This window comes from Cetorhinus maximus, chromosome 1 (assembly GCF_964194155.1).
Source record: "Cetorhinus maximus chromosome 1, sCetMax3.hap1.1, whole genome shotgun sequence".
In the NCBI taxonomy this organism is placed as follows: Eukaryota; Metazoa; Chordata; class Chondrichthyes; order Lamniformes; family Cetorhinidae; genus Cetorhinus; species Cetorhinus maximus.
In genome coordinates this window covers 40,744,066-41,032,423 of record NC_135879.1, presented here as the reverse complement: position 1 = coordinate 41,032,423, position 288,358 = coordinate 40,744,066, and the positions used below count along the sequence as shown (strand labels likewise).

The following is a 288,358-nucleotide window of genomic DNA, read 5'->3' as shown; positions in this document are numbered from 1 at the left end:
CCAAATGTGATGTAGGCAACATTTGGCCAAGCAGGGGGGAGAGGCCTGGCATCTTTGTGTGAGTGTTCGACAGCAGCGAGAAGACACTGGAGCCCTGCAATGTCCCAATCTGGTTGGGGTGGGCCGTCAGCGAAGAGAGTCCAGGTACAATTAGGACTAATCAATGCTCTTCTTTCCTTTTCAGGAGAAGAATGCACATAATGCAGCTGAGTGGGTGAGGACTGATGGAGTGGTGGCCAGGTGGTGATGCTTAGCCAGTTCGAGCAGGAGGCCCTAGATCTGGAGAGGCACCATGCGCCCAGGTCCACCGGTGTCGGTGAGGCTGGGGTGCTACGGGTAGGTATGTTTGCCCAGCAGTGAGGTCACCATTGTTCTCCCAGCAGCCGTGGCAGTGCTGAATGTTCAGTGATTGAAGTTTGCAACATGGCTTGACCATTGCTTATGGAACGATGAGCGCATAATGATCCGGGGGACAGGGATACACATTGGTATTGTCTCCACTTTAACTGATCCAATGTCCTTGTTCTTCCTTTCAGCATCAGCAGAGCAGGGCCAGGAGGAGGAGCAGCAGAGCCCCCTCTCACACCTGAGGGCCCTGAAGTCTCAGACTCACCAGTGTCACACCATCTCTGCCAGGCAGGCACCAGCACAGATACTCAAAGGGAATTATTTCATCGGCTAGTGTCCCGGGGCACAGCGGTGAGGGCACTTCACAGTCACTGGAGGAGCTGGTAGAGACAGAGAGTACCCATGGCGCCAGCAGTCGGAGGACTGCAGGAGACCAGGCACATGCTCAGTCGGTGGCTGATGATGTGCCTCTGGTGTCGTCCACGACGCAGCAAATGCAGGAAATGCGGCCGGGTGTGCGGGAGCATCTGGTGGAGATACATGAGGCTATGCTTGACTTGATGCCCATGGTGGAGGAGTCTATGCGAACCATCACCGAAGCAATGAGCCTCATGGCTGAGCGCCATGCGTCCTCCATGGAGAAAGTGGTGACTCTTGTGGAAAGGCTCCTCCAGGAGACCAATTAGGGCTTCCTGAGGATGTGCTCTGACCAGCAAGCCCTCACATCAGCATTGACCTCAGCTGGTCAGTGCCAGTGTGGGAGATGGTCTGGGCACCATGTTTCCCAGCTCGGTGTCCATCTATCCACGGTGAGTAGGGAGGTCCGAAGCGACCTCACGTCGGCGCAGCAGCTGCCTGTCGTCTCTGCGGGCTCCTCTCAGGGCGCTCCGGATGAGGGCAGCAGCTCCTCCACCCCTCTGCCAGTGACCGTTGTATCCGGTGAGGCTGCGATGACTGGGGAGATACCAGCTGTGGGACTGGCAGCTCCCTCCCAGGCGGGGCCAGCACAGGTTCCATGGGCCAGAGGACGACCGCCCAGGCCAACAGGACAGCAGAGTCAGCAGGCTGGTTCAGATGCCAGTCCCAGCAAGGGGGCGGCACCAAGATGTAGCACTCAAAAACGTAAACATAAGGCATCTTAGGCACACCACCGGCTTATCACTGGTGTTTTTGTGTTGGCCCGCAATGAGGTCTTTATCAGTTGGTGTGATGTTGAACACCTTTGTCATTTTGTTCTCTTAAGTTCCTTTTGTTATATCATTAAATTCAGACATGTCACCATGACTGAGGGTGCCTCTTCTTCTGCAGACAGATGGTTACCAATAATGTTACGAGTGAGTTGTGTGACATTGAGCTTTATTGACAAGGCCCTTAGTTAATGTTCCTATCCAGGCAGATTTTGCACTCAGAAATTGAGTATAGAGCCTGCAGCCCAGGATTATCCTGGAGGTCCATATGTGGTGTGCTAGCTGAAGGTTTGTTGGATTAAAGCCTCCCGGGTGCCCCTGCCTCCTTGGAGTATGCCCGGGTCAGCGTTTACCCCCTCAGCATTTCCCTGTGCGTGCTCATCCTCGGACTCACTGCTGGACTCATCATGTACAGCCTCAGCAACTGCGTCTACATCTTTTTCGTCCACAGCATCGCCCCTTTCCAGTGCAAGATTGTGGAGAGCGAGCATGAAACTACTATCAGCGACACATGATCTGGGGGGTACTGGAGTGCGCCCCCTGAACAGTCCAGGTGTTGGAAGCGCATCTTGAGAAGACCGATGGCTCTCTCCACCACAGCCCTTGTGGAGGCGTGGCTCCTATTGTACCGCTGCTTATCTTCTGTTCTTGGATGGCGGAGAGGTGTCATGAGCCACCTTCTGAGGGGATAGCCCTTGTCACCCAGCAGCCATCCATCCAGCCGGGCTGGAGCACTGAAGAGCCCCGGAACCTGGGAGTGTCTGAGGATGTAGGTGTCGTGGGAGCTGCCTGGGTACCTTGCACAGACTTGTAAAATCTGCATCCTGTGATCACACACTATCTGCACGTTCATGGAATGGAAGCCCTTCCTGTTGACGAAGGCACTGGGCTCACCTGCTGGCGCCTTGATGGCCACATGTGTACAGTATATTGCACCCTGGACGCGGGGAAAGCCAGCAATGGCCGCGAAGCCTCTGGCTCACTGTGACTGGCTTGCCTGGTCCCAACGGTAGTGGATGAAGGTCAATGCACGCCTGAACAGAGTGTCTGTAGCCTGTTTGACACAAGTGTGGACAGCTGATTGGGAGACACCACAAAGATCACCCATCGAGCCCTGGAAGGAGCCAGAGGCATAGAAGTTGAGGGCAGCTGTGACCTACAGAGCCACTGACATGGGGTGTCCACCCACACAGTTAGCGGAGATCTCAGGCCCAATCATCTGACAGATATAGTTGACTGTCTCCCTTGAGAGATGGCGCCTCCATCAGCACTGCAGCTCAGACATATTGAGGTAGCTGCTTCGCCGCCTGTATACCCTGGCAGCAGGATAGAGACTTCTTCTGCGGCCCCTTCCACTTTGGACTACCTCTTCGCCCTGCACCCCTTGTGCCTGCTCCTCTCCTCCCAAAGGTGGCTCCCCTGGAGGCTGAATGTGCACTCCTGGCCTCCTCCCGCTTCTAGCCCTCCCTTCTTCAGAGGAGGTGCCTCCAGCAGTGAGTTTAGCTCCCATTCCCAAGCTAAGGGAAGGTTTCCTGAAACCTGCTGGCCCAGAAATGATTCTTCACTGCAGAGTGCTGACCTGAGGGTTGTGAGTCCAGTCCAAGCAGCTGGTATGAGTTTTGAAGTATTTCAGCTCACACAGGCAAGTATCAGCAACTTTGCAAATTAAATATTTGACAGTGCACACTCACGACCCCTGTGAGCCCTCTTATCCCACCTGTGGATAAGGTTTAGACAGATGTCTCCTACCCACCTGCCTGTTGCACCCACGCGATGACCCGAAGATCACACGGGTGCTGCAAAATCGCCATCAATTGGTGCCTCAAGGGCCTTAAATGGCCCATTAATTAATGGCAGGCACGCATAGGATATCATCGCACGCCCACCCAACGAAATATCGCGATGGCGCGCAGTGACGTTGGGACGCTCGCCTGACATCAGCGCACCTTATTTTACGCATCGGCGTGGGAGTCCCGTCCCTGCACGCCAATGGGAAAATTCTGCCCACTGTCTTAGCAGCTCACCTCAGCATTCGGCCACTCCCACGGCCTTCTATGCTCTGCTTCTGGTGTCAGCAGGCACGATTCTATCTTGCACCTGCTCCCCGGAACAAAGATTGCGACATTCAGGGGCCTTCTACCAAGCTGGCTCCGACAAGTCTGGAAATTTTGAGCTACCTGCCATGGTAGTTCAAATCTAGCCCAACATTTCAGGTCCATGATCTTTTGTCAGAACTGGATAAAGTTAGACATGTAATAGGTTTTAAGCAAGTGAAAAGACGGAAGGTGGAGAAAAAAACAAAAAGGGAAGGTCTGCGATAGAGTGGAAGACAGGAGAGATTAAATGACCAAAGATTTGGTGGTGCAAAGCCAAACCAAAGAATTGGTAGGAATGAGACAAGTAGTGAAATAAAGGGTGTGTCCAGAAGACATATGCATGGCAGAATGATGAACAGCTGCTGTCTGAAAGCAAACACAAGAGAAAAATGGGAGTAAAATTGAAAGCTGAAAAGAAAAAGGAAACAAAATGGGGGCAGTGATCTAAAATTGTTGAACTCAATGTTGAGTTCGGAAGGCTGTAGAGTGGCTAATTGAAAGATGAGGTGCTGTTCCTCAAGCTGTTGTGGAGTTTCATTGGAACCCTGCAGGAGACTGAGGGCAGAGAGGACAGTATGAGAGGAATGGGAAGAATCAAAATAGCATGGACAGGAAGCTCAGGATCAGACCTACGGACTGAACTGAGGTGCTCTGCAAAAAAATCACCCAATCTGCATTTGGTCTCCTTAATGTAGAGCAGACCGCATTGTGACAAGCAAATAAATTATACAAAATTGAAAGGAGTGCTTTTATAACCTAGCAGAGTTGTTTGGGGCCTTGGACAGTGAGGCAAGAGCAGATAAAAGGGCCGGTGTTACGTCTCCTATGCTGGCATGAAGAGGCGTCATGAGAAGGAAAGGGGGTGATTGAGGATTGGATCCGGATGTCACAGGGGGAATGATCCCTTTGGAATGCTGGAAGGAGAAGGGAGGGGGAAGATATGCTGTGTGGTGACATCATGCTGAAATATGAGGGGATGATCCATTGAATACAGAGTCTGCTGGGCTTGAAGGTGAGGGCAAGGGGAACCCCGTCAGGTTCTGGGAGGGAGGGGAAGGGGTGAGAACAGAAGTGAAGGAATGGGACAGACATGGTCAAGGGCCCTGTCAACAATGATCGAGGGTGGGGGTTTCTTCTGTTGAAGTAAAAGGAAGAGATACCAGAAGCGCCGGCATGGAAGGCTGCTTCACCAGAACAGATGCAACAAAGGTGGAGAAACTGGAAGGATGGAACAGTATCCTTACAGCAGTGTATGAGGAAGTGTAGCTGAAGTAGCTGTGGGAGTCAGTGTGCCTACAGTGAGTATTTGTTGATAGCCTATACCCGGAAATGGATACATAGAAGTTGAGGACAAGAAGGGAAGAGTGGAATTGAACCATGTCAAGTGTGTAATTTGGAAGCAAAGTTGTTGAAATTTCAGGGTGAGAGCAAGAAACAAACCCAATACACATCAGTGTACTGAAGAAGAGGCGATTGAGAGGCCAAGTAGAACTGAAACAAGGAATGTTCTACATATCCCACGAAAAGGCAGCCATAGCTAGGGCCCATGTAGATATCCATGGCAACACCATTTATTTGAAGGAACTGAATGGAGTTGGAGGAGAAATTGTTCAAACTAAGGACAAATTTATCCAGGCGGAGGAGGGTGGTGGTGGATAGAGACTGGCTGGGTCCCCATTCAAGGAGTGAAGATAGGGTTGCCAGCTGTGATTAAATAAAAGCAAAAAACTGCAGATGCTGGAAATCCAAAACAAAAACAGAAACAGAAATACCTAGAAAAACTCAGCAGGTCTGGCAGCATCGGCAGAGGAGAGCACAGTTGACGTTTCGAGTCCTCATGACCCTTCAACAGAACTAAGTAAAAATAGGAAAGGGGTGAAATATAAGCTGGTTTAAGTTGGGGGGTGGGGGGGGGGGGGGTGGAGGGGGGTTGTTGGGACAAGCAGCCAGTAATAGGTGAAGATAACCAAAAGATGTCACAGACAGAAGAACAAAGTGGTGTGATATTATATAAAGGAATGTGCTAATTAAGAGTTCTTTAGCCCTTATAGTATTCCCCCACCCCCACTAGAGCTATCTATACCTTGTCTGCCCTGCTTTCTACTCTTAATTAGCACATTCCTTTAGATAATGTCACCACCTTCAACACTTCTTTGTTCTTTTGTCTGTGACATCTTTTGGTTATCTCCACCTATTACTGGCTGCTTGTCCCAACAACCACCACCCCCACCCCCCTCCCCCCCCCCCCCCCCCCCCCCCCCCCCCCACCACCCCACACACCTTTAAACCAGCTTATATTTCACCACTTTCCTATTTTTACTTAGTTCTGTTGAAGGGTCATGAGGACTCGAAACGTCAACTGTGCTCTCCTCTGCCGATGCTGCCAGACTATGCTGAGTTTTTCCAGGTATTTCTGTTTCTGTAGCTGTGATTAAATGTTCCCCTGGAGGGTATGAATCATCATAATACATCACTGTATGATTTTCCCCATGCTTCAGCCAACACATCCATCCTTGTGACACACTGCTTTCCTATGCTAATTAGAAGCAAGAAGACCCAATTGGATGATGCTTGGCTGTCAGCCAAAGAGCCTTTTACCCATTATTTTCAAAATTTTTACATCTGGTAAAGAGAAATGTTCAAAGAAAATGACAAAAGAAAAACAATCTTTTTTAATGTCCCAATGATTTTTCTCCAGGGTTGTACACAGCAGTGTCCTGGAGATTGATCTTCAATTCCTGGAGACTCCAGGCCAATCCTATAGGATTGGCAACCCCAAGTGCAGAACTCTCAGATTGCCCTGATGGGGAATTGAAGTGTAGAGGGATTGGATGTCCATGGTGAAAAAGAGATAGTTAGGGCCAGGAAATTTAAAACTGTTAAAGTGACAGAAACTATCACATGAATTACAGATGTAAGTGGGAATGACAGACGAAGGGACAAAAAATAAAGTCGAGATAGGAATAAATCAATTCAGTGGGGCAGGAACAGGCTGTAAAAACGGTTCTACTAGGACAGTCTGATTTGTGGATCTGGGGAAGGAGGTAAAAGTGGGATTGGAAGACGGGTTGGAGGCTGTGAAAGAAAGATCTCCAGTGGAGATAAGTGACATATTTGGAGACAATTGCTTGATGTTCGGTGGTGGGGTCATGTTCCAGGTGGAGGTAGGAATAAGTATTGGAGAGTTGGCATTTGGCCCCTGAAAGAATGGAGGTCAGTTCACCAGACAACAGTAGCACAACTCTTGTCATCAGGCTTGATGACAATGTTAGGTTGCATCTGAAAGGACAGTGTATCAAGTTCAGAGGGAGATAGGTCATAGTGAATGAGAGGAGCAGAGAAATTGAGATGAACGATGTCACAATGATAGTTCTCAATGAAATGATCAAGAGAGATTAAGAGGCCAAAGGGCATGATCCAAGAAGAGAGAGAACACTGAAGGTGGGTCAAAGGTGAGGAGCCTAGACTAAAGAAATGGGCGCTGAAGCGAAGGTGACAGGAAGTGTTGTGCCGAGCAAAAAATTCATTGAGATGGAGGCGGAAGGGATTGAAACTGAGGCCATTCCTAAGGACAGCTTGTTCAGTGTTGGGGAGGAGAAGATCAGAGGATATTGTGAATACACTGCAAGAGATAAGATTAGAAGAAGGGATTGGGTCAGAGGAAAATGAAGAGGAATAAAGATCTGGAGGAATGTTTCTACCCACGAGTTGTTGAAGCTTGCCTTTAATACATGCTTGCTTAACCTCAGCATTATACATGCTACCAGTTCACAGCTACTGCCTTTTGTTACAGTATTTTCTGTTTCTTAATTCTACCCATAAAGTCTCCACAACCTCCTTTTCCCTCATTATATCCTCTGTTATCATTAGCATTCTTAATTACTGAGGCTACTACTCTTCCTTTACTATTTTCCCTTTCTTTCCTGCAGTCTTTATAACTTGGTATATTTAGTTCCCAGTGTGACCATCTTGCTGTTATCTTTCAGTATTGGCTGCTATGCCATACCTACCAAGGATATTTTTATTCATTCTTGGGATGTGAGCGTTGCTGGCTAGGCCAGCATTATTGCCCACTCTAATTGCCCTGAAGCAGGGGGTGGTGAGTCACCAGATGAACTTGTGCCTGCAATTGATGCAATTTGTTCTTTTTACTCTGTGTGCTTGTATCATACAGATAGCAGCTCTCCTGCTCACTGCTGTCCCTTGGCATTTCCCCTGCTGTCTTCAGCATCTTTTGATATTTATCCCGAAGGTTTTGAAAGCTTCATCCTGCTGTACCAGCCTCTTGTAATAATGGATTCAGTTTTCCAATCGCTCCAGGTCCGTCTTCAGCATTTTCAAAAAAATCACAGGACGTAGTAGCTTGGAAGACGTTGAAGATGTTGAAAATGTTAGCTTTAGCATTGACCACTACAACCTGTACAAAAAACTATTACAGGTGTATAATTATGTCACTGACAAAAAATATTCATTTTAAGCGAGGAAAATTAGTGTGCAAACATTTTTTTATCAAAGTTCATGCAAGATATTAAAATATTTTGAAATGATAGTGTGTGAGTTATGAGGTATTTTATAGACACTTGTTTAGCCTGTTTGATCAGAGCCCTTGGCCAGAATCGTCCCAGAATCGCACTAAGTGCGGTAGAGAGCAGGAAAATCAGTGCTGATCCCGCCAGCCGCAATGGTGGGTTTTCACACTATGTCCTCCCCATCCCGCCTCATTAATAATGCATTCCCATGTAAGCTGCTGGATTGCTGGCGGGCAGCCTCTGGTTCACTGGCCCCGGCATGACTTCACCACTTCCTCAATGCGGGCGCCATATTTAAACGGGCACAGTGCACACACTTCACAATGCTTGCAGCGCAGCGGCACTCCACTGAAGAGATGGCCCCAAAGGCTAAGAAAAATGCTGGCCCCAGGTTTAGTGATGCCGTACTTGAGCGCCTGCTGGACTCTGTGGAGGCCTGCCACTATGTCCTCTACCCCTGCTCTGGCCACAGGAATAGCAGCAACGTGACAACTCTACTTTGGGAAGCAGTGGCAATGGTGGTGAGTGCGAATGTAGCCCAGAAGTGGTCAGCCACCCAGTGCTGAAAGAGGATGAATAATCTCATCAGTTCCACCAGGGTAAGTCAACCATCTCATCACTCTCAACTCACACACTCACAAGCCCATCACGCACCCACAGGGATCTCACTCACTCCCAACTCAATGGACATCACCATTCACTCTATCACACACACCCTCACATCTCCATCTGGCCCCTTCCCTCTGTTCATCTCGTCCTCATTCCATCAATTACCCCACTAACTACCCACAAATGCCAGCCATCCTTCTCAACTGCCCTGCCTTGCATCCTGCTTACACCCTCTCCATTTGTCTTTATGCAGGACAAGATCACACACAATAAAAGGGAGAGGCCCCAGACCGATGGTGGTGTGGCAGGCATCAAGGGCCTGAGCAACTTTGAAGACAGAGCCATTGTGCTGGCCGGAGATGATTTTCACTGTTGGTGAGGTCGGCGGCAAGCACTCACATGAAGATCCTGTACCAGATCATCCCTCTGTCAATGCTACTCTGAGTACACTGTTCATGTGCTGCGCAGCTGTGATATGCTAATAATCTTCACTTTCTCTCCTAGACGCATCTGTCATGAGCCCGACACCCCAGGCAACCTAGGCCCTGGCTCCAGCACCAAGAGCACCTCGGATAAGGACCTTAAGGAGCACCATAGAAGACCCATCATGGTGCTCACCCACACCGTCCACAAGCACAGCAACACACACCTCGGTGAGACCTAGATGTAGAACAAGCTCAGGATCACAATCTAGTGAGTACAGCACACAATCTGGTCCACAGCAGGCAGAGGCAGGGACATCCGAGGTCACCGGCACCTGGAGGACTGCTGGAGGCTAGGAATCTGCTGAGTACGTGTCAGATGAGGAGCCACCGGACTCAGTCCTCAAACAGTTGGTGGAGCTGCAAAGACAATCACGGGAATATCAGGAAGGGGTGTCAGCCGCACTCCACAGTTTGCAAGGGACAGCGGAGGAGTCCGCCCACCATCAGTTTGAGGTGATTGCACTGTCATGCCAATGCACCAAGGTCAGCACTGGCAGGATGGCGCCAGCCATGAAGACCTTGGTCCAGGACATCGGTCCTGCACTGCTGAGCGGGCTGAGCACCATCGCTGGAACCATAGCTGGCCTCCAACAATATGAACACGAGTAGGGTGCGGGGCAACTTGATCACACTCCAGCTTCCCCTTCTCCTAAAGGAGACAGCCAAGGGCCCTCAGACACCCATAGGGAGGAGGTCCAGCAGCTGGACACCCCAGGGCCATCCACCCAGGTGACTCTGACAATGTCTGGCCTATCCAAATGCCCTCTGCCTGTGACCCCATCAGCTCCAGCTCCATAGGTCGAGGAGAGCGCAGCTGGCCCACAGCAGGACACTCGAAGCAGGCTGGGGACCTCCAGGTCTCAGCCCTCAAGAGGACACCTGTCAAGGTCATCAAAGACATAGCAATCAGCAGGCTGCCTCCACCTCCACTGTGGGTGTTGGGGATGCATCAAGACGTAGTGTGAGGGATAAGAAAATTAAGGAATATTAAGAGCATAATGGTGGTACAAGTGTTCACAAGATGTACATAATGTGCACAACTGTAAATAGAATGTGGCCCATCCACATTTCCTCTTGTGTTTGCCTCCTTTTTATTAAGAGCTGTGTTGCAGTCACGCAGGTGACACACCATGGTCCCTCCCCCCCACTTATTGCAGATGTCATAATTTATTTGTGTAGTCTGGTTACATGTCACCGCAGTGCTTAGCCGTTTTCTTCTCAGTTCCGACAGCAGTGATGCGGTGCCCATCACGTTGTCTGTTCTTGCGGAAGGCACGATGTTCAAATGTTTCTCGGGGTCTGCTCCTTCTCATTGTTGTCTGTGTGACATAGAGGCAGCGATGTTCTCCCATGCTGTATGCATGCTTGAAATGTGAAGGTGTAGTGTGGAAGGACAGATGTGTTAACACATGGAAAAGGATGATATGTCCTGGAACTCCATGCACTCTGTCATCTGCCAGGGCTTCCATACTATGACCCCATGCTGTAAGGAACTGCACAGTTCTGACTGGCAGCCGTACATCTAATAAGCTGTGCAATAAGTGCGAGCATCTTTCCAACTTGGGTGTACAAGACTTTGGCCCTCTCAGCCAAACTAGTGTCCCTGCCTTAGTGGCCTACAGGCCTGAGCGCCTGTAACTGTGGAGGTGCATGTGTGTGTTGCGTCCACTTGGCTATCATTTCAATGTACGGATGCAGGACTGTGCATCCCCTCACTCAACCACTGGCCACAGTCACTAATGCTTCATGGGAATGGTCACGTGGTGGGCCATGGATCCATTGAGCATGATCAGAAGCCGTCAGCCATGCCTTCAGACAATGTTGATGGGAGAAATGGGGCATGATGAATATAAAACTGAAGCTTCAGTGTGCCCCAATTTGGAAACTATGCGTCACCCTCTGGTGTCAGAGACCCTTCAAATCGCCAGGGCCAGTGTTGCCCATGAGGGCACAATGTATGTGTGAAAGAGGAGGCATATTAACGGCTGGCATTCAATTGATTGAATGTCATCAGCCTCAGGAGGTCCACATCCATAGTAAGCTGACAAGACAGGAAGGCTGCCATCCCTGAGTGAAAGGGCCGGATGTCAATGGGATTGAGAAGAAGGTGACGGGGACGGCTGACTCATGTACATGGGTTGAGATCTGCTGAAACTTCTCGGCTGCCTTGGCCCCAGTCTCACCCATCAGTTGCACCATCGACATAACTCCATGCGTAATTGCGTTGCTGGACATGGATCGCCTCCAGGACCGTTGTCCAATTGAAGGCTGCCAACTACGAGGTCACTCACGATAGTGTATCCATTCCTGCATCATGTAGGCTGCCATCACAAATGGAATGCTGCAGAGATGCTTGGTGAGTCAGCGCCTTCGAATCTTTGCTGGCAAGATGCCCTCCTCCAGACAGCGCTTCATCTCAGCGACGAAGCATGCTCCCAAAGCTTCATCAACATTTAGAGGATAACGCCAAGGGGAGCTTGTTGGGAAATTACAGACTCTCATAGAGTCATAGAGTTTTACAGCATGGAAAGAGGCCCTTCAGCCCATCGTGTCCGTACTGACCATCAAGCCCCTTTCTACACTAATCCCATTTTCCAGCACTTGGCCCGTAGCCTTATGTGCTACGGCATTTCAAGTGTACATCTAAATACTTCTTAGATGTTGTGAGGAGTCCTGCCTCTACCACCCCTTCAGGCAGTGTGTTCTAGATCCCAACCACCCTCTGGGTGAAAATATTTTTCCTCAAATCCCCTCTAAGTCTCCTGCCCCTTACCTTAAATCCATGACCCCCGGTTATTGACCCCTCCACTAAGGAGTAAAATTTCTTCCTGTCTACCCTATCTATGCCCCTCATAATTTTGTACACCTCAATCAGGTACCCTCTCAGCCTTCTCTGCTCTAAGGAAAACAACCCCAGCCTATCTAGTCTCTCTTTATAGCTGAAACGCTCCAGTCCAGGCAACATCCTGGTGAATCTCCTCTGCACCCTCTCCAGTGCAATCACATCCTTCCTATAGTGTGGCGACCAGAACCACACACAGTACTCCAGATGTGGCCTAACTAACGCTTTATACAGCTCCATCATAACCTCCCTGCTCTTGTATTCAATGCCTCGTCTAATGAAGGCCAGTATCCTATATGCCTTCTTAACCACCTTATCTACCTGTCCTGCTACCTTCAAGGATCTATGGACATGCACACCAAGGTCCCTCTGATCCTCTGTACTTCATAGGGTCCTACCATTCATCATGTACTCCCTTGCCTTGTTAATCCCCCCAAAACGCATCACCTCACACTTTTCAGGATTGAATTCCATTTGTCACTGTTCTGTCCACCTGACCAGCCCATCTATATCATCCTAAGGCTTTCCTCCTCGCTATTTACCACACCACCAATTTTCATGTCATCTACAAACTTACTGATCATACCTCCTACATTCATGTTTAAATCATTGATGTACACTTCAAACAGCAAGGGGCCCAGTACCGAACCCTGCGGTATGCCACTGGACACAGGCTTCCAGTGACAAAAACAGCCTTCGACCATCACCCTCTGCCTTTTGCCACTAAGCCAATTTTGGATCCAATTTGCCAAATTACCCTGGATCCCATGGGCTATTACCTTCTTGACCAGTCTCCCATGCGAGACCTTGTCAAAAGCGTTACTGAAGGCCATGTAGACGACATCAACTACACTACCCTCATCTACACAACTAGTCACCTCTTTGAAAAATTCAATCCAATATGTTAGACATGATCACCCCCTGACAAAGCTATGCTGCCTATCCTTGATTAATCCTTGCCTCTCCAAGTAGAGATTAATTCTGTCCTTCAGAATTTTTCCCAAAAGTTTCCCTACCACTGATGTTAGACTCTCTGGCCTATAGTTCCCTGGTTTATCCCTACCACTCTTCTTGAATAATGGTACCACATTAGACCATAAGCCCATAAGATGTCAGAGCCTTGAATATACTTAACATCCCAGCCTTTACAGCCCTCTGCAGTAAAGAAATCCACAGGTTGACTACCCTCTGAGAGAAGAAATTCCTCCTCATCTCTGTTTTAAATGGGTGCCCCTTACTCTGAGATTATGCCTTCTGTTCCTAGACTCTTCCACAAAGGGAAACAACCTCTCAGCATGCATCCTGTCAAGCCCCTTAAGAATCTTATATGTTTCAATAAGGTCACCTCTCATTCTTCTAAATTTCAATGAGTACAGGCCCAACTTACTCAACCTCTGCTCATAAGAAAATCCCTCCATCCCCGGGATCAACCTAGTGAACCTTCTATGGACTGCCTCCAATGCTAGTATATCTTTCCTTGGATAAGGGGACCAAAATGGTTCACAGTATTCTAGGTGTGGTCTAACTAGTGCCTTGTATAGTTTTAGCAAGACTTCCCTATTATTATACTCCACTCCCTTTGAAATAAAGGCCAACATTCCATTTGCCTTCCCTATTACCTGTTGAACTTGTATGTTAGCTTTTTGGGGTTCATGCATGAGGACCCCCAAATCCCTCTGTGCTGCAGCCTTCTGCAGTCTTTCTCCATTTAAATAATATTCAGCTCCTCTATTCTTCCTGCCGAAGTGCATAACCTCACATTTTCCCATATCATAATCCATCTGCCAAGTTTTTGCCCATTCACTTAATTTGTCTATATCCCTCTGTAGATGTCTTGTTTCATCCTCACTACTTGCCTTCCCACCTATTTGTGTGTCATTCACAAACTTGGCGAAGGTACATTCACTTCCTTCATCTAAGTCATTAATGCATATTGTAACTAATTGAGGCCCCAGCACTGATCCCTGTGGTTCTCCACTAGTTACAGGTTGCCATTCTGAAAATGCCCCCCTTATCCCAGCTCTCTGTCTTCTATAGTTAGCCAATCCTCTATCCATGCTAATATGCTACCCCCAACACCATGGTCTCTTATCTTATTAAGTAGCCTTATGTGTGGTACCTTATCGAACGTCTTTTGGAAATCCAAATATATTACTTCCACTGGCTCCCCTTTATCTATCCTGCTTGTTACCTCCTCAAAGAATTCTAATAAATTTGTTAGGCATGATTTCCCCTTCATGAAGCCATGCTGACTCTGCATTAGCTGTCCTCCAGTCCTCCGGCATCTCTCCTGTGGCCAGAGAGGATTTGAAAATTAATGTCAGGGCCCCTGCAATCTCCTCCCTTGCCTCCCACAGCAGCCTGGGATGCATCTCATCTGGGACTGGGGATTTATCCACTTTTAAGCCTGCTAAAACTGCTAATACGTCCTCCCTCTCAATGCTAATTTGTTCAAGTATATCACAGTCCCCCTCCCTGATTTCTATACCTACATTGTCCTTCTCTATAGTGAATACAAATGAAAAGTAATCATTTAAAACCTCACCTACATCTTCCGGCTCCTCACACAGATTGCCACTTGGGTCCCTAATGGGCCCTACTCTTTCCCTGGTTATCCTCTCGCCCCTAATATGCTTATAAAATGTATTTGAATTTTCCTTTATTTTGCCCACCAGTGTTTATTCATGCCCCCTCTTCGCTCTCCTAATTTCTTTTTAAAGTAACCCCCTGCACTTTCTATACTCCTCTAGGGCTTCTGTTGTTTTGAGTCCTTGGTATCTCCCATATGCTTTCCTTTCTTTCCTTATCCAATCCTGTACATTCCTCGACATCCAGCATTCTCTGGACTTGTTGGTCCCACCCTTCACCTTTACGGGAACATGTTGGCCCCGCACTCTCACTATTTCTTTTTTATATGACTCCCACTGCTCTGATGAAGGTTTTCCTACAAGTAGATGCTCCCAGTCCACTTTGGCCAGATGTTGTCTTGTCATTAAAATCAGCCTTCCCCTAATTCAGAATCTTTATTTCTGGTCCATCTTTGTCCTTTTCCATAACTACCTTAAATCTTACTGAGCTATGATCACAATCATTGAAATGCTCCCCTACTGACACTTCAACCAATTGCCCAGCTTCGTTACCTAAAGCTAGGTCCAGCTCTCTTGTAGGAATTGCTACATGCTGGCTTAAAAAGCTCTCTTGGATACATTTTAAGAATTCTGCCCCCTCTAAACCTTCCTGATTTTGAAGTGCAGAGTTGAAACAATAGGAATCGCAATGCTTCACTTCATGCTGGCCCCTCATGCAGGTCACTTTTCCAACAGGGTGCTCACTCCATCTCGTCATCCTCCTCCTGTAATATTGCGGCTATACGGCCCTCCCGTGCACACCTCCCTCAACTAACCTGTGCTATGGCCTCTTCACTTGCAGCATTGGCTTCCTCGAACGCATTGCTGTTACTCCCTCCAAGGCCTCCCTCATCGGAAGAGATGTGCAGCTCCTCCACCTCGTCATCAGGCAAGTTGCCCCTCCTTTGCAGCACCAGGTTGTGGAGCACAGCAAGTCACAATGACCCGTGACACCCTCTGGGGTGTGTACTGGAGTGTTTCATCAGATCTGTCCAGGCATCAGAATCGTATCTTCATCAACCCACTGCGTGTCCCACCAATGTCCGGGTAGTGGCATGACCTCATTTTACCTTCTCTCTACAGTAGTCTGAGGCCGCCACATAGGCGTCAACAACCACGTCCTTTGCAGGTACCCTTTGTTCCCAAGGAGCCAGCCTTGGATCCTGTGTGGTCCCTCAAAGATCTCCGGGATCTGTGATCTGATCAAGCTATATGAGTCGTGGACACTTCCTGGATATCTGGCGCAAAACTGCAGGAATTGTTTGTTATGGTCACACACCAGCTGTACATTGAGGGAGTGGAAGCCTTTCCTGTTTATGCATTGCAGTACCCTCTACCAGAGAGCTTTGATAGCTACATGAGTGTAGTTGATGGCACCCGGAAATCTCAGCGAAGGCCAGTGCTCTGGCATCCTGGCACGCTTGATCACTGTTGAAGTTGATGTAATTGTGGGCTTTGGCAAAAAGGGCTCCTGTGACTCATGTATTCATTTGTGTGAGAGATCCCACAGAGGTCCCCAGTCGAGCCCTGGAAGGCGCCAGTGGTGTAGAAGTTGAGCACGGGTGTTACTTTCACAGCCACTGGCCAAGGATCTCCTCCGAGTCCACTTGGCACCAATTCGTGCAGAATGTGGCAAATGTGAGTTACCAGATCCCTGGATCTGTGGAGGTGTTGGCAACACATTTTGCCAGATATCTGCACATAAGACAAACAATGTCAGTACACTCTTAGGTATAGCGGGGCACCTACACATGACATTTCTGTTTCCCTGAACCTCTGCATCCCAAGGGAACACCACTGGGCCTTGGCCTTCAGGGTTTTGCTCCTGCCTTTGGTGAGCCAGCCTCCTCCTTCGCAATCATCTCCTTCTTCTCTCATTTCTGTCCGTAATTATTCAGGCAGCGATGAATACAGGCTCCACCTTCCTGGTGACCTCCTCTCTGCAGTATAAATGAGGAAAACACAGGAATCAGAACTCATCTGCAATACTAATCTTTGTGTCAGTGACTTGTAAGTGACTGTGTGTTAACCGCCCTGGTTCCCGCATTGCCAAATGTTCACCACATAAACAATGTACAATGCGGGGTGCGTACCCAGGTAATCCCCCTCCTGCAAATCATGAGCTACTGAGATGAGACTGTTTTGGCCAGATGCCTGGATGTCCTGCTCTCAGCCCAGGTGCTGGCATCCTCATACACAGCGCTGTACGACTACAGTGCCTGGCGTATACACGAGCCATGTCATGGGTGGCCTGAGACTTGCCTTCTTGGAACCATCCAGCTCCAATAATGCAACACGCCTCAAAAGCTTATCTGGGTCCTCAATCGCACTTAACTTCATCATCGCTGTGGGGGGAAAGCCATGCTGCGAGCAAGGGCGGGTCAGACCCAGGAGATCAATTTGTGCCAGTTTGCGTGATTAGTGCCACATGAACGCACATCACTGCTTCAGTTTGCTGATTTCTTGCAATGCCACTGAGAGACTGCTGACACCTCTCAGCTGTGCCTGTCTGCTCATGCGGGAATTCACAGTTTGGTTGGGTGGCCCATTAATCGCGCCCCCACCCCCCCACATGCCCCCATTGCAGTTAGCTGGCATCCATGTTCCCTGCAGAGCCCCCAGCAGCAGGGGTTTGGTCTCATGATACTATTCATCTGCATAATAACGGATGGTAGCAAGACAATGGTGGTGATGAGCTCTCACTGCCAGACCACCTTGGGCCCTCCATGTGCGAAAACGGAAATCCGCCTCCTCGTCACCGAGGAAGTCAATGGTAAGATTACTCTCCATCATAGACTTCTCACTCATCCTCCTGTGTCTCATGATCCCATTGTTCAGGTGGTGCATAACCGTTAGTTAGCCTATGCCCCGTATCCACCTCAGCCCCCAGCATCGTGAGACCACTTGCACTGTTAAACATGTACCACCCCATGCCAGACACCCTGGTGTTCCCTCCCACCCATTGCCAAGCCTGCCCTTGTCCTGGAGACTCCAAACTTGCCCGAGGCCACTTCCCCGCTTCGCCAAGCTAGCCCTCATCTTGCAGCCACTGGGAAGACACCCCCTCCTTACTGCTGGTCTCATGGGATTGGACTTTCAAGTTAGCCCCCCTGAAATTGATCTGGTGCTGCCACCGAAGCCTGATACTGAATCGCGCAAGCACTGCCCAAGACAAGGTAGGTGAACAGTCCTCAAATGGAGGAGTGAAGTGCAGGTCAGCAGGTGCATATCACTTATGTAGCGTTGTGAAGCACGTTGGCATGATTGCATGCCGACACAGCCTTATGATCTAGCGTGGCGAGATGATTCCAGTTTATGTGACTGTGACAAAGGTAAGCTAACTTACCTCATCTTTCTTGACTTGCCTGCAGCCTTTAATATGATTGACCACGCCATCACTCTCCAAATCCCCTTCCACCAGCATCCAGACATTTGGGGCTGCTCTCATTTGACTCCATTGCCTATCTATTTAATCATAGCCAGGGAATCGCCTGCTCCTCTTTCTGCTCCCACAATGTTACCTCAGGTGCTTCTGAGTGTTTATCCTCAGTTGCCTCCTTTTTCTCATCTACATGTTGTCCCTTCAGTGACATCGCATGAAAACACAGCATCAACTGCCACATGTCCGCTGATGACACCCAGCTCTACCTCACCACCACCTCTCTTGACAATGATAAGCTGCCATCTGCAAATGCTATCAAGGTCCAGTGCTGGATACTTGGAATGATCCAGAGGTGAAGAAGTTCAGAGCCAGATGAGAACTGCAAGGCCTGAGGTGATCCTCAATGTAGGCAGACATGTCAGACACGATCTGCCTCGATAGGCGAAGCCTCCTGCAGCATTGATGCTGTCTCGTATTGAGGTATCTTATTCTTCAGTAGTACACTCTACCCTGAGGGTATGGCCTTTGTTGCTTTCCTGCTGCTCATTCTCACCTCTGTGCACCTTGTGCGCAGGAGTCTACATCTGCTGATGCAGCTGCTGCTCCTCTTTGCTACTCGTCCCTAACTTGGAGGAGCTTATCTGGCCTTGCTTGCTCTGAGCTTGACTGTCCAGTCTCCCTGGATCTCCATCTTATGCCTCTATGATCCTGCAGGCTCATGTCCACCGCTCCCTGCGCAATTGCCCAAGTGCTTGGAGTCAGATGCTCAGGGAGCTCTGCTCACATGATTGCAACTGTGTGCCAATGATTGAGCCCCTCTCTAAACCTTCCCCTGTTTTATGTTGCCTTAAGATTATCACCTGTGTCCATGACTGGCTCCATGCTTTGTTGCTGCTTCCTCCTCATGGACGTGCATGAGATCTTTTGTGGTTTCCATGTCTCCTGTCAAAAATCGCAAACTGGGCCTTAATGAGCTGATAAATACCTTGGTTGTACAATCAGTTAGTCATCTACCATATATCCAGAAAGGTTGCCAGGTCCCACTTCCCAATTTTGTTTCCAAAATCGCTGTGCATCTGTACCACAGGAAGTCCTTGCGCCACTCAGCCGTGAAAAAATGAGGACCCCTCCTCCTCCATTTCTATCCCCAGCAAGCACCGAAAATTCTCCCCTCATTTTTCACACTGATGCCCAAAAGATGGGTTAATAACCAGAGCTCATAGATTCAAAGTCACTGGTAAAATCTCTAAAGGGGGGGTAACGGCAAGTCTTTTCTATCAGAGTTGTTGCAATGTGGAATGCACTACCTGTAAAGATGGTGAAGGTGGTTTCATGGATAATTTTAAAAGGGACTTGGACAGGTACTTGAGGATATCGAGCTTAGAGGGTGAGGGACAAAAAGCAGGGATGTGGGACTAGAGATGACTGCTCTTTCAAAGGGCCAGCACAGGCAGAATGACCTCCTTCCGTGTTGTAAATTTTGATGACTTCATGATTGTAGGCAGGTGTGATACAATTTGAATTGATATGTCAACATTTATTCCTAGAAAGCACTGATCTGTAAATCGTGTACTCCTTTTGCTGTTTGCTGGCTGTTCAGTTTCACATCCTCTCCTATCTGTATACTCTCCTCATGCTGTGGAACTAGAGGTCCCTTACCCATCTTTATCATTATTTCTTGCAGCTGCTGTAACCAATAAGCCTTATTTCTTCAGGGTTTTCTACAGTATACTCTGCTTGTACTGAACTAGGCCTCATTATATCTCTTGAACTCCTCTATCCCCGAAAACATAACTGAAATCATCAGCCTTGATTACACAGATAACCTTGATTACCAACTAACTAGCCTGTAACTCTGCAACTTACCTCACAAGGAATTTTTTTTTATTAATTCATGGGATGTGGGCTTCGCTGGCTAGGCCAGCATTATTGCTCATTCTTAATTGGTATCACAGTATCACTAGCTACATTGCAGAAGGAGGCCATCCAGCCCATCGAGTCTGCACTGGCTCTCTAAAAGGGCATTCCACCTAGTCCCACTCCCCTGCCTTATTCCTGTTATCTTGCACATTCTCTCTTTTCAGGTGGCAATCCAATTCCCTTCTGAATACCTCGATGGAACCAACCTCCACCACCCTTTCAGGAAGCTTGTTCCAGACTCAAACTACCCTCGGTGAAAAAAATTTTCCTAACATCACATTTACTCCTTTTGCCAATTATTTTGAAACTGCCCTAATTGCCCTTGAGCAGGTGATATTGAGCCGCCTTCTTGAACTGCTGCAATCCCTGTGGTGTAGGTACACCCATAGTGCTGTCAGGGAGAGAGTTCCAGGATTTTGACCCAGCAACAGTGAAGGAACGGCGATACATTTCCAGGTCAGGATGGTGACTGGCTTGGAGGGGAACTTGGAAATCGTGCTGTTGCCATTTATCTGCTGCTCATGTCTTTCTAGATGGTAGTGGTCGTGGGTTTGGAAGGTGCTGTCTAAGGAGCCTTGCTGAGTTCCTTGTGGATGGTACACACTGCGGTCACTGTGCATCGGTGATGGAGGGAGTGAATGTTTGTGGAAGGGGTGGCAACCAAGCGGCTGCTTTGCCCTGGATGGTGTTGAGCTTCATGGGTGTTTTTGGAGCTGCACTCATCCAGGCAAGCGGAGAGTATTCCATCACACTCCTGTCTTGTGCCTTGTAGATGGTGGACAGGATTTGGGGAGTCAGCAAGTGAGTTACTTGCCACAGGATTCCTAGCTTCTGACCTGCTCTTGTAGCCACAGTATTTATATGGCTAGTCCAATTCAGTTTCTGGTCAATGGTAACCCACAGGATGTTGATGGTGGGGGATTCAGCTATGGTAATGCCATTGAATGTCAAAGGACAATGATTAGATTCTCTCTCATTGGAGGTGGTCATTGCCTGGCACTTGTGTGGCATGAATGTTACTTGTCACTTGTCAGCCCAAGCCTGGATATTGTCCAGGTCTTGCTGCATTTTGGCATGGACTGCTTCAGTATCTGAGGAGTCGCGAATGGTGCTGAACATTGTGCAATCATCAGCGAACATCCCCGCTTCTGACCTTATGATGGAAGGTCATTGGCGAAGCAGCAGAAGATGGTTGGGCCTAGGACACTACCCTGAGGAACTCCTGCAGTGATGTCCTGGAACTGAGATGATTCACATCCAACAACCAGCGGAGATTTTTCCCCTGATTCCCATTGACTCCAGTTTTGCTAGGGCTCCTTGATGCCACATTCGGTCAAATGCTGCCTTGATGTCAAGGGCAGTCACTCTCACCTCACCTTGGGCGTTGAGTTCTTTTGTCCATGTTTGAAGGCTGTAACAAGGTCAGAAACTGAGTGACCCTGGCCTCAGTTTGAAAAGGGCACGGAAAGCGGTGTGAAATTCAGTTTGAAAAGGATGTGGAGATCGGCAGACTTCAGTTTGAAAAGGGCGTGGAGAGCAGGAGAGACTTCAGTTTTAAAAGGGCGTGGAGAGCAGGAGAGACTTCAGTTTTAAAAGGACGTGGAGAGCAGGAGAGACTTCAGTTTTAAAAGGGCGCCAAGAGCAGCGGGGACTTCAGTTTGGCTACTTTGCTGGGAGTCAGAGTGGAGAGGACCTGTGGGAGACAGTCGGGAGCTGAGCAGCGCACTGTTCCACTGTTTCACTGTTTCAGCTGCTGTGAGGCTGCAGTCCGGGAAAAAAGAGAAAAAAGCAACTGTGATGTCACAGGAAGCTTGTATGTTGATTGGCTGGTAAGTGCTCAGTCTAAGGGACAGTGTGTGAGAAACCAGCTCAGGACAGGCAAATTCAGGTAGATCTATAAATAAAAAGAACTAAAAATTTACAATAATAAACCAAAATTTTAAAATTAAAATCTAACAATAAAGATAAAAAAGCAATAAAATAAGTAATTTAAACAAACATCTAAAGCACCTACCTTGCAGTTAAGAAGCATCTAACCTTTAGTTGTCAGTGGTACTAGCATTCAATAAACACAGTAAATTGTAGCATACATAGGAAGAAAACGATTAAAGTAAATGAACTAAATAACATAAGTTAGAATGGTGGGACAGGTGTTATGTTGCAGCTGTGGGATGTGGGAGCTTTTGGACACCAAGGTGATCCATGACAAACATGTCTGCAGAAAGTGTAAGCAGCTTGAGGAATTCCAGATCAGGGTTAATGATCTGGAAGCTGAACTGTAGACTTTGCGTAACATAAGGGAAGGGGAGAAATACCTGGACACTTTGTTCCAGAAGAGAGTCACACCTCTTAGAATAGGGTCACCTGTTTTGATCAGCAGAGGACGTGACTATCAGTGAGGACGGTAATGGGACCAAGCAGACAGTCGTAGAGGAGCCTCAGACTTTGTAATTGTCAAACAGGTTTGAGGCGTTCACAACCTGTATGGATGAAAGGGAAGTCTCCAAGGTGGATGAGCTGACTGGCCATGGCACTGTGGTACAGGAAGCTGCTCAAACTGGGGGAGCAAAAAGGATGTAGTGGTAGTAGTGGATAGTATAGTGAGGGAGATTGATACTGTTCTCTGCAGCAAAGAGCAAGAGTCCAGACAGCTATGTTGCCTGTCTGGTGCCAGGGTTCGGGACATCTGCTCAGGGCTGGAGAGGAACTTGCAGTGGGAGTGGGGGATCCAGTTGTGGAGGTTCATGTAGGTACCAATTACATAGGCAGGACTAGGAAAGAGGCTCTGCAAAGTCAGTATGTGCGGCTTGGTACCAAATTAGGAAGCAGAACGTCAAAGGTAATAATCTCTGGATTATTACCTGAGCCACATGCAAATTAGCACAGGGCAAATAAGATTAGAGAGACGAATGCGTGGCTCGAAGACTGGTTTGGGTTATGTGGGTCCCGGTTTGTGGGGCACTGACATCTGTACTGGGGAAAGTGGAGACTGTACCATTGGGACGGTTTACACCTGAACCGTGCTGGGACAAGTGCCCTTGCAAATCGCATAACTAGGAAAGTAGAGAGGGCTTTAAGGGAAGGAGGCAGAAAACAGGAAACTATAGGCTACAGACATCTGTCGTAAGGAAGTTATTAGAATCGATCATTAAGGAGGTTATAGCTGGGCATTTAGAAGAGCTCAAGGCAATCGGGATGAGTCAGCATGGTTTTGTGAAAGGAAAATCATGTTTAGCCAATTTATTGGAGTTTTCTGAAGGAGTAACATGTGTAGTGGATAAAGGGGAGCCTGTAGACATACTGTACTTTGATTTCCAGAAGGCATTTGATAAGGTGCCACATCAAAAGTTATTACGGAAAATAAAAGCTCATGGTGTAGTGGGTAACATATTAGCATGGATAGAAGATTGGCTGGCAGGCAGAAAGCAGGCAATATGCATAAATGGGTATTTTTCTGATTGGCAGGATGTGACGAGTGGAGTCGCACAGGGGTCTGTACTGGGGCCTCAACATTTAACGATTTACATCAATGACTCAGCTGAGGGGAGTGAAGACATGGTAGCTAAATTGGCAGATAACACAAAGATAAGTAGGAAAGTATGTTGTGAAGAGGATATGAGGAGATTGCAGCAGATGGATATAGATAGGTTTAGTGAGTGGGCAAAGATCTGGCAAATGGAGTTTAATGTGGAAAAATGTGAAGTTGTTCACTTTGGCAGGAAGAACAAAAAAGCAGAGTATTACTTAAATGGAGAACGACTGCATAATTCTGAGGTGCAGAGGGATCTAGGTGTTCTAGTACATGAGTCACAAAAAGTTAGTATGCAGGTAGAGCAAGTAATTAAGATGGCTAATGGAATCCTATCCTTTATTACAAGAGGGATTGAACATAAAAGTAAGGATGTTATGCTTCAGTTATACGGGGCATTGGTGAGACCGCACCTAGAATACTGTGTGCAGTTTTGGTCTCCTTATTTAAGGAAGGATGTTAATGCATTAGAGACGGTTCAAAGGAGGTTTACTAGATTGATACCTGGAATGAGTGGTTTGGCTTATGAGGAAAGGTTGGACAGGCTGGGCTTATTTCCACTGGAGTTTAGAAGAGTGAGGGGTGATTTGATTGAAGTATACAAGATCCTGAGCGGCCTTGACAGGGTGGACGTCAAAAGGATGTTTCCTCTTGCGGGTGAGTCCAGAACTAGAGGGCACTGTTTTCAAATTAAGGGTGGCTCTTTTAGGACAGAGATGAAGAGAAATATTTCCCTCACAGGGTTGTGGGACTTTGGAACTCTCTGCCTCAGAAGCTGGTGAAGGCGGGTCATTGAATATTTTTAAGGCAGTGGTAGATAGATTCTTGTTAGACAAGAGAATCAAAGGTAATCGGGGTTAGAAGGGAATGTGGAAACTGAAACACAAAAGGTCAGCAATGATCTTATTGAATGGCGGAGCAGGCTCGAGGGGCTGAATGGGCTACTCCTGTTCCTATTTCTTTTGTTCTTATGTTCTTATGAACCCAAACTGAGCATCAGTGAGCAAGTTATTGCTAAGCAACTGCCACTTGATAGCACTGTTGATGACCCCTTCCATCACTTCACTGATGATCGAGAGTAAATTGATGGGCAGTAATTCGCTGGGTTGGATTTGTCCTGCTTTTTGTGTACAGGACATACTTGGGTAATTTTCCACATAGCCGGGTAGATGCCGGTGTTGTAGCTGTACTAGAACAGTTTGGCTAGGGGCACGGCAAATTCTGCAGCACAAGTCTTCAGTACTACTGTTGGAATATTGTCAGGGCCCAGAGCCTTTGCAGTATCCAGTGCCTTCAGCTGTTTCTTGATATCACATGGAGTGAATCTAATTGGTTAAAGACTGGCATATGTGATGCAGGGGATCTCAGGGCGAGTCCAAGATGAATCATCCACTGGGCACTTCCAGCTGAATATTGTAGCAAATGCTTTAGCCTTATGTTTTGCACTGCTGTGCTGGGCTACTCCATCATTAAGGATGGGGATATTTGTAGAACCTGCTCCTCCAGTGAGTTGTGTAATTGTCCATCACCATTCACGACTGGATGTGGCAGGACTGCACAGCTTAGATTTGATTCGTTGGGGTCGCTTAGCTGTGTCTGTCGTTTGCTGCTTATGCTGTCTGGCATGTAAGTAGTCCTGTGTTGTAGCTTCACCAAGTTGACACCTCATTTTTAGGTATGCCTGGTGCTGCTCCTGGCATGCCCTCCTGCACTCTTCATTGAACCAGGGTTGATCCCCTGGCTTGATGGTAGAGTGGGGGATACGCCAGGCCATGAGGTTATAGATTGTGGCTGAGTACAATTCTGCTGCTGCTGATGGCCCACAGCACTTCATGTTTGCCCAGTCTTGAGCTGCTAGATCTGTTCGAAATCTATCCCACTTAACATGGTGGTAGTGCCACACAACACGATGGAGGGTATCTTCCCTGTGAAGGCGGGACTGCGTCTCCACAAGGAATGTGGAGTGGTCACTCCAACCGATACTGTCATGGACAGATGCATCTGCAGCAGGCAGACTGGTGAGGATGAGGTCAAGTATGTTTTTCCCTCTTGTTGGTTCCCTCACCACCTGCTGGAGGCCCAGTCTAGCAGTTATGTCTTTTAGGACTTGGTCTGTAGTGGTGCTACTGAGCCACTCTTGGTGATGGACATTGAAGTCCCCCACCCAGATTACATTTTGCGCTCTTGCCACACTTAGTGCTTCCTGTCATGGTGTTCAACTTGGAGGAGTACGGGATTAATCAGCTGAGGCACCTGACATGGGACAGTATCAGAGGAACATGTGATTTGATGGTGCTGGAAAGAAGTAGGAATTCTTTCAATTTTGGAAGATTGACAAGCATTGGCTGAAGTAAGTTTTATTCAACTGGATAATGGGTGAAATTCCACAGAAGGTTAGAATTAAGTGCTGTTGGCAGGGAACACAGTGAGTGTGCATTGTAAGTATCTGCAGCGTATTATGGTGTGAATATTGAGCAGCTGAATCATTATAACATGTAATCCTCCATAAGTGGCCGAGAGAAGGGAGCGAGCGGAGAGGGAGTGAAGAAGATGTCGAACCCGCCCCACGTTTTGTGATGACTCACTCGGATCCCTCCTCCAGGCTGTGACCACCAGGCGTGAGGTTCTCATACCAGCGGATGGGAAGCGAAGACCTCCCACAGTGACCCGAGCCGCCTGGGCGGAGATGGCCGCAGCGGTCAGCAGCATTGGCATGGTGCCATGAAGCTGGAGCAATACCGGAAGAGGCTAAGTGACCGATCGAGATCCGCAAGGCTGAGTAAGTCTGCACTCGGTCTATCAGTGTACACGGAAGGTACAGGGAAGGCTCGATAAGTGTCGTGCCTTGTGAGTACTCCAGAAGTGTGAGGCAGCATTATACACAAATGTCACTGTTCATGGTCCCGATGTCTCTATGGAGGTGTCACCCGGGGGTGGTGGGAGGCGGGTGGTGTGAGCCCTTAGCATTGTGGGTGGTACACTGCACATTGCCTGCCAATCATTGTGCAGACTATGCATTCTTCACTCTTGGACGCGAGGTGAAATTATTGTCCCTGAGAATAAACATCATAGCAACGTCACACCTCACTGCAGGAAAAGCCGGCCCACAATACCCAGGAGAGGAACAGGATTGGAGGTGGCGTGCCCGACCTGGCAATCCTCACAGCCCTGGAGGAGGGTGTTCTGCTGTTGTCCTCCATGTAATGGAGCCAGTCAATTGGCAGAGGCGAAATTGGAGGAAGGCCTCAGGATGATGAGATTGGAAGTGGCTTTATCGAACGTTGGGACAGAGATGGGGAGAGGGCTATGGGGAGGGTGAATGATGCTGGAATACTTACATGAATTGTAAATTTGTGACTTAGGCGTTCAAAGGCTGGAATGCTTCCTGGTAGAAATCTTGTGAGGATGGTATAAGTGGTTTAATGGTTATAAGGTATCATCTCATAATCCATATAGTGCTAATGATGTTGAATCTTGTGTCCTTGCACACGCCATGAAGGTTTTGAAAGGCCCATTAATGCCGTTTCTTCTGTCTCTCCTGCGCAGGTGAACCATCGTCTCCTGAGTCTGCCAGCTCCGAGGGACCCACACTAGCCTCTGAGGGGGAAAAGGAAGCCTCTGAGGGTGCAGCGTCATATCCTCTCCTTGCACCAATCACCAGCACAGATCGTGCACCTCAGCAGAGATTAAGTGCAGTGGAAAGAGGGCAAGCACAACCCGGTGAAGGTACTTCACATTCACACACGCAGCTGCCTGAGAATGTGGTGGAGCAGGCCTCAGGCAGTCAGCAGAGTGTTCGAGGTCATCCAGAAACTGAGTCCGAGTTGGATGATGAGCCTCTGGAGACGTCTGTGAGGCAGCAGATGCTGGATGTCCAGCACGAGGTGCATGGAGGTATGGCAGATGTGCCAAAGGGGTTGCGTGCTCTGGCCCGGACTGTGGAAGTGTCCATCCAGGCCATGTGCACTGCGATCATCCACTCTTCAGAGCATCAAGCTTTCTCCATGGACAGACTGGCAACTGCCCTGGAGGGGTGAACCCACTGTATTGCAGAAGCAGTCGTGGGTATGTGCTCTGATCACTCCATCACCCTCGTTCTGAGCTCAGGGGCTCAGAGCCAAGGTGACAGGGGGACTGGGAGCCGGGACACTGAGCCAGCTCCGGGGTCCTCACAGGAAGTCATCGAGGCTTAATCGGTCCTCATGGTGGAAGTTGAGTAGCAGCTGCTGCCATCTGGAATCACTGTGCAAGGCACTTCTAATAGGGGTAGCCTCTCTTCTGCCCCACCACCATTGGCACTGTCCACCTTGGTTGCCGCAGTGACAGAAGGCCCTCCTAGCGCTCAGCAGCAGACATCTAATGTGGCCTCAAGGCCTCAGCCACATGAAGGATGCCGGCCAAAGTCATCCAGGGCAAGGGGACAAGCAGAACAGCAGCCCCTCTCCAGTGCAGCAGCAATGACGGGGGGCAGGGGGCACTACCCCACAGCACACAGAGAAAAATTAAGACAAATCCACAGTAGTCACAAACCAGGTCACATGGGTGCATTTTGTTACTGTATCCCTTAGGGAGGCCATTGGCCATTTGTTAATAAACCATCTGTGGTGATTGATTGGCTGTTCTGACCACGTGACCCTTAGTCAGTAAGGCTGGCTGTAAAGCAACAATCACCACAGCATCTATTTATTAGCCTTCATGAAGAGTTTGAATTCATCTTTAATTGATTTATGAAATGACAGGAGAAAAGATTTGTGCATTTTCAGTCACGAATGTTGGTTAAGGTGCAACAATGCCTAGCATATTGAGACAGTGAGTGTGCTGGAAGGCCTCTCTGAAAGATATCACCGTGTAGATGGGTTGACATTGAGAAACAGGGAGTACACACATCTCAGAGGCCAAGAATGCTTGGCCATTTGAATCTCTGCCTTATTAAGGCCTCCCGTGTGTGATGGTCATCCATGAGCTCCTGTGCAGGGCCTTGTATCTCTCCATTGGGGTGTTGCATCACCTCCTCTTTGACCTCATCGGCAGAGGAATATCCACTATCTTGTGTCTCCTCTTCCTCCAGGGCTGAAGGATGAAGTTATGCAGAGCGCAGCACACAATAACCATCTGTGACGCTCTGGATGGAGCACACTGCAACGCTCCTCCTGATCTATCCAGGCACTAGATGCTTATCTTTAGCAGCCCAGTTGTCTGCTCCATATGGTCCTGGTGGTCCTGTGGCTGTCATTATAGCTCCTGTCTGCATCTGTTCTAGGGGCCCTCACTGGCATCATAAGCCATTTCTTCAAAGGGTAACACTTGTCACCCAGGGAATCAGATCCATTAAACATGTCTGGCACCTGCTGCCCGGGTACCTATGTGGACCTGCATAATTCTTCGATGGTGTTCACATACCAACTGGACATATAAAGAGTTGATAGCCCTTCCTGTTAATGAATGTGCAGGGCTGGCCTGCTGGAGCCTTTATGGCAACGTGAGTGCAGCCTATAGCTCCCTGAGCCCTGGAGAAACCTGCCATCTCCGCAAAGCCCCTGGCTCATTCAAGTTGACTGTGGCAGTCCATGGAAAATGCAATGTACTGACCTGCCTTTTGGAACATTGCATCTGTAAAGACCTTACTGCAGTGGTGGGCAGCAGGCTGTATAATGCCACTGCTTGAATGAGCTTGAAAGGATCCAGTGGCAAAGAAATTCAGCACCACAGTCACCTTAACAGCTATTGGCATTGGGTGATCATCCAAGCAGCTGGAAGCTGTCTCCCCTACCAGCATCTCAGAGAGAAAGGTCATTGTGGCTCTGGAAAATCTGAGTCTCCTCCAGCACTGTGTCTCAGATACCTGAAGGTAACTCATCCTCTGTCTCTATACTCGATTGGCAGGATAAGTCCTAGCTCTGCGCCTCCATGGTTACAGCAGCATCCTGCCTTCATCAGCTCCTTGCTCCAACGCAGGTCTGCCACCCTCATGCACCACCAGTGCATCCTGCCCCTGACCATCTGGCCTTCTCCCTCTCCCTCTCCCTCTACTCCTCCTCCTCCTCTCCAGAAGATGTCTACCACGGCGACCACTATCCCCAACTTCTTAAAACCAAACAGGCTGAGGTCCAGATGTGGAAATAACTGCACATTTCTGCAGGTTCAGTCAAGCCTTAAAACAGCAAAGATATACCCAGGAATCACACCTTCCAAGAGCAAACGATAACAGCACTCACAACAGCCTGAACTGCTGAGGTCAGAAAAGGGCCCAGCTGCTGCCTTTAAACCCGCCCTTACAATGAGTCATTGCAAAAAAAATAAGTTCCACATCTGGGGCTTAATTTTACCGCCCCGTTTCGGCGGGGACGGGGACATAGAATGCAGCGAGACATTCTAAACCTCATTGGTTTCGATGGGAACGTAAAATCCCACTGCCGTAAAATTTCACCCCTGTTGTGCTTCACTCTCTAACCATAATATAGAATAGTTTTATTGCAGTCAATTGCACCTTTAATAAGCTTATCGATCCAATTTAAAACAATTTGACAATTGGGCACCCAATTTCTAGGGCTGGCTGCCTAACGTATTAACATGTTCCGTCACAATGACATAGGGAGCGCGACCTCATGTCATCATACCAAGTATGACGTCGGCGCGGGTACATACTCATTTTCACTGCATAATATTCAGCCCCCCATGATTTTGAATACCTCTATCAAATCTCCACTTAACCTTCTCTCTCCAAGGAAAACAGTCCCAATTTCTCCAATCACTCTAGGTGACTGAAGTTCCTCATCCCTGGAACCATTCTTATGTATCTTCTCTGCGCCCTCTCTAATGTCTTCACAACTTTTCTAAAATGTGATGCCCAGGTCTGGACAGCTGAGGCCAAACTAGTGTTTTATACAGGTTTAAGAAACTTCCTTGCTATTGTACTTTATACCCCTATTAATAAGGTGCAGGATACTCTATGCTTTATTAACTGCGCTCTCAAGCTATCCCATCACCTCCAATGATTTATGCATATATACACCCAGGTCCCTCTGCTCCTGCATCCCCTTTAGAATTGTACCCTTTATTTTATATTGTCTCTCTGCATCCTTCCTACCAAAATGAATCACTTCACACTTCTCCGCATTAAATTTCATCTGCCACTTGCCCGTCCATTTAACCAACCTGCCTATGTCCTTTTGAATTTCTACACTATCCTCTTCATGGTTACAATACTTCCAAGTTTCATCTCATCAGCAAATTTTGCAACTGCACTCTGTACAACAAGGTCTAGGTTATTAATATATATCAGGAGAAGCAGGGGTCCTAACACGAATCCCCGGGGAACTCCATTATAAGCCTTCCCCTAGCCTGAAAAACTACTCTTCACTACTACTCTTTGTTGCCTGTCACTCAGTCAAGTTTGTACCTATGTTGCGTCTGTCCCTTTTATTCGATGAGCTCTAACTTTACTCATAAGTCTGTTTTACAGCACTTTATTAAATGCCTTTTCAAAGTCCATGTACACCACATCAATAGCATTACCCTCATCAACCTTCTCCGTTACCTCATCAGAAAAATTCAAGCAACTTATATGATTTTCCCTTAACAAATCCATACTAGCTTTCCTTAATTAACCCGCATTTGCCCAAGTGACTTAACTTTGTGCTGAATTATCATTTATAGAAGCTTCCCTACCACTGAGGTTAAACTGACTGACCTGTAGTTGCTGGGCTTATCTTTACACCCCTTTTTGAACGAGAGTGGAACATATATAATTCTCCAGTCCTCTGGCACCAGCCTTGAGTCTAAGAAAAATTGGAAAATTATAGCCTGTGCCTCTGCAATTTCCACTCTCACTTCCTTCAGCACCCTTGGATGCATCTCATCTGGTCCTGGTGCCTCATCAAATTTAAATACTGACAGCCTATCCAATACATCCTCCTTATAAATTTTAAAACTTTCAAGTTTAACTACTTCTTCTTTCACCATAACCTGGGCAGCGTCTTGTTCCTTGGTAAGAACAAATGCAAAGTATTAATTTAATACCTCAGCCATGCACCCTGTCTCTATGCATAAATACCCTTTTTGGTCCCTAATTGGCTTCTCTCCTCCTCTAGCCACCCTTTTACCAGTTGTATGCCTATAGAAGATTTTTGGATTCCCTTTTATGTTAGTTGCCAATCTCTTCTCATACTCTCTCTTTGCTTCTCTTAATTGCTTTTTCAAATCCCCCCTGAACGTCCCACATTTGGCCTGATTCTCAATTGTATTATCCACCTGACATCTGTCATAGAGTCACTTGTCTGCTTCATCTCAATCTCTATCTCTTTCGTCATCCAGGGAGCTCTGGATTTGTTTGCCCTACCGTTCCCCTTCAGGGGCAAATACTTTGACTGTACTTAAACTCATTTCTTTAAAGGCAGCCCATTGCACAGTTGCAGTTCTGTCTGTTAATCTTTGATTCCAATTTATTTAGGCCAGATCCATTGAAGTTGGCTTATCCCCAGTTAATTATTCTTCCTCTTGATTGTACCTCGCCATTTCCTGTATCCAACCTAAACCTTATGATAGAATGATCCACTGTTCCCCAATGACATTTAATGCACTTAGCCCTTCTCATTCAAAAGAACCAGGTCCAGCAATGCTTCCTTTCTCATTGTACTGGAAAGGTACTGCTGTAAAAATTCTCCTGAACACACTCTAGGAACTCTTATCCCTCCCTGCTCTTCACACTATGGTTATCCCAGTCTATATTCAGATAACTAAAGTCCCCCATTATAATGCTCTATAGTTCTTGCACTTCTCTGTAATTTCCTTGCAAATTTGTACCTCTACATATTGCCCACTATTTGGCAGCCTATAGACTACACTGAGCAATGAAATTTCAATTTTTTTTCCTTAGATTCTGTCCTTGATCCCTCTGTGACATCCTTTCTCTCCATCACTGCAATGTTCTCCTTAATCAGTACTGCCACCCTCCTCCTTTCCTTCCTTTACTGGGCACTTTGTATCCAGGGGTATTTAATAACCTGTCCTGCCCTTCTTTGAGCCAAGTCTCTGTTATCCCCACAACATCATATTTCCACATGGCAATCTGTGCCTCCAACTCACCAATCCTATTTGCTACATTTCACACATTCACATACATACGCTGTAACCCAAATTTAGACTTTATTACTTTCCCTCTTATGCTAAACCCAATACTTTAACGTTGTTAGGAAATAGAGATCGTTTAAGTAAGTTATACTTGTATTTGTGGGTGTTAGGAATGCGTTTTAGCTTTAAAGTTTAAGTTTGATTTGTATTTTTGTATCAGTGTGTTAAGAAAGGTCAAATGGAGTTTTAGTTTTACTTGCATTTTTAATGAGGTGTATTATGACCCCTATAAAATGATGATAAACATACAAGAGTAGAAGAACAGCACTGTTGCCTAGCAACAGGGGGCCAGATAGATATGTTCCTCCCAGAGGCGCACACACACTGAGAAAGACAGTGGTTTTGATTTGGAAGCTATTGGAGTTCAGCTGTTTTTTAAAAAGTTGCTGCCAGGAGAGACTGAAGCAAAGAGGACAAATAGTCAGTCCCAAGCTAAAGAAAAGACCCCAGAAATCCAGGGGAGTGGAAGAGGGGAGAGCCCAAAGAAGACCTTCTAGTTAAAGGAAGGACAGGAACCTGGAAAAAGGTCCTGTTAAGTGAAGTTAAGAGTGAGGGGCAGAGAGAAAGGCTGCAAACTTCATGTTTAAAGTGAAAACAACTTGCAAGGGGCAGGAAGGTTAAAGGGACAGCTGAAGGTCTGGTATGTTATTGTTATGGGCATGTGAAGCAGTGGTGTACTGTTAATGTTGAGTTGGTGAGAGATAATGCACAGAAGGCCGCTTGTATGCATGTGGTGACCCAGGGGAGAGGAACATCAGAAGGAGAGTTCAAAACCCCGAACCCTTGCAGAAGGTATCTGAGAGAAAGTGTTGGTTTGGGAGAAGATTCCAAGGCAAGGTCCTGGAGAGGGGAGATTGGAAACCTTTGTGTGCAAGATGGAGTTCAGTGAGACTGGTTGGCTCATGGTGTGACAAGCATCTGGGGGGAGTTGAGGGGAGATCCATAGCATCTGCTTGCGGTGGCATGTGTCACTTGGTTTCAGAGTGTGGTGTGTCTAACCACAGGGTGCTATAGGTTTACATGGACTGGGTACTTACTGCAAACATTAGAATATAAGATAGCTTTTGTGAATTGTGTTATCCTTAAAAATCTGCATATATCTGTAAAGATATAGTTGTGGGTGAAGGAGTATTGAAGTATAGTTCATCTTTTCTACTGAAATAAATGTTTTATTCTTTTGTTAAAAGTTCATCAGCTGACCACTGTGCCTCTGTTCAGTAGCTACTCTCCACATATCTAAACAAACAAATAAAAGTTAGGATCTATCAAGCTGGGTTCCACTCTGGGATCAGGCTTGTCCAAGGGTAATCTCAGATGGGGAACATAACACTGTTTCCTACTCTAGTGTCTCTCCCGATATTCTTTGCACCTTGGTATTCCTCTCTAGTATTACCTCCTGATTCACACAACCCTGACGAGTTAGTTTCAACACCCCCAACAGCAATAGCAAATTACCCACAAGGAAATTAGTCCTGGCTCTGTTTAGGTGCAACATGTCCAGACTGTACAGGTCCTATTTCCCTCAGAACTGGTTCCAATGTCCCAAGAATCTAAAGCCATTCCAACTGCATCATACTTTCTCTGCTTTCTCCTCCTATTTTTATACTCATTTACACATGGTGCTGGAAGTGACCCAGAGATTACTACTTTGGGGGTCCTGCTTTCTATTTCCCTAGCTCCCTAAATTCTGATTGCAGGACTGCATCCCTCTTTCTACCAATGTTGTTTGTACCAAGATAGACCATAACCACTGGCTGTTCACCCTCCCCCCTCAAAGTGCTCTGCAGCCATTGCACTAGGAAGCCAACCATCCTGAATTCATGTCTTGAACTGCAGAAACATCTGGCAGTTCCCCTAACTAATGAATCTCCTATCATTATTGCTCATTCAGTCTTCTTCCTGCCCCCTCTGAATAGCTGAGCCAGCTGTGGTGCCAAGGACTTGGCTCTGGCTGCACTCCCCAGATGAACCATCACTTTCATCAGTATTCAGAACTGAACACTGGTTAGAGAGTGAGATACACCCAGGCGACTCCTGCACTACCTGTCCATTTCTTCTTGACTGCGTGGTGGTCACCATTTCCTCCCTCCCTGCATATTCTTAAGCTATGGGGTGACTACATTGTGCTATCCACATGAAGGCAAAAATGAATTGTCTGATTTTGTTGGAACTGCCCGTTCTTTTTAGCTTGCCTTTTGTCCTCAGTTGCCTATATTCTTAGCCGCTCAAAGGAAACAAAGCCATTACTTGAGATGGCTCCCAGGTAGTTCTTTCTGTGCATTTTTCTTCCAGTCCATGGTCAACATGCCACATTGCCTGAGGTTCATCTTCAAGGTGAACCTTAATCTTGGCCTACCTCACAGGTGGTGCCCAAATTTAAGTTGTGAATACCCTACTCTGTGACACACCCTTGCATCACTTGTTATGGCAAAGAGGTCAGTGTATTCACCACAGTCACCAACTTTGGCCGTCATTCCATCATGAAACTGCCGTATCAGATTTACAACTCTGTCAGGACATCCAGGTTCGGCTAAGACTTTCCATAGGCCTCTCTATTTACTGTGTCAAAGGCCTTCATCAAGTCAACAAAGGCACTGTAGAGTCCCATCTGTTGTTGGCAACATTTCTGTTGTATTTGCCCAAGGCTGAAGATCATGTCGTAAGTGCCTTTGCCTTTCCTGAACCCACTCTGACTTTCTGGACAGTACACATTCTGCTATGTAGCTTACCAGTCTGCTGAGGAGAACTTTTGTTGGAATCTTACCAGCTATCACAGGCAGCAAGATTGTGGTTGTCACACACAAAGGACTTTGTCCTTTTCCTTTGTACTAGTGAACAATCGCAGCATCCTTGAACTCCTGGTTTGTTGATCCCACATTCTGTGATATAACTATATGAGCTTGATGGGTAGCTGGGGTCTCCCATATCTGTAAATTTCTCCTGGGATCATGCCTGAGCCTGGAACTTTCCTTGAGAGTAGGGATCTGGGTGATATGTCAATCTCCATAACAGAGGGTTTGCAGTTCAGGTTTTCATATTTGGGCCAGTCTGGAAGTTTATCTATAGCTACGCCATTTACAGTGGATGGGTGGTTAAACACACCCCTAAAGTGCTCAGCCCAGCCACTCTTTGATAGCTATCCTTTCCATCAGGAAAGATTCCCCGTCACTGCTGAGCAGGTGAGTAGCTGTGTCGGGGAGGACCATACTCAATCTTCAGAAAGCACCTCAGGTCGTGCTAATCAGCATAGACCTGAAGCTCTTTGGCTTGTTTGACCCACCATGCATCTTACGTAGCTTCTTTTACAGGTTCCGTTTGCTCTCCTAAAGTGGTTTCTTAACAGCGGATGTATCTTTGTTTCCCAGCCATGCTGCATATGCTACATTTTTCTCCTATAGCGGTTCCCTAATTTGATCAGTGTTTCCATCAAACCAGTCTCAGTGGTTTATTTTCTGTGTTCCCAGGACATCATTGGCAGATTCCAGAACTATTGATTTGAAGGTTTGAGCACACCACTTCAACAGCATCACTTGAGTTTTCTTCAGAGGACAGCTGTTCCTCAAATCTGAGCCTGAATTGTTCCTAGCATTCCTCAGGTGCCAGCTTCCACACATTTAGCTTTCTTGAGTGTCTAGTGCATGTCAGTCTTCTTTTTGGTGAGATAGTAAATTTCATCTTGGAGCGTAGTATCCTGTGGTCTGTAGAGCACACTGTTCTGTTAGACAAACTCCCAAGCCTCCTATGAAGAAGACACTGACACTGGGATGCTTTGGGCAGAGACTGTTTATTGCAGAGCTTACTTCTCCACTCAAATACAACCTCCCCTGTGCTGGCTAACTCTGTTATCTACAGATCTGAGTATAATTAACTAATCAATATCCAAGATGAAAGCAAAATACTGCGGATGCTGGAAATCTGAAACAAAAACAGAAATTGCTGGAAAAACTCAGCAGGTCTGACAGCATCTGTGGAGAGAAAGACAGAGTTAATGCTTTGAGTCCGTATGACTCTTCTTCAGAGCTAAAGAGAAGTAGAAATGTGGTGAAATATGAGCTGTTTAAGGGGGGTGGGACAGGTGAAGCTGGATACAGGACCAGTGATAGGTGGAGGCAAAGGAGATATTGCAAAAGATGTCATAAACAAAAGGTCAAAGGAGTGTTGACGGTGGTGATATTAGCTAAAGGAGGTGCTAATGGTGACATTAAGGTTAGAAAGCAGGATGAGCAAGTGACAGATGGCCCTAGTGGGGGTGGGATGGAGGGAGGGGACGGTGTGGGAAAAAAGATCGAAATGGGCTAAATGGTGGGGATAAAATAATGAATGAAAATAAATTTTAAAAATAATAATAGAAATAGGTGGGAAAAATAATTTACATGTGTCAAAATTAAAAATAAACATTGGAAAAAGGGGATCAGAAAGGGGGTGAGGTTGGAGGAAAGAGTTCATGGTCTGAAGTTGTTGAACTCAGTGTTAAGTCCAGAAGGCTGTAAAGTGCCTAGTCGGAAGATGAGGTGCTGTTCTAATCTTCCGATTAGACAATTTACAGCCTCCCAGACTTAACGTTGAGTTCTACAACTTCAGATCATGAACTCTCTCCTCCACCCTCACCCCTTTTTGATCCCCTTTTTTCAATATTTATTTTTTAATTTTGATATATATATATATATAATTTTTCCCAACTATTTCTATTATTATTTTTTTCATTGTTTAATCCCCACCTTTTAGCCTATTTTGATCCTTGCTCCCACACTATCCCCTCCCCCATCCCCACACCCCTACCAGGGCCATCTGTCACTAGCTCATCCTGCTTTCTATTCTTAACGTCACCATTAGCGTCTCCTTTAGCCAGTATCACTACCATCAACACACCTTCGACCTTTTGCTTATGACATCTTTTGCAATCTCTCCTTTGCCTCCGCCTATCACTGGCCTTCTATCCAGCTTCAGCTGTCCCATCCCCTTAAACAGTATATATTTCACCACATTTCTACTTCTCTTTCTGATGAAGAGTCATACAGACTTGAAACGTTAACTCTGTCTTTCTCTCCACAGATGCTGTCAGACCTGCCAAGTTTTTCCAGCAATTTTTGTTTTTGTAATCATTATACAACACCTGTTCACCTTATTACCTTAAATTACTAGGTATTTAACATCCATCAACAGAACCTATTAGATACTAACACACTCCCCTCATAAACCTGGTGACCATAACATATTTTATGTTGCTCCACCAGTTAATGATAAAATCAATTTGATGCCAGTGTTTAGAACTTGGTCACACCCAAATATCTTTGTACTTTTCCTTCTGTCTAAAGATGGTGTTGGTGATTGACATATTCCAGCAGTTGCTCTGGAGAAGCATGCTATTGCTGTTGAATTTGGCCAGCCCTGATTCCCCGGGGCAGGGCCCCAAGCCTAATAGTCAGCTCCTACCCTTGCATTGAAGTCTGCCATAACTGTGAGCCTGCCCTCCTGTGCAGTAATTGCAGTAGCTCTATCCAGATCCTCATTGAATTTTTCCTTGATATTGTCAGGATTAGACATTGTTGAAGCGTATGCAGTGATGATTGTTGCGTACTTGTTGCTCACAACAGGTTGGCCTAGAGTCATGAGGTGATTGTTTATGCCCCTGGGGAGGGTATCCAAACCTTTTGCAATATCAGCCTGGTAGCAAAGGCCACACCTGCCTCTCACTCTCGCCCTTTGGCTTGCCTATCCTGAAAAATGTGTAGCTTGCTGATATTAACTGGTCCTCTTCTACTAGGCAGGTTTCACTTAAAGCTCCCTGTCAGTGCTGGGGTCAGGAACTGTGGGTGAATAGTAAAGGAGTGCAGTTCAGGATATAACCTGGTGTGTGAAGGAGTTGGTAAGGTGAAAGAAACACCTGCGTGTGAGATGATTACAGTGGCGATAGGTTACGCTTGGCCAGCACTACTATCTCAATCTTACACATCTGTTACCAATGGCTTGACAAGTCTAGCTAACTGGAAACGTGGTCGACTGCAGCAGTTTCTGTGTCTGTAACAATGAGCTTTACAGCTGTCCATACAGCTGCGATGTAATGTTTTCAGTACCATTGAGGGAAAACCATTTCCTCTGCTACATCCGTCAAGGCAGCTATTTTGTGCACTTGACAAAGGATGATTCGAACTAAGCGTACTCCCTCACTTATGGACACCAGCCTGCATGCTACCCTCACCTGGTTTGACCTGCAATCCAACACAGTTACCAGGGTGTGGCCGCTGCCGTTTACAAGCAGCTATGTGAAGCCACAGGTGAGAGCCAAGTGAGTGTCAAGCATCATTAACATCAAAATGAATAACCTCACACTTCCCAACATTGTACTCCATCTGCCACCTTGTTGCCCAATCTTCACATGTCTTTATCTCTTTTCAGCCTCTTTTTTGTATAAGTCATTAATATAGATTCTAAATAACTGAGGCACCAGATTTGATCCTTGCAGCACTGCACTAGTTACAGCCTGCCAACTTAAAAATTCCCCATTTACCCTTACTCTCTGCTTCTTGGCGTAAACCAGTCCTCCATCCATGCTAATATATTACCCCACAACTCCACGAGCCCTTATCTTGTGACTTTTATATGGTACCTTATTGAATGCCTTTTGGAAAGTGTACTACGTCTCCTGCTTCCTCTTTATCTACCCTACTAGTCACATCGTCAAAAAACTCTGATAAATTTGTCAAACACGATTTTCCTTTCATAAAACCATGTTGACACTATCTGTTCATGCTTTAATTTTATGAGTGCATTGTTACGACTTCCTTAATAATAGATTCCAGCATTTTCCTGATGGCAGGTGCCTGGCCTGTCCCTTCTTTCTCAAATAGCAGTGTTACATTTAACTTACAATCTGCTGGGACTGATCTCGATTCTAGGGAATTTTGGAAAATCATTAGCAGTGCATCCGCTATTTCTGCAGCTATCTCTTCTGGAATTTTAAATCTTTCGAATCTTGAGTTTTCAGCTCTTGGGAAGCTGTATCAGCTTTTCAGAAGCCTTTGCTAATTTTCTAAAATGGAAAGTACAAGTTCTGCATTAACCCTGTCTTAACTCACAATTCCACTTCTCGCCTCTGCCCCCAACATCATGAGGATACAGAACGGTCCTAGCAGATTGGAAGTTAAATGTAATGCTGCTATTTGAGAAAGAAGGGACAGCAAAACAGGCCAGGCACCTGCCATCAGGAAAATGCTGGAATCTATTATTAAGGAAGTCGTAACAATGCGCTTAGAAAATTAAAGCATGATACGACAGTGTGTTCTCAAGCAATAAACAAACCATTTCCTTTCACTGATTTACACCAGGCTGGTCGATAATAAATTTTTTGCTTTTTATAGTGGTTCAGAAAAAGATTCAGTTTAGAGGGTACCCTGAAGAGAATAATGAAGCTTCCAGAGAAATGTGGAAAAATAAGAGGGAGTTAGCATAGTTTAACAGAGGAAGATAACATCTGGCAAACTTATTGAACTTATTTGTGGAGATAATTGACCTAATAGCTATATTGCCTATGGGTTACTCTGGTTGTTAGGGGTGTTTTCTGAAGTTTTTATCAAGAGAAACCTTACCCTGAAGTTTCCATCTATGAAGAGGTTGTCATTTATGCAAACTCCTGCCCTCACAGTGGGCTTGTCAATGGAATGATTGCACTAGTTAAGCAACTCAAAGGCAATTTGAAGGGTTGAGCAGCCTTTTAAACAACTGCTTTATCATTGTTTGAGCAGAGAAATTGACTTAGCGTAAGAATTATCCACTTTAATAATGCAATTCACACCAGAATCTTGAGAATGAAGGGTTGCATGTATGGAGTGAAAGGACATCTTCCACAAAGTTGAATGGTACAGAAGCCTGGTGGGAGAGACCACATATCATAAAATGATTCTAGTTCAGAAGGAGGCCATTCAGCCCATTGTGTCCATGTTTCTGACCAGATAATTGTCCAATCCTCTTTTGAAAGCCACAATTTGAATCTGCCTCTACCACACCCTCAGGCAGTGCATTCCAGAACTTAACCACTCACTGCACAAAAAAGATTTTTCCTCGTGTTGCCATTTCTTTTGTAAATCACCTTCAATCAATGTCCCCTGGCTGTCAATGCTTCCGCCAATGGAAACATTTTCTCCCCATCCACTCTGCCTAGACCCCTCATGATTTTGAATACCTCTATGGAATCTCTTAATCTCATCTCAGGGAGAACAGCCCCTGTTTTTGCAATCTATCCTCCACCCCATGAATGTTTCCTGTACCCACTCGAATGCTTTCACACACTTAAATTAACCATAGAACCATAGAAAAGTTACAGCACAGAGAGAGGCCATTCAGCCCATCGTGTCTGCACTGGCCAAAAAAGAAAAAAGGAAAAAAAGACTAGCTGCCCATTTTAATCCCACCTTCCAGGACCCAGTCCGTAGCCTTGCAGGTTACAGCACTTCAGGTGCAGATCTAGGTGCCTTTTAAATGAGTTGAGGGTTTCTGCCTCCACCATCAAACCAGGCAGTGAATTCCAAACAGCCACCACCCTCTGGAGGAAGAGGTTTTTCCTCATGTTCCCTCTAATCCTTCTACCAATCACCTTAAATATGTGCCCCCTGGTAATTGACTTCTCTGTTAGGGGGGAAACAGGGTATCCCTGTCTACTCTATCTAGGCCCCTCAACCTTGTACACCTCAATCAGGTCACCCCTCAGCCTCCTCAGTTCCAAGGAAAACAACTCCAGCCTATCCAACCTTTCCTCATAGCTGCAATTCTCAAGCCCTGACAACATTCTTGTAAATCAAATGTTTACCTGTAACACAAACCACTAGAAGTATTATTTTTGTAACTGTCTACACAACTTTGAGGGCATGGACCCAAGTCAGAAAGAAAAAGGCAGATCTGAATCAAACTGCCAAGGTAAGACTACAAAACAGTAGGAGGATATATAAAAACTGAAGAGATGTTCCAATTGCGATTATCACAAAGTGTTCCCTTACATAAACTAACCCAATTCCCACTGTCCCATTCAAAACACGTATACACTTCAATTCAGTGCAGTCTTGTCGGGAAACAAAAATAAACACAAATAGCAACTTAGAACTGAGCTGGTGTCGGACTGAAATTTCAAAAAGGGCTTGATACAGTAAAGTTTTGTATAGCAGTAACTTGAGGGGCCTCAGCTCAGATGAGCTGGAGTCCGAGCTTCAGACACTGCCATGCATCAGGGAGGGGGAAAGTTGCCTGAGCACTTCCTTCCAGGAGGGGGTCACACCCATTAGGCTAGGTATTTCCGATTTGGCCCATGGTCAAGGATAGGTGGGTATGACTGTAAGTGAGACAGGCATGGGAACCCAGAAGGTAGCAATGGAGGAGCCTCGGCCCCTGCAGTCGTCCAACAAGCTTGAGGTTCTTGCAGGTTGTGTGGATGAGAACAGGGACTGCAGGGTGGATGAGCAAACTGGCCACAGCACTGTGGTGCAGGGGGCCATTCAAGTGGGGGGGTAGTAAAAAAGAATGTCGCTATAGCAGAGGACAGTCGGGGGATATATATACAGTTCTCTGCAGCTGAGAGCGTGAGTCCTGAGAGCTGTATTGCCTGCCTGGTACAGGGTGAAAGGCATCTCCTCCAGTTTGGAGATGAACTTAGAGTGGGAGGGGAAGGATTCAGTTGTCGTGGCACACGTAGGTACCAACAACAAAGAAAGCACTAAGGAAAGGTTCAGCTGAGGGAGCATGACCAGCTAAGGACTAAATTAAAAAGCTGAACCACAAAAGTAATAATCTCTGGATTACTACCTGAGCCACGAGCAAATTAGCATAGGGGAAATAAGATTAGAGAGTTGAATGCATGGCTCAAAGATTGCTATGGGAGAAATGGATTTCAATGCATGGGCCACTGGAACCAATACTGGGGAAAAAGGAAGGTGTACCATTGTGACAGCCTACATCTGAACTGTGCTGGGACCAGTGTCCTCACAGGTCTTACTAGGGCTGTAGAAAGGGCTTTATGCTAAATTGTTGGGGGAGGGTTCAAATGAGAGAGATTTGGAAAGTTAGAGAGGAAAGAGAAGGCAATAGTGTAGGGTAGCAATAAGGGTAATGGTAACCAGAGTGTGACAAAAAGGGACAGAGTGTACAAACATAAGAATGCACCAGCAGATATAGGCAGAGTTGAAAAAAATGGCTTTAAACTAACAGAGGGGGCATAGGGTTCAGGTGAAGGGTAATTTAGAATCCAAAGATGAAAGTTGAGGCAATAGAAAAGTATACCAATTTGGATAAAGACGCTGAGTGGTTAAGGAAGGGACAGAGAGTTTAATGATAATAGTGCATCAGAGAGTAGGGAAAAATGCAAGGAAAAATAGTTTTTAAAAAATTGAGTCACTTTATTTGAATGCGTGGAGCATTGCAATAAGACAGATGAACGAATGGCACAAATAGAGATAAATGGCTTAGATCTAATCGTTATCACAGAGACATGGTTTCAAGGTGACCAAGATTGGGGAAAAAAAATTCCAGGGTGCACAACATTTCAAAAAGACAGGCAGAATATAAAAGGAGTAGTCCTGATAATAAAGGTTATCATAAGTGCATTAGTGACAAAGGATCTTGGTTTAGAAAATCAAGAAATAGAATCAGAATGGGTAGAAATTAGGAATAGTTGCATCTTCCTGTCCCATTTAGCTTTTCTTTTCCCACACCAATATACTTTTCTATTGCCTTAACTTTTATCTTTGGATTTCTAAATCTCCCTTCAGTATGGGTGGAGATTAGGAATAGCAATGGTCAGAAAACACTGATGGGTGCAGTTTATAGGCTTCCTGATAACAGTTATACCATTGGGCAGAACATTAAACAAGAAATTAATGGAGCCTGTAACAAAGGCAATGTAATAGTTAGGGGGAACTTTAATCTTCATCAGGCTGGTCCAATCAAATTGGCAAAGGTAGTCTGGAAGAACCTAGAATGGTTGTAGAATGCTTTTGTGACAGTTTCCTGGAGCAATATGTTGTGGAACCAACTAGGGATAATGCTATTTTAGATCTAGTATTGTGCAATGGGGCACAATGTAATGTCATAGTAAAAGATCCTCTGGGAAATAGTGATCATAATAAAATTGAATTCCACATTAAGTTTGGAAACAACATACACCAATCACAAACAATAATCCTAAACTTAAACAAAGTCAATTGCAGGGGTATGAGAGAAGAGTTGGTTTAAGGTTGATTGGGTAGACTAAAAGGTATGGCAGTAAATAAACAGTGAAAAGCATCAACTCAGTGGGAAAGATCCATCTGTGGCTTACTAAGGAGGTGAAGGATAGTATTAGATTAAAAAAGGAGTCTTATAATGTTGCAAAGAATAGTAGTAAGTCTGAGGATTGGGAGTCTTTTAGAAACAGCAAAGGGCCACCAATAAGTTGATAAAAATGGAGAAAAAGAATACGAGAGTAAACTAGACAGTAAAATAAAAACAGATTATAAGAGTTTTTACAAGTATATAAAAAGGAAGAGAGTAGCTAAAATAAATGTTGCTCCTTTAGAAGCAGGACAGGAGTAATTATCATGGGGAACAAGAACATAGCAGATATTGAACAAATATTTTGTGTCTTTTTTCACAATAGAAGACACAAGTTACATACCAGAAATAGAGCTAATAAAAGTGGGGAAGTTAAGGTAATTAATATCAGCAGAGAAAAAGTACTTCAGAAACTCAAGGGACTAAAATCTGACAAATCCCCAGGGTGTGATGGCTTATATCCTTGAGTTCTGAAAGAGATAGCTGCAGAGATAGTGGATGCGCTGTCCACGATTTTCCAAAGTTCTCTAGATCCTGGAATGATCCCAGCAGATTAAAAGTTAGGAAATGTAACACTGCTATTCAAGAAAGGGGGGAAAGAGAAAACAGGGAGCCATAGGCAAATTAGCCTGTTATCAGTCATCAGGAAACTACTGGAACCTATTATTAAGGAAGACTTAACAATGCACTTAGAAAGCACACGACGATTAGAACAAGTCCACATGGTTTTACGAAAAGAAATCTGTTTGACAAATTTATTAGTTTTTTGAGGATGTAGCTGGTAGGATAGATAATGGGGAGCCAGTAAATGTAGTATGTGGAGACAGAAAGAAGAGAGAATAAGATAAATGGGACATTTTCAATTTGGCAGGCTGTGAGTAGTGAATGCCCCAAGCATCAGCGCTGGAGCCTCAACTATTTACTATCTATATTAATAACTTAAACGAAAAGACAGAGAGTAATGTATCTAAGTTTACTGACAATACAAAGCTAGCTGTGAGGAGGACACAAAGAGGCTGTAAAGCGATATAGACAGGTCAAATAAATGGCAACAATATGGCAGATGGAGTGTAATGTGGGGAAGTGTGAGGTTATTCACTTTGGTCGTAAGAAAGAAAAAAACAGAATGTTTTTTTAAAAACATCAAACTTGTAAATGTTGATGTTCAGCAGGGCTTTGGTGTACTTGTACAAAGAGCATAAAAAGCTGCCATGCAGGTACAGCAAGCAATTGGGGAACAAGTGGCAATTGGCCGTTATTGCAAGGGGATTGGAGTACAAAAATAAAGAAATCGTGCTACAATTATACAGGACTTTGATGAGACCACATCTGTGTGCAATTTTGGTCTCAATATTTAAGGAAGGATATACTTGCATTGAAGGCAGTACAGGGAACGTTCACTAATTTGGCCTCTGGAATGAGAGGGTTGACCCACAATGAGAGGCTGAGCAAATTGGGTCAATATTCTCTGGATGAGAGTAATCTCATTGAAAAATACCAGATTATGAAGGAGCTTGCAATGGTAGATTCTGACACATCCCCTGGCTGGGGAATCTAGAACACAGGGGCACAGCCTCAGGATAAGGAACCAATCCTTTATTTTTATTATTTCATGGGATGTGGACGTTACTGGAAAGGCCAGCATTTGTTGCCCATCCTCATCGTCCTTGCTAGGCCATTTCAGAGATTAGTTAAGAGTCAACCACATTGTGGTAGGTCTGGAGTCACACCTAGGCCAGACTGGGCAAGGTGCTCCAGATTTCCCTTCCTGATGGACATCAGCGATGTGAGAATGGATTTAATTTTTTAATATTTTGGGGAATATTGTGTTATTCTGTAAAGAAGGCTATGTGTGTGTTTGTGTATGTGGATTTAATTTCTGCTGACAGCTGTTTTTTTTAAATTCTTCCCACAATCTTTGGATTACTGATGTATACTGGGCATTATTAGATTTTAAGTTTCTAAATTTACAGATATGATTGGACATATTTACCTCTTGGGCTCTTGGCCAGAGCCACAATGGATTGTTTGCGTTTTTTTTAAACAGGCGATGATGGTTTTCAACTCCAAGTGAACCCAGCAGTTTTGAGAATTAAAGCACAGCAAAAAAAACTTTACCTTTCAGAAACTGGACCTTAACCATTCAGGCCTTTTGTTACCATTTGTTATCTTTCAAGGCAAAGTGTTTGACTATGGGAGACATGGAAATCACCTCTAAACTGATGGCAAACGCTTTTGTCTCTGATGCAAACCCACCATTTAAAACCCCCAAGCCTGAGTATAATCGTTTCTGAAATTGGAATTGATAAATAACTGGACATGCGTTACTATTTCAAGCATTCAATGGGAAATTTACCCGACATTTAAGGGAATAAAGAAATTCTAATTTTTCCCAAAAAAAAAGCTAATGGACAAACAGTCTGGATCGTTTCTCGGTATCAAAAATATTTTTTCAAAGTTGGTCTTTGGAAGAAATAAATTGAACACTAACAAAACCTGTCAGCCCAACAACGCTGCTATTTGAATTTGGGATAATTCTAATATAAAATAAGTCAGGTCCAATCTAGTGCTTGTCCAACCTTTTTGCTTGTGAGGGTCCCATTTTAAAATTTTTGGGAAGAAAAGGAAACAGCCTCAGAGGATTGGAAATCTGCCCTTGTTTTTGCCTGCCACAAAGAGACAGTGTCATTCCATGGTCCATCCCAGGCCAGGCATGATGCCTGTCTGTCAGGCCGTGAAGAGACCTCCCTCCCCCCACATGCTGTCTCAGGGCCCTGCCACATCTGCCTCGCAGGCCGGCCCTTGGACAAGCCTGATCCAGCGGGTTACTTTTGAGAAAATAAATTGTTGTCTAAGTGAAAGAACAAACAGGCAAAATGCCTGAAATCAAGTGGGAGTAATTAATTTCTGTTTTAAAGATATTACAAAAACATATTATTGGACTATAAAGTTTCTCCAGAGCTCCTGAAAGAGATACAATGGTGCGGATTGCCACAGTCTCAGAATGATACTCATGGGTTAATATAGTATAATCTGTCTAATGCTTTCAAGCACCAAATGACCATGACTAACTTGAGAAAGAATGTAACAAACAAGATAAGTCCTTTGTTTACACCATACTATGAAGGCTGGGAGCTTCCGGTCGAATTCGGACTTCACCTATGGACTGGGTTCGCGACCGGTGCCAAGGAACATGAGGATATCTCTCGATCAGCTGTTGCCACGAGGTCTCCGATGGGCAGAAGGACATGAGGTTATTGCTTGTAGTTGTGTAAATTTAATAAAGTAACATTTATAATCAGTTGTCTCCCTTGATTCCACTAATATCAGTCAGATCCAAACAAAGCGTTATACTGTATAACGTAACATTTGGCGTAGTCGGCAGGATCTGAGTGATATGTGGAAGAAAAAGTCAGATTCTAATGTCCCTGAAGGTGATAGAATATGTCAGGTGCCAGGATGGACTGCCTCAGATCATTTTGGGGGAGTAGCGAATGTGTTAGCTAAAGTGGGACCACCCAAAAGTTGGGACAAGGAGATAGAGAATAGTGCAAATCAATGACCTTACGCTATTAAGGGCTGTTTGGAGGAAGCGGGCTTCCCCAAGTGGAAAGGCTCCAGTCAAATGGGGTGGATTCTGCTTACTGCAGTGCGATATCTTACATGGGAAAATGAAAGACAGGTGAAAGAGTTACAGGAGAGTAAGGAAAAGATAACCCAATTGCAGGAGCAGAATGTTGCTCTCACTGAAGTAGCGCAGGCTCTTCAGGAGTGAGCTGCCAAGGCTGAGGATCAGCAAACTCGAGTGGCTGTACGACTGGCCACTGTACAACAAAGAAGAATATCTGCATCCCAACAGCACTGTGATTTGAAGTTGGGATAACCTTGAGGTGTAAAGTGCAGTGTAATTTAGAAGGTTACTTTTGATTAACTAGGATGCTATCTAAAATGAAGAATGTGTCGATAAACATATGGGACCTTTAATATGGATACAGGTCAATACACATGAGAAAGAAGTAGTTTTAATTTTGATAGTGTAAATTACGGTTCTTACAAAGTTTAAAAATTGCAGTTTGGTTCCTGATAAAGTTCTCAAAAGGGAATTTTCATTTTATAGGGTTTTTGGCAACAATTGGCACTAATTCAAATGCTGCAAGCTTTTGTATTTGTAAGCCTGTTCCCAAAATATGAAGCTAAGCTCAAGACCTTGACAACGTTTGGCAGAAATCCAATTTTGGCCGAGTTAATGGGCAGAATTTTGCCCTCGGATGGTGTGCGGGCCCCACTGGCTCGGCGGCGGGTGAACATCTGACCCCCGCCACCGAAATGGGGCCTGCCGCCATTTTGAGTGGGCGGGCCAATTAAGGCCCTCCCAGCGGCCTGCCCGACGGGAAGCTCTATGCACTTCCTGGGCGGGGGGTGGAGGGAATCCCCATCTGTCAAAGTGTGCTCTTTCACGCATGCGCACGAAAGAGCGCACTGCTCCCTGAGGCAAAGTCCTGCCTCAGGGAGATTCGTGAAAGGTAAGTAAAGTCTAAAAATAGAAAAATATTAAAATTATTAACATGTCCCCTTCGTGTGACAATGTCACATGAGATGGGACATGTTAATAATAAACAGTTAAAATTTATTACATTTTTAAAAAACGGACATGAAACTTCATCCCACCAGTGGATGAAGTTTCATGAATAATCTGGAGCCCGCTGGGGCTCCTGGCCTGCCCACCAGCCTTAAGGTTGGACGGGCAGATCTTTAATTATCTTAACTAGCCTGTCAATGGCCTTAATTGGCCACTGACAGGTCAGCGGGTGGACAGCTGATTTCGCTGTCCGCCCGCCTTCCTAAAAATTTAAATGGCCTGGGATGACGTCAGGGATTCCTTCCAACATCATCCTGCGTCATTTTCCCCTCGGCAAGCGGGCCCTGCCCCCAAATTGCCGAGGGGAAAACCCTGGCCAATGAATCTGGGGTAATTCTAATAAAAATGGTGGGTTACTTTTGAGACAATAAAATGTTGTTTGAAGAAGAAGATAAGGAAACAAAACATGTCAATGCCTGATTTCTGTTTTAAAACTGCTATGAGAATATGTTATTGGACTGTAAGTGTCTCCAGACAACCTGAACAAGATAAGCTGGTAGCTATTGCATGTGTAAAATGGTATGGGGAAGGGAGACAGACAGAGAGAGAGAGAGTGAAGCAATTTATCCAGGAACTGTGCAGGCAGCTTCACAGGCTAAGGCAGGCACCCTGGACTGATGTGACAGAGGCGGGTAACTACGAGAGATGGCAGCCCAAATAGGGATTTATACCGCAAACTTTCAGAGACCAGGTCATGAGCCATTTACAGCTGGTATGCGAAATTGATTAATGTGACATGGTCCTCCACATTTAAAAGGCGCTTTGTTGGCTTTGTTAGGTCCAGCACAAGGACAACCAGTGGGAACTGTGGTAATGTTGTTAGGACAGTTAAGGGGTGTCGAAGAAGGGCGAGCCAGAGTCACAAATTGTGGAGACAGGAAACTGAGGGGAGATAAAAATGGGAATGGTGGTGTTAGGAAGAAGATTACCAGGCGAGCGATGTTTACAGCTCTCTTGAAGTCAGGGGTACCTAAAGAAGAAATAGATGGTATCCCGACTGGGACCATGTATGCATTATGGAAGAAACAGTGTGGAGGTAAAAGGAAGCCAAGTGCGCCTCTGGTGCGGGAAGCTGTGTCTGACCTAGAGAAACCAGATAAGTCACACGATAAAGGCAATCAGGGAGAGCCACCAAAGCAAGGTATGGATGAATGGTATGCTGTGATTGATTTGGCCAATGCATTCTTCTCCATTTGCTTGGATGAAGAATCCCAGAATCAGTTTGCTTTCACATGGGATGGTAGGCAATATACTTTTTAGAGACTGCCCCAGGGTTATCTACATCGTCCAACTCTGTGTCATGGGTTGATAGCTTGTGATTTGGAAAGTTGTAAACTCTCCCCGGGAATTAGCATCACCCACTATATTGATGATATCCGAGGACCAACTGAAGAGATAGTCGGGGAAGCTTTGGCTACATTGGTGCAACATATGAGAAAAAGAGGATAAAGGAGGAGGAGGAGAAAGCACTTCAGAAAAAGCAGGGAGTCAAAGCTGAAATAGTAAAGCCTGTTCCACAAGAGAAAACCAGTCATAAAGAAGGACTGCAGATGAAGTTAGATTCAAGCACCATGCAGTGGCACCAACAATTGCAGGATATTTGTGATCAATGTGCAGCATCTATTAATGATCTTAACAACGGCAAGGATTCCAAAGGTGGAGTGCCACATCAGGAGGACATTCTGAATGCAGAGTGAGCCTTGCTGCAAATGTGAAAACTGATGGCTGAGATGCATGAGAAAATTGCTGCTGCAGCTGCCAAGATAAAGAGGATAAAGGAGGGACCGGCAGTAAATATTTACAGAAACTCGTGAGCAGTAACCAATGGAATTTCAGTCTGGATGCCAAAGTGGAAGGATAATCAGTGAGCGATACATGGAAAATCCCTTTGGGGAAAAGATTGTGGGCTCAGATATGGGAAGAAGCTGATAAGAGACAGTTGTATGTAAATCATGTGGACGCCCACATGAAAACTACCACATCCACCATGAACAATGCAAATGTTGATGAGATGACAAGAGTTTGAGTAACTGAAGTTGAAGAAGTGGAAGTTAAGCAGTTTGCACAATGAGCTCATCAGAAATCCAGACATCTAGGGGTGGCAGGAAACCGACAATAGGCACCTGACCAAGGAATCCCAGTTACACATGATACCGCACGAATGGTAGTTGCTGAATCCCCAACATGCCAGAATGTGAAACAATTCACATTACAGAAGAAACCCTTAGGACAGATAAAAAGGGGGGTGGGACAAGAGCTAATCTGGTAAATTGATTATATAGGGCCCTTACCCCTTTAGCAACGATATCAGTATGTACTTACAATGGTAGATACGTACTCAGGTTATATGGTCACCCATCCCACTGTGAAAGCAAACCAAGCTGCAACAATAAAAGGGTTAGATTATCTTGTGCAGATATACAGTGTCCCCAATGAGATACAATCAGATAATGGCTCACACTTTGCTGGACAAGAAGTCGGGCAATGGGCAATGGACAATGGGATTTTGTGGGTGAATCATATACCACATTATCCACAGGCCTCAGGATTATTTGAATGAATGAATGGGCTATTGAAGCAACATATCAAATTGCTAACCCCCGACCACACTCTAAAGGGATGGTTGAAAGTATTAGCTTAAGCAGAATACAATCTTAATGATCAGCCTAGGCCTGGGGGTACTCCTATTGAATGGATGATGGGACGGAACCGAGTCCCTCGCCAACAACTAAAGTCCACTGAACAAAATGTATGTAAAGGTGGAAAAGTATGGGTGCATTACCCTAATAAGAAACTGGTACAAGGAGAAGTGTTGGTACAAGGAGAAGCGTTGGCACATGGGAAAGGTAATTCCTATTGGGTGTTACTTGAGAGTGAAGATATACCAATCTTTTTAAATACTGATAAACGGAGGAAAAGAGAGTGAAACGGTAAATAAGAGCAGTTATTACATTATGTCATTACAGGTGAAGGCAACGTGGTTACTTCTGTTATACCTCTGATGGATGGACATGGGACCTTATTTTTGTTCTAACACATTGCAATTTGATGGAATTGTATGAGATAGCCCAACGGCATGAATTGAAACTTACTCTATAAAGCGGACATTATAATGCATGGATGAAGCTGTTAAATTTGACTAATACTAATTTGACTATAAACCCAGATCTGAAATGAACGGAATGTAATGATACTGCATGCAGTGTAACATTTACAATTCTAAATGGAACTCGTAAAGATATATGGTGTAAATTTATTACATTACCACATTTATTTGGAGCTAGGTTTTGGCTCTCTTTATTATATGGAACATGGTTGGATGAATATAATAAGACCCATGTTGGGGAGGATTGTGAGTGTTGGCCTGAAGGATTGGTATGTCCTTATCACACCCCCATGTTTGAGCCATATACCATGTGAGTTTCGGGAGGAACATGTAAATGGAGGAAGTTACCTGTAAATAATACACGAATCAGGGATTAGTTCATATTACGGACGAATTACTTACCTTGACCATCCATCATTGGTGGGACATTTTCAGCGGATGGTCTCCCAAAGCCTCTATGATCCTTATCTTAATTATGCATCCAATTGTGATTTTACTAATCATACTCTGTATTGCATTTTTGGTTTTATTGATAATGCTATGTAAATTATATACATTATATCATAAGGTAATGGCTATTGAGCAATTAATTTGTGCGTATACTCGTTTGCTTGATAACCCCTGAGTATTAAGGGGTGGAATGTGGGAATCTGCAGATTGCCACGGTCTCAGAATGATACTCATGGGTTAATATAGTATAATCTGTCTAATGCTTGCAAGCACCATATAACCATGACTAACTCAAGAAAGAATGTAGCAAACAAGAGAAGTCCTTTATTTACACCATACTATAAAGGCTGGGAGCTTCCGGTCGAATTCGGACTTCACCTATGGACTGGGTTCGCGACCGGTGCCAAGAAACATGAGGATATCTCTCGATCAGCCGTCGCCACAAGGTCCCTGATGGGCAGAAGGACATGAGGTTATTGCTTGTAGTTGTGTAAATGTAATAAAGCAACATTTATAATCAGTTGTCTCCACTAATATCGGTCAGATCTGAACAAAGCGTTACGCTGTATAACGCAACAAATAGTAATTAAGGAGGTGCCCCACTTAGAATAAGAGACAGAGTTAGAGTTACTTTGGTTCTGTCTTCACAAAGGAGGACACAAATAACATCCCAGAAATGTTGGGGAACACAGGGTTTAGTGAGAGGGAGGAGCTGAACAAAATCAGTATTAATGAGGAAGTGGTGTTGAGGAAATTGATGGGATTGAAGGCCGATAAATCCCCAGGGCCTGATAATCTACATCCTAGGGTACTTAAGGAAGTGACCCTAGAAATAGTGGATGCATTGGTGGTCATCTTCCGAGATTCTATAGACTCTGGAACAGTTCCTACAGATTGGAGGGTAGGTAATGTAAGCCCACTATTTAAAAAGGGAGGTAGAGAGAAAACAGGGAATTATAGACCAGTCAGCCTGACGTCGGTAGTGGGGGAAATTCCAGAGTCCATTATAAAAAATTTCATAGCTGAGTACTTGGAAAACAGTGGCAGAATCAGAGAGAGTCAGCATGGATTTACAAAAGGGAAATCAAGCTTGACAAATTTACTGGAATTTTTCAAGGATGTAACTAGTAGAGTTAATGAGGGGAAGCCAGTGGATGTGGTTCATTTGAACTTTCAGAAGGCTTTCAATAAAGTCCCACATAAGAGATTAGCGTGTAAAATTAAAGCGCATGGGATTGGGGGTAGTGTATTGAGATGGATAGAAAATTGGTTGGCAGACAGGAAACAAAGAGTAGGAATAAACAGGTCTTTTTCCAAAAGGCAGGCAGTGACTAGCGGGGTACCGCAGGAATCGGTGCTGGGACCCCAGTTATTCACAATATATAATAATGATTTAGATGAGGGAACTAAATGTAATATCTCCAAATTTGCAGATGACACAAAGCTGGGTGGGAGGGCGAGCTGTGAGGAGGATGCAGAGATGCTTCAGTGTGATTTGGACAAGCTGAGTGAGTGGGCAAATGCATGGCAGATGCAGTATAATGTGGATAAATGTGAGGTTATCCACTTCGGTAGCAAAAACAGGAAGGTAGATTATTATCTGAATGGCTATAAATTGAGAGAGGGGAGTGTGCAACGAGACCTGGGTGTCCTCGTACACCAGTTGCTGAAGGTAAGCATGCAGGTGCAGCAGGTGGTAAAGAAGGCAAATGGTATGTTGGCCTTCATAGCCAGAGGATTCGAGTACTGGAGCAGGGATGTCTTGCTGCAATTATACAGGGCCTTGGTGAGACCACTCCTGGAATATTGTGTGCAGTTTTGGTCTCCTTATCTGAGGAAGGATGTTCTTGCTATAGAGGGAGTGCAGCGAAGGTTTACCAGACTGACTCTTGGGATGGCAGAACTGACATATGAGGAGAGATTAAGTCGGTTAGGATTATATTCGCTGGAGTTCAGAAGAATGAGGGTGGATCTCATAGAAACCTATAAAATTCTAAAAGGACTAGACAGGGTAGATGCAGGAAGGATGTTCCCAATGGTGGGAGAGTCCAGAACCAGGGGTCACAGTCTGAAGGTAGGGGGTGGACCATTTAGGACAGAGATGAGGAGAAATTTCTTTACCCCGAGAGAAGTGAGCCTGTGGAATTCACTACCACAAAAAGTAGTTGAGGACAAAACATTGTATGTTTTCAAGAAGGATTAGATATAGCTCTTGGGGCGAAAGGGATCAAAGGATATGGGGAGAAAGCGGGAGCAGGTTATTGAGTTGAATGATCAGCCATGATCTTAATGAATGGCGGAGCAGGCTTGAAGGGCCGAATGGCCTACCCTTGCTCCTATTTTCTATGTATGTTTCTACCTCGGGGATTCACGGCCTAGTTCCAGGGAGCAGAGTCGGAGGGCGGAGTTCCAGAGAGGTGAGTATAAAAACCTTACCTCGGGGATTCACGGCCTAGTTCCATGGAGCAGATTCGGAGGGCGGAGTTCCAGAGAGGTAAGTATAAACACCTTACCTCAGGGATTCACGGCCTAGTTTCAGGGAGCAGAGTTGGAGGGCGGAGTTCCAGAGAGGTGAGTATAAACACCTTACCTCGTGGATTTGTGGCCTAGTTCCAGGGAACAGAGTCGGAGGGCAGAGTTCCAGAGAGGTGAGTATAAAAACCTTACCTCGGGGATTTGTGGCCTAGTTCCAGGGAACAGAGTTGGAGGGCGGAGTTCCAGAGAGGTGAGTATAAAAACCTTACCTCGGGTCTTCTAAAAAAAAAATTAAAAGTGGCGTCATGGTAAATTTGTTATCTGACTGGCTGGTAGAGATTCTACACTGAATTTGAAACTAAAACATTGTTAAACTAATTAAACCAAATAAATTAATCACTTAATTAATAAGTAGAGGGTATCTAGACCAGAATCAGGGGATTACTGTTCTTAGAATTTAGCATTTATAGTAGAAATCTAGCCCTAGGGAACGTACAGTTAATAAGGAGTCAATAGGCAGTTATTAGATTTAAATTAATCTATTAAATAGTTCTAGAAATGGCAGTTGCTGGGGTGAAGTGCTCCACCTGTGGGATGTGGGAAATCTGTGATGCTTCAAGTGTCCCAGACAACTACATCTACAGGAAGTGTACCCAATTGCAGCTCCTCACAGACCGCATGGATCGGTGGAAGCAGCAGTTGGATGCACTTAGGAGCATTCAGGTGGCGGAAAGCATCATTGACAGGAGTTTTACAGACGTGGTCACACCCAAGGTATAGACAGATAGATGGGTGACCGCTAGAAGGGGCAGGCAGTCAGTGCAGAAATCCCGTTGCTGTCCCCCTCTCTAACAGGTATACCATTTTGGATACTGTTGGGGGGGATGGCCTATCAGGGGAAAACAACAGCAGTAGCCAGAGCAGTGGCACCACGGCTGTCTCTGTAGTTCAGCAGGGGGGGTCAAAGCACAGAAGAGCAATTGTCATAGGGGACTGTATAGTCAGGGGCTCAGATAGGCGCTTCTGTGGTCGTGAAAGAGACACCAGGATGGTATGTTGCCTCCCTGGTGCCAGGGTCCAGGATATCTCTGATCGGGTACAGGACATTCTGTAGGGGGAGGGAGAACAGCCAGAGGTCGTGGTACACATTGGTACTAACGACATGGGCAGGAAGAGTGACGAGGTCCTGCAGCGGGAGTTCAGGGAGTTAGGCAGAAAGTTAAAAAACAGGACCTCTATGGTTGTAATCTCAGGATTACTCCCTGTGCCACGTGCCAGTGAGGCTAGAAATAGGAAGATAGTGCAGCTAAACACGTGGCTGAACAGATGGTGTAGGAGGGAGGGTTTCCGATATCTGGATCATTGGGATCTCTTCCGGGGCAGGTGGGACCTGTACGAGAAGGACGGGTTGCATCTAAATTGGAGGGGCACCAATATCCTGGCTGCGAGGTTTGCTAGTGTCACTCGGGAGGGTTTAAACTAGTATGGCAGGGGGGTGGGAACCAGAGCAATAGGTCAGCAGGTGAAATAAAGGACTGGGAACCAGTGAATATGGCCAGTAGGACTAAGAGGAAGGGCAGGCAGGGAGAAATTACTGAACACAGTGGGACTGGGGGTCTGAAATGCATTTGTTTCAATGCGAGAAGTATAACAGGCAAGGCAGATGAGTTTAGAGCTTGGATTAGTACTTGGGACTATGATGTTATTGCTATTACAGAGACTTGGTTGAAGGATGGACAGGACTGGCAGATAAACGTTCCAGGATTTAGATGTTTCAGGCAGGATAGAGAGGGATGTAGAAGAGGTGGGGGAGTTGCACTGCTGGTTAAGGGGAATATCACAGCTGTATGACAGGAGGACACCTCGTTGGGCTCATGCAGCAAGGCAATATGGGTAGAGCTCCGGAATAGGAAGGGTGCAGTCACAATGTTGGAGGTTTACTATAGGCCTCCCAATTGCCGGCGGGAGATTGAGGAACAGTTATGTAGGCAGATTTTGGAAAGATGTAAAAGCAATAGGGTTGTTGTGGTGGGTCATTTTAACTTTCCCTATATTGACTGGGAATCACTTAGTGCTAGGGGTTTGGATGGTGCAGAATTTGTAAGGTGCATCCAGGAGGGCTTCCTGAGACAATATGTAGATAGTCCAACTAGGGAAAGGGCAATACTGGACCTGGTATTAGGGAATGAACCCGGCCAGGTGGTCAAAGTTTCAGTAGGAGAGCATTTCGGGAAAAGTGACCATAATTCAGTAAGTTTCAAGGTACTGGTGGATAAGGATAACAGGAGTCCTCGGGGTAAGGTGCTTAATTGGGGGAAGGCTAATTACAACAATATTAGGCAGGAACTGAGGAATCTAGACTGGAGGCGGATGTTTGAGGGCAAATCAACAACTGACATGTGGGGGGCTTTCAAACGTCAGTTGATAAGAATTCAGGACCGGCATGTTCTTGCTAGGATGAAGGATAAGCATGGCAAGTTTCAGGAACCTTGGATAACGAAGGATGTTGTGAGATTAGTCAAAAAGAAAAGGGAAGCATTCGTAAGGGCTAGAAGGCTGGGAACAGATGAAGCCCGTGGAGAATACAAAAAAAGTAGGAAGAAACTTAAGCAAGGAGTCAGGAGGTCTAAAAGGGGTCATGAAAAGTCACTGGCAACCAGGATTAAGGAAAATCCCAAGGCCTTTTATACATATGTAAAAAGCAAGAGGGTAGCCAGGGAAAGGGTAGGCCCACTCAGGGACAGAGGTGGGAATCTGTGTGTGGAGCCAGAAGAAATGGGAGAGAAACTAGATGAATACTTCTCATCAGTATTCACCAAAGAGAAGGACTTAGTGGTCGATTTGTCTAGGGAAGAGTGTGTAGATAGCCTGGATCATGTTGAGATCAAAAAAGAGGTGTTAGGCGTCTTGAAGAATATTAAGGTGGATAAGTCCCCAGGGCTAGATGGGATCTACCCCAGAGTACTGAGGGAGGCAAGGGAGGAGATTGCTGGGGCCTTGACAGAAATCTTTGTATCCTCACTGGCTGTGGGTAAGGTCCCAGAGGACTGGAGAATGGCCAATGTTGTTCCATTGTTTAAGAAGGGTAGCACGGATAATCCAGGAAATTACAGGCCGGTGAGCCTTACGTGGTCAGTGGTAGGGAAATTATTGGAGAAGATTCTTCGTGACAGGCTTTACTACCATTTGGAAGCAAATGGGCGTATTAGTGAGAGGCAGCATGATTTTGTGAAGGGGAGGTCGTGTTTCACTAACTTGATCGAGTTTTTCGAGGAAGTGACAAAGATGATCGACAATGGAAGGGCAGTGGATGTTATATACATGGATTTCAGTAAGGCCTTTGACAAGGTCCCTCATAGAAGATTGGCACAGAAGGTAAAGTCGCACGGGATCAGAGATGAGCTGGCAGGATGGATACAGAATTGGCTTGGTCATAGAAGACAGAGGGTAGCAGTGGAAGGGTGCTTTTCTGAATGGAGAACTGTGACTAGTGGAGTTCCGCAGGGATCACTGCTGGGACCTTTGCTGCTTGTGGTATACATAAATGATTTGGAGGAAAATGTAACTGGGCTAATTAGTAAGTTTGCAGACGACACTAAGGTTGGAGGAGTTGCAGATGGTGAAGAGGATTGTCAAAGGATACAACGGGATATAGATCGGTTGGAGACTTGGGTGGAGAAATGGCATATGGAGTTTAATCCGGACATATGCGAGGTAATGCATTTTGGAATGCCTAATACAGGCAGTAATTATACAGTAAATGGCAGAACCCTTAAGTGCATCGACGGGCAGAGGGATCTGGGTGTACAGGTCCACAGGTCACTGAAAGTGGCAACGCAGGTGGATAAGGTAGTCAGGAAGGCATATGGCATGCTTGCCTTCATTGGCAGGGGTATTGAATATAAAAGCTGGGAAGTCATGCTGCAGCTGTATAGAACCTTGGTTAGGCCACACTTGGAATATTGCGTGCAGTTCTGGTCACCACATTACCAGAAGGATATGTAGGCGTTGGAGAGGGTGCAGAGGAGGTTTACCAGGATGCTGCCTGGTCTGGAGGTTATTAGCTATGAGGAGAGGTTGGAGAAACTCGGATTGTTCTCACTAGAGCGACGGAGATTGAGGGGTGACTTGATAGAAGTTTACAAAATTATGAGTGGCATGGACAGAGTAGATAGTCAGAAGCTTTTTCCCAGGGTGGAAGAGTCAATTACTAGGGGACATAGATTTAAGGTGAGAGGAGAAAACTATAAAGGAGATGTGCGGGGCAAGTTTTTTACGCAGAGGGTAGTGAGTGTCTGGAATTCGCTGCCAGAGAAGGTGGTGGAAGCAGGTACGATAGTGGTGTTTAAGAGGCAGCTTGACAAATACATGAATAGGATGGGAATAGAGGGATACAGACCCCGGAAGTGCAAAATGTTTTAGTTGACGGGCAATATGATCGGCGCAGGCTTAGAGGGCCGAAGGGCCTGTTCCTGTGCTGTACTTTTCTTTGTTCTTTGAAAAAGGACACAAAACCAAATGGGAACAAGAAAGAATCCAACAAGAGAGAATCCAACCATCGCCCCTTGATGTTCAATGGCATTACCATCACTGAAACCCCACTATCAGCATCCGGGGGTTAGCATTGACCTGAAACTGAACTGGACTAGCCATATAAATACTGTGGCTACAAGAGCAGGTCAGAGGCTAGGAATTGTCTGATGAATAACTCACCTCCTGACTCCCCAAAAACTGTCCACCATCTACAAGGCACAAGTCAGGAGTGTGATGGAATACTCCACACTTGCCTGAATGAGTGCAGCTCCCACAACACTCAAGAAGCTTGACACCATCCAGGACAAAGCAGCCTGCTTGATTGGCACCACATCCACAAACATTCCCTCCCTCCACCACCAATACACAGTTCACAGCAGTGTGTACCATCTACAAGATGCACTGCAGGAATTCACAAAGGCTCCTTCGACAGCACGTTCCAAACCCACGACCACTACCATCTAGAAGAACAAAGGCAGCAGATACATGGGAATACCACCACCTGGAAGTTCCCCTCAAAGTCACTCACCATCCTGACTTGGAAACATATTGCTGTTCCTTCACTGTTGCCGGGTCAAAATCCTGGAACTCCCTTCCTAACAGCACTGTGGATATACCTACACCACATGGACTGCAGCAGTTCAAGAAGGTAGCTCACCACCACCTTCTCAAGGGCAACTAGGGATGGGCAATAAATGCTGGCCCAGCCAGCAAAGCCCACATCCTGTGAATGAATAAAAAGAAAACTCACCTTGGGTGTAGTTTAATGGAACATATAAATTTGGGTATTTATGTATGTTCTAGTGAAAGGGAAGTGTAGATGGGATGAATAAGATGACAGTTTTCTCTTGGAGATGCTTGTATCTTTGCCTATGAACTTATAAGAGCACGGAATTTGATAATCTGGCCACCACCATTGGGACCATTACTGGAAAGTCAGGAAGAATTAGCATATGGTGCATCCTTTTAAAGACAGTGAAATCCAAGATGATGATGTTGATTGGCAAAATACACAGCACGATCCCTATAGACCAGATAATGCTTCCACAAATGCAAAACAAGAATTTGTGGGAGAGGGCAGAGAGGTTACCACCAAGCATGATGAAGAGGTGTGTAGTGGAAGGAACAGGACCCGAATAGAAAATTTAGGAAAAATTTCCCTGACTTCCCCTGGAAGCCACATCCAATGGATAGGGAAACATGTGAAGGTGATTTACATATGTGAAAATTCCAACAGAGGATTAAAGAAGGAATTGGAACACTGGTGTGAGTGTGCAGAAGTGATTTGTAACTTGTGAAGTAACTGACTTGCGAGAGTACGTGGTGCAGCTGCACTGAAGAACGGGTCCGAGACTTGCTCAGCTACTTGACCGACAGCGTGACATGAAATGGTTAATATGGCCTGAAGAGTAAGAAAATATTTTTAGATGATCAAGGCACTGACACATATTCCATAGAGAAACCAATTTTAAGACAATTAATTTTACTACCCCTGACCATTATTACCATCTTCGAGTCAAATTGAAGTAAATGTAAAAGAAATTTTGGATTGGGACAAATGAAGGCTAGGGAGAAATAATACTTAGTAAGAATTATCCATAAGATGGATACAGGTGAAGGGAGAGCTGGAGAATCTTTTTAGTCCATGCATAATCTGTTGTTTTAATTATATGTACTTAGATGTAGCTTTAGAATTAGTAGTACTCCTGCAAAAGAGTAAGACCGGGATTTTGCGATCCCACGTGGCAGGCCAACCAAAATCCCAATGATTTTTTTGGTGGGATTGGGTGACCCCAAAAGCAAGGGGGTACGGAAAATCCTGTTCTAAGGATATTTCCCTCTCAAAGGGGGGAAATGTAAGATCTACAGGCGGGAGCTGCCAAACCAAGTAATCAGATAATTCTAGTAGCTTTAACATGTTATCTACAATATTTAATCAATAAATTAGGGAAGCAGCTTGTATTTAGAAGTAACTATGTTATCTAAAAATTAGTTGTGAGAAATCAATTGTGAGAAGGATTTTTCCTTCTCAAAGGGGGGAGCTGTAAGAAATTAGGCTCTTGAGTAAACAGATATTTTCTGCATATTATAATGGCCCCTAAAAAGCTTTCTAAAAAGGCAACAATTTTTAAACAGACCATGGAAACAGGCATAGTCACTTAGTTCATGTTGTCATTCCTAAATTAAGATTGCATCTTCTGTACGTCCTTATCTATGCAATTGTTTATAAAGGCCCAAGATATGACCCTCAGCAAGATATAAACTAAAATGCTGATCTCGAGCAGGGTGACACACAGAGGTGGGTGGTAACCACCCTAACATTTTGAGTGCCTGTCCTGTATCCATTGGTCAGAATAGTTAGATAGATGATCGATACTGGGTAAGCTATCAGCCCCCAAAAAAGGGTATATAGATTGGTGTCATACTGATGGTAGTGGGCTGAGGTACTGCTGAGGTGCTGCTGAGGTGCTGGGGCTGAGGTACTGCTGAGGTGCTGCTGAGGGGCTGAGGTGCTGCTGAGGTGCTGGGGCTGAGGTACTGCTGAGGTGCTGCTGAGGGGCTGAGGTGCTGCTGAGGGGCTGAGGTGCTGGTGAGGTGGCAGTGCTCATTGGGCAGCTGCTTTCTTTAGATGAAAGATGGACCAGAGGAGGATGAGGAAGATCAAGAGATTGAGGGGGGAGTTTCCTAACACTTCGACTAGAGAGCTGAATGCTGTTATCGCAAGCTGATATGGGCCATACACCTTTCTCTGTCTAATTAGGTAATGAATCATATCTAATCTTAATAAACTATCTTAAAATTACATACGAATAGTCGACTACCTATTTAGGTACCTGTGGTCCTGAACCCCGAAATTTTACAGCAAGAGATGATAGGAGTCAGGTTGTCTGGGGGTTGGAAACATGACAAGGATATAGATGTTATGTTTGAGGTACAAGTAAATGGGTTAAATCTAACATTTGCATTTTTAGTTAAGTTGAGAGTTTGTTTGAATATCAAAGAGGATTCAGAGGTAACAAGAAACATATTTGCATCTTGCAGGAGTTCCATATGTAAACAGTAGAGAGGATATTACATTTTATTGACCCAAAAGCAAAGACAAGAAGGAAACATGAAAGTCTTTATATTTGGAAGGGTCTGAGTTTTTAAGAGGTGTGAGAACAGTGGGTGAGATGAAAGGGGGGGAAAGGTATTTTAAAGTTGCTGTTGAGCTGGAGCTATGGAGATAGGTGGAGATAGCTAGAGTTGTTTTAGCTGTTGAGCTGTAGCTGGAGCTCTGGGCTGGGAAAGGATGAAGTTTCAGTCACCCATCCAGTCAAACCAGAAAAGTCTTGGGCTGCAACATGCAGTTTTATTCTGAAGTGGACTCTACCACAGAGTGGAAGAGGGTAAAGGTCATGTGGTATGCCTTTATTGAAGCTACAGCAGTTTGCCTTGTGTAATATTACTGGATTTCATGGCAGACATCTATAAGGGAGTGTTGCCTGGAAGGTGGTTACTTGTGAGTTTTACCAAGTAGGGAGAATTTAGGGGAATGTTTTGTAAGATAGCCTTAATTGTGTAACTGTAATTTTGTGTGCTTAAGTTTTCTTTTATTTTTGTTAATAAAACTTTTGCTTTTAATTTTTACAATCACAAAAGTTTTACTGGACCTCTTACTGCTGAGATCGGTACACCTACTACTCGTTTTCAGAATACAAAAAGAAGGTTATGGCCTATAATCCCTCTGGGATTTGGTTTGCGCAGAAATTAACATCAGCTGTGGTCATAACAGTGAACCAGGTGGGTTTTTATAATAACTGGTGGTAGTTTCATGATCACCATTACTGAGACTACCTTTAAATGACAGGCTTTATTAATGGAGCTTAAATTCCACAGGCTGCCATGGAGGGATCTGTACCTACATCCCCAGGGAATTAGCATGGGCTCTGGATTACTAGCCCAGTGACATTACCACTAAACCACCATCTCCATTTTAGTACTGAGATGAAGAGAAATTTCTTCACCCAAAGGGTTGTGAATCTTTGGAATTCTCTACCCCAGAGGGTTGTGGATGCTCCATCATTGAATATATTTAAGGCTGAGATAGGCAGATTTTTGGTCTCTCAAGGAATCAAGGGGTATGGGGAGCAGACGGGATAGTAAAGTTGAGGCCCAAGATCAGCCATGATCATATTGAATGGTAGAGCAGGCTTGACGAGCCATATGGTCTACTCCTGCTCATAATTATGTTCTTATGTGGTAACCTTGTTGCATGATTCATTTTCATTACAGGCAGGGTGGACTGTAGTGTAAGATGTCTGCCAGATGTGCTCCCGAAATTTTCATAGATCATTTCCCTGCTTATCATGCAATGTGTCTTACAACAAACTAGAAACAGAGGAGGGTGCAGAGGTGACATGCTCCTGATTCATTTGGAGGGGCTCTGTGGATAGTTTGTCTCTTCTCCTAATCATTGACTCAGTGGCATAAACTCAGTAGCAAAAATATCACAAATGCAACACTATAATGCAAGCTCTGCTTGGAGATTGCAAAACTCTTCACACACATGATTTGCCACAAGTCTCTGTTACATAGGCAAAGATGATATGCATTTTGTACCTAGTCACATCCTAACCACAGTAATAAATCACTGAAAAAGAAAGCCTTGCATTTATATAACACTTTTTATGACCATCGGACATCTCAAGCATTTTACAGCTAATAAAGTACTTTTGAAGCTCAGTCACTGTTATAATTTGGGAAATTTGGCATCTAATTTGCACAGAGCAAATTCTTACAAACAGCGAAGTGATAATGACCAGATAATCTGTTTTTCTGTGATGTTGATTGAGGTATAAATATTGGCCAGGGCACCAATTTCTTCCCCTATTATTCTTCAAAATATCGTGGGATCTTTAACATCCACCTGGGCAAGTAGAACAAGTAGGTGGGGCCCCAATATAATATCTCATCCAAAAGGTGGCACCTGTGACACTGCAACACGGGAGCGTCACCCCCGATTTTTGCTCTCGAGTCCTGAAGTTGGATTTGGATATGGAACCTTGTGATTCAGAGACAAGTGTGTAACCAACTCAATCACAGCTGATAAAGGCAACATACTGCAGATGCTGGAAATCTGAAACAAAAACAAAAAATGCTGGAAAAACTCAGCAGGTCTGACAGCATCTGTCCTTCTCAGTTACAGCTGACACTGACAGCGACCTGTTAATTTGTTTCCTTTTGTGGAGTTGACCTTGAGAACTCTCTGCTCCTCTTTGAATGGTGCCTTCTCAACCATAGGAAAAGGTAAATATGGAGCATGATTTTTAACATTGCATCAGAAAGACAGCACCTCACTCAGTACTGTGCAAGACTTTCAGCCTGGTTTCTTGTTTTTTTTATTCATTTACTGGATGTGGGCAACTCTGGCTAGATCAGCATTTATTGCCCACCCCTAATTGCCCTCGGAAAGGAGGCAGTGAGCTGCCTTCTTGAACCGCTGAAGTCCCTGTGGTGTAGGTACACCCACAGTGCTGTTAGGAAGGGAGTTCCAGGATTTTGACCCAGCGACAATGAAAGAACGGCGATATATTTCCAAGTCAGAATGATGAGTGGCTTGGAGGAGAACTTCCAGGTGGTGATGTTCCCATGTATCTGCTGCCCTTGTCTTTCTAGATGGTCATGGTCATGGCTTTGGAGGGTTGCTGCCTAAGGAGCCTGGAGAGTTTCTGCAATGTATCTTGTAGATGGTACACACTGCTGCCCCTGTTCGTCGGTAGTGGAGGGAGTGAATGTTTGTGGAAGGGGTGCCAATCAAGCTTTGTCCTGGATGGTATTGAGCTTCTTGAGTGTTGTTGGACCTGCACACATCCAAGCAAGTGGAGAGTATTCCATCACACTCCTGACTTGTGCCTTGTAGATGGTAGACAGGCTTTGGGAGTCAGGAGGTGAGTTACTCACTACAGGATTCCCAGCCTCTGACCTGCTCTTGTAGCCACAGTATTTATATGGCTAGTCCAGTTCAGTTTCTGGTCAATGTTAACCTCCAGGATGTTGATAGTGAGAGGTTCAGTGATGGTAATGCTTTTGAATGTCAAGGGGTGATGGCTAGATTCTCTCTTTTTCGAGATGGTCATTGCCTGGCACTTATGTGGCGTGAATGTCACTTGCCACTTGTCAGCCCAAACTGGATATTGTCCAGGTCTTGTTGCATTTGGACATGGGCTGCTTCAGTACCTGAGGAGTCCTGAATGGTGCTGAACATTGTGCAATCATCAGCGAACATCCCCACTTCTGACCTTATGATGAAAGGAAGGTCATTGATAAAGCAGCTAAAGATGTTTGGGCCTGGGACACTACCCTGAGGAACTCCTGCTGTGATGCTCTGGAACTGAGATGATTGACCTCTATCAACCACAACCATCTTCCTTTGTGCTGGTTATGACTCAAACCAGCAGAGTTTTCCACCAAATTCCCATGGACTCCAGTTTTGCTAGGGCTCCTTGATGCCACAGTCGGTCAAATGCTGCCTTGATGTCAAGGGCAGTCACTCTCACCTCGCTTCTGGAGTTCAGCTCTTTTGTTCATGTTTGAACTAAGGCTGTAATGAGGTCAGAAGCTGAGTGACCCTGGAGGAACCAAGCTGGGCATCAGTGAGCAGGTTATTGCTAAGCAAGTGCCACTTGGTAGCACTGTTGAAGACCCCTTCCATTACTTTACTGATGATGGCGAGTAGACTGATGGGACGGTAATTGGTCGGGTTGGACTTGTCCTGCTTTTTGTGTACAGGGCATACTTGGGCAATTTTCCACAATGTCGGGTAGATGCCTATGTTGTAGTTGTACTGGAACAGCTTGGCTAGGGGCATGGCAAGTTCTGGAACACAAGTCTTCAGTACTTTTTCTGGAATGCTGTCAGGTCCCATAGCCTTTTCAATATCCAGTGCCTTCAGTCGTTTCTTGATATCATGTGGAGTGAATCAAATTGGCTGAAGACGGTCAACCATGATGCTGGGGACTTCTAGAGGAGGCCAAGATGAATCATCCACTTGGCACTTCTGGCTGAAGATTGTTGCCAATGCTTCAGCCTTATCTTTTGCACTGCTGTGCTGGGCTCCCCCATCATTGAGGATGGGGATATTTGTGGAGCCTCCTCCTCCAGTGAGTTGTTATATGTCCATCACCATTCTTGACTGGGTATGGCAGGACTGCAGAGCTTAGATCTGATCCATTGGCTGTGAAATTGCTTAGCTCTGTCTGTCACTTGCTGCTTATTCTATTTGGCATGCAAGAAGTCCTGTGTTGTAGCTTCACCAGGTGGACACCTAATTTTTAGGTATGCCTGGTGCTGCTCCTGGTATGCCCTCATCATTGAACCAGGGCTAGTCCCTTGGCTTGGTGGTAATGGTAGAGTGGGGGGTATGCTGGGTCATGAAGTTACAGATTGTGGTTGAATACAATTCTGCTGCTGCTGATGGTATCAGTGCCCCATGGATGCCCAGTCTTGAGTTTCTAGATTTGTTCAAAATCTATCCCATTTAGCACGATGGTAGTGCCACAAAACACGATGCAGGGTGTCCTCAATGTGGAGACGGGACTTCGTCTCTACAAGGTCTGTGTGGTGGCCACTCCTACCGATACTGTCATGGACAGATGCATCTGTGGCAGGCAGGTTGGTGAGGATGAGGCCAATATGTTTTTCCCTCTTGTTGGTTCCCTCACCACTTGCCGCAGACCCAATCTAGCAGCTATGCCCTTTAGGGCTTGGTCAGTTCAGCTACCAAGCCACTCTTGGCGATGGACATTGAAGTCACCCATTCAGGGTTCACTTTGCGTCCTTGCCACCCTCAGTGCTTCCTCCAAGTAATGTTCAACATGGAGGAGCAATGATTCATCAGCTGAGGGAGGGTGGTACGTGCTAATCAGCAGGAGGTTTCCTTGCCCATGTTTGACCTGATGCCATGAGGCTTCATGGAGTCCAGAGTCAATATTGAGGACCCCCTGGGCAACAGATTCCTGACTGTATGCCACTGTGCCGCCACCTCTGCTGTGTCTGTCCTGCCAGTGGGACTGGTCATACCCAGGGATGGTGATGGTGGTATCTGGGGCATTATCTGTAAGGTATGATTCCGTGAGGATGACTCTGTCAGGTTGTTGCTTGACTAGTCTGCGAGGCAGCTCTCCCAATTTTGGCACTAGCCCCCAGATGTTAGTAAGGAGGATTTTGCAGGATCAACAGGGCTGAGTTTGCCATTGTTGTTTCTGGTGCCTAGGTCAATGCCGGGTGATCCGTCCAGTTTCATTCCTTTTTATTGACATTTTAGTGGTTTGATTCAACTGAGTAGCTTGCTAGGCCATTTCAGAGGGCACTTAAGAGTCAACCACATTACTGCAGGTCTGGAGTCACATGCAGGCCAGACCAGGTGAGGATGGCACCTTGGTCAGCAGTGGCCCAATAAGGCTTTAGTGAACCAGGCGAGTTTTGTTACACTATCTAGCTCAAAAGGGAGATTACTAACAACTGAGCCAAACTGGTATCTTTATAGCCCTTTATCAGCAGGCTGTAACATGTCTAGTGTCCACAAGCAAACCAGTACCTCATTCCACCATACATCACTGTCACTATCTTTGTCAAGCAGCAGCACACTCAGCCCAAAGGATATAGATAGTGAACTTGGGGAGATAGCACCAGGTGACTCACAGTGCACGATTGAGGAGGGGTAAGTGGAAGTGACAGCCAGCTGCTTTCCAGAGAGCTAGCCCAGTTTTTCCATGTTGCCTATGCGTTTGGCCCTCTCAGGGCCTGGGTATAGGAGAAGAAAGTTTTTGAAGCAAGATCGTCTACAATAATTGATTAATTCTGTTCAAATATGTTGCAAGATCTGGCTAGGAGAGTGGGCTGTTTGGCAACCCCAGGGCCGCCTGTAGTAGAATCCCCAGTGACTGGGGTCTAGTGGAACTGGAGTCTCTTTTATGAATGTGAACATTTATATAAGCCTTGAACTTGCATCTCTTGTCCACATTAAACACGCTATGGGATTGAATGGACAGACACATGAGGCAACAGTTCACCTGCCTGATTAGTCTACCTCCTGCTGTATCTCAGGGCAGTACTGCCTCTGGCTCTTGCCCTGCTCAAGTATGACAAAAGCAACTGGAATTGACCAGCCACAGCAGCAGAATGGCCTTCTCAATGTATAACTCTCTACTCAGCTTTAGTGGTTTCTGTACTTGGACTCTTAAATCTCTCTGCTCCTTCATAGTTCCTAGCTTCTCACCTTTTAAAGAATCTGTTCCTTCACTGTCGCTGGGTCAAAATTCTGGAACTGATCCTAACAGCACTGTGGATGTACTTACACAGCATGGACTGCAGCGGTTCAAGAAGGCAGCTCACCACCACCTTCTTAAGAGCAACTAGAGATGCCCAATATCCCGTGAAAGAATAAAAAATACTCTGATCTTGTCTTTTTTAGGTATCAATATTGAACTCCGTTTACTGTATTTTCATCTATTTAATTAATTTATCAATATCACTTAGCAACTTTCTGCTCCTATATGCACTATGAGCTGGACTGTGTAACTTAGTGTCTTTGGCAAACTTAGATAAACTACTCTCTATTCCTTCATTTAAGTCTTTTACAAATAAATGAAAAACTAAGACCCTGGAACAGATCCTTTGGGGACAGCACTGGTCACATTCTGCTTGAAAGAATAGACTTTCATTTATCTAGCAACTTTAATGTCCTTTGAACAGTCCAAAGCATATTACAGCCAATTAAGTACTGTTTGAGGCATAGTCACTGTTGTAATGTAGGGAACACAGCAGCTAATTTGCACACCGCAAGGTCCCACAAATAGCAATGTGACAATGACCAGATAATCTGTCTCTAGGTTGAGCAATAAATGTTGGCTAGGACATTAGGGAAAACCCGACAGACTTTTTTCAAATAATGCCCTGGGGTCTTTTACACGCATATGAACGGGCAGACAGGGCCTCAGTTTAACATCTATCTGAAGGATGGCACCTTCCACATTGCAGCGCACCCCTACTACTGCATTGGAACAACAGTTGGATTATTTGCTCAAGTCTCTCATGTGAGTCTTGAAGCCAGCACCTTCTGACACAAAGACAAGAGTGCCTTCCATTAAGCCATGGCTGACGTCCTATTGGTAGCCTACCCATTATCCATAGTCTAATACTCCCAGCTTCTAACCAATTCCCTATCGAGATCAATAGGCTGCCTCCAGTCCTATGCATTCTCATTTTTGTTAGCATCCTTTATGTAGAGCATTAATGAATGCCTTCTAGAAATTCATGCAGTTTCTTTTATCTACCACACTAGTTATCTCCTCAAAAAGTTCAACTAGCTTCATTACAAACCATGGAACCTTGCTTAGATCTCAATTAAATGAGTACTGTACACGGTCCTGGTCTCCATATTATAAAACAGATATGGAGAGTGGAGGTACAACATAGACTTAATGACGATACTAGATTTTAATTTTTTAAAATGTCCACAATCAAAGACAGGGTAACTAGCACCTTATTTCTACACTGAAGCTACATCTTAAAATGGAACAGAAACCAACCTGGAGTTATTAAAAGAAACAAACCCATAAGACAGGCAAAACCGTTTGCTGTTTCATTTTGTTTCAGCTACAGTTGTAGCCAAGTGAACAGCTGCCACACTGAAGGAAGATCATAGAAGGAGACAGTCTCACGATGAAGACTAAACATATGCGAGGGCCACTTGCAGCAATTCTACTTTACACATGTGCAATTCTTGCAGCAGGTAAAGTTTTAATTATTATTACATTTTGCATTATGGCATATGATGAGTAAATATTTCCTGTTTTGTTAGCCCAGGGGCATAGGAAGACTAGGGACTTCTCCATGATAATTAGACACAGTATCAGTGGACTTAGGTTAAGTGAGGATGGTATGAGTGTTCGCCAAAGATCATTGCCATAGATTGAATTTTCAATGTTCATTTGTGAACATTAATGTTGTGTACCATGTGTAATCTCTTTGTTGTAAACTAAAGGGGCAATGGGCACTTTTGCACACTTTGGACAGAGACAAAATTAAGTCAAGGTTGTTAACTTACCTGACAGTTATTCCTAATATGTCTGAACAAGCTTTCAAAATGTGTCTGTCAGCCTAATGTTAAAGTATTTTAGTATCTCACAGCAAGGTAACTATACATTAAGCAATAATTACAATGACTATCTGTTTCTGTGTATCTCAAAATGGCAAATGGACTACTTGGTCAAGGACCATTCTTTTAATGAGGTGAGCTGTTTTAAAGATGTTGTTTGAGGGATAAATGGTAATCCATATGCTGGGAGAACCTTTCTGCTCATCTTTGAATATTTTCATGAGAACTTTTATGTCTGCTTGTGAGGGCAGGCAATGCTTTGGTTCAATGTCTTATTCTGAAGAAAGTGACAGTACAAGGCCCTTTCTACAATGTTCAAAGTCACATCAAAAGGCATGTTTTTAAGAAAAAGCTTTTACATTGTTTCATTGATGAAGGAGTTTAACAGTGTATATTATATTAGAGCCATGATATGTCAAGGATTACCAGAGAAACTCTTGAGATAGTCCTATGTTGCACCTGAACAGTTTTGCCCCTCATTTCCTCTCTCCTATGGGTTAGTACCTAGCCTCTGTTCAGTGTTTCCTAACAGCAATTTCTTAAGTTAAAAACTGCAAGGATACAGCTTTCACCAACACTTTGCACAAACTAGTAATTTCATGTATTAACTTTTACACTTCATTAGTCAGGTAGTACCTTTCAGAACCTAATAGGTACAAGTTCTCCAGCTTTCTATTTCTTATTGAGAGGAAGTGACCTGGCTCTGCTCGATACTTTTATTTTTAATTTTTAAAATTGTTTAACACACATCTAGTCTCTCTCGGTAAGGCAATGAGTTAGTATATTAACATGCCAATACATTGTCAGGTCACGTCCACTTGTTTATCTCACACAAATATCAGAAAATTGTCAGATCAGGTCCTGAAATAAGCAGAAAGATAAAAGCAAAACACTGCGGATGCTGGAAATCCAAAACAAAAACAAAAATACCTGGAAAATCTCAGCAAGTCTGGCAGCATCTGCGGAGAGGAACACAGTTAACGTTTTGAGTCCGAATGACCCTTCAACAGAACTAAGTAAAAATAGACGAGAGGTGACTCTGCAGATGCTGCCAGACTTGCTGAGTTTTTCCAGGTATTTTTGTTTTTGTCTTGAAATAAGCTGAATGGTCTATTCCCATTTTGGATCAAGACCTTGGTTAAAGCTTAAAATTGGAAAAGATGCAGTTGCTGATGAACTATTGTAGCTTATGATAAATTCCAGAATGTGCCAGAAGTGTTTGAGTTCAAATTAACTTGTCTCCTTTGTAAATTAAGACAAATCATGATAAGCTCATCAAAGTATACACATTTGCCTATTTTAACTTTAACCAACAGCCTTGTCATTCTCCTGCAGCAAATGTGATGTGTATTTTATTTGACTCAAGGCAGGCTAGAAATACAGCACATTGGCAGAGACTGTAAAGAGATATCAGCAGCTGCAAAAAGGTATAGACAGGTTAAGTGAGTGGGCAACAAGGTGGCAGATGGAATATAATGTGAGAAGGTGTGAGGTTATTCACTTTCATAATAAGACTAGAAAAGCAGAATATTTTTTTAAAAGTGTGAAACTTTTAAATGATGATATTTGGAGACATTTGGATGTACTTTGTACATGAAAAACAAAAATTTAGCATGCAGGTACAGCAAGCAATTAGGAAGGCAAAAGGCATGTTGGGGATTGGAGTACAAGAATAAAGAACTCTTGCTACAATTGTATAGACTTTGGTGAGACCACACCTGGAACACTGCGCACAGTTTTTGGTCTCCATATCTCAGAAAGGATATATTTGCCTTGGAGGCAATACAGTGAATGTTCACTGCATTGGTTCCTGGGAATGAAACGTTTTCTTATGAGACTGAGTAAATTGAGCCTATATTCTCTTGAATTTAGAAGAATGAGAGATGGGTCTTATTGAAACATACAGGATCCTGAAGGGACTTGACTGAGAGGTTGTTTCCCCTGGCTGGGGAATCTAGGACATGGGGCACCTTCTCAGGATAAGGGGTCAATCATTTAGGGCTGAGACGAGGAGAAATTTCTTCACTCAGAAATTTGTGAATCTTAGGAATTCACTACCCTAGATGGTTGTGAATACTTCATTATTGAGTATATTCAAGGCTGGGATAAATGGATTTTGAACTCTCAGGAATTCAAATGATATGGGGAGTGGGCGTAAGAATGGAGTTAAGGCAGAAGCTCAACCTTATTATCAATAAAAACAGAAAATGCTGGAAAAACTCAGCATCCACAGATACTGCCAGACCTGCTGAGTTTTTCCAGCATTTTCTGTTTTTATTTCAGATTTCTGGCATCCGCAGTATTTTGCTTTTATCTCAGTCTTATTATGTTGAATGGTGGAGCAGTCTCGAGAGGCCATATAGTCTACTCAGCTCCTATTTTTATGGTCTTATGTTTTTATTAATGTGGCAGAATAGGAGATCGGCAGAATGACTGAAATGTAATTTCTTACAATCCAGGTCAGTCATTGGTCCCGAAAACTAAGTAAACAGCACCAACTGTGAACAAAGTGCTCACTCTGGACACCGGTGTTAAATAGAATATTTTAATCATAAAATATAAAGCTATTTTCATGACTAGCCTATTTAAATTCAATATCTATAACATGCCACAATTAAAATAATTACAATAAAATGAAAGATTTGTACAAACTTGGCTAAGTCAAGACAATTTTCTAAAGAAACAAAATATCAAGGTTTGTCAAAAGTTAAGAAGTAATAACAAAATAATGAAAACAATTTCAAAATACAGGAATATAAAAAAACACATCTTTTATTAAAATGCACAAAACTAAAATATAAAATTGTCAAATCACATATATTTAAAATAGCTAAATTCTGCCTCTAAGCTTAAAAAAATGCAGTTCAATAAGTCCACAACATAAGAAAGTATAAGAAAGTTCTGAAGAAAAGTAATATTCGACTCGAAACATTAACTCTGTTTCTCTCTCAACAGATGTTGCCAGACCTGGTATTTATTTCCAGCACTTTCTGTTTTTATTTCACATTTCCAGCAACTGCAGTATTTTGCTTTTATTATATAAGAAAGTATGTGTTGTTTCATGAAAATAAGTTAATTAAGTCACATTGTTCTTTTTTAAAGAGAGTTGTTATTGCTTTTTACATTCTACGTTGCTAGATTACAGTTCCCCAATGCCAGGTCCCTTGATCAGGCATTGAGAACAAGGAGCCTTTGAACTTGGATCCCACAAGCAACTCCACACAGGTTTGCTTGTCATGCTCCTCACATGGCAAGCCCCCCTCCCCCCACTGGATGTTTTTTTATTTGTTCATGGGATGTGGGCATGACTGTGGGTCAGCATTTATTGCACATCCCTAACCATCCTTGTTCAGAGGGCAGTTAAGACCATGTAAGGGCAGCAGATTCCCTTCCCTAAATGACATGGGTTTTTACAACAATTGGTAATGTTTTGTGGTCATCATCAGACTTTTAATTCAAATTTCACTATCTGCTATGGTGGGATTTGAACCCAGGTCCTCAGGGTATTACCCTGGGTCTCTGGAACACTAGTCCAATGACAATACCACTCTGCCACCACCTCCCCAGGATTGGGATCAGTGGCGGTGGGATGTGGCCTGCAAGTTGGCATTAATCGCCTTAAGGGCCTCATTTGGCAGTAGGGCAGGAAGTCCACCATGGACTTAATCAGGGTGGTGAAGGGCAAGTAGTGGTGTCCCCATCTGCCACACCCTTGCCTGATTAAATGCCCCCCAGATCACCAAGCTCAACACTGGGGCAGGCATTAAATGCTGCCCTATGATGAAGGTAATGTCACAGAATGGGTTGGTAATTGGTTGGGAGGTAAAATACATACAATAGTGACAAAAGCAATATTTTCTGATTGGCAGGATATGACAAATGATGTTGCCCAATGATCTGAACTAGGACATTAGCTGTTCTCCTTGCATAATCAGTAACTTAGATGAAGAAATAGGGAGTTACATATACAAGTTTACAGATGGCACAATGTTAGAAGACATAGTAAGTTGCGTAGATGGGAGTTGGAAGTTAGAAAGTGACATTGATAGATTAAATGAGTGGGCAAAGCTGACAGATCTCAATGTGGAAAAGTGAGATGTCGCCTACTCTGATTAAGACAAATCACAGTATTTTCTTGGTGACACATGTATTTCCTCTTACCAGGCAGTGTCTTAGTGAAGTTGCTTTGTACCCTTTCTAAAGCCTCAATATGTTTCCTATAATGTGGAGCCCAATATTGCAATCATCTAGCTGAGTTCTTATAAAGGTTTTAGCCGCCTTCTGATCAATGTCACTGCAGTTTCCACAATAATTTAACAATTAATTAGTTAGTTACAAGTTTATAATTTCAATCCCAATCTAGAATGTACCTTGGTATATTATATTTTTCCTGACACATGGGGCAGAAATTTACATTCGGCTTACGGGCGCACGCCCAACACGTTGGAATATAAAATGACGCGCGATGACATTGGGCATGCATCCCGATGTCATCGCAAACTCGCACGATATTTCATTCAGCGGGCACGCACCGGACTCACTGCGCACCTGCCGATAATTGACAGGCCTATTAAGGCCATTAACTAGGTAATTAAGTTGAATTTTATGCTGCTCGTCCAACCTGATGGTTGGCGGGTAGGCGAAAAGGCCAAGCGGCCTTTACGTTTTTTAGGAAACCTCATCCACAAGCGGGATGAGGTTTCCTAAAGCTAATCCTGATGAAATAAAAATTCTATTTTGAAAATAAAAACATGTCCCATCTCATGCGATACAGTCACATGAGGGGACATGTTTCATTAAATTTTTAATGTCCATATATATTTTTTTAAAAAGCGCTTCAATCTCCCTGAGGCAGCCCGGTGCCTCAGGGAGACTGAAGCGCTCTTTCACGCACATGCGTGAAAGAGCGCTGGACCCGACTCTCCCTCCTCCCCAAACCCGCACAGGTTAACGCTCAACACGACTGTTCACGATCCATGCACTTGGCCCGCCCACGTGAAATCGCAGTGCGGAGCCGATCGTGGGCGGTGGTCGGCTCCCTGACCCTTCCCGCCGAGCCCGCCTGACGACTGGAAAATCCTGGCCATGGTAATGATGCTGGGTAGCTCTGGAGCCACAGCAATTCCTGTGAAAGCAAGTTTCCTATTAACAGATGCTAACATACTCTTGACATTCAGGAGTGACATTTGTAGTCACCTAGAATACTGGTCAGCAGCTTTTCTTTCCTAGCCCTTTTGTTTGTTACCTGTCAGTGCCATTCCCAGATCATCAATGTACTTCTGCTAAATAGCACTGGTCCTTTGTGATTCACTTTGACAACAAGAGATTCAGTGTGTGCATTTAATAAGTACAGCTCACACATCAAAACCAAACTATTACTCATACTGGTGAGGCAATTAATATCTGACTGAGCTCACACGTGGGCTTCCAATACAGGAAATACCAGTTCCTCATTTTTAATGATAGTGCTTCAGATTTAGAGATCTGGTAACCATGTCTATCTTTACAGCTGCCTCCGAAAGCCAGCTTCTAGTTTCGTCGAAGTGCAAGCTTTTGGAGGTGACATCCAGAACGTTTTTTACTCAACTACCTAATGGTGTAACAGTGGAACGTATCGCACGAGATATAAAAATTATGTAAGTTGATGCATTGTTGATTCCTGATCATATTCACCATACAGTAAAATTAAATGAAAAGGTATATTACTAGAAACTGATTAGAGACAGTTTGCCCTGTGAACACGAGAAAATAAATGGAAAGGCATATAACAGAGTGGAGACAATAATTTCATCAATCAGGCCGGATGCCAGGTGTAGCATAGTTCTCCTGTTGGGAGCGTAGGAATTTGGACACACAAACACCCCACCATCATTGTCCTACAAAACAATTTCATCCCCATGATGGACATGGAGTCCAGAGATTGGAGGTGAAATTTACTCCTCCATCTCTACTTCTATATATAGAAATATCAGAATTCCAGGGAGTTCTATTACCAGGTTAAAACATTCCGCTGGTAGGAAAAGCAATGTGCACAGTTTTGATGCTATTATTCTTGTAGGATTTTTCCTACAGAAACTACAAGCTGTTGCTGCAATGAGCTAAAAATGGGGGGGAAAAAACAGTAGCACCACAATATTGCTTACTGCAGGTGGATGAACATGTCTTTAGTGGATGAACTTGCCCAGGTTGCTGGGCATGGTGCTGCATGAGCAGTTGATGGGAGGCGTAGTGACTGTAAGAAGTACCTGTCCATGGAAAACAAGCTGGTACCAGTTGATCACAAGATGGGGAAAGCTATTTATCTCATCTCAAGTTTGATCCGCAGCAAAAGGCCCTACCCCACTGTGGCGCAAAATTGTTCCTTAATTAATTCAAGAGTTCTTTCCCCCAATATTTTATTCAAAGTACAATTTTATGATATTTGTTTTAATAAGTCATAGAATTACTCAGCCAATCGGTTTCGATTGTGCAATGTATCATTCAGTTGGCATGAAGCTACCTCTTCAGTCACATCAGAAAGAAAAACTCAGATGGACTCAGGTTCAGTTTGAGTCATGCTACACACATTGCCTCATTATGAAACTTAAAGTTTCTCAAAAGGTGCAATAAAACTATTAATTATCCAGCTTGCCCTCAGTTTCAGTGCTATTCAGCTAAATTGTAAAGGATTGAAATGATTGATTTTAATTAACAGCATTATAAAATTTCATCAGCAATGATAAAAGTCCACACAAAAAATTATCTAGGAGCAGACATTGAGAGTCCCTGATAATCTTGGGATGACTGTGAATTTCTCTTTCATTACAGAGTTCCCTTGAGAAGCAGAGTGAACATTTCGGATCCAACCTCCCCGATTCGGACCAAGTTTGTCTACAAGATTTCAGATTTGTATGATTGCTATTTTTTATGACTTTTGCCATGTATAATTGCAGTGGAGTTCAGATCACCATTCCAATTCAGATTTTACAATATATTTTGCACATGGTGTATAAAGCAGAAGCTCAATTATCCAGTATTAGTTATTTTAAATAATTTTGCCTCTTTCAAAGGAATCAGATTATTCAGAAGCAACTGTTCGATTGCTTTTGAGGGGCATTTTAGTGGAAGAAGGGGAGATGACATGGAAGCAATCAAAATTATACGGCAGGATCTTCCGGTCGGTGAGTGGGGGGTGGGGCCCGCTCGCCGACGCGTAAAATGACGCGGGATGACGTCGGGCGGAATTCCCGATGTCACCCCGCGACATTTCCATTTTCAGGTCAGCGGGGGCGCGGCTGAGTCAGCTCTGCACCTGCCAACCTGACAACGGCTTATTGAGGCCATTGAGAGACGAATTAAAATCATTAATGGACCTGACCCTCCAACCTTAAAGGGCCGGGAGCCCTGGCGGGCTTCAGAAAAAGCGGGATGAGGTTTCATGAGGGTATTTAAATTTTTAATAAAGGTTTCAATAAAAGGTATGAACATGTCCCAACTCATGTGACAGTGTCAAATGAGGGGGCATGTCAGGGAAATTTTTCTATCATTTGTATGACAATTTTTAATTTGGAGCCGATCTCCCTGAGGCAGCACTTAGCCTCAGGGAGATTTGTGTGCTCTTTCGTGCACATGCGCAAAAGAGCGCATTCCCGGCTGAGGGAATCCCCCCCAACCCGCACAGGGAGCGCATAGCGCTTCCTGGCGGATGTCACGCTGGCCGGGCCTTTATTGGCCCGCCCACATAAAATGGCGGCACACCCCCAATCTGGGGCACCAATCGAAGGTGTGCCTGCCCACGCCCACTCCCGCACTTCCCCCCATAAGATATTTAGATAGAGCAAGTAGGGAGAAACAACTTTGCCTGGATAGTGGATCAATAACCTGGAGCAGGCTCTGTCAACCATGCAGGAAGTAACTTTAACCTGAGAAACATTGAAGAATAACACACCATGGGAAAAGCATGGGCTCCAAGTTTTTTGGATGCTGCACCTTGGTGGATGTTGTGAAAAGGTAGAAAGATGTCCTGTATCCAGGGGATGCCCTCCAGACACACACTCAGAAGAAAGTCGGAACAGATATAGGCATGGAGGTCAATGCCAGGAGTCACGCCCAAGGATCTGGATGCAGTGCCTCAAAAGGTTCAATTACCTCACATGAGTGATCAAGGTCAGTGAATGCATCTTCAAATGACGTATCCTGCCAACTGCACCACTAGTCTCAGGCATTGTTCAATTCTCCACAACCCCAATACTAACCTGCCAATAATCTTTATCATTGAGGTCTCACACCTGACATTCACAAGCTTCACATCACTCCCATGCACTCCTGCAAGCCTCACACACACACATTTCACAGCTTGCACATGCTGCCAGCCATTCAACCATGACCGCCCCATCAACCATACAACTTGCACCACACTCACTGACACACTTCTCACTCTCTACCAGGACAAGGTGGCACAGAACTGGAGGCAACAGGAACTAACTGGATGGAAACTAATTCATCTGCAAGTCCTAACCCCCGTGGAGGAGATAGTACAGGCTGGTTCATTGCTGAGGCCATGGACAACGGTGGAGTAGAAACCATTGCAGATGAGAGTATCCCCATAGCTAACCCGCCTTCTCAGATCCCACCAACTCCTCATTCTACAATTTCTTCTGTTTTACAAGTTGCAGACAGCAGAAGCATGCACCTCTTTCTTTCCCCCACATAACAACCTTCCCTTTCTGCCTTTCTCCTTTCAGATGCCAAAAAAGTGCACCCTAGCCAGGCAGTAGAGGAACAGCAAGAAGACAATGACGATGAAGAAATATTGTCACTCAATTTCACACTCACAACCAACAGCTCAGATACTGTTGTGCATAATTCAGAGGATAGGCACATTGGAAGGATATTTAGAGGATAGCATTGAGCCAGGAGAAGATCCTGTGATACAGGGTAGGTCCCTGCATCTGAGCCAGAAGCTCTGGGTTCAAGTCCCACTCCAGGACTTGATGGCCACAGAAGGTGCATTCATAATGTGGCCAAACAGGATGATTATCAACCTGCAAACCCTTCCAATATGCTGGCGATAAGGTTGGGAGGGTGTCCTGGTCAACCATGCTTGATGCAGACTGGTGCCCCTCAAGCTATAGCCTCTGGCAACAGACTGGCGACCTGTGCCAGAAAAAACTAACTACAGAAACAGACATAAGCATGTGCTTTGTCTGCCTCATGTGTCTCTGGGAGGGGAAGAGATTGAAGAAGAAGAAGCATACAGGCAGCATCTAGATGTGGTGAGACACCAGGATTTTGCACAGGACTTGGAGGCCATCCTTTCCAGTATGGAAGCGGTGGCTCATTCCATTCGTACACTTGTGGAGCCAACCGCAATGCAGCATCAGATGGCCAATGTCTCAGCTTCCATTGCAGCATCTGAATGTTGCAGTGGAAGATTAGACTGCTGTTGTGCAGGGTTAACTTACCGTCATACAAGCTCAGACTGCTGCCTTCCTCCAGTCATGTTGTGGATGTTGAGGTAGCACTGCATAGAAGCACGAAGACAGACAATGGCACACGGATGACAGGCACTAAGGGTTTGCACGTGGACGATTAGTTGACTTTTGAATGCAATATGGCAAGATTTCACTTAAGAGTTTAGTTTGGAATGTTTAATTTTGTGGTAGCTTTTATTTTTGCATTGTGCTCAAGAGGTTGCTGTGACAGTCAGTGACAGAAAAGATGTGGGATTTAGCGAATGGGGGAATTAGGCCTGTGGTTACTATTATCGCACTTAGATGAGTTCTTCATGGACAGCCCGGCCAGAAAGAAATTGCTTATATCACCTCCTCCCTTCCTCTTCCTCATCCGCATACTCCTCTTTCTCAGCTGCTCAGCTGGTGGCAAGGTCTGTCCTTTCATGATGGTGAGGTGGTGCAGCCTACGGCAGATCACCACAAATCCTGGCATTTACTTTTCTGAGTACTTCAGGCTCTTTCAGAGCGGTCCAAACAGCAGCAGCTCTGTTTTAGCATCCCAATGTTCTGCTCTGTCACACTTTATGTGGCATCATGGCTTTCCTTGCATGCATGCTGCAGGTATGTGCTGTGGTTGCACACCAGAATGATCAGGCAGGTGGTCTTTGGATTGCCCTTGGCACCCAGTGGCCACCCTTTGGTTTGTCATGGTAACTCAAATGTAGCTGGTATAGGGGACTGCCGCAGTCCGTTGAGTGTGAGAATCGCATGGACTTCTATCACTAAGATTGAGACTATCTAATCAGGTGTCTCTGCCACATCCCTCTCTTCCGCTAGCCCTTTGGACTAAACTTCCTCTAACTGTTGCCCCCTCTACCCAAGACCTGAATTCATATCTTTCTCGATTTTCTGTCCAATCTCCACTCATACCCTCTCCAAGCTCATCTTCTCCATTAGACTCGCCTCCTGTTCCCTCAATCCTATTCTCACTAAACTACTAGCCATTAAACTTCGTCTCTTGTTCCCCATATTAGCTGATATCATTAACTATTCTCTCTCTTCAGGTACTGTGTCTCTCTCCTTGATATTTGCCATCATCACTGCTCTCCCCTAAAAAACAACCCCTTTACTCTTCCGCCATTCCAAACTACCACCATATCTCCAACCTCCCAAATTTGTTCCCATCTTTCCTGGAACTCCATGTTGAACCCCCGCCACAGTAGCAAAACAGCTCTTAAATTCACAAATAATATCCTATTAGACTGTGATAAAGGTAAACATTCCCTCCTTGTCCTTCTCAACCTGTCTGTAGCCTTTGACACGGTTGCCCACATCACTCTCCTCAAATGTCTCTCCACTGTGGTACAGCTGGGTGGAATTGCAATCACCTTGTTCCATCCTTATCTATCCGATCATAGCCAGAGAATCACTTACAATGGCTTTTCTTACCGTTCCTATGCCGGTACGTCTGGTGTTGCTCAAAGGTCTATCCTTGGCCCCCTCTTGTTTATCTACATGCTGCCCCTCAGCGATATCATCAAAATCCTGTGTTAGCTTTCACTTATACACCAACAACGCTCAGCTCTACTTCATCACCAGCTCACTCAACTCCTCCACTATTCTTAAATTATCAGGTTACTTGTCTAGCATCCAGTTCTGATTGAGCAAATATTCCCTCGAGTTAAATATTGGGACAACCGAAGCCGTTGCATTTGGTCCCGACTACAAGCTCTTACATGGCTTGTGTCAAATTTTGCTTTAGAATGCTTGTGTGAATCACCTTGAGACATTTTATTATTTTAAAGGTACTATATAAATACAAGTCGTTATTATTGGTGATAAGTTTCTATTTGCTTTCAGTAGCAGCTACACCCCTTTCTCTGTTATTCTTCCCCTCTCTTTCTTTTATTCTCTCTCATTGCTCTTAGTCATTTCTCTGTCATTCCATTAGCTTTCCCAGCTGTGTCAATTTTCCCTTGGTGATCTCTTCCAATTGCTGTGCAGCCCCAATCCCATTATGATCTATCTCTGCAAATCATTTATTAGCTGATGAAACACAATGAAAGGTTTGGGAAAATACAGAATAATTTTGCCATTCAGAATTTGACCAGATGTCAGAAGTGCTGTGAGTAGGATTTTCAGCCACACTTTTCCCAGTGTTGACTCATATCCCCTTCCTGCTGAAGAGCTACACTTCTTGGGAAAACATTGGTAGATTCCCTGAAGCCACTTTCCCACCAGCACTGTGATTGACAATCTATTAGGAAGTTAGCTTTTTTAAAATTCATTCATGGGATGTGTGCATCGCTGGTCAGGCCAGTATTTATTACCCATCTCCAATTGCCCTCGAGAAGGTGGTGAGATGCCTCCTTGAACTTCTGCAGTCCAAGTTGTGTAGATACACCCACAGTGCTCTTAGGGAGGGAGTTCCAGGATTTTGACTGAGCAATAATGAAGGAACAGTGATATATTTCCAAGTCAGGATGGTGAGTGGCTTGGAGGGGAACTTCCAGATGGTGGTGTTCCCATGTGTCTTCTGCTCTTATCCTTCTAGGTGCTATAGGCTGCAGGTTTGGAAGGTGTTGTCTAAGGAGCCTTGGTGAGTTCTTGCTGTCCATGTTGTAGATGGCACAAACTGCTGCCACTGTGCATCGCTGATGGAGGGAGTGAATGTTTGTGAATGGGGTCACAATCAAGCGGGTTGCTTTGTCCTGTATAGTGTCAAGCTTCTTGAGTGTTGTTGGAGTTGCATTCACTCAGGCAAGTGGGGAGTATTCTATCACACCCCTGACTTGTGCCTTGTCATTGGTGGACAGGCTTTGGGGAGTCAGGAGGTGAGTTACTCACAGAAGGATTCCTAGCCTCTGAGCTGCTCTTGTAGCCATAGTATTTACATGGCTAATCCAGTTCAGTTTTTGGTCAATGGTAACCCCCAGGATGTTGATAATAGAGAGTGGGCTGATGGGGCAGTAGGCTGATGGGGCAGTAATTGACCAGGTTGCATTTGTCCTGCTTTTTGTGTACAGGACATACCTGGGCAATTTTCCACATAGCCGGGTAGGTGCCAGTGTTGTAGCTGTACTGGAATAGCTTAGCTCGGGATGCAGCAAGTTCTGGAGTACAAATCTTCAGTACTGTTGCCGGAATATTGTCAGGGCCCATAGCCTTTGCAGTATCCAGTGCCTTCAGCTATTTCTTGATATCATGTGGAGTGAATCGAATTTGATGAAGACTGGCACCTGTGATGCTGGGGGACTACAGAAGAGTCCGAGGTGGATCACCCACTTGGCACCCCTGGCTGAAGATTGTTGCCAATGCTTCAGCCTTATCTTTTGCACTGATGTGCTGGGCTCCTTCATCTTTGAGGATGGGGATATTTGTGGACCCTCTTTCTCTGGTGAGTTGTGTAATTGTCCACCACCATTCACGACTGGATGTGGCAGGACTGCAGAGCTTGGATCTGATCCGGTGGCTGTGGATCACTTAGCTCTGTCTATTACCTGCTGCATATGCTGTTTGGCACGCAGGTCATCCTGTGTTGTAGCTTTACCAGGTTGGCACCTCATGTTTAGGTATGCCTGGTGCTGCAGGCAGGTTGGTGAGGATGAGGTCAAGTATATTTTTCCCTCTTTTTGATCCCCTCACCACCTGTCACAGACCCAGTATAGCAGCTATGTCCTTTAGGACTTGGTCAGCTCAATCTGTAGTGGTGTTACTGAGCCACTCTTGGTGATAGTCATTGAATTCCCCCACCCAGAGTACATTCTGCGTCCTTGCCACCCTCAGTGCTTCCTCCAAGTGATGTTCAACATAGAGGAGTGCTGATTTATCAGCTGAGATGGGAGAGCTACATGGTAATCAGCAGGAGATTTCCTTGCTGATCTTCAACCTGATGCCATGAGACTTCATGGGGTCCAGAGTCAATGTTGAGGACTCCCAGGGCAACTCCCTTCCAACTGTATACAATGGTGCCACCACCTCTGCTGGGTCTGTCTTACTGGTAGGACAGGGCATACCCAGGGATGGTGATGGTGGTGCCTGGGACATTATCTGTAAGGTATGATTCTGTGAGAATGTGAGACAGAAACTGAACTGGACTAGCCTCATAAATACTGTGGCTACAAGAGCAGGTCAGAGGCTAGGAATCCTGCAGCGAATAACTCATCTCCTGACACCCCAAAGCCTGTCCACCATCTACAAGACACAAGACAGGAGTGTGATGGAATACTCCCCACTTGCCTGGGTGAGTGCAGCTCCCACAACACTCAAGAAGCTTGACACCATCCAGGAAAAAACAGCCTGCTTGATTGGCACCCCATCCACAAACATTCACTCCCTCCACCATCGACATACAGAGGCAGCAGCGTGTACCATCCATAAGATGCAGAAACTCACCGAGGCTCCTTTGGCAGCACCTTCCAAACCCATGATTGCTACCATCTAGAAGGACAAGGGCTGCAGATACATGGGAACACCACCACCTGAAAGTTCCCCTCCAAGCCACTCACCATCCTGACTTGGAAATATATCACCGTTCCTTCACTGTTGCTGGATCAAAATCCTGGAACTCCTTCCCTAAAAGCACCACACCACACCTACACTACATAGACTGCAGTGGTTCAAGAGGGCAGCTCACCACCGCCTTCTTAAGGGTAATAAGGGGCAGACAATGAATGCTGGCCTAGCCTTCTGGTAAATGAATGAAAAAACAAGCCCCAGTTGTTGGTAAGGAGGACTTAGCAGGGACGACAGGGCTGAGTTTGCCTATGTTGTTTCCAGTGCCTAGTTTGATGCCAGTTGGTCTGCCGGTTTCATTGCTTTTAGGCTTTTTAGCAGTTTGATACAACTGAGTGCTTTGCTAGGCCATTTAAGAGTGAACCACATTGCTGAGTCACATGGAGGCCAGCCGATTTCCTTCCCTAAAGCGCTTTAGATGTTTTTTTTATGACAATCGACAACGGTTTCATGCTCATTCTAATTCAAATTTCACTATCAGCTGTTTCAAACCCGGGTCCCCCAGGGCATTACCCTGGGTCTGTGGATTACTAGTCCAGTGACAATACCACTACACCACTGCCTCCCCATAGATCCTAACTCCTAGCTTGGACCATTAGGTTTGACTGTATCATGAATTGTCCTCTTGAATTCACTACAAATGGATGTTAGTTACATGCAAAAGAGTTTCTAGTCATTTTGAACATGCTAAATGAATTGGAAAATTAATTATAAAGATATTCACCTTATTCTCTGAACATCTAATGACTTTCAGAAAGCAGTGCTATGTATTCAATGACAATTATATCTTTGCTAATGTATCTTGTAGCTGCAAGAACTGCGCCCGAAAGGCATCTCCACAAGAACCTCAGTGCAACCCCAAACCTCCACCCATAGATGAATGTTACGCCCATGACAACAAGACATGCCTGGACTATCAAAGCCGCTTACAAGCTGCCATTCTGAAACCTGAACACCAACATCAAACCAATCACTGGGTTAAGAAACCTACAATGGCACCTGTTGAAACTACAAGAGATTTGTCATCGATATCCGATGCTCCGTAGATTGTTCTAAAAATCATACAAACAATTGCTCCTGTTTCTTTACAGCTTTTTAGCTTTGCCATTTAGCCATTCTGGCCTTTTGCCTTCATTGAGAAGAGAATAAAATGCTTCATAGCTTGTTTCATAATAAACACTGATTTCTATACTATGTATCATTTATAAATGTGTCATGTTTTGCATCACTTCACAGTGACAAAGAAAACCGAGACAATGGGAAAACATGGCATGCTAACACTCAATACTCATTTTCCACTAATGCACACTGGAACAAATATATAAATATATAATAGCATGAAAAAGAATGAAACAGTATATAACACTTTTTGGCCCATCAAACCAGGTTCCTCCATGACCATATGCGATCCTTTCTGACATGAACTTTATCCAAACTGTCTAAAACTGCCTGCTGATGGGCTCTACATATTTTCTCTTATATCTCTATCAATGTAATTCAATAATATAGTGGTCAGCACTATTATTTTCCTCACAGTATTAAATTTACACTAATTGCACTCATCCTTTGAAGTCTTAATCCTATTCCTGGATAAGATGAAGGTGGAGAGATATGTAATAAGATGGAAGGGTTTAAAGAAGAGAATTCAGGAATGTAGAGCCATGGTACCTGAAGATGATACAGAGAAGGGGAAGGTCAGAGTGAGAGAGAAAGGGATCACAAGCTGAGACATAGGACTAGAGGAGGTTGAAAAGGTAGGTAAGGTAGGACACAAAATGGAGGAATTTATAAAGGATTTAGAAATGCATTGAGGGCAGGGAGCCATCAGTGATCAGCACAAAGAGAAGTGATAGATGAATAGGAGTCAGTACAATAGGATGTGAGCGACCAAATTTTCGACGAGTTAAGGTGAAGCACAGAGGAGTGAGGGGAGTGCTGAGGTAGCAGGCATGGTTGAGAATTTCAGTGCTGGTGGAAGTGTGATAGGAATCAGGGCTGGTAATATTTAAGAGGTCAGAGATAGGTGACCTTGAAGACTGAGAGGATATCAGAATTGCAGTTCAGCTCATGATCAAACGGGACGCTGCAGGTCAAAACAAGATGGTTGTTCTGATGTTGCATTGGAGAAAGCAATGGCTCATTTACAATTTGATGTCAGGTAAGCATTCAAACAACACAGCAACAATCAAGGTTCGTGACAGAGATAATATTGGGTCTTGTCAACATGCAAAGTTGGGGGAAAGATCTTGAGAGTTTTGAAAACAAGGGTAAGACTTTTAAAATAGAGGCATTGTTGGAGCAAGTGCCAATGTAGGTCAGCAAGCAGGTGAGTGATGGATGAACCCCCCACTTCCTTGGGCCAACTCTCGTCCTCTCTGCCCAAAGAACTGTGGATCCAAGATTGGCCAGCTGAGTCACCTGAGGACACACAAATCATGGAGTCTGGCAGACATCAGCCTCATTTCGAGGAACTGGCAACGGTGATGATGAGGATGCAAATCGTTAAAATATCATGAACAGGAATGGAAAATAATCAAAAAGGCTAGTGGATTGCTGGTCTTCATATCTAGAGGACTGAAATACTAGGGGGTAGAAGTTGTGCCACAGCAATGCCACAAACCACACCTGGTTTGCTGTGAGCAGTTCTGAGCATCACATCTTAGGAAGGATTAGTTAACTTTGGAGGGAATGCAAAGTAAGTGTGCCATAAAATACCTGGACTCCACGGATTAAATTATGGGGTGAGATTACACAAACTAGTGTTGTATTTCCAGAAATTTAGAACATTAAGGTGCAATTTGATCAAAGTTTATAAGATATTAAGGGGAGCAGATGGGGTAGATAGAGCAAAACTACGGCCCGGATTTTCCACCCCGGTTGGTGTCGGATGTCATGGCGGGCATGAGCGGACAATAATGGTGAAAGGTCAAAAATCGGTTTCACACCATCGTGAAACCAGTTTGTGATCGTCCACTCCACCCATCAATGGCTGGTCGCCTTTCCCGCCATCTAAAGTTAGGAACCTAATTTCAAATCATTTGCATCTCATCATTTTGCCTGCCCACTGGAATCATCCCCCCATGCTGGATCATCCGGGCACATCGGCATGATGGCACGCTGACATGTTTCACAACTGAACATAAGCAACATGCACCTGCAGAGATGCACTTCACTCAGGACTTCGAGGTTTGTTTGCCTACCTTGGTTCAGCAGCACCTGTGGTCATCAGCGACTGGCTTCACAGGCAGCACCACATCACTTTTAGGGAGGGCTCATGGGCAGGTCTCTATCTACCAGACCAGCCATAAGGCGGGGGTGGCTTTTCAATGGCTGCAGTGAGAGAGTGAGTGGTGATGTCCCTTGAGCTGGTAGTGAGTCAGATGTCAGTGAATGTGTGATAGCCTTGTGAGTGTGTGAGTTTAGACTGATGAAATGGTTGCCTTAACCTGGTGGCACGGATGACATCATTCATCCTCTTTCTGCATTGAGTGGCGAACGTCTTGTGTGCAGCATTGGCACTGATCACCATTGCCACCGCCCTCCCAAGCCAGAGTTGTGAAGCTGATGGACCTTCTGCAGCCACACGGGGGTAGAGGACCTCACGGCAGCCCTCCACAGCATCCAAAAGACGTTCCAGGAACGCATGGGAAAAACAGTGGACTGCAGTGTTCTTCAAAGATTGGTGTGGGAGAAATGGCTTCCAATTTATGGGACACTGGCACCAGTACTGGGGAAGGAGAGAGCTGTTCCACTGGGACGGGCTTCATTTGAACCATGCTGATCCAGTGTCCTGGCGAATTGTATAACTAGGGTTGTAGATAGGGCTTTAAACTAATTAGTGGGGGGGATACAATTGAAGGGAAGTTTAAAAAATCAAAAAGAACCAAGAGAGCAGAGGTGCAGGGTAGTGAAGAGGTGAACAATAATCTAAGTGTGACAGGAACGGGCAGAAAATATAAGCAGGAGAGTGCAGCAGAAATTAGAACCAGAATGAGTAATAATATAAAAAGTCAAAGCCTAAGGCTCTTTATCTGAATGCACGCAGCATTTGTAACAAGATAGATGAGTTGATGGCACAAATAGAAATAAATGAATATGATTTGATGGCTATTGCAGTTGCAGGGTGACCAAGACTGGAAACTCAATATTCAAGGGTATTCGACGTTCCAGAAAAGTAAGCTAAGTAGGAGGTGGGTCAGCTTTGTTAATAAAGGAAGGTATCAGTGCGGTGATGAGTAGTGATATAGGTGTAATAGATCTTGATGTGGAATCAGTTTGGGTGGAAATAAGGAATAGCAAGAGGAAGAAGTCACAGGTGGGAGTCAACTATTGGCCCCTGAAGATTTGCCTCATTGCAGGACAAAGTATAAATCAGGAAATAATGGAGGCATGTAAGAAGGGTGCTACAATTGTCAAGGGTGATTTTAATCTGCATATTGACTGAACAAATCAGACTGGCAGCGGCAACATGGAAGACTAATTTGTAGAGAGTATCAGGGATTGTTTCTTAGAGCAATACATTGCAGAACCTACCCAGGAACAGGCTATTTTAGGTTTAGTGATGTGTAATGAGGTGGGATTAATAAGTGATATCGTAGCTAAGAACTAATGGGTCTTTATCGTGGAGTGCCAAAAGGATCAGTCCTGGGGCCTCAATTATTTATTATCTATATTAATGACTTGGAGGAGGGAGCAGAGTGTAATGTATCCAAATTTGCTGATTATACAAAAATAGGTGGGCGGGCATGTTGTGATGAGGACGTAAGGAATCTGCAAGGGGATATAGTTAGGTTGAGTGAGTGGGCAAAAACTTGGCAGATGGAGTTTAATGTAGGAAAGTGAGAGGTCATGCACTTTGGTAGGAAAAATCAAAAGGCAGACTATTATTTAAATGGAGAGAGCCTCCAAAAAAAGTGCAGCACAGAGGGATCTGGGTGTTCTTGTGCATAAAACACAATGTTAGCATGCAGGTGCAGCAAGTATTTAAGAAGGCAAATGGAATTTTGGCCTGTATTGTTAGAGGGTTGGAGTTTAAAAATAGGGAAGTCTTGTTACAACTATATAGAGTGTTGGTGAGGCTGCACCTGGAGTACTGTGTATAGTTTTGGTCCTCGTATTTAAGAAAGGATATACTGGCATTGGAGGCAGTTCAAAAGAGATTCACTAGGCTGATTCCTGGGATGAAGAGGTTGACTTATCAAGAACTGCTAAACAGGTTAGGCCTTTATTCATTAGAGTTTAGAAGAATGAGGAGTGACCTTATTGAAACATACAAGATTCTGAGGGGGCTTGACAGGGTAGATGCTGAGAAGATGTTTCCACTAGTGGGGGAATCTTGAGCTAGGGGACATAGTTACAGAATAAAGGGACACTCATTTAAAGCTGAGATGCAAAGGAATTTCTTCTCTCAGAGGGTAGTGAATGTCTGGAATTCTCTACCCCAGAGAGTTATGGAGGCTAGATCACTGAAAGTATTTAAAAAGGAGGTAGATAGATTTTTGAAATATCGGAGAGTTGAGGGTTATGAGGAGCTGGCACGAAAGAGGAGTTGAGGCTTGGGGCAAATCAGCCATGATCTTATTGAAATGGCCGGGCAGGCTTGAGAGGCAAAATGGCCTACTCCTGCTCCTATTCAAGCATTGAGAGCAATGCACGTGGCTGCAGTTCAAATATGGTGTCAGGCTTGAGGAAGCGGCAAGGTGACAGCATTGGGGGCGAATTGGGGGAAGCCCGCCAGCAAAATGGCATGTTTCCCATGACTGCATAAATAATGAGGTGGTAAGGGGACGATATGGTATAAAAACCTGTCATTGCGGCCGGTGAGTAAAACGTTGTTTTACATGCCCGCTACTACACTTAGTGCAATTCTGGGATGATTCTGCCCTTCATCTGCTAGTTGAGTTGCCTAGTACAAGGGGCACATTCTAAAACTTAGAGCCAGGTCTTTCGGGAATGAAGTTGGGAAACATTTCTACACACAAAGGGTAGTAGAAGTTTGGAACTCTCTTCTGCAAATAGTAATTTATGTTAAATCAATTCTAAATTTTCTTTCTGAGATTGATAGATTTTTGTTAACTAAAGGTACTAAGGGATATGGGGCAGAGTTGGGTATCTGCAGTTAGGTTGCAGAGCAGCATTGTAATGAAATAGGCTCGAGGGGTTGAATGGCCTCATCTTCCCTATCTTCCTAAAGTGCTGAGAAAATAAACTCAGGGCCAGAATCTTCAGCTCGGCGAGCGGGGGCGGGGCCCACTTGCCGACACACAAAATGACATGCGGTGACGTCAGGTGTGCATCCCGACATCACCACGCGTCATTCCAATTTTCAGTTTGGCTGGTGCACACCGGAGTCGGCTGCTCACCCGGTGAACTGTCAAAGGTCTATTAAGGTCATTTAAAAATAATTAAACCATTTAACAGAGCTGCCCGTCCAACCTTAATGTTGGTGGGCAGGCGAAGAGTCCAGGCGGCCTTTGCATTTTTCATGAAACCTCATCCATGGGCGGGATGAGGTTTCATGAATGATTTACAGGTGAAATAAAGGTTTTCATCAAAATTCATAGACATGTCCTAGCTCATGACACTTTCACATGAGGGCACATGTCCTAATTTTTTTTTCTTTATTTAAATTTTTGAAACTCCAACTGATCTCCCGGAGGTAGCTCTGTGCCTCAAGGAGATTTCTGCACTCTTTTGCACGCATGCGCGAAAAAGCACAGGCCCCAGCCCAGCCCACTCCCCCCGCCAGCACAGGGAGCGCTCAGCACTTCCAGGTGCACGTCACACTGGGCAGACTTTAATTGGCCCGCCCACATAAAATGGCGGCGCCCAGCCGATCGCGGGAGGCGATTGGCTGCGCACCCACCCGCACCCACTCCCGCCCAAACCCCTCTGATGGGGAGAAAATTCTCCCCCAGGGATACTTGACAAGGGCAACAACAACTTGCATTTATATCGTGTCTTTAATGTAGTAAAACATCCCAAGGCATTTCACAGGATATCGATTATTCATCTTAACTTAATCTTAACTTCTTAAATAGACAAATTTCACATATATGGTGGATAATGATTCAATAGTATCCAAAAGGGGAATTGGATAGATCATTGGAAGAGAGTAACATGCAGGATTGTGGGGAAAGAGTAGGGAAATAGGATTAACTGGATTGTTCTTCAAAAGAGCCAGCACATCCTGATGGGCCGAATGCCCTCTCACTGTGCTGCGCTGTTCTATGATTCTATTCTATGAGCATTATAAAACAAAATTTGACAGTCATGTGATAACATATTAGGGCATATGACCAAAAGTTGGTCAAAGATGTTAAGGAGAGTCTTAAAAGAGGAAAGAGATTTAGGACAAGAATTCCAGAGTTTAGGGCCTTTGCGGCTGAAGGCAAGGCTGTTAATGTTGAAGTGATTAAAATAGGGGAGCTCCAAAGGCCAGAATTGGAGGAGTGTAGATATCGCGGAGGGTTGTTGGACTGAGGGAGATTACAAATATAAGGAGGGGCAAAGCCATGGAGGGATTTCAAAATAAAAATGAGAACTTTAAGATCTAGACATTGTTTAACCGGAAACCAATATAAGTCAGCCAACATTGTAGACAGACAGGGACACCCCCCAACCTTACCAGGAAGGGACTGAGGCTTTACTGGTGCAGCCCATCAATACTATTTTTTTCCACATTACCTGCTGCCTCTTGCAGCTGAAAAATTGCAATTGGAGAAATGCTAAATAATTATAGCTCAAAAGCAAAATTCATTTTCAACAGATTTATCCATTTGGATAAAGAAAAAGAACTAGCAGGAAAGTGTCAAATTTCTCCATAAACAAAGCCACAGTAGACCTTTTAGCTTTGCAGCACAGTATAGCTCGAGTAGTATTTACAGAACCCAAGTCTGGGAATAATTTCCCAACAATAGCTCCATCTAGTGCTGTGTTAGTCCTTCATTTAATAGAGCACACATTTTACAGATTTTTGAGCCTGAAACTGACCCCCACCTAATTAATTATTTTTGCTCTGGATTGCTCCTTTCCCTTTTCCGTAGCTAACCTAAGCCTTATGATACTATGATCACTGTCCCCTAAATGTTCCCCTATTAACACTTGATCCACCTAACCCACATCACTCCCCAGAATCAGATCCAGCAATGCCTCCTCCCTCACTGGGTCAGAACCATACTGATCCACAAAATTCTCCTGGGACAGAATTTTTCATCCCACAGGCAGGCGCGCGCCCGACCCGAATGGGAGTGAAATGGTGCTCGATGACATCGGGCGGGCGTCATCGACATCACGCACTCTCGCAATCTTTCAATCGGCAGGCGTGCGCGAGAGGCAGCGTGCCCGCTGACAGTTAAGAGGCCAATAAGGCCCTTGAACAAGTAATTCATTTGTATTTTTCGCTGCCCGCTGAACCGCTCGGTTGGCAGTGGTTGAGATTTCGTAAAAAATGCAAAGGCCGCCACTGGCGGGGTGAGGTTTCCAACGGCTATTAAAAAGACAATAAAAAAATGTTCACGTCATTTTTAACATGCCCCTCTTCATGTGACTGAGTCACATGTGGGGACATGTTTATATCATTTGTAAAATGTTTATTTTTCATTTTAAAATTCTTCAACTCACTGAGGCAGCTCTGTGCCTTCAGGGAGCTGTCAGTGCATCCTTCCCTGCGCATGTGCAGACTTCAGCACTCGCGCTCCTCCCACCCCCACCCCGGCAGCACTGAGGCTCTTAGCGTGTGTTTCATGCTGGCTGCCCGTTAATTGGCCAGCCAGCGTGAAATCACAGTTGGAGCCCAATCACGGGTGGCAGTTCATCTCACGGCTGTCTCCGGGCCAGCCCGCTGCACTTGCCTGATGAGGGGAAAATCCTGCCCCTGAACACAATTCAGAAACTGCTCCCTCTTACTCTATTACTATTCCAGCCTATATTAAAATAATTAAAGTCCCCATATACTCTATAATTTTTGCACCATCTGTAATTTCCTTGCAAATTTGTTCATCATTATCTTTCCCACTAGTTGGGTGACCTATAGGATGCAGTGATGGAATGATTACTCTATTGTTTCTTAACTCTAAACAAATAGATTCTGTCCTTGACTCCTCTAGGACATCCTTTCTCTCCATCACTGTAATATTCCCCCTAATTACACATCTTCATTTCTTGCCTTACGTATCTTCTCTGAACACCTTGTATCCGTCAATATTTAGCATCCAGTCCTGCTGGCCAATATTGCCTAGATGTTCTGTGATGAAAGTATAATAATTTTCATAATATTTTTCTGGTTTATTGTAAAGTAGATTTATGGGTGGTTGTGTTTTTCTGTCTGTGTTTGATTTAATTACATTTTGTGGCCAAACAGGCTGCAAGCTGAAGTTATCAAAAGAAGTAAGGTGTAGAAGTGTCTTTGAAATGCTAAGTAGATAAACATGGTTGGGGTCTTAGCATGTAAGGTGTGACAGGAATTTGCAATTTTAGTTAGACGAAGAGAGGTTTGAATTTCAAACAGATTAATGAGAATATTGTCAACATGATAAGATTTATAGTCTGAGAAAGGTAAAGCTCCAAAGACATATGGAAACAATGGAATTTACATATTAAAAAAGGAGAAACATATATAAAGGAGAATGAGGCTTAGTGTCAGGAGAAGGCATTGTGAGGTCTAACAGAAGTGTGTGAAGTAGCCTTAATGAAGCCTCCAGCATTTGTGCATAAGCCTGCTGTCTACAGAAACTGAAGGTGGAGAAAGCCATTTTGAATTCCACTGTCCAGGGTATTGTGTTAATTTTCTGGATCTGTTTAAGTCTAAAAAATCTATTTTTAGGCCGTTGCCTTAAAGAGGGTATAACTGGGAGTCAGGTTAATCAGGGATTTTAGGACTTATTATAGTAGTAATTTGTAGTTCCATGTATGTGCATGAAATCTGCTCTTTTGTTAATAAATATTTTAATTTAGTTCTTTTAATAATCTCTAAAAGTATTGGTGGACTTATTACTTCTGAATTCAGTGCACGCATCTCAAAATAAATACAAATTGCAAAAATGTTGTGATAGCACAATTAGGTTTCTTGCATGGATTTGATCCACCTGGCACACATCATCTGCCACGTCATAACAGTTCCCTTACATTTACTTCTCTTATCCACTTCCCGTCACTAGGTCAAATAGCGGATCTTCCCTTGTTGGGTTTCATCCATATTGGGTTAGAAAGTAGTCCTGTACATGCTGTAGGAACTCCATTCTCCTTTTGCCCTTTACCTACCTCTTCTGTCCATGAGGAGAATTGAAATCCTTCATGATTATTATTCTATGTTTTTTACTCATTTCTCTAATTAGTCTGCATTTTTCTTCCTCCACCGCCCTTCCACTATTAGGTGGTCTATAGACTTCACCTAGTAGTGTGAGCGATCCTTTATTATCTTTTATCTCTATTTGTATGGATTCTAATTTTATCTTGCTGATAGCTGTGTGCCTTTCTTCTGCTGCCATTATCTTATCCCGAATAAGTACAGCTACTCCATCTCCCCATTTTACCTCTCTAGTATTCCTAAATATGTTACACCTTGTAACACTTAATTCCCAGTCCTGATTTTCCTGTAGCCATGCTTCAGTAATCCCTAATATGTCTGGTTCCTCCCAATTCATGACTGGCTCCAGCTCCGGTTTTATTGTGGATACCGTGTTCATTGCTGTACAAATATTTTAATTCACGTTTAATCATATTTACACTTACTTTATGTTTAACCATCTTTTTAAAGTCCTGTTCCATAACTTTATTTATTCCCTTGCAAACCAATGTCCTCCTTAATTTTAATCTTCCCTATGCTCTCCTGCCTTGTTTCATTTATAATTAAGCTGCTTACATTTCTTTAGACCCCTCCCCATCACCTTACTAGTTTTTGGCTTATGTTACCTTCCTATTTACCTTTACCTTTAGGACACGGGTCTTGTCCCTTTTCAGTCGGGGCCCATCCCATCAACACAGTTCCTCCCTGCCCTTGAACTGGAGTAAGTGTTGTCAGGCTCATGCAACATGAATGTATGAACTATAAAAAATGAACTTATGAAGTATAAACCCAAAATGACACATTCCTGTAAAACAAAATGGAGCTGAGGGATCAGGTGATTCTTTTCCCCTGCTAATACTCAAGGAACTGCAAGAGCCCTGAGTTATTTCCCATGTCTGGACAAGTCACTAAAATGCAAATAATGTTTCTAGATGTATGTTTGAGAAGTCATTAAAATGAAAATAACCTTCCTGTGGTTAATGGATACACTTCTCCAACTAATTAAAAGGACTGGTTTCACAATATTGTTGCAGACTCTTTGACTCCAAACTTGAAATCCAGAAGTGGGTGTGAAAAGCTCTATTTCATCAACATGTCATGAGGATGAGCAATGCCCACACTCCAATGTCTGACAATGGCCTAACCAACAGAAATTATTTATTAGGACAATGGAAAGATATGTTCTGGTAACATGGCAGAAACTAGGGGTTTGAATTAGGCATTTTTGATTCAGACAGAAGCATCTATTCCAATGAAGAGAAAAAATCCCTGCCTAACACCATCAGCTTTAATCTACACAAAGGGCAGAATTTTCCCCCCATTGGGGAGGAAATTGAAGAGCCGGCGCGTGGAGGCGCACCTCCGATTGGCAGCCCCAATCGGGGGCATACCGCCATTTTACGTGGGCGGGCCAATTAAGGCCCACCCAGCGTGACATCCGTACGGAAGAGCTATGCGATCCCTGTGCAGGCGGGGGGGCGGGGTGGGGGGGGGAATTCCTAAACCCGAGAGTGCGCTCTTTCAAACATGCAAAAGAAAGAGCACACTCATCTCCCTGAGGCTAAGTGCAGCCTCAGGGAGATCGGCTGTACTGTAAAAAATATTAAAAATAGAAAATAAAAAAATCCCTGACATGTCCCCTCATGTGACACTGTCACATTAGTTGGGACATGTCCATAACTTTTAAAAACACTTTAATCAAATTTTTTAAAACCAACATGAAACCTCATCCCGCCCATGGATGAGGTTTCATGTTTTTTCGAAGGGCAGGTCCATTAATTAGTTAAATGTCTCTGTCAATGGCCTCAATTGGCCATTGACAGGTGAGTGGGCGCACAGCTGATTTTGCTGAGCCCCCACCTACCTGAAAATTTAAATGGGGTGTGATGATGTTGGGAGTTCCCCCCCCGACGTCATCGTACGTCATTTTATGCGTTGGCGAGTGGGCCCCACCATGCCCCCCCAACCCCGCTCGCCAATGGGGAAATCCTGGCCATAGGCAGAGACCCAAGTTTGCCTTGAACTCTCTACTTGAGGAACCGGACCAGGGCTTCACTACCATAACTTTATTCTTCAGTGGAGGAGAAAGGGTAACAGGCCTGCATCATGTCAAGTCTTCACCCCGGGGAAAAGCAAGTGTAACAGAAAACTCTTGAAATTATAAGATCCAAATGCATGCTACTTTTATAATCGCAATCTTCTCTTGAATGTGTGTGTATCTGTATGAGTGTGAGCGTGGGTGTAGCTGTGTATATATGGGTGTTGAACAATAAACATTTATCATTTTGTTAAAACTCACAAGAAAACCTGTCACTTGTCTTTTCCTGGCAGTTACAGCACTCCAGAGGTTAAACCATATTTTTTAAAACAAGCTGTCATTGGTCAAGTGTTATGATCCCCAGCTGAGGTTACCACTGGCCAAGCCTGACCCCAGCTTGATAGATCCTAACTTTTCTTTCTTTCTTTAGATACGTGGAGAGGGACAACTGAACAGTCACCGGAGTAGGCTAATGAACTGTTAACAAAAGAATAAAACATTTATTTATGAAGAAAAGATTAACTATATTACAATATTCCTTCACCCACAAGTATACCTTTACAGATATATACAGATTTGTAGGGATAACACAAGTTACAAAAGCTATCTTATACTCTAACGTTCACAGTAAGTACAATCCATGTAAATCAATTGACGACCTGTGGCCAGACACACCGCACTCTGAAACCAAGGGACAGATGCCACCTCAATCAGATGTTATGGATTTCTCATCAACTCGCCCTCCACCCCACCCAGATGCTTGTCACACCATGAGCCAACCAGTCTCACCGAACTATGTCTTTCACACGAGGATTTCCAATCTCCACTTTCCGAGAACTCGCTTTGGAATCTTCTCCCAAACCGACACTCGCTCTCAGCTGCTTTCTACAAAGATTCACCTCCAGGGTTTCGAACTCTCCTTCTGATGTTCCTTTTCCCTGTGTCACCACATGCGTTCCAGCTTTCTTCCACACACTCTCTCTCACTGACTCAGCTGTCAACAGTATACCACGGCTTCACATACCCACAGCAAAAAGTAACAGACCTTCTGGCCTCTTGCAAGCTGTTCTCGCTTTAAATCTTCTTTCTGTAGCTTTTGTCTCTTTAAATCTGAAGCTTGGACCCTTTCTCTCTGCCTCTCACTCTTAACTTCACTTAACAGGACCTTTTCCAGGTTCCTGACCTTCCCTTTGACCAGAAGGTCTGCTTAGAACTTTCTCTTGTTCCTCTCCCCGGGATTTTGGGGTCTTTTCTTTGGATTGGAACTGGCTATCGGTCCCCTTTACTCCAGTCTCTCCTGGCAGCTGTCCTCAAAACCAACTGAACTCAAGCAGCTTCCAAATCAAACTGCTGTGTCTAGTTTCTCCTGTGTTTGCGTGGGAGGGACCTGCCTCTCTGGACCCCTGTTGCTAAGCAACGGCCAGTTTCTCTCTTCTTGTTCGTTTAACTTACTGCAATAGTCGTAAAACTCTCATTAGAAATACAGGCACATTTTAAAGTGAAACTAAAACTCAATTTGACCTTTTCTTAACACACAGATACAGAAATACATCAAGCTTAAACTTTAAAGCTAAAACACATTCCTAACACCCACAAATACAAATATAACTTACTTAAACTATCTCCACTTCCTAACACAGGTAGATAAAAAGGGGAACATCCCTATCATCTCTGTCCATGAAAAGGAACTCCTCCTTCCCACACCAGCCCTTTAGCCACATGTTAAATCCTCTGATCTGTCTGTTCCTATGCCAATTTGAATGTGGCTTGGGCAATAACCCTCAATGTCCTGCTTTTCAATTAAGATCCTAAATCCTGACACACTTTCAGCAGATCCATTTCCCTGTTCCTATGATGTTTGTTTCAACATGGACCACAACAACTGGATTTGGCCCCTTTCTTTCCAAGTTCCTCTCCAGCTGCTGTGAGATATCGCTTACCCAGGCACTGGGTTGGCAACACACCCTTTGAGATTTTCATTCTTTGCTTTTATCTATGCCGCTATAATAGCTTCCTCTATTACTATCACATTTCTATTCTACTCTTTCCCCACACCACCTCACCCACCCCCCCTTAGAAAGCCTCCTGAGCCACAGAGTGGGTTAGTCTGTATTGTGGGTGCCCTCGCTGCAATCTTCCTCCTTGTCCTCACAAGTAGCAGGTCAATCATGCCTGTTGGACAGGACTAGTGTCTGTGGGACCTGCTTCTCAACCTCTCCTAAATCCACTACACCCGGCATCCTACCCTGAGCCCCTATTTTCTCCTAGGGTGTGACTTATATTGTGTATAAAACTGTCCAGGAACTCTTTCCTCTCCTTTATCAGTTGGACTGTCTCCAGTGCGCACTCCAGCTCAATGAATCTGAGCCGGAGAGATTCGACATAGAGACATCTCCTGCAGATGTGTTTGCTCCGGGCAGTATGGCTGTCCACAAACTCCCCCATTCTGCAGTCCAGACACACAAGCTGCTCTACCACATCTTAAATTAGCCTTATTCTATTAACTTAATGAATTAAAGTCTTCTAGTTAGCCACAGTTTTATCACATTTTCTGTGGAGTTTTTGTACCTTAAAGGAATTCATATTTCCTAGAAAATGTTGTTGCAAATTATATATTAATTCTTTAAAAATGCTGGCCATTGCGTGTCTACCATCATACCTCTTAATGTAGTTTCCCAATCTACCTTAGCTAATTTTCCCCTCATAAATGCATAGTTTGCTTTGCTTAGATTTAAGACCCTAGTTTTGAACGTAACTAAATCACTTTCAAACTCAATATAAAATTCTATTGTATTATGGTCACTCTTCCCCAGAGGCCTCTTTGCTACAAGGTTATTAATGAACTTTCTCATTGCACAATCCTAGATCAAAAATAGCCTATATCCTAAAGTAAAAGAAAAATACTGTGGATGCTGGAAATCTAAAATAAAAACAGGAAATGATAGAAAAACTCAGCAGGTCTGGAAGCCCCTGTGGAGAAAGAAACAGAGTAAATGGACAGAATTTTCCCATCCTGCCCGTGGTGGGTTTTGTAGCTGGCAGGAGCGGAGAATCCAATGACGGGTAAAAAGTTGGAAACCTGCTGGCGTAAAAGCAACTTGCAATTCTCCCGATGGTGGGTTTATGGTGGGTCAGTTATCCCACCAACTAGTGGCATGAATGCTATTTGCATTCTTTAACATCTCATGAATGCTCATTAAAACAGCTGCTCGCCAGAATCTTGTCACGCCTTCCAATCTTGCGTCATGCCAGCAGATAATCACGTCAGCCTCAAACCCGTTTGTAAAGGGGTGGTGTGCACAAGTCGGGCCTCAGTTCGCTGGTAACTTCGAGGTGAGTGCAACATACGCAGCCTACCCGCCACAGCGCTGCGCTGGTCTTGTTGCGATGAACGCCACCCTGCTGGGGCTGTAGGGTTGGTCTGCCCCTGCTCTTTGCCTACATTGTCCCAAAGAACATCACTGTGCTCATGCAGGCCTTCACTTTCAGAAACTAGCACTTCAACCAGGCTGTGAGGCGAGGACGGGATTGATGAACACAAGGTGGGCAATGGGGAAGGAAGTCTGATGAATGGCAGTGAGGGGGAAGGGCGAACATGAGGGGGTCTTTCTGGGGTCACCCTCTAACCTGTTGTTGCTGCAGGAGTGAACAGGAGTCTGCTTGGAAAGAAAGGAGGAAGACCTTGCAATGAAAGCTACTGAAAGTCAATGGCTTCATTAGCACTGTTAAGGGGCTACTCAGAACTCAGTGACTTCACATCACAGTCACTGCATCTCAAGAGTAACGCATAGGAATGTAGAATTTGGGAATGCAGGCAATAGTGAAGGAGGCTTAACTGCATCATATATGGCATTCCATCAATGAAGGCCTGTCACATGTTCACCAGATTTGATACTCCTAACAGGCCAAAGGGCATCCACTGGTTGATCATGTTGTGATGGTTGGACGTCAATCATCTCAGTTCCCAGACATCACTGCAGGAGTTCCTCAGGGTAGTGTCCTTGGCCCAACCATCTTCAGCTGCTTCATCAATGACCTTCCTTCCATCATACAGTCAGAAGTGGGGATGTTTGCTGATGATTGCACAATGTTCAGCACCATCTGTGACCCCTCGGATAATGAAGCAGTCCATGTCCAAATGCAGCAAGAGCTGGACAATATCCAGACTTGGGCTGACAAGTGGCAAGTAACATTCACGCCACACAAATGCCAGGCAATGGCCATCTCCAACAAGAGAGAATCTAACCATCGCCCCTTGACATTCAATGGCATTACCATTGCTCAATCCCCCACTATCAACATTCTTGGGGTTACCATTGACCAGAAACTAAACTGGACTAGCCATATAAATACTGTGGCTACAAGAGAAGGTCAGAGGCTAGGAATCCTGTGGTGATTAACTCACCTCCCAAAGCCTGTCCAGCATCTACAAGGTGCACATCAGGAGTGTGATGGTGTAGGAACATGCTCTGGGAGGCTTCTCAGTCAAACAAAGCAAACTTTATTTACACAAGAGCTTCCGTGGCTGCCTGTGCCTAGCCAGGCCTTTATACAACCATTTCCTAGGAAACTTCTCCCCTTGGATTTATTTCCCTGCGCTAGCTAGACATTGGTTGAACAAATCATGTGACCCCTACTCAGTCAAACTGATCTTCAAGTGACAGTCATCACATCCCTTCCTCCTTAACTCTTTTGTACATCTTTCAGTTAATGATTGCTTTATACAATTGAACAAAGAATTTTCTGAATTCTAGAAATAATTACATATGTCATTAGCCCAGACTTCAACTACACAATACATACAATAGACCACATAGGTCTAATTAAGTCTTTGGGATGGTTTTCGAATTTGCGTGGAGCGACGTAGTTCGGCAGGTTGTAAGGCTTCTACTGGATCGACATTTTCCAGAACTGTACTAACAGGTACCTCCTTTGGCACAGATAATTCATTATCATTAACTTCCACAGGGATGTCCTTGACATTTGTTACAGGTTGACCAGAATCTTTGGTGCACAGGGATTCGCCAACACTCGGTGATAACACCACCTGCGGGAGTGCCTCTCTACCCTTCAAATGGTCAAAGTGCTTCCAAACGATCCGACCCTCTATCCTTACTTGATACAAAAGAGGTCCGGTTTCAGAGACTACCCTTCTGGGAATCCACGTGGGATGACTACCAAAGTTTTTCACGTACACATTTTCATCAGTCAAGGGCTTCCTAGCCATACTGTGAGAATCATGACTTGTCTTCTGGTTGCCCTGACCTGACTCTACCCTCCCCTGCAAATTTGGAAACACAAGACTTAACCTCGTCCTGAGACAATGTTTCACTAACAGTTCAGCAGGAGGAACACCTGTTGTTGTGTGTGGGTTGGTACAGTAACTCAGCAGAAAACATGAGACTCTTGTTGCTAAAGATCCACCTGATAGATTTCTCGCGCCAGATTTAAAAGTTTGGATGGCTCTCTCGGGTAAGCCATTCAATGCTGGGTGGTAGGGCGCTGTCTTTATGTTTTATGCCATTGTGCGGTGAAGTTTTGAAACTCCACACTCGTGAACACTTCCTCATTATCGGACACAATTACTTCAGGGAAACCATGGGTTGCAAAACAGTGCTGCAGTTTGTCGATGGTCGCCATCGATGTTGGCGTCTTCACCTCAGAAATGTCTATCCACTTAGAGTGTGCATCAATTATGAGGAGAAACATTGTACCCATAAATGGTCCTACATAAATCGACATGGATGCGGACTCATGGCTGCCCAGGTCATTCCCAAGGGTGTAGTGGAGCAGTTGCTGACAGGTTTTATTGTCACTGGAACTGCTGGCAACGCCTTACCCGGTTTTCAATATCAGTGTTGAATCCGGGCACCATACATAACTCCTGGCTAGCATTTTCATTTGAGATACCTGGGTGGCCACTGTGTAGTTCCATCAGGAGTGGCTTCCTGCCCAGCACAGGAATGACCACTTGTGCTCCCCATAGCATAATACTATCTTGGCAACTAAGTACATGCTTACAGATGGAGCAGGGTTTCACATCCTCTGACACTGCCTCATTTCCCCATACCATAAGGATTTTCTCTCGTACTCCGGATAACAGTGGATCCCGACTGGTCCAGTTTTTGATTTGTTTTGCACAGACTGGTAGCGTATCCAAAAAGTTTAAGACCAAGACAATTTCTTGAGGAATAGGTGTAAATGTAATACATTCTCTCAGGAGCAGGCGACACAGGGCGTCCGCATTCTCAATACGTACCCCTAGTCAGTGTTTGAAGGTATATTCGTATGCGGCCAGGATCAATACCCACTTCTGAATCCTGGCAGAGGCTATTGGTGGAATAACCTAGTCCTCCTTAAAAAAGCCCAACAGTGGTTTATGGTCTGAAACAATAGTGAAATGTCTCCCTTGGAGATATTGATGGAACTTTTTGACGGCAAAAACTATTGATAGGCCCTCTTTCTCGATTTGTGAATCGTCTCTTTCAGCGACTGATAGTGTTCTTCACACATATCCTATCAGCCTTTCCAAGTCATCAGCCATCTCATGGGACAACATTGCTCCAACGCCAGATGGAGAGGTGTCACATGTCAGTATTAGTTCCTTCGAGGGGTCGAAGTGTACAAGTGGTTTGAAGACTGCAGCAATTGCTTCACCTTGTTAAGCCATTTCCTGAGGAGTTCTCCAAGACCAGCGGTGGTGATTCTTTAGTAGGATATGTAAGGGGGTCAGCACAGTGGGTAGATTTGGCAAAAAACCACCCATAATGATAGGTTATTCCTAGAAACGATTTAAGTTCAGGTGCGTTCACGAGGGAAGGCACTTCTTTTCCGGCCCTGACTTTCTCCTCAACAGGGTGTAACCCTTGAGCATTGATCCTGTGTCCCAGGTAAGTCACCTCCTTGGCTTGAAAAGTGTACTTTTCTTTCCTGAGGCGGACTCCAGCCTCCTGGAATCTTTTTAGCACCTCTTCTAAATTTACCAGATGTTCAGCCTCTGTGGCCCCGGTGATGTGTACGTCACCGAGCTATCCCACAACCTGTGGCAACCCCTGTAGTCAGCTTTCCATTGTGCATTGGAATATTGCACATGCCGACAAGACATCAAAAGGCAGGCACATGTATTGAAAAAGCCCTTTGTGGGTGTTTATCGCGACATATCCACAGGAACGGTCATCCAACTCAAGCTGTTGGTGGGCGTGATTCATGTCCAGCTTGGTATAAGACTGGTTCCCAGCCAGTTTTGCATAAAGATCTTAGATTCATGGAAGAGGATACTTGTCTATCTTTGCAGCCTGATTGACGATTTGTTTGTAATCACTGCAAATGCGGACAGTATTGCCAGGCTTAAAGAGGTGGACATTGGGTGCAGCTCATTCTGAAAACTGAACCGGCTGGATAATACCTAGACCTTCCCTCTAATTCAGCCTCCACTTTCTCACGCAGGGCATATGGTACTGGTCTGGCTCTGAAAAATCAGGAAGTGGCTTCCGGGTTCATGTAGATTTTGGCTTGTAAGCCCTTAATTTTGCCTAACTCGTCCCGGAAGACACTGTCATATTTTCTTAACAATTCTGACAATCCCCCTGTCCTCACCTGGAAAATGCCAATTTAGCTTTATTTTCTTGAGCCAGTCATGGCCCAGAAGGCTTGGCCCTTCACCCATTGCTACTACGATAGGCAGCTGGGCAGACTGCTGCCCATAGCTTACAGGTACAATGGTGGTACCCCTCATCTTTACTTCTTCTCCAGTGTATGATTTCAGCTTGGCTGAAGTGCTCTCTCAATTTAAAGGTCGGGCACCCCCTCCTAAATACTGGAATATGTGCTCACCCATCACAGTGACTGATGCACATGTATCCATTTCCATATTTGGAGGCTTCCCATTTACAGAGGGTGTTATGGTGATTGGGTCTTGCTTAACATCCTTGAGGTTGAAAAGACAGTAAATATCAGACCCTGGTACCAGGTCTTCCACACTGTGCACTTTTAACAACTTGTTGGATTGGCTATTCGGCTGTCTGGACCTAGACCTGCATTGTCTCCTCAGGTGTCCTTTTTCTCTCAGCCTCCTTAAATCAACAAGATTCAGGAGTGTGGTTACTCCCACATTGATAATATTGGATCATAGGAATCACTGCCTGACTGCCTCCGCTGTAACTTTTAGTTCTGTAGCTTTTACTGGAACTGCTTCCAGTGGCTTTGGCCATTGGCATCATGGCTGGCTGCTGGTTCCTGCTCTAACTGGTGCACAGCGCCACACTGCACTCCCTGCAGTTCCAATGTATCTGCCTCAGAGCTTTCCATAGCAAACACAACCTCCATCGTGCGTTTGAAATCGATATCAACTTCCGCTAACACCACAGACTAATTGATCCCACAGCATATCATGTAGAGTCGCACAAAAATTGATAATTGTTTGAGTTTTGCTTTGTATGTCGCAATCGATTCCCCCAGGGCTCTCACTCGCAAATTAAACTTAAAACATTGCATTATGACTGAATGTTTCGGTTGGAAATGATCCTTAAGTAGATCCACTAGCTCACTGAATGATTTGGAGTCAGGGGCGCTTGGAGAGGTAAGGCTGCAGATCAGACTGGAAGTCTGACTTCCACAAACGTACAGAGGGTCGCCTTACACTTCCCCTCATCCCATTCTCATCACCAAAATGTAGGAACACACTCTGGGAGGCTTCTTAGTCAAACAAAACAAACTTTATTTATACATGAGCTTCTGTGGCTGCCTGTGCCTAGCCAGCCCTTCATACAACCATTTCCTAGGAAATTTCTCCCCTAGAATTTATTCCCCTGCACTAGCTACACATTGGTTGAGCAAATCACGTGATCCCTCATCAGTCGAACTGATCTTAAAGTGGCAGTCATCACAGATGGAATGCTCCTCACTTGCCTGTACGAGTGCAGCTCCAACTACACTCAAGAAGCTGGACACCATCCAGGACAAAGCAGCCTGCTTGATTGGCACCCCTTCCACAAACATTCACTCCCTCCACCACTGACACACAGTAGCAGCAGCGTGTACCATCTACAAGATGCACTGCAGAAACTCATCAAGGCTCCTTAGGCAGCACTTTCCAAACCCACAACCACTACCATCGAGAAGAACACAGGCAGCAGACACATGGGAACACCACCACCTGCAAGTTCCCCTCCAAGTCACTCACCATCCTGACTTGGTAATATATCGCCATTCCTTCAGTGTCGCTGGGTCAAAATCCTGGAACTGCCTCCCTAACAGCACTGTGGGTGTACCTACACCACAGGGGCTGCAGCGGTTCAAGAAGGCAGCTCACCACCACCTTCTCAGGGGCAATTAGGAATGGGCAATAAATGCTGGCCCAGCCAGCGATGCCACATCCCGTGAATGAACAAAAAAAACTGTTAGTCATTAATATGTCACATCAGAGACTGGAGCACAGAGCTAGTTTGGGTCATTCATCTCACTTAAACTTCAACATCCCACACAGGTCTCAAGATGTTACATATCTGCGATGCCATCTTGGTCACCTCAATATGTGTGTGACTGTCTCAGGGACAAGGCAGCATCAGCCACCATGCAAGTAGGGCAGGAAAAACTATGGAACCTTGCAGTCTCCAAACGTGTCATCTTCTGAGCTTTGCTTTCTTGCCCCTTGAATCATTAATGTCTTTAATGTTTCCTTTCAGAGAGAAGGCAAAAGCAGATATGGATCCAGGGCTCAATGCTGCCTTTGTCAGGGTCCTAATGCAATGGAGGAGGCGAAGGAGGGAGATGCGACTCCGCACACAGCTCCAGCAGGAGGGACATGGTCAAGCGGAGCCAGAGCATGAACAGGAGGGTCAGGAGGAGAGACCCAGACAACGGGGGTTATCTGACTCGCCAGACCTAGGGATTATCGTCCAAGCATTTCCTATTTACAAATGAGGGAGAGGCAATGCCAGGCACGTTGACGCTTGTCCCGAGATCTGGAACATCACATATGCCACATTCTTCGTGAAGACCTGATGCCACATGGAGTTGGAGGGCATCCCCTGTCAGTAGCTTTGAAGGTGACCGCTGCACCCAATTTCTTGGCCTCTGGTTCTTTCCAAGGATCAACAGACGATCTGTGCGGCATCTCTCAGTCCGCGACATATCGGTGCATAAGAGAGGTCACAGATGCCCTTTACAAGGAAGGCCCATCTTTGTGCCAGGTTTGCTCTGGACAAAGATAACCAGGCTGCAAGATTCATCAGCTTCGCCGCCATCTCAGGCTTCCCAAGAATGCAAGGTGCAATAGACTGCACCCATGTGGTTACACAGGCTTGGAGGCAGCAGGCCTTAATGTTTATAAACTGCAAGGCCTATCATTCCATCAACGTATAAGTGGTGCATGATCACTGGAAGCATATATGGCACATTTCTGCATGGTATCCTGGGAGTTGCTATGGCTCCTACAGCCTGAGTCACTCCCAGGTGCCTGAGATTTTCGAGGGGCCATTATATCTGCAGGGATGGCTGCTTGGGGATAAGGGGTACCCACTGAAACGCTGGCTAATGACACCAGTGTGTCACCCTCAGAGTTGTTCCGAGGAGAAGTACAACACTGCTCACAGCTCCACACGCTTCCTTACAGAACAGGCCATAGGGCTTCTGAAGATGCGTTTCAGATGTTTGGACCACTCAGGTGGCTCACTCCAATACACTCCCTATAGGAGTTCCCACATCATCGCAGTGTGCTGTGCCCTTCACAATCTGGCTATGCAGAGAGGTGACCCCCTGCAAGATAATGACCTAGAGGAGGGTGACAGCTCATCGGAGGATGAAGATCCGGAGGCTCAGGAACCTCAGGAGGCTGCTGAAGGTCAGTATGAGTGCAATCACGCCATGGAGGAAGGAAGACACGGGAGACATGCCCGTGATACGTTAATCGCTGACAAGTTGCAGGAATAGCAAAGTTAAGTGAGTGCATATGGCCACATCACTCCTAGCCCTCAATGCCATTTACTTGCAAATCAGGGGATGTCCACCCACTTGCGGCGAGAACAAGTCCTGCATCCACACTCGCGTGTTCTGGCCTCATGAATCACCAGGCCATGGTCTCTGCTTTGGTCCATGGGGCCCTGTGAGTGAGTTCACTCTGGGAACTGAGAGTCCACTGAGGAAAAAGAACGATGCGAGAGAAGAATTGAAGCCTTCGTCACCATCTAATGATGCAAACGCTGCTGCGACTGAGATGTGGACATGCCTAGGGATCTCCTCCTCCCGTGCATGCCTTTTCTTCTGCCACTACCACTGAGGAGACACAAATGCTGCTAGATTATCAATGCTGATGAGCTGCCCTCACTCAATGGCGTTCCTTGAGGAAGAAAGATTAGAAACACTTACATCACACACTTTAAATAAAGATTTAAACACATCTCCCAGACATCACACAAGGGTATGGATACTAGTTCTACTGAGGTTGACATCACAGGAATGTGAATCTCACAGTGGGATACTATCACCGAGTGGGAGGAAGGCTAAAACCTCGATATAAGAGGATTCCAAGGTACAAAAATCACAACGCCTTCAGTTGCCCAAAACATTCACATAACCAACAAATATATTAACAAAAGCACAATTTATTTACATGTCTAGCATGCCCATGACCCAAAAGCGACATCAGTTTTTCCGAACTTTCCTAACTCTAACGCTACGCCTGGGTGCAGCCTCGATGTCCGCAGCAGAGGTGGAGGTAGCCTGCTGACTGCTACGTCCTGATGTCTGCAATGACCTTGGCAGACGTCCTCTGGTGGCCCGTGGCCTGGAGGGCCCCAGCCTGATAAGGGTCACCTGCTCAGGGGCAGAAGCGCCCTCGATGGCTTGAGAAGCTGGGGTGGATGGGGTCACAGGCAGAGGGGGCTATGAGCGGCTGCACACCCTTGGGGTGTCCTGACAGAAGGCCTCTAAGATGTTTGTCTGACACTCATCCTCCCTGTGGGTGCCCAAGGGCCCCACCCTGGCTCCTGCAGGAGATGGTACACCTGGATGGGGGTTAAGGTGCCTCGTTCCCATGTCGCCTACATCCTGATGGTGCCCACCAGGGTGTGTGGCCATGGAGTGCAGGGCCGAGCACAAATCCAGCAAGACCTGCTGGACCAAAGTCTCCATGGTGGTTGCCAGCATTCCCATGATTACCTCGAGGCACTCGCATGTCAGAACCATGATATCAGATGGAAAGTGGACTGACTCCTCCATCGTTCGCTCTAGTCTGCTGAGTGACTGCCAAATCTCTGCCTGATGTTCCACCACCTGTTGTTGCATCTCCAGCATAGATTTGGCAGCCGCTTCCAGTGGTTCATCATCCGACTCGGACCGAGCGGGTGGCTGGTCTTCAGCTGTCCCTGCCTCTGTCTGCAGCGGGGACGTGTCAGTGAGGTGTTCCCCACAAAGTGAGCTCGAGCCTCATCTACATCTGTGCCCCACCGATGTGTGTGTCTCTGAGCTGGTGGAGGCTGCGTGTGAGCGCAGGGACGGTTCTGCCTGAGCTTCCTCCTCAGATGAAGTCTGGGGGCTCACATTGGTGGTGCTGGACTGGCTTGGGGGCCTCAATCTGCTGGTGCCTAGAAAATAGAAAATAGAGTTTCAACTAATGAGCATGAGCCATATAAGGCTGCACGTGACTCTGAGAATCTCAGGATTTGATGAGGTGATGGAGCTGTGATCCATACTGGGTTGGTGGGCGAGGCCGGTCTCCCCTTCCCCACAGGAGAGATCCCTGTACTCCCCAGCCAGCTCAGCTGCAGCTTCCTCAAACTCAGTGAGGGCGATGATGTCGGCCATCCCTTCCCCGGTCTGCGTTCTCTCGCGCCTGTTGTGTGCCAGCTTGGCCTGTATGAAGAAGAAAGAAAGGCATGTGGTGAGAAGGGATGGAGCAGGGACTGGGTGAGATGCATGTCCCCTGTGTGTGGTGAGCCCTCCCCAGAAGGGCCAGAGGATGGGGTGTGAGCAACATGATAGATGGGATGGTGGTGATGTGAAAGTCTCGGTGAGAGAATGAGTGTTGATATGTGTCCCCCACTAATGATTGTGTGAGATCCCTGAAGAAAGTAGCCATCTGAGTGCATGATGCCATGATGAGAGTTTGATATTGGAGGGAGTTGAAGGATGACATACCCTAGTGGAGTTGATGAGATCATACATCTTCTCCCTGCACCGGATAGCTTTTAGGCACGGATTGCCAGCAGCGCTGACCTGCTCTGCGACCGCCTCCCAGGCCAGAGAGATGAGGCTGCAATGCTTCTTGCAGCCATCCCTGGGATACAAGACTTGCCTGTGCACCTGCACCCCTCTGATCAAGGCCTGAAGGGCCCAGTGGGTAAAGTGGGTGCTGCCTTGTTCTCGAGGCTCTCGGCCTTTTTATCCTGGCTGCCAGACGTCTCTGCACGTGTCCGAGAGACGGGGGGGCCGGAGAGAGCGAGGTTATGTATCGGGCTGCCCTTCAAATATAGCACCCAGACCTTCAACCCCACTAGATGATGCGGGCAGACAAATCAGCTCCCAACCCGCCAGGCGATTCAGCCCGATATTCGCCTGTGTATAATCGATGACCCTCCAAGTGCGAAATCAGGAGCGAGGTCCCACCATTCCAGCCAGTGGAGTGGGTTCCACCAAAACCGACTGCACTTAGTCTCATAAATGGAAAATTCTGCCCAATGTTTTGAGCCTTATGACCTTTCTTCAGAAGAAGAGTCATACGGACTCGAAACATTAACGCTGTTTCTCTCTACATAGATGCTGTCAGGAATGCTGTGTTTTTCCAGCATTTTCTATTGTTATAGCCTGTATCCTAGCTAGTTCCTCAGCATACTAATCTGGAAAACTATCTACTGATACTTATCGATTTCCTGAGCTAAGGAACTTTCTCTCTATAGTAAGTCCCAGTTGACTTACTTAACGTCACGAATAAAGTTGTGTCATAATATCTGTTTAACATTGTCAGTTTCAATTTAAAGTTGTTTGCCACAAGCTTCCTTTCCTGTGACCTGCCTGCGCACAAAACCCTCCCCACAGCACTTCCGCTTGAGCCCTCAGTCCCTCTTCCCCCCACCCACTGCCTCCCTTGCCTCCCAGCGTTACTCCCCGACCTGCCTCCACACCCCTGTTGTTACTCCCGGGCCTGTCTCCACCTCCCTTCCCCCACCCCCCACGGCATTACTCCCTGGCCCGCTTCCCCCCCCGACCCGCCTCCCTGACCCACTTCCCCCCCCGACCCGCCTCCCTGACCCGCTTCCCACCCTGACCCGTCTCCCTGACCCGCCTCCCCCCCCGACCCGCCTCCCCCCCTGACCACGACCCGCCTCCCCCCCCGACCCGCCTCCCCCCCTGACCCGCCGACAGGCGACAGATGTCTGAAGGAGCCTAACTCTGGCTTTAACATTGATACCTATGGGAACCCATGATTCACTTAAAGTTGTTTCAGTTAAAGTTTCGATTTTCAGGAACACAACCACAACTTTAGGTGAGAACTCCCTGTACTGACTTTATTCCATCTGTATCACTACTACACCTCCTCCTTTTCCATTTGTCTATCTCTTCTAAAGTTAAATATCCTAGAATATTTAGTTCCCAACCTTGGTCACTTTGTAACCATGTCTCTGTAATTATTAGATCAAACCTATTAATTTAAATCCGTGCTATTAATTCACCTAATCTGTTGTGAATGCTTCATGCATTCAGGTATAGTGCCTTTAGCTTAGATTTTTTTTGTAAATTTTCCCTGGTGTCACCTTAGTCCCTAATACTCAGTTACCTTTGGTACTCTCAGTGTCCCTTCCTGACCTACTCCATTTATTTTTACCCAAAACACTGCTCTGCTCTAGAGCCTCGACATTTCCCTTGGTATTTTTGAATTTACCCTTCACTGAACCCCCTGACAACACCCTCACCCCCATTTTATTAGTTTAAAGGCCAGTCTATTACCCTAGTTATTCCATTTGCCAGAACACTGGTCCCAGCTGGTTTAAGTCAAACCCATCCAAACAGGACAACTTCCTCTTTCCCCAGTATCACTGCCTGCGATTCATAAAGCAAACCCCTTGTTTCCCATACCACTCCTTCAATCACACAGTTAACCTTCGAATCTGTTTATCTCTATGCCAGTTAGCAAATGGCTCAGGTAACAGTCCAGCGATTATTGCTTCTGAGTTTCTGTTTTTTAAATTTGGATTATTAGTCCTCAGTTCAAGAAACTTCCTTCCCGCTTTCCCCAGTTCTTCCAAAGATAATCCTCAGTCTCCATTCCCATGTTCCCCATTCACCCATTCATAGAACCAATAACGTTCCCAGGTTTCATGCACCCTTTTACTGGCTGCTCCTCTCTCCCAACACTGCTCCTACTCACCACATTGCTGTACATACTATTCCCAGGCTGTTCCTTTACACCCACACCCACCCCATTTTCCCTTTATCCCACCCCCAGCTCATGCCCCAATCCCTGAAGCCACAGGCTCCATTCTTCTTCTTCCCTGAGGCCTGATCACCAGGTCTAATTAAAGTCTAAATGATCTGGGGAAGAATTCCTCAGGAATTGAGCTGCACTCTTAAAAAGTCCTAAACCACTAATCTAAGAGTATATAAGAATTTTTTATGACCTTCATTTGACTAAGTAGAAATCAAGATATTACTCAAATTATTGGTGTGTCCGCGTCAAAACATCAAATGTTCCTTAGCACTGATGCATGAACATTAGCCAACCAAAAAATGGAAAGGCTGAATGTTCAAAATATCAAAGAACGTGACAAAAAAGGCCATTTGGTTCACTCGGGTTTACCTCCTGGCCATTTTTCACCAACTCATGTAGCCGTGTTTTTGAGATCCCCTCTGCTGCCGAAATCTTACTCCCAACCGGGGTTTTCAAAATCACCACTAGATGGCAACAAGCATTTAGTAAACATTAAACAAAACCTCCTATAAAAATAGCAGTTGATATTTTAATCGCAGCTCCCGAGAACAGCAGAAGTGGGCAGGTGGTGGGACTGCAATGACCACTGTGTCCAATGGCGACCCAGCAGCTTGTTTTAAAAAGTTGCTGCAGCCTTTCCTCGGCTGTGAATTATGGCCAGTGGAAGGGCTCCCCAAAACGCTGCTGCTGAGCAGGTCAGGCAGGAGGGTAGGGCAGGGGGGCACTGATGATTGCCTTGCTGCCCTCCTCGAGGAGGTGGCAGCATGGTGGGAGGTCCTGGTACCCCAGGACAGGAGAAGGAGGCTCCTCCCCATGGTCAAACCGTGCCTGGGAGGAGGTGGCGGAGGTGGTGAGCTCCCACAATGTGGTGCAACACACCTGGGTCCAGTGTCGCAAACGCTTCAACGACATGTTGCGCTCAGGAAGGGTGAGTACCATTTTGGCATTGGTCACTTAACCCAGCAGGTAGGTTCTCCCCTGGTGCCCACCCCCTCCCCCCCCCCTCCCACCCCCAACTAAGTCTGAGTGTAGTGACTGCATTGAATCATTGACAGCATGGGTCCTTCATTGGGTGGGCCAACAGATATTGCCCATGCTGAGGTCAGCCTGAGAGGGTGGTGAAGAGATGGGCTCTGACCCCGCAGCAAGTGGTACACTGTGACCCACATTACTGTTTTGGGGCAGCCTGGAGGAGCTGTACCTAGGCGCAGTGCTGGAACTCCAGGACAGGTCAAAGTCAGGGAGATGACATGCTGGGAGGGGAGCTTCAAGGTGGCATTGGCACTGATCGATCTGCTGTCCTCTGCACTCCACGTGCTTGCGCCTCCTTGCTAGGGAAGGTGAGACCGTGTGGTGCCTAGTGTGATGTAGGCAGCATTTGGCCAAGGGAGGCTTGGTGGGGGGGACAAGCCAGGCTTTGTGTGAGTGTTCGGCAGCAGTGGGGTGAGAAGACACTGGAGCCCTGCAATGTCCCACTCTGGTTGGGGTGGGCCGTCCACGAAGAGAGTCCAGGTACAATTAGCACTAATCAATGCTCTTCTCTCCTTTTCAGGAGAAGAATGCGCATAATGCAGCTGAGCGGGTGATGACTGGTGGCGGGGCGGCACAGTTAGCGATTCTCAGCCGATTCGAGCAGGAGGCCCTGGATTTGGAGAGGTGCCAGGCGCCCAGGTCCACCGGTGTCAGTGAGGCTGGGGTGCCACGGGCAGGTATGTTTGCCCAGCAATGAGGTCACCATTGCTCTCCCAGCAGCCATGACAGTGCTGAATGTTCAGTGATTGAAGTTTGCAACACAGCTTGACCATTGCTTATGGAAGGATGAGCGCATAATGGTCCGGGGGACAGGGATACACATTGACATTGTCTCCAGGTTAACTGATCCAATGTCCTTGATCTTCCTTTCAGCATCACCGGAGCAGGGCCGGGAGGAGGAGGCACAGAGGCCCCCTCTCACACCTGAGGGCCCTGAAGTCATGGACTCACCAGCGCCACACCATCTTTGCCAGGCAGGCACCAGCGCAGATATTAGCACCTTGGTGGGAATTAGAACATCGGCTAGTGCCCCAGGGAACAGCGGTGAGAGCACTTCACAGCTGCTGGAGGAGCTGGCAGAGACAGAGAGTGCCCACGGTGCCAGCAGTCGGAGGACTGCAGGGGACCAGGCACATGCTCAGTCGGTGCCTGATGAAGTGCCTCTGGAGTCGTCTGCGACACAGCAAACAGTGGAAATGCGGCCGGGTGTGTGGGAGCATCTGGTGGGGATACATGAGGCTATGCTTGGCTTGGTATCCATGATGGAGGAGTCTACGCAGACCATCACCGATGCAATGAACCTCATGGCTGAGCGCCATTCGTCCTCCATGGAGAGAGTGGCAGCTCTAGGAGACCAATCAGGGCTTCCTGGGGATGCACTCGGACCAGCAAGCCCTCACATCGGCATTGGCCTCAGCTGGTCAGTGCCAGTGTGGGAGATGGTCTGAGCACCAAGTTACCAAGTTTCCCAGCTCGGTGCCCACCCATCCACAGTGAGCAGGGATGTCCGAAGCGACCTCACATCGGCGCAGCAGCTGCCTGTCGTCTCTGCGGGCTCCTCTCAGGGCGCTCCATATGAGGGCGGCAGCTCCTCCGCCCCTCTCCCAGTGATCGTAGCATCCGGTGTGTCTGCGACGACTGGGGAGATGCCAGCTGTGGAACTGGCAGCTCCCTCCCAGGCGGGCCCAGCACAAGCTCCACAGGCCAGAGGACGACCGCCAAGGTCATCGAGGCCAACAGGACAGCAAAGTCAGCAGGCTATCTCAGGTGCCAGTCCCAGTGAGGGGGCAGCACCAAGACGTAGCACCCGGAAACGTAAACACAAGCCACCTTAGGCACACCACGGGTTTATCATAGAAGCATAGAAACATAGAAACTAGGAGCAGGAGTAGGCCATTCGGCCCTTCGAGCCTGCTCCACCATTCATTATGATCATGGCTGATCATCCAACTCAATAGCCTGCTCCTGCTTTCTCCCCATATCCTTTGATTCCTTTCAGCCCAAGAGCTATATCTCACTCCTTCTTGAAAACATACAATGTTTTGGCCTCAGCTACTTTCTGTGGTAGCGAATTCCACAGGCTCACCACTCTCTGGGTGAAGAAATTTCTCCTCATCTCAGTCCTAAATGGTTTACCCTGTATCCTCAGACTGTGACCCATGGTTCTGGACTCCCCCACCATCGGGAACATTCTTCCTGCATCTACCCTGTCTAGTCCTGTTAGAATTTTATGGGTTTCTATGAGATCCCTCCTCATTCTTCTGAACTCCAGCGAATATAATCCTAAACGACTCAATCCCTTCTCATATGTCAGTCCCGCCATCCCAGGAATCAGTCTGGTAAACCTTTGCTGCACTCCCTCTATAGCAAGAACATCCTTCCTCAGATAAGGAGACCAAAACTGCACACAATATTCCAAGTGTGGTCTCACCAAGGCCCTGTATAATTGCAGCAAGACATCCCTGCTCCTGTACTCGATTCCTCTGGCCATTTGCCTTCTTTACCGCCTGCTGCACCTGCATGCTTACCTTCAGCAACTGGTGTACGAGGACACCCAGGTCTCGTTGCACATTCCCCTCTCTCAATTTATAGTCATTCAGATAATAATCTGCCTTCCTGTTTTTGCTGCCAAAGTGGATAACCTCACATTTATCCACATTATACCCCATCTGCCATGCATTTGCCCACTCAGCTTGTCCAAATCACACTGAAGCATCTCTGCATCCTCCTCACAGCTCACCCTCCCACCCAGCTTTGCGTCATCTGCAAATTTGGAGATATTACATTTAGTTCCCTCATCTAAATCGTTAATATATATTGTGAATAACTGGGGTCCCAGCACCGATCCCTGCGGTACCCCACTAGTCACTGCCTGCCATTCGGAAAAAGGCCCGCTTATTCCTACTCTTTGTTTCCTGTCTGCCAATCAGTTTTCTATCCATCTCGATACACTATCCCCAATCCCATGCGCTTTAATTTTACACGCCAATCTCTTATGTGGGACTTTGTCGAAAGCCTTCTGAAAGTCCAAATAAACCACATCCACTGGCTTCCCCTCATCAACTCTACTAGTTATATTCTCGAAAAATTCCAGTAGATTTGTCAAACATGATTTCCCTTTCGTAAATCCATGCTGACTCTGTCCGATTCTGCCACTGTTTTCCAAGTTCTCAGCTACCGGTGCTTTTACCTTCAGCGACTGGTGTACGAGGACACCCAGGTCTCGTTCGAGTCATACGGACTCGAAACGTTAACTCTGTCTTCCTTTCCACCAATGCCATCAGACCTGCTGAGTTTTTCCAGCAATTTTTGTTTTTGTTTCAGATTTCCAGCATCCGCAGTATTTTGCTTGTATTATACTGGTGCTTTTGTGTTGGCCCGCAATGAGGTCTTTATGAGTTGGTGTGATGTTGAACACCTTTGTCATTTTGTTCTCTTAAGTTCCTTTTGTTATACCATTAAATTCAGACATGTCACCATGACTGAGGGTGCCTCTTCTTCTGCAGACAGATGGTTACCAATAATGTTACGAGTGAGTTGTGTGACATTGAGCTTTATTGACAAAGCCCTTAGTTAATGTTCCTATCCAGGCAGATTTTGCACTCAGAAATTGAGTATAGCGCCTGCAGCCCAGGATTATCCTGGAGGTCCATATGTGGTGTGCTAGCTGAAGGTTTGTTGGATTAAAGCCTCCCGGGTGTTCCTGCCTCCTTGGAGTATGCCCGGGTCAGCGTTTACCCCCTCAGCATTTCCCTATGCGTGCTCATCCTCGGACTCACTGCTGGACCCATCGTGTGGAGCCGCAGCCACTGCGTCGACATCTTCATCGTCCACAGCGTCACCCCTTTCCAGCGCAAGATTATGGAGAGCGCAGCATGCAACCACTATCAGTGTAACACGACCTGGGGGGTACTGGAGTGCGCCCCCTGAGCAGTCCAGGCATCGGAAGCGCATCTTGAGAAGACCGATGGCTCTCTCCACCACAGCCCTTGTGGAGGCGTGGCTCCTATTGTACCGCTGCTCAGCTTCTGTTCTTGGATGGTGGACAGGCGTCATCAGCCACCTTCTGAGGGGATAGCCCTTGTCACCCAGCAGCCATCCATCCAGCCGGGCTGGAGCACTGAAGAGCCCCGGCACCTGGGAGTGTCTGAGGATAAAGGCATCATAGGAGCTGCCTGGGTACCTTGCACAGACTTGTAGAATCAGCATCCTGTGATCACAGACTATCTGCACGTCCATGGAGTGGAAGCCCTTCCTGTTGACGAAGGCACCGGGCTCACCTGCTGGCGCCTTGATGGCCATATGTGTACAGTCTATTGCACCCTGGGCACGGGGGAAGCCAGCAATGGCCGCGAAGCCTCTGGATCACTGTGTCTGACTTGCCTGGTTTCAACGGAAGTGGATGAAGGTCAATGCACGCCTGAACAGAGTGTATGTAACCTGCTTGACACAAGTGTGGACAGCTGATTGGGAGACACCACAAAGATCATCCACCGACCCCTGGAAGGAGCCAGATGCATAGAAGATGAGGGCAGCTGTGACCTTTAGAGCCACTGGCATGAGGTGTCCGCCCACACAGTTAGCGGAGATCTCAGGCCCAATCATCTGACAAATATAGTTGATTGTCTCCCTTGAGAGATGGAGTCTCCTTCGGCACAGCACCGCAGACATATTGAGGTAGCTGCTTCACTGCCATTAAACCCTGGCAGCAGGATAGTGGCGTCTTCTGCAGCCCCTTCCACCTTGGACTTCCTGTTGGCCCTGCCCCCCCCTTGTGCCTGCGCCTGTCCTCCTAAAGGTGGCTTCCCTGGGGACTGAATGTGCACTCCTGGCCTCCTCCCCCTTCTAGACTTCCCTTCTTCCTCAGAGGAGGTGCCTCCAGTAGACAATTCAGCTCCCATTCCCAGGCTAAGTGAAGGCTTCCTGAAACCTACAGGACCAAAAACAAGTGCTGATAAAGGTTGTGAGTCCAGTCCAAGCAGCTGGTATGAGTTTTGAAGTATTTCAGCTCAGACAGGCAAGTATCAGTAACTTTCCAAATTAAACATTTGACAGAGCACACTCGCGACCCCACTCGCCCCTCTTATCCTCCCCCCACCCCCACCCCGGGGATGAGGTTTATACAAACATCTCCTACCCGCCTGCCCATTGCGTCCGTGCAATGACCCGAAGATCACACGGGCCCCGAAGAATCACCGTCAATTGGTGCCACAAGGGCCTTACGTGGCCCGTTCATCAATGACGGGCGTGCATCGGAGATCATCGCACACCCGCCCACCGAAATATCGCAATGATGCGCAGTGACGTAGGGACCCTCGCCCGATGTCACCGCATGTCATTTTACGTGTTGGCGTGCAGGTCCCGCCCCTGCACGCCAACGGGAAAAATCTGGCCCTATGTATCCACTTCACCTGCATCACTGTAGCGTTGACCCAAGGCAGCTGCAGTGCTGCATCCTCTTCATCTGAGTTGCTTGTGGCCTCTGCAGGTGGAAGGGGAGCTGGACAAGCCCCGGGTGTTCGTATGTAACACCATGACTAATGATTTCCTGTTTGAGAGTGAACAACATGTTTTATGCGGCTGACATTAAGAAAAATGTTTTCAAGAACAACCCGCAGTTTAGCTCAAGGCCAGAGAATCACAAATCCCAGGTGGGGCCACGGTTTGAATGATTTATTTCCCGGGTCAATAACAAAAAAATATTGATTTAAGAAATTAAAAGGATTGATTTTAAAATGTAGCATGCAGGGAAATGATTCTTACAGTTCAGAAAATGTAACGCCACTGGGCCGCCTGTTGGGTAGATCTCCTTGGAAGTGACCAATTAGGATGCCATGCCAAGGAGCTCCGTCAAATCAGGGACAGCAGCCGGGTTCCAGAATCAGGATAATCGTTGCCATCTGCTGCCCCTATCACCTTATCATTTCAATCAATCAAAACCAGCCACAAAGCTGAGCTCATGCAATCAGTTCTTCTGCTGTGCATCATATAGCTTCTATATTTTATTTTTTTTACCATTTACAATATACAAAGGTTTATTTAAACATTGTGCTGTAGATGCACCAACCAAATGGACAAGCTCAGTTTTGATGGGCAGTACTTTGATAGCATCTTCATGTTCCGGCAGTGTAGAGAAAGTTACCTGTCTGATTTTACCAATTATACTAATGCCAGGCAGACCATCATTAAGTGTGTGCACAATTAGTCTGCCAAAAAAATTCAATAACTTGATGCCAAGCTCATATGAATGGTGAGTTTAAAAATAAATTAAGCAGGTTGAAAAATGGCATATATCTGACCGTCAAAGTGTTGATGGGGGAAACATTGTAATGCACAATTTTAAGGGCAAAGAGGCCTCTTAAGATACAAAATGATGGACAGGAAGAATACACCACCTGCTATAGTAGGCAAGGACAAACAAGAGGCGTCCTAATATACACATATCTAAAGCATACAATTTGAGTTTGCACATAAGGAGCCTAATACCTGCTTCTTGACTTTGTTACAACTTTGACTTTTCCCTGGTATAGCTAGCGCCAATGCTGGTTACCTTCAGGAAAACCAACTGTATACAGTACATAAGTAAACAAAGTACTTAACAAAATCATTGTCAGTCCCGGTCGCAAGGCCTCCAACCTCTCCCTCGCGGCCCTGACCTCCAGGACCCCTCTCCCCACTCAGCTCCAAACTTGAAAGCCCTCCTATCACCCTTTGGAGCCCCACTGAGGCCTATAATCTTCCAAATGATCTCCAAAAATAATCCTGATCTCAATGCCTAATTCCCCATCAAACCTTGATCACAGAATCTGAGGTCCACCCTTTCCTCCTTCAGGCGCCCATGATCCAACCCAATTTATATGAAAATTGGAGCAGTAACGTGTTCAGGCTCCAACTGCAGCACCATTTATATTTTGATGAAGTCTGAGGCACAAAAACAGGAGCTCCTCAGGCCTCCCCATTTGAGAATGGCTTTTGGCATTATGCACCCACCTGTGCAGAGGGGCAGTGCTGCCGGTAAAGCAAAAGCTGAGAGTTGAGCCTGGGCAGCCTTTGCTCCCCTCCCCTGAAGGCCCAGGCCCCAGTGATTAGTACTGTGTGCATCCCCCTCACCCAGGCACTGGGCGGAGGTGGCAATTTTAAGGTTTAACACCACAAAATTAAATACTGTACAGTTCTCAAGATTCTCTTTAGAATTTAAACCAGCCTATAAATAGCAGTCCAAATTTTCATTATGCCCTAAAGTAGGCACAGTTCTGATGACATGCTATGTTGATGTACCAAAGGCTTGAGAAACTTGGGCCTCATCAAAATAAATGTAAGAAAGTAAAAACCGGGAGTGATGGGAGACAGGGTGTTGACTTACTGTTGCCCGTTTTGTTACTATTGCAAAGCCTGGGAATGAAATCTCTATTTGTCACCAAGAGATTACTTTAGAGATTTTCCAAATCTCTACTCCAAATTAACAAATTTCTCTGAGGGGAGGATTCCCAATCATCCATTGTAACATTGGCAAAAAAAAACTCCATTGAAATCCCAGAGAAACAGCATAAAGCGCTTTTACCATAAAGAGCCTTTATAGGATCCTAATCCTATGACTTAAGTGTTTCTAGAAATGATTTCTGTCAGGATTTTGCTGTCACACTTTTTTTTTGCTGTTGGAGTTTTTTATTTATTAATTACATTTTTCGACTTAATTTGTCTGTTTCTCTCACACCCCAAACAATCATTAGAATTTTAAAAAAGTACTATTTGCACATTTAGCACAAATGTAATGCAGCATCATATGGAACTTGTGGATAGGCTGTAAATTCACAGTGTAAAACACAATTTGTATGACAGCTTCTGGGGGAAGGGGAAGTGGAAACAATCCAAATCTTGAATTAAGGCCGTATTGAATTTTTGTACCATGTATCATTCTTCTCTGAAACATTCAGATCAATAATTTAATCTCCATTTTTCCTGCGGTGCTGGTAGTTGTCTGGTTGACAAATCCAGTTGATAGTGCCATTAGTGTAAAAGGGGCAGATGCCATTTATGGCACATTGTGGGTTGGTTCCAGAGAAGTCAGAAAGGTAAGGTTGTATCAGCTACAGAGTTGCGTTGTTTTGTAAATATAGTGATTTTTTTTTTGTAGCCACTTTCCTAACGTCAGTTGGTTGCTCTGTGATTAATTATCCTTGCAGAATCAGCATTGGACCTCCAATTTCACCATTGCTATAGTCGCTCTGCCTACTGCATGCAGGTGTAATGAAAGAAAGACAAAACCAACACTTATACAGCACCTTTCATGATGTTCCAAATCACTTTACAGTCAATTAAATACTTTTGATTTGGAGCCACTGCACTAATATAGATAATGTTATCAAATGACAGGCTCGAGGGGCCAAATGGCTTACTCCTGTTCCTAATACATATGTTCATGTGTCATTCTGGGTGGATGAGATGGACTGTGCTACATGGCCTTTATTGTGCATAATTATCTTGTGAACAAAGGATGGAATCATGGCTGGAGTTCTGTTTATTTTGTTGCCAATGGAAGTTTACTGTGAGCAGGCTTTGTGGAGCAAAATTGCTAGGACAGGAGTGTGTAATGGGCTCTTAGTGTTGTTTTACACTGCACGTGATTCTCAAGGGTCTTTTTCATTAATTTCGATCTTGTCCTTTTGTCTACTTATTTATTATCCCACTCTATCTTGGTGCTGTTATAAGTTTTTTGAGGAATGAAATATCATAATAAAGTTGTGTTGCATAGTAGATATTGAAAATATATATTGTAGTGAGAATATATATTGTAGTGAGAAGCAGCAATAGCAGGATCTTCAGAACTGCTGATCAAGAAAACACAGACACAGTTATGAATCATTCAGTCTTTGCCTCCGGTCTCTTAAAAGTGTGTCGCACAGAGACACCTGAGGGTTCAATGTTTCTCACTGACAGTGAAGACTTATGTTGTTCAATAATTCCACTTCGTTGCTCAGGAGTCATTTGATCTTTCTACCCTGTGAGATTACTGATAAAATAAAATCCAATTACACCCTTTTCTTGAAATAATTACTTTGAATAATGTCATGAATGCAGGCAGGAGAAAGTCTTTTATTTCTTATACAGAATGGAAGAGATCTTGTGCAGTTTATCTGGGTTGCAAATATTAAATCTTTTCTCCAAATATGAATTTACTGTCACCGTGTCCATATGGTGCAATGTACAGAACATGTTAATGGGGGATGAGGCAGTCACCATAATCAGTGCTATCATCTGCACAGTGTTATATATAACTAACAGGATATTTTCCTATGAAGTTAACAACATTGCATGACATTGCATTGTGGCGGGTAATCTATAGAGTGCACACAAACTAACACCGTATTAAATCATTGCTGCTCTTGATATTAATGGCCCAGGCTGCATATATATCAGACAATATTTGTAACCAGTGCCAACAATGGGTGTTGTCATTTTGCTAGGAACTTACTGTAATTGTTTGGTGCATTGATTGGTGAATCTTGAAAGGGGAAAAATATATCATGCATGATTGAGTGGGAGGGTTGGGGGGTGGGGGGGGGGGGCAGGGGGGTAGGCACGTGGAACAAGGGACTAGGAAATAGGAGAGACACCAGGACCCACGATTTTCCTTCCTGGCCCTGCTGCCGTCTCCACTCAAGTTCAAGCTCTGTCCTGGGTTTCCTCTCCCACATGCTTAGCTTACAGGTTGCAACATTTTCATTTATTATTTTGATCTAGTTTAATTTATAGGTAGGTTATGGAATTATAAAATAGTTGCAGCACAGAAGGAGGCCATTCAGTCTGTCGTGTTCATGCCAACTTTCTGCAAGAGCAACTCACCTAGTTCCACTCCTCAGCCTTTGACCATTTGACACTGCAATTCTTTTCTTTCCAGATAATTGTCCGATCCTCTTTTGAAAGCCACAATTTGAATCTGCCTCCACCACACTCTCCGGCAGTGAATTCCAGATCTCAACCACTTGTTGCATAAAAAAGATTTCATGTTGCCATTTCTTCTTTTGAAAATCACCTTCAATCAATCTCCCCTGGTTGTCAACGCTTCTGCCAATGGGAACATTTTCTCCCCATCCACTCTATTCAGACCCCTCATGATTTGAGCACCTCTATGAAATTTCCTCTTAATCTCTTCTCCAAGGACAATAGCCCCTGCTTTTCCAATCTATCCATGTAACTGAAGTTCTTCCTCCCTATGAATATTTTCTGTTCCCTCTCTGGTGCTTTTGCACCCTTAAGTAAAATGTTAACCTGTTAAAAAAAAAACATTTTTTTTTCTCATTCATGAGATGCGAGCATTGCTGGCCAACATTTATTGCCCATCCCTAATTGCCCTTGAGAAGGTGCTTCTTGAACCGTTGCAGTCCATGTGATGTAGGTACATCACAGACATATTAGGGAGGCAGTTCTAGGGTTTTGACCCAGCAACAGTTATGGAATGACAATATATCTCCAAGATAGGAAAGTGTGTGACTTGGAAGGGAACATGCAACTGGTGGTGTTTCCATGCTGCCCTTGTTCTTCTAGGTAGTAGAGTTTGGGGGTTTGGAAGGTGCTGTTGAGGAAGTCTTGGCGAGTTGCTGCAGTGCATCTTGTAGATGTTACATACTGCTGCCACTGTGCACCGGTGGTGGAGGGAGTTAATATTTAAGGCGGTGGATTTGGTGCCGATCAAGTGTTCTGCAATGTCTTGAATGGTGTCAAGTTTCTTGAACAAAAACAGAATTACCTGGAAAAACTCGTTGTTGGAGCTGCACTCCAAGTGGAGAGTATTCCATCATACTCCTGACTTGTGCCTTGTTGATGGTGGATAAGCTTTGGGGAATCAGGTGGTGAGATACTAGCTGCAGAATTCACAGATTCTGACCTGCTTTTGTAACCACAGTACAGGTATATATATATATAGCTGGCCCAGTTAAGTTTCTGACTAATGGTAACCCCAGAATGTTGATACTGAAGGATTCAGTGATGTTAATACTATTAAATGCCAAGGTGGGATGGTTCAATTTTCTCTTGTTGGAGATGGCCATTGCCTGGCACTTGGGTAGCATGAATTTCACTCGCCACTTATTAGCCCAAGACTGAATGCTGATGTGATCTTGCTGTATATGTTAAAGGAAAAAACTTGGCAGCTTATTTCCCCCTCAACACCACATTCCCATTTGCACCCACTTTATGATGAGTTCTGTGCCAACCACTGGAACGGACAAGCCCTAACATTTTCAGGAGAGGTTAGTGCATATATATCAAGTAGGTACAGGAACTACATATCGCCCCAGGTATTTGAATAGTTAATTATTCAGTGAGATCCCCTTATCACTCAGACTTTGAAGAATAGGGGGAATTCTGATCTATACATTTAATTGTGCATGTACAATCACTGGAAGCTGTTGTTCAATTGCCACGTAAATAATGCTGAATGCTGTTAGCATCACCATTCTTTCTCCAATAAAATCCTGCCTCCTAATAATATTGTCTAACAGTGAATCATTGTGTGTGGGGGGTTTGTGTCATTAGATATGGAAATGATGAAGGTGTGGAGTTGAGTTCTGCAAATTTTGCACAATGTTTGCCAATGGCCTACTGACCACTTCTGCAAATTCTGAAACATCTTGCAAGTGACCTCTATGTCTGATAAGACCAGCAATAGCGGCTGAATGGCCAAGGTTTCATGATTAGCTGATTCAATTTGCACATACATATATCTATATGACTGCTGGTAGAATTCTTGGCAAAGACACATCTGGAGACACATTTTTTGATTGGTTCCTTGGAAATGCTGTGTTAAGGCTTGTGTAGCACAGAGTAAGCAAAACATGTAGTATTCCTACATTAAATATCAAGATAAAAAATTAAGTAAATTATCTTTCCTCATAGTGGGCAAGTTGATTTGGCAAAATGGTTGCGTGATAAATTAATCTGCATGTAAAATTCTGGAGTTGCATAAAGAAACCCACTTGTGTGCATGGAGAAACATTTTTGTTGTCAATATTGTCAGAGCTAAAGTTCAAAATTTGACATTTTTATAAGCAGAAACCAAAATCACCAAAGGCATTGTTATTAGCAACATGGAAGAAAAGTGCTTTGCAAAACTAGTTTGTACCTGTACACATCCACTTTTTGCAGGTCCGTGATAGGTCCAATCTATAACTTGGGAACTCTCAGGAATAATTAATCTAATTTCTCAATTCCCTGCTCTCAAAGTGATTCTTCATGACCCTGATTATAGTAGAATCCATTCTGTAATTCTTCTGCTTGATTCTGGCACTCAATAGCAACAGATTTTCCAGAATACATTTTTTTTAAAGAGGAAACCAGCACACAACTGCAGAAGGGGTTCTTTATATGCCAAGAAACATGCGCTTCAGGGCAGAAAGTAGGTATTCATTTATTGATTATAGTGACAACTTTACAAAATATGCTGACACAGGGTCAGCGGGCAGCCACAATCGGCGGGCCTGGGGGTGGCCTGGGAACAGATCGTCGACCACAATTGGCCCCCAACTGCGATTTCACACTGGCTGGCCAATTAACAGCCAGCCTGTGTGAAACCCACACTGAAAGGCTCAGTGCTGCCAGAGTCGGGGTAGGAGGAGGGCAAGCGCTGAATTCAGCATGGGCACAGGGGAACACGAAAGGAAAGCTGCCTCAGGGAGCTGACAAATTTAAAACCAATAAAAACAGAACGTAAGATCGGTTAAAAAAAATGTCCAAGCGACAGAATGAGATGCCTCAACACATGGGTGATGAAAATTTTTTCAAAACATTTTAATCCTTTTTTTTAATTAATAACAGAAACCTCATCCCACCCTTGGATGAGGTTTCCTCAAAAATGCAAAGGCCGCCTGACCGATTTGTCCGCCTGCCAAACGTAACATTGGATGGGCAGCGAAAAATCACCGTCAACTGCTACTTTAATGGTCTTAATAGGCCTCTTAATTGTCGGCAGGCCCGTTGCTGACTCTCGCACATGCCTGCCGACCGAAATATCACACGACACTCGCCCGACATCATTGCGCACTGTTTCACGTTCGAACACGTCAGGTGTATGCCTGCACACCAAGCGGAAAATTCTACCCTATGAATCCATGGACCAGCATCAACTAAAATTAAACGTTACACTGGTAATCTGTTATAATTGGGGTGGTAAAGCGCATTTAATAATTATCGCAGATTTCAGACTAGATGAGGACTGGCAGCTCTCCCAGGTTTTCTGACAATCTGTCCAAATGGAACAAGAACTAAGACTGATACTAACGATCAGAGAATAAGTAGGCCTTTGCTTCAGTTCTGTGGCTTGCGCTTCAGACTCCATAACCTCTTCATCACAAAAACCACCTACTTTCACCTCTGTAATTCACCAGTCTCTGCCATTGCCACAACTTATCTGATGCTGGACCCCTCATCTATGCTTTTATTACCTCCAGACTTGACTATTCCAATGTTCGCCTGGTGGCCCTCCCATTTGCCACTTTCCATAAACTTGAGCTCATTCAACACTGCTGCCCAAACGCTGACTGTACCGAGTCCCACTTACTTATTACCCCTGTGCTCATTGGCTTATATTAACCAGGGCACATCTTTGGAAGAATGCATTTGTCTTGGTGGGAGCGTAGTGTGGATTTACTAGAATGATGCCTGTGCCCCAAGGGTTAACGTATGTGAAAAGGATGAACAAACCAGACTGTATTCCCTAGAATTTAGGATAAGGGGTGATTTGAGCTTTCCATTCCTCCAACTTTGGCCTTACACACCTCCTACTCTCCCTGTCCTACCAGGGGTAGATATGGCTTCAGCCATCAAGACCCCAAGTTTTAGGAATTCCTTTCTAAATCTTGCCACCCCTATATACCTCTCTCCTTCTTTAATATGCTCCTTGAAACCTACCTCTTTAGCCAAACTTTTAGTCATCCCTCCCACTATCTCCTTCATTGGTTCCATGTTGCTTTCTGTCATTTCTGATTTCATTCCTGTGAAGAGTATCGGGACATTTTCCTGCATTAAAGGCACTGTATGAATGCAGGTTTTTGTTGCTCTTGCATACGTCCTTCCCCGTTGAGTACATGAGAAAAGAGACTGCTGATTCCAACCCCCTCATTCTTTAGGTGAAGTCTTGCCTTTCCAAACTGAGATTGGTTGGACGATGATAGTCACTCATGTCATCCTTTTCACTCACTCTGTTGGTTATTAACTCAATCAACGCTCACTGTAAGGTGCCGACCAGCCAGGTGTCAGGAATAGTTCCACATGCCCACTTGGCTTACACTGCACCCGCCGAATACACTTTTTCTCCCACACAGAGGTCATCGGCATGTGCCCTGATCCCTTGTCAGCCCTCTATCTGACAGCGATGACCTCACCAGCTCCATCTCAAACCATCACTGCACAGTGATCCTGTCTCTGGCCATTGGAGAGCTGCGGTCGATCTGGTAGTGGTGAAGATCAGTCATTTCAAGGTGCCAAAATAATACTGCATCTCACTAAATGCAATGCAATCTCAATACCTTTCATACCACAATCAGCTTTTGCAAAATTCTAATGCAGGATTTATATCGTGTTTGCACATGTAAACAACCAGGTTTCCATGTTTGAAGTGACAATCAGGACTCAGGAAATTCCCCAATGTTGTAACCCAACCTCTTACCTGGAAGTGTGGGCAGGCAGGGTTTCATCCATCAGAAGCAGGGACTGCCTAGAGAAGGGCATGCTGCCTAAGGCAGAGATGGAGGTAAAGCATTGTTGAGCTGGTCAAGTTAAAAGGCCTGCCTCCACTCGCAGAGACTTCAGCTCAGTTCTGCAGATCTGGTAGAGGCCCCCCTCATCCACAAACTCCCCCCTTGCCTCTCCCCACACCCTTCTCCCAACCCCCTCCCCTTAACCCCCAAGCCACTCGCCCAGTGTCCATTATAAACAGAACTCAAGCCCTATAATTTTGGAGTCTTTGAAAAACACATTAATCTGTGAAATAAACAAATATTATTTGAATATCCACTTAAAAACAATTATCCTTTTAAGAGGCTCATAACTTTGTCAAAATAAACAGGCATTATTTAAATAGGCCCCAGAAATCATTATTCTCTTCAGAGGATAATAGATCTGTCAAACTAAACAGGCTCACATTCCCCTGGACAGCTGCGTAAACAATCCTAGCTCAGCAGGATCCATTAGTGGTTGGAAGGCAGTGGAGCATTCAAATTGACATTCCCTGAACATGTGTGTAAATAAACCATCCTGAGTAGAATCCAATACAGCCTTTTGAAGGCAGCCAGAAGCTCAGACATCTGTCAAAGTTTTCAAACAGGCAAACAGATGGCTGAGCTGGACTTAAAGGAAAAAGTGAAAGCAATGAAGACATTTCACACAGTCAGCTCTGGATTTCAAACTGGGATAGTCTTTCAAAATTGTACAGTGCAGAATAACACTTTATCCGGTGGATAATCTACTCTAATGTAACCGAAGACTTTTCCACTTTCACAATGCTATTCTTTCCCTTGACAGCTTGCTGGTTGTCAGAAATAATAACCTGGCAAGCACATTATTTATTGGTTACTCGCTTTTCAAATCACAGCATTGTCGTCAATCATTGTAGTAAAAACAGATACAATTCAGGCTATAGCATCTCATAATGACACTGAAGGAGGCAACACCTTTTGTATTGACCTTTCATATGAATTCCTGCCTCCAAACCGTGGCTCCTGCCACCTCTCTGCTGGAGTGATTTACAGTGTCTACAAAACCCGTCACCCCCATCAAAATTGCCAAAGCTCCAAAATACCCACGTCTGCAATGGTGCCAGCAACATGAGACAGCAGCCTGCCAGTTTCCAACCTGCCACCTATCCTGCGCTGATGAAAATTGCTGGTGCTAGAAATGGGGCCAGGGTCCCAGATTCAGGCCCCTGCCCTGTCAGGGCAGGAAAATCCGGCCTCGTGTCTGCAGTCTGGGGAATAAGATACATCAACATGTAATCTTGTAAGCAGAGTTTACTGACTGTCATCTGGGTTGCTTCTGATGGGCTAACATAGCACTCTAATCCAGAGGGAATTCCATACATCTGCTTCAGCTTTTCTACAGATCCACTGTATTTTAATAATCAGGGCTCTCCAGTTGCTGGGTTTGAGGTCACAGTAGAAGTGGAGGAAGTATGCCTTCTGCAGTTGTAGCATCACTAAACTTAGCTGCCAATCAATACTACTTTCCACTCAGGTCTCAGCACATACATGCATGCACATGCACACACACACACACACACACACACACGCAAAAACAAATACAAAAATAGGGGTCCGATCAATTTTGCCATAAGTTTCAGTACATTGTAAATCCATATTTTCAGCTGCAATTTTTAAAAAGAACTATTTCAATGTTAACAGCAATCATTATCTGAGCAGTGGCTCAAATCCTAGGCTTTCAAAATGCTTTTTTTAATATATATAAAGTTGCATTTCCCAGGCTCTTTCCTCCAACTGTGCTTCACACCATTCCTTCTTTGGGGCCCAATCGCAAAAAGATCAGGCATAACTGAGGTCCATTACCCAATGCGAGAGAGGGGGGAGGTGTTTACATTTATTCCTGAACGTTTACCACATCTGTGATTTTTCATGAGCCAAGTTTCAGTGAACAGCAAAATTTCAGTGTAATCATAAAGAACTTGAATTTCTAGAATCTCTTCCAGGTCTCGGAACATTTTGAAGTTCTCAACAGCCAATGAAGTAATTTTGAAATGTAGTCACCGTTGTAATGTAGGAAACTCAGCAGTAAATTTGCACACTGTAAAGCTACACAAACAATAATGTGATAATAACCCAATAATTTGTTTTCATGTTATTGGCTGAGGGAATAAATATTAACCTGGACACTGGAGAGAACACTCCTGTTTATCTTTGGAATAATACCATGGAGTCTTCTTCATTCGTCTAATATAGTGTCTCAGTTTAACGTCTTGGTTAATCATCAGCAATAAGGCTGTGGATTGCAAGCCCCTTGTGCTGGGTGGACAGACATTTTACAGGGAAATGAGGAGAAGGGTGGTGATTGAAGATCCTCTGGCAAGGTCTGAGGGGGCAATGATTGAAGTCGTGAAGTGAGATAGGAGGGAGGTTACAAAGGATAGCACCTAGAGATCATATCAGGCAGAAATGTCAGTGAGAAAGAAACGTGATCCAGTCTGATGGCCGCCTCAAGGAATGTCAAGAGACACAGCTGTGGGCTTGTTCAAGGAATAATGAAACTTGGAACAGCGAGTGGGAAAGCAAAGGAGCTAATCTGGATCGGGATAGGGATTGGTAAGGAGAAAGTACCCAAGTGGTGAGAAATGAAAGGTTGCACGACCCACTGAGAGGAAGTCGAGGAGACAAGAGATGAAGAGGAGAAAAAAAGAGATAAAATTAATGAACTCGGGTCCAGAGTGACATCCAGAATGTACACGTGATGGAGCTAGAGGGAATTCAGAATACATAACATGGTGGAGATTCAGAGAAAGGTTGTAAACAGTTAATCCCAGTTAACCATTGAATACAGATCTAAGAAACTGGATTAATCTATGAAAATAAGATAATTCCAGCAGTACTGTCAGAAAAGTACTCTATACAATTTACATGTAAGCCCGAAATGTCAATGATTTATTTCCCATCCAGACACTTTTAATGTTAAACTCATTTTAAAAAGAACTTGTGTGGGGAATTACAAGTGGTGATTTGCAATTAGATTTTCCCTTTATGATGCAACCCCTTAGAATCACGGAATGGTTACAGCACAGAAGGTGGCCATTCAGCCCATCATGTCCGCACCAGCTCTTTGCAAAGCTGCTGGATCCACAGCCCCACCCTTTTCCTGTGGCCCTGCAATTCTTTCTTCTTCAGGTGTTTATCTAATTCCCAACCAAAAGTCCCAATTGTACCTGCCTCCATCACGCGCACAGGTTGTTTCAGATCCTAACCTTCTGCTCTTTAGAAGATGCAAAAGACCGCTAATTCATTTTGTCTGTAAATGACACTTATTTACCTCCCTGTTCCACAACCTTCCTGTTCTATGGTTTATAGCCAGTCTATCCTGTAACCATCAATTCCAAAATCTGACCTTACACTGAACAATGCAGTTTCCAGTAATTTGAGAAGCTTGAGCTTGTGTGGCCAATAACAATATTTCTCCAGAATATCCACTTCTGCTTGTTTTATAAGGTTCCCAATTCCCAAATATACTTATGCTTCCTATGTTTCGAGTGTTTCAGAATAGGGAAGATTAAATGCGGTTGGGGGCCAATCACGGGCGGCAGACTGTCTCCCGGCTGCTCCTGGGCCCACCTGCCATGCCCGCCCGATGACCCGAAGATCCTGCCCTTGGTGAACATTGCCATAAGTTGATGGGTAGTCATTTACTCTGTTATTTTATATTAACATATAGCTCAGACATTTAGAGAAAGATTCTGAGTCTCTGGGACTTGTTTTTCCTTGTTCGGTCTGAAACGCCCTTGGCAAATTTCCTAAACACAAAACTGTGATTTAACAGGGAACACCAGAGAGACTCAAGACAATCTTTGGTTGCAAATGGTGTCGGAATAGAAGTGGGCATTTTGTCATTATTTTAGTGACAGCTATTTCATCTGCAGGAGGTCTTTGTGGCAAGAATTCATGTTAATTGAAGGTGGGTGGAGTAGTGCATGGTCTACAGGATAAAGAGCTTTTAAACATAGCTTGCAGAGAAACTGTGATGCCAAAAGTTTGCTCTTATACTCCCAAATATGGCTAAGATTGGCCTCGCTACTGATCATTTTACACATACAGAGCAACTTCCCACAGCCATCCAAACACTCAGTGATGCAGTGATCTTCATACCATCCCCTAATAGAAACATTCTCCACACTTTCTATACAAATTCATACCAAAGGTCAGGGCAGCAAAACAATGAAAGTCATCCCGAAGGTCAATCAGGACAAAAAAAATTACTCTGTCAAGAACATGTTTAATACTGATTACTTAGTCTCCTTCATTTGATAGATGCATCAAAATACTTGACTCCCTCAGGAGTAAGGCAAAGCCAAAGGTTTGGTCCTTAGTTGTCTCACATTGGCCCAATTTTTACCCCACAACATTTTCATTAAATTTATAGTTACCCATTAAATTTTACAGACATATTATTATGACTATAAGAAAGCTTTTATGTTGGCAGCTGCATTAACTACTGGATTATGGGAAATAGCAAGCTTATTTAAATTGCAAAGCTAATAAGCTCAACAGAATGTATGCCTTCGAGATCAGAAAGGAATCGTTAATTTCTGTGGCAGCCCTTCCATCTCGTAAGGTGATGGTTTGGGCCACGGTGGTCAATTGTTATTTACATGCAGAGAATGAGGAGTTATCACAGTCCTCCTTTAAAAGTGTTAAAAATCAATCCTTTCACATGCTTTACAAGCTTCCATTCATAAAAAAATCTGCAGTACAATAATATCTGGTTAAGTAATCATACAGGACAAAGTCTCAAAACTGTATGTGGGATAGATTCCTTCACAAGGAGCATTATTTATCTTCACCGCCACACATGCTCATGAGGGCATTTCTGTAATCACCTGAAGTATCATTCTGAAGAAGAAAAGGAATTTGTTAATACAATCCTGCTGAGTAAACATATGGTTATCTGTGTGAATTAAGCTGAATTGTTCAGGAAATATCATTTTAGACCCTGGGCATTAGATTTACATCCAGTACTGATGGAGGATAAGCTCTCCTCTTGGCAATATTAGAGATCTCATGTAATTATAGCACCTACTCATAACAGTTTTTAAATAGGAACACGACCACAGCCAAGTTTAATGACAGCTTATATAAAGAAAGTCAACAGGGAACTATACAGGATATATTTCCATTGAAATCATGTGAAAATTTTCCATACAAACCTTTTGTTGGGAAAATCCATCTCAAGAGCTCAAAACAGTTTCTTCTACAACATTTTTAATGGAAAAATGTGAGCAAAGTCACAAATAGCAAAATCTGGTGATGCATAAATATAAACCGAAACGTATTATACCCTTAATCTTTTATAACTGCAGTGCAGGCAGATAGTCTTCTCCAAAGCTTTGGGAAATGTACAGAAACTCAGGAGGGCGAATCAGTGTCTGGGGAAAGTTATTGACACCTATGTTAATCCCAATATTCCCACTGTAACATAAAAATGGATTTTGAGTATCCTCAAGGTTTATGCCAATGACCCACCTTAAGAAATTACTGTACACATTTTACTGGCGGATGCTTTCGAGTAATGCTTACCTTTATTCAAATTCTGGTGGCCTTTTTGCACTTTAGTATCTCAGCTTTATTTTTAAATACTCTTCCTAAAGTTCACCATCCCTTCGCTCTTCCCTAAGGCTTTGAATATTTTTTTTATAATTCCCATTTTAACTGTCCTGTTCAGCCATTCTGAACATTGTTTAACTTCATTCCACTTACAGTATTCAGCATTATAGTTTAAACTGGTTCCATTTCTCCTCAACTGAGATGGCAGTAAAACCTGTCAATCACTTTCTCTCAATTCCTCTCATTCCTTTGCAGTTTGCCTTTTCAAAGTCAAGGTTTGGCCTTGTGCCTTTGCTGTGGCAATCGTTGGATTATCTGAAATTGAATCATGTGATTCATAGCATTTAAAGGTTATAATGCTACTTAAAATATTAATGCTGTCCTGTTTCCATGCAAGGAGGTGGTCACGGTAAGTGTTATCCCTAGTGACGTCTGTAACACTGGGTCAGAGAAAGCTAGTTTAGAGGCCTTTTTCATTTATAATACCCATTTTATATGGAGTCAATTAAAGTTATGTCTCACTATCACATCATTGTTCCTACAAACCCTTCACAGGTTATATTATCTTTATCCCGTTCTGGGAATCCGGTCGTCCATTGTTACTCCTATCAATGTGTATGAGCCAATTCAAGCCTGACTATTTTATTATGTGCTCCAAGACATCAGGAACAAACTTAACATTATTCAGCACCTTCCATATTCTCAGGATGTCCTAAAGTACTTCATGGCCAACCACATACTTCTAAGGAGTAGCCAATGTAGTAACATAGCTCTTATCATTTCAAAGTTATCCTGTATATAAAACACTGTCCCCTCTTGTCCTGCCACGTGTCTTTCTTGAATATCCCAAACATCCTAAAAGCTCTGTTATTGAATTCATTCCTATCTTCTAGAGTGAACCATAATTCAGTAATCGTTAAATGATAATTTTACAGACATCAGTTATAACTTTACTCCAGTATCTTATTCTAAATACTTAAATATTCAGACAAGGACACTTAATTGCATTATTTATTTTAAGATTGCACTTAGTTACTTATCTATCTTTCATATCTGCAGCTGCAACTCCTGAGGTGCAAATCACTGACTAGTTTTCATTTTAATCTTTATCACCAAGTGGCACCTTCTGTTTCATTGTCATACCTTGATCATATTGCAAAGAGATTTTCCATAGTTGGCGTAGAACCTCTCACGGATATCAAGCAAGTCGACTTCACTCCTTGAAATCATAACCCTGATCAGTGTGTCATCATCTGTACCAGCTCCCTAGTTACAAATGAGAAAGTATGAATCTAATTAACTACTTTTAACAGTCTCCGATCAATTTGCCATATCTGACAATATAATGCTGCTGCATGCTTTCATGCAGTATTCTCAATAAAGAATGTCTTCTCTATAAAGAATGTCTTCTCTATCAAGATCAAAGTAAATCTAGTTTACATACTGCTTGGACATTGATAAATAATGAAAAAGTTATAGCTTGATCAACTGATTTCTTTAAATTTTGGACAGTAAAGCAAGATACAGAACCAGAACTCTCAAGCAAGTACGAACCAGTTAGAATAATTTTCCTTATCATTTTAAAAAATGCACACTGATGAATTACTATTTATTCTATTGGAACATGCCTGCCAACTGAAACGACAAGTAACTTGACAAAAACAAAAAGCTACATTGCAAATGAGCTTCCCCATCAACAACATTCCCAATATGATGCTTGCTTGATAAACAACTGTTAAGAATTGCATTCTACTGAAATGTTTTTGTTTATATTAACTTCTGAGTAATATTGGGGCAAATCTTGCTGGAAAAAATAATTGCATATTAACAACACATGCCTTTAGTAATGTATAAATCAGCCAAGAGGGGTTAAAGGGGATGCATTGAGAGTCAGGGATCGCCAGAACATGTTGGTTGATTTATGCTGCTTCCAACAGATGGCATCTTGCCCTTAGCATCTCTGTTACTTTTAAGAGCTTGCCGGACTTGCAGATTAAATGCTCATTAAAGTTGGCTAAAAGTTAGAGCTGATAATTAAATGCATGAGTACCCTTTTAACGTGATAATTGGCAATGCAATGCCAATCAACATCTCTGGCTGGAAAGGGAATAATTTAATTTAATACCAATAGAGATGTTCAAAATCATGAGGGGGCTGGACAGAGTAGACAGAGAGAAGCTGTTCCCACTTGTATAAGGACCAAGAGGGGGCATAGGTTTAAAGTGATTTGCAAAAGAAGCAAGTGTGACGTGAGAAAAAACGTTTTCACACAGTGAATGGTTTGGGTCTGGAACGCACTGCCTGGAAGTGTGGTGGAGGCAGGTTCAATCAAGGCATTCAAGAGGACATTAGATGATTATTTGAATAGAAACAATGTGCAAGGGTACGGGGGAAAAGGCAGGGCAATGGCACTAGGTCATAATGCTCATTTGGAGAGCCGGTGCAGACATGATGGGCCAAATGGCCTCCTTCAGTGCCATTAAGACTCTGTGATTCTGTGTCTCATTCACAAATGTAGTAAATTCTCCTTCAAGGAATTTTTAAAATCTCAAGTTGTTTTCTTACATTTCCTTTGACTTTCTTCCCCTCTCTTTATTTCTTCTTTTGGGCCTGATTTAGCCAATTCATCCATTATAATTCACTGTGCTCCATCTTTCTTGTTTCTTCACAATCTTCAAATCTCATTGGTTAAGGAAATAGATTGTTGGCCCTGCCATCCACAAAGGACTCAAGATGCCCCTTTGCCCTTGCCACGCCATTATCAGCATTTTCAGCAAGTTAAGGCACAAAAAGGTTTTGAGCTGAAGGATGCAGGAAAAATGTAACTAACGGTATAAGCCTCATCGTGTTCCACTGCAACAAGACTTAGTCCATTAAATCAGTTAACTTGTATGCAGCATTGTAAGGTGTCTTTATACATAATGACTGAATTTGGAGACAGAAAAATCAAACTGCTCTAATACTTCAAAATTTCATTCTATTTTAGCTGCAGAAGTTTCAGTAGTAGAGCCATTTTGTCAACTTTGTGACAAACTCAGCAACAGAAATAGGGGACAAAATGCAACATTTCCAATAGTCAAAACTGCCTTTGACTATTAAGTTGCGAAAGGAGAAAAGTTGATCTATTTCTTCCTTCTTTAGACGCCAGTCCTTTTCTCTCTACAACCATGGTTCAAATCCCCTGGTACAGGAGGAGACAATGAACCAGCTCCCAAAACTGTCACATTAACATGACTAACAACTCCTGATTCAAGTCCCCAGGTCATTGCTGACCAAAGACTTCTGATGAAAAGGCATCAGCCTGAAACAATAACACTATTTCTTCCTCTCTCTCTAGGTGCTGCCAGACCTGCGGAGGATTTCCAGCATTTTCTGTTTTTATTAAAGACTCCTTAGACTTGCTTCCCTTCCTGAAAGTTCCCACTTTGCATTGGCTCAGATCAGAAACCAGCAACTCAGCGGAGGAGTAAAAACAGAGGAAGAATTTCAGGGCAAGCTGTAACACATCATGACAGTGAATTTCTAAACTTGCACCTATAGGAAAGGTGTGTCTAAGGTGTAGATCATCAATTTATTTCTTATATATACATGCTTCTTTCAGACCGATTCTCAATGGCCACTGCTCTTTGAACTGTTCCAAAGGTCACAACCTGAAACGTTAACAGTTTCTCTCTCCAGAAGTGCTGCCTGACCTGCTGAGTATTCCCAGTATTTTTGTCTTTATTTCAGGGAAAAAGGATTGTTCTCTTTGACAGCTCCAAGGATGGAAAGAGAGCTGACGCATTTTCTGCTAAATAGGGCTCAATGAGGAATTTGGTGGGGCAGCATACAAACATGCTGATGGGCATGCTCACTGAAATACTGGCTGCTCTGCCAATAGCGCCCTGTCACTGTCAAGGGGCATGAGTTCAGCCCCAAGCTGGCAGAGGGAAAGGCACAGAACTTTGCTCCTCCTCAGCCTCTACACAGTCCCCTCCGTTGTGATGCAAGTGCAGAGGCACCGCCACTGCAGCCTCACGTGGACAGTTCATCAAACCCTCTGCCCATTCTCTCATAATGCAGAACACTCCCTGGAAAATCCAGGAACTCACCACAGTACCTTCAAAAACAAACCCAGAGTGGGCGCAGACACTTTGCCACTAGCAGAAGTTCTCTAAAGTGACCTTACGTGCAACTTAGGTGCCTGGCCCTTTAAGCAACAGCCCATCTTGCAGCTCTGTGCTTGTTGTTTGCAGAGTGATGCAAGCATTCGCTGCCAGACCAGTGTGGCCCAATTTAGGTATCCTGGCATCACATCAGCTGGTTGGACTGTGCAATATCAGGATAGCGCTGCTTCGCAGGCTTCCAGCGCACACTAGGGGTACCCACACGGGTGACATTTTGAACAGGTTGTGCCAGAAGTGGCTGGTGACACTGCACATCCCAGCAAAGAGGCACCAGGCCTCGGTAGCATTGCTGAATTTCACATCTGCGGCCTCATGTATCACAATCTTAAAACTGCTATTCCTACTAAGGTGGACACTACATTTAGTTCAAGAACATGAGTGTAAGAGGCTGATCATTTTATCTTAACAGTTCTACCAAAGATAATTAATTTCAGCTTCTCGAATAAGTGAAATTAACTGGATAGTTCCAACATACCTGCATGGCATTGTAAAGAGTTTCAGCAAAATACTCAGGAACACTTCTTATACACTTCACTGAAAGAGAACACAAACATCATTTATCTGCACATCTCACCTTCGGCTGTTAGTGTTTACACAAAGGAATCAGTAAGCCATTTGTCTCAATTAATGCAATGGGATAGTTAGAGATGACTTTTAAGTCAATAAGCCACAAGTTGAAGTGACAAGCACAGATGCAATTAAGGGAAAGTTCAATAAACAAATGAGGGATTAAGAATGGAAGGATAGGCTGTGTTAGAAGAGAGGCGGGAGGAGGCCCATGTGGATCATAAACGCCAGCATGCTCCTGTTGGGCTGAATGGCCTACTTCTATACTATAAATAGCAAATAATAAACACTGGTTCTTGTTTCTTACCAACTGCTAGTAATGCAGTCCTCAGGTTTCCAGATGTCTCAGAGGAAATACTTTCTTCAATCTGATAGCCTGAGATTTTCATGTACTCAGTAAAAACTGAAAAAGAGTGCATATTATTGCAACAAAGTCATTCCCAAAAATTACTGAATCTTGTGTTGTTTCCTATATACAAAAATATGCACAGGTATTTAGGACTTGAAATTTGAAGCAGATATTTTTATACAACAGGTGAAAGGTCTTACATTCCTGAGCACACTCTGCCTCAGAAGGCGGTGGAGGCGGGGTCATTGAATATTTTTAAGGCAGAGGTAGATTGATTCCCTTGCCTAACAAGAATCTAAGGTTATCGGGTTTAGATGGGTATGTGGAAATCGAAACACAAGATCGTCAGCCATGATCTTAATGAATGGCGGAGCAGGCTTGAGGGGCCGAATAGTCTACTTCTGCTCCTATTTCTTTTATTACCAGAAATGCTCGTGATATTTATTAGTCTTAGTTTCACACCAAGTAATGCCACTGTTTGTTTTAAGTATCTTCACTGTTTTCTCCTTGGAGGATAAGTGGGGAGTATTGCAAGGATTTACAGACCGATTAACCACCCAATTGGCCGGGTCACGAATGCTCTTTCTGTGGCCACCTTCAATTGCTGGGGTAGGATTTTTCCAATGGTGGGGTCTCCTGCCCTGCTGCCCAAAGAGTCAGCGAGGAACACATCCCTGCCAATCATGGCATCCCTGCCAATTATGGCATCCCTGCAGCTATTTAACACTCTTGAGTGTTAATTGGCTGGAGACAGAGCTTTCACCCTTCACTCAGGCAGAAGTCCTACCTCAGAGAGCTGACAGTTCAGTGGTCCCAGCAGCTCCAGCAGCAACACTGCCCAGGACTGGGATTACAAGCAGTCCCCAGATCCTAAGTCCCCTGGTGTTCAAGAACCAACATACGAACATATGAATTAGGAGCAGACAAGTTAAGTGCTGGGTTGTCTCTCACAGCAGGGAGGGGACATGAGGCTCAGGGAAGGGGGCGGGAGGTTGGAGGGGGTCTTGATGGGATGGAGAGGCTGAAAGAGGAGGGAGCACACACAGGGAACTAACCTTGGGGGTGGGGGGAGGGGTGGGGCAGAAGCAAGTGTGCTCAATGTGGAAAGGGGGCTCTCGAGGTTGGTTCCCCACTTTCTGTCCGAAGCCTGAGACCTGCTGGGCTTCCCTCAGCCCCTGAATTCCTCCCGCAAGCCTTAAAAATCGAGGCCAGGTGGGAAGTGGCTAAGAGCCTCGATTGGGGCGTGGACGGGGAGGCTGCCCTAGGCCACACCCACCATCTCTACCCACCCCCGTAAAACAGCAGACAGGTTGGGGGCGGGCGTGAGGGCGGCTGAAAGCCCACTAGGGGAACTTTACGGGCCACCCAACCTGCAAACTGGCTGGAGGTGGGCTGTAAGAAACTGCCTCTGGAGTGGGACTTGAACCTGTGACTTCTGGCTCAGAAGCAGGAGTGCGACCAACTGAGCCACAGGGTCTCCTGGTCTCCTTGTAATGTTACTAAACAACCTTAATAGAAATAACATAATATAACTTCCTCAGGGCCTTAGAAAATTCCATTATTTAGTGAAGGAGCTCATAGGAATTTAAACCTGGACAGGAATGCAAGGACTGTTAATCCAGAATATCTGCCTCGCCAATTCCCTGCGACAGGATACCGCACCCCAACCCTTCCAATCTTCCCCCCACCCACCTCCCCCTTCGCCTGACTCCTCCAATATATCTGGTCCCCAGCCTCTGACAATACTCTCCCTCCCTGGGGTGGGAGCCCAATATTATCACAATTAAAATGGCCAGTGCTTGTTCCCAGTAATGAACGCTAAGCCAGGAAAGCTCACCTTGCCGAAGGTAAGGAGCGCTCTTGGTCCCAATGATGGTGAGGAATGTCGATTCATCAGTGCCACATTTCAATTCTCCAGCTTGAAACAGCTCCTGTCGCATAAAGTTGTTATTCGTTTAAGATCTTACAGCACAGGACTTGGCCACTCAGTTTATCAGACCTGTGCCAGCTTATTGAAACGATAATATAGTCCTAAGCCCTGATCTTTCCTGTAAATTAGTCCTCTTCATGTCCAGCTGCCTTTTGGATGTTCCTGTGGAATCTGCTTCCACCAGCCTTTCAGGGAGCGCTTTCCCGATTCTTTTTCACTTCTCTTCTGTTCTTTGACCAATTATTTTATGTTCTCTGGTTACCGACCTACTTGCCTGGGGAAATAATTTCTCCCTATTTGTTCTATCAAACCTCTCAGCATTTTCAATATTTCCAATAGGTCTCTACTTAACCTCCTCTGTTTTGAGGTGAACAATCCCAGCTTCTCCAACCTCTCTACATAGATTCATTCTCTCATCCCTAGTATCATCCTGGTAAATCCTTCTGGGCAGGATTTTCGGGTCATCGGGCGGGCACGGTGGGCGGGCCCAGGAGCACCCGGGAAACGGGCCGCCACCCTCCATTGGCCCCCGACCATGATTTCACGCTGACTGGCCAATTAATGGCCAGCACGCACTGAAAGCTCCCTGAAGACAGAGAGCTGCCTCAGGGAGCTGGAGAATTTTAAAGCCAAAAACAGAAATTATGAAATTCTGAAAAAAATTCCCACCCATAAGAATCACTCACCTAAATATATTGGTGATAAAAAAAAATGTTTAGGCAGAATTTTTAATTGATATCGGAAACCTCATCCCGCCCTTGGATAAGGTTTCCTCAAAAATCCTGGCCAATTCGCCCACCCGCCAACCATAATATTGGACAGGCAGTGAAAAATCCAGGTCAATTACTACATTAATGGCCTTAATAGGCCTCTTAATTGTCAGCGGGCACGCTGCCAACTCTAGCGTGCGCCCGCCAACCGAAATATCACGCAAATATGCGATGACATCAGGACGCTCACCCGACGTCATCGCGCGCTATTTTACACCCGATCGGGTCGGGCACGTGCCCGCCCGTGGGACATAACTTCCTGCCCTCCGTATTCTCAACAGTCATTCGACGGGATTTTCCAATTCCGCTGGTGTCATGGCGGGCGTGAGTGGACAATATGGCGGGAAGGCCAAAAATCGGTTTCATGATGTGAAACCAGCTTGCAGTCGTCCGCTCCGCCTGTCAAAGCTGGTCCACCTTTCCCTCTGCTGCACATCGGGAATTCCATTGTGATACATCTGCATATCATTATAAACCCAGCCCGCCGGAATCATCTCCCCCCCCACCCCCCGCCCCCACACAGGATCGTCCGAGCACGTTGGCACGATTGCACACGTTTCACAACACCATTTATAAGATGCGCATCTGGCGAGCTGCACTTTAAGGGGAGCTCGGAGGCGAGTTCACAGCACTCGTGGGGGGCGCATGTTGAACCTCGCAGTTGTGGCACTGCGCATTCAGGCGAAGGCACAGGCAACTCAAAATTTCCTGGCTGTTTGACAGCATGGTACTGGGGCAAGGGCTGTACTGTGGCTGAAGCGAGTTGGGGGGTGGGAGGGGGACAAGTTCTGCACAGTGGCTGAAGGTGGTGCATAAGCACATGTGGGAGGCGGAAGTGGGGGAGGTGAAAAACGGCCAAACATTAGGGAAACCTATATAAAGTGACCATTCCTCTGCTGCTGAGATAGTTCAGACGCAGCCACATTGATATGATTGGAGTCGGGCTTCTAGGTTCTCTGCCCATTCAAGCAACGCAGAGGCATGAAAGTGTCACCGAGTGCTTCAAAACTTTTCACCCCTCAGGCTCAGACTGAAAACCAATGAGCGTTTTAGTGGACATTAGAACAGTTGGACGACTGGACATGTTGTACAATCTCCTTGCGAAAACTGGCCATGGAGCAGTCACTGCTGGAGATGCTCACAGCTCCTTGCAATGTCAGCATCCTGGTTTGGGCCAGTCTCCCCCATGGTTAAAGCTAACAGTGCAGCCTTGCAGTGTGGGTTAGGAGAATGCCTGCGCCTGAGCTGAGAGCACAGCATGCAGTCAAATGGGCAAAGCTGCCGCCAATCGGTCAGGTGGAGTGGGGCGGAGGTGGGTGGGGTTTCGGGCAGCCATGCAGCGCACTAAATTCTGGCCAACAAAGTGGTGGCCAGCACTCTCCGGGAAGCATTAAGGGGCCTTCAGACTTAACCAAGAGAGGTTCTTCGTACATCCAAGCTAACCCATGCATCTCTCTATTTCATCCTGTAGAAGGAGTACATCAGGAGCATGGAGCCTGGTGACCTAGCTATATGCCTTATGGCTTAGAGAGTGGAGACGAGGGAGAAGAGAGTGACAGAGGTGCCTGGAAGAAGGGGCGGCTGGAGCACCTGCACACACTGCTAAAGATCTACAGCAAGCCATCGCTGGTCAGTGCCTAGCCAGACCCAGGGTCATAGATGACGCTTGTCATTCCTGCAGTTGACCGGGAACCAGTGTTGCCAAAGGCTGCGCATGTCCAGGGAACTGGTCGGTCACATCTGCCAGTTACTGCAGGATTTGGTGCCACGAGGACATAGAGGGTATCCACTACCAGTGGCTGTGAAAATGACAGTGGCGCTTAATTTTTATGCCAGTGGCTCTTTTCAGAGCTCCATAGGTGACCTCTGTGGTTATCACAAGGCTCCATCCACAAATGCATCCATGAGGTTTTGGATGCCATCTTAGCGAGTGCACACAACTTCTGTGCATTTCACCCGGGACCAGGAAAGCCAGGATGTGAGAGCGATTGGATTTGCCCAGATCTCAGGTTTCCCACACGTGACGCTCAGATCGCCGTCGTAACATGCAGTCAACTATGTCAACCGCAAGGGATTCAACTTGTGGAATGTTAACGTATCCTGCAGGTCTGCACAAGGAGCGTCCACAGCTCCTACATTCTCAGTTAGTCACAGATCCCTGACGTCTTCCAGGGGCCACAGAGACTGCAGGATTGGCTCCACGGGGACAAGGGCCCATGGCTGATGACACCTGTGCGGCGGCCTCAGACTGCAGCAGAGCAATGGTATAGTAAGGCTCATGCTGCAACTCTCACCTTGGTGGAGCAAACCATCGGGATGCTGAAGATGAGGTTCTGGTGCCTGGACCGGTCTGGTGGAGCCCTGCAAGACAGTCCACAGAGGGTGTCACGCACCGTCATCACCTGCTGTGCCCTTCACTACCTGGCACTGCAACAGGGAGAGGAGCTGGCTGAGGATGAGATGGAGGAGCTGAACGTCTCCTCCGATGAGGAGGACATCGACAGGGTTGAGAATGAGGAGGTCCTCGAAGGCGAGGATGAAGGGGATGAGGCCATTGCACTGGCCAGACAAGGCAGGCATGGTCAGGAGGCTCTCATAGCTGCTAGATTCATGGAGGATGATGACGACATGCAGTGTGGAGACACCATAGATCCTCACCTTGCAGCTGTGAATGTTTGACTCCTCTCAGTCTGATCTCAGTGCACATACCCTCTGTGATAAGGATCCTGTCATGGAGAAGCAGCAGATCATGTGTAATGAGGCAGATTTGATAAGGGAACTTAAGGTGAAGGAACCCTTAGGAGAAAGTGACCATAATATGATAGAATTTACCCTGCAATTTGAGAGGAAAAAGCTGGAATCAGATGTAACGGTATTACAGTTGAATAAAGGCAACTACAGAGGCATGAGGGAGGAGCTGGCCAGAATTGACTGGGAGATGAGCCTAGCAGGAAAGACAGTGGAACAGCAATGGCAGGAGCTTCTGGGAGTAATTTTGGAGACACAGCAAAAATTCATCCCTAGGAAGAAGAAACATACTAAAGGGAGGACGAGGCAACCATGGCTGACAAGGGAAGTCAGGGACAGCATAAAAGCTAAAGAGAAAGCATACAATGCGGCGAAGAGCAGTGGGAAACCAGGGGATTGGGAAGCCTACAAAGACCAACAGAGGACAACTAAAAAAGAAATAAGGAGGAAGAAGATTAAATATGAGGGTAAACAAGCCAGTAATATAAAAGAAGATTGTAAGAGTTTTTTTTGATATATAAAGGGTAAGAGAGAGGCAAAAGTGGACATTGGGCCACTGGAAAATAACGCTGGAGAAGTAGTAGTGGGGAACAAAGAAATGGCAGAGGAACTGAATAGGTACTTTGCGTCAATCTTCACAGTGGAAGACACGAGTGACATCCCCAAAGTTCAAGAGAGTCGGGGGACAGAGGTGAGTATGGTGGCCATTACCAAGGAGAAGGTGCTAGGAAAACTGAAAGGTCTGAAGGTGGATAAATCACCTGGACCAGATGGATTACACCCCAGAGTTCTGAAGGAGATAGCTGAAGAGATATTGGAGGCGTTAGTAGTGATCTTTCAGGAATCACTGGAGTCAGGGAGGGTCCCAGAGGACTGGAAAATCTCTAAAGTAACCCCCCTGTTTAAGAAGGGAGTGAGGCAAAAGACGGGAAATTACAGGCCGATTAGCCTGACCTCGGTTGTTGGTAAGATTTTAGATTCCATTATTAAGGACGAGATTTCAGAATACTTGGAAGTGCATGATAAAATAGGGCAAAGTCAGCATGGTTTCATCAAGGGGAGGTCATGCCTGACAAATCTGTTAGAATTCTTTGAGGAGGTAACGAGTAGGTTAGACAAAGGAAAGCCAATGAATGTTATCTACTTGGACTTCCAGAAGCCCTTTGACAAGGTGCCACACAGGAGGCTGCTCAGTAAGATAAGAGTCCATGGTGTTAGAGGCAAGGTACTAGCATGGATAGAAGACTGGCTGTCTGGCAGGAGGCAGAGAGTGGGGATAAGGGGGTCCTTCTCAGGATGGCGGCCGGTGACTAGTTGAGTTCCGCAAGGGTCAATGTTGGGACCACAATTTTTCACTTTATACATTAATGATCTAGATGAAGGAACTGAGGGCATCCTGGCTAAGTTGCAGATGATACAAAGATAGGTGGAGGTAGTATTGAGGAGGCAGGGAGGCTGCAGAAGGATTTAGACAGGTTAGGAGAATGGGCAAAGAAGTGGCAGATGGAATACAACGTGGGGAAGTGTGAGGTCATGCACTTTGGTAGGAAGAATAGAGGCATAGACTACTTTCTAAATGGGGAGAGAATTCCGAAATCTGGAGTGCAAAGGGACTTGGGAGTCCTAGTCCAGGATTCTCTTAAGGTTAATTTGCAGGTTGAGTCGGTAGTTAGGAAGGCAAATGCAATGTTGGCACTCATTTCGAGAGGACTAGAATATAAAAGCAGGGATGTGCTGCTGAGGCTTTATAAGGCTCTGGTCAGACCACATTTAGAATACTGTGAGCAATTTTGGGCCCCGTATCTCAGGAAGGATGTGCTGGCCCTGGAGAGGGTCCAGAGGAGGTTCACGAGAACGATCCCAGGAATGAAAGGCTTAACATATGAGGAACGTTTGAGGATTCTGGGTCTATACTCGATGGAGTTTAGAAGGATGAGGGGGGATCTGATTGAAACTTACAGAATGCTGAAAGGCCTGGGGAAGTGGACGTGGGGAAGATGTTTCCATTAGTAGGAGAGACTAGAACTTGAGGGCACAGCCTCAGAGTAAAGGGAAGACCTTTTAGAACAGAGATGAGGAGAAATTTCTTTAGCCAGAGAGTGGTGAATCTATGGAATTCATTGCCACAGAAGGCTGTGGAGGCCAGGTCATTGAGTGTACTTAAGGCCGAGATAGATAGGTTCTTGATTGGTAAGGAGATCAAAGGTTACGGGCAGAAGGCGGGAGAATGGGGTTGAGAAACTTATCACCCATGATTGAATGGTGGAGCAGACCCGAGGGGCCGAAGGGCCTAATTTCTGCTCCTATGTCTTATGGTCTATCATAGTCCCAACATTCCAGGAGGATGATGATGACATGCAGTGGGGACACTCCATAAATCCTCACATAGCTTATGTGAGTGTCTGACTCCTGTCTGGTCGATGGCAGCTCACTTGTGCTCTGTGAACAGGGTCATATCATGGAGATGCTGTGGGGAAACTTTAACTTCTCCTGAACCTATGGTATCCTTTGTGAGCTGAACCCTTCAGGACCACACTGTCATCGGACACAGATGCTGATGAGATGGGGGGGCCAGCCACACCTCAAAGATGATGGGAGCACAGAGAGAATGACAGAACTCTTCTGTCCTGGGCTGGCAGCACATTCTGGCAGCAGTGATAAGCCCCATCGAGGCATCACTGATGTGACCAATGACATTGAAGGCACAGCATCAGTGTGCTGAGAAGGTTGCACAAAGCACAGGGAAGAGGTCCTGGACTGAGACATCTGCCTTTATCTTGTGCAGGGACCAAAGGTTTCACATCTGAGTGACACAAACACTGCTCATCAGAACAAGGAGCTAGAGGCAAGGAGACATTCTTGGGAGTTTATTAACAAAGTGAACATCAAATGCAAGTGATTAACACCCATACCCATGCTGTGCAACTACATTTTCTTAACCCTGCCACTATGTCTTGGTGCTCCCCCAACATCCACAGTGGAGGTGGAGGCAGCCTGCTGACTGCTACATCCTGTCTGTGATGACCTTGGCGGGCGTCCTCTGAAGGGCTGAGACCTGGAGGGCCTCGGCCTGCTTTTGGGGTCCTGCTGTGTGGCAGTGGCACCCTCCTCGGCCTGTGGGGTTGGAGCTGTTGGGGTCACAGGAAGAGGGGATTCAGATGGGCCAGGCACTCCCGGAGTCACCTGGATGGATAGCCCTGGTGGGTGCACCTGCTGATCCTCCTCTCTATGGGTACCCAAGGGACCCTGGCTGAATCCTTGAGGAGAAGAGGAAGCTGGAGTGAGATCGAGCTGTCCTGTACCCCTCTTGCGTTGACACTGTTGGAGGCCAACTATGGCGTCAGCGATGAAGTTGAGCCCACGCAGCAGTGCAGGAGCAATGCCCTGGACCACCTCCATGGACCACCACCATACCATCAGTGTTGACCTCAGTGCATTGGCATGCCAGCACCATCACCTCAGACTGAAGGTGAACAGACCCCTCCATCGTGCCTTGCAATCTGAGGAGTGCAGCGGACATCCCTTCCTTATGTTCCCGAGCCTGTCTTTGCAGCTCCAGCAACTGTGACATGACCGAATCCGGAGGCTCCTCATCTTACTCGGACTCAGCAGATTTCTGGCCTCCAGCAGTCCTCCAAGTGCCGAACACCTGGGAAGTCCCTGCTGCCACCTGCTGTTGATAGAAAGTGTGATGTGCTCACCAGATTGTGATCCTGAGGCTATTCTAAAGCTTGGTCCCACCGAGGTGTGTGACTCTGCACTGGTGGAGAGTGTGGCTGAGCGCTGTGACGGGACTTCAATGAGGATTTCAGTAGATTCCTCTTCTGAGGTGTCTTCAGGGCTTGATCGAGGACTTGGGTCATGTAATCCATTGGCTGTTTCCCAGATGTGCCTGAAGAAGCAAGTGGAGATAATTAGTGCATGGCAGTGGCCTGTGAAACAGGACACCGCTCACTGCATGGTTGTCTGATGGATGGTGCACTACTGGATCCTCACTTGGTTGAGCACTGCCGACCTCACCGTCAGCACAGGACTGGTCCAGATCTTTGCCGGACAGCTAGATGGCTCTATTTTCAAAGTCCATGAGGATCTTGATTTCAGGCATTCCTCCACCAGTCCTGAGGCCTCGCCCTTTTGTTGTTTGCCAGCTTACGCTACATGAATACAGATGGAGAGAGTACAGATGGAGAGAGTGTAATGTGTGGGTGGCAGGTAGTGCCATGGAGCGGATGGGAGCAAAGAAAGTGTGTGTGAGAGAGAGAATGGTGATGTCTCTTGAACTGGCAGTGAGTGAGATCCCTGTGGATGTGTGATGGGTTTGAGAGTGAGAGAGTTGAGAGTGATGAGCAGAGTGACTTACCCTGGTGGGACGGAGGTCATCATTCATCCTCTTGCGGCACTGGGTGGCTGTCCTCTCTTGCAGGATGTTGCCGCTGACCACCACTGCCTCCCAAGCTAGATTGGTGATGTTGCTGCCCATCCTGCAGGCAGGCCTCCACCGCGTCCAAAAGGCACTCGGGGGATGCGTGAATTGGGGGGGTGGGTGGGGGCATCAGTCTTCTTGCCTTTCGGGGCAATGTCTTCTGTGCAGCAGTCCTGGCCTTAAAGCACTGAGAGGTGTGTGCGTGGCTGCACTTTAAATATGGTGACCGGCGTGAGGAATGTGCAAGGTGACAGCGTGGTGGGCGAATCGGAGGCTGCCCTCCAGCAAAACAACGTGTTTCCCGGGAATTCACGATTAATGAGGCAAGATTGGGACGACGTGGCATGAAAAACTGTCATTGTGGCCGGCAGGTAGATGTTCTATTTCCCGTCCGCTACCGCACTTAATGCAAATCTGGGACAATCCAGCCCATTGAAAGTATAGCGTCATTACGACAGGGGAAGCAGCAATTCAGCCCATCAAGTCCATGCCTGTTCTCTGTAGAGCAATCCAGTCAGTCCCATTCCTCTTCTCTATCCTGTAGCCCTGAAAGTTTATTTCCTTCCAGGGTCCATCCAACACCCTTTTGAAATCATCGGTTGTCTTCACTTACACTATCCTCAGGCTGCGAGTTCCAGGTTATTATCACTCAATGTGTAAAAATGTTCTTCTTCATATATCCCTGAATCTCTTGCCCAAAACCTTAAATCTGTGTCCTCTTGGCCTTGTACCATCAGCTAATGGAACAGTTTTTTCTTTGTCTGCCTTATCTAAATCTGTCATAATCTTGTACATCTCTATCAAATCTCCCCTCAATCTCCTTTGCTCCAAGGAGGATAATCCCAGCGTCTCCAACCTAGCTGTAGCTAAAATCTCTCATCCTTGGAACTATTCTGGTAAAACTCCTCTGCACCCTCTGAAGGACCTTCACATCATTCCCATTGTGGTGACCAAAACTGGATGCAATACTCTAGTTGTGACCTAACAAAAGCTTTATAAAGGCTCAGTAATAACTTCCCAAGTTTGTATTCAACACATCTATTTATGAAGCCCAAGATCCCATATGTTGTGCTAACTACTCTCTCAATATGAACAGCCTTCAAAGATCAATGCACATGAACCACCCCCCCCACCATGGTCCATCTGTCCCTACAAACTCTTTAGAACTGTGCCATCTAGTCTATATTGCCTCTCCCTATCCCTTCTGCCAAAATGCATCACCTCACACTTCTCTGCATTAAATTCCATCTGCCCACTTGCCTTCCCATTCTGCTGGCCTATTTATGTCCTTTTACAGTCAATTGGTATCATCCTCACTGTTTATCATGTCTCCAAGTTTGGTGTAAAAACACAAAATGTTGGAAAAACTCAGCAGGCCCATCAGCATCTGTGCAAAGAGAAACAGAGTTAACATTTCAGATCCAATGTGACTCTTCTTCTGAGGATTCCGAAGAAAAGTCGTTTTGGACTCAAAACATTAGCTCTGTTTCTCTCTCCACAAATGCTGCCAGACCTGTTGAGTTTTCCAGCACTTTCTATTTGTATTTCAGATCTCCCGCATCCGCAGGATTTTGCTTTTATCCAAGTTTGGTATCATATGCACATTTTGGAATTTTACTCTGCACTCCAATACCAAATCATTTATATTAGCACTGAACCTTGGGGAACACTGCCTACCATCATTCAGTCCAATATAAAACAACCATTTACCGCAATTCATTGTTTTCTGCCCTTAAGCAAATTTTTTACCCATGTTGAGAATGGCCTTCCAGTTCCTTGGGCCTCCATTTTGTTAACTAGCCTTTCATCTGGTACTTAATGGGAAATATTCAAAACATTATGTTTTTGTCACACGAAGTATTGAACAAAGCGCAGGAAAAATATATTCCACTAAAAGGAAAGAACAAACTAAACTCCAGTGGGACTCCATGGATAAATAAAGACATAAGGGAACAACTAAGGGTTAGGGGACAGGCAGTGGGAGAGTGCATGGTATGAGATAAGATAAAGGGAATAGAAGCAAAGTCAAAAAAACAATTAGGTTAGGAAGGAAAAGAGACACTATGACATTAAATTATCAAGGAACATAACAAAATAGTAAAATATTTTACAGCTACATCAATAAACAAAAAGGAAGGCTGTGATAGGAATAGGATTGGTTAGGGATAGGCAGGATAACACCACATACAATGATAGAGAGATGGTAGAAATTTTAAAGAATTATTTCACTTTGGCATTTACCAGGGAGTTAGAACTGGTGGATGTGATATTGCGTGATGAGAAGAGCAACAAGATAAGTGCATTTAAAATAAAAAAGGGGATATGTTGAATAAACTAAACAAATTCAAAGAGGATAAAACGCCTAGTTTGGATAGATCACATCGCATATTTTAAAAGAATCCAGGAAAGAGATAGCAGAGGCACTGCTGCTCATATTTAATAATTTGTTCAAAAAAGGTGTTGTGCCAGAGGACTGGCTAATGTAATTCCTGTATTTATGAAGGGGAACAAAACATGTCCAGGGGATTATAGACCAGTCAGCTTAATGTCAATGTTTGGAAAAAGAATGGAATCCTTACTAAGGAGAGAATAGAAGAACATTTCAAAATGAAAAATATAATAGCATGGATTTCAAAAGGGAAATTTTGCTTGACCAACCTTATTGAATTTTTTGGGGAGGTTAAATAACTGATCCCAGAAGCATAGAATCCCAGTAACACTTTTAGGATTTTAATATTTAAAAGATTTATTAACGAGAAGAAAAAAAAACTTAAGCACACAATGCTAAAATTACACAGAAGAAACAGTCTTACAAAACACTCCCCCAAAAAAACCCACTTGGTCAAAACACACAAGTAAGCTACTTGGCAAAAGCTCTCTTATAAATTTTTAACCATAAAAATCCAATAATATTACCCAAGGCAAAAACTGTTGTTACTTCAGTAAAGTATACCACACAACTTCTCACTCTCTTTCACTCTACTGTGGAAATCCAAGAAAGTTCAGAAGCAGACTGCTTTCTAAGAACAAGGACTTTTCTGGCTTGAACTCAATGGCTGCTTCAAATTCACAACTTTTCTCAGCACAGAGCTGGTCTCAGAACATCTCCCCCACACACTCACCTATCACTCATCTCAACATCTTTCCTTAAATATCCTTTTTCCCTTCCTTCTTAGATTCCATTGTCCTAAGCGCCTCTTTGAACTCGACTTTTCTAAAATATAAAAATCTTTCGTGTCTTCCTATTGCCTCCACTATCGGGTCAAATAAAATTTAATAACCTTCCACTGTTTACCTGTGAAACCATTGTAAGTTGTAAAAGTCCCTTCAACTCCCTTTGCAATTTAATAGCTGAAAAATCAAATCCCTATGTGTCATCTAATACAAATTTTAAAACCCAACCCATTTACTCATGCATTCCACTTCATCACAGCCTCTCATTACAAATGCATGCATCTATCATCCTTTACCTTTCATCTTTCTGTTCCCACAGACAAGCTGCCTTTACTAACCTTCCCCCAGTTTAATTAATCATGGATACATCAGCCTTCTTTCCAGAATACCATCATATTCCCAAAAATATTTTAAAAATAACATCCATCTTCACACTGACCTGTGCATCTTTTTTAACTGCAGCTTCATCATAGGTTGTGCACTCATCTCTATTGGCCTAACCAAAAGGAGAAAAAAATGTTAATTTTTATTCATTAGGATTTTAATACTTGATCAGCAAGTGTGAAATGCATCCCTATAGCTCACTGATTATTTTATTACCACTCCTGCTAACTGAAAGACATTGGCCCAGAAATTGCTGGAATGGCACATCCCATGGTGAGTGCCATGAAGTGTACTTTTAACCTTATCCTTTAGATTGCACTATATTTGCATAACAAATTGCTGAAAATGTAAATTGACAATCACACAGCGATGTCAATCTCAAATCTGGGACCTCATTAACATTGGCTAAGGAGATCAACCATAGGGCACAATGAAACAAATGGATAGAGAAATAAACACAGCAAATGACAGAAAAGGAAATATGGCAAATTAGAGCCAAATTAGAGACAGAAAGAAAAACAAAGGGAGGGAAAGAAAGAGAGTGGACTAAACAAAGAGAGAAAGGAAAAGCAAGAAAACCATTAAAAAGGACAATGAAGAAGAGGAGGACATTGCAACCCAGGTGTGCTTAGGAACTGTTATACTGGCTCTTGGGAAGAAGTTAATAAATGAACGGCAGGGTAAGTGGTGGCAGAGTGGTAATTTCACGGACTAGTAACCCAGAGGCCAGGAAAATGTTCTGGACATATGGGATCAAATCCCACCATGGCAGCTGGTGGAATTTAAATTCAATTAATAAATCTGGAATATAAATCTAGTCTCCGTAATGGTGACCATGACAACTATCATTGATTGTTGTAAAAACCCATCTGGTTCACTCATGTCTCCTAGGGAAGGAAATCTGCTGTCTACAGTTACCTGCTCAAAACACAATGGGTTTTAACAATGTGCCTCGATGAATAGCTCAGCACAAAACCACCCTGACTCTTAACAGCCCTCTGAAATGGCCTAACAAGCCACTCCATTCAAGGGCAATTAGGATGGGCAACAAACGCTGGCCCGGGCAGTGATATCCATATCTCATGAAAGAACAAAGGGTGAAAAATGGCAAAAAATTCTTCCTCAAATACCATGTGCCAAAATTATTTTTTTAAAAGGAAATCTTTGTAATACGCTCTTTTGAGTGTCATAATGAGTTTTAACAAGGTGCCTCGATGAATAGCTCAGCCCAAAGCCACCCTGTCACATCCTATAAATTTACATCCTATAAATTGATGTCTTCTATTACTAATATGGGTATGGATGGCAAGATCAGCTGAAAAGTAATGGCACGATTTTTTTTTAAAAGTGCTAGAACAATCCGCTCCAGTGAGATTCCACAGATTCATCTGCTCCCTTTTTGGCCTCAACTTTGGGTTTAATGTAACCATCCATAAATTATGTTATTAATAGTGTGCTAATGGCATGAATGGCAGCCTAAATGGCAGCAATGAAACTGATTGTCAGCTATGGTGCAAATCCAGCAATTTTTGACATGCGGTTTATTTGCTGCATCCTGCCGAGAAAATAAATTTGTATCTCTTCCACATTCTCCTGTTTAAATTCTGTATTGTTTTTCAGAAAAGGACAAATGGCTGGACTGATAAAGGCCACAGCAGGTCACATGATGGTAGTTCTGGAAGTTTCTGAGCAGTTTAAAAATGCTAACTCATCTAGCTCCTGGAATGTAACACTCCTTGCATTGTACAAATATTCCAGCCAAGCCACAATAGATTAGCAGACGGGTTATCTGCACCAGCCAGCTATGGACAAAGGCAGGGCTATTGGGATTCCTCATGTCCAACGTTGTGCTAATGGTTCTACAGTTACCTACTCAAAACATAATGGGTTTTAACAAGGTGCCTCGATGAATAGCTCGTCCCGAAGCTACCCTGTCACATGACTGAGACTTGAGATGTTTGAATTGCTTTAACTATACAGCTTTTGGGTTCTATTTTCAGTCATTGTTTAGCCTCAGGAGAGAAGTCAGACTCCAAGCTAGCAGCCTGCCTCTGTCTACCATTTACCACCTAACAGATAGCAACAGAAAGAGCTCAGCCCAGGTTTAAATTGCTTGGTCCTCATCTACATTGTGCTCTACTGGAACATCTGAACTTCTGTTTCTATGCCTACAAGACTGTTTCATCTCTACATACCTGCTTCCATCATGGAAGTCATCGTTTCTGGAAAAGCAGATCACCCTGCAACAGTTTCAGCCTCCACTAACCTTTGAAGGAATGCACCACTAGACCTTTTGATTCTGGACTCGGGACTCACATGAAACCATAATTCTTATTTTTATCACGGTCTTTGCCCTGAACCCTTTTGTTTCCCTTATCCTCCTTTTATTGTATGAATGTAAAAAGGGGCAGATGTTGCAAACCCCCTTCCTGCGTTTTGAGTGTGTGCAAAATAAACTAACCCTCTGATTTTACCCTATCTTGAGTTTGCCGTGGGGTTATTAATAGAGGATTGGACCACTCCAAAAACTGAAGGGTCAGGGAAAATAATAAAATGATAATAAAGGGGAAAATCAAAAACATCTTTCTGTTTATGGCTGGGTGACGAGAGGAGAAGTCAGGGCTGTTTAAATTAAACCCGCTCCTGTCTGTAACAGCTGACTTTAAGGCTCTCTCTATAGGCAGGCAGGGGCCGGCACCGTTCGATGCCCAATTGCAGAATCAGGGCAGGAGACTCTGATTCGTCAGAAGAGGCTCAGGCAAGTTTTTAAAAATTTTTCAGTCAGAACTCATTGGTTAGGTTCAGGAGTGCTCCTCGCGGTGCTGCACAAGGAACCCTTGTGCCTTCCCCACCCCACCCTGCAGCCTCGAGTCCCCCCCCTTCCGCCGACTGCTGCGGAACGTTCCCACAGGTCCCAGGCTGCGATCTCCTACCACAAAATTCCCACTCATTCACCAGCATGGTACCGGATCTGGACAAGTACAGGTGGGACTGTGGGAACATTTATGTAGATGGGGTCCTGCCATTAAGATCAACAGGGCCTCCATATTCCTGGACTCTTCAGGTGCATCGTCCTTTGGGACTCACATGCGCCATTCCTGACCCCTTTCAAAATCAGGGCCATAATAACTGAAGACATTCAGAAAATTATTACTGTGGCATTTTACATTTTGAAGAGGTCACATTTCCCAAAGTACCAAGGTAATCAAAGCTGTTTTTTTAAAAATAATCTGCACAGACACAATTACAGGAACACTATGGCCTGAATCTTCTGGTCGGCATGTGGGGGTGGGCCCCGCTCGCCGACGCGTAAATTAACATGCGGTGACGTTGGGCGTGCGTCATTCAGATCTTCAGTTCGGCAGGCACACACCAGAGTCGGCTGCACCCCCACCGAACTGTCAAAGGCCTATTAAGGCCATTTAAATAACGATTAAAACAATTAACAGGGTTGCCTGTCCAACCTTAAGGTTGGCGGGCAGGTGAAGAGCCCAGGCGGCATTCGCATTTTTCAAGGAACCTCATCCAAAGGCGGGATGAGGTTTCATGAAGGTTTTTAAACTTTAATAAAAAATTTTCATAAAATTCATTGACATGTCCCAGCTCACGTGCCCCAACTCAGGCTCCCTCCCCCCGCCCGCACAAGTAGTGCTGAGCGCTTCTAGGTGCGCATCACACTGGGCGGGCCTTAATTGGCCCACCCACGCAAGATGGTGGTGCGCAGCTGATTGTGGGCGGCGATCGACTGCGTGCCCACTCCCGCTCAGCCCCCCTGACGGGGAGAAAATTCTCCCCCATAAAACACCACTGTATATTTATGAAGCAGTGCATTCATGACAAGAAAAGTTCTGCTCAAATATGATCCCTGTCCTAGTGACCTACATTGGTTTCCAGACCCCTAACACATCAAATTCAAAATTCTCAAGCTCATACTTAAACCTCACCACCTCTCTGTTATCCCCTTTAGCCTTATAACCATGTCCCTGAATTATGTTCTTCGGACACTGACCTCTTGTGCAGCCTCCTCCCTTCACCCCACTGTTGGTGTCTGTGACTGCACACACTGGAATATTCTCCCCAAACTTCTGCACCGCATTCTCCGCCAATATTATTCTTAATCTTCTTCTTCTTCTTTGACTAAGCTTTTAGTCAGCCCTCCTATATATGCATTTATTCATTACATGTAGGTGGTACATGAACGACACTTGTTGCTCAGTGCATTACTAAGACAGTGCTGAATTGTCAAGGGTTCTGGCTTTCTCATGAGATGTGAAACTGAGACCACATATGCCCTTTCAGTTTGATGCAGAACAAACTGGTGTTTTGGTCAACATTTATACCTCAACCACAATTCCTAACAGGGATCATCTGGTCATTTATCTCACTGCTGTTTGCGAGGCCTTGTCATAAGCAAACTGGAAATGTATTTGCCTTAAAGGGAAGTTCTTCCATTGGCTGGAGCACTTTTAAACATTCAGAGGATGTGAAAGTTGGAGCTTAAAAACAAATTCTCTAATTTGTAGCAGTTAAGAACAATCTTGAATTTATATGGTACCTTTCATGTCCCCCAGGTGCTCAAAGTGATGCAGAAACAATGAAGAACTTTGAATCAATATAGTTGTTGCCGTCATGTTGACTCCTCTTCACTCACTGTTCTTTGGGATTCTCTATCTCAGGAGGCTGCGGATGCTAAGTCATGGAGTATATTCAAGACTGAGATAGATTGATTTTTGGGCTCTAAGGGATACGAGGATCAGGAGGAAAAACGAGGTTGAGGTCAAAGATCAGCCATGATCACACTGAATGGCAGAATAGAATCAAGGGGGTTCTAAGGCCTACTGCTGCTCCTCTTCCTTAGGTTCTTTCTTAATTCTTCTGTTCTTAAGTAGCTCAGCAGGATCTTCTGCATCTACTAGAGGAACAGATGTTCCTCAATTTAACATCTCTTTCAAAAGGTGGCATCTCCAGCAATGCAGGATTTCCTCAGTACTGTGCTGAAATGTCAGACTAGACAATGTGTTCAAGTCTCAGGAGTGAGGTTTGAACCACAACCTTCTGACCCACTGGAGAGAATGCTACCATTGAGCCAAGACTAAAACCCATTCCAGAAAAGGCAGCCTATCCCTCGCCATGCCTCCCTCTCCTCAGTAATCACCAGGCTGTTGAAACTCGGTGCAGGTGATAAAAGTTTCATAATACTAAATTATTCAAAAGCAATTCAGGAATGCAGTTTTATATATCAGGTTTCTGCCCGCCTGAGTACTGAAACAGCCCTCAAAGCCACAAGCAGAATCCTATCTGACTATGACGAAGGTAAATTATCCCTCCTCATCCTTCTTGATTAGTCTGTAGCCTTTATTGACCACACCACTCTCCTCCAATGTATCCCCTCCATTGTCCAGCAGGGTGCCCGTCACCTGGTTCCATTTAAATCTACCCAGTCATAGCCAAAGAATCACCTGCAATGGCTTATTTTCGAACTGCATTGTTAATTCTGCAGTCCCAGTGTCTATCCTTGCCACTTTCCAAATTCTTAATCACGTGACATCATCATCCAAACTCCCATCCTCAGTTTCCAAATGTGCACCAAAAGCAGCAGTACGTCAATCCACCTCTCTCAGCCCCTTTACTCTCTCGGATTAGTCACGCAACTTGCCCAACACCCATTATTGGATGAGGGGGAAATTGCCTCCAACTAAGTATTGGGAAGGCTGCATCTACTGTCTTCAAACCCCGGCACAAAGACCGCTCCTAACCACCAATGCCTTTCCTCTCTCTGGCCACTTAGAGACTGAACCAGATTGTCCCCAATTTTGGTGTCCTTTTGACCCTGAGCGGAGCTTCCAATGGCATATTCTCTCCATCACCAACATAGCCAACTTCCACCTCCACAATCTTGACTGCTGCCAACCCTGCCTCAGCTCACCTCCTGCTGAAACCCTCACCATTCATGGGCATGTCTTTAGCTGCCTAGGCACCAATCCTTGCAAATCCCTCCCTAGACTAGCTCGTCTCTCTGTCTTTCAGATGCTCCTTAGACCTATTTCTTTGACAAAGCTTTTTGCCACCTCACTTAATGGCTCCTGTTGATTTTGTTTGAAAATACTCCTATGAAGCATCTTGGGGTGCTTTACTACATTAAAAGCACTATTACATGCAAGTTGCTGTTGTTTGCAGATTAAAACAATGTGGAAATTACTTGCATAGACATATCTCTAAACACTCAACAATAAGCATGGTGGTTTAACAACTTGGACTTTGGCAGGGAAACTAAATTTTTACCTGGAGAAGAATCACCAAAATCCTTTGGAAATGACCAGAAGTGTCACTAACAACGTTTTCTTCCAAATCTTTGTCATATTCTGAAAGAGGTATTAAATGAGTTCGTTAGCTGACGATTGTACAGTTCCATTCATGACTTCTCAGATAATGAAGCTGTCTGTGCCTGCATGCAGCAAGACCTGGAGAACATCCAGATCTGGGCTGATAAACGGCAAGTAACATCTATGCCACACAAACACCAGGCAATGACCACCTCTTATAAGGGAGAATTTAACCGTCTTGCATTTCCATTGCCAAAACCCCGACCATCAACACCCTGGGGTCACCACGAACCAAAAACTTAACTGGAACAGCCACATACTGTGGTTACAAGAACAGGTCTTGGTGGAATTGTGCAGCAAGTGATTCACTTCCTGAATTTCCAAAGCTTTTCCACCATATCCATTTTATGCATGGGATGGGGGTCCCGACAAGAGGACGGAAAGCTGGGGATGACTATGCATCAGCAGGTTGCGGGCACCCAGCCGCATTTTTCTAGAGGTCAGGCAACGAACTGGTTATCGTCAGGGCTGCCGTCCCTTTAAAACATGGTCACTGATCCCAAGTAGCTGCCAGCGAATCGGAGGACCAACATCTCAGAAGTCTGAGCAGCACCACAGGGAGAGGTGGCCAGTGTTGGGACTGCACCTAGAAGAGGAGGACAGTGCAGAAGGATGCCATATAGGGTGCCAGAGGCCAGATAGGCAGACTTGGGTGAGGGGATTGGGGGGAGTTGTTGAGGGTGAACGTTTGGGTTTGGTGGAGGCGGGAGTGGGGGATTGCCACAGGGATGCCCACTGCCATCGGGGCCAGTGAGGCAAGCCCCAAGCAAATGGGTTGGGGCTGCTGAAATGGGGGGAAGGGGGGTATTACCATGGTGGGGCAGCCAGTTCTGTTTGGGGAGGGGTGGGGTTGCCTCTGGGTCAAAGAGTGCCCGATTAAGAGAGTCCAGCCAAGCCCACAGGGAGGACATGATGGTTTGAAGCACTTTGTTTTCAAGCAAACAAAATGTTTCTCTGGTAGCAAGGGTGTGCAGAAGAAAAGTCATTCGCTAGCTCTCCCTCAGGTAACCAATGAAAATCAGGCATCTGCCTACAGTGCAGCAGCTAAGATCAGGAACTGGCGACGGGAGAGCTAGAAGCTAGAGCTGTCAGTTTACAATGGCCAGTTTCTTATAAAAGCGATACAGTCAGTTGCCACAGGCACAGAGACTCGGATGGAATTGGGACTGTGATTTTTATAGCTCCAGTTCACACACTCCCAACAAGACTAATCTGCAAACATTTCTGGAATTAACTGGGTCATTAAGTTGCCACAAAACTATTAGTTTATGAACTATGCTGTTTAATTATGGAATGACAACTAGAGCTTTTCTCAGTTCCTCCGCTGTATTTGGAAGTTGTGCATGCAAGCAACTCCCAACAAGGCAACCAATAGTAACCTGCTTTTAAGGCCTCAGTGAATCATGTTTCCCACTAAGCTGCATAAGCATCAAAAATGAGTTTGCTGAAGAGTATTTTTAGGGCAAATTTAACCAAGGCGATGAGGGCTCGCCTGCTAGAGAGCTGTCGAGAGCCTCTTGTCACCTCCTTTGGGGAAGGCCCGCCATGCTAAGGCAAGTCAGGTACTTAAGTGGCCAGAAGCAGGCCTTCCCCAGCATCAAGGACCCAGGAGGACTGAAATCCTGGCCCCTGAGAGCTGTCAGCCAATCAGAAGCCATCAGCAGTGCATTGCTGTCAGCACCACTGGGACAGCAGTGGTAGCTGCTGGCAATGCACTCCCACAGGGGGTCAGGATCAAGGGGGGGGCCCAGGCCACAGGTGAGTGACAGCAGGGTGGGGGGTTCCTGGGAAGTAGGGGGGAGGGGGATCGGAGGCAAGGGCAGGGAGGTAGCTCTCAGCAGGTACCTGCCCCTTCCCGATGCCGGGTCCCTTGATCAGGCACAGTTTGTTTATTGAGCTCTCCACTTGGTGACTGCCCACCTGCAATAATTGCACACTTAAGGGCCTCAATTGGCGGCGGGGCAGGAAGGCTGTCCACACAGCGTAAAACACAAGACTTAACTGGGGCAGAGGCAAGAAGGCAGCGCGGTCCCCACCCAGCATCCTCCCATCCAACTAAATGTCCCCCACGCCACCAAGCTTGCCTCAGGGAAGAGCATTAAATTCCACCCTTAGTGTGCTGTATCTGGTATTGCAGTACCAGGAAGTGCTTTGGCAATGCCATTGTGGTTGTCGCTTGTGGTTTGACTTATTTCTGGAGATTTAATCAAGTGACATTTGATCTCAGCACAACTTGTGATGCTGAATCCCATGACATTTGATCATGTGGCATTCCCCCACTGTTTACCATGGTATTTGGACTGCAGCAGTTCAAGAGGTAGCTCACCACCACCTTCTCAAGGGCAATTAGGGATGGGCAATAAATGTTGGCCTGGCCCATCTCCCATAAATGAATGTAAAAAAATTGCATTTACCAACTGACTGTTTCAAACTCACCAAGCCCCAAATAAAACATTTCCCTTTTACTTTAGTGAAATGAATAATTTAAATTATAAATCATGAAATACAAAATAGAAAGATCTGAGAATTAGTGTTAATTGCATTAACCACAATGAGAAACATCAAATAAATTTCACTGGTAATTTCTAATGGAATTTTTTTTTTAATTTTATGATTTTTTACAAATAATAATAATAAATCAATAAGTAATACAAAACCAGATCGAATTCAATGCACCAATTTGCACCACTCCCAGTGAAGCCCAGCTTCAGGATGGGTCGGGGAGGAGGTGTGGCTCAGTTTGTGGGGCAAAGCACTAAATCTACCTGATTCCTGTGCATCAGCACATGTCACAAAGCAACACACCCTCTCTCCCCGCCTCCTATTTGTATTCCTCTCCATTTATATAGCACCTTTTACATAAAATATCCCAAGACGTTTCAGCGTTATCAAAGTAAATTTTGACACTGAGCTACATAAGGGGCAGGGTTTTCAGCTCGGTGTGCAGGCACGTGCTCGACATGCGAGAGCGTGAAATAGCGCACAATGACATCGGGCGAGCGTCCCAATGTCATTGCACGATATTTCGGTGGGCAGGCGTGTGAGAAAGTCGGCAGCGCGCCCGCCAACAATTAAGAGGGCTATTAAGCCATTAGTCACTTAATTAAATTGAATTTTTCACTGCCCGTCCAACTTTACAGTTGGCAAGTGGGCAAATAGGCCAGGCGGACGAATGGGCCAGGCGGCCTTTGCATTTTTTGCGAAACCTCATCCACGGGTGGGGTGAGATTTCCAGCACAGGCTGAAAAAAAAAATCAATAAAAATTTTTTAAACTCATTTCTCTCACGTGTGGGGACATGTTTTCTTTATTTTTAAAGTACTTATTTTTAATGTTAAAAATCTTCAGTTCCATGAGGCAGCTCGGCGCCCTCAGGGAGCTTTCACTGAGCGCACCTGCCACACGTGCACAAACTTCAGCGTCCGCGTTCCTCCCACCCACACCCCAGCAGCGCCGAGGTTATCAGCGACATTTCGTGCTGGCTGGCCGTTAATTGGTCAGCCAGCGTGAAATCGCAGTCGAGTCCCGATTGCGGACGACGGACCATTACGCGGCCACTCCCGGGCCTGCCTGCCACGCCCGCCTGACGAGGGGAAAATCCTGCCCAAGGAGCTAATAAGCCAGATGGCCAAAAGCTTGGTTGAAGAAACAAGTTCCAAGGAGTGTCTTATGTGCAGAAAGAGAGACAGAGGGGTGTCGGGAGGGAATTCCAGAGCTTAGGGCCTTGGTCGCCAATGGTGGACCAACTAAAATCATGAACGCTTAAGAGGCCAGATTTGGAGAAACACAGGGATCTCCATGGAGGTTGTAAACCTGAAGCAGAGAGCAGAAGTAGGAAGGGGGAAAGGCCATGGAAAGTTTTGAAAACAATGACAAGGGTTTTAAAATCAAGGCACTGCTTAACTGTGAGCCAATGTAGGTCAGCGAGCACTGAGGAAATGGGTGAGTATGACTTGGTGCGAGTTAGGACACTGGCAGCAGAGTTTGAAATGACCTCAGGTTTGTGCAGGGTAGAATGAGAAAGGCCATCCAGGAATGGGTTGGACTCGTCAAGACTAGAAATAACATAGACATGAATGATGATGTTAGCAACAGATAAGCTGAGGCAAGGGCAGAGCTGATAAAGTTATGAAGGTGGGAAGAGGCCGTTTTAGTGATTGTGCGTATATGTGATCGGAAGCTCATCACGGGATCAAATATAACACCAAGGTTGCGACTGTCTGGTTTAGCCCCAGAGAGTTACCAGGGAAACGGATGGAGTCGGCAGCTAGAGAACAGAATTTGTGACAAGGACCGAAAACAATCATTTCAACCTTCCCAATATTTAGTTGGAGGAAATTTCTACTCATCCAGTATCGAATATCGGTCAAGCAATTTAGAAACATTGGAGAGATCAAGAGAGGTGGTGGCGAGGTAGAGCTGAGCATCGTCAGCATACATGTGCAAATTAACACTGTGCTTTTGGATGCTGTCACTGAGAGGCAGCCTGTAATTGAGAAATAGGAGCGGGCTAAAATTAGATCTTTGCGGAACACCAGAAGTAACTGTGCAGGAGCAGGCGATTCTCTGGCTGTGTATGGATAGGTAAGTATGGAGTCAGGTGAGTGTAGTCCCATCTAGCTGGATAATGGAAGTGAAGCATTGGAGCAGAATTTCATGGTCAATTTGTCAAAGGAATGAGACGGGTCAAACAGGAAGAAGAGGCATAGTTTGTCTCTGTCATAGTCAAGTGGGATGTAATTTTTGAATTTGGTGAGAGTTGGTTCAGTGGTATGAAAACCTCTCCCCCTCACCCAGTTTGTGTTCTTTCCCCTTCAATCCCCCAGCTTCTCTTCCTCTTTCTCTCCTTCCCAAGTTGTGTTCATCTCCTTTTCAGTTTCTCTCCAAATTGCTCCCTCGAGACTCGCAGTTTCCAGCTAATTTCATTGGCCCCAATGCTCTTATCTCCTCATAACCTGCAATAAAGCAGGACATCCCAAATATCAGAGAGAGCAGGGCTCAGACAATTCCATTTGACTGCAAGACACAACAGCCAGGCTACAGCCAGTGTGTAAACCACACATACAAGAACTGTTCCTCCACAGTTGTCAGCAGCAGTGCTCGGGAGGCCAACTGCCCATTTCAGTCGACCCCTGCCAAATACAGGATAGTTGGGAAACTTAGAAGCCAGATACAACTCCCAGAAACTTCAAAAATCATTCCTTTCTATTGAATGGGTGACCTCTGCAACAATGGAACAATTATGTCACTACTTATGAATCATTTTTAAGTCACAGTTCAGAATTTTGTTCTACAGATCATATCTAATGGTCAAGGTAGATGGGGTGTAGGCCAGTGAACACAGAACTGTTTCAACAGGCAAAAGCAACCACAACTAAAAGCATGGTTAGCTGCAGCTTGGTGAACATGATACTGCCAGAGCCAAAGGCACCAGACTGTACATGATTTCCAATCAAGTGATACCTCACCTACTTTACCAACCACTGCTGTCAAACAGTACAAAATGCATTGCAGCCATACCTTGCTTATAAGCCTGAATGATTGCTCTTAGTTCCTGGTTGGTTCTTGAGGCAAGAATTTCTACCAAGGGCTTTTCATCAGTTCCAGCACCCTGCAGAAGATATAAAATAAAGACACAAGTCTGATCATTCAAATTTAAGAAAGAACAACACAAGCATATTGTATTGCCGATTCCATGAAAACTCCAGACTGTTTTGGCAAATTTATGCCAGGCACATTGAACAAAAATGCAACTTTCACCGAGACTATTCAGGAGTGCTTGCGTATGATCCTTCAGCCACAAGACTACGTGTCATTGTCTATAGTGTCGCCTTGGTATTCTTCAACCCACATGCACAGCAGTAACTGGCTTTTCAAAGCTACACAGATGCTTTCTCCACCAAGCTGATATTTCCACATCTGATCAGTTCAAAGCTGGTAAACAGTAGATTTTCAAATCGAAATATGAAATGAAGATTGCTTTACATCCTTTTATATTATACATTTCTCAGAAACTCATTCTGTTTCTGTCACAGCGAAAAAGAAAAAAAAATGACATCTGTAAATTGCTTGAAATTTTCAGTTCAGAAAGGATTAAATATTAGAAAGATGAATATTTTAAATTCAAAACAAGATCCAAGTCATGGTTAACAATACAACCCAGCTCAAGTCAAGAGCTTGCCATTCTTTTTAATCTAGATGTGGATTAAAGCGGAATCACGGTGCTGTTCAAAGGTTAGAACTTTAATCAAAGCAATGAAAAGAACTAAGTGCAGTTATTTAAGCATCCAACTTTGTACCAGTTTGAAAAAGGTTTGCATTTATATCACACCTTTCAATGCCCACCAGACTTCTCAAAATGCTTTACAGCCGATGAAGTACTTTGGAAGTGCAGTCACTACCGTAATATAAGAAATATATTTGGATATTGACCTTTTAGTATGGTTAACATACACATGTAGATGAATCTCTCCTTCTGAAATCTCATTCTATATTCATACAGCTTTCTCAACTGCAACTTAAGATGTGTGGCCTTCAGGCTAAAAAGGTTTACGGCACAGAGTTAGGTAATTTAGTCCATCACATCTGGATTTTTGCTGCAACAGTCGGAACCTAATCATACCACTCCAATTTTCCCCAGCTCATCATTTTCTGCATCAAATATTTAATTTTCCCTTAAAAGATGTAATGTTCTCTGCTAGAAACAATCCCTGTGGTGAAGTACTCCATACTGCAATAAAGACATTTCTCCAACTTTCCTCCTCACTGAGCAATTTAAATTGAATGGTTCCTCACCTCAGTGGAACCAGTTAAATATGCTACACAGAGGCTCATTGTATAAAAATACACACTGCTAAATATATGTCTATAAAACGGCTAAATAACTGTTATATAGAAATTACAAAGCAGAAACAGAACTTTCAGCCCAACTCGTCCATGTTGGAGTTTATCCTCCAGATGAACATTCATCCAAATCCAAAGCACTGACTCCATTCCCATGTCTTTCTGTTTCCCTTTCTTTAAATATCTCCAATACATCCAATCTCTCTATGGACGTCCAATCCCCACCGGGATGGTCTGAGGGCTCTCCGCTTCTTCCTCGAACAGAGGCCCGAACAATCCCCAACCACCACTACTCTCCTCCGTCTGGCTGAACTTGTTCTCACACTGAACAATTTCTCCTCAAACTCCTCTCACTTCCTCCAAATAAAAGGTGTGGCTATGGATACCCGCATGGGCCCCAGTTATGCCTGCCTTTTTATGGGGTATGTGGAACATTCCTTGTTCCAGTGTTACTCAGGCCCCCTCCCACAACTCTTTCTCCAGTACATCGATGACTGCTTCGGATCTGCTTCATGCTCTCGTCTGGATCTGGAAAAATTTATTAATTTTGCTTCCAATTTCCACCCATCCATCATTTTCACGTGGTCCATCACTGACACTTCCCTTCCCTTCCTTGACCTCTCTGTCTCAATTTCTGGTGATAGACTGTCCACCAATATTCATTGCAAGCCTACCGACTCCCACAGCTACCCCGACTACAGCTCCTCACACCCCGCTTCCTGTAAGGACTCCATCCCATTCTCTCTGTTCCTTCGCCTCCATCGCATCTGTTCTGATGATGCCACTTTCCAAAACAGTTCCTCTGACATGTCTTCCTTCTTCCTTAACCGAGGTTTTCCACCCACGGTCGTTGACAGGGCCCTCAACCGTGTCCGGCCCGTCTCCTGCACATCCGCCCTCACACCTTCCTCTCCCTCCCAGAAACATGATAGGGTCCCCCTTGTCCTCACTTATCACCCACCAGGCTCTGGGTTCAAAGGATCGTCCTCCGCCATTTTCGCCAACTCCAGCATGACGCCACTACCAAACATATCTTCCCTTCACCCCTCCGGCGGCTTTCTGCAGGGATCATTCCCTCCGGGACACCCTGGTCCACTCCTCCATCACCCCCTACACCTCAACCGCCTCCCATGGCACCGTCCCATGCAACCGCAGAAGGTGCAACACCTGCCCCTTTACTTCCCCCCTCCTCACAGTCCAAGGGCGCAAACGCTCCTTTCAAGTGAAGCAGCACTTCACTTGCACTTCCCTCAATTTAGTCTACTGCATTCTCTGCTCCCAATGCGGTCTCCTCTACATTGGAGAGACCAAACGTAGACTGGGTGACCGCTTTGCGGAACACCTTCGGTCTGTCCGCAAGCATGACCCAGACCTCCCTGTCGCTTGCCATTTCAACACACCACTCTGCTCTCATGCCCGTCCTTGGCCTGCTGCAATGTTCCAGTGAAGCTCAACGCAAACTGGAGGAACAGCACTTCATCTTCCGACTAGGAACTTTAGTCTTCCGGACTTAGTATTGAGTTCAATAATTTCAGATCATGAACTCTCTCCCTCCATTCCCACCTCCTTTCTGATCCCCCTTTTTCCAATAATTTATCATTTTTTTTACAACTATATTTTTTTCTTTTCTCCCCTGTTTTTAAATTTATTTTGATCTATTGTTTCATCTCCACCTTTTAGCCCATTTCGATCCCTTCCCCCCACCCCACCCCCACTAGGGCCATCTGCCACTAGCTTGCTTCCTTTAATGTCCCCATTAGCACATCCTTTACATAATATCACCACCGTCAACACCCCTTTGTCCTTTTGTCTATGACATCTTTGGCAGTCTCTTCTTGGCCTCCACCTATCACTGGCCCCCTATCGAGCTCTCCTGTCCCACCCCCTTATACCAGCTTATATTTCATCCCATTTCTATGTGTCTTAGTTCTGATGAAGGGTCATACGGACTCGAAACATTAACTGTATCCCTCTCCGCAGATGCTGTTAGACCTGAGTTTTTCCAGGTATTTTTGTTTTTGTTCTAGATTTCCAACATCCGCAGTATTTTGCTTTTATCTTTAAATATCTCGTTTGTTTAAATATTGGCATGGTCTCTGCTCAATCATTAACTCCAGTAATGCATTCCCCAGCCTAAACTCTCTGTGCAAAAACTGTTTCTCCAGCTCTCTGTTCTATATCATTTCTTAATTTTATACCTATACCCTTTGTCTAGATCTCTCAATAACTGGAAACAACCTATTTCCGCCTACTCCGCCCCAACTCTCAGTTTTAAGACTACTCTTATCAAATCAAACTTTAATCCCCTCTAATCCAACAGCAAAAGCCTTTCTTCACATTTGTGCTTCCCCATACCTAGAATTATTCAGATGGTGAGGTTTCCAGCCCTGTCACCTTTAGAGTGGGCAGGGAAGGCATTCCCACCAATACCAGCCGCCCAGCAGCCATTTAACGTCAACTGGCCAAGGACGAGGCTTCCGTCACCATCTGGGTAGGGAGTCCCGCCTAAAGAACTGCCAATTGGATGGTTGGCAGTTCTCTAGTCCCAGCAGCGCCAGGTTCAAGTGGTGGCCACTGCTGGGACTACAGACAATTTCCTGGAAGAGGAGCTAATGGAGGCCAGGCCAAGTACGGGGTATCAACGGGGCCTCACTGGCAGGCCCCAGTGAGGGGGCGGTTGAGAGGTTTCATGGTGGGGCCAGCTTTGAAGGGCTGCGGAGGAAGGGAGGGCTAAAGAGGAGAATGACTTTCAGGGGGGTGCCTCCAACTAGCACAAGGGACCCCCAAATGAGGTATTTCCCCACCCCCTCGCCCGATACCAGTCTGCGCAGCTAAACCTGCCGGGTTACCAGCTCGTCGTTGACATCCCCCTGCCGCAGGTAGAATAGTCACAGGCCAGGATGAGGTACTTAAATGGTCATTAATTGGCAGGTAGGTGACAGGCAGGCCATGCACTCAATTTTACGAGTCCCCCTTTGCATCCAAACCCACCAGTTTGATGAGCCATAAAGTCTACTCCTTCTCCCATCTCTTGTGTTTGTACCTGGCTGTGTACTAGAGAAGTTGCAGTGTAGGTTCACTATTTCCTCAATATCCTTCCTGTAACATAGTATCACCATTTGGTTTATTTAACAAGTCTGTGCCAGCTCTTTCAAAGAGCAATCCAGTTCGTTCCACTCTCCATGCATTGCATCTGGATGGGGTGACACTTCCACCTTCCATACCACCAGCCTTTCCAGCAGTTCCTCTTTCTATTTTTACATTACATTGTCAAAGCAAAGGTCATCAAAGTTGCTGGGATAAAGTCCTCTTCCTTGATAAACACTAGTGCAAAGAAGTCAGAGTAACTTGGCCATGTCTCCTGCCTACACAATAGATCTCCATTTTAGTCCTTAATCAACACCACCACTCCTCTGGCAATCCTTTTGCCTAACATGCCTAACGATGACCTTTGGATTCCCCTTTATGTTAGCCGCCAATCTATTCTCATATTATCTCTCTGCTCATCTTACTTCCTTTTGCTTTTGTTCTCTGTATTTTTCATATTCAGCCTAATTTTTCCCTGTATTATCAAACTGACATCTGTCATTGACTCCTTTTTTCTGATTCATCCTACTCTCCAACTGTTTTGTTATCCAGGGAGCTTTGCCTTTGGTTGCTCTTCCTTTCCTCCTTTTAAAAATGTGCCTAGACTGTAAATGAACCATCTCATTTTTAAAAGCCACCCACTGCTCCAGTATGTTTCTGCCTGCCAGTTTTTGACTCTAATTTCCTGGGTCATATCGCCTCTCAATTTGCTGAAATTAGCCCTCCTCCAGTTAAGTATTCTTTGCTAGATTTCCCCTTCTTGTTCTCCATAACTAATGCAAAGAATTTCTCATCTCCATCTGAAATGGGTGAACCCCGTATTTTAAACTATGTTCCCTACTATGTCTCTCTCACGAGGGGAAACATCCTTTCAGCATCCCCTCAGGATCTTATGGCCAGGATTTTACAGCCCCAACGCGGCATGTCTCCCCCCCAGCGGATGAGGCCAGCCTTTTATATCTCCATTAAGTTCTGCAGGACCATAATATCCCGCCGGGCAGGAGGGGCTGTAAATTCCTGGCCTATATGTTTCAATAAGATTACCTCTCAATCCTTTAAACTCCAACAGATACAGGCCCAACCTTTCCACATAAGATAATCCCTTCATCCCAGGTATCAATCAAGTGAACCTTCTCTGAACTGTTTCTCATGCAATTATATCCTTTCTTAAGTAAGGAGATCAAACCTGAACACAGTACTCGAGATATAGTCTCACCAATGCCATGTACAGTTGTAGCAAAACTTCCCTACTTTTATATTCCATTGGGCTTGCAATAAACGTCAACATACTGTTTGGCTTCCTAACCAGTTGCTGTACCTGCATATCAACTTTTTGTAATTCATGTGCCAGTACACCCAAATCCCTCTGTATTACCAGGTCCTGCAAACTCTCTCTATTTAAATAATTACTGCTTTTTTATTCTTCCTGACAAAGTGGACAAGTTCACATTTTCCCACATTTTACTCCATCTGCCAATTTTTTGCCCATTCACTTAACCTATCTAAATCCCATTGTAGACTCTTTGTATCCTGCTCACAACTTACTTTCCTACCTATCATTGTGTCATCAACAAATTTAGCAACCATACATTCAGTCCCTTCATCCAAGTCACTGATATGGATTGTAAATAGTTGAAGCCCCAGCACTGATATCTTTGACGCTTCACTAGTTAAAGCTTGCAAACCCATAACTACCCCATTTATCCCTATTCTCTGCTTCCTCTTAGCTAAGCAATCCTCTATCCATGATAATATGTTACCCTCTACACCATGAGCTCTTATTTTGTGTAGTAACCTTTGATATGGTACCTTATCAAATGCCTTTTGGAAATTCAAGTACACCAGATCCCCCAGTTTCCCTTTATCTACGTAACTAGTTACTTCCTTAAAGAACTCTATTAAAATCAGTCAAATATTATTTCCCTTGCACAAAACGATGTTAAACAAATTCCATCTGTCCACTTAGGTAGATGCAAAAGAATCCTATGGATTCAATTTGAAGAACTGCAGGGGAGTTCTCCTGGTGTCCTGGTCAATGTTAATCTCGCATCCAACATTTCTAAACATACCATCTTGTCATTGATCTCATTTTTTTTTTTAATTCATTTACGGGATGTGGGGTTCTCTGGCTAGGCAGCATTTATTACCCATCCCTAATTGCCCTTGAGTAGGTGGTGGTCAGCTGCCTTCTTTAACTACTGCAGACCATGTCATGGAGGTACACCCACAGTGCTGTTAGGGAGGGAGTTCCAGGATTTTGACCCAGAGACATTGAAGGAATGGAATATATTTCCAAGTCAGGATGATGAGTGGCTTGGAGGGGAATTTCCAGGTGGTGGTGTTCCCATGTGCCTGCTGCCCTTGTCCTTCTAGATGGTAGCAGTCATGGGTTTGGAAGGTGCTGCCTAAGGTGCCTTGGTGAGTTTCTGCAGTGCATTTTGTAGACGGTACACACTGCTGCCACTGTGCGTCGGTGGTGGAGGGAGTGAATGTTTGTGGAAGGAGTGCCAATCAAGTGGGCTGCTTTGTCCTAGATGGTGTCAAGCTTCTTAAGTGTTGTCAGAGCTGCACTCATCAGGCAAGTGGAGAGAATTCCATCACACTGCTGACTTGTGTCCTGTAGATGGTGGACAGGCTTTGGGGAGTCAGGAAGTGGGTTACTCGCCGCAGGATTCCGAGCCTCTGACCGGCTCTTATAGCCACAGTATTTATATGGCTAGTCCAGTTCAGTTTCTGGTCAATGGTAACCCCCAGGATTTTGACATTGGGGGATTCAGTAATGGTAATACCATTGAATGTCAAGAGGCGATGGTTAGATTCTGTCTTGTTGGAGATGGTCATTGCCTGGAACTTGCAGGGCGTGAACGTTACTTGCCAGTTGTCAGCCCAAGCCTGGATATTGTCCAGGTCTTCCTGCATTTGGACGTGGACTGCTTCAGTATTTGAGGAGTCACGAATGGTGCTGAACATTGTGCAATCATCAGCGAACATCCCCACTTCTGACCTTATGATGGAAGGAAGGTCATTGATGAAACAGCTGAAGATGATTGCGCCAAGAACACCACCCTGAGGAATTCCTGCAGTGATGTCCTGGAGCTGAGATGATTGACCTCCAACAACCACAACCATCTTACTTTGTGCTAGGTATGACTCCAACCAGTGGAGAATTTCCCCGGATTCCCATTGACTCCAGTTCTGCTAGGGCTCCTTGATGCCACACATGGTCAAATGCTGCCTTGATGTCAAGGACAGTCACTCTCACCTCACCTTTGGAGTTCAGCTCTTTTGTCCATGCTTGAACCTAGGCTGTAATGAGGTCAGGAGCTGAGTGGCCCCAGCAGAACCCAAACTGGGCATCAGTGAGGTTATTGCTAAGCAAGTGCCGCTTGATCGCACTGTTGATGACACCTTCCATTACTTTACTGATGATGGAGAGTAGACTGATGGGGCGGTAATTGGCTGGGTTGGGTTTGTCCTGCTTTTTGTGTGCAGGGTATGCCTGGGCAATCTTCCACCTTGGGCTGGGTAGATGCCAGTGTTGTAGCTGTACTGGAACAGTTTGGCTAGGGGCGCAGCAAGTTCTGGAACAGAAGTCTTCAGTACTATTGCTGGAATATTGTCAGGCCCCATAGCCTTTGCAATATCCAGTGCCTTCAGCCATTTCTTGATATCACATGGAGTGAATTGAATTGGCTGAAGACTGGCATCTGTGATGCTGGGGGCCTCCGGAGGAGGCCGAGATGGATCATCCACTTGGCACTTCTGGCTGAAGATTGTTGCCAATGCTTCAGCCTTATCTTTTGCACTAATGTGCTGGGCTCCTCCAGCATTCAAGATGGGGATATTTGTGCAGCCTCCTCCTCCAATGAGTTGTTTAATTGTCCACCACTATTCACGACTGGATGTGGCAGGACTGCAGAGCTTAGATCTGATCCGTTGGTTGTGAAATTGCTTAGCTCTATCACTTGCTGTTTATGCTGTTTGGCATGCAAGTAGTCCTGTGTTGTAGTTTCACCACACTGACACCTCATTTTAAGGTATGCCTGGTGCCGCTCCTAGCATGCCCTCCTGCACTCTTCATTGAACCAGGGTTGATATCCTGGCTTGGTAGTAATGGTAGAACGGGAGATATGCCAGGCCATGATGTTACAGATTGTGTTCGAGTACAGTTCTGCTGCTGCTGATGGCTCACTGCGCCTCATGGCTAACCAGTCTTGAGATGCTAGATCTGTTTGAAATCTACCCCATTTAACTCAGTGGTAGAGTACACAACATGACAGAAGGTATCCCAATGTGAAGACAGGACTTCTTCCCCACAAGGACTGTGCGGTGGTCATTCCTACTGATACTGTCATGGACAGATGAATCTGCAGCAGGCAGGTTGGTGAGGATGAGGTCAAGTATGTTTTTCCCTCACCACCTGCTGCAGACCCAGTCTAGCAGCTATGTCTTTAGGTCTCAGCCTGCTCACTCTGCGGTGGTGCTACCGAGCCACACTTGGTGATGGTGATGAACATTGAAGTCCTCCACCCAGCGTAATTTCTGTGCCCTTGCCACCCTCAGTGGTGTTCAACACGGAGGAGCACTGACTCATCAGCTGACGAAAGGGGGGCGGCGGTATGTGGTAATCAGCAGGAGGTTTCCTTGCCCATGTTTGATCTGATGCCATGAGACTTCACAGGGACCGGAGTCAATGTTGAGGACTCCCAGGACTACTGTCCTGCCATCTCTGCTGGGTCTGTCCTGCCGGTGGGACAGGACATACCCAGGGATGGTGATGCTGGTGTCTGGGACATTATCTGTAATATATGATTCTGTGAGAATGACTATGTCAGGCTTTTGCTTGACTAGTCTGCGAGGCAGCTCTCCCAATTTTGGCTCAGGCCCCCAGATGTTAGTGAGGAGGACTTTGCAGGCTCAACAGGGCTGGGCTTACCAGGTACCTAGGTTGATGCTGGGTGGTCTGTCCAGTTTCATTCCTTTTTGTTGACTTTTTAGCAGTTTGGTACAACTTAGTGGTTTGCTCAGCCATTTCAGAGGGCATTTAAGAATCAGCCACTTTACTGCAGATCTGGAGTCACATGTAGGTCAGACCAGGTGAGGACGGAAGATTTCCTTCCCTAAAGGACATTAGTGAACCAGACTAGTCTTTTAATTCCTGATTTTTATTGCCATGGTGGGATTCGAACCTGGGCCCCCAGAAATTACCATGAGTCTGTGGATTACCAGTTCAGTGACAATACCACTATGCCACCGCCTCCCCATTACTGCTTGTGGGGCCTTGTTGTGTACAAATTGCCTGCAACGTTTCCTACCTTACAAAAACTTCAAAATATCATCAGCTGTGAAGTACTTTGGAAAGTCCTGTGCTTACAGAAGTCACTGTATAAAGGTAAGTTCACATGTTAAAATGACATATGACAGACATCCTTATGCCCTGTTTAGCAAAGCTGAAACACTATAACTGCAGCTTTAAAAATTAGTTACACATGCTGAGGACAACCATTCTATTGCATCCCTCAAGTAGCCAGCGTATTTGCTCTGGACAGCTGTGCATTGATGAAGTTTGAAATGGTTTATGTGCTAGGAAGCAAGAGATTTTACTTAGTGGGGCCGGCACATTTTGCCTCAGTGAAACAGAAGCAAAATAAGCTGGAAATCTGAAATTAAATAGAATATGCTGGAAATATTCAGCAGATCAGGCATCTGTGGAAAGAGAAACAGACTTAACATTACAGGTCTGTAGCATTCTGCCTCAATCTCTCCTGGGCTATCCAGTCACCCTTGCTGGAGTGGGCAGGCCAGAACGCATTTAAGTTCAGCTTTGATATCCAGCTCCCCATCCAGAGATTCTGTATTGATCACTGACAGTCAACATGTAGGGCAGGAGAGACCTGGATCCACTACCCTGTCAAGCATAAATCTACAAAAATAGGAAAAAGGGAAACTGAAGAAACACATTTCGTCCACCATTTTTATGTACTGAAAAATCTTTCTCCAGCACACAGAACTAACAACTGGTTATTATTATTGGTCATTATTCGCTTAGAGATTCCAACAGGACTGAGGGGGGACCCTGAATGCTAGAATTACCCACCAAACATTGATTTCATATCAATCTTTGAAGTAGATTTACAAATAAAAAGACGGAAAGAAAAAATCCACCTCAAGTTCCATTCATGTTTAACTTGTAGTATATGATTTCACACCAATTAAAATTTCAGGAAAATGTAATTCACATCATCAGTAAACAGGATACAATGATCTAACTGACCACAAATTGGCTTAATATGCCTGTTGATCTTTTGTCAAAGGCATTCTGCGTTAAAGGATGTAAACTTTTCAATAAGCAACTAATGTAGTAGATAAGCGAGTGTCTGTGGATGTTATTTATATGGTTTGTGCCCAATTTGACTGGATGTAAATAATGATGTCTCACACATGTTACTGGGGTTTTCCATTATACAATGTTTCTAAATGACTTGCATGTGAAGGAATAGAAACAGACACAGTAAGTAGTGTAGATGGAGGGAAAAGGTTGCAAAGGGACATTGATAGATTAGGCAAGTGGGTAAAACTATGGCAGATGGAGTTCAATGTGAGAAAGTGTGAGGTTATCCACTTTGAACCTAAGAGAGAATAGATCGGAATATTTTCTCATGGTGGCATGCTAGAAACTGTGGATGAGCAGAGAGATTTCACAGAAATCACTAAAAGCTGGTGAACAGGTACAAATAAAAATTTTAAAGGCTAATAAAATGCATTTATCTCAGAATGGCTGAAATGCAAAGGAGTATAAAGCTCTGGTTAGACTCCATCTTGGAGTACTGCATTCAATTCCGAGCATTTCACCTCAGGAAGGTGATTGTGGCCTTGCAGCAGGGAGAGGACAACTTCACTGGAATTATATCAGAGATACAAAGGTTAAGTTATGTGGACAAGAAGTCGATAGGATATTTAGGGACAAAACTATTTCCTCTAGTGCACAGTCTACAACAAGGCGGCAAAACCCTAAAACTAGAGCTAGGCCATTCAGGGTCGCAGTCAGAAAACACTTCTTCACACAAAAAAAAGAGTATTGAAAATCTGGACCTCTCTCCCCCAAAAAGCTGCTGAGGCTAGGTCAATTGAAAATTTCAAACCGAGATCAATGAACTTGCGTTGGGTAAGGGCATCGAGGGTTACAGAATCAAGAGGAGTAAATAGAGTTAAGATAAAAATCAGTTATGACCTAACTGAATGGCGGAACAGACTCAAGGGACTGAATGGCCTAATCCTGTTGCCCTGACATAAAGCACAAAGCAAGAAACTATTCCTATCACTACTATTATCTACAGTTCTGCAGGAGAGTAGCAGAATTGAAAGGGGCAAATTACCTGTTAATAGTGACTGGCCCTCCTGTTGCTATGGCCATCCTACCCATGGTTTCCTACCTAAAAGTTAAAACTCTCACAGCCATCTTTTGGATGTGACACTAAACTGAATCTCTGCCTCCTGGGGTATAAAGGTCATTGTTTTTTTTGGGATCTATCTGAAAGAAAAGCCAGGAGATTGCCAAGCATTCTGGCCCACTAATCCTGCTGCTCCAATACCAAATTCTATGCAAAAGTGAAAAGTCTTTAGTGTATACTCTGATGGCAACAATGAAGGCATTCATTCATACCACAGTATTAGGACAATCTCAACGTCGATTTGATTACAAGCCAAAACATCAATAACCTTAACTCAGTCCAGTTGCTGTCAAACCACTCATTCACCCTTTTGTTAACCTCCAGTCTCAACAATTCCAATGCTTTCCCGGTGAACCTCCAATTTTCCACCTTCCATTAACTTGAGTTCATCCAAAATTCAGCTGTCCAATCCTAAATTTGTGCCAAGTCCTATACACCTCGTGCATGGTCCATCATCACTTCAATCCTAAATTTTCATCCTTATATTCAAATCTCCCCCTGGCGTTGCCTGTCCCCATCTCTGTAACATCTTCTGGAACTACTATCGTTCAAATCTAGCATTTTGTCTGTCCCCCTTGCCTTTTTCTCTATGATGGCTGTGCCTTCAGCAATCTGGGTCCCAAGCTTTGGAATTTCCTCCATGAACCTTTCTAGCTCTCTCATCTTTCCCTGCCTACCTGCCTCGCTTTCTGTCTCTCCTTAAAATTTCTTTGAACAAACTTTTAGTCACCCATTTTAAATTTCTTTTTTTTGGCTTGGTTTCAGTCTATATTTGGCAGCACTCCTGTGAAGCATATTGGGATGTTTTCCAACAATAAAGGCACTATATAATATGCAAGCTGTTGTTGTAAAAATCAATTTTCTGATGAATGTCTTTTCTGGCAGTGTGTGTCTTAATTCCAGCTTCTACTGAACAGAATGAGCAGTGGGTGAGTAACAGTCATGGCTTTGGTGATTCAGCTCAAATATTCTGGGCTCAGTCACTTCCTTTCTGCCACATGGACTGCACAGATGTGAAGGCTGAACTATAGCAGCAGTGGGAATTCTTTTAATTCTCCTTCAAACACTGAAGACATTTTTTCAGGCAACTGCTTCATCACTAAAAGATGAAAGGGAAATTTGTGCATGTACAGTAGGGGCTTCGTTAAATCTCTAATAGGATATCTTTCTTAATCTACACAAAAACATTAATTTTCACATCATGTTAAAAAACTAAGTCTTTAGAGCTACATTACCTCTTGCTGCAACGTCAAGGGGAAATAGCTCAGTAATAAATTTAATCCAACCATAATCCCAGTGAGTCTGAGATGTGCTGTTCAATTAGTCCACTATCTTCCTATTCTTTGGTATAAATTCATGACACAGAGCAGTTCTGCTGCCAAAGTAAATTGGATAGAGAATCTATAAATAGTTGAATACTGTACTAACAAAGTCAGAGCTCTCCCGATGACTCAACTTGTTGAAGCAGCGGAGGCATAGTACTGTATCACAGAGCAGGGCAGTCCTGGGTTCAATCCCCAGTCTGTCCCCAGTCAGTCATATCAGCTGAGTATTAGCATGCTGCTTAAAGTAACCTCAGCTCCCCTAGATTATTGGGGAGAAGAAAATGAAAATCAGCTAAGATTCCCAACTGGCCTTCGCTAGGTCAGTATAGAGGTAAATGTCCGGCATCATTGTCGTTTCCTGTGAGCAAATAGCCTCGAGACCATGGGTGAAAAATTGAGCTCAGCGGCACCCATTGTTTGCGTGCTACAGGTGCCCATATTTCTGTCAGGATCTTGCAGACGTCATATTTGAGGGCGTTAGCACAGGCACAACTATCACCTATTGGAGAGCAGGCAGACCTTGGCATCACTTAATGCAATGCTGATCTGAAGCCAGCAATGGCATTTTGAAGCTCCACCCAACAGCCAACGCCCTCTTTTAGTAGATGGCTAATGGGCAACAAGGCCTATCTGCCAATTACATGGCTCATGACTCCAGTTCACAACCCATGCAAATGTGCATATCATGCATATAATGAAAGCCATGCTCACAAGAAATTAAAGAGCAGACCACTGGCGGGTTGAAATAATGATTCCACTATGTGGCCCGCACTGGAGGAGTCCTGCAATACTCAACAGAATAGATGTGAAGATCTCTCGCAGTCTGATGTATGCTGTATACTGCATCACCATAGAACCACAGAATCATAGAAAAATTACGGCACAGAAAGAGGCTATTCAGCCCATCGCGTCTGCGTCAGCCAAAAAAGGAAAGAAAGAGAAACTAGCTGCTCATTGTTAATCCCACTTTCCAGCACCTGATCCGTAGCCTTGCAGGTTACAGCAGTTCAGGTGCAAATCCATATACCTTTTAAATAAGCTGAGCGTTTTTCAGCCTCAACCACCAATTTAGGCAATAAATTCCAGAAGCCCACCCATAATTTACCCCTCAGCTAGGGGAAACAGGTCTTTCCTGTCTACCCTATCTAGGCCCTTCATAATTTTGTACACCTCAATTAGGTCAGCATTCAGTCTCTTCTGCTCTAAGGAAAACGACCCTAGCCTATCCAATCTTTCCTCATAGCTGCAACTTTCATGCCCCGGCAACATCCTTTGTAAATTTCCTCTGTACTATCTCCAGAGCAACTATGCCCTTCCTGTATCATGGTGACCAGAGCCATACACAAAAATCTAGTAGTGACCTAACCAGCATTTTATACAGTTTCAGCATTACATCCCTGCTCTTATATTCAATACCTCATCCAATAAAGCAAAGCATTCCATATGCTTTCTTTACCACCTTATCCACCTGTCCTGCCACCTTCAGGGACCTATGGACATGCAACTAGGTTTTGTACTTCCTCAACATCTCTCAATATCCTCCCATTTATTGAGTATTCCCTTGCTTTGTTTAACCTCCCCAAACGCATTACCTCGCATTTTTGCAGATTGAATTCCATTTGCCATTTTTCTACCCACTCAACCAAACCATTGATATCATTCTGGAGACAAGTTATCCTCTTCACTATCAACTACACGGCCAATTTTTGTGTCATCTGCAAATTTCCCAATCATGCCTCCCATATTTACGGCCAAATCATTAATATTTATTATAAACAGCAAGGGAGTAAACACTGAGCCTGTGGGGCGCCACTGGAAATTGCTTTCCTTTCGCAAAAGCATCCATCAACCATGACTCTTTGTTTCCTGTCACAGAGCCAAATTTGAATCCAACTCACCAACTTCCCCTGTGTCCCATGGGATCTCACTTTTATGACCAGTCTGCCTTGTGGTACCTTGTCAAATACCTTACTAAAATCCATATAGACAACATACACTGCACTACCCTCATCAATCCTCCTTGTTAGCTTCTCAACAAAATTCTACTAAGTTAGTAAGACACAACCTTCCCCGAACAAAACCATGCTGACTATCTCTGATCAATCTGTGCCTAAGTGACAGTTTATAATAATTATCTGACAGTTTATATAATTACCTGACCTATCCCTTGCCCCCTTTTTAAATATTGGTACAATGCTCGCAGGCCTCTGATACCTCGCCTGTATCTAGGAAGATTGGAAAATGATCCTCAGAGCATCTGCTATTTCCACCCTGGCTTCCTTCAACAACCGGGGATACAATCCATCTGATTTATCCACCTTCAAGGATGTCAGTCCCCCCAATACTAAGCTTATTGTGTCTAATATTTCACACAGCTCCTCTTTAACTAGAATGTCTGCATCATCGCTCTCCTTAGTGAAGACAGAGACAAAGTACTCATTGAGAACCCTGCCCATATCTTCTGCATCAACCCACAAGTTAGCATGTACATCTCTGGTAGGCCCTACCTTTTCCTTAGTTATTCTCTTGCTCTTAAGGTACTGGCAAAACATTTTGGGTTTTCTTTGATTTTACTTGCCAATATTTTTGTATCCTCTCTTTGCTTTCCTAATTTCCATTTTTACTTCATCCCTGTACTTTCTATACTCCACTAGGCTTTCTACAGTGTTAAGCTTTTTGTGAGTGTCATAAGCTTTCTTTTTCTGCTTTATCTTGGCCTGTATGCTTCTGGATAACCAGGGGGCTCTGGATTTGGTAGTACCACCCCTTTTTCTTTGTGGGGACATGTCCACACTGTACCCGTAGAATCCCGCTTTTGAATGCCTCCCACTGATTTGACACTGTTTTCCCTCCTAGTAGCTGTATCCAGTCCACTTTTGCCAGTTCACCTCTGAGCTTTGTAAGAATTTGTCTTCCCCCGATGTAGAACTTCTACTCCTGTTCTATCTTTGTCGTTTTCCATAACGATGCTAAACCTAACTATATTATGGTCACTATCTCCAAAATGGTCCCCCAGTGCTACTTCATCTACTTTCCCAGCTTCACCTTTTAAAATTAAATCCAGAATTGCACCCCTTCTCATTGGGCTTGTTAGGTGTTGGCTAAAAAAGGTTCTCTTGAATGCAGTTCAAGAATTTTGTGCCCTCTGTGCCCTTCAAACTGTCCGTATCCCAAATGATATTAGGGTAGTTGAAATCCAGTGATTATCGCCCTATTGTTTTTTCACACAGAAATCTGTCTATATATTTGCTCTTCTAACTCCCTTGCACTATTTGGGGGGTCTGTAGTGCGCTCCTAGCAATGTGGCTGCCTTTTTTTTTATTTCTGAGCTCAACCTATATGGCCTCATTTGATGCTTCATTTAGTATATCATCCCTCCTCAGATCTGTAATTGATTCTTTAGCCAGTACTGCTACACCCCAACCTTTTTATCCTCCTCCCTATCCTGCCTAAAGACTCTATATCCAGGGATGTTGAGCTGCCATTTTTACCCCTCCTTATGCCAAGTTGCCGTTATAGCGATGATATCATGCTGCCATGTGTTTATCTGTGTCCTCAGCTCATTGGCTAAATTTACTATGCTCCTTGCACTTACATATATACCTTTTAACACAGCTAAATTCCTGTGCTGTACACTTTTTATCCTGTGCTGCTTCAGTCTTTCAGAGTCACTCACTAATTCTCCATCTCCCGTTCCCTACTCTGAATTTGCCCTCAGGTTCCCCGCCCCTGCCAATCTAGTTTACCCCCGCCACCCACAATAGCACTAGCAAATCTCCCTGTGAGGATATTCGTCCCAGTCCTGTTCAAGTGTAGACCATTTGGCTTGTACAGGTCACACCTTCCCCAGAACTGGTCCCAATGCCTCAGAAATCTGATGCCCTCCCTCCTACACCAGCTTTCCAGCCAGGTGTTTATTCGCACAGCTCTCCTACTTCTATGCTCACTTGCACGTGGGACTGGAAGTAGTCCTGAGATTACTGCTTTAGAGGTACTGCTTTTCTATCTCCTTCCTAGCTCCCTAAAATCTGCTTTCAGAGCCTCATTCCCTTTCCTATCTAAGTCATTGATGCCAACATGGACCTTGACCTCCAGCTGATCACCCTCCCCTAGAAGAATGTCCTGCAGCTGCTCCATGACATCTTTGACCCTAGCACCAGGGAGGCAAATGCCATCCTGGAGTCACATCTACAGCCACAGAAACATCTGTCCATTCCCCTTACTAATGAATCGCCTATCACTACTGCTCTTCCCCTCTTCTTCCCTCCCTCCTGTACAGCACAGCCACCTGAGGTGCCACAAACCTGGCTCTGACTGCACTCCGCTGAGAAACCAAGCCCCTCACCAGTATCCAAAACAGAAAACTGATTGGTGAGCAGGACCCCTGGGAACTCCTCACTACCTGCCTAGTCCTCTTGGACAGCCTGGTGGTCACTCATTCTCTTTTTGCCTCCAGGCTCCTAAGCTGCAGTGTGACCACCTCTCTGAATATGCTATCTACATAGCTCTCAACCTCGTGGATACACCGCAGTGACTCCAGCCACCGCTCGAGCTCCGAAACCCAGAATTCAAGGTTATACAGCTGATGACACTTCCTGTACATGTGGTCGTTTAGGACAGCGGTAGCATCCATGACTTCCCACATATTACAGGACATGCATTACACACAACTGAACTATCCTGCCATAGCTTCAATTTACTTCCCTTATGTTAACTTTATTTTACTTTGGTTTACTCATACTACATTATTTTAGCGGGCCTTGGCTTAACTTTACTTCCCTATTGCTTGTGTTTCTTACTGAAATCTAAGTAGCTCCTTCTTTTAAAAAGGATGCATTTTTCTAAATTTAAGCTGCTTGAAGACCCTCCCTAACAGCAGTTTCTCACCAACCAATTAACTTATGCTTCTCCTGTGATGACACTCTTGGATGTTGTCAAAACTCAGCCCTCTCATGCAGCTTTTCAACTCCTGGCCTCCTGCAGGCTGAGAAAGATCGAGAAAGACAAAGAAAAGAGCACCTTGCTCCCCTTCTCACCAAACTCACAGTAATGCCACTCTGTCCCTGTAACACTCTGTGACAGTGCACTTAACCTTTCTCATCTTTTTTTACATCATCAGGAGACAGCTCTTGCCATCAGCTAAGAGGAAGATGGAGGGTGGGGTGGTAAGGTAGTATAGGTAAATCAAAGTAAAATAAAGTTAACATTAGGGAAATAAATTGAAGCCATGGCAGGACAGCTTGGTCGTGTGGAATGCCTGTTGAAGAGCTGAGGGGCAAGAGGGAGAAGGAGAAGTGGCAACTTCTCTTTCTGTCCAGGCTGTCCTTAAAGAACCAGTTCAAGTGTGATAGCAGTAACCGCAGCCCCCGATTACCCATTCACCAGCAATCCCACGTTTACCATCCTTCTGTCACTGACCAACACGTTGTCCTCTTGGCCACAATGAAAAGATAAAAGCCACCACAAAATAAACATTACAAACAAAATTAACATAGAAAAGAATATGTTATTAATCACCCTCAGTGCCCATCTTCCATATGTATTTGCCTGTCGTACTGTTGCTAAGCAGGGCTGCCCCAGTAGCTGCAGCATGGCTGCTGCAAAGCTATTGACTTTCAGTGAAGACCAGAGATGACCTTGGAGAACAACCTCAAGCAGCTTTGGAGTTAGAAGTCCAAGCTTCAGGCGGCACCATCCTGGCATGCGTGGCATCTGTCTGAGTTGGCTGACAGGCAATACGAAGAGCATGAAAGCTGTCATCCCAAGAGAGGATCCAATTCTCACTCCACCGGGCAGCACCTCAGCAACCCTGATAATCTACCAGAGGACAGATTACTGGACTGTTGCGACACCTCTAAAGCCCCTTTGAACACCGGTACTTGCAGGCATGGTGGCTGCAGTCTGAGTCTGCATGGTAGCAAACTAAAACTTGCTTAGAGTAGACTGATCTTCCACTGCAGCACTTAGAAGAGTTTTGGTGAAAGCTGCTGGTGCTGCAATGGAAGCTGGGGTATCAGCGGTTAGATACTGCATCATGATTGGGTCCATAAGTGTACCCAGCTGTTGCCCCAGCCACCGCCCCTATTTAAACAGTGCAGGGATGCTTTATGTAGTGTTAAGCTTTTGGACTCCCGGTTGATAAATCAATGAACAGCGGGGTTGGTGCTGGCTGCATGCAGAACTCATGCTAATGAGCAGAACAAAGGTGCTGTGCTGCCTATGTTTCAAACTATAGGTTAATCCCGCATCGTAATTCCCATGCCTGCTTTCGGGGGCTATCCAATTTAGTTCCCACTGACACAGCACACATTTGAAAAATGCCCATCCGGGTGACTTAGCTCAGGGCACCATGTAAACTGTATCCCAGCGAGGAGAGTCTGTTTCAGCAGCAGGGAAGAAAATTAGTGGAAAAGTTAAGTCAGCCTGGAATATGTAATTTCAACAAAAGCTTTAATCTTGAAATGAAACACTGAAATTTAAACAGACTTTAGAAGCCCCTGAAGTCTGGTATAATCAAAAAATGATAATTCAGGGAATCGGTACCCTATGCTAACCTCAATTATCTACAATTGGACCAAATGTTCACTGTGGAATGCTGGTGGTTAACCTATTGCTTGCTCGTTTTCAGTTTTCAAATTAAGCCATGTTCTACAGGCACAGAGAGAAACTGCACTGAAAGTTCAATGCTAAATAAAGGGTTCAGCATAAGAAACAATTAGCAAAAAAGAGGCAAGCGAGAGAAGTGAAGGAAATAAGGGGAACAGCAAGATTATCTTCACTAATAGGAAAATGGGGAACTAGGGGATAAAGACAGAGGACTCTCACTGGCATCACCAAAGTGGAAAATAAAGGTTCTTGAACTGCGGGCTATTGAACAATGAGATGCTTCACCACATGGTTACAGAAATACAGGCAAGATATAATTTAAAAGGGACCGTGTTAATTATTTGAAAAGGAGGAATGTAAAAGAATCGGGAGTTACAGGAGTGTGTGCCAGCACCAACACAAGCAAAAGGGCTGAATGGCCTCCTCTTGCGCTGGAGTTTCTATTATTCTATGAATATTTTCCTTTGTTAAGTCAGTGCCAGGGAACAGCGTAGGAACTTTGGTGCTGAAATGAGTTTAGGATGATGTGCCCTGTGAGAAATGCCCCATACACGAAGCCCGCTGCCCTTTGCGCGACTTCTCGGTTTGGATCAAGTGGGTCTGTGCCACCTGGTTTTAACATGCAAAGCCCAAGGGCAGATCAGCTCTGCCTTTGGTCCCCAGTTCAAAGTTAACAACTTCACACAGAACCCAAGGTGAGGTGAAGAGAGTTCAACCTATTAATGGTGACATGGATTGTAGAGCCCGGCAGCACTTTGCACAAGGTAGGGGGATTCTGGCTGTATGTTCAGAGTAAACATCAGTGGGTTACAGGATATTACTAGTTATAGGTAGGATATTTGGGCATTACACCTATTACATCTACCCGACTACAGGGGACCCAGCCTTCATAAAGTTTACACGTAATAACATTTGCAGATGTCACATGGTTGGAACATCATGCTGGATTTTACATGGTGTCGCAGTACCCTCCCCTCTGGCTAAAAAGTCAAAGAGGGTTGCATATAAAACAGCTCACAGTGTCCCAAAGTACCCCCCCACCCCAACAGCTTCCCCACAACAATTTAATACTGGGAGCTGGCAACTCTGTAGTCCCAGCAGCGCTAACTAGAGTGGTGGTCACTGCTGGGACTACAGGCAGTCCCCAATGCGGAGGAGCCCAGGTAAGTCTGGCATCGGGAGTCTCGACAGGTGGGGGGTGGGGTGGCGGGGTAAGTGGGGAGGTCAGGGACCAGGTTCAAGAAGCTGGGGTAGGGTTAAAAGGGAGGGTCGCCCCAGGGGTGTGCCTCTGATGGGCCCAGGGGACCCACAACGGTGTTTTTCCCACTCCCTTGTTTAACACTGGCCCTCACAATTAAATTTGTCAGGCTTCCTGTTAGGCATGGGCCTCCTCCCACTGCAGGTAAAACACTGGGGGTGCAATGAGGTCTTTAAGTTGCCCTTAATTGGCCTATTAAGGGCCTCAATAGGCCCAATGGTGGGTGGGCCTCCCGATGCCTCCCCCACACCTCGCAAAATTTTAGATAGGTCAGGGGTGGGTGGGTAGGCAGCAGGAAGGCCACCTGCTGGGTTTTACATGTCCCCTGTCTTCAAACCCACCTGCAGGGTAAGCATAAAATTCAGCCCTTCAAGGTGGTCAAATTTCCATCTAGAGTTGGTGACCCTACCTTTGCTGAGTTCAGGGCCCAGATGTTCATAGGGAGGAGCGGAGGGCATGCCAGAGTACGGCAGTGCAGGGAAATCCATTAAGACCAGGGATTCAGAAGTCCTGCCGAGTTTAATAGCAGGACAGCTCCTTTTAATTCTTTTCTTCTCTTGCTGCTACAGCCCTGGATCACCGGGGATCATCCCCAGCATTCGAGACCATGGGGAAGGGTGCAAATCAAGGGGTGAAGGGTGCGGGACCAGGAGACAGGGTGGGGAGTCATTGAGCGTGGGAGGGAGGAGAGAAGAGCCATAATTTACAAAGGGTTGGCCAAAGTCCTCCTGCTTCTCTAGGACCACAAGGAGTGCTACGAGAAGCACAAATTTGGGAGTGAAATCAAAACTTGAGCAGCTACAGTTTTCCAGAATTAGTAACGAGGATCTTATAACAATGTGTTCTATTGGAGTCTTAATCATTGCTAAAAACTGGATTGATGAAGTTGCGTACTTCTGGCATCTAACAGTCTTCCATGAAGAGCAAGATCTTCAAGATATCATAGTAAAAAGCAGAAGAATCCATCTAACAATTTACCTTAAGTGCATTGTGCAATTCGGAGACATCATATTGTAGAGGAGTCTTCATCAGCCCAACAATCAGCTTTTCAAACTTCCCACCCAATTCAGACTTTAGATCGTCAACAAGATCCTGTTGCATACAAATAAGTTTACTGTTATACAGTGCATTCTTTCAACAAGTCTCTGCCAAGATTCTACAGTGAATACAGTTGACACATGTTTTCAATTAGTGAGCGCACTTCCCACTAAACTTAACTGTCAGAGTAGGGACTTGGAACTAATTTTCCAGAATGGATGCTAGTCAGGCCTCAATAAAAATAGCTGATGCAACAGTGAGTAAGCTCCTCAGGAATAAAATGAATCACAATATCAAAGCAGGATAGTTAACGACAGTAATACTTTTGTCCAAACTATATCCTTCTTCTCGGATTACTCTTTAAAACACAGAATAAAGAAACTTCAGAAAACCCGTGGTTGAAAATTCCAATTATCTCTACTTTTAAAAGAACAACAGCAATTCCTTCCCTTTCTTTTTAAATCTTGCTTGTAATACAAGGCAGCAGCCTACATAATCCAAATGATTAAAGATGTCATTGTTTGAGAAAACCTTACAGGAATTTAAAAGTGGGAATGAGGCCAACAGGACTTTAAAGGCAGGGGCACTGAACAAAATGGAAGCAAAGATGAGTTTGAATTAGGTCATATTATTGCATACAGTTCTAAGTAACCATTGTTAAAGATATAGTAAAGTGGAAAGTTACCAGGAATGAAAGGTTACGAGTAAAGGCTTAAAAAAATTATGGCTGTCTTTTTCAAATTATGAATTGCAGTGTGAAAGTCAATAGTGAAAATATTGTTCCACCAGTTAAAAGGGAAGAACTTGTATTTATACAGTGCCTTTCTTGACCTTGAGAATATCCCAAAATGCTTTTCAGACAATTTTTTGGAGGTGTCATCACTATTGTAATGTAGGGAAACATGGCAAACAATTTGTGCACAGCACAAATAACAATAAAGGTAATGACCAGAGAATCTAGTTGAAGGATATACATCAGCCAGGACACCAGGAGAACTCTCCAATACTTCCTCCAATGAAGCCAAGGAATATTTTATGTTCATTTGAGGGACAAACAGCTCGGGCCTCAATTTAGCCATTTATCAGCAAGGCAGCATATTAGACAGTGCAGCATTCCTTCGGAACTGCACTGAAGTGTCAGTCCCAATTAGGTGCTCAAGTTTCTGGAATTGGCAAATCAATAAAAAAAAAGGAATAAACAAAGTGTAGAGGGAATTAGAGGTATTTATTTCAAACAGCAAGTTACTGCAATATAGAAGACATTTTCACAAGTGGATCTTATTTTATGGTTTTCTACTCCACTCAAAAAGGAGCAATTCGCTCACACGCTGTGTAGAATTGTCAGAAAACTATGCAAAGTGGCATCCAAATTTCTATTAAACTGTCCTCAGAGTAAAAAGAGCTGAGCATTTTATTGTACTGCCCTCTCTGTTGGGGAGGTATAAATAAAGCTAGCTCAACAATAGCTGCCTACTGTGAATCCACATGCTGAATTTCTCAATGCAAAACGCAACAGAAAGATGACGACGAGACTGGGATGGAATCCTTTATTACATTTCATTTGAGAAATTAAGAATTGAAGAACATTGGGGCACACTTCTTGAAACTTCTAAAGTAGATTCTGAGGAAGTTTGAGTTATTTCAAAGATTGCTTCATTTGTGCAGATCGTATTCAGGTACATAGTGAGTCAGTATGATATGTAATTGGAAAATGGCACTGAAGGCATATTTGGGGACAATGGGGGTATTCAACCCTAAAAAAGAGGACTGGTGTAATTACGAACAGAGGTTACACGTTTGGCTGAAAGCAAATAAAGTAGGAGCAGAGGATAAAGTAAATATTTTTCTCATAATGATGGGGCCAGGTGCTTTTGACATGGTGTTTAACCAACATTGCCCCCAACCCCCCAACCAAGACCCCAGGCTATTCTGAAACTGTTGAGATTCTGGAATCATATTATGGCGCAACTAAGAATAAGATTGCACTGAGAGTTACATTCAGTGAAAGGAAGCAGTTGCCAAATGAGACTGTTGCAGATTACATTCTCAACTGGAAGAAATTCTCTCATCATTGTGGATGTGGCACAGAGTTGGAAATCAGTCTTAGAGACGCATTCGTAGGAAGCCTAAAGAGTAATAAAATTCTGGCCAAGCTTCTGAGGAAAGGCAGTAAGCTGTCGTGGAAAGAGGCCCAAGAAGAGACCAGGGCCATGGAAACAGCAGAAACAGACACATGCAGATTCCGAGGGAATTCTTTTCCTGAGCAGGTAGGGGAGGGTCCACTGGCTTTCAGCGAGATCCAGACCACGGCAGCCAAGTTCACAGTCTCTGAGGCAGAAAATTAGATGCTACCATTGCCTATTTAAACATCCCCAAGAAAGTCAAAGTGTTATGCCAGTGGGAAAGTCAGTCATATCCAGATGGCATGCAGGAGTGGAAGAAACAGTAATGCTCCAGGTCAGTCATGCAGCAGGTTGAGGTCGTGGTAGATCCACTCGCTCAGGATTCTGGAAAATCACAAATGCGCACGTGATAGGTTTGGAAACAGAAGTTCATATTATCGAGCAGGAAGATCAAGAGTTATACCCAGCCAGAGAGCACATGGAAGATGACAATAATAGGGCTGAAGATAAAATTTCAACGCCCTCTGAAGTAGAAGGGAACCAACTCCCTGATGGGGAAGAATTTGGCTTAAGAAAATACAGTTAAACTGGACTGAGTTATTTAGTCATGATCAGTAAGTGTGTGACATTGAGAAACTGCTAAGACAGCACAAAGCAATCTTTGAACAAGGAGGACTAAATGATAAAATTTGACATCACAAGGCCAGAGCCAAGGTAAAGGACATTGTACAGCTGACATTTTGCAAGGCTAGGCCAGTGTCTTATGCACAGTTAGAAGCAGTGGCTTGAATTTTTCAGTCAGCAGGAGCTGCCATTTTATTTGCTATTTGCCTTATTTAATTGCCATTTTATGCCAATTAAGGCCCGCCCAGCATAAGACGCCAGCGGTAGCGCTCAGCACTACCTGTGCAGGCAAGGGGAGGAGGGGGAGTCGGGGCCAGCGCTCTTTCGTGTGCGCATGCAAAAGAGTGCTTCAATCTCCCTGAGGCATGGAGCTGCTTCAGGGAGATGGAAGCGCTTTTGAAATTATTAAATAATTTAATTAAACATGTCCCTTCGTGACTGTGTCACATGAGATGGGACATGTTTCAATGTTTCAGAAAATTTTTTTATTTAATTAATAAAAGCTTTAGGAAAAGGTTTTCTAAAAAAACGTGAAGGCCACTTAGCCTTTTCGCCTGCCCAACCTTAAGGTTGGACAGGCAGCGTTAACAACTACATTAATTACTTCTTTAATAGCCCTAATAGGTTATTTAAATATCAGCGGGTGCGCAGCCAACTCCGGCGCGTGCCCACCGAATGAAACATCGCGAGACAGCACGCTGATGTCGGGGCGCACACGTTATTTTACACGCCTGCGTGTCGGGCCCACCCCCGCACGCCAACTGAAAAATTCAGGCCAGTAAGTAAACAGTTGGAAATATTAGGAAAAATAGGGACAATTAAGGTGGTGAAGAGCAGTGAATGGGCTGCACCTGGCACTTTAAAAAGCAGACAGGTCCATTCAGATTTGTTGAGATAAGCAAACAGCAAACAAGGTGATGGAGAATGATACCTACCCACTGCCCAGCACTGAAGATTTGTTTTCTAATTTAGCCAATGGAAGTAAGATAGATTTGTCAAATGCACATTTGCAATTAGAATGAACTGACAAGAGCAAGGACCCGCTTACCATTCATGCACACAAAGGGTTGTGTCAGTACACAATATTATTTGGGGTATCAACTACTCGATTACAATTCCTGAGCATCATGGATTGGGTACTAAGTGGGATGAAAGGAGTGTGCTGCTTCTTAGATGAGATTCTAATTAGCAGTAAGACAGAGAAAGAGCACATTGTAAGGTTGAACAAACTTCTAGCTCGACTTCAAGAATATGGCATCAAAGCTAAAAAGCATGTGTTGTTTCACGTGTTAAATGTAACATACCTAAATCACCAAATAGATGGTGAAGGTAACAAACCAATGCAGGAGAAGGTTGAGGGGGTTTTGAAAGCCAAGAAATCAGAGAACAAAGAAGAGCTTAGAACATTCATAGCGATTATTGTTTATTATTCTAAGTTCATGCCCAATAACACATCCACTCCACTGCCTCAACTGCTCAAAGATGGACGAGATTGGGAGTGGTCTGTGGACTGTCAGAAAACATTTGAAGTGGAGAAAGTACTGACTAGTGATGCTGATTGACCCGCTATAAAACCAAGAAAAAAATGGTTTTAGCATGCGATGCCTCACCACAAGGGTTAAGTGTCCTCACCACAGGGGTTAAGTGTCCTCACCACAGGGGTTAAGTGTCCTCATCGCAGGGGTTAAGTGTCCTCATCGCAGGGGTTAAGTGTCCTCATCGCAGGGGTTAAGTGTCCTCATCACAGGGGTTAAGTGTCCTCATCACAGGGGTTAAGTGTCCTCACCTCAGGGGTTAAGTGTCCTCATCACAGGGGTTAAGTGTCCTCACCAAAGGGGTTAAGTGTCCTCACCACAGGGGTTAAGTGTCCTCACCACAGGGGTTAAGTGTCCTCATCACAGGGGTTAAGTGTCCTCACCACAGGGGTTAAGTGTCCTCACCACAGGGGTTAAGTGTCCTCACCACAGGGGTTAAGTGTCCTCATCACAGGGGTTAAGTGTCCTCACCACAGGGGTTAAGTGTCCTCACCACAGGGGTTAAGTGTCCTCATCACAGGGGTTAAGTGTCCTCACCACAGGGGTTAAGTGTCCTCATCACAGGGGTTAAGTGTGTTGTTATCTCACACAATGGAGAAAGTGTGGAGAAGCCTGTTGCATATGCTTCACGTACTTTAACAAAGTCAGAGCAAAATTACTCAAGTTGACAAAGAGGCTTTCGCGATCATATATGCTGTTACTAAGTTCCAGAAGTACTTGTATGGTCGGAGTTTCACTTTGTTAAGTGACCACCAAGCCCTTATAATTATATTTGGTTCAAGGAAGGGAGTACCATCCCTAGCAGCAGCACAGCTTCAGAGAAGGGCGTTGATTTTGATGGTCCATCAATACGATATTAAGTATCATAAGTCATCAGGTTATGCAAATGCAGATATTCTTTTGAGATTTCCCATGAAGACCGATTCATCTTTAGCCACTGAGTTACCTGTGAATTACTTTACATACACAAATGACATGCCAGTATCTGCCAGAGAAACTAGCAAATAAACTCACAAGGATGTGATGCTCAATAGAGTGTGATGATAAGAAATTGCAGAAGTGTTCACACAGAAATTAGTTGAGTGTAGACTGTCTCTTTTGCAGTTTAAGAGTCACTATTCTGCCAAGGTTTAGTGAGAGGTTGTTAAGACTAACTTCATTGAGAACACACAGAGAAAGTCCATATCAAAGCAGTAGCAAGAAGGTATCCAAAGTTAAATAGAGATATTGAAGCGTTGGTGAAAAGTTGTGATGTGTGTCTCAGAATGAGAAATGATCTAACCAAGGCTCCTTTCATTCATGGTTAAATACAAGGAAATCATTTGAACAAGTACGTTGATTTCTTTGAAGTGGAATGAAAAAAGTACATTGTTTTAGTCGATAGCTATAGCAAGTGGCTAAAGTTGAGTCTAGGCCCAATACCACAAATGTCAAAATTATTGAAGTTTTGAGAATTGCAAATTGGTTTGCAATTTATGGTTTGCCAGAGGTGTCAGATAATGGTCCAGAGTTTACATCATAAGAGTCTGAAATAACAAACACATTCTAATTCCACATATCACCCAGCATCCAATGATGCTACAGGAAGAAGTGTACAGACTATGAAGAGGTCTTTGCAGAAGTATTTGCTAGGTGACAAGCTAGGCAATAATTTCCAGGTTTCTCTTTGGCACAGGTTAGACAATTTTCTGTTCTCCTACCGAATAACTGCACAGTCCGCAGCAGATTGCTCAACTTACAAGTTAAGTGTTGAAGCAAGCTCCTAGGACAAGATTTAGTTTGCTTAAGCCTGGCGTCAACAGCAAGTAAGAGAAAAGCAAGACAGAGTGGAGATGAGTTCTTCATGATACATGAAGGACGTAATAGCTCTGGAGAGAGAGTGCAGAGGAGGTTTACAAGAATGTTGCCAGGGTTAGAAAAGTGTAGCTACGAGGAGAGATTGGATAGGTTGGGGTTATTTTCCTTAGAACAAAGAAGGCTGAGAGGTGACTTGACTGAGGTGTACAAAATTATGAGGGGAATAGATAGAGTGGACAGGATAAAATTGTTTCCCTTGGTGGAGAATTCTAGAACCAGGGGACATAGATTCAAGATAAGTGGCAGAAGGTGTAGGGGGAACATGAGGAAGAACTTTTTTTACGCAGAGGGTAGTGGGTGTCTGGAATTCGCTGCCCATGTTGGTGGTAGAGGCAAGAGAAACTCTTTTAAAAAGTACCTGGATCTGCACCTTAAGTGCTGTAGGCTGCAGGGCTATGGGCCGGGTTCAGGAAGGTGGGATTAGAAAGGGCACCTGGGTGTCCTCAGGCTGGCATGGACATGATGGGCCAAATAGCCTCCTTCTGTGCTGTAATTTTTCTATGGTTCTATGAGGCATGAAACGTTACAGAATTCAGTGTTGGTTAGAAAGTCATGGTGAAAATCCACTGAGCTGATAAGGAGAAGTCTGTGATTAGAGTTGGTGTAAAGAGACTGGATGCATTCACATATCTAGTGAAGATTGAGACATTCTGTCACAGTCATGTAGATCATTTGCTTGAAAGTGGAAATCTGACAAAGGGAGAGCAGGAGAAAGCCCCAAAAGTCCAAATTCCTCCTCCAGTCTAAAGTGAAAGTCACAAATAAACTGAAAGTTTGCCGGTATTACTTTTCTCTACCAGTGGATTCTGCAAGTCAGGGTCTTTGAGGGAGAGGGGGAGGCAGTGGCATAGTGGCATTGTCACTGGACTAGTATTCTAGAGGTAGTGCTCTGGGGTCCTGGGTTCAAATCCCACCATGGCAGATGGTGAAATTTGAATTCAATAAAAATCTGGAATTAAAAGTCTGATGATGACCACAAAGCCATTGTCAACTGTCATAAAAACCCATCTGTTTCTGGTCTGGCCCACATGTGACTCCAGACCCACAGCAATGCAACTGGCTCTTAAAATGCCCTCTGAACAAGAGCAAATAGGGATGGGCAACAAATCCTAGCCTAGCCAGTAATGCCCATGTCCCATGAACAAATTTTTAAAAAATACAAATCAATGTCACAGTCCCAGCCATTAAGTGGATTTGGTAATCAAAGTTCAGGTTTGACACAGCCAGAGATGTTGAGAGAGCAGGGTACAACTAATGGATATGAAAGATGATATTCAGACAGAATGAGAAATATGTCACATGGGGAAGGAAGAAGAAAAAGGTTGTTCTTTTCATTACTTCTTGTCAAATGATGATTTTTTTTAAAACACATACTGGTATTAAAAAAACTACATTTACATCAGCCATATATGTTTTGGTTGTGATTACAGTAGCAACAAATATGCAACCAAACCTGTTAAATTTCAGGTATTATTGATCTTGGTTTATTCATATTTCTGAAAAATTAAAATGTAAAATAGTACATGTACATAATGTATATGTCCTTTTTTAAGTGGGGAGGGAGTGTCATATATTGCAAGAGATGAGCATTTTTTCTATACTGTCCTCTCTGTTGGGGAGGTGTAAATAATGTTAGTTCAACAATGACTGCTGTGAATCCACATCGCGAGTTTCTCTCAGTACAATAAATACACTACAGCAATGTGTCTCAATGGGGCATCTGTGACTTGAGGAGTGTAGGGATGGGTTTGCTGGTTGATCCCGACAGGCTAATTGCGGCTGGAGGTGAGGAACAGTGGATAGCACTCCAACTGCCCCTGGTCCAGAAGCATTGCTGGAAAAGCACTTAAGTGCCGGCTTTGACCATAACACCTCTGCCAGGTTTCTGAGCCCTGAATCACAGCACACAGCCAAAAAGGTCTGTTAAAATCCAAGGCATGCAGCCTCATTAGCATTCTTAAATTATTGACTCGCCTCTCAAGACCAGGTTACTCGCCTGTCACCCATGCCCCCTTCACCAACCCACCATATATGCACATACTTCCTGTTCTATTGGAACAGGTTGGAGGGCGAACGAGAAACCTGGTCTCAAGAAACAGGTGAGTAATTTAATCATCTCCCTGTCCCTCTTCCATCCATTCAGGGGGATTAAAGTTCCCTCATTGTTTTAGTGATTAAGTGGTCCATCTATGGAACAGGCTCCTGAGGAAGACAGTGGAACAGATATTGTTGATCCAAGTGCCAATTAGACAGCTATGTGACAGAAATTATGATTAATTCAAGGCATGACCTATAATAAGCATTGCACACATGGAAGGAACAGATGACTTTGGAACTACGTTTCAAAAAGATTTCCCCCACTGGGGTTTTTCCTCGTTTCTTGCTCATGTCTGTTGTAAATGAATTGATAGAGATTGAATGTCATAATTAGTCAACATCTCAATTATCATTCTACCACGTGACTACCATGATTGCAGAATAAGAACTAGATGGACCTTAGTCTTTTTTGTCTAATAATTCGTGTGTTTCTATTAAATCCATTAAAATCAGTTTGAACATCATGATGAAGCACGCACATAAATGTTTTCCTACCTTGCCAAACAGAGTTTTGTATTGAAGGCAGATTTTCATACGCTGAGCACTGCTCCTTGTCGTTAGAATGTGAAGGATGGCACTTTCATCAGTACCTACAGGACAAGAGAAAATCTAAAGCGTTAGACTCGTAAGGTAGTCTAGTAACACTTAAAGGAGACAGAACTGCTTCAGTTTATTGCGCATTAAACCTAAAGTTCTGATGAAGGATCTGCACTTGAAACATTAAACCTTTTTTTTTAGATACTGTCAAGAAGGGCAAATGCACTGTGTCACGGGAACAGAGGGTGTCATTTGTGACTTTGGTTAGGGCTGGAGAGACTCAAACATGGAATTTTGGGAAACGCGAGAACAGATTTGGAGGTGACATCATTTTCGAGGACTAGAGGAGAGGGAGATTGAATCTGGGGCAGCACATTGCATGGACAGGGCTTTTCATTCATGGTTGTAGGTGATGAGTGCAGTTTTGAAAGGGTCGTGGGTGGTACCTGAGAAGAGGAAACTTAAATATAAACTAAAACTTGACAGAATTGCAGTGACAGGATTTGTTATTAATCTTCTAAATCATTAAACCAAAATAACCAGCTCTCCAATTTTACTCCAAGGTGGCCGAGCTCCAATTATAAGATTATGCCCTCTTGTTCTGGATTTTTCCAAAGAAAAGTTTATTTGTATTTATCCTATTAAATTCATTTATCATTTGAAATATCAGTGATTAGGCCACCTCCCAATCTTCTAAATTTAAGGGACTACAAGCCACATTTCTGCAACCCATCAGCTTTAATTAATTTATTAAGCCCTGGTATCATTCAGGTGAATCTGCTCTGTATCCTATGGCAAATACATCTTTCCTGAGGTTCAGTGCTCAAAACTGAATACAGTGCTACTTGGTTGTAATTGGTACATTTGAAAACATTTTCCCTTACAACTCATCTTTGTGCTTTAAGACACACATACAGTAGGCATTCATGAAAGAAGGAGTGTTCCATTTTTTGCTAACAGTAGTACAAGTTTAAAACATCTATATAAGATCCTCAATTATCAGGATGCCAAAAATCTATTAAGCATGTGGAGGTTCAGGTGTGCAATTAGGGTAAAACTACAGAGCAACAGACATCTTATTTGGAAGTACTGCTAAATATTTGTGCACCAAAGCCTTACCGGAAGGAGAGATCAGAAGGTTTTAGTTTAAGCTACACTCTAGAATGTGAGCATGTAACCTAGACTGACAGTCCAGTGCAGCACTGAGGAACCGCTACATTGTCAGATCTGCCACTATTTGGATGAGATGGTTAATCAAAAGATCCCACAATTCTACTTGAAACAAGGTGGACCTGTTCTCCCGTGTCCATGCCTACATTCCTCCCTCAACTACAATCAAAACAGATTTACTGCTTATTCACTCCATTAGCGTTTGTATTATGTATAAAATGCCGTCCCACATTAGCCTATATAAAAGTCAATGAATTTCAAAGTAATTAATTAAATGCAAAGTATTTTGCGATCTCGCCAAGACACAAGTAATGAAAGTCTACCTCCTACCCCAACCATCAAGAGCAGAAACAGCAAAAGATGAAAATGGTTTGAGCTCTTTCTCAGATTGAAGTACAGGACCACAAGCAAAAAGATCATAGTTCCTTGCCAAATATCTTGAACTCCAAGATGCCAGTAGACATTCTGCTGGATATTGTCAACCAAATTAGCTACGCTTCAGTCTCCCAATATCAAGGCAGCTACATACCGGTTAACGTCAATCAAAAGCTCTCTAATGTTTTTACATACATCATGTAGCAAAATTCTCAACATAAGAATGATGACAGAACGAAACTTACTGAAGAAATATAATGTCTAGTTTGACCACTATGTATTTTTAACATTGGTGTTAATAAGAGTACTTACCCAACCCTTTCATTGCTTTTCTAAGCACCTCTGCATCATGATTCGCATCAAAGTTTGGGTAGTCCTTAATTGTTCCTCTTGGAGCCTAGACAGCAAATACAATTGAAAAGGCATTACTTTTTCTTTTAAAAATATTGACGGCTATAGGATTACAAATGTTTGTAAATTCAAGTTTGCAAACAGCATGTTTTGCTTTTCTCCTCCTAAATGACAAACTTTAATGTTACTGTAAAATATTACGCATTATGGATTATAGGACTGCAACTTAACTGCCAACAGTACTGACGGAGCTGTGCTCTAGGGGTGATTTTTCAGTGTACACCTTAGTTGTATTGGGCAGAGCCAAAACTTCATTCAACTGAAATACACCATCAATCTGTAATGTTAATCACTCAGTTCTGCTTGGTGAAAATTTACAGAAATATATCTTGTTCTTAGCACAGGGAAAACTACTTTATCTTTGTTCTGGTGGATTTGGGCTAACTTTGCACAGTTCCATTTTACTGCTCAACATCCCTACCCAACCCCACAACATCCCGGCACCCCTCCAACCCCACAACCATCCTGCAAACATACCAAATTTAACACCAACTCATCGGACACTGTACCCATTTTGTCCCTAATGTGCATCCTCAGCATTTCTGACCAGCCTCAGCAAAAGCAGCAACAATGAATCTTTGTACCTATTACTGATTTAACGCGAGCAGATTAATACCCCAAAAATCTAACATTTAGGACACAGAAGCAGTTTTGGACAATGTATTATTCAAGATTAGGCATGAGCTTCACTGGAATTAGGTCAGTGAATGCCGAGATGGTCGTCACTATCGAGTGTCAGGGATGAATAGGAATTCCAGACGTGCGCACAGGCATAGACTTACACCTGGGCTTGCGGAGAGCAGAAATGCGCCGCTCTGAAGGCAGTGTGGATGATCCTGCTGGTCCCACTGTTGAAGCAGAAAGGACATTGCATTGAAAGCTTGGGCTAAATGCCCAGAAGATGCACCAAGGGGTATGTGTTTGATTTGGCCTGTTAATTACAGGTGCTGTACTTACACAGTTAGGGATTTAAAACAAAAGCTGATTCCAGGACGGCACTGGCAACAGCAGCAGTGAACTTTTTTTTAGGTGAGTTCAGACAAATTAAATTGTGAATTTTATTTTTTAATTATCTGTAACTTTTAAGCATGGCTTATTAGACCTCTTAAATATATAAGATTTTGTAAACAAGATAGAAGTAACATTTAAAAGATCCTTCAATGTAATTTGTATTTTTATCCAGCTTTATGCAACCCCTTTAAAATTGTGTTTGCATGCATATTCCATGTGTAAGATGACTTCAAAATCACTTGGACTATCTTTCTTACAGGTAACATCTGTAACAGATTAAACCTGTAAAAGGTGGAAAGACGTCTTTTCTAGCCTTCTAGTCTTTATGCTTTCTGTCTTGCAAGAGCGAGAGAACGATGCAGGGAGCGGCAATGAGGAGTCAGGCACCATCCCCACAGGCTGTTCAGAAGAATCAATTACCCACCCAAGGGAGTGTATAGGGAAAGAATGTCAGTCGATATGTCAGAGGAATTCTGTGTGAGGAAACTGTGCTTCAATGGGGAGGTAATCAACTGCCTCAGTGATATCTTACAAGACGACCTGAAGTCAAGCTCCAGATGCTGCAGGACAGAACATGTGAATACGTGACTGAAGAGATGGTACAGTGGGAGGGCGTTAGATTCCTGGGACTTTGGGACTGTTTCTGGGAGAGGTGAGACCTGCACAGTTCAGATGGGTTGAACCGGAACAGAGCCAGAAGCAATATCCTTGCAGGGAGATTTGCTAGTGCTACTGGGGAGGGTTTAAATGAACTTGGCTGGGGTGCAGGAACCTGAAGGAAATATCAGTGAGGCAAATCAAAGGGCACACAGAATTGAGAAAGACAGTTGATACTGCAGTGGGAAATTGTATGGCAGAAAATGGGGTCAGAGTAAGAGGGAATTTGATAAAATCTAAATTAGGTTTACTGAGCTTGAATGTGAATGCACAAAGTCTGGTAAATAAGATTGGTGAGCTGAAGGTGCAGAATGTGAAAATATGATGTTGCGGCAACAACAGAGACCTGGCTCAAAATAAGAGGACAAATAATAAATATTCCTGGATACAAGGTGTTCAGGAAAGATTGGGAAGGAAAAAAAAGAGGTGGGTAGCAGTATTGGTTAAGGAGAACATTACCATGCTGGAGAGAAAGGATGTCTTGGAAGGGTCAAAGGCAGAATCTATTTGCTTACAGCTAAGAAACACTGGACTACAGGGTGTATTCTATAAGCCATCGACTACAGGGAAAGATACAGAGAATCAAATTTGCTAGGAAATTATTGAGATTTGCAAGAACTATAGCGTAGTTAGGATATTATCCTAATACAGACTGGAATAATAGTGTAAAGAGCAAATGAAGAGCAAGAGTTTATGAAGTATATTCTGGAGAATTCTCTACATCAGCATGTTTCTAGCCCAATGAGAAAGGAGGCATTTCTGGATCTGGTTCTGGGAAATCAGGTGAATCAAGTGTCATTAGGGGAACATTTAGAGACAGTAATCCATAGAATCATAAGGTTTAGATCACTGGGAAAAAGGACAAGGAGCAATCCATAGTAAAAATAATTAATTGGAGGAGGTCAACTTCAATGAGGAGAACACAGATCTGGCCCAGGTAAATTGGTATCTAAGATTTGCAGGCAAAACTGTAATTGAACAATGGGCTGCATTTACAGAGGAGACAGTTCATCTACAGCTGAGGTACCTGAGATAGGACAAACAGATCTAGAGCTCCCTAGATGACAAAAGTGATAGAGAGCAAGATGAAGCAGAAAAAGGGGGTGTATGGCAGGTGTCATGTGGATAACACAACTGAGAACTAGGCGGAGTATAGAAAGCCCCGGGGGGGTGGGGGGGGGAGTGAAAAAAGAAATAAGAGAACCAAAGAGAGATTATGAAAGACACAGGCAGCCAACATAAGAGGAAATCCAAAAGTCTTTTATAGACATATAAATAGTAAAAGGATGGTAAAAGGAGAAGGAGGTCCGATTAGAGATCTATGCATGGAGACAGAGTGCATGGCTGAGATATAAAATGAGTACTTCGCATCTGTCTTTATCAAGGAAGAAGATACTGCCCAGCTCGTGAAAGATGAAGTAGTTGCGACACTTACTTAGACTTCGATCTTTCCCATGCCTGGAACAGGTCACCAGCCTGCCGCCAGAGGGGCATCAAGCATGGCTGACCAGGAGACTCTCCCACTCTTATCATCTGCCATAGGTACAGCAGAAGGATTTACAGGTTGATAATCACTCTGTTTGGCCACGTTATGAATGCACCTTCCGTGACCATCAAGTCCTGAAGTACGGCTCAAGCCTAGAGCTTCTGGCTCAGAATGGGATGTCACCCATTATGTCCCAAGACCTCCTGTTGAGACACTGGGTGGGCCAAAAATTGATAATGAGGAGTATTAGATAGGCCACCTGTACTTCAAAGTTGATAAGTCACCAAGACTGGATGAGATATATCCAAGAATATTGAGGGAAGCAAGGGTGGAAATTGCGGAGGCCATAATCTTCCAAACCTCCTTAAATAGTTGGGGAGGTGGGGAAGAGTAACCAGGGCAGTGGAGAATTATAAATATCACACCCTCATTCAATGAGGGTAAGCTCAGGCCAATTAATCTTGGTTGCGGGAAAGCTTTTAGAAATGATAATTCAGGACAAAATTAAGTCACTTGGATTAATGAAGGAAAGCTAACATGGACTTGTTAAGAGGAAATCATGTTTACTAACCTGCTCGAGTTTTTTGGTGTGTTAACTGAGAGGATCAATGAGGATAATGATGTTGATGTGGTGTACTTGGCCTTCCAAAAGGCATTTAATCAAGCATCACATAACAAGCCTGTCAGCAAAGTTAGAGCTCATGGAATAAAAGGGACAGAGGCAGCATGGATTCAAATTGACTAAATGACAAGAATCGTAGTAGTATGAACGGTTGTTTATTGTACTGGCGGAAGGTTTACAGTGGAGTTCCACAGGGGTCAGCGTTACAGCCCATAAAGTACATCTCTTCGTGGTTTAGGCTTTGTTGTCCAAAAGCTCTCCTCTTCTACTCTTTTTAATCTGGATGAAAGTACAGCTAATTCAGTCCAAGGAAGCAAACATACTTTTTTTTAAAAAAAGAGGCTACTCAATTCAAAATACTTCAAATTCTGAAAGATCTAGAAAGCCAACACAGTGCTTGTCGGAAAAGTGCATAAACAAGCTTCAGTAAGATTATTAACTTATCTTGTCTCATGCTCACCTTTGAAATTGAAATTCTCTAATCCTGTCCAGTTTCCAAAAAGCTTACACAGCATCAACTAATTCCTGTTCAAATTCAGAAACTTTTATTCAACATAGTAACATGTTGCAATGATCAAAGCTGGGACAAGATGGGACTCAGCAGGCCAGTGTTCAGAGGCTGGCTCTAGGTTGGAAAGCTCAGTTATTCATGAACAAAGTGCAGTCAAATCAAATGTGACAACTCATTATCCACATAATCTCACCACAAACAGAGGAGAATAAAAAAAGAGTGATGAATAAAAATAAAGCTGGATAAGAAATCTAAGTAAAGTTGGTTAAAATTGAAGACCATGGACATTTAAACTGATCTGTGTTCAGCCACATCATTCTTTTTTAAAAAATGAGTTCTGGCAATTGGAATCATTGTGTCCCGAAAAGTAAAATTGATTAATGTCTTTCACATTGATTTAGCTAATCAGGAGGATAGGGAGCAGTACAACAGGCCGCAAAACGGTCAAATAGAGCAAGACAGTTGAGGATAATCCATATACAAGAGAACTTAAGTACACCAGTGTTACTGTTAAATGTTTTGATTTTTACCTCACCAAAGCTTTACTTCAAAGACAACTTCAACTGTTCTACCAGCTGAGGATTTGGGAAATATAAAACTCAGCATAAGATAGAAATCGTAAATATATTAGGCTTGCTTTTAACCCTGCCCTTCTAGAGAATATGAAGCAAGCGAGAAGTTAAAATTGGAGCCATGCCTTACCCCCTCCGAATCGGCCCTCTGCCTTTCCAGATGTTGTCACTTTAACATGCTGCTGCAACAGGCACACAGGAAGCTTGCTGGAAGGCAGTAGGTTCCTACCTGACTATGTGGATCATGTTCCAACGAAAAAAATTGGGAGTATAATTTAACCTCAGGCCGGCAGAGGTTCCACTCTCGATCTGTGTTGAGTTAGCTGATCTACGTTGGTACATTTCTGTAGTAATTGTAAGTTAAACCTTTCGTACTATTCTGGGGATCATGTGACTGTATGGATGAATCAGCCCTAAGCACGGGTAATCTTTGGGGCAGAGCTTTTTAGCCTTGGGCTTGGAACAAGCATGTAGCTTCATCAGGAGCTCTGTAAATAAAGTTTACCGTTTCTTACAAGAAACTTGCCCTACATTCCAAGTTTATTACAACTGGTAACAAGGATAAATAGCTCCAAGCTGCACCTCACCTCTTGACTGTAAGTATTTTGATTTTTAAGGGAAAAAAAGAAAGAAGTATACTTACCAGCAATGACCCTCCTCTGTAGAAGTGACCCATATGACTCATCGATCGAGGACTGGAGTCATTACAAAAAGCACCTAGGTTTCTACTTTGTGGCGAACAAAATAATGGCAGAGGAGAAACAGTCCTAAGTGTTTGCAGGAGTAAAACGCATAACCTAATCCGTAGTCTGACAGCTCCAAACGTGCCAAATTCCAGATCCTTCGCCAAGCTAGTAGACCTCGTGAAGGGACATTTTTAGCCTAAACCATAGGTGATCATGCAAAGATTCAAGTTCAACTCTCGAGTAAGGGCCCCCAATGAGTCGATCGCAACATACATTGTGAAGTTAAAAGAGTTAACGGAGCATTGTGTCTTCGATGATACTTTAAACAACATGTTGTGAGATTGTTTGGTTTGCGGCATAGATGACAATGCCACTCAGCGCCATTTATTTGCAGAAGTCGATACAGAACTGAAGCATACCATGGAGATAGTGCTAGCAATGGAGAGTGCTGAGAGGGATTCACAGGCTTTGTAGAGTGTGCAACATGGCGCCGTTCTGCAACTAGGGCGGGAACCTGACACCGGGCGTGGCATGAAGAACAGGGAGGCTACCGTGAAGCAGGACATGGTCCCTACCACTAGAAAGACAAAAAGAAATACTGGAAGCAGCTCACCAGTAATTCAGAAATTAAATTGTTACCGATGTGGGGGGAATCATGTACCCAAAACCTGCAGATTTAAAGAGGCAGAATGCCACTGCTGTCACAAAAAAGGGCATGTTGTAAAACAATGCAGGACCAGATCAAGACAGCCATTCAGACAGCAGGTCAAGTTAAATGAAGTGCACAATGTAGATGAACCAGAAGCTGCTGATATAATATCTATTCCCTATACAATCTGAAGGCCAGAAAAACTGAACCATTCACTAATACACTTCAAGTAAATGGAAAGCCTCTAGTCATGGAGGTTGTCACGGCAGCATCGACCACAGTGGTGGGAGAACACACCTTTAAATACCTCAGAGAAGGTACCCAGCCATTGAGTTTGGAGCAAACCACAACTCAGCTAAAAACATATACTGGAGAGGCAATACAGGTGAAAGGCAGCGTCTCTGTGCCTGTATCCTACAGGCAACAGACAGCCCAGCTGCCAGTAATTGTTGTAACAGGTGAAGGGCCGAGCCTTCTGGGCCATGATTGGTTGAAAGAAATTAAACTCAACTGGTCAGAAAATTTTCAAGTCAGAACAGGAGGAATTCCTGAGTTGTTCAAAAAGTATGATAGAGTATTCTGAGACGATTCGGGGAAAATAAAAGGTCTACAGGCTAAAATATACATGGATTCTGAAGCAACACCCTGGTTTTTTAAGGCAAGACCGGTACCTTACACTCTAAAGGAGAAATTGATGTGGGTTTGTGCCATTTGGAGAAGTTAGGAATAATTCAGCAGTCCAATTTTCAGTATGGGTAACACCCATAGTCCCTGTGATAAAACCAGATCAAGCCATTCGCATTTGCAGAGATTATAAATTAACTGTGAACAAGGCTGCTAAATTAGACAAATACTGAATCCCAAGGATTGAAGATCTGTACGCTCAACTTGCAGGAGGAAGATCTTACAGTAAACTGCACATGAGCCAGGCATACCAACAGCTAGAGCTGGACAACACATCAAGAAGTTATGTCACTATAAATACACACAAGGGCCTGTACCAATACACATGCCTACCCTTTGGTGTGTCATCTGCCTGTGCAATTTTCCAAAGAACCATGGAAAGCTTACTGCAAGGACTTCCCCAAGTTATAGTATATCTGGATGACGTCCTGATCAGAGGATCAATGGAAAGAACATTGACCAACCTAGAAGAGGTTCTGAAGAAATTTTTAGAGGCTAGCGTTCGTTTGAAAAAAGAGAAGTGCACTTTCCAAGCAACTGAAGTCACACATTTGGGTCAAGTGGATGCACATCCATTAGAGGGGAAAGTCAAGGCAATCAAGGAAATGCCCTCTCCTTACCAACTTCACGGAGTTCAAATCTTTTTTGGGCATGGTAAATTATTACAGTCGCTTCTTGCCTAATCTATCCATCTATCTATAGTGTTAGCCCCTTTACACTTATTATTAAAGAAGAACCACAGATGGTCCTGAAAGGCCCAGCAAGAGGAAGCCTTCATGAAAGTCAAGAAATTTTTACACTCATCATGTCTGCTGGTACACTATGACCCATCTAAGGAATTAATACTCACTCGTGATGCATCTGCCTACAGAATGGGAGCAGTATTGTCGCACAAAATGGAGGATGGATCTGAAAGACCAATAGGATATTATCCAGAACCCTTTCTGCAGCTGAGAACGGTTACTCACAAATTGTAAAAGGCGGCTTATCTACCATAATTGGAGTGAAGCAGTTCCATCTCTATTTGCACGGTCGACACCACCATAATGTCAGGTCACAAGCCACTGTTGGATTTGTTTAGTGAAGATAAGGCAATCCCACCGGTAGCCTCTGCTAGAATTTAAAGATGTGCTTTAATTTTGTCGGCATACATGTACACTTTTATGCGCCATCCGAGTGCGCATATAGCAAATGCAGATGCCCTCAGTCATCTTCCTTTGCCAGATAGCGTTCCACGTGTTCCAGTACCTCAAGAGGTGGTACTTGTGTTGAATTTCATGAACTCCTCGCCAGTCTGCATGAGATCGATAAAGAATTGGACAAACTGGGATCCAATTTTATCACGAGTCCCTGAACAGGTATTGCAAGGATGGTCAAATGCACAAGTCTCTGAAGAACTAAAACCATTCTATGCCCGTAAATCTGAACTGAGTTGTCAAGATGGTATCTTATTATGGGCAGCAAGAGTCATCATCCCTGTGCAAGGAAGAGAACCACTATTGACAGAGCTTCATAGTGCATATCCTGGTATTTTGAAAATGAGATGCTCGCACGAAGTTATATATGGTCAGGTGTAGACAGTGATACAGAAAAAATGGCTAATCACCATCTCCAGTGTCAGCAACAGCAGAAGTTGCCCATTTCACTGCATCTGTGGGAGTGGCCTGGTTGACCCTGGGTCAGGCTACATATAGACTGTGTAGGTCAATTTTTAGGTACCATGTTTGTAGTGATCATCGACACACAAAGTGGATGGATGTGTATGAAGTGAAATCACCTACGTTGTGTGCTCCTAAAGATAAGTCCTGCACCCTGTATTTTTCACCCAAACCTGAGACACGGAAAGCAATTTTTGTTCCGAAGTTATAAAGAGTCATACTGGGTTCAAAATATTGATTCTGTTTCTCTCTCTACAGATGCTGCCAGATCTGCTGAGCTTTCCAGCAGTTTTTATTTCAGATTTCCAACATCCACAGTATTTTGCTTTAATTAAAGCAATTTTACCTGTGGACAGTAGCAAATGCCTCTCTCACAGACTTTAACATGGCCTAGCCTCTACCTCACCCAGCACCAAGATCCACAGCAGGCTCCAAAATTAAAATCAGCCTGCAGAGTCAAGAAATGGGGCCTTTTCTGCACGGAAATCAGCAACCTAGGCTTCAGCTTCTTCCTTGCAAAAAAAAATAACATTGTTGGTTTGGATATTCTTCATTAAGAACTTTGCTTCAGAGGTTTTTGAAAAAAAAATCACGGTTCCTTCGAGCGCGAACGCCATGTCCAGTTGCACTCGTTTCAAAATGGCGCCAATCGGTCCACAGGACCCAATGTCATATTAACTTAAAATGATGACCCGGAACAGCCCAAAATATCACGCACGACGTTAAATCAAAATTAAACATGAAAATCGGGAATACTGGTCCTAAAAATTGGGTGACTTGAAAGCAGAACAACTGAAAGTAGGGCAACTTAGGACAGGGACTTACTGTAAATGAAAATTGCGGCACACTCATTAATGGGTATTGGCAACTTCATGCTTTCCTTTTTAAATTGTAGGTGCATAGGATATTTACTTTACAATGGTGCAAACTATATTCCATATCAATGGAATTAGGGGCATACTTATTATTAAATAAAATAAAACTAGAAAGTAGAATAACTGGCCTGAAAAGAAGCTTTTACACCATTAGAGTAACAGTCACTTGAGGAGGTACCAAACTTAAAAATATGGAAATACTTGCACCACAACCCACCCACTCCTATCCTTCCCATGACAGCTAGTGTGAGCCCTGGAGAGCACCAGTTCCTTCTTTCACTTCCAGATCTTTGCTGAATTTGGTGATTTCAGCCAAGGATGGCAGTATATGCAGTATAACTGCTGTCAACGCTCAAGACGAGGAACGGTGAACAACATCAGTCCCTGCTCCTGACCATTATCAAATGGCATATTTTGGAAAGTGTCGTCACATCCAGAGGATTAGGTTTGACTTCTATGCTTCCACTGTTTAAAACAGCTTTTTAGGCTCATTACGAAGGATGGTTCCTTTGGAAAATTACCAAAGGGCTACCACCACTAACTTACATTGATCTAGCATTTTTAAACGTAGGAAAATGTGCTGGTTGATTCATAGAAGAATCATGATCGAAATCCATAGCCTTTTTTAGGTTGAGCATGGTGGATAGGGCGTGGGGTGAGTGGGAATCCCCACAGAGATTTCAGCATGAGACCCAGGCTATTTTTACTCCGGTGAAGCCGGCAGGAAAAAGGTCAATGGCAGCTGGTGAGTGTGGAATTGGGACAGGAGCCAAATGTCATTCGGACCAATCGAAATAATCCTCAATAAGTCAGGAAGGAGAAATGTCTGGACTGAGAAGGCACAAGGGCACTCCTGCCCCTACTTTTGCTGGCGGCTTATGACATTGTCAGAATAAATCAGAGTCCTAGGACAGCATTTTCGGGTTGTTGAGCAGGCATGTTGGGCAGGCCTGAGAGCGGCCGGGAAACGGGCCACCGCTCACAATCGGCCCCCGACCGCGATGCCAGGGTGGAGGCGGAAAGAGGGCGAGCAGTGACATCAGTGTGGGCACGGGGGGGGGGGGGGGGGGGGGGGGGGGGGGGGGGGGGTTCGCAATGAAAGCTCCCTGAAGGCAGAGAGTTGCCTCAAGGAGCTGAGAATTTTAATTACAAAAATAAGCAGTATGAAATTCCGAAAAAAAAATGCCCATACACCAGACTCACTCACCTAAACATATAGATAATAAAAATTCTGCCCGAACATTTTTAGTTTTTTTCTATTAATCTCAGAAACTAATCTCAGAAAGAGAGCAGCACAACATCACAAGTGTTGAGAAAGGCCACACCATTCACACAAGGCAGGCACAGTTAAAACTGTGGAACCTATCAGCAGCAATCAAGTCCTTTTCAAGAGATCAAAACCTGGAGAAAAATGCTGAAACAAGGGCATTTCCCTACAGAATGGGCGGTAGATTTACTGCTTGTTTGATTAATGGTAGATTTTGTTCTACTTCAGTCTCTCTTTCAGTTTCTTTAAAGTGCTATTTGCTGCGCAGTCTCTGCACTACTGAGTTCGCCTACAAGTGAGAAGTTAATAATTGGCTCAACATGGCAACTGTAAAAAGGTAAGAGAGGACATCTCATTCAAAGAAAATCACTCACTAAGAAAACATTTATTTACATCAATTTCCAAGCAGCACTGGACACAGCAAAAGAAAAATCCATAGCCAGTTTATCTAAGATGACAGCTACAGGGGTACTCGCTTGAAAGCCGAATGTAAGTTTCAAATAAAGTTTAAAAACTCCATGAAAAGTAACAGAAGCTGCCAAGTGAGAAATGTTTGGGGGTGGGCGGGGGGAGGCCAGTGAAAAAAGATACATCAGATGTAATAAAAATGGTTTTGCAAATTTTGTACTCAAAGACTTGATACTGTACTGAAAATAAGCAAGCCTAATTAAAGGCTTTATTTTAAACACACATAATGCAAATAAAGATTAAACAAAGAAACAGAGCGACCAAGTGTTTAGGTCCAATATTTGCCTGATTCACAAACCCCATAAAAGCAGCAACTAAATAGGGCAGCACTGTTGTTCCAACAAAAATAACACTTCACTATTGACTCTTCACAAATCCCTGCTTTGACAGACTAACTTCAACAGCAGCGAGATTTGGTGCCAATAGTCAGATTGCTAGGTGAACTAGTTCACAGCTGCCACACACTTCAATCATGAACTTTGGTCAGCCTGCAATCACAGCAGCACTGACACGGTGCTATGGAGAAATATCGAGCACTAACCACACCGCACTCAACTGAACAAAAATTGCACCAAGCATCAAAAACCGTTAAGTGAAATCAGTAATCTCAACAAAAAAGAACCTCAAGGAAATTAGTTCCAGAACAACAAAGAAGATGATGTTAAGGCTCCCATCTTTGCCTATCATCACCTCCGCACCCACTATCATCAAAGTCTCAGTATATTTATCCAGTATTCGAGCCAAACATATCAAAGAGGTCTCAGGTTAACACATGCAGCTCTGAGCTAGCATATCTCAGCTGGAATTACAATTTGGTGTTGTAATTAGCCTTAGTATCGCTGTCTTAGGGAAGGGGAAAATAGAACTGGAATGCACACATGGAATTGGATCACAGCAGGAATGGCCTTAGTGTGCCCCCTTTGCCTGTCAAATAGCCTGCTGACACTCAATGACAAGGGCCACATGATGCCCATGTGCCAGAGGTAACTGACACTATGCTTTGGTAAATAATCAATACCACTGAGGTGAGGAAGCAAAATGAAGCATAAAAAACCCATTTAAGCAATCCCAGAGGGCTGCATCCTGTCTGGATTCAGATTTTCTATAACTTTTTCAAATATTTGGAATCAGTTCAACATTTCCACCCTTCTTAAAGAAAGTAATCTGTTGCAATTCAGCCTATAACAGTATTAACTGAAAAATTGTGGTTTGACTCTCTTCTGTCTCACATGACTGAGAGTATTCAGTCTGATGTTATTTAAATAAGGCATCTTTTGCTACATTAAAAGTACATTTAAAGTTATTTACTCTGCAAAGTAATAATTAGTATATGAACAACGGTTTTTTCATTCAATTTGTATTTGACCTACCTTCCCTTTCGATGCCATTCTTCCAGTCTAGTCAAAACAAATAACAAAAACAATTTAGTGAAGGCAACCACAAGAAGAAAGTTTTATAAACGTTATCTAGAAAATTTCACTTCAAAGTTTCTTCTGGGTCACCATTTTGTTTTTAAATCCAAATATACAACCGAATTCTAATCTAGGCAACTTTACATCTATTCTGTTAAACTGAGCAGAAAAGAAGAAAAAAAATCTACTCTTTGCATTTGCCTTCCCCCGTTTAGTTTTTAAAAATATTAAACACAGTCACAATGAAGGAGTACCTCGTAGCCAAGTTCTGCAAGGACTTCTCCGAGTTTTGCAAAAGCGCGACTCAAATTCAATAGAACTGTGAGCTAATATTTTCCAACTCGTACAGCTGTAACTGACCCCACCCCGCCTAAGGAAGTGGTGGAACTTGGCAGGTTTCCCGGCGGTTGGGAATTGTAGTTCCATTCAGTGAAAGATTTTACAACCTTTCCTCTTTTGCTTCTTACCCTCACACCAATCGGTATTGGCCCAGAGGTTCAGTTCAATGGGTTACAAGGGATTCAGCAAGGTTACAGTAGGTCACAAAGATCAAGGAATTGTTATATTTATCAACGAGAATCTAACTGCTTTAGAAAGAGATTTTGTTGTATTTGGATACAACTGAAGGTATTTACTTGGGCTTATAGGCAGTAACATTTTATCCTTTACAGGTTTCAACTTGCACCGATTGCTTACTTTGTCTCTAACAGATAGCTGAGATTTCTCTATGATCTTCCCTGCTGTCATATTCCTGTAATTTGTGTTGAGCAACCTTGTTATTCAGAATCAGACACTCTTGATTTGTAATTGTGCAGTTTTGCTGTAAATTTTGAGTTGTAAAACAGTTTGTATTTTCAGTGTATAACTATCAGTGGCTCACTTGAGTTCTGCATTTTGCATTGGGTCTGACCTTTCTAGCTTAAAAAGAGCCCAGACAATGTGGTCAATCGGTTTTAATTCCCTGATATGAGAAGTAAGCCAATGTCAGCAGTCTGATGCACTTTGCAAACAAAATGCTCATAAAATCATCGGAATCACTAATCCTACCTTGGTAGGGTAAAGATTGAGATCATGCAATTCCTGGGAACACTTAGGTATCATTAAGTGTGGAAATAGGTATTTGCTTTGGTTCCTGACTTCTTCTTACACCTGACACAATGTTAGCATTTGTCCCGAAATGGTTATTCACAAGAGCAATTTTTCTGGCATTCAGGTTGAGTCCAGGGAAGTCACTTGGGAATACTGGCTCAGAACTTCCGATCTCTGGATAGTCGTACCCCAGAGGTATCCCCCAAGATGTGCTACAGGACTTCTTGGAAGTCCTGACATACTGACTATGCAGGAATTGTCCGGGAAGTTTGGAACCCTCCGAAAAGGTCTTCAACTCTAAGCTAGAGTTAGAGACTTCGGATGGTCCAACTTACTTACCAGAATAGTTACCCAGGAAAGGTTAGAAGGATTAGAACTAGTTCTAACTCTTGGGTAGCTACTGCTGACCCCCCAACTCATCACTGGACCATCGAGCTCCCCCCCCTGACCCTCTGACTACCCCTCTGACTCACCCCAACACCCCCATTACTCAACTGACTATTCCCCAACCCCCACCTAACCCCCTGACCACCTAACTATCCCCTGACCCTAATAGCCCCCCACCTAACTACCCTCCTGAGACCCCACCAACTAGCCCCACAATCCAACTACCTACTACCCCCCGACCCACCAACTACATCCCCAACTTGACTATCCTGACCCACCCTATCCCTCACCCACTTACCTGCCACCCTACCCCCTCACACAACCACCTGCCATCCTACCCATTGACCCACTCCCCTGCCACCCCACCCCTTCAGCCACTTATCTGCCACTCCACCCCCTCACCCACTTAACTTACACACTTACCTTCTCTCTGTAGCTTCTCAAAGTGGCTTCAGGACATTTAAACTCTCTGCTTACCAGAATATGCCAGCTAGTGCCGTAAAAATGGGGCTCGCCTTCTACAATGATACTCTCCACTGTTCCTTGCAAGGATTGCTGCCCTGCCTGAGTTTGGAAGGTGGGCCTCGGAAATAGTAGGAAGGTAAGTGGGTAACATTTTGTCTGATCTGGGCCAGACATAGAGATTTCAACCCAAATCAGAAGTTCTGGGACATTATCTTCAAGCTATCCTGATGTTTCAATGGGAAGTACACCCCATGATAATGAAGCTGACCCATACAGAACAGGAAAGTTCTAGATATTCTCGATTCTGTGCCAAGATGATCATGCTGGTAGGGGACTGTAGTGTCCTCAGCATACATGAGCCATGGAGGAGAGAGTCAGCCAGTTTTTTCATTGTTGACTGCTATCCAATGATCCCTGCTGGAAAGTGATGCTCCATGTGGTAAATTGTTTGCCTGCACCCACTATCTGCACTTTCTGCTTTTATTCCTTTCTATTGAGGCGATCCAATCAGCTGCCTCTGCTGCTTCCCTCCTTTCCACTAGCCCACCAGGCCAAAACATTTCTAAAGCTCCCCCGGCTCCAGCCCTGGACTCATATCTTTTTCTAGTTTCTCTTCGATCTCTCCTCTATGCCCTCTCCAAGGTCATCTTGTTGAATGAGAAGACAGGAGAACATGCCAAGTAAAGCTGGCATACGTAACAATGGGTGACAACCTGGTGAAACTACAACACAGAACTACATGCATATAAAACAGTGGAAGCAGCATGTGATATACAGAGCTAAGCAACCCTGCTGCAACAGTTCAAGAAGGCAGCTCACCACCACCTTTTTAAGGGCAATTAGGGATGGGCAACAAATTCTGGCCTTGTCAGCAACGTTCACATCCCATGGAAGAATATAAAAAAAGATACCCACCTCCTGCCCCCTTGACCCCATTCCCACCAAACTGCTGACCATCTAACTTCCCTTCTAGTCCCCGTTAGCCAGTACTTTAATTGTTCTCTCTCTTCAGGTACTGCTGCTCTCTCCTTTAAATCTGCTGTCACCAGCCCTCTCCTCAAAAACTATGCCTTGACCCAACTGTCCCACCTCCCTTTCCTCTCCAAAATCCTTGCACATGTTGTCACCTCCCAAATTGGTGCCCAACTTTCCCAGAGCTCCATGTTTGAATCCCTCCAATCAGGTTTCTGCCCATGCCACAGTGCCAAAACAGCTCTTATCAACATCACAGATTACTTCCTGTGTGACTATGACAAAAGTAAACCTTCCCTCCTTGTCTTTATTTATTTGTCTGCAGCCTTGACATGGTTGACCACACAATCCTCCTCCAATGTCTCTCCACTGTCACCCAGCTGGGTGGGATTGCTCTCACCTGGTTCCATTCTTATCTTTCTGACCGTAGGAAGAGAATCACTTGCAGTGGCTTCTCTTCCTGCTCTCATACTGTTACCTCTGGTGTTCCCCCAAGGATCTATCCTTGGCCTCCTCCTGTTTCTTATATACATGCTGCACCTCAGCAACATCATCTGAAAGCATAGTGTTAGTTTTTACATGTAGACTGTTAACACCCAGCTCTACATCACCACTACCTATCTTGACTCCTCCACTGTTGCTAAATTATCAGACTTCTTGGCTAACATCCAGTACTGCATGAGCAGAAATTTCTTCCAACATTGAGAAGACAGAAGCCTTTTCTTAGGTTCTCACTACAAACCCCATTTCCTAGCTACTGAGTCAGCCCCCATCCCTGGCAAATGTCTGAAGTGATTGTTCACAACTGTGATGTCATATTTCCCCCGAGATGAGCTTCCAATGACATATCTGCACCAACACTAAGACTGCCCATTTCCACCTCCATAACATTGACCGACTCTGCCCCTGCCTCAGCTCAAATGCCAGTGTTACCTCAAGACTTGACTATTCTATTGCCCTCCAGGCAGGCCTGCCATATCTACCCTCCATAAACCTGTGGTCGTCCAAAACTCTGCTGCCCATGTCAGAACTTGCACCAAATCTTGTTCCCCTGTCACCGCTCTGCTCACTGACCTACATCAGCTCCCAAACAATGCCTTGATTTTAAAATTCCCATTCTTCATTTCAAATCCCTCCATGACCTCCCCCTCCCTATCTCTGTAACCTCCTTCAACCCTACAGCTCTCTGCGATATCGGTGCTCATCTAATTCTGACCTCTTGAGCATCTTTGATTGTAATTGCATCAACATTGGTGGCCGTGACTTCAGCTGCCTAGGCCCTAAGCTCCAGAATTCCCTCCCTACACCCTTCCGCCTCTCTTTCCTTCTTTGAGACGCTCCTTAAAATCTTTGACTAAGCTTTTAGCCGTCTGACCTAATATCACCTTATGTGACTTGGTGTACAATTCTGCTTCACAATACTCATGCGAAGCTCCTTGCGACATTTTATTATTTAAAGGCATCAAATAAATACAAGTTGTGGTTGTTCTGCATGACAGGACTGCGAGTGACATTGAATTGTACTTCTCCGTGCACGGTGCCTATGGGAGTAGGAGGGTTGGAATTATGGAATAAAATGTTCACCACGACAGGCTCAGTGAGTAGCTGAGTTCATTCATCGTCAGCATCATAGGGTTAGGGAGGGGAAAATTATCTGTGACTTCAGCCCCTGAACACTACCTATTGACCCAATGTGTGGGTATTATCTGAGGACAATGACCCTTCACCTCCGTACTCAACATGCACCCACTCCCATCCCCCGATAAGTATCCTGAACACGACCTATTGACCCCATGTGTGGGTATTATCTGAGGACAATGACCCTTCACCTCGTACATCGGCGCCCGCAGCAGGGCCGGAAAATCCCGGCCAATATCTTTTTTCTCAAAAAATATACTTTATTCATAAAATTTTGCAAAAGGACATGACAGAAGTTCAAATTTGACATCACATAATGTGCATTGCTGTTCTTTCATTACTGTACGTGGCAATCTGAGGTGCCTCACTACACTTACAATTTGAGGTTACATTTACAATATACATTTCATGTCAAACCTTCTCTTATGCATACAGCCTGAGGGGTTTCTCAAGGGTTCCAGTCCCTTCGTATACTATGGCAGGAGGGCTTTAGTCTGTGACCTTTCCCCTTTGAGGTGGCTGCCCCAAGCTTTAGTGTATGCATCAGCACATAGTCCCAGACTTTGGAATGTGCCAGCCTGAAACAGCATGGACATGGAAGACCAACAGTTTCAGGCAGATCAAAGAGCGTCTTTCACTAAGTTGATGGTCCTCCAGCGGCAGCAGATAGTTGTCTCAGTGTGTACCTGTGGAAACAGCCCATAGAGCACAGAGTCTTGTGCTACGAAGCTGCTCGAGATAAATCGCAACAAAAACCTTCAAGACGTTCTTTGCAAATTCACATTCCAATGGGAGGTGGGTGACCATTTCTTCCCCACAGCAGCTGCCTGGAGGGCAGTGTATGTGGCACTGAGACGCCAGGTGTGCATGAAGAGTTTGACCAGGAGGGCCCTTCTCATCACCAGCCAAGGTATGTCTCAATGCTTGTTTAAAAGTTCTGGTGATGAGGCATTCTGCCAAATGACTTTGACAATCTGCCCAGGGAACAATCCAACAGAATCCACCATCTCCTTTTCCATAAAAGAAATTGGTGCGTAAAATGCCAAAGGAATGCTTCCAAGAATCTCAGCGGCCAAATTGAATCAGATAGGTTTCCATGGTCCTCTGATCAGTCAAGATGGCCTGCAAGATGGAAGAAAGCATACATGCCAAACATCTGCCTTTCACAAAATTAACACACTTTAGTGGCCAGTATCTCAATGCCTCCCAGATTCTTATTCAACACTTCTCCCAGATTTCACTGCAATGATGCTGCCATCTCCCCCATCTCAACCCCACCCCAGGCTCCCCCCTCTCAACCCCACCCCACCCCATGATCCTCCCTCTCAACCCCACTTCACCCCAGGCTACCCCCTCTCAACCCCACCCCACCCCAGGCTCCTCCTCTCAACACCGGGTTGTTGGGGGGGGGGAGGGGGGGGGGGGGGATGCAGGGGGTGAGGGGAGGTAGTGGAACAGTTGTATTGTCACTGGGCTAGTAATCCAGAGACCCAGGGTAATGCTCTGGTGACACGGGTTTGAATCCCATCATGGCAAATTGAATTTCTAAAAATCTGGAATTAAAAGTCTGATGATGACCACGAAACGATGGTCATGAAAACCCATCTTGGTTCTCTAATGTCCTTTTGGGAAGGAAATATGCTGTCCTCACCTGTCTGTCCTACCTGTGACTCCAGAACCAAAGCAATGTGGTTGACTCTGAAATGGCCGAGCGGGCCACTCAGTTGTATCAAACTGCTACAAAGTCAAAAAGGAATAAAACTGGATGGACCATCCGGCATCAACCAAGGCACTGGAAAGGACAATGGCAAACTCAGCCCTGTCGACCCTGCAAAGTCCTCCTTACTAACACCTGTGGGCTTGTGCCAAAATTGGGAGAGCTGTCCCACAGACTAGTGAAGCAACAGCCTGACATAGTCGTTCTCACAGAATCATATCTTACAGATAATGCCTCAGATGCCACCATCACCATCCCTGGGCATGTCCTGTCCCACCAGCAGGACAGACCCAGCAGAGGTGGCAGCACTGCAGTATACTGTCGGGAGGGAGTTGCCCTGGGAGTCCTCAACATCAACTCCAGACTGCATGAATTCTCATGGCATCAGGTCAAAGGAAACTGCCTGCTGATTACCACATATCACCCCCCCAACCCCCCTCAGCTGTTGAATCAGTGCTCCTCCATGTTGAGCACCACTTGGAGGAAATGCTGAGGGTGGCAAGGGTGCACAATATACTCTGGGTGGGGTCTTCAATGCCTATCACCAAGAGTGGCTCTGTGGCACCACTACAGACTGAGCTGGCGAAGTCCTAAAGGGCAAAGCTGCTGGACTGGGTGTGCGGCAGGTGGTGAGGGAACCAACAAGAGAGAAATATATACTTGACCTCATCCCCACCAACCTGCTTGCCACAGATGCATCTGTCCATGACAGTATCGGTAGGAGTGAACCACTGAACATGTTTAGCACCATTCACGATTCCTCATATCCCAAAGCAGTCCATGTCCAAATGCAGCAAGACCTGCCCAATATCCAGGCTTGGGCTGACAAGTGGCAAGTAACATTTGTGTCACACAAGTGCCAGGCAATGACCAACTCTAACAGGAGAGAATTTAAACATCGCCTCTTGTCATTCTATGGCATTACCATCACTGAATCCCCCACTAACAACATTCTGGGGGTTACCATTGCCCAGAAATTATTGACATATGAACATACCAGTTAGGAGTAGGAGTAGGCCACTCAGCCCCTTGAGCCTGCTCTGCCATTCAATAAGATCATGAATGTAACCTCAACCCCACATTCCTGCCTACCCCCGATAACCTTTTACCCTCTTGTTAATCAAGAATCTAACTAGCTCTGCCTTAAAAATAATCAAAGACTCTGCTTCCCCTGCCTTTTGAGGAAGAGAGAGTTCCAAAGACTTACAACCTTCTGAGAGAAAAAAATTCTCCTCATCTGTCGTAAATGAGCGACCCATTATTTTTCAACATTGTCCCCTAGTTCTAGATTCTCCCACAAGAGGAAACATCCTCTCCACATCACCCTGCCAAAACCCCTCAGCATCTTAAGGGTTTCAATTAAGTCACCTCCTACTCTTCTAAATTCCAGTGGATACAAGCCTAACCTGTCCAGCCTTTCCTCACAAGACAACCCACCCATTGGTATTAATCTAGTAAACCTTCTCTGAACTGTTTCTAACGCGTTTATATCTTTCTTTCAATAAGGAGACAAGTACTGTATACAAAGCTCCAAATGTGGTCTCACCAATGCCCTGTACAACTGAAGCATAACCTCCCTACTATTTTAATCAATTCTCGTCACAATTAATAACATTCTATTAGCTTTCCTAATTACCCCCTGCTTCTCTCCACCTGAAAGTTCCCCTCCAAGCCACTCACCATCCTGACTTGGAAATATATAACCGTTCCTTCACTGTCGCTGGGTCAAAATCCTGGAACTTCCTTCCTAACAGCACTGTGAGTGTACCTACACCACATGGACTGCAGTGGTTCAAGAAGGCAGCTCACCACCACCTTCTCAAGGGCAACTAAGGATGGGCAATAAATGCTGGCCCAGCCAGCGAAGCCCACAATCCATGAATGAATAAAAGTTTTAAAGATAGAAAATACCTGCCTAGTAGCTTTTTGAGATTCATGCACTAGAACACCCAGATCCCTCTGAATCTCAGAGCTCTGCAATCTCTCCCCATTTAGAGAATAAGCTTCTTTTTCATTCTTCCTGCCAAAATGAATGATTTCACATTTTCCCACATTATACTCCATTTGCCAGATCTTTGCCCACTCACTTAACCTATGTCACTTTATAGCCTCCTTACATCCTCTTCACAATTTATTTTCCTACCTATATTTGAATCATCAGCAAATTTAGCCACCATTCCTTCGGTCCCTTCATCCAAGTCATTTATATAACTTGTAAAAAGTCGCGGCCCCAGCACTGATCCCTGTGGCACACCACTCGTCACACCTTGCCAACCAGACAAAGACCTATTTATGCCAGCTCTCTGCTTCCTGTTAGCTAGCCAATCTTCAATCCATGCCAATATGTTACCCCCTACACCATGAGCTTTTATTTTCTGCAATAACTTTTGATGTGGCACTTTATCAAATGCCTTCTGGAACTCTAAGTACAATACATCCACCAGTTCCCCTTTATCCACAGCACCTGTAACTCCTTCAGAGAACTCCACTAAATTGGTTAAACATGATTTCCCTTGTACAATTCTGCCTGATTGTCTTGAATTTTCCTAAGTGCCCTGCTATAACATCTTTAATAAAAGCTTCTGACATTTTCCCTCTGACAGATGTTAGGCTAACTGGCCTGTAGTTTCCTGATTTCTGTCTCCCTCCCTTTTTGAATAAAGGAGTCATATTGGCTATTTTCCAATCTAATGGAACCTCCCCCAAATCTAGAGAATTTTGGAAAATTAAAACCAGTGCATCAACAATCTCATGAGCCATTTTTTTCAAGACCTTAGGGTGAAGTCCATCCAGGCCTGGAAATTTGTCAGCGTGCAGCCCCAACAATTTGCTCAGTACCACCTCCCTGGTGATTATAATTTTCCCAAGTTTCTCCCTCCCTTCCATTTCCTGATTTACAGCTATTTCCGGGATGTTACTCGTGTCCTCTATAGTGAAGACCAAAGCAAAATACCCATTTAATTCATCCACCATCTCCCTACTTTCCATTATCAATCCCCAGACGCAGTCTCTATAGGATTAACACTTTTCTTAATTAAATAGCTATAGAAACTCTTACTATCCATCTTTATATTTCTAGTTGGCTTTCTCTCGTACTCTAATTTTTCCCTCCTTATTAATCTTTTTGTCATTCTTTGCTGTTCGTTACATTATGTCCAATCTTCTAATCTGCCACCCATCTTTGCATAATTATATGCTTTTTCTTAAAGTCTGATACTGTCTTTAACTATTTAGTTAACCATGGAAGGTGGGCCCTCCTCTTGGAATTTTTCTTTCTCATTGGAATGTATATATTCTGTGTATTCTGAAATATCCCTTCAAATGTCTGCCACTGAACTTCGATTGACATATCCCTTAACCTCATTTGCCAGTTCACTTTAGCTAGTTCTGCTTTCATGCCCTCATAAAATACTAGTCTTGGACGCACGTGTTTCTCCCTCAAAATGAATGTAAAATTCAATCATATTGTCAATTAATCCTATCTCGTTGCTCAATACCAGGTCTAGTATAACCTGCTCTCTGGTTGGCTCCAGAACATGCTGTTCTAAGAAACTGTCCCAAAAACATCCTATGAACTCCTCATCTATGCTACCAATACCCATCTGATTTTCCAGGTCTATATATAGATTAAAATTCCCCATGATTATTGCTCTATCTTTCTGGCAAGCTCCCATTATCTCTTCTTCTATACTCTGTCCTACTACGTCATTACAATTAGTGGGCCTGTACACCACTCTCACAAGTGACTTCTTGCCTTTATCATTCCTCATCTCAACCCAAACCACTTCTACATCCTGGTTCCTTGAACTTAGGTCATCCCTCTCTAATGTGCAAATACCATCATTAATTAACAAAGCCACCCCTCCACCTTTTCCTAACTTCCTGTCCTTTCTAAATGTCACATACCCTTCAATATTCAGGTCCAAATCTATGTCATCCTGTAGCCATGTCTCTGTGATGGCTATCAGATTGTACTTATTTATTTCTATTTGCGCTATCAGTTCATCTGTTTTGTTTTGAATGTTACATGCATTTAGATACAGAGCCTTTAGTTTTGTCCTTTTATTATTTATTTAGCGTCTAGCTTTATCTGCTGACTTACTCTTAGATTTGTATTCTCTGTCCCTTCCTGTCACAGTCTGTTTATCATTTCTCACATTAGTACCTTTCTCTCTTGCCTTGTCTCTACTCTTTGGTTGACCACTTCTTCCCAAATTTGATCGCTTGCCCCCACTATTCAGTTTAAAACCCTCTCTACTTCCCTAGTTAGGCAGATTGTAAGAACCCCAGCCCCAGCACGGTTCATGTGTAGATCGTCCAAACTTTACAGATCCCACTTTCCCCAATACTGGTGCCAGTGACTCAAACTGGAACCCACTTCTTGCACACCAGTCTTCGAGCCACGCATTCATTTCTCTAATCTTATTGGTCCTATATCAATTTGCACATGACTCAGGTAATAATCCTCTTTCAACACCACTTCCCGTTACACTCCCTGTTCCCCTTTCAACGCCACTCCCCGTTCCCCTTTCAACGCCACTCCCCGTTCCCCTTTCAACACCACTCCCCGTTCCCCTTTCAACGCCACTCCCTGTTCCCCTTTCAACACGACTTCCTGTCCCCCTTTCAACATCTCTCCCAATTCCCCTTCCAACACCACTCCCCGTTCCCCTTTCAACGCCACTCCCCATTACCCTTTCAATGCCACTCCCCGTTCCCCTTTCAACGCCACTCCCCGTTCCCCTTTCAACGCCACTCCCCATTCCCCTTTCAACGCCACTCCCTGTTCCCCTTTCAACACGACTTCCTGTCCCCCTTTCAACATCCCTCCCAATTCCCCTTCCAACACCACTCCCCGTTCCCCTTTCAACGCCATTCCCAGTTCCCCCTTTCAACGCCATTCCCGGTTCCCCCTTTCAACACAATTCCCACTTCCCCTTTCAACACCATACATGAATCCCCCCATCCAACACAACCTCTGCGTCTCCTATCAATAGCGCTCCTCCTTCCACTCCCCCCACCATTAGCATCAGTCCTAGATTCCTCTTCAATGCCACTCCTGGCTCCCCCTACAATACCACATCCAGTTCCTCCTTCAACACCATTTCCTTCTCAAGGGCAATTAGGAATGGATAACAAATGCTTGGCTAGCCAGTGATGCCCACGTCCTGTGAAAGAATAATGAAAACTCTGTCAGTTCCCATTAATATCTTGAAAACTTCAATCAAATCAACCACTAACCTAAATTCCAGGACTACAACCCTAGTTTATTTATAGCTGAAACATGGCTTCTACCCTCTCATACTATACTCTATTAAAGTCCATTAAATATGAAGGCCAGCATTCCATTAGCATTTTTGATTATTTTTTGTTCATGATAATAATGATTGGTGTACGTGGAACTCTAATTATCTTTGGATCTCCACTGTTTGTAGCTCCTTGTCATTTAGAAAGCAACCTGTTCTATCCCTTTTACACCCAAATTAGATGACCTCACACTTGCCTTCTTTGAAATCCATTTTCCAGTTTTGCGAATATGTCTTTGTAAACTTATGCTTTCATCTACACTAATTACAATGTCAACTATCTTTGCATCATTGGCAAATTTGGTTATGCGGCTTTCTATTCCATCATCTAAGCTGTTAACAAAAAGGGGTGAATTGTTGAAGCGCCAGCATAAATCCTTGCAGCACAGCAGTAGCCTCATCCTGCCAATTAGTGTACCTGCCCATTATAACCACCCTGTCTCCTTCAACTCAACCATGCTAAACAAGTTAATAATTTGCCTTCAATTCCATGTGCTTCAACTTTAACTACCAGTTGTTTTATGAGGGAATTTATCATATGCCTTCTGGAAGTCCATATAAATGACATTCATAAACATTCCGCTATCCACTTCTTGAGTCACTTCTTCAAAAATTTCATTCAAGTTCATCAGGCATGATCTACAAATCTTTACAAATCAATGCTGGCTCGCTCTCTTGATCAGCTGAAAATTTTCAAGGTGTTCAATCACCCTGTCATTTATTATAGACCCTAGTAATTATTCAACAACAGATGTTAGGCTAACTGGTCTATAGTTCCCAAGTTTTCTTCTTCACCTTTCTTAAATAGTGCAGTGACATGCACAATTTTCAAATCTAAAGTGTTAGGTCAATAAGACATGAAAATAAATCCAAAACTATATATAACAGAACTTTATTGTTTTTTACTGTTTTTAAAATGGACTTTCTTCTGAGCCAAAAAAGATGGCTGCTGTAAGTCACATGGCCACAGGATTGTCCCTTTGTTCTGGAAGCTACCAACAGGAGTTACAAGAACAAAAGAACCCTCCTCTCATCATGGAATCTCACATCCAATTATAAGGATATAATAATCATAAAATCAGGGGACTCACAGATCAAAACTTGTGATGCCTGCAGAGCTGTTAACAGACCCATCTCACACCTGCAACTGTCCAAGTCCATTTCTAAAGGGGACCATTGAGGGAACAATGGATGTCATTTGCATCTTGATAAGCTTACCCCTCTTGCAGATTCAGAGAGTCTGCCTAGACAATGGCTTCCTGACACAAGATGGATGGTAATATGGATGGTAATTCTTTCAAAGCTAATGACTAGGACATTATCAGTCCTGAAATCAAAGCCAGCCAGTTCCAGACACTAGGTAAAGATCCCTTTTGAAACCATTGTGGGGAAAGAAGGTTACATGACTTGAGTGACCATTTTGAAATCTCTATATTCCTCTGAGAACTGTGAAATCTGCGGTCTGCTGTTTAATATCCAACCCAGTGAACACCAAGAAGCAGAACTCCAGGCTCAACAATAGCCTGCTCCTCGAAGCCTGCCTCTGCTGGAAGATTTCCTACAATTGCCTGCAGGAATGATCCAGTCTCTCTTTACCAACTTCATCTTATGGTATCAGCACCAACTGCCAAGAGAACTATACAGCTCTGGTCTTCAGCCAGCTGAACTCGAGCTCCTATGTGAAAGAACTCCTCATTGGACTCTGTCTCTGGACTCTGATAATCACATGAACTAATATTCATTTCTGAGGTTTTATACTGTTACTATTCATAGTTGTAAAACTTTCTTTATTCCATCTCCCATGTGTGCGCATGTGTGTGTGTAGTGCAGTGGGACGTTGCGAACATTCCTTCCCCAGTCTTGAATATGAATAAACTAACCTTCTGAGTGAGTTTGCTGTGAGTTATTAGTAAATTTTATCACACAAACAGATGGTTTGGGAAAAAACGCCACAGCCTACTTTAAAAATAATTCACCTTCTGCTTACGGACAGTTGATGAGAGGAAAGAAGTTCAGTTTGCCTTTCTCTCTTGTACGTAACAAAAGGGGCAGTTCCCGAATCAAGAGAACTTTGGAAGATTATAGCTAGGGCATCTGCACTTTTCTCACCTACTTCCTTTAAAACCCTGGGATTGAAACCATCTGGTTTCTTTAGTGTCATTCTTTTCATTATTACTGTTATTTTGCTTAATTATGTTGAGTCCCTATCCTTGATTCAATACTGGTTTCCTTGAGATTTCTGGCATGCTGACGTCTTCCTGTACTGTAAATAATGACCCAATGTAATTATTTGACAAGTCCGCCATTTAACTGATTTTAACTGATTTTAATTGATGACATCATTATCAGTTGTCAACATCTGGGGACTTGTACCAGTATTTGGAGAACTGTCCCACAGACTAGTCAAGCAACAGCCTGACATTGTCATATTCAAAGAATCAAACTATTCAGCCAATGTCCCCAACTTCCCCACCACCATCCTTAGGTATGATCTGTCCATCCAGCAAGGCAGGCCCACCAGAGGTGGCAACACAGTGGTATACAATCTGGAGGAATGGCCCTGGGAACCCTCAACATTCACTGCAGACACCGTTAAGACTCATGGCATAAGATAAAACATAGGCAAAGAAACCTCCTGTTGATTACTACCTACTGCCATCCCTCAACTGATGAGTCAGCACTCCTCCATGTTGAACATCACTTGGAAGATGCACTAAGAGTAATGCTGGACTACTTTCCTGTTTTCTTTGTAACTTTAAACACAGACATCAGTTGTAACAACTGCAGAATCAGACCTTTGTTTTTAACAAGTTCATGTTACACTATCCAGCATGAGTGCTAAGTCAAATCATACAATACGATTCCATATGATTGCATGATTCTTTATTATTGAGCTCAGGATTCACTATAAGGATTCAGGTGTCACACTTCACAATTCCAGCAAACAGAGATTTACTCAAAACACAAATACCAATTCTACCTTTTGATCTCTAAATTCCTTGCAAACTAACACTAAACCACAATACATCAAAGGATACAGAATGCAGACTTCAGAAATCATGGAGCTAGGAAGATAAACTTCTATCCACTCAAACTCTCCCTGTCATTCTGTTACCATAGTTGTATGGTCCATTTAAGTAGATCAATCACTTTATTATTATAATCAATGAGCAAACAATGTGTACCAGACTCTCAAGGTATGAACGAGTGACCTTCCCATTCCTTCAGCTTTTTATTCTTCTCCTTAGGCTTGCTTCACAAAGCATCCCTATTCGGCAAAACTGGTGCTGATCCCACAAACAACATGGTACATTGAGGCACATGTGTAGTGTGAATTCACATTTCCACAGGTAGCAAGGGCACTGAATGTACTCTGGTTGTGGGAGACTTCAGTGCCCATCGCCAAGATTGGCTCGGTAACACCACTACTGACCGAGATGGCTGAACCCTGAAGGACATAGCTTGCGGTAGGTAGTTAGAGAACCAACTTCACCTCGTCCTCATCAATCTCCCTATTGCAGATGCATCTGTCCATGACAGTACTGGTAGAAGTGACTATTGCACAGTGCTTGCAGAGACAAAAGCTCGACTTCACACTGAGGGAATCATCCATTGTGTTTGGCACTCCCACTAAATGGGATAGATTCAGAACAGATCTGCTGGCTCAAAACTGGGCATGCAGGAGGCACCATTAGCAGCAGCAGAATTATATTCCACCACAATATGTGACCTCATGGCCCGGCATATCTCTCACTCAACCATTAACATCAGATGAGGAGACCAATCATCGTTTAAAGAAGAATGTAGCAGAGCATGTAAGGAACAGTACTAGGCTTACCAAAAAATTAGATGTCAAACTGGTGAAGCCAGGAGTACATGCATGCCCAACAGCGGAGGCAGCATGCTATAGACAGAGTGAAACAACTCACAATCAATGCATCAGAATGCTGAATGGATGATCCATCTCAACGTTCTCTTGAGATCCCCATTGTCACTGAAGTCAGTCTTCAGCCAATTCAACTGATATCACTCCACATGATAGCAAAGAAACAGCTGAACACACTGACCATGGACCTGGACAACATCCAGCTGTGGAGCTGAAGACCTGTGCTCCAGAACTAGCTGTGCCACTAGCTAAGCTGTTCCAGTACAGCTATAATACTGGCTCCTACCAAAAAAAGTGGAAAATTACCAAGGTGATAAAAACCTGATAAAAAGCAGGGTGTTGCAGACAGGGGGGAGATGGTCAGATGGTTGCCCCTTTTTCCACCTCTCAACTGACCGAAGACAGATGTGGTTGAAAAGATAAAGTGTTTTAATGCCCTGAGTGCTGCGACTGTTAAGAATAGACAAACAGGTTTTCCTGTTAATTTCAATAAAGAAGGATAAATGGTTAATACTCAACAGCCAAATGTATTTGTAACTGCACCCAGTCAGACACTCATACAGGCACACACGCACAGACAGGAAAAACTTGTGATTACAGAAGAGGTCACATGCATTTAGGTCCTAAATGTCCAAAAATTCACTGTCACACTTGCTTCTCCAAGATGAAATCTTGAAACATTGTAGGCCTGTGATTCCTTTTTGGTCCACAAAAGAAATAGAGGGTAGAATTTTACGCCTTATGGGTGGATGTGCGCCCGACCTGAACGGACATGAAACAGCGCGAGATGACGTCAGGCCAGCATCCCGATGTCATCCCACACTTTAAAAAGGCAATTGTTCATGATTTTACGCTGCCCATGCGATTTCACACTCATCGCACAGGCAAGACGGGCAGGCAAGCAGCCCACTTTTAACAAAACCTCATCAAAGGGCAGGGATAAAAAGGGTCAGCAGCATTGGCAATGTGGTTAGTGAGGAGTTGCGGAGATAGTTTGCTGCTGGTTGATTATTTGAACTTGAGAGCTTCATCTCTGTTCTGAGCTTCAGCCTTAGCATTTCTAGGCTTCATTTCAGGACTCATTGGTGTCTCCAAGGTTCCCGGAGAATTTTGACCGTATGGACCCTTCCAGATATCAGACAGCCTTCTGTTACCCTGGTAATGGGGATTATGGTCTCTGCTGGTGGCAGCTCCTCTGAGGAGGAAGAGAGGGACAGAAGGTGTCCCTATGCAGCTTCCAGAGGAGGGACCTGTGGGAGGAGAGGCACAGGTACTAGGGGCGCAGGGCCAGCAGGCGTACGAGGCAGCAGAAGACGCCATTATCCTGCTACCAGGGTTTACAGGCAGCGATGCAACTATCTCAACATATCCGATATGCAATGCTGAAGGAAGATCCGCCTCTCAAGGGAGACCGTGACCTCCATTTGTCAGATGATTGGGCCTGAGGTCACCTCCGACTGTGTGGCTGGACACCCCATGCCAGTGGCTCTGAAGGTCACAGTGGCCCTCAACTTCTATGCCTCCGGCTCTTTCCAGGGGTCAGTAGGGGAATCTTTGTGGAGTCTCCCAATCAGCTGTCCACAGATGCGACAAGCTGGTGACAGAAGCTCTGTTCAGGTAGGTAATGACATTTATTCATTTCTGAACAGAACAGGCCAGCCAGGTTGAGCGAGCCAGAGGGTTTGCAGTGATTGCTGGCTTCTCTCACATCCAGGGTGCAACCGACTGCACACATGTGGCCATCAAGGTGCCAACTGGTCAGCTGGGTGCCTTTTCAATAGGAAGGGATTCCACTCAATGGACGTCCGGATAGTTTGTGACCACAAGACGCAGATTCTGCAAGTTTGTGCATGGTACCCTGGCAGCTCCCATGATGCCTACACCCTCAGACACTCACAGGTGCCGAGGCTCTTCAGTGCTCCAGCTCGACTGGATGGATGGCTGCTGGGTGACAAGGGCTATCCGTTGAAAAGGTGGCTTCTGACACCTCTCAGCCACCCAAGAACAGAGGCAGAGCAGTGTTACAATACGAGTCATGCCTCCACAAGGGTGGTGACAGAAAGGACCATAGGTCTTCTGAAGTTGCGCTTCTGATGCGTGGACCATTCAGGGGGGGCACTGAAATACCTGATAGTGGTTGCATGTTGTGCTCTCCACAATCTGGCTCTGGCAAGGGGGGACCCACTGGGGGAAGAGGATCTTGATGCAGCTCCACAGGCCACAGAGGATGAATCCAGTGGTGAGTCAGAAGAGGAGCCCAGTGAGGAGAACACTGAGGGCGTGGATGCAGACCTCTGGATCCTTCAGGGAGGCAGGAACGCCATGGACGCCTTGATCCAATGCCCCTTCAGCTAGGCTGCCAAAGATCTGCTCCCACCTCATGCCAGGTGTGCTGCCTCCATCCCAGATCTTTGTAATGACCCTTTCCTGTGAACCCAAAGTCCACTCAGTGCCTATGCAATAAAGTTTAGAGCCACTGGCTCTACACTGCACCTACAAAACAAGTGAAGTACTCAGGTCATTAAAACAAAAGCAAAATTTATATCATGTTGACACTCATATCAAATGAAAATAACTATATATGGTATTAATGGTCACACCAATAAACATATTAACAAAACATGGCAGAACAGATGATCACCCATGAACAGTCCGTCTTGTGCTCATGGTGCCTTAAACTTATCACCCACCACCCCACCCTCCCCGGACCCTCGCTGGCAGCAGCATTGGAGACAGCCTGCTGACTCTGGTGTCCTGTTGGCCTTGATGACTTTGGCGGTCGTCCTCCGGCCAGTGGAGCCTGTGCTGGCCCCGCCTGGGAGTGAGCAGCCAGTGCTATGACTGGCATCTCTCCAGTCATCACAGCTTCATTAGATGCAATGGTCACTGGCAGAGGGGTGGAGGAGCTGCTGCCATCATCCAGAGCACCCAGAGAGGAGCCCGCAGAGACGACAAGCAGATCATTTGCCAACATGAGGTCACTCTGGACCTCCCTGCTCGCCATTGATGGAAGGGCATCTAGCTGGGATGCTGGGTGCCTCATCCATCTCCCACACTGGCACTGACCAGCTGAGGTCATTGCCTGTGTGAGGGCTTGCAGGTCCGAGTGCAACCCCAGGAACCCCTAATCCTGTTCCTGGAGCTGTCTCTCCATGAGAGTTGCCAGTCTCTCAATGGAGGAGGCAGTGCGCTCAGCAATGAGGGTCAACGCAGTAATCATGCTTCACATGGATCCTCCACAACAGCAACCATGGTACACATACCCTCATGGATCTCCGCCAGATCCTCCCGCACATCTCGCTGGACATCCAGTATCTGCCGCCTAATGGACGAATCCAGAGGCTCATCATCTGCCTTCGGTTCAGCATGGTCCTGATCTCCAGCAGCCCTCTGACTGCCGGCCCCCTGGGCACTCTCTACCTCCGCCTGCTCCTCAAGCAAGTGTGAAGTACCCTCACCACTGTGCTCCGACATTCTATCCGATGATCTAACGCCCACCGAGGTGCTGGTATCTGTGCTGGTGCATGGTTCAGAGATGGGGGTGTGACGTAGGTGCATTTAAAGCCTTGTGGTCCTCTGACATCAAGGGTGGCTTTTCGGGGTTCTGTGTTCAAGTGCAAGCTGGCGAATCGAATGGGAGAAAAATGACGTCATTAGTTTAAGTCATCACACTGTCACTGTGCATGCCAGGTGCCCTGGTGAGACAATGGAGATCTGCATCATGGTGCCATCATCTTTCAATGATCAATCGGGGCTCCAGGTTTGAGACTCCCATTAATGACGAGACTACACTAGAATGTTAGCACAATCCGACACTCTCACGTCTGTGCACTGCGCCCTTACCTTCATCAGAGACCCCTGCATCTCCATGACCAGCTGACTGAGGTGGGTGGCGGTTCTCCAGCTCCAAGACATCCATTTTGTACCTTGTCAGGATTAGGATTGGGGTCCTCCGCCTGTCCTTGACCTCTCGATGGTGTTAAGGGTCCTCTTCTGAAAGGACAGAGAAGCATTGATTAGTCCAATCTCTACCTGCAGCGCCATTGCAGTCTGGCCAACCCCAGCTGAGGAACACCTTGCAGGAACATCTGAGTTGTGGCCCTAGACCCACAAGGCACTCAGGCCAAGCAACCAGGGCTCACTCCCTTGGCCAGCTCCGGTGTCATTGACAATTGGCACTTAGACTCTAACACCCCTGAACTCCATGGGAGGACAGCCAGCTGTTAACACTTCTCCACACTAATCCATGCCAATTCGGCACTCACCCTTGCCGAGCATAGCAGGCCATTGAACCTTTTGCAGCACTGCATCCATGTCTGCCATACAACATCATGGCCGCTGACCTCGGCTGCCACCTCCTCCCAGATTTTTTTGGTCTGGTGCGGTGGCCTCTTCCTACCATCCCTGGGTACGAGAGTGTCCCACCTGACACCGACCTCCTCTGCAAGGACCGTGGGCACTTGTCTGAGAAACGGGGGGGGTTAGTGCCCACCTGACTTGCCCTCCCACCTGACATTTCCATCTGCTGGTGAGGCCACTGTTCCAGTCTCTGGACCGACCCTAAAGATTCGCCCCTGACAGCCTTCAGGGAGCTGCCTTTGCTGATTTTAAAGTGCCCGCTAGGTTGGCTTTGGACCTGGCACCCGACAGGCCCCCACTCCCACCCGGCCCTTCCCGACCATTCAGAAGACGCGTTTCACGATGGGCAGACCTTACTTGGCTATCCAGCATGAAATCGCATTTGTAGCACAACTGCAACCGGGAGCGGATTCTACATCTATTTCCACTCCCGCCGACTTGGCGCGCACGTCAAGTGTGAAATTTGGGCCAGAGTCTGGAGGTTGATGAAGATGGATTAACAGTGGTTTACTGCTTGGAAAGAGCAGGCTTCTCTTGCTTCACTCCAGTCGAGGTGCAGTCGAACCCCTGTAGAAAACCCCTGTAGATCGGTGAAACTGACCCAAATTCTTTGCCTGATGATGGACTTCAGGTACGGTCCTGTTCCTTTGGTCTGGAATTTTTTCCATGTCTCTGCTCCAAAAGTGTGTCTTATTAAATACCCCTTATTAGAAACCTGGTTTCTGTCATGTGACCATAGTATCTGTTTTTCATGGTCCTCACAATGGTCTCTGACATCTTGGCCATTGACACACAATAGGTTCCAAGTTTCACACCTTCACGTCTCATTGTGATAGAAAAGGGCCTTTTCACACCCATTCTTTGGAGTTTCACCACGAAGCCAAAAAGTCTGTAAGTCCATTGTGAACCAGTTTTTTAATTACTTGGATAACGGCAGCCAATAATCCATTGGAAATGCCTGTTGCATTTTATGACTTCTCAATGAGATGTCCCAAAAGTTCTTTTGCGTTTTAATATCTTGTCCAGACCTGACAGTTAGCTCCAGAGCCTTATGTAGTTCCTTGTATATTAACAGGAAATAAAAAGGTCACCTGCCCTTTCAGCTCCATTTTGTTTTAAAAATAAAGTATCAATTTTCGACAAATCCACAAGTCTATATTGTGTGAGTGTGACAAGGGCAAATCCAATCCAGCTAATCACTGCCTCCTCAGCCTCCTCCCAATCACCAGCTAAGTAATGGAGGGTGTCATCAACAGTGCTATCAAGTGACACTTACCAATAATCTGCTTACTGATGTTCAATTTGGATTCCACTAGGATAATTCCATTGTTCCTTTATTGTCACTGGGTCAAATTCCTGGAACTCCTTACCTAATAGCATTGTGGCAGAGCTGTAGAAAAGTTTAGGTTTAATAATTATTTACAATTAGTTTGTAGTTTAGCTGTGTGTTTATTAATCAGTTGACTCACTATGATATTTCTGCCCGTTCTGATGAAGAGTCATACGGACTCGAAACGTTAACTGTGTTCCTCTCTGCAGATGCTGTCAGACCTGCTGAGTTTTGGATGTCCAATGGATGTCCAATCCCTCTACACCTACATCCCCCACCAGGATGGTCTGAGGGCCCTTAGATTCTTCCTTGAACAGAGGCCCCAACAATCCCCATCCACCACTACTCTCCTCCGTCTGGCTGAACTTGTTCTCATACTGAACAATTTCTCCTTTAACTCCTCTCACTTCCTCCAAATAAAAGGTGTGGCTATGGGTACCCGCATGGGCCCCAGCTATGCCTGTCTCTTTATGGGGTATGTGGAACATTCCTTGTTCCAGTCCTACTCCGGCCCCCTCCCACAACTCTTTCTCCGCTACATCAATGATTACTTCGGTGCTGCTTCATGCTCTCGTCGGGACCTGGAAAAATTTATTAATTTTGCTTCCAATCTCCACCCCTCCATCATTTTCACATGGTCCATCTCTGACACTTCTCTTCCCTTCCTTGACCTCTCTGTCTCAATTTCTGATGATAGACTGTCCACCAATATCCATTACAAGCCTACCGACTCCCACAGCTACCTCGACTACAGCTCCTCACACCCCGCTTCCTGTAAGGACTCCATCCCATTCTCTCCGTTCCTTCGCCTCCGTCGCATCTGTTCTGATGACGCTACCTTCAAAAACAGCTCCTCTGACATGTCCTCCTTTTTCCTTAACCAAGGTTTTCCACCCACGGTCGTTGACAGGGCCCTCAACCGTGTCCGGCCCATCTCCCGCGCATCCGCCCTCACGCCTTCTCCTCCCTCCCAGAAACATGATAGGGTCCCCCTTGTCCTCACTTATCACCCCACCAGCCTCCGCATTCAAAGGATCATCCTCCACCATTTCCGCCAACTCCAGCATGATGCCACCACCAAACACATCTTCCCTTCACCCCCCCGGCGGCATTCCGTAGGGATCGTTCCCTCCGGGACACCCTGGTCCACTCCTCCATCACCCCCTACTCCTCAACCCCCACCTATGGCACCTCCCCATGCCCACGCAGAAAATACAACACCTGCCCCTTCACTTCCTCTCTCCTCACCGTCCAAGGGCCCAAACACTCCTTTCAAGTGAAGCAGCATTTCACTTGCATTTCCCCTAACTTAGTCTACTGCATTCGTTGCTCCCAATGCGTCTCCTCTACATTGGAGACCAAACGCAAACTGGGCGACCGCTTTGCAGAACACCTGCGGTCTGTCCGCAAGAAAGACCCAAACCTCCCTGTCGCTTGCCATTTTAACACTCCACCCTGTTCTCTTGCCCACATGTCTGTCCTTGGCTTGCTGCATTGTTCCAGTGAAGCCCAACACAAACTGGAGGAACAGCACCTCATCTTCCGACTAGGCACTTTACAGCCTTCCGGGCTGAATTTTGAATTCAACAACTTTAGATCTTAAACTCCCCCTCCCCCCATCCCCACCCCGTTTCTCCCCCCTCCCCCTTTTTTTTTCAATAATTTATATAGATTCTTCTTTTCCCGCCTATTTCCATTATTTTTAAATCTAAAACTAAAACTTTGTTAGTCTTTCCACCCCACCCCCACTAGAGCTGTACCTTGAGTGTCCTGCCTTCCATTCTTAATTAGCACTTTTCTTAGATAATATCACCACCTTCAACACCTCTTTGATCCTTTTGTCTGTGACATCTTTTGATTATCTGCTCCTATCACTGCTTGCTTATCCCCACAATCACCCCACCCTCCACTTCTCTCTCCCCCCGCCCCCCCACCTTAGACCAGCTTATATTTCACCTCTCTCCTAACTATACTCAGTTCTGCCGAAGGGTCGTGAGGACTCGAAACGTTAACTGATTTCTTCTCCACCGATGCTGCCAGACCTGCTGAGTTTTTCCAGGTAATTCTGTTTTTGTTTTGGATTTCCAGCATCCGCAGTAGCTTTTAGCTTTTTGTTTTTATCTCTGAATTTTTCCTGCTATTTTTGTTTTTGTTTCAGATTTCCAGCATCCGCAGTATTTTGCTTTTATGATATTCTGCTTAATTGTCGTCAATAGCACACCATGTGACTAGCTCTTTGTTAGAAGTTGACAAGTGAGAAACACCGCATGGCCCCAAGCTATATTAATTTATACTTTTACGGTCTAATTACAGAGCAAATGCTGCAAAGCCATTAAGGTTGAGCAGTCAGAGTCTGGGACCATCATAGTCCCTGGCAATTAAAACTTAATCAGTGGTACTCATACCTATGACTCAGAGTGGAGTTAATGCCTATTGTGTAAAGAAAACAACTGTGAAACATTCAGCTTTATGTCCTAAAATAGTTCAGTCCTTCTAACTTGTAGTATAGTAAAAAGAGAAGAAACAGTCACTTTCTTTCACAACATGAAACCATCTTTGGTTCTGATAGCTTAGTGTTAATTTCTGTAATCAGTATTTGTAGCTATGTAGTCCTTGTGACTTATTCCTTATGAACATGTATTACTTGAATGTATTATGCTGTATCTTGTTACTTCAGTTTTCACACACTGGTTATCTTTATGTGCTGATTTTTATTCATACTTTCATGTTGGAGTATCTTTGTAATTTCTGTAAGGCTATGTATGCCTTTAGTATTTATAATTAACTGAGACTATACCTCTTTATGTTTGAAAATATTATTTTTCAACTTTCAACTGACTGGAAATGTTGCAATTTGAAATGAGACAGAACAAACTATTTAAAAATTCAAGGCCACCTTCCAAGGTGAAGGTGAAAAACAAACGAACCACCCTCAGGGGAGTGTGAAGAGAGAGACATTTCCCATAACTCAAAGACCCATCACAACTCATCACTTTCTAAGAAAGAGGCATTAAAATGCAAGCTGGATTGATATAATAGCTATCATAGACAGGCCTATCCAAAACCCCTTGGAAATACACATGGATGAAGTATTTCAGGCCAAGCAAAAGCCACTGCAGAGAGATTACCAGAAAGTTGTCAGCAGAGGAAACAGCCTGAAACCTGCTGTTCTGTCTCTCTCTCTGTTGGAACAAGTGTATTACCCGGTTTGGAAGCCAACTTTACTAGAAATCTACCAGCGAACCAAGATCTCATAATAATTGCAACATCTTCTACATCTGACTGCATCCAAGAAGCCAACTAACCTAAATTGGCCACAATGTTTAAAAATCCATGCCTCCAGAACAATCAAAGGACACTTAACCATATATTCTTTTAACTTTTTTTTATTGGACTCTACCTTCCCTTATTTCTAATACCTGTATAGTGAGCGGGGGAGTTTAAAGTGTTAACTGTATCCTTGAAAAACCTAGTCTAATCTGTAAGTAGCAGTAACTGGAAAGTACTGTGCAGGTAGACCAAGTTTCTTTCTTTCTTCCAGCCTTAGGTGGGTGAACACACTCTGCTGAGAGAGCTGAATAGTTAATTCGCTAACTGGTTGAATCTGCTTTCTTTAGCTCCAGTTTAGATTACTATAAATTCAGGATTCTTTAGCGTAGCTAAGGCAAACAGGTGCAGCTGAGGGATTGGGTGTATACCCGTGGGTTTGTTGAGTGGGGGAGTTTGGTGGGGAGGGGAAAGAGGTGTTCCTTTCCTTCTGATTTTTTCTAACTTTTTCACCCTGTAGGAATTGGTTCTACCACGAAAGAAGCATACTGTTTGGTGCATGTCTGGTAAGTGGTTAAGGTCTGTTCCATTTCTAAAGTTTAAAATACCAAGAAATTTGTGGTTAAGATTAATAAACTACATAAAAGAAAATAAATAATAGGATAAAATAATTAAGTAATTATTTAAAACACATAAGGATGGCAGGACAGGTGATGTGTCATGTTTGCAGCATGTGGAAGTTCCTGAATATCAATGTGATCCAGGGCAAACACGTCTGCAGTAAGTGTATGAGGTTTGAGGAGCTTCGGCTAAGAGTCATTGAGCTAGAGGCTGAGTTACAGACACTGCAACAAATCAGGGAGGGGGATAGTTACTTGGGGCTTTGTACCAGGAGGCAGTCACACCCCTTAGGATAGGGTCTTCTGATTTGAAGGTGGTCAGGGACAGGAGGGTGTGACTGCAGCTGAGGTAGGTAAGGGGAGCCAGAGCGCAGGAGTGCAGGAGCATCAGCTTCTGCAATTGTCCAGAATTGAGGTTCTTTCAGCTTGTTTGGATGAGAGTGGGGGCTGCAGGGTGGATGAGCTGACTGACCATGGCACTGTGGTTCAGGAAGCTATTCAAGTGGGGGGGAGCAAAAAGGAATGTAGTGGTAGTGGGGGACAGTAGAGTGAGGAGGATTGACACTGTTCCCTGCAGCAAAGAGCAAAGGTATTGCCTGCTTGGTGCCAGGGTTCGGGACATCTGTTCAGGGCTGGAGAGAAACTTAGAGTGGGAGGTGTAGGACCCAGTTGTTGTTGTCTATGTTGGTATCAACAACATAGGCAGGACAAGAAAAGAGGTTCTACATAGTCAGTATGAGGAGTTAGGCACCAAATTAAGAATCAGAACTTCAAAGATAATAATCTCTGGACTATTACCTGAGCCACGTGTGAATTGGCTTAGGGAAAATAAGATTAGAGAACTTAATGCATGGCCCAAAGGCTGGTGTAGGAGAAGTGGGTTCCAGTTCGTCGGGCACTGGCACCAACCAGTACTGGCAAAAGTGGGGGCTTATCGTTGGGATGGTCTACACTTGAACCATGCTGGGGTTGCTGTTCTAGCAAGCTGCATAACTAAGGAAGAAGAGAGGGTTTTAATCTAAATAGTGGAGCCAAGGGTTCAAATTGGGAAGATGTGGTGAACCAAAGAGTAGAGTCAAGGCAGGAGAGACAGGTACTAATATGGGAAATGACAAACAGGCTGTGACAGGAAGGGACAGAGAGTACAAATCTAAGAGTAAATCAGCAGATACGTGCAGACATTACAAAAATAATAAAACTAAAGGCTTTGTATCTGAATGCACGCAGCATTCAAAACAAAAGAGATGAATAAATAGCGCAAATAGAAATAAATATGTTCTGATAGCCATTACAGAGACATGGCTACAGGATGGCATAGATTGGGACCTGAATATTGAAGGGTACGTGACATTTAGGAAGGATGGGAAGCCAGGAAAAGGCAGACGGGTGGCTCTGTTAGTTAATAATGGTACTAGCACCATAGAGAGGGATGGCCTAAGTTCAGGAAACAAGAATGTAGAAGCAGTTTGGGATGTCATGTGATGTGGACGTTGCTGACAAGACCAGCATTTGTTCCCATCCCTAATTTCCCTTGAATTGAGTGGCTTACTGGGCTATTTCAGAGGGTAGTTAAGAGTCAACTACATTGTTATGGATCTGGAGTCACATGTAAACTAGACAGAATAAGGATGGCAGATTTCCTTCCCTAAAGATCTTTAGTTAACCAGATGGGTTTTTACGACAATCGATGATAGTTTCATGGTCACCATTACTGAGACTAGCTTTCAATTCCAGATATATTAATTGAATTTAAATTCCACCAGCTGCCGTGGTGGGATTCAAACATATGTTCCCAGAGCTTTAGCCTGGTCTTCTGGGATTGCTAGTCCAGTGACATGAACGCTACACCACCATCTCCCCTTGAGTATAAAGGAGGAGATGATGGGAGCTTGTCAGAAAGGTACAATGATAATCGTGGCAGACTTTAATCTACATATAGACTGGAAAGATCAGATGGGCAAAGATAGCATAGTTGAGGAGCTCATACAATGTTTTCAGGATACTGTCTTAGAACAGCACATTCTGGAGGCAACCAGAGAGCAGGCTATATTAGACCTGGTATTGAGCAATGAGATAGGATTATTTGATAATAATAGTGAAGGCACCCCTAGGTAGCAGTGATCATAATATGATTGAATTTTACATTCAGTTTGAGGAAGAGCAAAGTGGATCCAGAACTAGTATTTTAAAGTTAAATAAGGGCAATTATGAGGGCATGAAAGCAGCACTTACTAAAGTGGACTGACAAATGAGGTTAACAGATAGATCAATAGAGATGCATTGGCAGACATTTAAAGGGATATTACAGAATACACAGAATAGATACATTCCAATGAGAAAGAAAAATTCCAAGGGGAGGACCCACCATCCATGGTTAACTAAAAAAGTTAAAGACAATATCAAACAGAAAGAAAAAGCATATAATTGCACAAAGATGGGTAGCAGGTCAGAAGATTAGAAAGAATATAAAGAACAGCAAAGAATGACAGAAAGATTAATAAAGAGTGAAAAATTAGAGTACAAGAGAAAACTAGCTAGAAACATAAAGATGGATAGTAAGAGTTTCTATAGATATTTAAATAAGAAAAGAGTTAACAGAGTGAGTATTAGTCCATTAGAAAGTGAGTCTGGGGAATTAACATTGGAAAATAAGGAGATGGCAGATGAATTGAACAGGTATTTTGCATCGGTCTTCACCATATATGATACAAGTAACATCCTGGAAATAGCTGTAAATCAGGAAATCAAAGGGAGGGAGGAACTCAGGAAAATTACAATCACCAGGCAAGTGGTGCTTGGCAAATTTTTGGAGCTGTGGAATGACAAATCTCCGGGTCCTGATGGATTTCATCCCTGGGTCTTAAAAGAAATGGCTAATGAGGTAATAGATGCATTGGTTTTAATTTTCCAAAATTCCCTCGATTCGGGGAAGGTTCCATTAGATTGGAAAAGAGCAAATGTAACTCTTTTATTCAAAAAGGGAGCGAGACAGAAAGCAGGAAACTACAGGCCAGTTGGCTTAACATCTGTCATAGGTAAAATGTTAGAAGCTATTATGAAAGATGTTATGGCAGGGAACTTATGAAAATTCAAGGCAATCAGGCAGAGTCATCATGGTTTTGTGAAAGGAAAATCATGTTTAACCAATTTACTGGGATTCTTTGAAGGAGTCACAAGTGCTGTGAGGAGAACCGGTGGATGTATTGTACTTAGATTTCCAGAAGGTATTTGATAAAGTTATTGCTGAAAATAAAAGCTCATAGTGTAGGGGGTAACATATTGGAATGGATAGAAGATTGGCTAGCTAACAGGAAACAGAGAGTAGGCATAAATGGGTCTTTTTTTCTGATTTGCAGGATGAAACGAGTGGTATTCCACAGGGATCTGTGCTGGGGCCTCAACCTTTTACAACTTATATAAATGACTTGGATGAAGGGACTGAAGTTATAGTTGCTAAATTTGCTGATGACACAAAGATAGGTCAGAAAATAAGTTGTTAAGAGGACATAAGGAGGCTCAGGGACATAGATAGGTTAAGTGAATGGGCAAAGATCTGGCAAGTGGAGTACAATGTGAGCAAATGTGAAATTGTAAATTTTGGCAGGAAGAATAAAAAAAGAAGCTTATTATCTAAATGGTGAGAGATTGCAGGGCTCTGAGATTCAGAGGGATCTGGGTGTCCTAGTGCATGAATCACAAAAGGCCAATAAGCAGGTACGGCAAGTAATTAGGAAACCTATAGAATGCTATCATTTATTGCGAGGGGAATTGAATACAAAAGTAGGGGGGTTATGCTTCAGTTGTACAGGGCACTGGTGATACCATATCTTGAGTACTGTGTACAGTATTGGTCTCCTTATTTAAGGAAGGATGTAAATGCGTTAAAAACACTTCTGAGAAGACTTCTAGACTAATATCAGGAATAGGCAGGTTGTCTTATGAGGAAAGGTTGGACAGGTTAGGCTCGTATCCACTGGAGCTTAGAAGGCTAAGAGGCGACTTGATTGAAACATTTAAGATCCTGAGGGGTCTTGACAGGGCAGATGTAGAGAGGATGTTTCCTCTTGTGGGAGAATCTAGAACTAGGGGTCACCGTTTAAAAATAAGAGATGGCTCATTTAAGACTGATATGAGGAGAATTTCTTTCTCTCAGAGGGCTGTGAGTTTTTGAAACCCTCTTCCTCAAAAGGCAGTGGAAGCAAAGTCACTGAATATTTTTAAAGCAGAGCTAGATAAATTTTTGATAAGCAAAGGGGTGAAAGGTTATTGGAGGTAGGCAGGAATATGGAGTTGATGTTACAATCAGATCAGCCATGATCCTATTGAGTGTCAGAGCAGGCTCGAGGGGCAGAGCGGCCTTCTCCTGCTCCGAATTCATATGTTTGTATGTTCATATGTGATGTCGTGATTTTTTTCCCCTCGGGTTTAGTGGTTAATAAATGTTCTTTTTATTTGACTCAAGATAACCTTGTTTGATTGGCTTCTTATTGATCTCATCTTAAACAGTTAAACACATTTGAATTCAGAAAAGGAATATCCTCTTAAAAAAGAAACTTAAACCTTTTTTGTGACCAACCGCGGAGATAGAATAGAGGGGAGCCAGTTCACCCTTCTCACTTGGTCATAACATAACTTATAACAAGCACTGGCAGATACTACAAAAACACATAATAGCAAAGCACTTCCCATAACCAAAACATATTGATAGGTCCCTTCCCTAATGAGAATTCTACAGTATACTATAAATCAATTAGACTTTTGCAAAACTAGGGTCAATGGGAATCAGGGAAACTCTCCACTGGTTAGAGTCATATCTAGCACAAAAGAAGATGGTTGTGGTTATGGAGATCAGTCATCTCAGCTCCAAGACATCAATGTAGGAGTTCCTCAGGGTAATGTCCTCGGCCCAACCATCTTCAGCTGCTTCATCAATGACCTTCCTTCCATCATAAGGTCAGAAGTGAGGATGATCGCTGATGATTGCACAATGTTCAGCACCATTTGAGACTCCTCAGATACTGAAGAAGTCCATGTTCAAATGCAGTAATATCCAGGCTTGGGCTGACAAGTGGCAAGTAACATTCGCAACACACAAGTGCCAGGCAATGACCATCTCCAATAAGAGAGAATCTAACCATCGACCCTTAACATTCAGTGGCATTACCATCACTGAATCTCCACTATTAATATCCTGGGGGTTACCATTAACCAGAAACTGAACTGGGCTAGCCATATAAATACTGTGACTACAAGAGCAAGTCAGAGGCTAGGAATCCTGCGACAAATAACTCACCTCCTGACTCCCAAAGCCTGTCCACCATCTACAAGGCACAAGTCAGGAGCCTGATGGAATACCCCATTTGCCTAGATGAGTCTAGCTCCCACAACACTCAAGAAGCTTGACACCATCCAGGACAAAGCAGCCCACTTGATTGGCACCCCATCCATGAACATTCACTCCCTCTACCACTAACACAAAGTACTGGCAGTGTGTACCATCTACAAGATGCACTGCAGGAATTCACCAAGCTCCTTAGACAGCACATTCCAAACCCACAACCACTACCATCTAGAAGGATAAGGGCAGCAGAGAGATGGGAACACCACGACCTGAAAGTTCTGCTCCAAGTCATTCACATTCCTGACTTGGAAATATATCACCATTCCTTCTCCGTCGCTGGGTCAAAATCCTGGAACTCCCTTCCTAACGGCACTGTGGGTGTACCTACACCACATGGACTGCAGCGGTTCAAGAAGGCAGCTCACCACCATCTTCTCAAGGGCAAATAGAGATGAGCAATAAATGCTGGCCTACCCAGCGAAGCCCGCATCCTGTGAATGGATAACAAAAAAAGACCGACAAGGGCCTGGTTCTAAATACATATGTGAGTTCCTGAAGCTCTTCACAGTGTAACGAAAGTATAATAATTTTCATAATATTTTTCTGGTTTATTGTGAAGTAGGTTTATAGGAGTAAGAATAGTTGGGTCTGTCTATGTGATTTAATTACATTTGGAGTGCCCAAGCTTGAAATCATCAAAAGAAGCTAGGCGTTTGACATGCTAATGAGTAAACATGGATGTTGGCTTGTAAGGTGTGAAGGGAATTTGCATTTTTAGATAAATTAAGGAATATTTGGATTTCAGAGGGATCTTAGTTTGTTTACAACTAGCCAGATAAGCAAGGTTAAGGAGTGTGTTTATTTTTCCCAAAGGTTACTGACAATATTGGCAACCTGAATGTTTTTATATTATAAAGAAGGTACAGTTTCAAAGACACATGGAACAACAGAATTTACATATTAAGAAGAGAAGAACATATATAAAGGAGAATGAAAGGCTATGTGGAAGAGAAGGCCATGTAAGATCTAACAGGAGTGTGTGAAATAGCCTTAATAAAGCGTCAAGCATTTGTGCATAAGTCTGCTATCTAACAAAACTGAAGTTGGGGAAAAGCCATTTGGAATTCCACTGTCAAGTGGGCATTATGTTAACTTGCTGGTTCTGTTTTAAATCTAAAACCTACTTTGGACCATTGCCTTTAAAGGGGGTGTAACTGGGGGCGAAGTCAATTAGCAATTTTAGGTGTTGTTATAGTAGTAAATAATTGTAGTCTCATGCATGTGCTTGAAATCTTTTATTTTGTTAATAAATATTTTAATTTAATTTTTTAAATCTCTGAAGGTCTTGGACTCATTACTTCTGAATTCAGTGCACACATCTCGTAATAAATACAAATTACAAAACCGTTGTGATAGTGCGGCCAAGTTTCACTCATGGATTTGGTCTGCCTGGCACACATCATCTGCCAGGACAAGGCCACCTGAAAAATGCATACAAGATTACGCTCAGAGATGATGCTGAACTGTGTGCCTTTTCACTCCACGAAAAGTGCCATAACCAATCATGAAGACAGTACAGTGGCAGTTGGATGAGATGGTGAACATGGGAGTCATCTCCCCAGTCTAAAAACCTACCACATGCTGCTGCGGAATGGTCCCAGTCCAAAAAGTGAAAAGTCCCTCCAAATTTGCATCAACCTGACACGGCTTAACAAGGCCGTAGCCAGGGAGGTCCACCCCATGTCCTCATTGGACGAGAGTTCTGGCTAAGCTCCCAAGGAGCACCGTGTTTTCCAAACTAGACAGTGGTTTCCGGCAGCTTCCCCTCGATGAGGTTCCTGGCCCCTAAAAACATTTATTATCCACTTTGGCAGATTTTGCTTCAACTGTCTGCCCATTGGGATGAGGTCGGCACCAGAGATATTCCAATGCACAATGTCAGACATCTTGCAGGGCCTTCAGGGGGTCATTTGCTACATGGATAATGTCTTGGTTCATGGGGTGACAGAAGGAAGAGCATGACAAAAGGCTCTTGGGGCGACTGCAGGAGGCGGGGCTGATGTTGAATGACAAATGCAAATTTACCAAGACCTCCATTCGGTTCCAGGACCACATCGTCAGCAGCAAAGGCATCACAGCGAACCCACAAAACACCAAGGCAATCACTGATTTCCCGACCCCTTCCTCCATCCCCAACCTTGAATGTCTCCTGCGGATGCCGAACAAGCTGGCAAAGCTTTTACCTAACTCAGCACAGATCACGGAACTGTTGAGACACCTTCCCAGGAAAGATCAAGCATGGCACTGGGATTCCCAGCAAGAGCAAGTGTTCACTCGCATCAAGGCAATGCTGCTTTCCACTGACATTCTGGCCCACTATGACACAGCCCTTTCCACCACCATAGTAGCCGATGCTTCATCCACAGGCCTCAGAGCGGTCCTTTTCAGGAGCAATTGAATAGAAGTTGTCAACCTGTGCACTAGGCTTCCAGAGGGCTGTCAGACACGGAAACACAATACGCCATCATCGAGAAGGAAGCTCTGGTGGTCACATGGGCATTTAAGTAGTTTTACGACTATATCACCAGCCTCAATGTTACAATCAAGACGGACTATAACCCACTGGTCTTCTGACTGAATGAGAAGGAGCCTCCTAGGATCCAGAGGCTTCGCCTACACCTCCTGATATTTGCTATGAGACTGTTTACGTCCAAGGGGAAAATCAGGCGACGGCAGACACTCCCGACAAAACAGGACGGCGACTTTGTTGCAGATCTGGAGGCCTACTCCCAAGCCACTACCATGCACCTGCCTGCAACCACAACCAGGCTCCAACAGATCACCTAGGAGCAACTCCGCGATGAAAAGTGCACCTGCATCCGCACCTATTGCCAACAAGGGTGACCTCAACAGAGAACACACGGAGGTGCATGGCTCGAGCAGCAGAACCACTTTACAGTCATTGGTGACCTCCTGGTCTATGACAAACAGCTGGTCATCTCAGCTTCCATGCGAGCAAATGTCCTTCAAAAAATACATATTTTTTTATTTGTTTTTATGGGATGTGGATGTCATTGGCTAGGCCAGCATTTATTGCCCACCCCTAATTGCCCTTGCTCAGAGGGCATTTTAAGAGTCAACCACATTGCTGTGGGTCTGGAGCCACACAAAGGCCAGACCAGGTAAGGACAGGAGATTTCCTTCCCTAAAGGCTATTACTGAACCAGATGGGTTTTTACAACAATCAGCAATAGTTTCGTGGTCATCATCAGGTTTTTACTTCCAGATTTTTATTGAATTCACCTGCCGTGGTGGGATTTGAACCTGGGTCCCCAGAGCATTAGCCTGGGTGTCTGGAATACTATCCCAGTGGCAATACCATTATGCCACCACCTCCCCATCAGGGTCACTTGGGCATCACTAAGTGTGGGGCACAGGCCCAATCTGCTGTCTGGTGGCTAGGCACCTTCAAAGTGATAAAAGAGACCATTGTTAATTGTCAGGCTTGTGTGTTGCAACTCCAGGACCAAAAGGGATCATTTATTCCCACATAATTCCCCAACAGGCCTTGGTAGAGGCTGGGCACAGACCTGTTTGTCTACAATGGCAAATCCTTCCTGACAGTGGTGGACTACTTCTCCAAATGGGTGGAGGTTAAACAACTTCATACAACCACCACTGAGACAGTCATCAAAGCACTAAAAAAGATGTTTGTGAGCCATGGCATCCCAGACAAGCTCATATCCGATAACGGTCCACAATTCTCTAATAAATCTTTTGCACACTTCGCAGCAATAGACAGCTTCTGCCACTGCACCAGCTCCCCAAGATACCCACAGTCAAATGGTGAAGCAGAAGAGGAGTCTGCATGGTGAAAGCTGTCCTGAAGAAAAATTAGGACTCTCCCATCACACTGCTCACTTATAGATCCATCCTCATCTTCCTAATGGGCAGGAAACTTCACACACAACTTCCGATCCTGCTGAAAAAGCTCATGACAGGGTTGGTAACCAAGAACTACTGGGACACCCAAACAAAGCTTCTGCCTACAACAGAAGGCACTGCACCTGACACTTGCCACAGCTGCAGCAGGGTGACAAGGTCTGGATCCTGGACCTTGGGAGACAAGGAACAGCTCTCCGACAGAACGAGGGCCGACCGCGGTCCTACCAGATTGGCACAGCAAAGGGCACGGTCTGACAAAACAGGAGGAGTATCTGCCCTCTGCCCAGACCGATCCTTCCCGTCACACAGTGGAGAACTATCAATGATGATACCCAAATGCCAGTCCAACCCCCAGCCAACAACAAGAACCAGAACCAATAGAGCTTACTGCTCCTCCATCAAGATGGCAAACAAGATATGGAAGTGTTATAAGGCCTTCAGACTGCCTGAACCTTTAAATTCAAGGACTTGAAGGGGGAGATGAGGTAATGAGAATGTTATAATAATGCTAATACAGGAATGGCAATAATGTTGGAATAGCATTAGGGTAGTAACAACAAGGTAAATGGATGAGACTGATAACAATGTAAGACATGGAGCAGGATTTTTATCTCAGCAGGTAAGCACGCACCTGACCTGCTCAAGCGTAAAATGACGCACATTGATGTCGAGCGAGCATCAACCCGCAGTCGCACGATATTTCAACCGGCGGGAGCGCGCCGCAGTCATCAGCATGCCCGTCGACAATTACAAGGCCTATTAAGGCCATTAACAATATCATTGAAACAAATTTTTTGCTGCCCATCCAACCTTACGGTTGACGGGCAGGCAATAAAGCTTTTGCATATTTTTGGCAACCTCATCCATGGGTGGGATGAGGTTTCCAACATCAAATAAAAATTAAATAAATTTTTTAAAAATTTCATTTATATCATGTCCCTACTCATGTGACAGACGTGTGTGAAGTTCGTGCTCACCCTCCTCCCCCGCCCGCACAGGCAGCGCAGAGCGCTGCCACTCACATTTCGTGCTGGGTGGGCCTTAATTGGCCTGCCAGCGTGAAATTGCACTCCAACCCCCATCGCCGTCAGTGGTTGACTTCCCAACCAGCCCCACCTGCCCACGCCAAGCCTGTCCGACAAGAGCGAAATTCTGCCCATGAAGTAAACTAGTGTAACTCCATATCCATGAGATAAAGACTTGGACGGAGGCGTAGTATAAGGGTCTGGCACATACAGGGTTAATGTGGGACTGAGTAGAGTACCACCCATGCAGTTATGTGAGAAGGCAGATGACGCAGTCCTAGGGTCAGCATGGTGCTGAGCAGAGACATGTTAAGACCTAGACAAGGAGATAGGACCTTGCCTGTACCCTTTACTGTGTGTACGTATATTGTTACAAGTAATCAATGAAGGCTTGCCAATAATATTCAGAAGACAATGAAGGCTTCTTTAAGAGACACATTCTGTAACCAACACCATCCCAACAAAAGTCATGTGTCATCTTGCGCCCTCAGCTGAACTGGGAAGCAAGAACTGTGTTGAACCAGTAAAGTCGCTGCCTAGCTTTTTAAGTATTACTTTTGTTGCTTAATAAACGTTTCCTGAGTTACATCACTAGATCGCCTCCTATTGCTTGATTGGTTAAAGCCTCAAAAGAACAAATTATTACTGAGTGAGTGCAGACTCAAGGATTTGGAGGTTAAACACCCCCAAAAAAACTTTCAGTACTTTCGCCACACAAATAGATCGAGGAAGTTTCTTGTCACTACCCTTTCAAAGGCAATTAGAGGTGGACAATCAATGCTGCCTTTCCAGAGATGCCCACATCCTTGAATTAATAAAAAAAGAACAGAAAGTATAATCTTCATCTTCAAAATGGAAGCTAGAACTAATCCTGGACACTGCAGATAAGTTAACATCAGTGATAAGAAAGATATTGGAACCCTTGCCATGTTCACACAAGTCCCAGATCCCCTGTGGAAGGCACTGTGCCGAAATAGCTTTGTAACTACAGCAAGTTCCATTACAAAATTCTATATAAAGTCTGTGGATAAGTGTAAATGTAATGAATAGTTGGCACCATTTATTCATCACTGCTATCAAAGTTTAGTCCAATGTTTCAGAGATTACATAACCTCATCTTTATGGGTAGTATGACCGAGTCAATTTCATCCCTTCCCTGAGAGGAAGGTGTTACTCTATGGAACATCAAGCTGATGAGTTTCTTTTTGGCAGCAGGGTTAACTGAACCCCTTGGATCTTCAGTTCTGACCAAAAACACCTTTTGCTCAAGGAATGATATCTGAGTTGGTTTCACTATCACTTTTCTCTGACCTCAGACACAAAGATAAGTGACACTTTTCTTATCTTGAATCATGGATTACAGCACATAAAGAGGCCATTTGGTACATCGTGACTGTGCTGGCTCTCTGCAAGAGCAACTCAGCTAGTCCCACTTCCCACCATTTCCCCATAGCCCTGCAAATTATTTCTCTTCGGGTGCTTATCCAATTACCTTTTGAAAGTGTCAATAAAATCTGCCTCCACCATGCTCTCAGCCAATACATTCCAGATCCTAAATATTTGTTGTGTAAAAAAATTCTTCCTCATGTCATTATTGCTTCTGTTGTCAATCACCTTAAATTAGTGTCCTCTGGTTCTCAACCTTACTGCAATGGGAACAATTTCTCCTATGTGCTCTAGCCAGCCCGCTAATGATTTTGAATACTTCTATCAAATCTCCTCTCGACCTTCTCTAAGGAGAACACCCCAGCTTCTCCAATCTATCCACTTAACTGGAGTTCCTCATCCCTGGAACTATTCTCATAAACCTTTTCTGCACCCTCTCTAAAGCCTTCACATCCTTACTAAAGTATGTTGCCCAAAATTGGACATAATGGGCAGAATCGTCCCAGATTTGCCCTAAGTGCAGCAGCGGGCGTGAAAAAAGATGTTTTACCTGCCGGCCGCAATGATGGGTTTTTGCGTCGTATCATCCTCTTCCTGCCTCATTAATTATGCAGCTACAGGAAACACACTGTCTTGTTGGCGGGCGGTCTCCAATTTGCCCATCACGCCATTACCTCACCACTCCCTCACGCTGAGCACCATATTTAAATTGCAGTCGCAGGCACAGTTCAAAATGCTTGCAGCCCAGGATTGCTCCAGGGAAGACATGGCCCCGAAAGCCAAGAAGACTGCAGACCCCCGATTCAGTGATGCATCCCTGGGACACCTTCTGTACGCCGTGGAAGTCCACCATGATGTCCTCTACCCCCGCTCTGGCCGCAGGAGGCCCATCAGTCTCACCACTCCTGCTTGAGAGGCAGTGGCAGTGGTGGTCAGTGCCAATGCTGCACACAAGAGGTCAGCCATCCAGGGCAGAAAACAGATTGAATGATCTCCTCCGTGCTGCCAGGGTAAGTCAACCACCTCATCACTCTAAACTCACACACTCACAAGCCCATCACACGTTCACTGACATCTCACTCACTGCCAGATCAAGGGGCAACACCACTCATTCTCTCACACGCACTCTCACATCTCCATCTGGCCTCATCCCCTCTACAGACTGTCTCCCCAGCCCTCACCTCAACCCTTGCGCAGATCAACATGTGCCCCCACACACACCTTGGGATACCCTCCCTTCTCCAGTATAGCCCTCACCCTGCAGCCTCTTCCCTTGCCTGAGGCCACTTCTCCCCCTTCCCTAAGCAAGCCCTAGCCCTGCAGCCATTGAAAAGCCACCCCTGCCTTACGGCTGGTCTTGTAGGTACAGACCTGCCCGTGAGCCCCCTAAAAGTGATGCGGTGCTGCCTGCGAAGTCTGGAGCTGATGACTGCGAGTGCTGCCCAAAGCAAGGAAAGCAAACAAACCTCGAAGTCCCAAGTGAAGTGCAGTTCACCAGGCACATGTCGCTTCTGTACAGTTGCAAAACACGTCGGCAGTCCAGATGATCCGGCTTGGGGGCTGAATCTGGTGAGCAGGGCTTATAATGAGATGCTAAAATATTGAAATTAGATTCCCAACATGCGACGGCGGGAAATGCGGCCTGCCATTGATGGGTGGAGGGGACGATCACAAACTGCTTTCACAACAGCGTAAAACTGATTTTTGGCCTTCTTGCCATATTATCTGTTCACACCTGCCATGATGCCCGCTGCCAACGGGACCAGACAATTCCGCCCAATATTCCAGTTGTGGCCGAATCAATGTCTTATAAAGGTTCATCATAACTTACTTGCTTTTGTGCACTTGCTGACTGGTGTGCCCTCACAAGCTAGCTCAGTATTTTATTCCATGTAGTTAATATGCTATACCAGCAAAGGCAACTTTCTACACCTGCTAGGTAAAGGCTCTTAACAAAAAGAGACTGCTACTCTACAAAGTAAAATAGAGGGACAGCTTTCTCTCTATACCACTGAACAACTTCTAGGCAAAGATTATTACAGGACTGTCGATTGCTACTACTGAACAATCTGAAACGGTATAAAAGCCCCTTGTTTTAAAGGCATCTACCTGAGCAACATTAGGGAGTGGGCCAGAAGGGAGTGCACAAGGTGATACATAGGATATGAAAAGGCAGGAAGAGCTTATGGTGGAAGATGGGTAGGTAAGCTGTGCTGATTGGAGTACAAAAACTATAATTTTATTTATTCACTATATCCACTTTTCATGATATACAGTAAATTACACTGAAAAAAACTTGCATTTATATAGTGCCTTTCATAAACTCATGATATCCTAAAGTGCTTCACAGCCAATGGAGTACTCATGAGGTGTAATCACTGTTGTTCGGTAGGAAAAGCAGCAATAAATTTGCACACAGAAAGCTCCCAAAACAATCCCATAATGACCAGATAATCTCCTTTTTCAAGGGTTCTGAAGAGTCATATTGGACTCGAAATGTTATCTCTGTTTCTCTCTCCACAGATTCTGCCAGACCTGCTGAATATTTCTAGCACTTTCTGTTTTTATTTCAGATCTCCAGCATTCACAGTATTTTGGGTTTTTTTTCACCAATGTTGATTGAGGGATAAATATTGGCCAAAACAGTGGAGATAACTCACCTGGTTCTCTTCAACTACTGCCAAGGGAATGTTCATGCCCAGCTAAAAGAGCTAAAAGACAGGGCTTCAGTTTAACATCTCCTCCAAAAGGCAAAGCTTCTGACAGTGCAACACTCCATCAGTGTTGCATTTGAGCATCAGCCTAGATTTTTGTGCTCGGGTTTAAGGAGTGGGATTTAAAGCCATAAACTTTTGACTCAGAGACAAGAGTGCTACCCACTGAGACATAACTGACATTTTTCATGACATGCAGTAATTTACATTGCCAACACACTTTTGTTGTGCTGTTAGTAACATGTTAAAGCATCAAAAGACTGAAATCTAAATTAGGTAATCAATCAGCAGTGGAGATTTTGCACTAAGAATAGAAATTAAAGCAACTTCATGAAATTGACTACATGCTTTGAATTTGAATGGTCTTCATTTAGTTATCAATAAGATTCACTGAAGGAGTTGTTTTTGATGCTATGGGTGGGATTTTCCGAGATCGTCTGATCCAGCCTAAAGTTAATGGGCTTTTGGCTGGGCCGCCGAATCTCCCACGGTGGGTTCAACAATGACAGGGCCAGAAAATTCCAGCCTATATTCCTGTAATAGGAGGAAGGGAAATAACAGGAAATAAAATGTATATTGTTATGTCAAGCATTGATCTGATAATAAAAAATTATTTATTAGGTTGCCAGTAGGATTCATTATCTAGAATTGTTTTTTGGTGTTCTTCATTTGACTAAAATATAAAAAACTGATTAAGTAGAACGGAGCTACGTACATTTTGGGGTAGGATATTTTGTATAATGGTCTTAATTGCAATATATACAACATCAGCCAATTATAGTTTATACCTTGCAACTTGGGAAATTATTAGTTATTGTAAAAGATATTCCAAGTTGTATCCATAAATGCTAAGTGTACCAAATTAGATTGTGTTATTAGACATTTCTAATAATCTGATCTCTATTTTAATTAAATACCAAATAGATATACTTAAAAAACAATTCCACAAAACAAACAAAATCTGTACATTATAAAGGATACATTTATAGGGCAAGATAGTTACAAAATAAAGCATTATTCATAAAACATTATTAACTGTGTATTAAATCATATTTGGAAAAAAAAGCATACTATGGAGAGGATAGTGCACCAAAGCTAATATAGGGTTGAGTGAAATATCCACAAATCATTAGCCCCCAGGTGAGAATGAAATAAAACATATTGTAATCTAATTCAATTTTCCGTATCATTAGAATCTAGAATATTTTTCTATAATTACACTCTTTATACAGTAAACTAATGAGACCAAAAGCAAAATCACTTCAATCCTCAAGTGGGTATATTCACAAACAATAGTAGCTTTATATATGAACATAATACTAATGAAGGTTTAGTAACTTTGCTCATGGTGAGTCATAGAATTTATAAGGACATAAATGTTATGCAGAGTAGTGATTAACAACACTGAGGGTAGCCCTGGGATGTGACAGTGGGCTGGGGTTACAGTCTCTAGCAGCATCTTGTGGCGGGCTCCCAGGCAAGAAGTGCAGTCCCACAGTTCCACAGACATTGGAGAAGAATGTTCTAGGAATGCTGGGTAGAATGTTAAATGTAATGGGGATGCAGGCGTGGGTTGGAGGGGGGTAGCTGGAGGGAGTTTGGGAGGGGTGGGTTGAAGCTGCGAAAATTGGCATTGGATCAGGAACCCGACATGATCCTTCCATGTCCAGGTTTGCAAGCAAACGAGAAACCCCTGTGCAGCTGTCGGTAAATAATTAAAAATTAAAAGAGGGAATTAACTGAGTTTTCTGACTTTAACAGCGAACGTATTGGTTTCCTGAGCTGTGTGTGAATCAGGGTCAATGAAGTGAGAGAACAGTGGGAGTCATTGAACAAAGAAACTGATGTTCAGGAAGCCTTCATAAAAGTGAGCTTGCAAAGTTTGTGGCTAGCCTCTGTGAATGGTTTGTGCCTGCAGGCTTCGTTCAGACAGCCTGAATTCACTGATTTGATGTTCATTTCTGACTTTTTGGATGTACTTTCAACCACCTGTAATCCACCTTCCCTGAAGCAAGGGAGAACTAACACAGTGTAGAATGGACCTCTGATGAAGACCAAAACAAGCAACCACGCCAACAGCAACAGGAGCAGCACCAGCTGCCTTCTCCTCAGCCACATAGGATGGAGGCCATGGGTATAGACCTCCAGCTTAAAGAAGGCAATACCCCCTAGCACAGGGTAGACAGCTAGAGCATCAGCTTAGAGTCATAGGGCGGAATCTTCCCCTTCTGCCATAAGTTCCATGGTGGGATGAGAAAGCAGGAGTAATTGTCACCGCGGAGCAGGGTGGGCTTTTATGTGTAATCATGTGCTCCCGCTTCATTAGTCATGCATGCACACATTCCGCATCAAGTCTCATGGTGGGGCGGGTAGGAAGGCGGGCACCCCGCCATCATGCCTGGGCACCATATTTAAAAGGCACATGGACAGCCCTTTACTAACGGCAAGAATGAAAGGGTGAGTAGGAGAAGGCAGCAAGCCACAGCTCCCCACTTCAGCGACGCATCCCTGGAGACAGCTAGGAAAGGTGGGATGTCCTCTTCCCCAGGGATGGCTTCAGGAGGCCATCCCAGCTGACCACTGTGGCCTGGGAGCAGGTAGCCGGGGTGATCAGCACCAATTGGGGTGGGGAGGAGGACCACCCTGCAGTGCAGGAAAAGGGTCAATGGTTTAATCCGTGCCACTAGGATAGGTGAACCTTCTACCCTTACAACCCACCTCACCACATCTGCCTTTGTCTCATGGGACCTGGGTGTCACTGGCAAAGCCAGCATTTCCCTTTCCCATCCCTAAATGGCCTTGACAATGTGGTGGGCTGCTGTTTCTAGAACTCCTGCAGTCAATGTGCATGCTATTTGCGAGGGAACTGCAAGGTTTTAATGCAGCCACAGTGAAGACACAGTGGCCAACTGCAAGTGCTGCTGCTCCAATGCATCTGCTGCCCTTGTCCTTCTAGCTGGTAGAGCTCACGGGGTTGGAGGGTGCTGTCCCAGGTGCCTTGCTGAGTTGCTGTAGTGCATCTTGTACATGGTACATACTGCTGTCACTGTGGAGGGACTGAATGTTAAGGTTGCTGGATGGGGTGTCAAGCAAGCAGCCTGCTTTGTCGTGGATGGTGTCCATCTTCCCAAGTGCTCTAGGAGCTGCACTCATTCCGGCAACTGGAGACTATTCCTCACTTATGTCATTCATATGGTGCTTGGGTTTTGATGAGTCACAGGGTCAGTTAGCAGTAACAGAATTAGCAGCCTACAACCTGCTCTTTCATTATACATGCTCACAATCCATCTATCTGTCTCTATGCATGAGAAGGTGGCCCACAGCAGGATGCACAGAGAGAAAATGGGAGGAGGGATGCCTGAGCTTCAGCCCCTCACACAATTTGAACAGCAGGCTGCCGAGCTGACAGGGGAGGACTGTGACTGTGCCTGTGCTGGTGGTGAGGTCAGCATTCCCCAACCATCTAGTGAGGAAGCATGCATAATCCAGACCACCCTCAGAAAACCAAGATGATTGATAAGTGCAACATTTGAGCCAACCTAGGCAGTTACTCATTCTCTCTTCTCTGCACTCTAGGTGCCAAAAGTAAGCCTAGCCTCCAGGACACCTCAAAAGGAAGACGAGGGCTACTTCACGCCCGTACAGCCGTCACAGTGTTCACCGTCACTCTCCATCAGAGACACACACCTCTGTGGGTCATAGATCTAGTTTAGGCTCAGGCTCACACTCTGGTTGTCACCTCGTAGACCCTTGTCCACAGCAGGCGGAAGTAGTGACAGCCAAGGTCTCTGGCAGTTGGAGGACTGCTGAAGAAGAGACCCTTGCTATGTCTGAATCAGATAATAAGCCTCTGGAAGTGGCCATGGAAAAGATACTGGGGTATCAAAGAGGCACAGGGGGACATCAGGCAGAGGTGTCAGAGGCCTTCAACAGAGTGACTCAAAAGACAGAGGAGAGAATCCACATGCTCTCTGACGTCAATGCTCCAGCATGTGAGTGCATGGAAGTCTCCATGGGAAGGATGGTGGACACCATGGAGTCCTTGGTCTAACAGAATGCACATTTTCTGCCAGATATGAAGAGTGGAGGAGGGCATGCCAGGAGCAGCATCAGGCATACCAGAAAATGAGGTGTCAACCTGGTGAAGCTACAACACAGGACTACTTGCATGCCAAACAGTGTAAACATCAAGCGATAGACAAGTGATCGCACAACCACTGGATCAGATCTAAGCTCTGCAGTCCTGCCACATCCAGTTGTGAATGGTGGTGGACATGTAACAACTCACAGCAGGAGGAGGCTCCACAAATATCCCCATCCTCAATGATGGAGGAGCCCAGCACATCAGTGCAAAAGATAAGGCTGAAGCACTTACAACAATCTTCAACCTGAAGTGCCGAGTGGATGATCCATCTCGGCCTCTTCCGGGGGTCCCCAGCATCACAGATGCCAGTCTTCAGCCAATCCGATTCACTCCACATGATATCAAGAAACAGCTGAAGGCAATATTCTGAAAATAGTACAGAAGGCTTGTGCTCCAGAACTTGCCGTGCCCCTAGCCAAGCTGTTCCAGTACAGCTACAACACTGACATCTACCTGCTAATGTGGAAAATTGCCCAGGTATGTCCTGTACACAAAAAGCAGGACAATTCCAACCTGGCCAATTACTGCCCCATCAGTCTACTCTCAATCATCAGTAAAATGATGGAAGGGGTCATCAACAGTGCTATCAAGTGGCACTTGCTTATCAATAACCTGCTCACTGACGCTCAGTTTGGGTTCCGCTTGACCACTCAGCTCCTGACCTCATTACAGTCTTGGTTCAAACATGGACAAAAGAGCTGAACTCCAAAGGTGACACGAGAGTGACTGCCCTTGACATCAAGGCAGCATTTGACTGAATGTGGCATCAAGGAGCCGGAGCAAAACTGAACTCAATGGGAATGAGGGGATAAACTCTCTGCTGATTGGAGTCACACCTAACACAATGGAAGATGGTTGTGGTTGTTGGAGGTCAGTCATCTCAGTTTCAGGACATCGCTGCAGGAGTTCCTCAGGGTAGTGTCCTTGGCTCATCCATCTTCAGCTGTTTCATCAATGTCCCTCCTTCCATCATAAGGTCGGAAGTGGGGAAGTTCGCTGATGATTGCACAATGTTCAGCACCATTCGCGACTCCTTAGATACTGAAGCAGTCCATGTCCAATGCAGCAAGGCCTGGACAATATCCAGGCTTGGGCTGACAATTGGCATTTATGCCAAACAAGTGGCAGGCAATGACCATCTCCAGCAAGGGAGAATCTAACCATTGCCCCTTGACATTCAATGGCATTACCATCGCTGATTCCCCCACTATCAACATACTGGGGGTTACCATTGAACTGGACTAGCCATATAAACACTGTGGCAAAACAGCAGGTCAGAAGCTAGGAATCCTGTGGGAGTAACTCACCTCCTGACTCCCCAAAGCCTGTCCACCATCTACAAGGCACAAGCCAGGAGTGTGATGGAATACTCTCCATTTGTGTGGATGAGTACAGCTCCCACAACGCTCAAGATACCTGAAACCATCCAGGACAAAGCAGTCTGCTTGATTGGCACCCCATCCACAACATTCACTCTCTCCACCACTGACACACAGTGGCAGCAGTGTGTACCATCTACAAGGTGCTCTGTATGGTCTCACCGAGGCTTCTTAGACAGCACCTTCCAAACCTACAACCACTACCATCTAGAAGGACAAGGGCAGCAGATAGATGGGAACACCAACACCTGGAAGTTCCCCTCTAAGCCACTCACCATCCTGACTTGGAAATATATCGCCGTTCCTTCACTGTTGCTGGGTCAAATTCCTGGAACTCCCTTCCTAACAGCACTGTGGGTGTACCTACACCACATGGACTGCAGCGGTTCAAGAAGGCAGCTCACCACCACCTTCTCAAGGGCAACTAGGGATGAGCAATAAATGCTGGCCTAGCCAGTGACGCCCACAGCCAATAAGTGAATAAAAAAAAGATATGCACTTGGACCTGCACTCCATCGCCCTAGCCATGGGTGAGCTTCTGGGATAGCTCAGGACACCTCAACCTCCCTCCAAGTGTCCCTTCTGCTCATGGAGTCAAGGAGGGTCCCTCAGGCACCCAAAGGGTGGTGGAGCGTCAGGCGGACACTGCGGGTGCATCCATCCAAGACACTCCTAGGGTGTGCAGGTGACCCCATCAGCTCCAGCTGCTCAAGCCGTGAAGGATGCACCTGCCTCTGAGCAGGAGACCCAAAGCAGGTCAGCGTCCTTCAGAGAGGAAGGGTCGTGAAGGCTCGAAACGTTAACTGATTTCTTCTCCACCGATGCTGCCAGACCTGCTGAGTTTTTCCAGGTAATTCTGTTTTTGTTTCAGCATCCTTCAGGCCTTGGACCTCCAGAGTTGCCCACCAAAGTCATTACAGATACAGGGTCATGGTAGTCAGCCAGCTGCCTCAACCTCTGCTGCGGATGTCAGGGATGCACCTAAATGTAGCGCTAGAGTAAGGAAAATTAAGAAATTTGAATTAACACTGGTGGCAAGAGTGTACAATCATTGTATGTGTGTATATATATATATATTATATATATAGATATATATAGATATATGTTAGCTTGCACTGATTGGAAGTCTACTGGATTCATTCTTGTTGCTAGTTTTTTTAATGGTCACATGCACTCCACCCTTTCCAGGGGGTACCAAGGATGGATCTTCCTCCCCCTAATATATGGTTGCACATGGAGACATTGTTCTTTGACAAGGGTGATGACTGCCATGTGTGAGAGGCCTCCCATTCACACTAATACACTTGTCTCCACTGCCTTCGAGACTCTACGGAGAGACCTTGTCATTATGGAAAGACTAACCAAATGAAATCTTGTCAGGTAGGTCCATTACCCCGGGAGGATGGAGGTCTGCAGTCGCAACTTGTCTGCCATTGACCTGTATGCCCCTTATAGATATCCCCCTCCATCCCTCCCTTTTCTTCTAACCCTGACTGGAGCCAATGGCGAATGACTCAGGGTGAATGGTAGCTCTGCACCTTGCTGAGTTTTCAGTGATTTGAGAACTCTCTGGGCCAGACCTGCTGCCGCGTAGCCTTCACCAGCCTGTGAGGATTTGTAAAGCAGAAAGCTCTCATACAGTCTCCACATGATTGTGACAGTTTTCCTTTTGTTGTCCAGTTGTGCTGACCTTCAGCTCCACCCACCTGAGCAGATCCTTCCCCCCACCTCAATGTTTTGCAGTTGGACATCAAAGGCGTTGCCTTGGTGTTGAATTGCCTCTGTCTCAGGATGGTGCATTTCACATAGCAGACTGTCTCCACCACCTTTTATCCACCTCCTTTCACCCACTAATATACCCCCATCGCCATCAACCTCCCCCCCCTCCCATGTCACCATCATTCCCCTCTCAGTAACCCTTGAGCACCCACCTCCAATCACCCTCGACACTATCACCGTCAACTTGGACTTGCCTTCACTCCCCACTGAGTCCACACCAGTCACTGTGTCTATGCCCATCCTGATCCTCACCACTTCCATAATCTGTGCCACAATCCTTGCCCCCTCAATGACCATCCAGATGAAAACCATACCCACCATACCCACCTTGATCCTACCACCCTAGCGTATACCAATTCCCCCTCTCACAGTCTCCAACCCCTCCTATCATCAGCACCGTCTGTTCTCTTCCCGAGGATTCCAACATTGACCCAGCCAACCCCTCCCTCTGAAACACTCTGCCCCACCCTCCTTTCCTCTGAAACACTCTGCCCCACCCTCCTTCCCTGCTCACTTCCCATCTTCTCCTCATGCCTCCCTCCCTCCTCCCTCCCCCTTCCCCTTCATGCTTTCCTTCTATACCCCCTCACTCCGCCCAACCCCCCCTTTTGCTTCTTCCATTCACCCCCCCCACCTCGTACCTTCCACCCACCACCCCCACTTCGTCTCCTGCAGACCTCACACCCTTTGTGTCTTCCGTACACATTATACCTGCGGTCAGGTCCAGTGGTGTAGGCAGCATCGACTGTAAGGTAAGTGCTCTAAAATTCTCCCTTGCTGGGTGCAGGCCACATTTGTGCAGTCAGGTAACAGAATGGCGTAAATTCCCACTGGCAGGGCGGAAGATTTGATGGAGGTGCATGATTCTGGTCCTTTGGGGTTTTAATGAGCATGCATGAGACGCAAAATGGGTTTCCACTGAGCTTCAGTGGGAAAGTCGACCCACCATCAGCCCGCCATGAAAGTTGGGAGAGGAAGATCCCAACTTCATTTCCTGATGTAAGGAAACCAATATTTTATATTCCGCCAATCTTTCCTCCCCCACCTGCCACAAATCCCGCTGATGGCAGGAGGGGACAATACTGCCCTACACCTCCATCCAGACAGGATCAACATTGTCACTGGATCCAAATCATTGCTTTTTAGTAGTGACTGGAACTCAATGGAAAGACACTGAAAAGGGTGAATGAACAATAGACCCAGGGTTTCAAATGCTCGATTCCTCCAAATAATGTAAAAGAACACAAGTCAATAAATCCAATGCATACGGACATTTGAAGTTTCATGAATCAATATGTTGGAGTGAATTTCCACACTGTTTCTGGATCTCTTACTATATGCCAGAGCAGCATAAGAATTTTCTTGTACAAGGTAAGCACGCCATTTCTGTCCAACTTTCACATTTAAACAGTTTCCTCCAACTTCCCAGTGGCACTGCAGCTCATCCACAATATGCCTGGAAAGTCGCCAATGGTTTTATTTGAATATTGAGTGAGAGCCAGTAACAAGAAGAGCACCCAGACTTCCTGGTGTAGGAACACTGCTGCGGTCAGTCTAACTTGGAAAGAGTTCAGAAAGGTGCAGCAGTTGTCAGGATCAACTGTTCAATGTGGAAGTGAGAAGTCCTTGAGAAAGAAGCCGTTGGAATCTTAAAAATTCTGTTTTCTGCAGGTAGTAAACAATGTTTAAGGCAGTATTTCTTTTTCTATTCTGCCTACAAGACACCTGCACTTGGATTGCATTGCACAGAGTTGGACCATCCCCCAAGAGTTTGTTGGCCCCTTCACTGACGTCCGGGAGGATTTGAAGATCTGGCCTGGTGCTATGGCCCTGCTGACACATATGGTGCCTGGGTAGTCACAATTCTGTGCAAGTAATACAAATGAGCTGATGGAGGAAATTTATGTCCAATGGTTGGTACAACAATTGTTTTTAAAAGTCCAACAAAGATATAATAATGGGCCATAACTTCTAAGCTCCCCAGCGTCGGATTGCGGGGGGTACCCCACAGATATGCTGGGGAACCCTTCTTGGAACTTCACAGGTAAGGGTTTGCATGGCAATGGCCCAAAAGCGCAAACTTTCCCTGGGCAATTGCCCTGCTCTAGAAACCATTTGAAAATACAATTTAAATTGCAAACTTTGGTTGCTTCTGATTGTTTCACATCAATAATTACTCAGAAAAAGTTAGAATAATTAAAACCTCTTCTAACTTCTGGGTACTATTGTAAAAACCCAGACTGATCGCCCCAGAGGACTTCCCCACACCCCAACCACCCAGGGGACTGCCCCCACACCTCCAACCCCCCCAGGAGGCTCCCCCACACCCCTGACCCCCCACACCCCCGGCCCCCCCAAAGGATTCCCCCCGCACCGCCGACTAACCGCACCCTCACAGTATTCCTCACCTCCCAACCCCCACAATGGGATTTCCCTACCCGTGGGCCCAACTCTGACTCCCACACCCATCTGAGGCCCAACTCCCCCACTAGGACCTGACCCAACAACACATCCCCCCCGCACCTGACCCGACCAGAAACCCCCAACCCCCCTCCGCAGGCCTGACTCCACCCAACCCAACATCCCCCACCCTACAGGCCCAACCCAACCCAACCCTCCCACCACCCCCCAAGGGTCCGACCCCCACCCCAGCCCCTGCACCAAGGCCTGAACCCCCCACAATCTGACCTGGCCCTCACCCCCCAATCCGACCCCCGCACCACCCCCACCAAGGTCCCATCTCCTCCCTCCAAGGTCCAAGCGCGCCCCCCCCACCACCCCCAAACCACCCCCCTCCCTCCCACCGAGGTCTGTCAAGGACATTTAAATTTCACTGAGATCTTTAACTTACCTGGTTTATGGCAGCTAGTGCCAGAATTACAAGGGGGCATGTCCTCCTTCACTTTGACAGAGCTGTCCTTCAACGCTGTGTGGGGGATGTGCTGCCTGGGTATTGCCCGGCCTGAGTTGGAAGGTCGGGTGAGATAGGATCAGAAGAAAAATCCCATAAGTATTTGGGCACTGAATGACAATCCAATGTTGATTGCCATTCCGAGGAAGTTACAGTCCAATGTTGTGGAAATTCCATGCTGAGGGATACAAGGGTGAAGACGTAATGATGGCTTTTATTTCAGCATTGAGGCCAATAGAATGTTGTAATGGTCAATAACAGAGGTAAGATAAGGTGTGGGACTGCTGATGAATGGAGAATTGGGATTGCATTGAAGGTACCACAGTGAGATGAGTTGATCACAAACTCCTATGATTCCAAAAGGGGATGTGTTGCTTCCTGTTTCTCTTCCTCCTTCTCCTCTTCTTATTCCTCCTCCTCTTCCTCCTCCTCCATCTTCTCCTTCTTCCTCAGCTGTTCACTGTGCACCTGTGGCAAAGGCTGCACCTTCACAATAGGGAGGTTTTGCAGAATTCAGCAGACCAAGATAAATCATGACAGGTGCTCTGCTATATACTGTAGGGCTCCACCAGATAGGTGCAGGAAGCAGAAGCATTGCTTAAGCACCCCATTGGTCTGCTCGATCACATTCCACATGGCAGCATGGCTCTCATTAGGTGCATTCTGCCCATGTGCGTTTGTTTGTCATGGACCAGGTGGTCAATGGATAGCTCTTGTTCCCCAGTAGCCAGTTTCTCTTGGTGACTCAATACAGATGGTACCAGGAGCTGCCACAGAATAAAGGAATCATGACTGCTGCCAGAACACCGGGCACTGAGCTGCATGATGTGCTGAATATGGTCACATAGCAACTGGACAGTGAAGGGAGTGGAACACTTTCTGATTGTGATACATCCCCGAATTTACATGCGGTGCCCACAGAGTGATGCATGTGAACTCAATGATTCCCTACACCATAGGACAGGTTGCTATCCTGGTGCTTGCTCTACCTGTTTCTCTCCATCAACAGAGAATATAATGTGTTCATCCTTCTTTGCACATTGAGCCTCAGGGACCTCTCTTATACAAAAGTGGATGGCAAACTGGAAAATATTGCAAATTTTGTCTGCTCATGCCTGGAAAAAGTCCGACACAAACAAAAATCAAGATTATGGTCATCGTCATAAGAACAAAAAAAAGGAGCTAAAGAGAGCCATTTGGCCCTTCAAGCCTGCTCCACCGTTCAATAAGATCATGGCTGATCTTTTACCTCAACTCCACCTTCTCAGGCTATTTCCATACCTTTTAATCCCCTTAGTATCCAAAAATCTATTGATTTCTGTCTTATATTCAATGGCTGATCTTCCACAGCTCTCTGGGGTAGAGAATTCCAAAGATTCACAACCCTTTAAGTGAAGACATTTCTCAACTCATCTGTGCTATGAGGCTGCAGCTCTGCAAAGTTGCAGGTTTCATTGAGCACCTACTTTGTGAAGTGGAGACACTGTTCTTCGCTGAGGCTGAGATCAGAGATTTGCTCCCTGTAGACCATGGATGGATATGACCTTCCGCTGCGAGCCCTTCTCACCCTCCACCTCCTCCCTCTTTGGACTTTTCTGTGTCATCTCTGCTCTTTCTCCCTGTCATGTTGCAAGCCAAGGCGAATAGAAACTATAGCACCAACGACTGGGAGCAAGTGGTCTGAGCAGAGCCGTTGAAGGCAGAACTAAGCCCTTCATTATGTGCCGCACCATTTCCTGTTGTCTTCAGCAACTTTAAATAATAATGCAAACCAGCAGCTATTCCTACTATCTCAGCAGCAGCCAGTAGAAATCAATCAGCAATTAACCTGAAAGTAGTTGATGGTCCCTTTAAATAACTCTGGTGGGTGGTCCTTCCTGCTGCTGAATGTATGTCCAGCTGTATGAGATTAAGAGAGGGCATTTGATTGGAGCATTCAGGTTGAAGGTGGCACCATTGGTGTCAAATCAACATTGCATGCTAACTGAAATCACCATCTGCTTGCTCTGTATACTTCCACTACACATTCCTGGCTCTCACACAAATGGCCATTTTAGAAAAGTGCAAAGGAAGCATTTTTTCAGGCTGACATTGAAGATACCTAGGGAGCCTGATGGCTGCTGAAATCCAGGTGTCAGTGTTTCTCTCCAGTTATCAGAAACCCTCATCAAACAGTGAACAAATTATTATTTGGAGACTTCTGGGCAGCTGCCACACATTGCAAACACAGAATGACAGACTAATGCTCTTCCAAAAGATCTGCTGAGTCCTAGTGCTACACGTATATGAAGGTTCCACCTTTTTGAATTCGTCTCATAGAATGGCTGTTAATTTCAGTTCATTCGTTACTGATACCAAGCTTGTAATAACATGTTGATATCGCTATCATCAACTCTGAAATTAAAGCACTAACTTTGAATGAAATGAACTGCACTCCATCTAATACATCAAACATTACTGGCTTTGAAGTTGCTGATGTAAAGTTCTCCATATCAAAAGGAAGGCAAATAAAAGCACCCAAAAGCAGTCAATGTCAACACCGAAATGATAACAGGGCAACTTAAATTTATATTGTATGACTGTGCAATTTATGTGTGACAAATGCAAATGAACAACACACATGTACACACATATATATGCACTCATGGAATATATACATGCAAACACATATATAAAGTTTGTGAAGTTGAGGAAGGTGTTTGACTAAAAGGTCCCTGTGATTATTCATTGCTGGCTCACATATGAAATAACTACAAAAGTCTGCTTGAAGCTTTGGTGCTTTTCCCTAAAATATTTTCTATTCCTTTCCTAAAGGCTGTGACTCGTGCAAGACTCTCCTCCATTTCCACTGGTGCCAAGGGTTCAGTTGTATTGGTGTCAATACTCCATTGGAACCATGCCTAAGTGGTAATTCTTCATGTGTAAGCTTAAATATTGAGTAGTTTTAGGCTTTTTCCTGTAGTGGGAATCAAAGCAGGGCCTGATGCTGTCTTACCTGGCATTTATAAACACACCAGTCTCTATTTTAACTCACTCAAAACTCATTCACTTACACAAAGTTAAAATTAAGCCAGTATGGCAGCGCCACCAGGAGCAATGGCCACTTCCAGTATTGCACTTGGGCCTCCACCAGGGATCATCACTGGGTCACTGGATAAAGTGAGTGGGGTGGGATGCAAGTAGCAGAGAGTGGGTGCTAGCGAGGGTGGGGGAGGGGGAAAGGTGTCCTAAGCAAGGTCAGGAGGGCAGCTTTCCACAGGCCCCTCTTCCCAATGCTGGGCCTGTAGATTGGATAGACAGTGCTTGAGAAACAGGGACCCCCTCTAGGTGACTAGGCCACAGGCAAACCCAATAGGCTTTGCTGGGCAGTGAGTTCCCTGCAGAATGCTGATAGAATACCAGCTACAGCAGGATGAGGCCTTTAATTGGTCCTTAAGTAGCTACCAAAGGGCCTCAATATGTCTCCAGGCAGTAGGACCATCCTTGACCCTTCCTGCCTGGAGCTTGATCAGAGGGAGCCAGGAAGGAAGAGGGATCTCTACCCCACACCTTCCCACCTGATCAAACAACTGCTACCTCTAAAGCTGCCTGCGGGGAGAAATGGGCATTAAATTCCGCCCACTGTGTCTGTCTCAATAAAAATAACTTGGAATTTCCTTGGAGCTGTTCCTACTTTGCCATCATAACTTTTCCCTAGGTATATGGAAACCCTGTCTGCACATGTGAATAAATTAAATATCAGGAAGACTGAAACCATTGTCCCCAATCCTCACTCCAAAATCCATTCACTAACCACTGACTCCATCCCTCTCCCTGGCAACAGTTTGAGATTAAGCCAGTCTATTCACAACCTTGGTGTCACGTTTGATTCTGAAATTAGTTTCCAACCTCATAGGCGCGCTATCACTAAGACTGCCTATTTTCACCTCCATAACAACATTTGACTTTTCCCCTGTCTCAGCTCATCTGCTGCTGCTCAGGCACTGTCCTTATTATGCATGCTTGGCTGAGAGCCCAGGCCAAGAATAGCATGAGCTCAGCAGGGATTCTGTTTGGACAAGTAAAGTGAATTGTCACTTTGCTTGATTGAGATCTTTAAGTGCTTATAATAAGTTGTTCTTCCTATGATCTCTTTTGTCAATGTCTCAATGTTTATTTGAACAAGATTAAGAGGTGTGAAGTGCTTGAAGCCTCTGTTATTGCTATTTTAATGTTTTATCTGATTAGCACTTTGATATTGTTGTAGGAACTGCAGTTTTTTTTCAAAGAAGATTTCTGCTTATTTTCTCAGCTAATCCAACTTGCCATTGTTATTACATGACTCATTGATTATGTACATAGTGCATACTGAGTGAATGGGCATGGAAGGGACATGAGTTGACATTGAGTTGACATGGAGAGTATGAGGGGTCATGGGGAGTGCACGGGGGCATGGATAAGACATTTTGAACTTACCTTTCAAAAGATTCCCAAATCCAGACTATGGTTCACAACTCCTCTGAGGGACTATGAGTCAAGGAGACATTGGCCCAACTCCATGAAAATTGCAGGAAGATAGGAGATACCATTGCAAACAATGGAGCTGGCTAGGTCGGGAGTACAGGGTGTGGACTTGCTATTCCCACCCTTATCCCCCACTGGCAAAAGTTGCCAGTGCCAGGAATATAGTGTAAGGTTTAAAATGCAATGACATTTTAAACCTTTCTTTTAGTTCTTCAGCTTCTTTACATTTGAACAATGAAAATTAGATGCAGGCTCCCATCAGAGACAGAAAACATTAACAAATGCAGTTCTTTCACCACCTTAATCACTTACTGTCAGTAATAAGTAAACTTACCTTCTGCAGTATTCACATGTACATAATATTGGTACAGCAAGAACCTAATGTACAGCCACACTACATAACGCATTGATTCTGGAAAACATGCAAAAAATAATTTTGCTTATCATTCACATTACCTGTCACTGCTGGAAAACTTGTGGATAACAGTGGTAGAGAATGCAGCTTGCTTCTAGACAGCCTGCTCTCTGTGTGCACTCCAGGGTTCTCTAACAGAGCAACCAGGCTGCCACACAACAGCTGCTACTGAATTCTTCAGCTGTTTGATGACCATAAAAAGAAATAAAACCAGCAAGAGCAACAAAAAGAAGAAGAGAGTCAAGTATATTGCCAGGTTGTATTCCCAATCCTCACTATCCTCCTTTGCTGGTGTGATTGTAGGCTTCAAAGAGGCTGTATTGAATCTGCCATTAGAGGACTTGTAATCTAAAGTATAATCCTTCAATAGATAAATCATTTCTGTTGTTATCGATGCATCAACTTCTGCCCCAGCACTCATTTTGACCTCAGTTTCTGTGAAGATTGTAATATGAAATCCACATCCTTGGATTTCTGTTGACTCCTCCCTTCATCATCTGACAGAAAGTTGAATCTTGTTCAAACACTAACAAGGTTTGTTTAGCTGTAACATAAATTGCAGCTGGATGTGGTGACTGGTCTCAAATTGTTGTCAGCCAGTGGAAGGAGTCTTCTTTATCGGGCTCTGTATCAATTTCCTTTCCATTCACCTCTGTTAATTACTCTTATAAATTTATTTGTTCATCAAGAACAGCCCCTACAGCTGGATTGGCTGATGATCAGAAGTGTTTACTTTCACACTGTCTGCAACCAAATTATAATGTTTTGAAAAAGCTAGGGCTTGCACTATCTTTACAACAAACTGGGCAAAAGAAAGTAACTTACAATACTGTTATTTCACAACTGAATTCTTTACAAACCATTTACATACATTTATGACCTTTCTAAAAAAGCTTTTATCATTTTATGCAAAAGTGGTAATTAATATACTTGAGGCGATGATTATCCTGCTAATACTGTAATCTTTTACTTGCAAGTAAATGTGATGTTCAATCATCTATTTGCACATTTCTACACCGAAAAGTCTATGAAGGCATCTTTTCTGCCCCCGGAGCACATTAATATTAATGAATTTCCAGATTGTTTCATGCATTTTGAAGATGTGTTACTGTTATGCAGGTTCCAACAAATGATAAAATCATGTGCTAACTTCCATTACAGAAATTGAAAAGACAGCATTGCACGATGCAAATATGTTAATCTCAAATCCACTAATTCTTTGCAATTATTTAACATTAATTTAGTCTTGAGACCTTTTTATCATCTTAACTTGTATCTTTAATTGATTTATGTAAGGTCAGATTCCAGGTGATATGCAGATTATGAACATTAGTAGTACCTCAAGATGTGATGGATTAAATTCTTGAAATCCAGATGTTTTGAAAATGTGCAATAAAAGTGTACAAAAACGATATTCAAACTATCATAGAAAATTGCGCATCAATCATTGAGATGGGACAGAATGAGCTTCATCCATTTTTAATGCCCTGAAATTGTCAAAATTATAAATGGAGAATAAAACTGAACAGATTTACACTGGCCTAGAAAATACTGCAGTGGGGTACCTCATGGTCAGCATTGGGAGTTGCATTTTGTTTTGCCTTTTAATTCCAATTATTTTTGTGCTGCAGTTTGCTGGAAGGGCAAGTTGATAATCCTGCAATGTGGTCAACACAGCATCTGGGATCTTAGAGAACGACGGGACCAATAATCCACCTCCATAATCAATTAAATTTAAAGCTAAAGAAAGAAGCAGACTGAATGGCTGAGAAGGAAATAGGGTGAACCAGAAATACAATAAAAATTTTAAAAATGAAATAAAAGATTGAATGAAGAAAGGGGAAAAAGAGGAATAATAAAAAAATGTAAAATTTAAAATTTAATATTTATAAACCTCTAGGAACAGTTTATTACCTGCAGGAGTAAGACTTTACAGTTTTATTGTACAGTTTCTGCTCTCCAAGCTCCATGGTCCTAATGACGTGAATTATCAACCTTAAATGCCTGTGGTGAGATTAATTTGCTTTTAAGCCGCAAATCCCACAATTTTATGATACACAATAGGGAAGTCTAAAGCAAAATGGTAATTTTTCGGTAGAGCAGCACAAATTGTTCAAATCTGTGATGAAACAGAACTTATGACATCTCTCTTCTTCACCAAATTGCTGGGGGGTTTTTTATGCACTAATAACGGCAGGAACGGTGAGCTCACCATTACTTTGTCAGCAACTTCTGGACCATTGTTATCATCTCAAAATTTCCTACGTTTACTGTGCAAGTCACCCAGTTATTTATACTTTCAATACAGATATCCATATGTCTGGACAAACACTAATATTACAGTAATAATGTTTATCTACTGTCAGTAATGTTATGGTACTAATACCAACATAAAAGTACATGTTCATAAAAGTATGTTAAAAGCATAAAAACGTTACTTCTACTTACACATCTTTCCATTTCACCTCTCTTATCAACCTTTTCTGTCAGATTTAACCTAATAAATTCAATAGGGGCTTCAGGAGGAACTGCTTTACCCAGTGAATGGCTATACGTAGAACCCGCTACCACAGGCAGTAGTTGAGGTGAATAGCATAGATGCATTTAAAGGAAGGATAGATAAACACTAGGCTGCTGCCTTTAGGCCTATTGAGGTTCTTAACTGCTCATTAAGTGGCAGTTAAGGGCTCCGCACCCACTGCCATCAAACATTGGGCAGTGTCAGGTGGGCCAGAGTGCAAAGACTTCTTTTGAAATGGCTTCTTTGAAAAGAAGGGACGGTTCATCAATCGGGGGTGGGGTGCCTTATATGCATCAGGAGCATCTCCCCCTCCGAAGATGTCACCACCCCTCCCACCCATTGTTCCTCCCTGCCTGCCCTCCAAAACCCGGCCCCTACCCCTTCCCCTCTCCCTAGGCCCTCTGATCCCTCCCTGCCCCAAAAGCCCAGGGCTTACCATGGTCACCATGATCTTCCTTCTGGGGCCTCCTTGCAGTCCCAGCAGCAGCCACTACTGAGTTCTGCTAGAGCTGATGACCAATTAGGTTGGCCGACAGCTCTAGAGGGTGAAACTTCTTGTCCACTGTGGGTCAAAAGTCTGATCTTCAGCCTGTTGAGCCAGCTCCCTGTGTGTCATTGATGCAGGGCACCCTTTTTAAAAACTTGGTCCTTTCAGGACTGACTTTCCTTCTGGGGACAGGAAGAGGACGAGCAGTCCATACCACCCCTGCACCCCCCACCCCTGCACCCCTAACCCCACCCACCCCCACAACACCCCACTCCGCCCCACCCCCTCACCCCCACACCCCAGTGTGCCCTGTAAAATCCAGCCCATAGCATCCTTCACATCCACAGGACATTCCAAAATGCTTAACAACCAACTAAGTATTTTTGTAATATAATAGCTGCCAATTTTTACACACCAAACTCCCACAACTAGCATTGTGATAAATTTCTAGATTTGTTTTTGTGATTTCGATTGAGGGATAAATTTTAGCCAGGCCCAATGGAGAACTCCTCGTTTGGTCTTTAAAAAGTGCCATGGGATCTTTTATATCCATCTAAGAAGGAAGACAGAGCCTCAGTTTAACATCTCCTCTGAAAGACAGCATCTCCAATAGGGCAGCACTCCCTCAACACTGCATTGGAGTGTCAATGTGGATCATTTGCTCAACTTTCTGGATAAGGCTTGAACCTAGGATCTTCAGAAGCAAGAGTGCTATCACGGAGTCAAGGTTGACTTCACAATGACAGCAAGAGGGCACACTGGTAGTTGGCACCATATTGAAATTACTGTTGGCACAAAACCAGATCCAATACACAATATATTTTTTTAAAATTTTATATGTTACTGTTCTTACCACTCTAGGTGATTTTACTGATTTATTTCCTCACTGTATCCTTGTGTTACCCTACGGTGCATGTAATTGGTAAGATTGCGAGCTACATAAATTCTACCTCCATTGGTGGTTTCACTTGGCAACAATCTTAATAATAAGGACATAGTTGAAATGGCCTGCTCCTAAAGGAACTATCATTCACAAAAAGTAACTGTTACTTATGAAGTGCTTCCATTTGCACCTCCATGGAATCTATAACACATTCACCACCCTTTACATCAAAATGATGTTTATTACAACACTCTATTGTGACATTAATAGGTATTAATTTTTCATTGTCTTTTGCAGACTTACAGTTTATTTGGCTTTTCAGCTATTCTGTTTAGTGTCTCATACAATGATTGATTTTCAATTCCATCAGCTTTGGATGGCAGGGACCAACTGTGTTGTAGTCAAATTTGCTGACGATACAAAATAGGTAGGAAAGCTCGTTGTGAGGAGGATACAAAGAGTCTGCAAACGCATATAAATAGAGTGGGAAAAAATTGGAAGATGCAGTATAATGTAGGAAAATGTGAGATTGTCCACTTTGGTAGGAAGAATAGGAAAGCAGAATATTATTTAAATGGAGAGAGACTGCACAATGCTACAGCACAGAAGGGTATGGGTGTTGCTGTACATGAATCACAAAAAGTTAACATGCAGACAAGCAAGTAATGAGGAAGACAAATGGAATGTTGGCCTTTATTGCAAGGGGAATGGAGTATAAAAGACAGAAAATCTTGCTACAATTGTACAGAGCATTGGTGAAGCCATACCTAGAGTACTGTCCACAGTTTTGGTCTCTTTACTTATGGAGGGATATACTTGCATTGGAAGCAGTTCAGAGAAGGTTCACCAGGCTGATTTCTGAGATGTAGGGGTTGTCTTAGGAGGAAAGATTGAGTAGGTGGGCCTATACTCATTAGAGTTTAGAAGAATGAGAGGTGATCTTACTGAAACATATCAAATTCTTAGGGGGCTTGACAAGGGAGATGCTGAGAGGATGGTTCCCCTCATGGGGAGCCTAGAACTAGGTGGCACAGTTTCAAAATAAAGGATCTCCCATTTAAGACAGAGATGAGGGTTGTTAGTTTGTGGAATTCTATTCTACAGAGAGCAGTTGAGAATGGATCATTGAATGCACTCAAGGCTTAGTTAGACAGATTTTCACTTGAGAATGGAGCCAAAGGTTAGGCAGGGCGAGGACGGGTAGTTGTTATGGACAGGAGGGGGTTTAATTTCAAACAGCCCTGATTTCTCCTCTCACCACCCTCCGTAAATAGAAAGGTGTTTTTGATTTTTGATTTCCCCCTTTATAAATGGTGGCGTATTTTCCCCAACCCCTCAGTTTTGAAGTGATCCAATCATCTATTAATAACCCCACAGCAAACTCGAGATAGGGTAAAATCAGAGGGTTAGTTTATTTTGCACATACTCAAAACATGGGGAGGGGGTATCGCTACATAACCCCAGTACCTTGACACAATAAAAGAGGGGTAAGGGAAAGAAGAAGGTTCAGGGCAAAGACCACACCAAAAAATATATACATTGTTTCACGTGAGTCCAGAATCCAGTAAGTCACTGTCCAAGGAAGGCTCTTTCAGTTGGCTTGGTCTGACAGAAGTCCTGGTCTTTTTCTTAGGAGCTCAGCTGAAGGCTGAAGCAGGTGAAGATGCCGCAAAGTATTCTTATATTCTGGGAATTAGTTCACTTTGTAGGCAAAATTCAGGATTCTTTCTGGACATCAGGCTTTGAGAGAGACTGAGATCAGAGGCAGCTGTTATAGCCTGGAGTCCTGTTATCTCTTCTGAGGTTAAACAGCAACTGAAGCTGGAATCCGAAAGCTGTATAATTAAAACAATTCAAACAGCTCAAGTCTCGGTCATGTGACAGGGTGGTTTTGGGTCAAGCCATTCGGCTAACAAGGCCCCCTTGTTAAAACCCATTGTATTTTAAGCAGGTAACTGTGGAGCTATTAGCACAACATTGGAGATGAGGAGTCACAAATATCTTTGTCCAGAGCTGGATGGTGCAGATGTCTCGTCTATGAATTCTTTGCCTTAGCTTGGCTGGAATGTGCATACAAGTCACATTCCAGAAAGTTGATGAGTTTGCCCTTGTCCATTGGAATTGCTCAGAATTTTACAGAAATACCAGCATGTGACTAGCTGCGGCCATTTTCTCAGCTCAGCAATTGTCCATTTATAAAAAAGAATTTAAACAAGAGACTATGGAAGAGAAACAAATGTATTTTAGATTTTTTTCCTTCATGCCTTCTTGACATGACAGCGGAAAGTTGAGTTAAGGCCACAACAGATCAGCCATGATCTTATTGAATGATGGAGCAGGCTCGATTGGCCGAATGCCTACTCCTGCTATTTCTCATGATCTTATTTCAATCTAAGACATTTTTGCTGCAGATTTCCAAATTGTTAGCAAGTTGGATGGTATCAATAATATATACTACATTTTAATTCTTGCCCTGAATGATTAATGTATTTTGTTTTATTTTATGGTGTTATGTTTTGGGTAAATGTTCATCCTTTCTTCGAAACTTTTTCCCTTCATTTGTCTACCTGACTTGAAGACCTAAGGTCAAGAGGATGGGAACCAGGTCTACTTCCAGTCTGTCACTGCTGCTTCCCATAGCTGGCTGCGGAAGGGCACCAGACTTTTGTCTGCATTGCTTTTGATGCCTCCTTCTCCTGCCTTTTTAAACACTGGGAAATGCTACAGCCTTTGAGGTTAGTGCACTGAATGATAGTATTAATCTTTTACAAATATTGGTTGAAACACTGTAAATATGAAAGCTCACCTGATATTTTCTAGGTCATATCTTGAGATACATGGACTACGTATTTTTTATTCAAGTATTTTGCATATCTGTCCGTTAGTTCAGATTGAAGTTGTATAGCTGATAAGATTAAACACATTAAACAAAACATTCTCCTCCACATAGATGTATTTCTTGAACAGAAGCAGTTGGTTTTATTATATGCTGTTGTTCCAACAGATAAAAGATTGTTAAGACATTCCAGGTAATATCACAACCCAGAAACTCAACTCAACCAAAAATGGGTGCGCAAGGAAAGGAGCAGGCGCACTTCACGCGTCTGTTAGTGCTAAGAATATTCATGTCATCTACCAATTGCCACGAGTCAGTGTGTGTAGTTAGCGTTACATGGGGTACTCATTGCATGCCTATTGAGAGGGGAGGGCAGCTAATATTGGGCATCTATGATGCAGTTTGAAGACAGCCAGCACTTCTTAAGGCGGAGGTGTATTCTAGCTACAAAGAGCAGGGAAAGCTTCTAAAGAGAAAATTGGCTGCAAGACTATAGATTGTCCTTGAATGCTGCTTTGGAGGCCCTGGTCCACACAGTGAACATGAGGAGCGACGTCTTCTTTCTGCAAAGGGGCCAGAACCCCTTCAGACATTATCTCTATTGATAATGAGAGGAAGCAGCAGACTAAGTCAATGCCAAAAGCTTAGCTCCAAGGACATGGGCGCAATGTGGCAAAAGTTTGATGGTTCCACTAAAATTGTCAAAGTAGGAATACTGCCCTCTGATCACATCTTCATCACCTCCAGCTTCACTACTCGCAATACTATCCACCTCCCCCGCTTCCCTTTACTCTCCCACAATCATTGCTTCACATTTCACAACAACTCCTTCTCCACATACTCACTACTATTCCAACTCTCATTCTCCCACATCTTACATCTGATACACTGTATACCAGCTATTCTACCACGACAGGCACACTGTCGAAACACCTCTATGAGACTCTCTATATCACATTTCCTTCTTTATTGCAGGATAAGATCAGATATAACTGAAAACTGCAAGTTTCCATGATGATGAAGCCAAATCCATCTGCACATCCTGTCCCTTGTCAAAATAACCATACTGACCATCATGGGCAGGGGAAGAGTTGCAACCATGGCAAGTGACAACACCGGAGAAGACATCACATGGGGTTTGCTCACACCTTACCTTTTTTTCCCTTTTTAGATCCATTTCACCCTATCTCACACATCGAATAGCAAACTGCAAATGTTTTCAACAGTCTTGTCTCTTTCTCTGCTCTCCCTTCAGATTAAAAATACTGCCACAATCTTTTATGCCAGCTGATGAAGATGTGGTGGCATCTCTGCTAGTTAAAGCCAGCCTTTCTGAAGATTTTTGTGTGGAGGCAACCATAGGGGTTTCCAGCTGCCAAGGCAGGCTGGTTTAAAGACCCACCTCAGTGCTCTGGGACTTTGTCCCAATTACAATAAAAATAAGAAAAAAAAACACAGGCCTCTAGCCCTCATTCCCTCATCCCCATATACTCCCCAGGGCCACTCATACCCTCCATGGCAACCTATACCCTTCTATCCATCTCCCATGCCCATTTATAGCCCTTATGCCAACTAAATGCTAACTCATGCCAACCCATGACCCTCCCCACTCATCTCAATATCCCTTTATAGCCCCTATGCCAACTTTGTGCCAACTCATGACAACCCATGACCCCCAACCAACACCCTTGGCCCTTATACCCCCAAGAAAACTCTCACCCAGTATCCACCATAGTCAGAAGCAATGGTGAGATAAAATCAAATAAAGTTCTCAGTTCTCTATTACAGACTTCACTATTTTAAAAAAGCACTCATCCATAAAAACCCATTCAATACATTTAAATTCCTTAAAATACTTAATCCCTTATAAAAATAAACATTTCCTTCAAGCATTCAATCCCTAATGAAAACAAATATTTGTATTCATAGTCCCACATCAAAAACTTTATAACCAATTGGAGCTGTCAATCAAACTGTGAACTTACAGGCCCCCACTGTGATAATGATAGGTTGTGGAATCAGTCATGAAGCCCTAATCCTATAATGGTAACCCTGAGGCTTTTGTCAACAGACAGCAAGGTAAATTGAAAGCAGGCGCAGCAGGCTGTTTTTTTTCCAAAAAGTTAAAGGTTTGGGGATTTAAATGACTTGACAGCTTGACAGTTCACTGAGTTTATCCACTTTTTATGCAGATTCATGCCTATTCTTAACAATCCCAAAGGAGTACCTAATCTCTCTCAAAGGGCGTCTTACCTCTCCCAAAGGGTACCTGACCTCTCCCAAAGGGCATCTTACCTCTCCCAAAGGGTACCTGGTCCTCTCCAAAAGTGTACCCTACCTCTCCAAATAACTCTGGTAGCTTTAGACATTTTCCTCAAATGTCTAAAATCCACAAGTCATGTTTTGGACATTACAGTTACGAAAACCGCATCTGTTCGAAGGTAGCTGCACTTTTACATGTGCAGCTGCCTCCATGAACCACAGATGTGCAAACTACAACCCACATCTGTTCCTGCCCTCCTACCAGTGAACCACAGATTTGCAAACTACAACCTGTCTCCATTCCCCGCACCTTCCTCCTCACCACCCGCCGTCGAAAATGCTGAGTGCTGGGTTCAGGAGCAGGAATCAGAGCTCCGGTGTCATTTTGGCTAAGACGCAGTGCCCTTCCAGCTTTGCAAAAATTCAGGCCAGACACATGGGCCAATGTTAAACACAAGCAGTGCTCCGATCATCATAATGTTATCCCATTATACCTGCCATTGCATATGGCAGCAAATGTGTTCATACAAACATTTTTACTATAAGCAGCTGGGATGGGGAAAGGAGACTACAAGACAGGCACTAAGGGCTGGCACAAGTGTCATTCTTAATTATTTCTGTTAAATGTTTGATACAGATGTAATTGAGTGGCTTGATAAATTAGTTTTTTGTTCTGGATTTGATCATGATGTTTGTATTTGCAGTGAAATGAGGACAAGAGCCATAAAGTCTGAAAGAATCAAGCATTTGGCGGCATTAAGGACAGTGTGAATAACAATTCTAGGACTGTTGAACTAGGGGGATGGGAGTGACAGTTTAGGTGAAGAGCTCTTCGGTGAGCTGTTCACTGAAGGCTCTGGCTATGGGCTGTGATGATCTTTGACACGGAACAGGAAAGTAAGGAAAATTTGTAATTTCTTTAACATGGCTAGGGAATCTGTAATTGTTTTTAAGAATGTTTGAAAATAACTTGCATCAATTGTAAAAGGATCAATTGCACTTTTTGTTTGAGAGTACAGAACTTGAGTATTGCTGAAAAAATAAATGTGCTGTCAAAGCTTTTCATCTTGCACTCATTAGGACAGATGCAAGGATGCCAAATTTCAAAGGGAACAACAATTTATACTGCATGAGAAAAGGGTGCTGATTGATTGGCAAGTCAACTCTGATTGGTCGAGGTGTTGCCATGGAGAATGCACCAGGGAACTATTGTCCCCCATGCTTTTGTTTCATTTTAAAAAGATGCAATGTCCGGGCATGTTCCTTTTTCCTGCAGAGGACAGGTTCCTATGTATCTATGTATGTATATGTTTCTTCTAGCAAGCATAATTGAGCCACATTGAGAGCCTGATTGATTATCTTAAATTGATTGTTAGTGTAATTTTTAGTACAATCAGGGTTGTCCAGCAAGTGTTGTTTAATCGCAGAATCACATCTAACTTTAGACATTATGCTCTATTTTTTGCAGCACAGGCTGGCTGAGTATGATCAGTACCCTCTCTATTGCTAACAGCCAAAGAGGCATGCTGTTTGATATGATCTGCCAGACATTGAAATGTATAGTCTATATACCTGGCAATTCATTGGCACTGAAATTCATTTACCACATTACTCATTTGTGTGGTAGGCAGAATGGCTTTTTGTCTTGATGGCAGTGCCCTGTTAGTAGAAAATACCAATTGTGTTGCTGCTGCATAGTGGCAGCATGAAATGGCTAGCTGCTCAGATTTTTGAGATACCTTACTCTTCCAGTGTAATTTGAGGTAAACTGGGCACTTTCCAGGTCTGAAAGTGATGGCCTAAAGCCTATTCATGATTATGTACAATATGCAGTGAACAATGATCTGATAGAGGTAGCAATCATCCCGTAGGATAGCTTTGATGTACCCTATTTTGACATCAAACTTGCATAGTGAGCAAATGGCTTGGGCCCTATCTGCTAGATTGTGTCTGTCATGATGAGTCAAGATGAAAAGTTTCAATAGCTTGTCTCTTTTTTCAACAATACTCAAATTGCAACTTTCTTGGATGATAGGAAATACTGGTCCACATGGCTTGGCGACCCTTGAGCTGGAAGCAGTACCAACAGGAAGAAGTAGTCATTTGGTAGTGCAGAACTTGAGTATTGCTGAATTGTTACAACCAGTTTTGACCAAGTTTTCCACATACATGGTGAAGAACTCCTTCATATTTGTGAAGACCATACAGGACTTGCATATCAATAGCAATTCCACGTCCATGTGCTCATTTGACATTGCTAGCCTATTCACCAATGTTCCACTTAAGGAAGCAATAGATATTTGCACTGCAGCACTATATCATGGCGATCTAGACCCGCCACCATTGCATGAATCAGTATTCATTGAACTTATGGACTCGGCAACTTGCGCAGTTGAGTTCAGTTTTAATGACACCATGTATGCCCAAATAGATGGTGTTGCCATGGGATCCCCAGTTCTTGCAAACAGCTTTGTTGAGTTCCTTGAGAAACATGTCTTCGATGGAATGACATCTAACCTCCTACCCTTCGCATATTTCCAATAAGTGGTTGAATCTTTTGCTATATTTAAATCCGCAATTGCATGTAATAATGTCCTTGCATGTCTTAATGGGCTCCATCCTGCACTCAAATTCACCTATGAAATGAAACAGTCTAATGAACTCCCTTCCTTGACGTACTAGTTGAGAAATCTGCTAGGGGATTCTCTGCCACGGTCTACCCCAAGCCTACCATCACTAATCAATGTATGCTTTGGGATTCTTACATTTCCACATGCTATAAGATTGGGCTTATCAGCAACTTTGTAAATAGGGCCTCAGCCATTTGCTCACCATGCAAACTTGATGCTGAAATAGGGCGCATCAAAGGCATCCTGCAGGATAATGGCTACCACGATCAGGTATGTAGGCAGTACGTCCTAAAGAATGGCGGATTGTGTCAAACAGCATGTCCCAGTCGCTGTTCACATGGGCAAGGTACGGACTGTACCCAACCAGCCTGTGTTTGCAAAACTCAAAACACAGTGTTCAACTGTGATTCCACGATTGGACAACATTTGCTAAATAATCCTCAATGTCCTAAGAATCACGCTGACAGCCATTTTAAATTGTCAGTCAGGCTTGCAGTGTGGCACATTTGCATGTACTGGAAGATACATATATTAATACACAGGGCCCTGTTCTTTGCAGACAGAAGGAACATGTACATACATTGCGCCTGTTTCAGCTACATAAAATGCGACAGCCATTCATTGACTCATTCCTCAGGGCAATGCCTTGCCCAATCAAGGTCAAGCTGCCTGGTTTAAATTTCAAACAATGCTTGGCAGTTAACTGTCAGTGACCATCACTGGTGCATTCTCCATGGCAACACCACTTGCCAACCAATCAGCACTCCTATCACATAAAGTATAAATTGTTGTTTTCCCCTTTTATTGGTATTCTTGAGAGTGTCCTGATCAGTGCAAGATGAAAAGCTTAGATATGTCTCTTTTTTCAGCAAAACAGGAAGAAAATTAAGATATGGATGCTATATGGCAGACACAAAGAAGATCTACAAACAACGGAGCTGGAGGGTGAAGGCACAGGTGCAGCCATAAAAAGAAAGCAGGCAGAGACAGAAAGAGGAACACAGAAAATTCCTGTGAGGAGAAGAAGCAAATCACTCTCAAGGAAAAGTCAGTTTTCCGTTTGGCAGAAAAGGAGACTGGAGCTCTTAAAGCCACTATGCAAGCTGGCTAAAAGGGTCTAAAATCTGGAAAGCTGTGCAAATAGTTCAAAGATGCTAAAGAGCTGAGTGGTTTTCCAGAAGTGGCCAAACCATGAAATGGGGTGTTATTGGTTAGTTAGTTGCAAAGGAACTCTGGAAAGCTACACCACCAGGACGGTTGTGACCCAAGGGAGAAAGGGTTCATTGAAGTGTGCCTTAATGATGATAATCGTACCCATGAAACTTAGGGGCGAAAGCTATTGTCAGATGGGCCTTGTGACCTACTGTGCATGAAAAAGAACAGCATATCATGGAACTGTGTAGCTAAGTAATGCTATACATGTTGAAGACAATGTTTGTGATTGTGTAAGACGTATCTGTTGTATCAACTAAAGTGAAATTTATCTTTTATTTGAAGTACCATTTACCTGTTGATCTATGTTTAATTTGACTTGGTTTGATTAATGCTGAAATAAAAGTTACAAAATGTGAAATCTTGTTTGTAATTTCTTCATTTTGAGTTAATGTAAATTTGGTTATTTTAGTTTATGGTTTCCCCCATGAGGATCATAACATGGGTACTGGTGATAATGTCTCTCCTGCTTTTCCTCCCTTTCATGCTCCTTCTGTTGCTTCATTTTCCATTGCAGAGGGTTGTGGTAAGGGCTAGATTCTAACTATTTCCTTTCTCAGTTGGGCACAAAACTCTCTAATTTCCTTGCTAAAACTTTCCATCTTGCCTCCTTTTTGATCTTTCTTAGAATCAATCTCCTTGGCCAAGCATCTGGTAAAGTGTCTTAATGTCCCTTTCTTTGGCTCTGTGTCACTTTTTGTCTAGGAGGTAGCAGCCCTGCCTCTGAGGCAGAAGCTCCAGTTGAAATCACACTCCAGGGCGTGTTGGCCATGGAAGGAGTGTTCATGACATGGTGTAAGGTTGATAATCAGCCTGTTAATCCTTTCAACACTTCCCTACTATTCCACAAAGAAAGTGTGTGTGAAGATACTAAACAAACATATTTTGTCTGATTACTCTCCTGTGGAGTCTTTGGGATGTTTACCTACACTAAAGGCACCGTGTCGTTGCAAGTTGCCATTGTTATCTACAAAATTCCAGAGTCCTGTAGCTTTGCTGACAGTGTCTTTTCCTTTACTGTATTTTGAAAGGCACTAGGTCAGTACTGAATAATGAGAAATATTTCACCTTTACAACAAAACATTCTTCTTTAGCAAATCTTTGATGGTTCGTACACCTCTCTCAGGTTCTTCATTTGCCTGAGGATAGTGAGGTGAACTGGTTACATGCAGGAGTCCGTATTCCTCTGAAAAATTCTGGAATAACACATTAGCAAATTGTTCTCTGGGGCTTGTCTATTCTCCAAGAGTAAACTGCTCAAGACTGTGGTTTGTTAAAATTACTCTTTATTTAGGTTGGGTTTGCTGCCACCGCAACTGCAGGCGGCACATTCACCAGAAGGGCTGTTTTTATGTAGACCTTGGCGTACAGGGCACAAATAGAAAGCTTGCGGACGATACAAAATTTGAAAGCATTGTGAATTGTGAGGAGAATAGTGTAGAACTTCAAAAGGACATAGACAAGTTGGGGGAATAGACGGGCAAATGAAATTCAATGCAGAGAAATGTGAAATGATTCATTTTGGTGGGACGAACATGGAGAGACAATATAAAATAAAGGGTACAACTCTGAAGGGGGTGCAGGAGCAGAGGGACCTGGGTGTTTATGTGTATAAGTTATTGAAGATGGCAGGACAGGTTGAGAAAGCAGTTAATAAAGCATGGAGTATCCTGGTCTTTTATTAATTTGGCCATAGAGTACAGGAGCAAGGAGGTTATGTTGAACTTATATAAGTCACTAGTTCAGCCTCAGCTAGAGTATTGCAGTCAGCACTTTAGGAAAGATGTGAAGGCATTAGAAAGAGGGCAGAAAAGATTAACGAGAATGATTCCAGGGATGAAAACTTCAGTTATGAAGATGGATTGAAAAAGTTAGGACTGTTTTCCTTGGAGAAAAGAAGGCTGAGAGAAGATCTGACAGAGGTATTCAAAATCATGAGGGACCTGGACAGGGTAGATAGAGAGAAACTGTTCCCACTCGTGAGACACTTGGGCACAGATTTAAAGTGATTAGTGAAAGAAGCAGAAGTGATATAGCGAAAAGCTTGTTCACGCAGTGGGTGGTTAGGATTTGGAATGCACTGCCTGAGAGTATGGTGGAGGCAGGTTCAACTGAAGCATTCAAAAGGGAGGTAGACTGTTATCTGAAAAGGAAAAATGTGCAGGGTTATGGGGAGAAGTCAGGGAAATGGAACTAAGTGAGTTGCTCAGTTGGAGTTGGTGCAGACACGATGGGTCAAATGGCCTCATTCTGCGCCGTCACAATTCTGTGATTCTGTGGCATGCAGTCGCAATGCCTGTGACATCACTGACCCCTCAGGTAGCTGCCTGCAGCAAAGAATAGGTAAGGGCCACTGTACCTCCTGCCACTGCATTGGAGGTGGCGAGCATTCAACGGGTGCACAATGATGATGTCAGCAGCACTGTGCATGCACCTATGGGCGGAGTGTGTGTCCTGTTCCAGTGCGGGTGACAGGAGATACAGTGAAAAAAGCAAACTGAGATGCTTACCCTTTAATATGTGCTATCATTGTCCATCGAGGAAATTTGAGGCTTTACCCCATTTACATGACTTGGTGCAATAATTAAGGGCAATCTAAACTGCTAGTTGCCGTCAAAAGAGTTATCTGGCTTCTTAACTGATTAACAATTAAGAATTTGCTGCTTTTTTATGTGTCTTTTGTTGCTTAATTATCCCTGCTTAATTATTCAGCCACAGAAAGCAGTAATGGAAGGACCATTAGACAATGCCATTACTGTAGTAATATGTCTCAGTCAGAGCCAGCTGTACATTTGATTTATATTGTTATACCCGCTGAACCTACATTTTATGTAACACAGGGAGATGGTTTTTTTAAATGCAAATAATTCAGTCAAATCAAATTGTTTGCCACAAGGATATAAGGATAAATACAATGATTTTTTCTACTTTGCTTGACTGCAGTCCGAGGTGTACAACAGATCCTGTGCCACTCTCCATGTAATATATATTAAAAACCAACATGGATAGTCTGACGGTCAGGGCCCAGAGGACTCAGGCCAGGGCTTGGAGTATGCAGGGGGGTGGTCGTGCTTGGTGGCAGGTCGGGGGTGGGTGGAACTGAGCTGGGCTCGGATTGTAATCACAAATAACTCTCAACTGAGTGATTCTGATCTAAGATTTTATTTAAGAAAGTAATCAGAAAACTTTATTTTACCCAAGGCAGGTGGTGGGCACCAGGTGAATTCAACCTTGTTCAAGAGTGAAAGTTCTAAATATTCACGTGCTACATATTGTGCGGTGAGAAGTAGGCGCACCCATCTTGTTGATATCTATAAGTAAATATCGACATTCTGAAAGGCATTATTAAAATATTTTTTACGTGCAGCAGCTTCATAATATGAGTATTAGAATTATGATTTAGATGGAGGTCGGTGTCCCCTTTATGTCATCACCTTCAAATCTGCACCGGCATAGTTCCTCCATAGCCATTTAAGAGTCCACCACATTGCTAAATCAAGACCAGGTAAGGACAGTGGATTTTCTTCCCTATTAATTTTTATGGCAATTGTGAAACTGAGATGGCTTTTAATTACACATTTTATTGAATTCAGATTTCACCATCTGCCGTGGTGGGATTTGAACCCAGGTCCTGAGAGCATTACCCTGCATCTCTGGAATACTGGTTCAGTAATAATACCTCTATGCCACCTTTGCCCCATCTGCAAGTGCCACAGTTATAAAATAGTTGTTTAAAATTAGTAGAATAACTAGAATTACAATTCTCTGCAGTGCTGGTCAGACTCTCTCCTACTCTTCACAGCCAAGTGAGTGGGCCAACAGCAGAGCTCAGGCAAGATAAACAAAGATACTTGGACAGTGACAAGAGACTTTCCAACATTCTCCCAGTTACTGCCCCAGAAATACGGGACAAAAGGCATCCGAGCAGGACACAGGCAAACAGCTGAGTTAGAGGATAATCCCATAAAATATGGCTGGTTGTTCACCCTGAGAAGTCCCAGCGACGCCCACATTCCATGAATGAATAAAAATAACTATCTCTATTAGGGGGAAATTAAAAATGCTATAAGAGAATACGGTAAGAATTTACTGAAAAACCTTTAAAATCTCCAGGCAGACGTGGCTGCTAAACATATTAAGAGTTGAGGATTACCAGATGAACATTGCACAGCCTTGAAAGTCAGACTGGAGACACAAGAAAGGACATAAATTAGATTAGGTGTACTCCCCTCTCACATAGGGAAGGGGCAGATGGTTTTAGCTTAGATACGGGAAGACAAACAATAGACAATGAGGGGGCTTTGATGAAACACAAAAAGTCTTGAGCTGTGAGAACCAAGGTCTTTGCGTACGTGTTTTAATTTTGATTGGATAATATAATTATGTATACAGCTTTTAGAATAATTGGTTAGCAAAATCACATGTTTATGTACGCAATAGGATAGGGTTGGCATGGGAACCGGTGTGTCGGTTACTGATTGGATGTATTCAAATGGATAATGATAAGAAAAAGTACAAAAGTAAGGAAATGTAATCAATCTGGGAGCTGGGTCTTCATCCTCAGGAATGATTGGTGCTAACTTGCATATGCTTGAATAAAACCGGTTAAAGGAAGCCTGAGTCTCTGTGGTTGCTGTGTGATCGGAGATTGTAATTTCAACTCTTAAACTGGCCTATGTAGTAGTTGCAGGATTGGAGGGAGTACCCTTTTCAATCTCAAACAGACCCAGTCCCACTCCTGCCCACTACCACAGGCAGCCCCAGTCCCAGCCCCTGCCCACTAACACAAGCAGCACCAGTGCCAGCTCCGGCCCGCTATCTCAAACAGACCCAGCCCCAGCTCCTGCCCACTATCTCAGGCAGCAACAGTCACAGCTCCTGCCCACTACCTCAGACAGCCCCAGTCCCAGGTCCTGCCCACCACCACAGGCAGCCCCAGTCCCAGCTCCTGCCCACTACCACAGGCAGCCCCAGTCCCAGCTCCTGCCCACTATCTCAGACAGACCCAGCTCCTGCCCACTACCTCAGACAGCTCCACACCCAGCTCCTGCCCACTACCTCAGGCAGCCCCAGTCGCAGCCCCTTGTCACTACCACAGGCAGCCCCAGCCCCAGTCCCTGCCCACTACCTCAGAGAGCTCCAGCCCCACCTCCTCCAGCCCCTGCCCACAACCTCAGAGAGCCCTAGCCGCAGCTCCTCCAGGCCCCGCCGACTACCTCAGAGAGCCCCAGCCCTCCAGCCACTGCGAACTACCTCAGAGAGCCCCAGCCCCAGCTCCTGCCTACTATATCAGACAGCTCCAGCTCCTGCCCACTATCTCAGGGAGCTCCAGTCCCAGCTCCTGCCCACTAACACAGGCAGAACCAGCCCCAGCTCCTACCCACTACTTCAGACAGCACCAGTCCCTGCTCCTGCCCACTATCTCAGAGAACCCCAGCCCCAGCTCCTCCAGCCCCTGCCCACTACCTCAGACAGCCCCAGTCCCAGCCCACTATCTCAGACAGCCCGAGCTCCTCCAGCTCCTGCCCACTATCTCAGGCAGCTCCAGTCCCAGCTCCTGCCCACTACCACAGGCAGCCCCAGTCCCAGCTCCTGCCCACTAACACAGGCAGCCCCAGTCAGAGCTCCTGCCCACTATCTCAAACAGACCCAGCCCCAGCTCCTGCCCACTATCTCAGGCAGCACCAGTCACAGCTCCTGCCCACTACCTCAGGCAGCCCCAGTCCCAGCTCCTGCCCACTACCTCAGACAGCTCCACACCCAGCTGCTGCCCACTACCTCACGCAGTCCCAGTCGCAGCCCCTTGTCACTACCACAGGCAGCCTCAGCCACAGTCCCTGCCCACTACCTCAGAGAGCTCCAGCCCCACCTCCTCCAGCCACTGCCCACAACCTCAGAGAGCCCTAGCCGCAGCTCCTCCAGGCCCCGCCGACTACCTCAGAGAGCTCAAGCCCCAGGCCTCCAGCCCCGGCGAACTACCTCAGAGAGCCACAGCCCCAGACCCAGCTCCTGCCTACTATCTCAGGGAGCTCCAGTCCCAGCTCCTGCGCACTACCACAGGCAGCACCAGCCCCAGCTCCTGCCCACTATCTCAGGCAACTCCAGTCCCAGCTCCTGCCCACTATCTCAGACGGCTCCAGCCACAGCTCCTGCCCACTATCTCAAACGGCCCCAGTGCCAGCTCCTGCCCACTATTTCAGACAGTCCCAGATCCTGCCCACTACCACAGGCAACTCCAGTCCCAGGTCCTGCCCACTACCACAGGCAGCCCCAGTCAGAGCTCCTGCCCACTATCTCAGAAAGCCCCAGTCTCAGCTCCTGCCCACTACCTCAGACAGCCCCAGCCCCTACAAACTACCTATGACTGCACCAGCCCCAGCCGCCACTCCTCCAGCCCCAGCTCCACCAGCCCCTCCAGCCCCTGCTCCTCCAGCTCCAGTGCCAACCCCTCCAGCTCCAGCCCCAGCTCCTCCAGCCCCAGCTCCTCCAGGCCCTCCTCCTCCAGGCCCTCCTCCTCCAGGCCCTCCTCCTCCAGGCCCTCCTCCTCCAGGCCCTCCTCCTCCAGGCCCTCCTCCTCCAGGCCCTCCTCCTCCAGGCCCTCCTCCTGCAGGCCCTCCTCCTGCAGCCCCTCCTCCTGCAGCCCCTCCTCCTGCAGCCCCTCCTCCTGCAGCCCCTCCTCCTGCAGCCCCCGCTGCTCCAGCCGCCGCTGCTCCAGCCGCCGCTCCTCCAGTTCCTCCAGCCCCAGCTCCACCAGCCCCTCCAACTCCACCCCAGGTCCTCCAGCCCCAGCTCCTCCAGCCCCAGCTCCTCCAGGCCCAGCTCCTCCAGGCCCAGCTCCTCCAGGCCCAGCTCCTCCAGGCCCAGCTCCTCCAGCCCCTTCTCCTCCAGCCCCAACCCCTCCAGCCCCAACCCCTCCAGCCAACACAGCTCCAGCCGCCACTCCTCCAGCCGCCGCTCCTCCAGTGCCTCCAGCCCCTCCAGACCCAGCTCCACCAGCCCCTCCAGCCCCAGCTCCACCAGCCCCTCCAGCCCCAGTGCCAACCCCTCCAGCCCCAGCTCCTCCTCCTCCAGCTCCAGCCCCTCCTCCTCCAGCTCCATCCCCTCCAGCCCCAGCTCATCCAGCCCCTCCCCCTCCAGCTCATCTAGCCCCTCCCCCTCCAGCTCCTCTAGCCCCTCCCCCTCCAGCGCCCGACCCTCCAGCCCCAGTCCCTCCAGGCCCAGCGCCTCTAGACCCAGTGCCTCCAGACCCAGCCCCAGACCCAGTTCCTCCAGCCCCAGACCCAGTTCCCCCAGCCCCAGTTCCTCCGGCCCCAGTTCCTCCAGCCCCAGCCCCAGTTCCCCCAGCCCCATCCCCTCCATCCCTAGCCCCAGATCGCCCGGCCCCATCCCCTCCATCCCTAGCCCCAGTTCGCCCGGACCCATCCCCATCCCCTCCATCCCTAGCCTCTCCATCCCCAGCACAAAAACAGAACAGAAATACCTGGAAAAACTCAGCAGGTCTGGCACTCCAGCTGCTGCTCACTCTGCGACTGACCGCTCTGACCAGCTTCCGGTCGCAGGGTGATGATGTCATAAAGGCGCCGCACGGTTCTTTTCTGTTAAATCTCCAGCTTGCTGCCGTTTGGAAATGAGGGAAACTCCGCTCTCCAACTGTGAGAGGCAGTTCATCCTCCAGGCAATCGTCGAGAAACAGGTGCGGATCGAGCTCTGATTCCGTTTTTCATTCTCCGCGGAATCTGCCGTGTCCAGTTTTTATTGATGAAACACGAGCCGTCTCTGTGCTTGTGCCCGGGGGATCCCTGTGCCAATGCCAGTGAGGGGAGGGATACATTGTGCCAGTGCGACCTGTGGGCACTCTGTGCCAGTGCATTGGGGGAGGGCTCCCCTCAGTGTGAGCTGAGGCTCTGAACCGGGGTACAAAGTGAGCAGGAACTAGGGGGGGTGCAGTGCCTGTGCCTGTGCCAGTGCCGTCTGTGTGCCCTATGTGAGCAGAAGCTCTGTGTCAATACCCTGTGCCAGTGCCCAGAGAAAGAGAGGGTGTTGCACCAGTGCCCAATGTGACGTGGGGGTGTTGTGATGTGGCTCTTAACCAGTGCCCAGTGTGATTGGAGGGCCTGGAGTCAGTGCCTGGTGTTAGTGGAGGGCTTTGAAACCAGTGGCTTATGTCAGCAGGGGGCTCAGTTGTAGTGCCCTCTGAGGGGAGGGCTCTGAAACTGGGTTAGTATCATCTGTGAATTTGGCCATTTTGTATTGAGTTCCTGAATCAAAACCATTGATGTAAATCAGATATAGTAGGTGGTTCCAATATGAAGCCACTCACTGGAACAACCCACTCTGCTTCCCCATGCCAATATAACTCTTCCAATACAGAGATTCCTGTTGTTGTTTTCTACTTTTCAACTATTTCTTATCATTTTCAAAGAATTATCCTGAATCCACACATCATTCAGCTTAACCAGAAGTCCTTAACATGGAACTTTTCTGGATGATTTTAGCAATTGTAACTACACCATGGGTGGAATTTAATTCCTGTGACAGAAGACCCCTCTCACTGGTTGGAGAACCAGTGGGAACCCAGCATCGCTCTGTGCGACAGGCCTAATGCAATATAAGTGCAACCAGGCACCTAACTGGCCAGTATTGGGCCTTCCATACGATCAATGAAAGACCTTTCTGGTAGGTTGCTGGCAAACTCGATAAGATTTGAGCAACCGTTAAATTGTGCTGGGATCGGGTAATTGGCTTTAAGTGATTTATATTGAGCCTAATTGACATCCCACCACAAACGAGTGGGATTCCCATTTTCCCATCCCGCTTCAAACTAATTTGAGGATAGTTTTCCCAACACCAGCAATTGGAAGGGGGTAACCTCTGCCCCCACCCCCCACCCCCGGCCTGATTCTCCAAGGCAACCCTGCCATCATTCCCATTCTGGTGGTTCCATTAAATCCCAGATCACGTCATGGAGTTTTCCACAGTTCATGTGACTTATCCCTGAAGAAGCCTGGGAGATTTAAGAGGCAGTATCCTCATTCTGAAGCTCTGTTAATTGTTGTTTCAACAAACAAAGAACCTGCACTTGTATAACATCCTCTGGATGCCCCAGAGTGGTTCACAATCCATTAATTAATTTTGCAGTTTAGTCACTGTAGCTTTTATAGTTAAATATGGCAGCTGAGATAAATGACTGGTCAACTTCTGAAGTTGTACATAAGTGGGCTTTTGAAATGTGACTAGTTGTCATATTTGAAAACCAGTTAAAGTGGGGTGAGGATGACGATGGGATTGGGATTGCTAGGTTTGAGAATATTTCTATTGCTCTCATAATATTGCCTTAAAAATAAAATTGCAAATCACAAAGGAGGCAATTTGGCCCATTGAGTTTATGCCAGCTTTTTCAAACAGCAAGCCAGTGAGTCCCACTCGGCCTCTCTTTGCCCTTTTTTTTTCCCCAAACTAGTGCTTTATGTAGGGTTAGCATAACTTCCTGGCTTTTATACCTCTACTTGTAAATTCCAAGATCCCATTTGCTTTATTAGCTCTGTTAACCTGTCTCGCCACCTACAACGACTTGTACACAAATGTCCCAGGTCTGTCTCTCTTCTTCCGCCCCCTTTAAAAATGTATCAATCAGCTTGCATTATCCGTCCTCTTGCGACCAAAAGGTATCACCTCGTGCTTTTCTGTGTTAAATTTCATCTGCCAGTGTCCACCCATTTCATCTGCCTGTTTATGCCTCCTTGAGGTCGACTGCTATCTTCCTGACTATTTATTACACTGGGAAGTTTTGTGCCATGTGCAAGTTTTGAAATTGTGCCCTCTACCCCCAGTCTAAGTCATTAATGTATATCAAAAAGAGCAGTGGTCCTCTGAACCTTGGGAGCTCTTCTGTAAAACCCACCTCTAGTCTGAAAAGTAGCCATCCTCCACAACTGTCTGTTTTCTATCCCTAAATCTATTTTGTATACATACTACAATTGTCCCTCTTAACCCATTGAATTCAATTTTGCTAACTAGCCTACTATGTGGTACTTCATGAAACAGCCCCTGCCCACTACCTCAAACAGCCCCAGGCCCAGCTCCTCCAGCCACCGCCCACTACCTGAGCGAGCCCCTGCCCACAACCTCAGAGAGCCCTAGCTGCAGCTCCTCCAGCCCCCGCCCACTACCTCAGAGAGCTCCAGCCCCAGGCCTCCAGCCCCTGCGAACTACCTCAGAGAGCCCCAACCCCAGTCCCAGCTCCTGCCTACTATCTCAGACAGCCCCAGTCCCAGCTCCTGCCCACTACCACAGGCAGCCCCAGTGCCAGCTCCTGCCCACTATTTCAGACAGTCCCAGATCCTGCCCACTACCACAGGCAGCTCCAGTCCCAGCTCCTGCCCAACACCACAGGCAATTCCAGTCCCAGCTCCTGCCCACTATCTCAGGCAACCCCAGTCCCAGCTCCTGCCTACTATCTCAGACAGCCCCAGTCCCAGCTCCTGCCCACTACCACAGGCAGCCCCAGTGCCAGCTCCTGCCCAACACCACAGGCAATTCCAGTCCCAGCTCCTGCCCACTATCTCAGGCAACCCCAGTCCCAGCTCCTGCCTACTATCTCAGACAGCCCCAGCTCCAGCTCCTGCCCACTACCACAGGCAGCCCCAGTGCCAGCTCCAGTCCCAGCTCCTGCCCAACACCACAGGCAACCCCAGTCCCAGCTCCTGCCCACTATCTCAGACGGCTCCAGCCACAGCTCCTGCCCACTATCTCAAACGGCCCCAGTGCCAGCTCCTGCCCACTATTTCAGACAGTCCCAGATCCTGCCCACTACCACAGGCAACTCCAGTCCCAGGTCCTGCCCACTACCACAGGCAGCCCCAGTTAGAGCTCCTGCCCACTATCTCAGAAAGCCCCAGTCCCAGCTCCTGCCCACTACCTCAGACAGCCCCAGCCCCTACAAACTACCTATGACTGCACCAGCCCCAGCCACCACTCCTCCAGTTCCTCCAGCCCCAGCTCCACCAGCCCCTCCAGCCCCAGCTCCACCAGCCCCTCCAGCCGCCACTCCTCCAGTTCCTCCAGCCCCAGCTCCACCAGCCCCTCCAGCCCCAGCTCCACCAGCCCCTCCAGCCGCCACTCCTCCAGTTCCTCCAGCCCCAGCTCCACCAGACACCTGCAGCCCAAGCTCCACCAGCCCCTCCAGTCCCAGCTCATCCAGCCGCCACTCTTCCAGCCCCTCCTCCCCCTCCTGCCTCCCCTCCTCCTCCTGCCCCCCCTCCTCCTCCAGCCCCCCCTCCTCCTCCAGCCCCTCCTCCTCCTCTAGCCCCCCCTCCTCCTCCAGCCCCTCCTCCTCCAACCCCAACACCTCCAGCCACCGCAGCTCCAGCCGCCGCTCCTCCAGTCCCTCTAGCCCCAGCTCCACCAGCCCCTCCAGCCCCAGCTCCACCAGCCCCTCCAGCGCCAGCCCCTCCTCCTCCATCTCCAACCCCTCCATCCCTAGACCCTCCAGCCCCTCCTCCTCCAGCTCCATCCCCTCCCCCTCCAGCTCCTCCAGCCCCTCCCCCTCCAGCTCCTCCAGTCCCTCCCCCTCCAGCTCCTCCAGCCCCTCCCCCTCCAGCTCCTCTAGCTCCTCTAGCCCCAGCTCCTCCAGCCCCAGCTCCTCCAGCTCCAGCGCCTCTAGACGCAGTGCCTCCAGACCCAGCCCCAGACCCAGTTCCTCCAGTTCCTCCGGCCCCAGTTCCTCCAAACACAGTTCCCCCAACCACAGTTCCCCCAGCCCCAGTTCCTCCGGCCCCAGCCCCAGTTCCTCCGGCCCCAGCCCCAGTTCCCC

The 288,358-nt window shown here is 44.9% G+C and overlaps 2 protein-coding genes and 1 long non-coding RNA gene across 4 annotated transcripts; 1 reads left to right on the top strand and 2 right to left on the bottom strand.

Annotated features, from left to right (window-relative positions):
• Window positions 1–40,449: 40,449 nt before the first annotated feature.
• Window positions 40,450–54,729, bottom strand: LOC144679658 (uncharacterized). Its single transcript, XR_013576395.1, has 3 exons — window positions 54,684–54,729; window positions 50,937–50,995; window positions 40,450–40,549 (listed from the first exon to the last, which is right to left on the bottom strand). It is a non-coding gene; the product is annotated as an uncharacterized LOC144679658 (long non-coding RNA).
• A 15,055-nt stretch (window positions 54,730–69,784) lies between these two features.
• On the top strand, window positions 69,785–85,476 carry LOC144679640 (immunoglobulin J chain-like). Its single transcript, XM_078540224.1, has 4 exons — window positions 69,785–69,952; window positions 75,828–75,954; window positions 77,126–77,206; window positions 85,076–85,476. Exons 1-4 carry the CDS (start codon window positions 69,883–69,885, stop codon window positions 85,311–85,313), a joined length of 516 nt encoding a protein of 171 aa, XP_078396350.1. The 5' UTR covers window positions 69,785–69,882; the 3' UTR covers window positions 85,314–85,476.
• A 46,525-nt stretch (window positions 85,477–132,001) lies between these two features.
• LOC144679595 (annexin A5-like) lies at window positions 132,002–263,831 on the bottom strand. 2 transcript variants are annotated; one of them, XM_078540150.1, is made up of 13 exons: window positions 263,757–263,831; window positions 209,096–209,122; window positions 196,481–196,565; window positions 194,582–194,676; window positions 185,791–185,904; window positions 163,763–163,853; window positions 158,143–158,222; window positions 151,916–151,972; window positions 140,269–140,362; window positions 138,390–138,485; window positions 137,991–138,049; window positions 134,493–134,615; window positions 132,002–132,638 (listed from the first exon to the last, which is right to left on the bottom strand). In XM_078540150.1, exons 2-13 carry the CDS (start codon window positions 209,111–209,113, stop codon window positions 132,576–132,578), a joined length of 975 nt encoding a protein of 324 aa, XP_078396276.1. In that variant the 5' UTR covers window positions 209,114–209,122; window positions 263,757–263,831; the 3' UTR covers window positions 132,002–132,575. The 2 variants fall into 2 exon arrangements, with proteins under 2 accessions (XP_078396276.1, XP_078396268.1); XM_078540142.1 differs by lacking the exon at window positions 263,757–263,831 and adding an exon at window positions 209,392–209,509.
• Window positions 263,832–288,358: the final 24,527 nt, after the last annotated feature.

What these genes read in the sequence shown, in the direction of transcription:
- LOC144679640 (XM_078540224.1), top strand. Translation starts at nt 69,883, where the DNA reads ATGAAGACTAAACATATGCGAGGGCCACTTGCAGCAATTCTACTTTAC. An exon ending in ATGTGCAATTCTTGCAGCAG is followed by an intron (nt 69,953 to 75,827) that starts GTAAAGTTTTAA and finishes CTATCTTTACAG; the next exon opens with CTGCCTCCGAAAGCCAGCTT. An exon ending in GCACGAGATATAAAAATTAT is followed by an intron (nt 75,955 to 77,125) that starts GTAAGTTGATGC and finishes CTTTCATTACAG; the next exon opens with AGTTCCCTTGAGAAGCAGAG.
- LOC144679595 (XM_078540150.1), bottom strand. An exon ending in ACAAAACTCTGTTTGGCAAG is followed by an intron (nt 185,905 to 194,581) that starts GTAGGAAAACAT and finishes TGTATGCAACAG; the next exon opens with GATCTTGTTGACGATCTAAA. An exon ending in CATTCAGGCTTATAAGCAAG is followed by an intron (nt 158,223 to 163,762) that starts GTATGGCTGCAA and finishes TACCTCTTTCAG; the next exon opens with AATATGACAAAGATTTGGAA.